The sequence below is a fragment of the Agelaius tricolor genome, unplaced genomic scaffold, assembly GCF_023055355.1.
Source record: "Agelaius tricolor isolate 1412-34295 unplaced genomic scaffold, bAgeTri1.0.p SCAF_24, whole genome shotgun sequence".
Lineage (NCBI taxonomy): Eukaryota > Metazoa > Chordata > Aves > Passeriformes > Icteridae > Agelaius > Agelaius tricolor.
In genome coordinates this window covers 12,762,788-13,014,255 of record NW_027269284.1, presented here as the reverse complement: position 1 = coordinate 13,014,255, position 251,468 = coordinate 12,762,788, and the positions used below count along the sequence as shown (strand labels likewise).

The 251,468-nt window shown below is 40.5% G+C and overlaps 6 protein-coding genes and 1 long non-coding RNA gene across 15 annotated transcripts; 3 read left to right on the top strand and 4 right to left on the bottom strand.

The window, feature by feature from the left end:
- Positions 1–15,898: 15,898 nt before the first annotated feature.
- On the top strand, positions 15,899–16,789 carry FGFBP1 (fibroblast growth factor binding protein 1). The gene has a single exon (XM_071447373.1). The coding sequence runs from the start codon at positions 16,073–16,075 to the stop codon at positions 16,787–16,789; it is 717 nt and encodes a 238-aa protein (XP_071303474.1). The 5' UTR covers positions 15,899–16,072.
- Positions 16,790–34,152: 17,363 nt separating this feature from the next.
- On the bottom strand, positions 34,153–58,616 carry LOC139599758 (ADP-ribosyl cyclase/cyclic ADP-ribose hydrolase 1-like). The gene is made up of 8 exons (XM_071447339.1): positions 57,864–58,616; positions 44,125–44,254; positions 43,394–43,529; positions 42,612–42,694; positions 40,860–40,936; positions 40,129–40,221; positions 37,903–37,989; positions 34,153–36,102 (listed from the first exon to the last, which is right to left on the bottom strand). The coding sequence occupies exons 1-8, from the start codon at positions 58,100–58,102 to the stop codon at positions 36,021–36,023; spliced, it is 927 nt and encodes a 308-aa protein (XP_071303440.1). The 5' UTR covers positions 58,103–58,616; the 3' UTR covers positions 34,153–36,020.
- A 13,242-nt stretch (positions 58,617–71,858) lies between these two features.
- Positions 71,859–90,201, bottom strand: BST1 (bone marrow stromal cell antigen 1). Its single transcript, XM_071447328.1, has 9 exons — positions 88,980–90,201; positions 85,112–85,241; positions 83,959–84,094; positions 83,397–83,479; positions 82,730–82,806; positions 80,336–80,428; positions 78,769–78,855; positions 78,233–78,292; positions 71,859–75,197 (listed from the first exon to the last, which is right to left on the bottom strand). Exons 1-9 carry the CDS (start codon positions 89,144–89,146, stop codon positions 75,083–75,085), a joined length of 948 nt encoding a protein of 315 aa, XP_071303429.1. The 5' UTR covers positions 89,147–90,201; the 3' UTR covers positions 71,859–75,082.
- Positions 90,202–93,476: 3,275 nt separating this feature from the next.
- FBXL5 (F-box and leucine rich repeat protein 5) lies at positions 93,477–127,667 on the top strand. 5 transcript variants are annotated; one of them, XM_071447312.1, is made up of 11 exons: positions 93,477–93,641; positions 105,142–105,357; positions 107,046–107,141; positions 107,933–108,116; positions 110,358–110,540; positions 112,922–113,047; positions 113,502–113,650; positions 113,842–113,924; positions 115,843–116,565; positions 119,317–119,465; positions 124,895–126,857. In XM_071447312.1, the coding sequence occupies exons 1-11, from the start codon at positions 93,504–93,506 to the stop codon at positions 124,936–124,938; spliced, it is 2,091 nt and encodes a 696-aa protein (XP_071303413.1). In that variant the 5' UTR covers positions 93,477–93,503; the 3' UTR covers positions 124,939–126,857. The 5 variants fall into 5 exon arrangements, with proteins under 5 accessions (XP_071303413.1, XP_071303412.1, XP_071303414.1 ...); XM_071447311.1 differs by lacking the exon at positions 124,895–126,857 and adding an exon at positions 122,062–122,358; XM_071447310.1 differs by lacking the exon at positions 124,895–126,857 and adding an exon at positions 127,029–127,667 and having other exon boundaries at positions 93,478–93,641.
- LOC139599745 (uncharacterized) lies at positions 95,071–99,949 on the top strand. The gene is made up of 2 exons (XR_011682296.1): positions 95,071–95,155; positions 99,524–99,949. It is a non-coding gene; the product is annotated as an uncharacterized lncRNA (long non-coding RNA).
- A 1,738-nt stretch (positions 127,668–129,405) lies between the features above and the next one.
- CC2D2A (coiled-coil and C2 domain containing 2A) lies at positions 129,406–181,679 on the bottom strand. 3 transcript variants are annotated; one of them, XM_071447306.1, is made up of 35 exons: positions 181,451–181,679; positions 176,003–176,091; positions 175,394–175,495; positions 173,510–173,611; positions 172,527–172,703; positions 172,200–172,350; positions 170,902–171,038; positions 169,522–169,653; positions 167,449–167,658; positions 165,283–165,386; positions 162,392–162,532; positions 161,811–161,967; positions 159,498–159,727; positions 158,380–158,557; positions 157,027–157,183; positions 155,779–155,926; positions 153,793–153,931; positions 152,776–152,979; positions 149,340–149,432; positions 147,472–147,563; positions 145,542–145,709; positions 144,020–144,125; positions 142,534–142,643; positions 142,318–142,414; positions 140,990–141,088; positions 138,251–138,427; positions 137,435–137,455; positions 136,185–136,388; positions 135,616–135,705; positions 134,716–134,829; positions 133,178–133,312; positions 132,568–132,690; positions 131,919–131,977; positions 131,283–131,460; positions 129,406–130,288 (listed from the first exon to the last, which is right to left on the bottom strand). In XM_071447306.1, exons 1-35 carry the CDS (start codon positions 181,497–181,499, stop codon positions 130,100–130,102), a joined length of 4,662 nt encoding a protein of 1,553 aa, XP_071303407.1. In that variant the 5' UTR covers positions 181,500–181,679; the 3' UTR covers positions 129,406–130,099. The 3 variants fall into 3 exon arrangements, with proteins under 3 accessions (XP_071303407.1, XP_071303408.1, XP_071303409.1); XM_071447307.1 differs by lacking the exon at positions 137,435–137,455 and having other exon boundaries at positions 181,451–181,678; XM_071447308.1 differs by lacking the exon at positions 181,451–181,679 and having other exon boundaries at positions 175,394–175,523.
- A 6,075-nt stretch (positions 181,680–187,754) lies between these two features.
- On the bottom strand, positions 187,755–241,300 carry C1QTNF7 (C1q and TNF related 7). Of its 3 annotated transcripts, none has more exons than XM_071447315.1 (4): positions 240,937–241,300; positions 193,697–193,896; positions 192,580–192,825; positions 187,755–191,854 (listed from the first exon to the last, which is right to left on the bottom strand). In XM_071447315.1, the coding sequence occupies exons 3-4, from the start codon at positions 192,815–192,817 to the stop codon at positions 191,223–191,225; spliced, it is 870 nt and encodes a 289-aa protein (XP_071303416.1). In that variant the 5' UTR covers positions 192,818–192,825; positions 193,697–193,896; positions 240,937–241,300; the 3' UTR covers positions 187,755–191,222. The 3 variants fall into 3 exon arrangements, with proteins under 3 accessions (XP_071303416.1, XP_071303418.1, XP_071303417.1); XM_071447317.1 differs by having other exon boundaries at positions 193,770–193,896; XM_071447316.1 differs by lacking the exon at positions 240,937–241,300 and adding an exon at positions 226,467–226,812.
- Positions 241,301–251,468: the final 10,168 nt, after the last annotated feature.

Sequence of the window (251,468 nt, the reverse complement as noted above, 5' to 3'; positions counted from 1 at the left end):
AAGTAATTGTCTGATTTGCAAACATGCACGGTGCATCAAAGTGATATTAGGGAACTGTTTGCAATGTTAAGGGGAGGTTGAGGGTTTTCTTGAGGTGTGCTTTTAAATATTTTTAAACTCCTGTTACATATGATGTAAAATCCACTCTGTAGAGTGAGTATTTTGCAGTAGTATCCGTAGCAATAATGACCTCATAAATGAGAGAGTGACTTGCATTGGGAGAAATCTGGGACAATTGGTCACCCATACTGTTAGTGGGAGAAAAGAAGAGGTTTCATCTGTTCACTAAAAGAACATTTTCCCCTTCATGCCATCTTCTCTTTGTGTACACAGGGAGCTCAGGAGGCTGCAGAGTTGTCTGTCACTTTGTAGAACTGTTGATATAATCTAAAACTTGTGGCCATTGCTAATTGTGCTCAGCAGAGGACAATGTCACACGCTGTTTCCCAGGGAGCTTGTGTCTCATTTCAGTACAGCAGGGCTCTGCTGCAAAGGGCTCCTGTACTGTGCTGCCTGGAATGACCACCTGAAATTTCACTGAAATTTCTGAAATTCACTGAAATCTTGAAAGCAGAAATTCAAGTCTTGCACCAAAGGCCCCCCTTTAACAAATGCTTTTTGTAACATACTCAGCACCGTGGTTAAGCACCACATTTTAGAAAGAGGTGAAGGTGATGCATGCCATGGGTTGCATTTCATTAGGCAACACTATGCAACCCTCAGCAAGTCATTTAAATATAATGATCTTGTTTCAAAATGTTTAAAAATTGGATGTTCACTGAAATACCTCACTTCAGTGTAACAGCACTGTGACTGTATTGTCTACATTACCATGTAATTGTGTTTAGCACCAGAAACGTACAGTCATGGTGTTTCAGTTTCCTTCTGAGTATGAAAGTTCTATTCATTAATGAAAGGATGAACTGAAAAGTGTTTGTGGTGAGTTTAGTGCAATCTTTGGGTACCTCATGAAAGAATGAAACTTCTATTTCATTCCTTTTAGGTGAGCTAGTTAGTCCTGTATATGTAAGTATCTCAGGAAATCCACCCAAGTGGAGGTGGAATTTGCCTTTATTTTCCTGACAGAAGAGCAGCAGGCAAAAAAGTTTGTCTGGATTCCTGCAGGTGGGGACACCATTGATACCCAGGCCTGCTATTTCTGCTGTTAATTCAGTGCAGTGTGAGGTATCCACCTGCCTCAGAATCCTCATGTTTAGGTTTCCAGGGAAGCATCCCATGTACTTCCTACTTTGATAATGGAAGCCTCCAAAAAAATAGCAAAATCAAGCATTTGGAGAACCTGTGTATGCAAGGGGATGTGTATTTGACACACTTAGTTAAGATCCAAAAAAGGCTGGAGTGAGTCTAATGGAGAACTGTCAAGATGGTCAGGACTGGAGCACCCTCCTGTGAGAAGAGGCCAAGGGAATGGGTTTTGTTCAGCCTGAAGACTTGGGGAGGATAGCCAACCCTCAATCCATATGAGAAAGCTCCAGAGAATACAGAGCCAGGCTCTTCGCTGATGTGTTTGATTAGGAGAAGAGATGGCAGTCAAAAATTCATAGAGGTGAGGTTCTGATTAAGTGAAAGGGACAACATAAGGAGGATAAATGCAGGAATGGATTCCTCAGAGCTGCTCTGGAATCTCCATCTGTGGAGCTTTTCAAGACCAACTGGTTGAAGTTTAAAGCAGCATACTCTGAGTTGATGACAGCTATGCAGTAGTGCACTCTGGTGTTTTGTGAGAGCATTGTTTAGGTGTGTTCTGTGGCCATTCTTGCATTGTATGCAGCATTACGTTTTGCGTTCTTGATTTTTCAGTAGATGTCATAGTAAATATAGCATGGATTTTAGGGACAAATACCTCTCACAAAAGGACAAAGGAAAAACTAAAATTTCCCCGAAGTTTCCCACTGCTGTTCCTACTTCTGTAGAAGCTTTGTGTTTGTCTCTTTTTTTCTGTTTCTCTTGCTGTTGCTTTTCCCAGTCTCTGCTTTCTTCTTGGAAGAGGAGTCAGTCACATCACAGGAGATTTTTTTGGAGTTCCCTGCTTTTCCTCTTACAAATAAGAATTGTTCTAATCAAACTTCACAGACCATTTTATAGTGACAGAAAGTATGTGGTGCATACATAGAAGTGGTATATACAAGAACAGGAGTAAGAACTCAGAGTGGAGGAGATGCAGTCAGTAAATGACAGGACATTGATGTTATCTCACAGACATGTTGTTTACTTTCCCATCTTGAATACAAATTAAACTGCTTGAATGACAGGCAGGAGGCCAGGTCTGGATTTCCAGAGCAGCTATGCTGCTGTATGTGCAGAGCAAGAATAAAATTAGGCAGATGTGTGATGTGGAGCAGAAGTTGGTGTTCCCCTCCCTGCCCTCCTCAGCAGGTTATGGAACTGTTTGTGTAACCCCTGCTCACCACAGGCCCCCTCCCAGGGTGGCTCCTGCTGCCCCAGGGCTCACAATGGCTGTAGTCAGCAAGGGAAACAGAGGTGTCCTTTTAGAGTCTGCTGGCTGCAGATGTAAAAACCCTGCATTGCTCTGTCACTGCTGCTGTGGCCTGTAAAAATTAATGTGCTGGTGCTGACATTGGTTACCCCTTTATTTGTCTTACTGGTGTAACATGAGGGCACTCCAACAAATGGGGCTGTAATGAAGAATGTGCCTAGGGACTAGGCTAGAAGCTCCACAATGAAGGAAATGGTGACCAAAATTCAAGCTCTGACCTCTCCATTTCCTCTGCCAAACAGCCCAGCAGGAGGGCAGGAGTGCTGCCCCCATCCTCCCCTCTCACTCCACTCCAACGTGGGTGCTCTCAGCAAGGTGCTGGGATGACTCCCTGTTTCTGATACTCCAGAGATTTACAATGGCTTTAATACAAATCTCCCATCTGAATGCAGCAGTGTTTCTCTGGTTTAGTTAAGCTTATACTTAATTAAAACCATTACTCTTCACTTCTTTCTCTTCATTACCTTGAATATAATGATTTGGAGAAGGAACAAAAAGCTGATAAGGAGAGGAACAAAAATAATATTTAAAATGTAGTGGTTTTATATTTTAAAAAAGCTTTGTACAAATGCTAAGCAGCTAGTCTGGAGTAGCTGGCTCAACAGAGAACACATTGATGGGTTAACAGGAAAGGGCCTTTGATGATGCCAAGATTTCACTGATTATTCTAAAACTAAAATTTACAAATGTCTATATGGCAAGAAGACAGCAATGAATAAAGTGGCTTTTGCCCTTTATGTAATGCTTAAATAAATTATGGTTTAAATTATTTTGTGAGATAATTTCATGAGTTTTGTTGACCTTCAAAAATGTCTTTTTGTCTTTTCAGAAGCTGTGCAAATGTTGCACTTTTTATTCTTGATCCTGTCTGGTGTACCCCATCTCACCACAGCAGTGGGTCAGCCATTGAGCCCTGTTCTGGTGTAGACCATAGCTATACAGAGCACTTCAGTCAGCAGCTTGTCCTAGTTTGGAGCAGTTTTAGACTTTTAGTGGTGCTGAAATGAGGCAGGTCTAAGTACTTTGCTGAGCTCAATTACTCTGCAAAATACCATTGTCAAAGGGAATTGGGTAGCTCCATTTATTTTCAGATCAGGGGTTAAATCCTGACCTAGCACCACTGTTCACCACTAAACCATATCCCCAAGTGCCACATCCACATGGCTTTTGAACACTTCCAGGGGTGGGGATTTCCCCACTTCCCTGGGCAGTCTGTACCTGTACAGTCTGTACCTGTACCTGACCAACCTTTCAGTGAAGAAATTTTTCCTAATATCCAATCTAAACCTCTGGCAGAACTTGTGGCTATGACCTCCTGTTCTGTCACTTGTTACCTGGAAGCAGAGGCCACCCTCACCTGGCTACCACCTCCTTTCAGGTAGTTCTAAAGAGTGATAAGGTCTCCCCTGAGCCTCCTTTTCCTCCAGACTAAACACTCCCACCTTCCCCAGCTGCTCCTCATGGAACGTCTGCTCCAGACCCTTCCCCAGCTCCACTGCTCATCCCTGGACAGGCTTCAGCACCTCAGTGCCTTCCTTGTAGTGAGGGGCCCAAGACTGAACGCAGGATTCGAGGTGTGGCCTCACCAGTGCCCAGCACAGGGGGACAATCCCTGCCTGGTCCTGTTGGCCAGACTGTTTCTGAAACAAACCAGGTGTCACTGGCCTTCTTGGCCACCTGGGCACAGCTGGCTCAGTGTGGCTGGTTCAGTCACTGTCACCAGCACCCCCAGATCCTTTTCCACCAGGCAGCTTTCCAGCCACTCTGCCCCAACCTGTAGCACTGCCTGGGGTTGTTGTGACCCAAGTGCAGGACCTGGCATTTGGCCTTGTTGAACCCCATAAAATTTGGCTCAGCCCCCTGATCCAGCCTGTCCAGATCCCTCTGCAGAACCTGAAGTCATTTGGGCTGTGTCATCAATAGCACACATATAATACTCACTATGGAGTAATTAAAGATTGTTTTAAACAGTCTAGGACTCAGGTTCTGAAGGCTGTGGATGGGCAAAGTGGGAAGTGGTTATGGGAAGGCTGCTCTTTAACAGATGCAGCTTTCAGCCCTGTTCCCAACCAGCAGGTTTGTTGACAAGGATTTAGATCCTCTTTACCCACATACAGGAGAAAAGTCCCTGAATTCCCTGATGGCATGAAGTAGGACATAGATGTGAGATTCCTCTACAGGCACAGAAGAACAAATAGAATTAAAAATGAGTAAAAGGATACTTGGTGCATTCATATGATATCAGAGGGGAAAGTGGTAATTTGAACTGGAATTGGAATTGTAATGCTGCACCTTCAGCAGTGATATTCTGATGCACTGCTTTTTACCCATTTTCAAAAAAGTTCTGGCTGAAAAGGACTGAATTATTCTAAAAAAAGTCCTAAATGTTTAGAATATTGCTAGCTCTCTGCAAAATCATTAAAAATGTATTAATACCTAATGTTTAGGATTATAATTTCTTCTTTGTTGATGGTCTCCACATGGAGGAGCTGCAGAGTTAGAAATGATCCAAGAAAAAACGCTTCAGAGACGTCATGTCTTCTCTAAGTTAACTGAGCAACCCCCAGATCTATCATAAATGTTGAGCTATGTGCATCCTTTCAGCTTTTGCTGACCATAACAAGTTGCACTAAAACTCAGAAAGATGGATTGGGAAACTTATTTACTTTTTTTCTTTGGCTTCTTTTCACTACATACCCGAACCTGCTGAGATCACTAAAATGAGAATGGCAAATAAGATTTTCCTATTTCCTTGTCCTTTCTTTGTGCTCTCAGAGGGTTGTGTCAGATGTGGAAGTGCAGAGAGCTGCCAGCCCACACAGCAGCTGTGAAATGCAGACTCTGTGGTCACTATTCTGCCTTGCTGAGCTTTCAGCAGGAGTTTTCAGAGCCCCTTCCAGATGTGAGCTCTGGAGCCTTACAGCCTATCCTGTGTTTCAAGGATAACCCAGGGATCATGGAGGATAAACTTTATGGCTAATCCTGCCAGTGGTCAGGTCACATTTTGGGGCTGACATGCCTTGTGGAGGCAGAGCTTGTGTTAGCCCAAGGCCACTTTTAGCTGAAATAGCTTCTTCAAAAGAAGAATAATCTAACTCAGTCAAAGAGTTGTCACAACTGTGACTGCACCTTCCTGTTGTCTTTGCTGGGATAATGTTGTTGTTTAGGAGCCAAGGCAGTGTCAATGCAGCTTGGACATCAGCAGTTTTAGTGACAGAAAAGCTCCAGGAGTGAACACTGTGTTGGTTCCTTTTCACCTGGAATCCACTGAAATAAAAATTCCTGTTATTTATTTGCAGGATTTATGTCTCTGTGATGGCAGACCCCAGGCATCAGTGAAGCCTCCTACAGCCACTCACTCTCTCTCTCCAGTGGGATAGAGGAGAGAACTGGGAGAGAAATAGAGAGGGAGGAATGTGGGTGGAGATAAATACATTATAATAAGTGAAGGGAAAAGGGGAGAAACAACAGCAAGTGAGGCAAAGACATTTTCTTTACGCCTCCCCCAAGCAGGCTGGTGCCCACTGGGTCTCCAAGCTGGGTTACTCTAGAAGGACAAGCCCCAGTTTTGCTGCTGTGGGCAGTGTCCTGCAGCATGGAATATCCCCGGGGTCAGCTCTCCTGGCCCTGCTCCTCCCCTGTCCCTGGCACACCCCCCGGCTGGAAGGGGGCACAGTGAGACACAGGGAAGGCCCTTGTGCTGCTCAGTGTCAGCTAAAACATGGGCATGTTGCTAGCACTGCTCTAGTCACAAATTGAATTACAGCACCATATGGGCTGCTAGAAAAAGCTACATCCATCCCAGCCAGACCCAGCACACTCTCCTACACCACAAAGTCCCTGGTTTTCCTTTCCTCTTTCCTGGTTTCCTTGTCCTGGAACAATTTCTTGGTTCCTGTTTCCATTTTCCCACTGTACTTAAAAAGTGTGTATGAATGTTCATTCCATAGCAAGTGCTAGAAACATCTTGCTGTGCTTGGAACCAATGCTAAAATGATAAAGCAGTGATGAACTCAAGAGATTTTATGCAGTATGGTTTCTTAGTCATGTGGAACCATCCATTCCTCTCTCTCCACACAGAATATGCAGCAGTCTTTTCAATGAATATACAAATAAAACCACTAATATTAATGACCATAACAGAAGGAAAGAAATTATTCAATGCATATATATTATGTTATGTTATATTGTGTTATGTTGTTATGTTATATTACATTATATTATATTAGGTTATATTATGTTATATTCTGTATATATGTGCACTATATATTTATTGGTACTGCTTAATTTATTTACAGACTTAAGCTTTATAGAAAGGGTCATGAGAGTAGATGAAGACCAGAGTTATCATTGATATAATTACCAGGCTTTTGAAAGTCCATGTATTCTGACCAGGACTGCATTAGAGAAACTAGAAAGGAAATCCAAGTGTCTTTGATTTCTGAAAGTAAAAGGTTCAGATCACATGTGGTTTAGAGATCAGACACAACCTCAGAAGAAGTTGTCAGCAGTAGGGAAGAATGTCTCTCTGTTTTACCACATCTTGGCCTGTACACATTCTGTCTTCAACTCCATTTACGTTGATCCTTGTGTCACTTTGCAACAACTTCACAGTGTGGAAGAATTTCACCACTGATCTAGTCAGTATTTGAAATGCTCCATACTTCCTTTGCTGATCTTGGTTCCCTTCACCGAGGCAGGATCAATTAGTATTCCTGCTGTGTCTACACAAAGTAATTCAGTACTGACCAGTGCATACATCAAAAAATCCTAAAACAAATACCTAAGTAATCTAAAAATCCCACTAAGAAAAATAGATCTTACCTTTATGAGAAGCTGGACTATAACTAGAAGTTCTATAACCAGAACTTTTCCCACTAAGAAAAATAGATCTTACCTTTATGAGAAGCTGAATCTCATTTTTTACCTTCATCCTCCTGAAGTAACTCTGCAAGTATTGCCTTAATGCAAAAATGTTTTTCTGCTTTTCAGCTGGAAGCATATGGATACCTTTCCACTGCAGTGCTTTGCAGAGAGCTCAGGCATTCATGACCACTGAAATAAAGCCTTGCAGCACCAGGCTCAGGGCTTATGGCAAGCAGGACAATCCCTTGTGTTCCACTGATACTGTCTGATGATTTCATGCAATGTGTCCATTTCTGCCTTCTCATGATTACATGACCGAGCGGACTAAAGTCAGTCAGTAATTTACAATGGCATCTTTTTGTCATTTTACTCACTTTATCTCTCTGTAAGAGACCCATCCTTTGTCTGATTGTATTTCTGAAGTTTTTCTGGTCAGACAGAGAGGCTCTTGCATTGCTCTAAGCTGTGGAACTCTTAGCAGACCAAGACAGCAGTCAGTCAATAGCTTTTTCCCTGACTGCCAAACCAACTCGAGCCTGTCCTGAATATCATGAATCTGTGCTATTGTATCTAGCAGCCAGCCTGCTCAAATAAATCCACAGGACTTTGAAATGACTGTTCCTGGAGTATCTTCAGCTCTGCTTAAGGTAGAGAAGTGATTAACTTGTATTAGAGGCAAAAGTAAATGAAAATATGCAAATTCAGGTTTTGAGGATAAGTTCTTCAGGATATTGGAAAGATCACTATGAAACACATTTCAGTCTAATAGCCCTTTATTTCATGTTTTTTTTATTCTGAGATTTTTTTTCGTTCTGTATAAAATGTATCCCCTGTATTCTGTGAAAGATAAATCCTGCAGAAGAAGAAGAAACAGCTGTGAGGTTTTTATCTATCAAATACCATCTCTTATTTGGTGATCCTGCAGCATTACCAGAAACAATCAAATTCTTAGGGTCTGCTTAGATTTGGATATATTTACCACCAACTCTTTTGTCTTGTATACCAACAATCATTCTTATCATGGCATCAGCATTTAAGGTCCTGTATAGAAGAGGATAATCATGTTTATTTAATGGCAAATATTTATACCTCTTTGAATTGTTTCAACATCAAGGCAAACTTTCTTTAAGGTCGGTCTGACATACTTCCACAATAAAATTAAGGGAGAGAAGACATCTCAAATTTCCCTTGTTTGAATTCAGAAGGCCTCCTGCTGCCAAGACAAAACCCTTTGTAAACTCCACTTAACATCAAAATTTTGGGTCTTCTGTTTAATATGCAAGGTTTTTCTCAGTATTTTCTCATTAAACAAGAGGAATTTCCTCACTATTTCAGGAACATTCCTAATGACCATGCTCCATCAAGGGTTGGATCTGCTTGAATTAGTCAAAACCAGTTGTGTTTTAGTGGAAACCCTGCTGTCCTTGCCCACAGAGACAGAGCAGTGCTCTGCAGCTCTGGGAGTGAGCTCTGCCTGCTCCAGCTGCCCATGGCAGAGAGCAGCTCAGTGACAGATCAGCCACTGCTGGCTGCCACACAGGAGCTGGGAGCCAGGAGGGCTCTGCTGGGCAGCACCTTGGTGGTAAATGAATGTCAGGACCTTTTCATCAGAATGCTGCCAGGATAATGCATCACGGAAATAGAGAAACACCACAAGTAAAAGCTACTGACTTCATAGATGAAGAAGGTAAACAGTAATACTAGACCTAAAAATGATGGAAAAAATTATTAAGCTGCTAGTTTCACATAGAGATAAACCACTATAGGAAGCAGCAGCTTTCACTCAATTGACTAATGTTTGAGGAATTTAGTTCTTAAATGTAAATGTGAACGTCTTCATGAACTGGAGTTTGCTATAAAATAACCTTACTATTTAATCTTGTAAATTGCTCTTTTTTAATTAGCTTAAAATGTAAAGCAGTCATTTGATTTCTGTTGTTCTTTGATTAACTTACAGTTAATACTTGTTTGAATTAACTAGTGTTTGTTTCTTTTTATTTGGGTTTCATGATTTTCATTTGGGTGCTGTTCTGCCAAATTCAATTGTCAGTTTTGGCCAGCTTGTGAAATAATCAGATAGTGTTAAAGTCTCAGTGAAGGGAGGCATTTCAATGATGCCTTTCTTCATATTTATTTAACTAATATGAATTTAATCCCAGGTCAGAAGTAACTGAAAATTGTTAATTGATGAGTTTGCTTCCACTTTCAAATAATTGTGCCTCCGTGTAGAATAATGAATTAGCAGAGTTCAGGGCACTGAAACCATCACTACATTTTAAATTAAACAGCCACTTCCATAGTAGGCTATGGAATAATTTTCTGAAGTGTTGGGCACAGGCAGGGAGATGCAGAAGAGCTGGTGAAGGTGTCACTGCCTGTGAGACAAGTATTTTATTGCTGTGTAAAAGAGCTGCAGCACTCAGGGCTGTTAGCTTACTGCCTTTTGTTAATCCTCAACTCACACAATCAAGCAGGAAATCGAGTTCCAGTTCCTTGCCTGAAGCTTGTTTACCCAGGGATGGGAATGCTGTGCCAGAGAACAGCCCACAGTCCCTGCAAAGGTGACTGCACTGGGAGGCAGAGCTGGGGCTGCCACTTCTGCTCATGAACACCCTTGGTCCTTCAGCAGGTGTTCCCAGAGAAATGATGGCACCTACAGCCTGGGCCTCCTGGTATTTGGTCAGTGAACAGCACCAGAACTGGCTGCTTGGTTTGAATTACAGCAAGAATTCCATGTTGGTGATGTGTGTGCCTATGCACCTCAAATTGCTTGAATGCTGCAGGACAGTACTGATGGACCTTAATATGAAATGTAAGAAGCTCTTCACATCACTGATGCTGGGTCTGTTTCAATTCACTCTGCCTGAGCATTTGCACAGAGAAAAACATCTTGTTGCCACACTTATGACTGACAAATGGCTGATATTCTATGGAACCTTATTTTTAGGTGGTCAAAGGAGTTCAATCTACCATTTACTATTCACAAATTAAATTAAAGTTTTACTGTTTGTATATAAAACTTAGTTTTTATTCTGTGAGGAAAAAGCTATGGATGGACAGGAGCCTCTTGATGTCACAGAGACAACACCACAAGAAACTGCAGTTTGCAAATAAGGCACTACTGCAACTAATAGTATAAAGGATAATAATTTCCTATATTAAAAAAATACATGTGAATAAGATTTAAGCAGCAATAAGAACTAACTGAGAAAATACTATGCTTCTTCCACACCAATGAATCATAGCTAGGAATAAGCATAAAACCTCTTCTTCTCTTTGATTAAACAGCAGAATTTAATTATTGATTTAATTGTAACAGTTCTGATGAAAAACTAAAGATGCTAATTACCTGTCTGAAGTTTGAGACAAAAGGCACAGGAGTATCTCTGGTCTGAGATTTTCCATACAGAATTTACATTGGGATTTGGGTATCTATGTTTGTAATTCTCAATGACTACATTTATTTGCTAGTGTTGCCAATTTTTTCCTATGCCTTTTTATTTTAATAACTAAACAGCTCTCCATAAGTTTTACCTTGCCAAATTAGCTGTTCAGGTTTGCCATTTGTTGCATAGATCAAATTGTGTTTTGATGAATTGTCTGCACTGTTTGTTCTGGGGCAAATCTGTGCATGCAGTTTACAGGAAGGCAGCATTTCAGCTCAGCAAAGTGCACAACTAAGGTGTATTTCAAAATGTGCATGACAGAAAGGAAAAAATGCTTTTTTGGAAATGATATTATAAATAGGTTTTTGCATCAACTTTTTTGTTGGCAATTAGGTACTAATTAAGCATCATACTTATTGATGCTTATTGAAATTGAGCTCATACTTTAATTTTCTGTACTTTCTTTTAAGATGAAAATTGAAGGAAGTGACTGTTCTGGTCACCTGATAGCACAGCTCCCAGAAGGATTTCTGAGGTACAGGATGAATATGTACTATATGCCCAGGTAGGCAGGAGACATCCACAAAACAGCAGTTCATATCTAATAATAACCAAACAAACCAAAAAGATATTCTGAGGGCATAGCAATGAAACTCCCTGATGTTCAGACCAACCTCCATAGGCTGAGGCTGGTTTTTATGCACCTAAATATGTAAATCTTGGTTTACTGAGATTTTGAAATCATCTAAGCAGGTCAGGCAAGAGCTCCAGCTGGCTCAAGACAGATTGTCCCAAAGATGACGGTGCCCATGCCAACAAACACCTGCCTGCAGAACTCTACAGAGGCCTCTGCACCCTACAGACAGGAAGAGCTGACATGTCCAGCTTGCCACAGCCTCGGGGAGGGAGAACCAAAGGAGCAGAAAGCAGATTTTCACTTTTGCAGCCTTTTCTCTGCCTGTCCTCCCCCATTTTTGTGAAGTTGGCTGATATGTCCTATTGACAATGGAGCAGCTGAACTAACACTGACATTGAAACTTATTTTGCTTGTCAAAGCCATAAAAACAGGGAATTTTGAAAGTGATAAATGGTGGAGTGCTTAAATATTTTCAATACCTTGTGGCTAGTTTCACCAATAAATGGCATTTTGTAAATGCCGACAAAAAAATTGTTGCAACAACATCCACAAGAAAATTTCCTTTCAGGTAAAGAATATCTGGCATCTCCTAGTGAACATCTCTGAGAAAGTGTGTGACAGAGCTGGAACAGGAACCCATGGCTCCCTCCTGTAAATCAGTGCTTGGTCACATTTCCCATGGTTCTTCAATACTTGTAACCTTCCTCTCTTACCTGTCTGGACACACAGTTCAGCTGCAGTAGGAGGGTGGTTTGGTGAGGTTTTTGGCTTTGGCAATTTGGTGAGGTTTTTAGCTTTGGCAGTTCCTTGCCAAAACAGCAACTTGCTCAAAGTTCTCATAGCTGAACCTATACCCTCATCTGTCAAAATATTTCAATTTATAGTATGTTTACCCAAGTAATCAGCCATGTTAAAACTGTACCTAAATTAGTACCAGAACAGGAGGTTAGCATGGCCCTTTGATTTTATGTTGTCCCCAGAGTAATTAGCCCTGATGAGAGGCTCATTAGCTACAGCACACAGCTACACTAATGCAGCTGCACAGCTTTGAGGACCCCACTAAACACTAAATGCTTCAGATGGTACTGTGACTACTATGTGGTATTAGTTTAGGGTTCCTGGGCATGACAATTCTGCCTTACTTGCCTCTTGCATTGTCCTACTTCTCTGATTCCATTCCACTACACATTATTATTTATTTTCTGATCCCTGAGTCATCCCTGCCCCTAATTCATCATCCCATGCCAGTTTAACTACAAATCTTTCACATTTAGTGGACTCTTGCAAGTAGTTTCATACATACTCATGCCAATCAAAAGTGCACAGGGCACATCTGATGGCTGAACTCAATCAAAAAGCAGACATATCTTGGGAGATAGTCCTTATATACAGATCAAACCCTTTGGATTTCAAGTAAATGCATCCCATTCTCTGCATTTTTGTCCTGCACAAGTTGCAGAATTGCACTTTTTCTTCCTAAGTTTTGTTTGTGATTGTTTTAAAAGAAAGCTAACAGTCTCCTCATTGCCAAACCAGTCTAGACAATGCCTTGCCCATAGGCAAGCCTTGCCTACAGGCTATGTCTAGCCTTGCTCTGTCCCTCCATATCATTCCCTTTACAGTGGATGGGAAAGAACCAAAGAGGAATACCTGTCTATATCTTACACCAGTTTCTGCTTTTCTCTCTTCTTGCATCCTTCTTTTATTCTGATGTTCCCCAAGCATGTACAACAAATGCCTCGCATTTCTTCAGTAAATCCACCTGAAGCAACGAAGCTACAAAGAGTGATGCCTATCCCAGCTCTGAATGTGTCTTTAGATTTATCTAATGCTTTTTCTTTCAATCTGGTGCCATAATGATGTAACCCACACCTTTACATACACAAAAGTTGGCAGGGAAGGGGGAACATAGATCATTGCAGTGCAGCTGAACCTTAGACCTCTCTGTCACTAATTCTGCAGGAGCTTGAATTTGTTTCTGAGTTTCATGCTTATGTGTAGGGGGATACAGTATGGGTATAAATGAAGGTGGTATAGAATGTAATCTTATCCCCTAAAGAGTTGCAGCTGCACCAATTACTAAAGATTAGGAGTAGAATGGATGATAACAGGCCACACCTGTAGCCAGTAAGAACAGTGGTATAAAAGAGTGGATTAGTGGGATCTGGAGTCAGATGGCTGCTGCGAGGACCTGGAGCAGTCAGTGCTTAGAGGAGCTGCCTGTGAGAAACATTGAGGAGGTATGAAACTCTGGTGATATGGAATCCTTGCACTATCATTATAATAGAACTCTTGATAAATAAGACAGCACTTAGGGACGCTGTCCTAAATGCAGTCATATAATCAGAGAAGCCTAGAATGGTTTGGACTGGAAGGGACCTTTAAATACCATCTAGCTCCAACCCCCTGCTATGGACAGGGAACCTTCCACTAGACCAGTTTGCTCAAAGCCCCATCCAGCCTGGCCTTGAACATTCCCAGGGATGGGAAGTCTACAACCTCTCAGGTTAACCTATACAGTGTCTTACCACCCTTATAAAAAACTTCCTTCCTCCTATTTCATCTAATCCTAATCTCTTTCAGTTTAAAGCCATCACCCCTTGTCCTATTATTACATGCTCTATGCAGAGTCCCCCTCTGGCTCTCTTGTAGAGCCCCTCTAGGCACTGAAGGGCTGCTGGAAAATCTCACTGGAGCCTTCTCTTCTCCAGGCTGACTCTCCTGCCTCAGCCTATACTCACAGGAGAGTGGCCCTCCTTTGGACTGGTATTCCTTGCTACTCAAATAGTTCCTTATTTTGGGTGTTTGAAGTTCTTCACTACCGTTTTTTGTGATACAGGGTAACAAAAAGTTCAAAAGGTAACTTTGAAATCCTTTGTGGAATTGTTTTCATTATCATTCTCAAATTCTGCTAAACACAATGATAGTGCAACATGTTGAGGGCATTGCAGGATGCGTCCCTCAATAGCTGGTAAAAGACATTTTAGAGAAGCTCATGATCTGATAAAGTTCTTATCATTGTTCAAGACAGGGAAGAACTTGGCTAAAGGAACACCCAAATTACGCAAGCTCACCTTGCTACCCCCATAGCCAGGCACTTTTTTTGTGCTGGGAATGGGAACTGGCACTTTTCCAGGAAGGTGTGTCAGAGGTAGGTGAACGGGCCCTGAAGTGTCCTATTGTGTTGTACCAATCTTTCTGGAGCCCCGAAGGCGTGTCCCTGCCTTTATAAACACCGCACTGCTCCTGCAGGAGCTCCGGCTCTTCTGGAGGAGGGAATTGCACCAGGAGCTGTGTCTGGGTGTCCCCAGCCCTCTGCCAGGTATGCCCTTCACTTATCTTCCTTTTGCACTGTCCCCCTTGCAGCAGAAGGTTACTGTGAAGTCCTTATCCATTTTAATGTTGCTGTTTGCTGTGCTTGCAACAGAACTGTGAATGCCACATGAGGTTTCCTAAAGAGGGGTTCAGGGAATGAAGATTTGTGCATAGTACAAGGCATGGAGCAAGTTTAGTAAGGACTAAGTACAGCCTGCTCATAGAAGCTGCTACCTGTGTATTCTACTTTCTAACTTCAATTACATGAATTTAGATTACTTAGATACTTAGGTTATTTAGATATTTGCAGATAACTGAATGTTGAAACAGATTCTTTTGTGCAGCCTGGCTGCACATTCATTTCTGCTTTCTAACACAAAAACTTGCCTACAGAGATAACTATGATGAAAACATCTAAAAAATACATTTAGGGTTTTAACCATCAAAATGCCAGGTTTAAACCCCTCTTTGATCCTGAAAGCAGCTTTATAAAGGCAAACACCTACAGAAATAAGCATGCTCTGTGCAGATGCAGGGATCACCCTGATAATAATTTGCTAACTAGCTGCATTTCAGAACTGAAGTTGCACATTTATCCCTGGAATTTAGTGGCTTTAAACACAGCCCAGTACACTGCAGGTTATCTTCAACATCAAAAAGGCAGTTCTGTTTACCTAGCAGTCAAGGTGGAAAAGAATGCATTCATAGTTTTTGCTGTCTGGAAAGACAACCATTACCAACAGAGACAACCTTTTTTTTTCAGAGCAAATTTGAAATACTGGCATAACCAGTGAATTACAAGGATTTTCAGGATGTCTATTAAATACTTTTCCTCAACTTGAACCAAACAGTTTCCTTTCTGTCTGGCATATTTTTGAACAATAGCCAGAGGTTGGAGTCAAAAATGCTTATGAGTCATTTTACAAAATGGGAGATTGTGGGAACAATTGCTTTATTGTTATAATTTAAGATCTCCATCTGAGATTGACAAATCCAAGGTCCAAATTTCTTCTCTGACTGCAGAAAAGATTTTAATTAAGGTAGCTCAGTCACTGGGCAGTAACGTGTCCTGGCAGTGATTCTTCTGTTCCTCATTGCATAGATAACAAAGTAACTGAAAGTTACTCCACAACCTCTTACAAGGGTAATGCATAATGGTATTTAGACCAGGAATTATTCACAGAAAGGACAGATCATTTTGCTGAGAACATCACTTTAGTAGGTACCAAAGTGCAGTACGATGCCATGTCTGAAAAACTTCAACTGTCAAATGTAACACAGCATTAAGTGAAAAGGTTTTTTTATTGTTTTGTTTCTTTTTGAAGGCAGATACCAAGCAGGACAGAGACCATGAGGATCAGAAGCTTTGGACTCCTTTGTGTGTTGATGCTGGTCTCCCAGATGCTCCTAGCCAACTGTGAGAGACAGAAGGAGAGAAAAAAGGGAAGACAAGGCATAGAACATGGTGGGAAAAAACAAAAGGAATTTAAACAAGGAAACGAAAAGGGGCAGAAGTCAAAAGGAGGAAAATCATCTCCTAAAGGCAAGTTTGAAACCAAGGAAAATGCTGAGTGCACCTGGGCAGTGATGGACTCAAATGCTGTTACTGTGCACGTGCAGTGCAAGCAGGGGGACAGTGAGTTCTGGTGTGAGTTCTCTGGAGACCCTTCCAGCTGTGCACAGTATGCAGCAAACCAGAAATCCTACTGGAAACAAGTCTCCAGATCTCTAAAGAAGCAGAAGCAGATTTGTCAAGACCCCAAAAGTATATTAAAATCTAAATTATGCAGGAGAGGCCCACAAAGTGCTCACCTCAGGTTGACTCACTCAAGCCTACTAACAGCAGAGGGTCCTGCCAAAGAGAACACAATGCATCACACAAAAGAAGTTGTTCAGACTCCAGCAGATGCCTCTGTGACTGAAAAAAGGCTAGAACAAAGTCCTCAAGACTGTGTGGAAGATGTAGATTACATTGACCAGAAAAAGGTGGCTGAGGAATACTGTCCAGAAGGTTTGCTTTCCTTCTGCAACTTTTTTATCACAATGGTTCAAGACAAACGATGCTGAGGAGGTGTTTCTAAAGCTCTGAATCATGAAAGCCTGGTCTCTTTTAAGTTACTGCAAACCATTCCAGATTTTATTCTCATGTTTTATAGTGTATATAAGCAAGAAGGAATATATTTTTCTGATTTTGTATATACACAACAGACTAACACATTTGAAGATGTTCTAGATGCTATGTGCCCACAGATTGCTTCCCAATGGATGTGTTACCAGTGGATGTTACATACTCTGTGCAGAAGTGTATCAGTCATCCCTTGGCCCTCTTTGAGCTGTGCTAGTCAAAGTGATGAATTCAGTGCCATGCACTTCTTGGTTATGTACCATGCTTTTGACCTAAAAATTATTAAGAAAAATAAATTTCAAAATACATTAAAAGTATTTCCTCTCTCTGTGTTTTACTAGGTTTCTCTATAAGTGAAATGTATCTTAGTCAAAGGAGAATCTTCCACAATATCTACGTGAAGTGTTGTTTATAAAGTAGTTTTAAAAATACTTCTGCAGCTTTGCAGACTTCAGCTTTTGATAGTGAGCTACATTATCATTAGATTTTCATCATTGTAGTAATGAAGGGCAACAAAATTTTCTGATTTGTCAATAAGTCTGCAAATCTGCAGTTTTTAATCCCACCAAAGGATGTCAAAACGCTTTGACAACACCAATTCCCTCTTTTTTCCTGCAGTCTGAAACACATTGTGCAAACTTTCTGGTAGGTAAACAGAGACACAGGGCTAGAATGAGTTATACAGGTTTGTACACAGGCCCAGGACTGGATCCCTTACTCAACAAATAAAGAGCTCATATTCAACACTGCCTGCAGGATTTTTTGAAATTCCACATTCTTTTATTTTTCTGTATGGAGGACACTAATATTCTTCTGTTCATTAAATTTCATCTGTGTTAAAAAAACACAAACAAAAACCCACAACATAAAAACCCCTCACAAAATTCCAAGAACAAAGATTTTAGAAAATGTAAAGCTAAATAATGACAACTGATCTTTGCTAATTTTTGAAAATTCAGCTGGAAGAACTGTAAAATACAACTTACACTTTTCTTAAATACAGCTTACACTTTTCTTGTGGATCTGAGCACAGATGTATGGTCTTCTGCTAGTGATCCACTTGAGGAAACTTGAAATTTAATGAAAAACAGTTTCCCTGATAATGTCTAGCAAATTAGACTAGTATTTCTGTCTCTTGAGAAAATATAGCCTGTTTCCTTCTGTTAATATGTCATTGCTAGAATATTTTTAAGATGGGTAGCTATGAGTTGAATGTGGGATGCTGCCATTAGTCAGACAAACTGTGTTTGAGAAGGATTCAGATGTATTTCACCAAGTAAAAATGGCAAAAAAAAAGAGATTCTTCTTACTAAAGTTGTAGTCTCTGCATGCACCTGTGGAAACACTGGCTGTTACCAGGCCATGCAGGATAAATTTGGTTGGACTGGTACCCACAGCAGAGCACAATTCCAGTAAAAAGGGGCATCAACACTAATACCTGTGAGGCTGGAAGACACATCCATTTCGGTGCCAAGTAGGGTGTGAAAACAGCTACCAGCTCTTTATGACTAAGGGAGATACATAAATGCTGAAAGGGCAAGCAAATTGCAGCTGCTAGACACTTTGTGCCTTCACATGAGGAGATGATTGAGATTAGAAAGTCAAAAATGCAGAGGAGGTATTAGAGCTTTATTTGGCCCAAGCAATCATACATACTACAGTAATTAATTATTAATGTCTACTCTGGTATACAGACACCTTTCTATTAGTTCCAGGTTATAGCCAGAGCACTGGGCAGGCCTGACTTAAGAGGCTTACTTGCTCCAGCTATTTTGGAAAACATCCAATCCTACCTCCCCTTAGCTTCTGTTACTCTGGGGAGCACTGAGGTGAGGACTTTGTTTTCTGAAGCAGATCACTCTGCTCTGGGTTGCTCTCCCTGTGGCTGCCAGCCAGCCAGGCACACTGGGCCACTGACATATCCCAGAGCAAATTCCAGCCAGGGATTCCAGAGCTGTGAGCTCCATCTCCGTGAGCAGGACTGTCAGCACCTGGAGCCACGTGCCGGAGTTGCACGTTCCTCCCCAGGGATGCTCTACATTTCTTCTGCCTCATCTTCTTGATTCCATTCAGGGCTAACTTTTATCTCCACGTGTGGCTCTTTGCAGGAGGAAAACATCATGCTCATTCTCAGCAGCTCATGGGTGCATTTCACCTTCAGTGAAACCTTCCAGCAGTTGTGCAAGGACAGTGTGGAGCACCAGCAGAAAAGGGAGATCTCTGTGCAGCCTTTTTCCTCAGAAGGTGGGCTATAGTGAGAGTGAACATCTCAACACTGTCTCAGTATGGAATTTTTTCCTCAATGAGAGTGTAGTTTTGAGTGTTTTTCAGAAGGGTGCATTTCAGAATAGCAGGGTCTGAGGCAAATATATCTGGAGTCCAACTTCATTACAGCCTGTTCTATAATTGTACTGATCCCAACTCTGTGGCTAAGAGGGTCTAAGGTCTCATTGCATCTACCAAGCCTTGTGTTTTTTCAGCCAACATCCACAAGGCAATCACTTGACAGCATATGAGTCTTTCTTTGGGGCATTTAGAGAGTCACTGAAATCAGTATGACTTTGCAGATTGTGGAGTCAAGCTAGTTAACATCATTAAAACATTTCCTGGTATTGTTCACCTTAGGACCTCTGCTCGTTATGAAAAAGTTCACAGCTGAGCTCAATTCTCTGACTCTTTGTCCCAGGTGCACCAGTTGTCCTCGTGTCAGAACTTCATGTTTGAAGGACTTGGTGGTAGTGACTTTTCCAACACCTTTTCTAGCAGGGCAGGCAGGACTGCAGGGAAGGAGAATAATGAATGGGTTTGAATTCTGAGTGCGTGGTCCAAGTCCTCACATTGAAAACCTACAGTCTCAGCCTTCTTATGGTAATGTGAGTTATGGAAAAATCATCCCTATTTCACACCTGGGGAAACGAAGTACAGGAAGGCTGGATGACCTTGACAATCATGGGAAGAATATCAGAGGCTGGATCAGCTGCCAGACAGAGGTCTGGAGTTCCTGTGGTTTCCTTCTCCCATGCCTCATGATTAGACCTTTCTGCAAAAGAACTGCATGGATTTGTTCTTGAAGATATCCAGCTAACTTCTAGGCATTTTAAAGTCATTAGGAGTATCTTGGTGAAAAATTAGATTACTTTCTCTGCAATATAGTTTGTTTTCCAGACAACCCTGGATGTTATAATTTGAATATTTACTTGGGAAGAAAGATAGAGCTTTTGAAGAGAGGAAACTCACTTTAACTTCAGAGATGGAGCTTCAGGGAATTTCCCTTCTACGTGATGCATGATCTTTTTAGATAGACCCATCCCCCACATACTCCTGCAAATTCTTAAACTCTCCTCAAACTTAGGAGAGTCAAAAGAACAATTTTATTTTAAAAAGAGAAGAGGCAAATTTGGAATTTTTCCAATAGTTATCTCCTAACATATGATGGTTTTATCTGGAAAAAGTTACATATTTCTTTGTATTCACTAGGAAATGGGAAGACATTGCTAATGCCAAGAAAATAGCTCTGGCATTACTTAAGAAATTGTAAAATTACAGCTCCTTCAAAGTTTTATTCATTACTATTTACTGCAGTGTATTTTATGCCCACTTTCACACACGATTTCATTTGAATGAGTTTCCGATCCTTTTGCAAGCTCCTTTATTCATTTACCACTTTGGCAACAGGACAGATTGTGTATCTGATCTCCAAAGCTGCTTGACTGCTTAAAGGAGAATGGAACTGAGTGACTCAGCCTTCCTGCTTCCAGGAGTTCCCCACCCTCCTCTTCCCCCAGGGGGCCAATGGGTATTTCCACCTGATCTCACCTCACCTGGACCTGGCCAACCCTAGTGGAGACTGTGCTCAGACAAGACACATTTCACACTGCCATGCTCCCTGTGCAGACAGAGCTGAACCTGGATAATAAATTCCCCTCCCTTTTCCACTTTTGCCTTGTTTTTTTATGATGCTGCCTTGAGCAAGGCAGCTCAACACTTGTTGGCTGCTGCTGCACCTCACTCGTGCCTTTGCTGGGTTTGCATTCCAGTTCAATATTTTATATAGGGTGTTCCTCCAGGCTATTCCAACAATGATACCATAACAGGAATTGATTAAAGGGAAAATCCAGCTTCAAGGATGGGAAATTCAGCAGGTTCCAGCCTGCAGGGGTTCCTTGCAGTCTTGTCACTTGGATGATGCTCCTGACAGGAGCATACATGTCCTCTGCCTGTTATCACCATAAATGCTGCAAATCCTAGGGCATTTCTATATTCTAACATCCTGGAACTGCTTTCTGCTCCCTCCTCGACCGAACAGGGGAACTCTGAACCCTGGCTGCAGTCACCACTTCTCTTCACAGAGCCAGAGAGGAGAAGGCAGAATGCAAGGCTCCTAGGAGGGTTAGGGTTATCAGACACTGGACACCTGGAGGGCTCAGACTGTACCTGTGTGTCTCTCCTGCTCCTTCCACTGCTGTTACTACAGAGAGACAATAGATGGTCACAGATAAAGAGAGGGGACTGGCCATGTCATACAGCTTTTACCTGTTTGCAGAGCTTTGTAGCAGGAAAGGATGCATTAGGGCCCAGTTTATCTCTTTAACAAGGATTTATACATAAGGGATTTCTTTGGAAACATACTTTTATCCATGTAAACTATGTGCTTTATTTAGCCACCAGAGTTTCTTCCAAACTTGCTCATCAACCCCCCTGGAAATACCTGGTTTTTAAAGTGATAGAGAGTAAGTGGAAGAACAGTGAAATGCTCCCATCAAGCCAAAGTTACCTGCCTGCCTTGGCCCCAGGTCATACCAGGCCCCACATGGAAATGATAAACTTAATTAAACCAAAGCTGCCAGTGGAATGTGTAAGTCTCACACTGATTTCCAGGCAACAAACAGACACATCAAAGGGACTTTGTTATATAATGGGAGCCTGTGACATGTTCAAACCATCCACCAGTGTGCACATACAAGTACTCTGTGGTGTTTTGTGTATGCCAAGGAAGAGAGTTGTTCCAGCCAGCCAGAGCCTTTGATGTTAAAATTAGTCTTAAAATGAAAGAATTACAATATTATCTATAACAGCAATGTGTTCTGTACATCCATAATATGTGCACTAATTATATGTAATAGGTGTGCTTAGATAATAGAATATTATTTAAATAATTTAAGTTACCTTTACATCTTTTGCCTGAAGGTGCTGTGGTCTCTAGAGTCACTCTAGAGGTGGTGTGGTTCCCTGAAAGGTCTTGCACTGCTTTTGGGCTATTCCACAGCAGCTGAATTCCTACAGATGTGCATGCCATGGCAGCTCTGTTCCCACTGCTTGCTCAAAGCCTGCAGTCCCCAGTGTCTGGCAAGGAGGACTCCAGGTAAGTGTTAACCTCAGAAATGCAGAATATTCCTCACTTACACGTGCAAATGGCACAGAAGAGAGCTAAGGAGTAAGCTCAGGGACAGACAGCAGTTGGAGCACTAGGGATGCTGGATATTGTGCAATTCCAGAGGAAATATTGTCTCCAAAGAAACAGTGACACTCGGGCTGCACATGCTGGTGCAGAAAGGGTGCTGGGGTGCACAGCCCCCAGTTGGGCTAGGGATCAGCTGCTGCTGCTTGTGCAGGGTCTCCAGAGCTGCCAGGCCACTCTCACTGCAAGAGAGGACTCTGGCTGATGATGGCCTGGCCAAGGTCCAGAGAGGAATTACACTGTGCTGCCCAAGCTCTTCTCAGAATTTCAGTCAGATGCAGCTTCCTTCACTGTCTGAAACTGCTTTGTGCTCTGACTGTCAGTGCTCTGGTGTGGCTGATCTCACATAGGCAGGGGACTGGGAGAATATTTAGAAGTCCTCCAGGTCTGAAGGAGGATCAGTAATTAAGGCAATTTTCAACAGTTATTTACAGAGAAGATATTAAAAAAAAATAAAAGTGATGGTTTAAAAACAAGAGCAGAAAAATTGTTGTTTTCAGAGAGGCAGATTAAATATTACCAATTAGAAACATAGTTTTCTTATCCAGTGATTTTATCTTGAACGTTCTTTCATATAAAAGTTTCATTTATACTACAATCCACAGAATCCTATGAAAATGTGAATATCTTTACCCTCACAGTGTCAGTAAGGCTTAAAAACATAAATTGAGTCTGCACTAGCAGTTCAAAAGCCAAGTTCCAAATACAAAGAGCCTCCTATTTATTATTACCTTAAAAATTGCTGTCTAACCTAATCTCATAAGGGTGATCCACCACTTCTGAGTGCTTTACACTGTGAGGAGAGAGATACCAGGCAATCAAATGTGAACAGTATTACTAGAAATTACAGAATTAGTAGACATTTGTAAAGTTGACTTTTTCAAAATAAAGGAGCAAAAATGTACCTGCAAAAGAAATGTTAAGAAATGATAACATGAGATTCTGTGGGGGTGATTCTTAGTAGAATAAAAGTGTAATTCACAGAAAGCAGAGATTGCCAATGTAGGAAATGTAGGAGTTTGTGATCCCACCTGCATGGCTCATCTGAATTTGCCCCATACTTGCTCCTGTAGGTCTGGCAAGAGTACAGCTGACATTTCCATTGTGTGTTGGCTTCACCCTCTGGAAGCACAGAAAGGTATCTGGAGATTAAAACTCTCTTACTTTCCTTATAGCACCAGTCTACATATCACCCTTCCTATCTCCTGAATGCTGAGTTTGATTTCTCTTTGCATTTGTATTCCTTGAGTGGCCTTGTGTTTTCCTGCTGAGCTCCACCCATTTACCAGAGCACTGTTTCCAAGGGCATTTGTCTGTTCAGTGCTGAGGAAGCTCCTCTGGACTTGCATAAGCACAGCACAGAAGTAACTTTGGCTATCATCAGAATTAATTTTATCTTTTGAAATAGTACTGTAATTTACTATGGATGAGTAAGTCAGAGGAGGCCAAATAATTAGGTGCTTGCAAATAGAATTAATTGAAAAATTAAAAATAGGATCAAAGGAGAAAATAGCAGAGGCACAATCAGTGTCTATCTCTCAACAGCTCTCTTTTCGCACTCTCCTGTGTCACGTATTTTAGGCCATGTCTTTTAGGCTTCTTCATGAATACAAGACACAGCTGCTGCAGGAGCTCAGCACACACTCCAGCCCATATGACCCCACTAGAGGTACTGTACCTGATGGACAGGGAACCATTGACTGCCTAAAAGGATCCAAAGTATTCATTCTGGCTGGTTTTGTGACTGGGACACCCAGCTATTGTGGAGTTATTCCCACTCTTAGGCTGGGGGCTCATGATGTTTCCTGACAATGGGACATTATTGATGCAGGGTGAACCCCAAATGGGGAATAAAGGGCTTTGACTCTATGATTTCAGAAGGCTGAACAAAAGTTTTATTAAGCTATACTGTATTATAATTCATACTATACTAAAGAAAAACCTGTGACCTTTTCAGACAGTCATGACACAGTTTTGACTTAATTGGTCAATCAATCTAAAATACCTATCACCAGTGCTTAATTAAGAAATTACCTTTTGGTAAACAATTATCTTAACACAATCCTCATGTGCCAAACAACAGATGAGAAGTGAAGACAAGAATAGTTTTTCTTCTTCTCTGAGCTTTCTCACTGCTTGTGAAGTTGTGCCTGCTGCTCTCTGTGAAGAGAGGTGCAGCCACAGGATGTTCTTAAGGGTGTAACTCTCTTGCAGCCCAAAGTTCTGCTGATCATTGGCAGTCAGCAGTAGTTTAATCCAGTGGCTGCTGTCACAGTATTCCTCCTAATTTAAATAGAGGAGGAAACAAATTTACTGTTTGCAGCAACACTTCAAATATTTGCTTTCTTTAGGCATGTTCTCACTAGTTTAAATGTTCTTGTTACTGCAACCAACTATGACAAGTTACTGCTCATCACAGTCACCTCAGATTTCATCCACCAATCGCACGTGTGCAAGAGACCACAACATGTCTGATGTTTGTAAGAAACATCTTTGAGACTAGCCCAGTTCATGGTCTATTTTCTCTCCTTTGTTTGGAGTGGTGGTGTTTCCAAATGCCTCTGGTTCTCAGAATTCTATCAACATGCCCTAAAACTTGACCTCTGAACTCCTAATGCCATAAGAAAAGATATTTTCATGAAATCTGGGGTTTGATCCATCAGATGATGAGTTGGAGGGAGCTGTATTATGCTTCAGAGCTCTGATGGAGGTTGTTTAGCTCTCTTTCTGTTTAGTCATATGGTACTAAATCACCAAACAGACATCCTGCTGGTGCACAGAAAACAACAAATAACAGGCACAATCTGGGCAGTGCATCACAGGGCAGACCACTCAGGAGCTTCAGGGGCTCCAGACTGGAGTTATAATGAAATCTCTTTTGAAAATCATTGTAGAAAAACAATTACCAATGCTCCTTTTGTGCCCAGTTGATTTATTGCACATTGGACATGCATCTGTCTGGCAACAAGAGCAATGCTTTCTTTGCTCTTTCCAGAATCCAGTTTGCTTTACTGAGATTTAAGGAGATGTCTCACTGTGAGGCTAATAGGAAGTGAAGTCTGTCTGATGGAGATACCATTACTGGTAGGTAAAGTTCAGTTTGGAAAAATTTCACTGGCAAATTCATGTGACTCTTTTGTGGTCAGCATCTCAAAATCCATGACCAATGGATGCAACAAATGAAATAAGCCAATGATTGCAGTCACCACTGTGTGCTGACTTTTAAAATGCTCGCGCAAAAACTACAATTTTCTGCACAATTTAAAAAGTTTCATATCTTCTACATCCACATTTAAATTACTGAAATCTGTATCTTGCAAGAAATAACGTTCTTGACCTCCCTGTTTCTTTGGATTTCTAGACTACACTGATAGCTCTGCAGTATTCATCCTGCCTTGGAGGCAAAACCCCACATTCCAAGGAAGGTCCAGAGACGTCAATCCCTTTCATACACCTCACAGCCGAACTTTACTTGTGCTTCACTGCACAGAAGATGAGAATTCCAGTTAAATGCTGTTGGAATACACCACAGTTATCACAAATTTGTACATATAAAATATTAGCCTTCACCCCAATTTTTGGAAAAATCAAAGAGCAGTAATAACATAACAACAGAATACCTGTTGTTATGTTATTACTAAACAGTAGTACCTGGTGCTAGACATTTTGTTAAATAGCCATTCATAGGAAGAAGTGAACCAAATATATAATGAAATATTCAGTCACACCTAAGTGTTCAGTTTAGTCAAAAGCCTACAGTTATTCACTGCTCTTTCATTCTCTATCATCTGTTAATGAAGAAAGTTCCTCAGGACATGAGGGACGTGTTTGACTGCGTGTAACCAATATTTGCTGTGCTTAGTTTCCAGCAGCAGTACAGAGTACCCTAACAGGGCAAAGTGTTGGTGCTCTGGATCAGCAGGAGCAAGACCTGGGAGAGGAATGAGATGGGAAATAATGAGCAGCAGCAGAGCAGCAGCAATGGTTATGCTGAGCAGTGCTGCAGAAGGCAATGGACAGGTTGCATGGGCTCAGCTCACCAGCAGCCCTGCTATTGGAATAGGATCCCAATATTGCCGGGTGGGACGTGCCTGGGCTCCTCTGACCCTTGCTGCTGGACCAAAGGCAGCAGCTGTGGTGGTTTCACCTCAGAGACACCTTTGGCTGGCTGGATGCTGCAGCTGGCACTTGGAACAGGCCCAGGCATGCAGGAATTCAGTTTTACCTCTGGTGGAAAGGCTTCAGGTGATGGTGAAGGGAAAAGGAGACGGATTCTGCCGGAGGGTTAATCCAGAGCTTTATTCCAGGGTCACAGGTCTCTGACTCTTGTAACAGCTCCAAGAGAATCCCTGACCACATGGTCACCGTGTCTTTTTAGCCCCGGGGAGAGGGGGAGGGAAGGCACAGGTGAGCCACCAACCAGGTAGGAGGGGGGAAGGCTCAGGGGACAAGTGACACCTGGATAGGCCAATGACCCCAGGGTTGAGAAGCATCTTCTGAACTTTTGCCAATCAGATGATGTCCATGCTGGAATGGTAAGATTGACAGACAGCACTTAGCAAGGGGGCAAGGGGGAGGGGGAAGGTATTGGCACACCTGGGAGGGACTGGGATGGCTGAAACAGGATATTGCATCACACCCTGCACAGGCGCTCTCATCCTATCTGAGGATGTTGAATACTTTATTTGCTAGTAACAGCAGAAACCTGTTACAATAAAAACCATAAAGATAGGGGGAAAGAGAAATGTGTTGCAGCATGATTTTCCTTTGGGGAAATAAGCCATAAGACCAATGTGCATGGCCTTGCCTGAACTTCACCTATTTTTCCATCAAGAAATGTACTCCTGGATTTCTCCAAGGGCTGCAGCATTCACCCAGGATTCTGGACACCTCATAGCTTAAACATAGCTGAGGGAAACTGCAGTTCAAAGTATATGAATGTATTTTGGACAGACTTGTGTCGCTTCACATGCTGCCTGCAACCTCAGTTGTTACTTTTCTTAGAGGAAACAGAGAGAGCAGAGACAAACTGCAGCGGCTCTAGGAGTGTGTGACACCAGTGCTAATCTTATCTGTGCTTCTTGCAGTTTAGACATGTGCCTTTGATGTGTGCCATTGTCCAAGGTCCTATAGGTCACAGATTGAGTTTCTGTTATTGCTGTGTTAATTCATTGAAAGACTTACCCTAAATAACCCTATGGCTTGCAAGCAGCATACTTTCCACAGAACCTGCTGATTGCAGAAAATTAAAAAAATTAAAACTGAAGCTGACATGTTAAAATCCAATGTTGATCAGCTTTTGCTTGCTTAATTCTATAGCAAGGAAAAGAGCCTTTACCTGAGGCTATCTTGTGTATTTTATAGGCAGGAACATCACATGAAACAATATTTCTACATAGAACAGTTTGTTCTGTTTCAGTAGGTAACAAAAGCTGTGGTTTTGTTGAGATCTGTATATATACATAATTATACAGAAATACATAATTCCAAAATTAAAAGTTCTTTATTATGCTAGTCCAAAATGAAAAGTTCTTTATTATGCTAGTCCATCATCATTATTAGTAATCTGTGTAAATTACCAATAAATACATATTATTTCATTCAAGCAATGATTTTTGATTTAAATTCCCTGCATTTTTTGAGCATCCCAAAACATGTGGGTGTTTGGAAGGCTTTGCTGGCTGCTAAGTGTGGAAGTGGTCAGAGAAGCTGGCTAATCTGCCTCTCCTCTGGCTGCACTTCCAGCTGCAGGGTGCATGGTGAAACCTCTCAGAGATTACAACATTTTTACCAAGTGCTGACTTTTCTGGGCAATCAAGAATCCTGGCAATCACACAGGGAATGAAAAATCACCGCTGCCAATGATGCATCATATTTCTTCCTTGTCCTACAGCTCTTTTTTCTGGGAAATGCTGGGTCTCCAGTGACAGGGTCTCCTATCCAGCCACTGGGGGGTTTCCCTGCAGTGGTTCTTGTTTCCTCTTCCCCAGGTCTGAGCTGCTCAAGCAGGCCCAGGGAATGGCTGATGTCCTCCTTCTCTGGGTGGTCTCCCACTGTCAGCACTGCCCAGTGCAGTGGTGTTCCTCAGGAATCCTGGCATGCCATGGATTGGGCTGCTGCAGGACAGTCAGGATGGTCAAGACTTTGCTCCATCCACATGCGTGGGGCTGGGCTCTTTCCTGGCTGGACTCAGAACTGGGGGCAAAGCAGCACCAAGGGCTGGGTTCTGGCTCAGTAATGATTAACTGGAATATCCCTGTCAGTGCTAAGCAGGGCTGTAACCGAATTCAGGTAACCACAACATTCTTATCTCTCGGTAGGGATGTTTTGCAACAGACTCTGCTGTGGTTCAATGACCTGCAGGTGCCTGTGAGCTCAGGGGACAGCCCAGGCTTTGATATTCAGTACAGCTCACCCTCTGCTGAAAATCACACAGGCAGTGATATATAAATAATTTCCTATTCATTTTTAATTTACTACATCAGGCTTTATCATGTCAAGTTGTGACCATAGTAGCCTTCCCTGAACTAATTGAAGATTATCAGGGAAAAGAGTGAAAGGCAATTTTAGAGAGGTACACTGGTATGTTTCTGCTGTGGGACTGTATAATTTTTGACATTGTAATTAAAAAGCAATTACTTTTAAACTGGCATGATTTGCCATGCTGCACATCCCGAGATCATCCTGATCATCTCCCAATAAATTATCTCTGCTTCTCTGAGACAGTATTGAGAGACTGGGAACACAAACAGTCCAAACCAAAAGGACATCAAATATTAAGTGATTTTGCTCCTCTTCTTTGAAACGTAGATCACCTCTTTTTGTCTTCAAAGTTCAATCCTATCCCACAGTCCATGTGCTGTGCCTTCCATTTAGCTTACTCATGGACATCTCTGTTTTACTGGAAAACTGAGTAAAAATGGCATAACCGGGAAAAATGTGTAGAGTTATGGCCAAAGGGAACACTTACAGACACAAGTGTGGCACTTGAGCAGGGTTGGGAAGTTAAATATGACTGTAGAGCATCATCAGGTCTACAGCTATGTTTCCATGCCTGTGCTTCACCTTAGTATTCAAACCAGGAAATAACTCAGACATTGGTAAAGAGGTCTTTAATTTCCCAGGATTACTGTTCTTCTCCTGGTAAACTGAGACAGAGAAATGTTGATGCTGGTGAAATCTTTTAGGCTCTAAGGAAAGCTAATGAGTAAAGCTTGATACATATAATTTGTACTTGAAGGTAGAATTCTTTTTCTCAAGAAAGATGGAGTGACAAAAGGTCTGGATTAGGAAAAAATATCAACTTGTTATAGATCTCTTAAACTAGAATGTTTGGGCTAATAATTAAAGAGAAAAGTTATTTTGTAATCAATTAACCATGGTCAAATGATAAGAGGGTACTCTGGTGTAAGTTTGAAAAAAGAAATCTTGGCTTCTACAATGTGTTAATTGATGCCATGATGTTACATTATGAACAATAATGTGTGAAATAGATAAAATGAAAGACACACTTGAAAGAGAGGTTCCCTGAAACATCCCTGCAGCCAAGTATTTTGACTTCAATGTCCACCCACTTCTGCTGGTTAGTGTAGCAGCTGGGTTGGTTTTACATGGCAAGGAACCATGTGAACTGGGTTGGTTTTACATGGCCTCTCAACTTTGTCCCAGCAAACTTGTGAATACTTTTGTAATCATTTTATTATAACTCATTACTGATAAACACAGTAAAAGTAGGGAGTGCATTTCAGTCTAGCTGTGTCAGCCAGCAGGCCACAGGAAATACAAGATAAATCTTTATACTAAAAGAATAATAAAGAATGGGAGAGGGTGAAGAAAAAAGACACAGATTCTAGCAAATGTATCATCCTGAAATGTTTACAAAGGTTGATCTCTCTAATTCACCAGGAAAAGACCAGGAGAAGTGCCTGGATTAAGAATTCCTGTCAGGAGGAAAAGCTGCCCTTCCCCACAGAAAAAAAAAAAAAATTATCTTTAACACGGGATACAAGAGGAAGTTGTTAACACCTGAGTATAATCCCAGAATGAATCATGGAATGGCCTGAACTGGAAGTGACCTCAATGATCATCTAATTCCAGCTGCATGCCAGGACAGGGACACCTTTCACCAGCCCAGAGCTCTGCCCAACCAGGCCAATACAGCAAAGTATAAATTAATTTCAGTCATGGTGGAACAGCCTGTGGTGAAAAGTGCTTCACTTCCTCGTGTTATCAGAGAGCATGAGAGCAGAGCTGCTCTGCACAAGCTGTGTTACCTAGGGCACAATTCGTGGATGAAATAGAGGCATGACACAGGAGGAAACTAAAATGCTGTAATATTCATAAGAACAGTTTAGACATTATGATAACCCTTAGGATCTTAAAATATTGCAAAATATCAGCTTATCATGCCACCCATTCAGGCAGGAAATGTAAAATTTGAAGATTAAATTGTTTGCCCAGTGTCCCATAAGTCCCTAGTAGCCATAGAAGTTAATCCCTGGCTGCACAGTACATTCAGTACAGCTACAGCTCAAACAAAAATGTAGTTGATTAATGAAAAAATATTTAAACATAACAGGACCTGCTTTAACTTCTCAAGACATGTATTATTATTTTACTTCCTCACATGAATCAGCCTCACATATCACAGTGTCTGATATTACTCAAGAAAATTTGGAACATAAAAAAATGTGGAGATTGTAACTGTCTTCCTGCTTCCTATTTTTAGTAGCATTTTAACACAGGGAATGAGTAATGTGAATTACAACTGTGTTTATTTCTATAATTTACCTCTGTCTAGACCACTTAGTCTATGTTCCCCTGCTGTAACCCAAGCACATAACCACAGACTGATGTTGTTGAAAGGCTGCTGTAGGGAAGAAAAGCTGGCTCCTGGTCACCTGGGGCTGGATGTAGCCTATTAGAGCACAAAGTTATGCCCTGTGTAGGGTGTCACCATCAGGAATTCCATCATCCATCCCAGTGTGGCTCCTGTTCAGTGAGTTACACACCCCTCTGTGCCTGACCCCCAGAGACCACAGCTTTGCTGATGCCTTCACACAAGAGGCCTCTTGTCCATTCCCTGAAGGTTCAGAGCTCAGCTGCAGAGGCCCCAGGTCTAATTGCAATGGAGAGCTATTGATTTGATTATTATTGCTAGAAAAGTAGGAATGGAAAAATGTTTTCCCTCAGAATTTCCCAGTCCCCTGCGAACCATTATTGTCACTCTCTTGTGTTGACTAATTTATAGATTCATCTAATAGATTTATAGATTCATCATTATAGATTCACTAATTCATAGAAACACTCCCTCACCCACCATTTTTAAGCTACCCTTTAAGATATTTATAGTATAAATATTAAGATATTTATAGTGTAAATATAATTTACACTTGTTGCATTTTTACTCCACTAGGCCATAGGAAAGAAATTGTAAGATTTTTTTCCATGGCAGTTCCATCAGGAAATTTTGGCTGTGCTCCTGTATACTAAAATGAGAAAAAAAAAAAAGGCCAAAAATCTAAGCAAGTATGGCATATGCAGCAAAAGAAAACCCTAAAGCAAGCAAAGATCTCAGTCTTGGAAATTCAGGCAGTCAATAGAAAACAAGATATGACCTAGAGTGAACAGATTAATAACAATTCATTTTTCTCTAGCAGAATGCAGATTTTCTAATTGACTGCATATGATATGCTCCAAAGATTTCATTATCACACAGTCAGTTCCTGAAATCATCAGCAAATTTTAGGACTGTAGCTTTAGATGCTCAGAAAATGGATTGTGAAATTCTAATTTTTAAATATTTTGCAAAAGCCTTTTATCTGCTGCATTTGAGAGGATCCTAAGATGTCCTTTCCTGCTTTATAATATTTCTCACAGGGAAATATATTTGAGGCTAATTTTACACAACTTTAACCACCCGGAAGCTAATTTTATGAATTTGAGCTGACAATCTGGGAAACTTTCACAGGCAGTGGAGAGAGATGAGGATCCTGTGCTGGAGTGCACATCATCCCTTCTGTGCTGCCCTCAGTGCTGCAGAGCAGGATGAGTGCTCCCTCGTTTGTCCCTTTGTTTATAGAGGAGCTCTGTGCAATCAGGTGACTGACCTCAAGTGATAAAAAGCCTATCTAAAATATTTAGCATGGATTTTAACCCTCTCTGCTCTGCTCTCCCTCTGTGCACACCCAAATCCCAGGAATTAAGTGCACTGGGGGTAGAGCAGCTGCATTGCTGTGGAATATGCTGCTGTGGAGCACATGCTGCTCCATGTTCTTCATTAATAAACATGCTCTTCAAACTAAACCACTTTTTCCCATTAGATATAAGATCTTTTTTTCTTTTCTAAGCAAGGAAAAATGTATTATCCCAGACTGTTTGCCTTTCTTGGTTCATCAGGAATTTAAGGAGATTCCTGCTGGCAAAGCAGAGGGATAACCACTCAGACATACTACTTGTTTTTAATCTTTTCACCAGCCTCCATATTTTACATGCAAAAATTTTCTTTGAATCTGCTGTTGCTCCTTTCAAGTTATTTAATAGGAAGGATCAGTTATTTAATAGGAAGGATCACTTAGTCCATTCAAGTGTAATTTTAAGCCTGTATATGACACTGCTGTTAAGAGAAAGTTTCTGAGATTCATCCTGTTCATCATGTTTCCTACCTGAACACTTGCTGGTCTCATTTTTCTCTTCTTTCTGCTGAGTTCTTTTATGCAAGACAATGGCTGAGGGTCACTGTTTTGAGTATCAGGGAGCCTTCCCAGGTACCTGCATGAAGGGTAGCCCAAAAAAAAACTAAGGAGAAATCTCAGCCTCATACTGATGGACACTGCAGTGCTGCCACTACATCAGGTTCCATCCAAAACCACTCCCCTGCTGCCAGAGCCCAGGGGGACCCAGACCCACTGCACAATATGCTGCCAATACAAGATAAACAAATCAAAACCCCTCTCAAAGATTTTTCCTCATCTTACAGGGCTGAATGGGGCTTTGAGCAAGCTGGTCTGGTGGAAGGTGTTCCTGCCCATGGCAGGGGGGTGGAACTATGTGAAATTTAGGGCCCCTCCCAAACAAAACAATTCTTTAATACATGAAATCAAACATGAGGCCAAGTGCTGGTTGCAAAGGAGAACAGATATTTCTGTATTTCATTTGTTTCCTCATAAGTTTATTGATTACTCTGGTCAGGTGAAGTACACCAAAGACTAGGGGAGCAGCAATGCTGTTGTGCCAGGGTCAGAGAAGTGGCTTTTGCAGCTCTGTGTGGTTCTGGGAGTGATAACATTGGCATCACCCTGTCACACAGTAACTCAGACTCCTCTTGTGTTCCTGGGCAGCACTCTAGCAGTGTTTGATGTGGGCCTGAGGCACAAGCCAGCCTATTTACCTTGAGCAAATTATGAGTTAGCTTTTTCAGACTAAAAACATATTTTCAAAACCCAACCTTTTCCAAACCATATCAAGAAACATTTATTCCAAAGAGTGGGGAAAATGCAAGGTTATTTTTCTTTTTATTTGTTTTCTGTGGATTTGGAGCACTTTGTATTGGTTTGGAAGAGTTTTTTGCCTGATAAGTCTCTAGCAAAGCAATAGGATTTGCAAGTACACATTTCTGGTAGGGCATGTCTGCACAGCATTTCAGATGTGTGATCATGCATAATAAAAATGTTGGTTGGAAATGAGCTGGCTCATGTTCTGCCATGTATGTGATCCAGGCAGCCCAGGCTTGCCAGCCACCTGCATTTCAAAGCTATCACTTACTCCAGCACAGCTGCCCATATTAATTGTGCACCTCAGCTTCCAAAAGCACAGCTGGCTTCTTAGCATCTTACTACATAACCACTAACAAGAACAATCATCTTTATTCACTGTTATGGCCAAGAACAATCTATGCTCAAGATAAGGACTCAGGATGCTTCACTTCCAGCCACCTACAAAGACAATGACTTCTCTGTATCAGATGGAGAACATGGGCTGGGGAGGATGTGCTCTGTTTCTCTGCTCTTCTGGGTGGTTGCATATAGTGTTTCATACATTGAACAGATTTCTGAGTTGTTTTTAGGAAGTGGCCTCTTTTGGTCTTCTGAGAATCTTTCTGAGGTTCTGTACAATGTGAAACTGAATTAAGAACATTTCTCATCAGCAATTTTATTATAGATCTTGATTTTACAGTCAATATTTTGTATTGCAACAGAAGAGGTACAAAAGTGAGCATGAAGACAAACTTGTAACTGATAGTCAGACATAACCCATTTGAAAGTATTGGTTTGTGTCTATGTTGGTTCATCTAAATAGTTACATAATATCTTGCAAATAAAAATACATTTCACTTAATGTAAACATAATGGGTGAGGTCTTGGGTTGGTCCAGCCAGCTCAGTGCAGGCTTCTATTGCTATTGAAGAGATGAGGCTTATCTAGAGATGCTCAGAATTACACCAGCTTGTGCAGTTCCATAATGATGCTTTGCACTCTGGGCACTCACTAAAACTCGTGGCAGTACAACCTTGTCCCTGTGGGACCATGGAAACCCCAGTGTGCCTGAAGGTTTGGCAGCTGCTGCTCCCACCCCAGCACCTGGGAACGTGTCTGCAGCAAAGCCTGCTCTGCTCTCTGGGTGTCAATGGCACTGACAGAGGCACTGCAGCCGTGGCCACAGGCTGGCCTCAGACACTTGCTGTGCTGTAAACACTGCACTTGAGACTGGGAAAATAGAAATCAAAGGAAACCAGTGAAAGCTGCTCTTTCAGTGCACCACAGCACATCAGTGCTTGTGAATTCTACAACCCAAGGCATCACCTTTCACTGCAGAAACTGAGGTCAAGAGAGACTCCTTATTGTGGCAACCATTTGATGTTTGTTTCTATTCCAGTGCATGGCCAAGTTGTGGCCTGAGGGACCTTTTATGAAAGTTGGAAGGCTGCTGTTTACTGCTATATTAAGAACAAAATGTAATCTGACCAGCAATGGTGTATCCAGTGGGATTTTAATGGAGCTATCTGAGTCAGCCTCACTGTTTTCTCTCCCAGCTGCATACTAAGCAGTTTTTACAGGTGCAGGCAGCCCTCTGAGCAGGTTCTGGTTTTTTCTTAGCTCAGCTCAGCTCAGCTGTCTTCCCACCAGCTGCTTACTGTGATACCCATTAAAAGGCAAGAACTCCTCTGCCTATTCCATTGCTTGCTTTACCTGGTCAGAAGTGTCACAGTACCTGGGAAAGCCATGATTTACACCATGTGCCAATGCGCAACATTCCCCTCTGGAGAAATTTGCACTGGGATGCAGGGACAATGTAGCATGCCCTGGTCATTTCCTGCTTAACCTTTCAGCAGGAAGGAAGATGAGCACTGATCTAGGCAAGTTCTGCCTATCCTGGAAAGTCTCTTTCTTCTCTGTGCATGCCCCAGGGAATCCCTGCTCTGTGCCAGTGGCAAGCTGTATAGGAGGGAGCAAACCAGGGCAAAGCATCTGCCTTCAATTGCTGACCACAGCCCCAGTCCATCTGAAACAGTGTTTGTGTGTGTGTGTGTGTGCACAGCATCCCAGCTCAGGTACCATCTCCTGCTATTTGGCTGTTAGTATCACAGCAAGGATTTCTGGTTATGGACTCAGCACACACCATGCTACTGTTATCACTCTCAGCTATGCAGCCACATCTATCTTCTCCAGCTTTGCACACAACTCAGGGAATTCTTCAGTAGCACAGAGAGCTCTGTTTCAGGGAATTGCTGAGCTGTTGGTGCAAAGCCTGCAGTCTGTGTGGTCTGGGTTATGCACACACTGAAGGAGCTGAACGGGCCTGAAATAAGACACAAAACAAAGAAATATTTAATAATCAATTTGCAAGTAGAACAGAATTACTTCACAGTTACTGGATGCAATGTGAAAATCAAAGTGCATGTGACATCCATGCTTATTAGGCAGATGGATTTTCTTAGGGGATTGTTTTTTTGATCTTGCTGCAGAAAGGTAACTTTGGTGTTTTTAGGGACAAGGGCAAATCAGTACAAACCAAAGTAGGATCTGACCTCACAGCATGTCAGCTATGCTGAAATATAAAAAATAATTAAGAAAAAGAAGAAAGATCTCTTGCACAGACTGTGGAATTCCTGCCATGCTGGAAGTTCACCATCTGTCTTACTGGCAAACCCCACTGCTACAACAGAAAGCTGTTGCTGTGAATGTCAGATATGATGGGATTTTTTTCCTAATGCATCCACTGAATCCAGTTTTAAACTAACTTCTGGAAGATACTGTTGAGATGGACAAAAGCAAGAGACCATGACCAGCAGCAGTTGCCACATGGCATGCAAAGGCAGATGCTCAGCTGATACAGACCCACACAGCTCTGTTTGCCATAGACTTACACAGTCTATCCTGAACTATGGCTTTACCTGTACATCTCTTATTTTATTATTATTCTGCATATAAAATAGCAAAATTAATTGTCTGTGTTGCTCAACCCAGTTGTGTACATAGGTGTTAGTTGAACTTTGACAAAAAGCCCTACTTGTCACTTTACCTTCAGCCCTGAGTTGTGAGACACAGCAATGAGAGTCAGGTTCCTCCCTGTGCTGGGCCACAAGGGCTCTAAGCTGTGATATATTTCCCCTCCCCATCCTAGGCTGAAATAATCTGTACCTACTTGCAGGTCCTGGGAGTATTGGTTAAAGGTTCCATTTACCCAAAGAGAAAGTAAGCACACACTTTGGCAGATTTATGCTCCACACCAGAGCTAATTTTTTCACAAAGTGCAGAGCACCCATTAATCAGGTTCAGCAATACCCAGACAGGAATATATTGCTCTGCCTTCAGACTTAAAGACCTATCATTTGTCTCCTTTGCAGACCAGTTTTTCCTTACTTAAACTATTGTCACAAACCCAGAAGTTCATAGAAATCTTTGTTTACTTTGGAAATGTTCTTATCCAAGTATGAGTCCTTGACACTGAAAAGCTCTTCCTGACAGATAAGATATGAGCAATATTGAATATTTGCCACTTTTCTAATGTCTCTAAAGAAAAAATTTGCTCAGTGTGAAGGTCTCTGAACCCACACATAGGGATAAAGGGTCTCTGGTTTTTGTATTTCCTCATCAGGAAGTTGGAGATTTCAGGCAAGTCAGGACTTTGGCTGCTGTTTCACAGACTTCTCTTTTTTGCTCCTGACAATGGTAAATTACAATAATTAGTAATGCTTATCATGTCTCATGCCTCAGTCTCTGACAAAGCAGCAGGACAGAAAGCATGCTCAAACCATGGTGAAGGAAGTGAGGACCACCCTTGGCACCCTGTGCTATCTGTATGCAGCAGGGAGGAAAGCTGCCTGTTTGGCTCAGAGTATTTTAGGTAAAAGCCCAGTCAGAAGAAAATCTGGTGGCTGGATTGCTGGATTGGTCCCTTCCTGAAAACAACTGAACCTGCTCAATGGGAGGAGAGCAAGCCCCAGCCCCAGCCAGCCTGGCTGGAGCCCCTGAGAAGGACCCAGCCCCACTGGAGGGATGTCATGGCAGTAAGGAGGAAGTCTGCTCTAGCTGGATGTAAACCTGCAGTATTAGCTTTATGTTAGCAAAGTCATCACCAATAAGAGAGGATAATTACCTGTAATTGTCTTCACAGATGATCTTAAAGTTTCGTTCTTCTAAAATGCTTATTAACTTCTGAATGGACTGACCTGAGCAGGATTCACTGTGGAGAGAAGACTTCAGTTACTTGGTGCTCCTTGTGTGTACAAAATGCTCACCTGAATTCCACACTATGGCACTGCTTTATTATAGGGAAGATGCTTTAGAAGCTTGGTTGCTAATGTGCTGGGAAGCCCCTTGGGGTTGTGGAGCTTTGGCCTTGCTGGCAGAAGCTCTGTGATGTCCATGTGATGTCCAGCTGTGCATCTTGCAGGAGAGCTTTGTGCAGCAGGACATCTGTGGGACATCACTCAGTCCCATTCCCAGTTCAGGCTGCTCCAGAACTGCTCCATTGCTGCTGGTGGCTTACTGAAATCTGTCCAAGGGAAGAAGGGTCAAGTCCTCTGTGTGATGAGAAAAGGCCAACCATGAAAGCCAGCAGTGAAGTCCCAGGTAGGAAGTGAGATAGGAGGAAACTGATAAGAAAGCAGGGGGTGAAGCAGGCTATGAGCACCTCCTGTATGTTTGACTCAGTTTACAGCTGCTGCTGCTGCTCTGTTTTGGAAAGTGGATCTTTCAACCATTTTTACATAACTTGTGTATTTCTTTCCCATCCAGATAAAGGTTTCAAGAAGCATGTAGCACTCATGATTTTAACATCTTTCTGTTTAATTTAATTAAATAGCCCAAGGGCCCCAAAGCTGTAGTGAGAGGTTTGACAAATGTCATAGGCACAGACAGAGACCCAGCAAAAGCCTTGTTACCTCAAGGTAAAAATCATCTCCTCATCCAGAGTATAGGACTCACTTCTACTCCTGGGGACAAGTCCAGTTCCTAACATATGACATTAGCAGAGAGCACTGCCAGCTCTTTTTTGTTCACTAGACTTGACAAGTTATCAGTGATTCAACATGGAATAGAAATCAGAAGACACAAGGAATGCACACTACTGGGGCTACCCCCCACTCTCTCCTTAGAAGCAAGTAGAAAATAAAAAGGAAATTGCTCTGAACTTGTCACAGGAGGAGGATGTGCCCAGCAAGAGGGCTGGCAGGGCACTGCCTTGTTGGAGCTGTTGATGGGGAGCACAGCAAAAATGTCTGATCTGGGAAATCATGGGACAAAGGATCCAGTGCCATGTGAGGGGAAACTGATGTAAAGATTACTCAGTGTCCTTTTCTCCAGCAAACCTTTATGCAAAGGACCACAAGACCAAGGCTGGTGTGCTGACCCCAGGACAGATGCACACCATGAACCATGGCAGGGGTGTCAGCTCATGTGGAAAGGGAACACTTCTGGGTGTCTGGGCTGAGGGAGGGCTGCAACACGAGCTGGAGCTGTGTCAGAGAGTGAGGCAGGCTGAGCAAGGTCCACACTCCTTCCTGAGCTGCTCTGCACCATCACAGCCTCCTGATCCATGGCACCAAAGCTGCTGTTTCTGTCCTGGACATCATTAAGAATGGGAAAAACTGTGGCAGGGCATTATGGCCACAGAACTGGCTCTGAAAGGAGGGGTCAAAGGCACAGAGCCTCATGTTTAGTGTTTCAAATGTGGCAGATCTGAAAATGAATCTGAACTGGATGAAAAACATCACTCAGAAAAGCTCAGATGTGCTTTGAGGCTGCTGTTCTGGTATCAGTAATTCCATGGTAAGCATTTAAACTACAGATTTGTTATTAAAAATCACAGAATTATTTAAGTTAGAGGAGACTGCTTGAGATCAAACCAATATGAGCTGGAAAAGGTTTCTCAGGTCCCAGTTAGGTTTTGAGTATGTTTCCATAGATGGAGACTCCACAACCTGATCTGTCATTCAAAAATGGCTCAGCACAATTATACTACTCCTGTGGACAAACAAATCCATGTCTGGATGGATACCTGGACATGTTTATCCTTGCAGACATAGCCTGGTCTCTGACTGCAGTGCTGCACCCATAGCAAAGGTCTGTGGACCTCAGTGGAGCTGAAAGGAACTTAAAGGTCATGAAAGCAAGGAAAATGTCATTGTGTTTTACCTGTAACTGTTCAGCAGTACCTACGAAAAATACTAGGAGGAACAACAGTAAAAATGTTATTTTTTCCCTGCAAAGTAAGCACCTAGAAGGTGAGTGTAAGGGAGATTTCATGAGTTTAAGGCAGTGTTGTTGCCAGACCCGAGCTGTGCCCTGTGCCTTCCCCACACTGCTCGTCACTGTGACTTACCTTTGAGGTCCACCAATGTTTTGCATGAGCCAAATGTGCACTTCAGTGACTTTATCTGGATCCAGGTTAAAGATCTCAATACTTCCAAAGATGCTAAAAATGAGAATGGAACATAAAACAGCAAAGCTCTCTTAGTTATCTCAGAAAGGTGTAGAGAGTATGCTCCCTAAATACCAGTGCTTATTAGTGCTGCTGTTACAGTCTGTGACAGAGAGAACATTCTCTTGCCAATGGATTGTCACAGACTATTTAATTGCCTTATGGTCAAATGTTGTCTCCCCATTCTTATTTCACTTTCAGGAGAACTTTTGAAACTGCCTGCAGACAGAAACAAGCTGAAGTTTTGGCATCTTTAGTGCCTCTTCTCCTGTTCAGTTTCCTGGCTGTTGGTGTGGTTTGGTGCCAGGAAAATAACCATGCTGTCCCCCCAGAAAGAATATTCTTCATATTTTGATATTATTCATGACTGCACTTCCAGCCAGGTAGCCAAGCCTAGTGAAGTAAAATCAAAGAAACTGCAATAATCAATTGAGCAGTAAGAGCACCCTGCATATCCCCCCCACACCCTCTGAAGGATTTCAGGTACAGTCTCTGAACAGGAGGAGTGAAAAGAATCAGCTTTACAACATCCAGGGGTGTGTTCACCAAAATCCCTTCTGCTCTGGGACTCCCAGGCAGACAGGCACATGCAGCCCCCCAGGAACATGAATGGTTTTGTGTTGAGTGAGTACCTGCTGCTCCTGAAAGCTCCAGCTTCTACTGATCCATTGAGCATCACTTGAACCACACCACATGCTGCTTCTGCAAACTGAACCACACCAAGGGACATTAGCCTCTGACACTACAGGCAGTGCCATGGCAGAACTGGGGCTGATAGAATTCACTGATGTCCTCAGAACTGTCTAACACAAGCAGAGGATCTGGGCAATATTTTTGCAGAATATTTCGGTGCAAAAAAAAAAAAGTCTCTGAAGGCAATGGCAAAACTGTGTAAATCCTCATTAGTCAGCTATGAACTGGCAGTCTAAGGCTGCATGGGACTGGTACAGCAGCTTGTCTGGTTTCAGTTTTATGGGGCTTTCCAGAGCCCCTACAGCTGCAGCTGTCTGTAGGAGCTCACAGTAATCCTCAGAGTGCTTTAGCTCAGGAAGTAAGGACAAGCCAGAGCAGAGGTGTCCCTAGTTTAAGGACACACAGACCACCACATACTTGTTTCCTTGTGACTCATGCTCTGTGTTCTTTTGTGGCTTGGGATTTTTCTCTCTTGATATTTTAGTAAAATTATCACCGAGGTTTTTTTTTTAAATTTGATTCTTAATATACTGTATCATGTAATCACTGGTTTTTTATTCTTTAAAACCCATGTCCAAATATTTAAAGACTACTGAGGTCTATAAAAATATCTATGCTAGATTTATAAGCCATTGTTAAGGCAAAGAGTTTTTAAGAAGCTTAATGCAGGTGACTGTGCTTATCAAATCTTTCATGTCCTCATAAACAATGCCTCAAATACAAATCTTGAGAGCTGCAAAGTTTCAGGAAGTTTCATTTTGTGTAACTTTCAAATGTATTAAGCATGAGTTTTAGCAGATCTTGAATTCACATGGCAAGGAAGCCTGCAGCTGAGCAAACCTGGGTCTGCATGTGGTTCTATCTCTCACAGACACTGGAACTCAATCATTTTCACTCCTAGTTTGCTCACAAAACATCTTTTTTTTAATATGATGAGTAGACTTTTTCTTATATACAAGAGAACTGGAGCATACAGGAATGCTTGTTTTCCACCTGGGTAGTCATCTGCTAATAATCATACCAAGGGTGAAATCTTGAGAGACAGGTGAAATCAAAGTAATACAGGACATCAGGTTTTTCTCTGGCAGTTTGTTCCTGTAAAGTGCTGATTCAACAAAGGCAGGCCAATTGCTTAACTGGGGCTAGCAGGATCTCATTCCTGGGATGGGAGTTGAATGTGTCTGTGGGTGGGGACACCACAGGAACCTTGCCAGGCACTGATGTGGGAGGATGTGCTCTCCAGGCTTATGCTGGGAAGTGCAAGGGGATTCTCAGCCTCTTGGAAAATGTCTGTGCCAATCTGGGTGCTGTTTTCCACACTGGCATGCTAAAATAGATTTTACTGTAGCAATTAATGTTCTGTGATTTAATTAAGGTGATTGCTATAATTGTATTACTTGCAGAGCTCCAGGTCTCTGCTAAGGGCTGTTCTAGACACTGACACTCAGCCTCTGTCCACAAAAAGAATGCCTGAACTACAAGGGCATCAAATGTTGTAACAACATTTATAATAATAAAATATGGGACCTTGGATTCCAACACCATGATTTTTAACACCTGGAGCTAAAGCTTTTGTCAACTTCTACTATTCCATCTTTTAAGTCAATCTGCAAAATCATATTTTTTGGAATGTCACGAACTTAGTGCCTTTCCTCACTTTTGGATTCAGGGAGATTGAGTCCAGATCTTACCATCTTGGATGCCATTTTCCAGAACACAGAGCCAGGGTTGCTCTCACATTCATTTCGTTTTGGACAAGATTCATAGTTGATTCCTGAGAAAAAATACGTTTACAGAATAGCTAAGGTTAGAGTAAATATATTTGCAAGGCTTATGTGGCTTTGTGGGCAAAAAGATTTGCCCTGTACCAAAACAAGAAGGCAAAATGGGGAGAGGGCTCTGAAAGGAAAAGGAATTTGCATCTGCTCAAAGGTCTTCCTGTTCGCTCACAGTATTTTCAGGGAGGCAGTTGCAGATCCCGTATCACAAAGAATTCTCAGAAAACAGAGAAGGGAAAACACACAATCCCCAATGTGAGAAACAGGCTGGCTCTTGACAAGTACTGTCTGATTGCATTGAAAAATTAAACTTTGCCCAACATTTTCAGTAATTCCAGCCCAGTTTAAAGGTTCCTAGCCTTAAGCACCAACCCAGGAGCCAGGAGGGCAGTGGTGCCCCCAAGGCACCTGCAGACTGCCCCAGCACTTTGATGTGTCCAGGTCCTTCTTGAATGACATTCCTGCAGTTTGTCCCAGAGGAACCACAGGGTAGAAGCAAGCAAACAAAGCACAGGGCAAAGGGGGATTGTGACCATTAGGTCAAGCAACAACTTGGTGTTAAAATAACGTCCAAAGTTGTGGGTTTTAATTTAACCTGAGAAATAGGTGCTATTTTCAGAATTCCAAAATATTGGACAGTTAAAGTAAATCACTAGAAAATGATGTGAAAATGATTGTGTTTAGGTGTAGATTACCTGGGGCAGAGGGGTCTCCACACCATGAAACTCTATCAGCCATATAACCCAGCAAGGTGTCCTCCAAGGTAAGGAAATTTTGATTGGATTTTGTATAACGATGAACGAGGTCACCTGTCTTGCTCCAAAACAGTGACTGTGAAATAAGGTACAATGTCTGGTGAGTGATAGCTATACTACAGCTGGTTAGAAAATTTTTCTGGAGAAACCCAGAAAGTTAATGATAATGAAGGAGTTTTATTGAAATGCAGCAAGTTCACCTTAGTGGGTCAGTTCTTATTTGAACACTGTCGTTTGCAGAATATTTTGGGTGGGTTTTGTTTTTTTGGTGGCACGGGACATGGTCAGCTTTTAAGGGATTTTGAAATAAAGGTTTGGCTAGTTTTCATAGGATATTTCCCAAATTTGTTGTTTGCTTTTGAGCTGCACATGTAAGAACAGCTTTCTGGAAGCAGTGTCCCTCCAACAGCACGGTGGAATGCTCCTCACAGAGACCCACGTGCTCAGGGAATGGGGACACCCCTGCCACTTCCCTGGATGACCCTGGCTTGAGGCAAGCCTTACCCAGGGATGGGTTACTGGGGCCCAAAGGTGCAGCTGCAGGACTGCTGCAATAAGTGCAAAAGTAAAATGCCATCCTCCTCAACCTCCAGACCCTCCCAGCTGTTATGGGTGAGATCCCCCTGCCCAGACCTGGCTTCCCACCACAGCCCACCCTGCACTGGTGTTACCTTGTTGCAGGGTATGGGGTGACTTGCCAGCTCCATCAAAGGCTGGTAATCTTCTGGTGTGATGTTGCAGGGGTTCTTGTAAATGAAGGCATCTTTTAAGGATTCCCATATTTTTAGGCAATCCTTATCTCTGCCAAAAGATTAAAACATTGTTAAGAAATATTTATGAGTATTTGTACCTCTCTCTCTGTTGTGGTCAAACACTCTGGATCAGATGCTAGAAGAATTCCAGCTATGCTCAGGCACCATGATCCATTACCAAAGCAGAGTAACTTCAGCAGATTAAGTATATACTGAGGAAAGAACAGTTCAAAATCACCTCTCTTCCTGCATTTCAAATTAGTTCACTGCAATATCTTAAAAAAATCTTTACCCCTTAAAATGATCAGTGCTGATTTTATGTAACCAAAAGATCAAATGTCTTCATTATTCACATATTCTTGATTATTCAGGAGAAGTAAATAGCTTCTCAGACTATAGGTTGTACATTTTAAAAGTATGGTCAAAGGATACTGTCCCCTCAGCTACAGCAAGCCAAAAAGATGGCTTGTCCCTGCGGAGAGTTTGATCCTAGAGAAAAAAAAAAATCTGTAATTTTATCTAAAACAAAAGGGGAGATTTAGCATTTTGGGACCTGAGATTATTTCTATTTATGCACTAATCTCCAGCTGTTGACTTGGGTGTATTAAATTTTCTCCTGGAGGACATTTCTCTGTCTGCAAAGCATAAATAGCCCAGAGACCATACTCCAAACTTTGGTATTTTATTTAGAGGTTAGGCAGTTGTAAATACCTCTTGCTGCCACTAAGGATTACAACATGGACACACTGAATCATCCAAAAGAGAGGGCTCCTGCAGATGGAGGGGTGACATTAGAGAATAGGCAGCTGTCCCCTTTGCTCTGCACAGTCAATGGTATCATAAAGAAAATTTGTACAGCTTGGCTGTAAGCACAGACACATCTCATAAACATTTATATGGCTCACACTTTCTAATTTGTCAAATGACTCCAGGCAGACCTTTTTCTTTTTTTTTTTTTTTTTTTAAGCTACTCCTGAAATCTGCTTTATGTAAGAGCATTAACAGCCCCAGGTGACAGCTGGGTACTGCAGGGGGATACAGTATGGGTATAAATGAAGGTGGTACAGAATGTAACCTTATCCCCTAAAGAGTTGCAGCTGCACCAATTACTAAAGATTAGGAGCAGGCCTGATCTTAACAGGCCACACCTGTAGCCAATGAGAACAGTGGTATAAAAGAGTGGATTAGTGGGATCTGGAGTCAGATGGCTGCTGCAAGGACCAGGAACAGTCAGTGCTTAGAGGAGCTGCCTGTGAGAAACACTGAGGCGGTATGAAACTCTGGTGATATGGAATCCTTGCACTATCATTGTAATAGAACTCTTGATAAATAAGACAACAGGGTACCTGGTGATCTATCCTTTCATATGGTAAAGTTTTTATGCTTGGTCTCAGAGGACAAAATATTTTTCAAGAAACTATAAAAAAACTATTTTTTTTTTAGTTTCTAAAGCACAGAGCTGGGAGACAGACACAATATAAAGCATTTCTGCTGCTAGACTTAAGCTATGGCCATGAGAGGCACAGAGAAGCCACCCAGGTGGTTTGTGATTATGCCAAGAGAGATTGCTGAGTCAGTAACCCAAAGAATCAGTGTTCCATCCTTTCAAGGCACCAAACTTAGCAGTGCATGATGTGTGTTAACACTTCCAGTACATGAGAGAAGAGTCTTTATGTACAGTCCTGGGAGAACTGAGCAAAATTGCCTCTTTAATGTCACAAAAGCTGGTAGGTGTTAGCCTGCAAGTGGGGGAGGCTCTTCCACAGCTGCTGATCACTGTGGAGCTGCCAGGTGTATCACAGGGAGGAATGTAAGTCATGAAGATGGGCTTTTATGGAAACTAGGCAATTTCAAGCATTGATTAAGAAATAAAAATATAGATCATCAATGTAAAAAAATACATAAAAAGCTAAACAACCTTTTCTTTTTGCTGTCCTCACTTATAACATTTTTTTTAATGAATGAATAATAAATCATTGGTTTGCCGCTGGAAAGCTATTTCTTGGATATGAAGCACAAATTTTGTCTCACACCCTAAAGAGATTACCAGACACATAGAACTGTAGTTTTGGTTTACATATGATGAGCAGTGGGAAGGCTTAAGGACCTGTAAGTCCCAGCTCCAGGAAGATGTGCTGTTCTTTCCAGTCTCACTGTTGAGGTAGATTCTGTTAATAAATTTTCAACTGACCTTTTTCCAGCACAGAAAGAAAATACTTGTCTGGTGTGCAGCATTTAACTCACACTGAGCAGAGGAGAGGGCAGAGACTTTCTGTAGCTCTGGGCCTTCTGAAACAATATGAGAATTTGCTGGCATGTGGCAGGCTGAAAATTCCAGCAAGAACAGCTTCAGGTTGAAACAAGAACATGTGCCTTGCCTAAAGAACCCAAAAAACAATTGCCTGAGAAACAAACAAAGCCATAGAATGTGTTGATTTAGTGTTCCTTCTGGATTTACAGAAGAAAGAAAGGCCACAAAAGAGATCCTCACTCTACCAGTTAATTTCATTTACCTAATTCAGATAATTCTGGAGTCCATGGGGAATATACTCTTATGTCCCACACTACTGTGGGCCTTGGCCTCTCTCTTTCTCTGGCATTTGTTTGTGTATTTTGAGTTGCATACAAACTAATTCTACATCCTATCTGCAAACACCATATTATCTCTTCAGGCATAATGGACTTCTTCCTTTGAGGCTAGCTTTGTTTATGCTGAAATAGCTAAAGCATTTTATTTTACTATAGACTCTGAAATATTGAATCCAAATTCAGTGATATGTAACATAAATATACTCTAAATTTGTGTTTAATTTTTTTGAGTTTTATTTTTATGAATAGAGTTTGGGCAATACTGGTAAACAGGAAATAATAGCTAACAGAAAGAACACAGGAAATCTTCTGTGAACTTGAAAACTGCAACGTTTCTCTGGAAAACAAGGACTGAAGAACTTGTCTTAAGATCTTTTTGAGCCAGAGATTCTACCCTGAACTCATTATAGGATACAATAGGGGTTGGGATACAAATAAACTTTTCCTTATTAAATTCAGATGTTATACACACTGCAAAGCATATCCTCCATTTGTCCTTACATTGGGGTAGAAGTTGTGTTTTCCAATAAATTGGAGCATTTCTATCCATTTGCCTTGTATATGAATATCACATTAATCTATCAAGTGAAAGCTGGGGCCAAGAATATTTCCATTAGTATCTATCCCAGCAGCCAAATTTTAATGTGCATATTAGAAAAATGGACAGCTTCTGCATCATTATTTCTTGCATATCCACACACTGGTCTGGCTAACCTTGAAAGAATATCCTTACACTGAAAGGAATGGGATAGCACTGAATTATCTGGTAAATAACTGTTGCTATAGATTTTTTTTTTTTGCTTTACAATTTTTTTTTCTTTAACTGGACATGACAGAGCAAATTCATCCCCAGTTGAAACTGATTTAATTGGTATAATATCAAGGATAGGTTTCATCCCCTCTGATTTCAGTTACACCATGAACAAAGTCTTGCTTTCAGTTCAGCACTGGACTGACACTGAATGCTGAAAACATCTGAAGAAGGGCAGTGTTCCCTTGGGCTCTGCTGTCTCGTTTTCTACTCAAGAATTTGAGAGTGATGCTTAAAGTATGGGACCCATTTCAGATTTAAAAACAAATAATTACTTCCAGGTTTTGTTCTGGAGAACTCAATCCACTTGATTGTCCACGTTTTTAAATCACCCTGCCAGGTAGAGACTTTTCTGGTGACACCTGTTCTCCCCTGCAATCAATATCAGATTTTCCAAGGTCCAGAATTTTATTTCTAAAACATTGCAATGTCTTCAGGCCACCCTGAGTTTTTAATTGAGGCCCTGTGGTGAAGCTCTGAAGTTACAGCTGGGAACAGTCCCCTGAGCCCATGAACCCAACCATGGAGTGATCAAATCTCTGCAATTGGTGTAATTCTCATTTGCTACCATCACCAGCCAAAGCTGTGATGAACCTGAGCACTCAGAAATCTGACTCTTTAAAGAGTCAGCAAGATATTTGTGGTTGTAACATAGCTCCTTAAAGACATAAAGCCAGTTTTCACTCTTCTGAGGATCTAAGGCATGGTTTTAATCTGTCAAAACACAGATATCTCAGAAGGAAAATGTGTATCAAATGAGCTAAATGGTGTAGCAACATTTCTGCATCTACCAGACCCATCTTTGCCTGTGTCAATTTATCTGCTGGAATTTGATAAAATGTGATGGCTGTAGACAGCAGTAAAATTTATACATCTCTAGTCAATCTCTTTTTTCGTGTGAGCTTATGTGTAGCTATGCCTTTATGTCAGAAATTATACAAGGACCAATTATACAATTGGTATACAATTATATGGTTATGCCTGTGTTGAGAGGAAGCCCTCTGTAACTCAGAATCCTTTTGCTACCTTTTCTGCCCTAAATATTTCTGGGGTTTTATTTCTTCAGCTTTCCCCTCCCTAATTCCAGCCTTGCCGTGTCTCCCTGCTGCTTTGGAGCAGTTTTTTTTTGGAGCTGCTGCCAAGCACAGCCCAGGCAGCTGTGGTTCCCTGGAGTGAAGCTGGGCTGGGAGCTAAAAGCAAGGAGAGCAGTGCCATCAGGTGGGAGAAGGAGCTCCTCCTCCATCAGGTGGGAGCAGCAAGCCCAAAGATGTGGGGCTCTTCCAGCACGACCCATCTGCAGGGCACGGAGCTGGAAATGGGGATGAGCACGCAATGGATTGGCTCCCTTCTTGTTATTGCAGCACCCCAACCTCCCATCAGGTATCTTTATCCTAAAAGTGAGACAGATACGAATTAAGAGAGGTCAGCCACTGTTGTTGCTGAGGATTTGAGGACACTAATTAATGCCTGCTGGTTTCAGCGTTAGGATAATGGAAAGGGAGAAAATTAGCAAGGAAAAAGATGAAAGAAGAAAATAAGATCTGCCAAGCTCAGTGTCTTTGATAAGCACGAGCCTCTCATTTTCCATTTAGTTTAATTATTGCAAAGTGTCTGCCACCATAACACTCATGGTAACAGATTTTTTTGTCAACATGAAAATGACATGTTTGATTTTTTTGGCAGCCTGATTTGGTAAGTTTTGCTTTCTGCTAATTACGTAGTTCAAAAGTCAGTACACAAAGCATTGGAGGAAGTGACTGGGCATAGAGTGGGAGATCCAGAGCCTGCCTCACAGGAGGATCACTTCTGGAAAGGCTGCTTGTAGGCAGAGCCATTAAATTCAGCACAGCAAAGATGGGGAGCCTGGAGGTCTGGGAAAAGGAGTCCTAAATGAGATTGCTGCTGAGTGCAGCCCACGGCTTTGTGTGTTCCTGGACAGTGAATGACCTGGAGCAAGTGACAGCTCCTCAGCACACCAGTCCTTCACCTCTGGCAGCAATAACAAGGTTTTAAGGGCAGGAGTATTTGTGGCTTTGGTTTATGGCTCCTGGAGTATTTTATGTGAGTGGGAAGTTGCTGCTGCAGGACAACACTGAGCCTCGTCACCCTTCTGGGAAGGGCTGAGCCAAGAGGTGACAGCTGTAACAAGTGAAGGGCTCATCCACACAGGCAGATTGTTTTGCTGCCTGGATTTCAGCCTCCCTGGGTGAAAAATAAGCTGCTAGAGCAGGTGATGTTTGAAGGGATGCTCTGTAAGTGGAACAGAGCCCCCAGGAGGGCAGAAGTCTCACCTGGACTACATTTTGACAGAAGGTCATAGTAGCTCTATAGTTTAAGCTTCCAAGTGAGGGCCATGTCATCAACAGACACAGAGGGAATAAATTTTAGCTGACAGCTTACCCCTTGATCAGAAAGGGTATTGGCAGGAGAGTTTCAATGTTAATATTAGACTTCTAAGAACACTTCTGTAACAGTGACCTAAATTAAGGTATGTACAGGGAAATACTCAATGGTTTAATGCACCTTCACTTTTTCCCACCCACAACATGAACCTGCACTACATTGTTGTGTTTTGTTTTGCTTGTTTATTTGTTTTTAAGAGAACTAAAGCTGCTGGAATGTGGCATAAATGCAATAATTTGGGAGAAGTTCCTGCTTCAAGGGTGGGCTCTATCAGCAGGACACAGACAAGGGAACAGCTTTAGTACATCTGTGAGTGAGTTTCTTCACAATTCCTTATTTTGTGGTCATCCCTGGGAAGACAGAATACATCTTTAGCATGATTTTTCCCTTGGACACTTGAGACAGACTTTCATTTGACCCTAGAGGGAAAAAGGATCTATTCCTTCTATCCCTATGGATAAGCAGAGATCATTTCTTCATGGTACCCTGAGGTGTTAAACTGCTCTTGAGTTTTAACCATACCTTAGCAATGACAGCTGAATTATATCACCTCTGAGTGTGGGGTTTTTCTCACTGACATCTCCACAGATGTTATAGAGGACCAGAAGCAGGGAATAGTGGGATGGAACAGTATTCCCCTTTACAGCAATCAGCTCATAAAAACATTTAATAATTTCAATCCGAGGGCAGTGCTATAACTTAGGCAGCCACCAGACATTGCCCTGTAGAGTCAGCTCTATAAAATCAATAAACAAGAGAAAATGTAAAGAGCAGGCAGCTGACTGTGCATGACTAAATAGCTGCAAAGAGTTACAGTGGAAAACGAAGTTGAAAAGTTTTTCATCAGCAAATACTTCTGATTAACATGTAGAAGATCACCACAGACAGAATAATATTCTCTCTAGTATCTGGAATTAAAACCAAAGGACATTTTGACAGCAAGGATATTTTAATATAGTGATTCAATATGTGTAAACTAACCTAAATATGAAAAATTATTTGGAATCCTATGGAATCTTGCAGCAAGAACCATTAAATATCTATACACTGTCAAATTATGTAAAAAAGTTTGTGTAGATGAGAAATATAAAGTCATTTCATAACAATTTTATATGATAAAAACTCAGTATAGAAAACTGATAGGTGAGTTGACATTTGGCTGTCAAGTGAGAGATAAATTCAGATCTCAGATTTCTGTACCTTAGCAGTACACTGATGTTGGCCATGGACAAAAGACAAAGTATCTTTTGACATCTCCCTGTTACCCTTGCTGGATGCTCGGACCTTGGGTTGTCTGTGGAGTTACAGCCTGGGAGGGAAGATTTTCAGCACAGAACTGAGCCTGAGCTTTGCACAGAACTGGATGGCTTTTCACAGCCCAGCAGTGGCATTTATACTCCAGAAGAACAGAAATAAATATGCTGGTGATTAATGATCTCAAGAACAAATAAATGAGAGCATCCCACTGCCCTATGAACTTGTCTCTTGCTAAAAGGAAGTTAATTCTTTCTAATGAGCTTCCTTTAGAAAGAGATGACAACAAAACCCAGAGTCCTACCTTACAGCCCATAGTAGGGAACTAGCTTTAAACAGCAGGAGGACTCTTTAGAGGGACAAACTCCAGAGCCAGTAGCCCCATCTCTATATCCTCAGGTACTAATCACTGTCCATTTGTGCCCACTAAACATTTCATTCCAGTTCCCCATTGAAGCTCAGTACAACATATTTTAATAGATGTGTACTTTGAAGTAGGACTCAAACAGTTGTTAATATTTATAATGAAATCTTTGCTCCCAAGAAAGTACAAGAACAGTCAAAGCCACTTGTATACAACTTAGGGAAAAATAGTTGTAAAAGAAAATATTGTTATAAACATTGAAGGATAGAATAAATAAAAAGCAGAGCAATGCAGGTTTCATATAATAAAGAGAATAATAAAAACACAGAGAAGGTATTAAAATCAGTACACAAGCATATGAAATAGGGAGGGGAACTTTAACAGCATACACAAATGTTAGGACTTGGGTATTTTAATAAGCAGTGTGCTATTATGATGATACAGTGCCCATCTTAATGCTGAGAGACAAACCAGATGTAGGAACAAAATATCAAAACAATTTTCATTAGAGATGAGCCAAAACATTTCTTCATTGCTGTTTGTCCCAGTTTCCCAGTGGAGTTCTTACAAGTCTAACAGCAATTCCTAAGAAATGAAGCAGCATGAGAAAGGAAGGTACTTTTGGTGATCATCTAGCCCAACCTCTGTCTCAGAGACGGTTTCTCAGGACCAGGATCTGTCTTGTTTTGAATGTTTCCAAGGATGAAGCCTCCACAAAGTCTCCAGTCAAGTTCCACTCTTTGATCACCCTCATAGTAAAAAACCCTGTTTTTTCCCCTATGTTTAAATAGAATTTTCTGTACTTTAATGCCTCTTTAATGCCCGTTGCCTCTTGTCCTGCAACTGAATACTACTGAGAAAAGCTTGACTCTCTCTTCTTTCCTCCCCTCAGCTGGTATTTACCACCTTGAACCTTCCCTTCTCCAGGCTGGGCAGTCTCAGGCTCTGAACCCCTCTCTGTATCTCAGACACTTCCATCACCTTCATGGCCCCTCACTAGATGTGCTCCAGGTGTGTCCCTGACTCCCTTGCACTGACAAGGCCAGAACTGGCCCCAGCACTGCAGCCACACCTCCCCAGGGCTGAGCAGAGGGAAAGGTCCCCTCTGTCCCCCTCTGCCAATGCTCCTTCTCATGCACCCAGGCACTGCTGGCCCTGGGCACCAGGGCACAATGAGGGGTCACATCAGCTTGTCACCAGGCCCTGGGTCCTGTTCCACAGGCAGTGCAGACAAAGCCTTTTGTTTGCTCTGGGACCAAAAAAGATGGCACAGCAATGACAACAGATTTTTTTAGGAAGTGTATTCTTACAAACAAAGAAACACTGAGCCCTTTGCAGTTTGATGGATATCAAACTAGGGAGCTCTAGAAATCTGCTGAGCACTCTAAGAGGGTCTAATGCATTACAACTGGGTAGTAATTTGTACTTTTCTGAAGACTGGTTCAGTAATGGTTTCTCTCATGCAAGGCACATTTTCTCAATGAGAAAACAAACCTTAGTTAAGTTTCAGTATAATATCATGGCTATAAAAATAAACCTAGGATTTTTGTGACACTGAATCAAATCATGGTTATTTAGTACCATGCTTGATGTGAAAGCATTAACAATCAGTGAACAAACACAAAGAAATTAGGTTAAAAATGCCTAGTAAAGCATGAAGGCAAAATGCAAAAGTAAGCATACAACAAACCCCAGATTTCTTTCAGGAGGGAATTATGCTGTGAATGCAATAGTATCTCACATAAAATCATGGTCCATATATGTTCTTTCTCACAAAATATATCTCCATCTCCACAGGCTGCAAAGGAATGGGAAGGCAAAATGCATTCATGATTGTGCAGTCAGGAGACAGAGCTCTCCTGGACATGCACCAACTCTTACTAAATTTAATGGAATTACAGACTGTTAAAATTTGTTACAACAGAACTTGCCACTAACAATAAAAACAATATTGGTTGATCTAATTATATCTAAGGAGGAAATATATTCTGTGTCCATACAAGATTGCATGAAAACTGTACTGAAGTTTTACACTTTCAGCTTCATCATCAGGTTTTTGTATTGCTTAGTCAGGCACAGTGGCATTGTTTGGCCTGGCAGTTACATGTGTTATTGAAACTGCTCTCTGTCTGTGTCCTTGGTGCCCTCTTCCTGTCAGAAGTTAGACAAAAAATAAGCTGGTTTGACTTCAAACAATTTTTACATTTTTAAATAGTAGCTCCTTGCCAGCTTCTCTGGACACAGCCCTGGGTAATGTGCTCTAGGATGTTCCAGCTTGGGCATGGAGGCTGGAGCAGCTCACCCTCTGTATTCCCTTCCAACCTGACCCATTCTGTGGTTCTGTGAATTAAAGACCAAGAAGTGACTGCAGCTGTCAGGGGGGAGCAGTCATTAGCTGAGAATGAAAATTCTCTTGAGCTGCCAATGTAAAATCAGATATTTCTAGATCCAAAAAAAGCATATTTTATGCTTTGGGCATTAGTGACTATGACCTTTTAGATAACATGGCTTCTCCACTCCTTCCCCAGGTCACAAAGTGCTGCTGGTTCCTGCCCTCAGCCTGCCAATGCAAATGTGCTGAAGAGGAAACCTAAGCCAGTTAATTAACTCAGGCTACAGCTGCTGCCCCTTTCTCTGCCCCAACAAGTCCAGAGGTGCCAAACAAACCATGAGAAGCAGCACCTTCGAGTGCTGGGTGAGTTATGGTGCCAGCACGAGTGGTCCCAGCAGGGATCTGCTGAACTCCCTGAGCTGTGCGGGTGAGCCTGCAGCGCTGAGCCCCTGCCTGTGCCAGGGATAAACTCTGGGAACCTGGCGGGGGTGGCACTGGAGGCGACTTGCGAGCGGTGTGACAGCCACAAGAGGGAGTCCCTGGTACTGCGAAGGAGAGGAGGAGTCATTGGAGGTCAAATTGTTTCTTCAGACCAAGATGCTTTTGGCTTTATTCAGCCCAAACTACCATACAGGCTGATGGCCACAGGGGATTTTTACAAGGCTAGTGAAATCAGAACTTCTAGCTTCTGTTAATGTAGAAAAAAAAGGTAAGACTACCAAGCTGTGACAAATTATTGCTTTGGAGCCAGTGTTTTCCAGGGAAGTGAAAAGAGAAATATGATTCTTTACTGTCAGTGTGTAGCTGTGTAACTCTGTGTGCAGGGAACAAACCCCCTAAAGCCTGCTGCTATACCATCCACATTTCTTCCTAAAAAATAGGAATAATACTGAAAGTGCTTTATTGAAATGTTTGGTATTCTCTTCCTCTTCCTCATGAACTTTGTCATGACAAAGTTTATGCAGGAAGACTGAGGAAATTGCATGTGTACAAATATTGAGAGTCAGCCAGCAGCAGAAATAAATCTGAGGATTGTATGGCATGCAAGCAGTTGAACACAATTATTTCCAGCAGATGCTGTAACACAGCACCAGAGAAATGTCCTTTTGTGAGCAAGTTCAATGCAGAGTTTTGATGAATTTGAAGAATAAACAAATCAACAGGATAAAATCTGATTGCATGAGGTGTTCACAAAGCTCAGCTGCAGACAGCAAGAGCCTTCCAGTGGCCTCTGTGGGCTTGGGTTCAGCCCAAAGATTGTCTTGGAAAGGAGAAGAGCATGACCAGAGTGAGCTGGCTGGGCATGGCGAAAGGGCTCCAGGTAAGATGAGGGAGAATGCAAAGAGGCATCCTCTAGAATTAGAGTTGTGATAGTGGAGGTGCACACTAGCATGTCAGAGGCCTTCTGAAATGATTTACAGCACACAGATGCAAAAGCAGAGCTAAATGGAGGCTGTAGAACTCTGTTAAAGCCATCGGTGATAGCCAGAAACAGTAAAATATCCATTGGCATGTCAACCACCCCCCTTTTCTTCAAAACCTGCCACCTATTCCAAATTGAAATATGGCACTCCAAAATGTAGTAAATGTCACTAACTACCACAGGGAATAGATTTTATGTTCAGAAAATATCATCAATGGTGGAACTTAGTGACTCTGATATTAAAAAAAGGTAAAAATACATGGAAGTGTCCACGAGTTTACTAAAGGCAGATCTTTAAAAAAAATATATAAATCAGTGTAAGATTAAAAGGGAAAGAACAAAATATGGACAAATTTATGAGAAAATGAAAAGATTTCCTACCAAGATAAAGTTCTCATGGTGGGAAGCAATGGCAGCAAGTTCTGGCAGAGTACAGGGCACAGCTTGCCCAGCTCACAAGACTGCCCATGTTTCTGCAGTTCCCTGTTCCTACTCTTCTCTTTGATTAAGTGCACCACAGATCCCATACAACAGAGGATCCAAGGCCTACATTAATAATGAAAGAGAGAGGGATGATGATGAAAGATCCCACTCTCTGATGTGTCTAAAGGCACCCAGGTCATTATCAGAAAGTGCCAATGACAGAAGGGGTTGATTACACAAGCTGCACAGAGCTAAGCACAATCAGAAATGAGCAATCTTGGCTTTGATTTCCAGAAAAGCATCTGCATTTAATTCTTCATTCAGGAAACCTCTGAACATTTCAGATGTACATAAACAAGCATGTTTTTCCTTCTTCTGTGATATATGCTTCAGAAAAATCTGTCACTTAAATAAAATTTAAAAAAAAGGGTCCTACTATACAGAAGTAATTTAATCTGAAAGAAAGTGAGCTCACAGCTCACTTAATGCACAAAGTGTTAAGCACTGTTGGATTATGAATAGGCCAAAATATTGTGCTTTGTACTAACAAACGTTTAAGAAACTTGTGATCATGGATTTGTGATTTTTAAAAACTGTCCTTAAATTAATTGCCTAAACAAATCATTCCTAGAGATATTTGTGGCCCAGATTCAGACTGTGTTATCAGTGAAAACACACGTGGCCGTCGCTGAAAGCACATTCACACAAAAGTGGTTTTCACATCTTCAACACCCCAATTTCAATGAAACAAGCCCATGTCACAAAGGCTGTTAGGCCTGAAAACAGATTTCAGATTTAAATATTGAGTGTATAATTCTTTAATAAATTAATTTATGCTTTTAGAAACATCTATATGATTTTGCAAGTTTCGGGAGCTTTTTAATTTTATTTACAAAAGAATCCTCCTTGTTCTCACTAAAGCCACTGAAATATTTAACTAAAGAGTGAAAAAGTCTCTGTGTACTCAGGCCATGGATTTTCACATGACCCTTCAAATACTGCAGATCAGTGTTTTCATACAGTGCAGGATATCCAAAGCCAAAAGAAACCCAAATGCAAGCAAACTGTACACAGCTTTGTTCTCATCAGCTCAATGTCATGAAAACAACAGGTTGCCTTTTTTAGGACAAAGACCAGGATGGTTCTGTCACCTGGCCAAGGTGTGGGGCAGTCCCATAGCACTCAGCCCAGGGTGATGGAAAATTCTGCCAGAGGCTCCCTGCAGAGACAAAGCAGGACAGCTGCTGCCACAGAAGGGATGGATGGGTCCCTGCTGAGAGACCCTGGCTGCTCTGGAGCCCATCCTGGGTGTCCCCAGTACCTGCTGGGGGGCCCGGGGCACTCCTTATTTCATACTTTGCCTTTCTCTGCAGCCAAGGGGATCAGCAAATCAGTTCTCAGCTCTAACACACTGGTGCAGACCTGGGCCCATGGAATTTCTTCTGCAGGAGAGGAGGGATGGGATGCCAGGGGTGTTGCGCTACCTGCTGTGATGAGCTGAGCAAGGCCACCTCTGGGGGAAGGTGTTTCCAGGGGCTGATGAGCTGGTATTGTGATCCACCTCTATTTCTCCATGCAAGGTCTCTGAGCTCTTCAAGAAGTGATATCCACATGCTAAAAACAGTTTTGGATAACCCCAAGGTACTTCTGCATGTTTTTCTAACATCTTTGTCTGCTTTATAAGTCTGTGTTGAACCTTGTCCTTTCCCTCCCTCCTGTGTAGTCTCGGTTACAGGACTGCAGTGTCACATTACAGACTTTGGCAGATCAGCTTTAAAGCAAAGTGCTTCACCTCCGTGTACTCAAACCTGCTAGAATTCAGCTTTTATTTCAGCTGGCACTAGGGAAGTTGTAAAATCCATTTCTAATTACGTTTTGATTAGTGTTACTTTTATTGCCCCCGCAGGTAGTTTCCTTAAAAAGCCAACACTGGGGCACTGAGTTTGTTGTACATTTTTCTACAAAAGAGAGTTCTGATTTCTCCCTGCCTCTGCAAACCCAGCCAGGTGGAGCTGGCACAGTTCTGCTCACCTGACACCTGACCCAGACCTCTACTCACCCCAGCTCTGGGTGCTGCGCCGTGATGTAGTTGTAGCATCTTCCCAGAATAACTTCTTGCAAGTTCTTCGTGGTCCCCCTGTCCTTCCACTTCAGCATTTTGGGGCTGACCTCGTGCCTTCCGTGGGTCAGCAGAGAGGCCAGCACGACGGCGAGGACCAGGGCGGCCAGCAGCACGGCGATGCCCACCAGGAGCACGGTGCGCTGCCGGGCCCGGGCAGAGCCCTGCGGCAGCGGCATCGCGCTGAGCGGCGGCGGCAGCTGCGGGACAGAGGGACAGCGGGACAGAGGGACAGCAGGGACAGGGGGAACGGCGGGGACAGAGGGACAGCAGGGAGAGGGGGAACAGCGGGGACGGCGGGGACAGCGGGGACAGCAGGGACAGGGGGAACAGCGGGGACGGCGGGGACAGCAGGGACAGCAGGGACAGGGGGAACGGCGCGGACAGCGGGACAGCGGCTCCTGCGGCCAAGCCGCGCCGCCCCCGCCCCGGCGGATGCCCGGGAGGCCGGGCTGACCCCCGCCCGCCCCGTGTCAGCGGCCGCCGGCAGAGCGCGGGGCTGAACGGGCAGCGCTGCGCCCTCCGGGGATCCCCGGGCAGTGCCGGGACCCCCGGGCAGTGCCGAGACCCCCGGGCTGTGCCGGGACCCCCGGGATGTGCCGGGACCCCCGGGCTGTCCCTGGACCCCCGGGCTGTCCCTGGAGCCCCGGGCTGACCGAGGGGCCAGCGGCTCCCGCGGCCTCCGGGGCTCCGGAGGGGCAGGTCCGGTCCGCGGGGCCGCTGCCCCCGCCCCGCCGGTCCCGTCCGCTCCGCAGGTTCTGAGCCCAGCGAGGGCTTTTCGGGGCTGGGGCGGGAAGGCGAGAGCCTGGGTGCTGTCTGTGCTCTGTGCCGCACTTTGCCGTGACCTCCCCGAGTCAAACTTCGGGAAGTTATCGGCGGTAATGCACTCAAGTGAACCCCAGGAAATAACTTGTAAAGTTCTTGGGGTCCTCGTTCAAATAATTGCAGTGACATGCTCCATCTAATGTGCGAGTAAAAGATGAATTCAAACCACCACATGTCTGTTTGCTCGAAATTAATTGTTTTGGGCGGGACAGGTGTTGAATCTGACTTTACCTAAGTCAACTTTGCAGAATAGACTTTGCAGTGGTCATACAAACATAGTTTATCAGCACACAATAGGTTATTTTATTTCTCTCCCTTGCCCATAGGCTTGGATTAGTTGTCACATGGATTTCTAAGACAAGTGTGTAAATTATGGATGTTTGAGGCTGTGTGAAATCATCTAAGGAAGTATTAAGTGTTCTCTGCCAGAGGGTTAGTTCTTTACTGTAATCTCCAAAGAGGGGAATTCTATTTCCTTAGTCAAAAAATCAAAACTGAATAAGACTCAAATTTCTAAATCTTAACAAAAGAAGTGATGCAATTCAGAATGTTAACTATAAATTGTTCATAGATTTTTAATAATTGCTTACCAAGCATCTGTCTTTAACAGAGTGAATTTGAAAAAGGGAATTTGTGACAAATCTCAGCCAGCCCTAAGCAGTTCTGAAAGAACCCTAGAAATGCCATGTTCTGACCAAGGCCTGCACTGGCAAATGGTATTGCTAAACATATTCTTCTGATTATATTTTCCCAGAAATCATGGGAACTGTGCAGAAGTGAAACCTCAGTTTTAAAGTGACATATCAAGCCTCCAGACCCGAAGTGGTCAGGCAGTTATAACAGTATCATCTCCTCATAAGAGAAACAATGGTGCTCTCTCTATTAAACTGCTTGTGGTCCCTGTGGTCCCCACTGCTGAGAGTGCACAAAGTGCAGGAAGGTCTGGAGGAGACAGTTCAGTAAGAATTAACTCACTAAGTTCTTCCCCATATTCCTTTCAATAAGCATGTGGGTTTTCCTTAACAGGCTCCATTCATTCCTCTTTATTTTCACCATCCTGTAAATGTGAATGCTAAGTATTCACAGCTGAACTGTGAACTATTTTATTATATACAAATACAATGAAAGTTCTTGAATTTAATATTTTTGCTGTGTTTTCCTGTGTTTTCTACTTGTGATTTTAGTTTCATTAACTAAGAAAATATGTGGGGAAAACCAGCTAGCTATCTTAAGCAGTTTATGCAGTAACATTGCAATATCTGCTTCCTCTGGGAATTGAAAATTCATAGCTTCAGTAAGTGTAAGAGTCACTTTAAGAGTGGAACGATGGAATAATTAATTCAAAGGCCTAAAACTTTAAAAAATGCTATTTTTCAGTAGCCTGATTTGTGTAAACTTTTCTTCTTTTCAGATATGACAACGATTCACCAAGAATGAATAAGTAAATAAGGTGAGTGCAGACTCAGAGGCTCTGGAAGGTGTCCTTGCTGCTGATTTTGTAACACCCCAAACTACATAAGGACTGTCAAAGACAAGTAAATGTCAAGCCTCCTTTCATCAAGCCTTGGCAGCCTAATCAGGGTGAATAAATAGGACAAGCAGAGTTGAGCAGGCAGCACTAAAAACCAGTACAAGCTCATAGTCCCAGTGTTTCAGAAGGTGGCAGATTCTTTCCCAGCATGAATGCAAGCATGAAATCACTCCTTGCAAACTTTCTGGCCCTTGAGTATTTCCATGAGAGATGTGATTAAGATAATAAAAGTGCCTCAGCAAAGAAGAGATGAAACAGTGTCCCCTGAGTGGGATGGGAAGGAAGAACAGAAGATAAAGTGAAATGAGGAGGGATGAAGGGGGGTGAAAAGCAGTGCAAGGGCCTGGCACTCCCTTAGCTCTGTGGAGTGAGCTGGATTTCACTTCTTCCCTGAGAAGTTTTCCCAGTGCCAATGACCTCAAGCTGAATGACTTTATTCCACTGGAATTCAGTTCTCTAAACAGGACCCTACTGAAATCCAAACTCAGGATTTCCCCCATGATTACAGTTAAGGGCTCATGGATCTCTATTTCTCTTGAACTGTTTTCCTAGTGCTTATGTTTCCATTCTAAAAGGAAAATGACAGTTTTTGAAAGCACTGTATCTCATTAACTGATAGCCAGCTTCTGGAGTCCACTGAGCTGTGTGAATTTCCAAGATATCAAATCTCAACAAATCTTTTCAAGGTGTATGCACTTTTTTGAAAGCCTTTACAATAAATCTTCAGGCAGGATGATTAGGAAGTGTTTGTAAAAGATCAGAATACAGAAATACTTCAGGAACCTAATTGCCAGCCTATGCCTTGACACCATGCATTGCAGCAGGGAACATGATAAAGATGATTCTGTATTAAGTCCAATTTATCCAACAGCATAGGAGCATTGTAAGACAAAAGCAGCAGGTTCCCACTGCTACCTGAGAGTTAGGTGGGTGATATTTTTGAGGCAACTAGGGATAAAAGACTATCCTCCAGCTATTCCTAAGGCCTGATCAATCAAGCTTTTGATTGTCCTTTTCTTTTTTTGGATATCAATGTCAAATGTTGATAGTTCAGGCACCTCAGGTATGGCTGAGGAGAGAAAGAATCCTTCATGGTGGAAATTGCTGATAAAAGGTGGTGTGCAGCAGGTGTGACTGAATCTTTCCAAAACAACCACAATACCCACAGTGCCACTAAACACTCCCAGTACTGTGGGCATCTGTAATTTCTGGATGTCACTTCTCAGCAGAACTTACAAATGAGAGAACTTGTTCTGAAAAGAGCAGAACCTGTTATAATAATTAACGAAATTATATCTTTCCTGGATTTTGTTGGAATAGCAGTAACTGTAATCTCAGTGTTTCCCAATTTCACAGTGCTGTCATAACATTTAGAGAATATTTGAGAGGAACACTGGAAATTAAGTGATAACAGGGCTGGGACAAGAAAACCAGCTAGCAGAAAGAGACAGCTGTGAAGAAACATGTGCCATCTAATCACACACATCTCCTGCAAAAAAAGCCTTTGTAACTCAGTGTCTGGGCATCCAGTTTACTCTTCTTTCTTTCACCTCCTCTGCAGATGCTGCTAAAATGTAAATTTTCTTGGTGGGCTGTGCTGTGGGCCCAGTGCATGACCTGCAGCATATAGGAATTATTTTACCTGTAAGCTGCTCTCTATTTTCCTGGTGGCAGCCCCCACTGGCAGAGAGACAATGGTGCCTTCTCTCTGTACCTGTGCTGGTGGCCATCCAAAGCACATGAAAAACACTGCATTTGTGTCCTCTGCAAAGCCACATCTGCTGCTGGGAACACAGGACATGTTATACTCCTGTTCATCAGATGAGCTGCCTGGAGCTGGTCTGAGCATCAGCATTCCCTTCCCAACCCCAAATCCTTTTTGTTCACCTGGTTGATGTTACACAGCTTTCTTCTTCAGTATTGTCATATTGATCACTTTATGTTACTCCACACAGATTTCAACTTTATTTACACTTGCTTCTCCTGTAAATTCTTTAAGATTACTTCTAATGACAAAATGCTTCATTATATGTTCAACCCTAAGTATCAGATATCAGGGGGGGGTTACTCTCATCAGAACAGGATACTGTGGCTTCCATTCACAGAAATAACAAAAAGAAGGCTTCTGCAGCCCATTACATAAGATTCTGGTTGAAATTGGTTAATTAGTGCACAAGAACTTGGGAGGAAAAAGGCTGACAGAGAGAGGAACAGAGAAGCAAACCAAGTGATTGTGTAGGACTCCTTTCTTTTGTAAACCAGGCTCAAGGGAAATTCTCTTCCCACTTGCAAGGCTGTAAACAGCAGTGACACAAAGTTCTGTGCTGTGCTAAATAAGTGACACCACCTGCTGCAGGTGCAATATAAAATCTGCCTGATGGATGAGGTAACTGGCTGTCAGACCTTTGCCAGCTAATATAACACTACAGTGTTCTATAGTACATTGAAAAGTTTTTTAACCTCTTCAGCATTTTCTCAGTTCTATGAAAGGATATTCCTCCTTTTATCTCAGTGCCTGCTGCATAAAGAACGTGCTTGAAAGTTCACAAGTCTTTCTGTGTTTCCTGTGTGGTTTGTAAACAAAGTGCAGGGCTCTGCTAGCACACACGTGCCCTGCATCAAATTCTGTAGCAAGTGTAGAGATAGACACAGCTTTCTCCAAGCAATTAAAGCTGAGGGCTTGCTGCATTTACCTTATATCTTTGGACTAATACATTGAATCCCTGTTTCCTTCAGATGGAGATTTAATTTGTACCTGACCTGTGTCTAAGTAGCTCACTGGAGCAATCAGTAATGTAGATGTAAAATTGACCATTGAGTTTAAAGACACATAACTGTATTTTCAGTGGGTTTTTTAGACACTTTTGGAAAGGCAGCTTTTCAAATCTCTAAGATTTCAGTCCTGAACTCTTCTTCTAAGTATCCCGAAAAATTGTAAAGAAATTAGTGGTGCACCAGTCCTCAAAACTAGAAATGCTTTCTGTGTTTGTGAGGGCATTGTCTCACTGCTACTGAATTTTTGTGAGGAGTTCTGACAGTGTTCACAGGGGTCTCAGGCTGAGGGAAGAGACGAGGATCTGACTCCATGTTTCAGAAGGCTTGATTTATTATTATATATATTACATTAAAACTATACTAAAAGAATAGAAGAAAGGATTTCCTCAGAAGGCTAGCTAAGAATAGAATAAGAAGGAATGGTAACAAAAGCTTCTGCCAGCTGACTGTGATTGACCATTAATTAAAAACAACCAAGATGGGCCAATCACAGATCCACCTGTTGCATTCCACAGTAGCAGATAACCATTATTTACATTTTGTTTCTGAGGCTCTCAGCTTCTCAGGAGGAAAAATCCTAAGGAAAGGATTTTTCATAAAAGATGTCTGCGACAATCAGGAGTTACTCCTGAACTAATTTGTTGGGAAAATTAATAATTTCTTAATTGCTATCTGCCTCTGAGTGAACACTTGTGGAGTTGCTCAGGACTTTTCAGTGCAAACAGAAACACTATTAGATCTTAGGCATCCTTGTATTTAAGAATTGCTGGATAGAAAATTGTATGAAACTACTTTCCCAAGTCCTCATACCTACAGTAGTCACAAATGTGACCATGCACTCTCTGACTGTTCTCAATATGGCCACTTTATTCTTGTTTTTGCTGCAAGTAAGGCCGTCATGATGAGTATTGCCCTTCCTTAGGAAGAAGGAGAGGTATGGGGCAGATCATTGCCATTACCTGCAGCTGTACACCACCACTTGGGCAGGAGAACACCAGCTCTCATCTCTGTTATTGCTGCATCTGCTTGTGGGTGCACACACACATTGCTCTGTGCTGAGGGTACGTTTTGGGGCTGGGACTGAGGGTTTGAACTGGGAATTCACCCAGGCTGCTTCATGCACAAGGTTTCCAAGGAATGCTGCAGGCAAGAGCAGACCCATCTGACCTGTTGGGTTAATGGTTGGACCCAATGATCTTAGAAGCCTTTCCAAGCTCAGTGACTCTGTGATTCTATGACCACAGAGCAACAGGCTCAAGCTGCTGGACCCAGAGCACAGAAATTCATCCTGGAAACTGGTCAGTCATTATTTGTAGTTTGCCCACTACAGGCTGCTGGGGCTTTCCATGTCTTTCACCTGTATCTCTTGTTAGCAGCCTGCTTTCCATGTGGAATCAAAGAATCACAGAATTTCTAGGTTGGAAGAGAACTTTAAGATCATCGAGTCCAACCCATGTTCTGACACCTCAACTAGATCATGGCACCAAGTGCCACATCCAGTCTTTTTTTAAACACATAGAGGGATGGTGACTCCACCACCTCCCTGGGTAGATGATATTGTTTGAAGTTGATTTGTTTCATTTTGTGTGTTGCAGAGGGGTCTGGGTGGGGAAATGAGAGTGCTGGATCAGCCCGTGCTGATGAGCACAATGCCTGTGTCCTCTCAATAATGCACGCTGCTGTCCTCTCAATAATGCACTCTGCTGTCTCAACTGGAAGCAGTTGGTTCCAGGACAGTGTGGGAGGACCAAATGTCACCACTGTGCCTCACAGCTTTTGTTGGTGACCTTTTTGCTGTCCCACATGCAAGCCTGGCTAAACAGGATGTTGTTGCTTATTGAAACTTGGGCAGGAAGTTGAGGGTATAAGGAAAGAAAGAAGTAGCAATCTAACTAATCAAATCTAACAAATATGATAGTGCTTCTGCTTTCTGTTTTACTAATGTGGAGAAGTACATGCACAAAGAGCTTAATACTGCACTGCACCCCAAGGCTGATGCACCAGATTTGAATTGGAGAACCAGAAAGAGCCAGCACAAGAGCATGTAACAAAGCAACATCTAAAATGAGAACTCTTGATTCAAGACAAAACCAAACCCTCCTGTATTTGCACAGGCTCACATCAGTCTCCTTCCCCCATCCCTTTTCCCTCCCCTTTCTCAAATACAATGTGCACTGCTGAGGGGCATGGTGGGGGGTGACACAGGGCCACCAGCACAAACGTGTTTTGTTCTGGTGTCAGTCACTGGATGAGCTGGTCCATCTGTCAATCACCTGTCAGATCTGCAAATGAGAAGAAGCTTGCATGGGCCCAGTGGACCTGCTTGGGCTGCTCATGAAGGTCCTCCCTCAATGCTTGCAGCTTCTTTTGCCATCTTCTGCAGCCCTCTGCCTCAGCCCCACTTCTGCAGTTTGTGCAAAACCAGCCTCTCAGGGCAGATCAGTGTTCTGGTGCTGGGCACCAGCTGAGACTGGGTTGTCTTTCAGTGACCTGGTACAGTAGAGAAGTTGTGCTCCCCTGTCTTGTATGGGAGATGAAATGATCTAGTAGTAGTTCTCTCAAAACTGATGGAGTCAGTGACCTATTTCAAGATGTCAATCAGCAGGATGGGAAATTTTGTGATCAGAACAGACTATCAGTCAAAAATTACTGCTTAGGGAATGTTGAAAAGTGGCTTTATGAAGGAGAAGAGAACTTTAAATGGACTGTTTGGTGTGATAGCAATATTTGTGACTGAATGACTGCAGTTTCTCCAGAGACCTGGGGGGTGTGACCCAGGATGTGGTGTTCAGGAGCCACTGAACATCAAAGGAGGCCAAGAGAACAAGTTGATTCAAGGACAGTCTCAAAGCATGAGAGTAGCCTATTCCAAAGGGCAGGAAGTCAAAGCTGTGGCAGGAGTCCAGCTTCGCCAAAGCAGGAATTCCTGACCAAGCTCAAATGTTGGAAAAAAGAATAAGGGGAGAGCAGAAGCAGGGATGGACTATCTGGGAGGAATGTAGAACCATTTCCCAGACTATTAAATTATGTAGCAAAGCTTATCTGCACACCCACAAGGGACCTTGGAGAAACAATGGCAGAGTGGGGAAACCAAGTAATATTCTTCCTGGGATATATTGTAGGATGCAGGAGAAAAGCAGTTCATGATCACAGAAGACTTATACTAAGATGTTTAGGAGGGGAAGCAAAGGTGACACAAGAGGGATTTGGGTAGATTGTGGGGAAGCAAAGGTGAGACAAGAGGGATTTGGTAAAATAGACAGGTAAGGGACTTAAAAGGGCAACTGCATATGAATAGTTGGCTGGTCAGTTTGCTTGGCTGTGCTCTGTGGCTGACTGGGCCAGTCTGCCCTGGCTTCTCCAGCTCCTTCCCAGCTCTTTCCTGGGTGATGGTTTTCCAGTGTGTGTGCCCAGGTGTGTGCTGGGTGTGAGTGCAGCAGGGGTTCTGTGTCCCTGGTGCCTGCAGTGAATGTGGGTGTGGGAGTGATGGTGTGAGCTGGTGAGCAGCTGACATGACTTGGGAGAAGGGGGTGAATGTGTCTCTAAGGGTCCATTCTGGATGAAGCAACACCTGGATGTCTCTCAAGTCAGGAGCTATGGGACATGGGGAGTCCTAGCTGGTCCTGTGTGTGTGACAGACAAGCAGGGAAGAAATTAAGAAAGCCAAACCTAAAACAAAGCTAAAATTGGTGAGGGGTAGAAGGGTACCAGGAATGGCTCCACAGACAAAGCTGAACAAACACCAAGGAAAAGATGGAGCCACAGCTGAACAGGGTAGGTGACCCAATATCAAAGAACACTGATAAAGCAGAGGTGACTCAGAAACTTCACATTCTCTTCACTGGCAAGGTCTGTTCTCATGTCTCATGGGCTCTTTGTGCCTACAACACTCACACAGGAGTTTGGGGCAGAAAATGACCCCCCATAGCAAAGACTGATTTAAGCACATGTGTTGAATCCAAGTCCCAGAGGAGACACATCTAAGGGTCATAAGGATAAGCTTATGTCACTGCAAAGCTGCTCTTGTCCTTGAGAGTGCCTCAAGCTGTGGGTCTCTGAAATTATCATTTCCTGATAATGATTTGCCAAATGTTTTCTAATGACTAACTAGTGGAACTGAAGAACTTTATCAGACAGGTCCCCAAAGATACTGGGATTGAGGCAATTGAAGACAGATGGAAAACTAGCTAATGTTTCCTTGAAGAAAATAGCTGAAGGCAATTACATATAAGAGAAACCTCCAGGTAGCTTAAGATTGACTGTGAATGCAACATGCTGTGGAATATTATTTGTGCTGCCTAAATTAGAATTTTAAGTGTTCTTGAGAAAACATGTTAGGCATCAGGTTTTAAAATAAATAAAAATAGCAGTCATCCATTATGACTGCTAAAATGGCTAAGGATGCTATAAAAATAAAGCTGTCTTTCCAGTTAGGCAGTAGTGTGACAAAATAGAAAAGAGGACAATACTATGTGTGACAAGCCCTTCCAGAAAGAAGACATTTAATCATTGCCATTCTTAGAAAACGTAAAATATCACTGAATGATGTAGGGATGTCTGCAGATTATCTGGCCCCAGCAATTGCTCAAATCATGGCTAACTATAGGGTCAAATTTGGTTTTTCAGGGTGTTCTTCAGTTTTTTCCTTCCACATCTGGGGATGAAGAGTCAAGAATCTCTTTGGGAAGCCACTCTCATGGTGATTTTTTAAAAATGTTTAATGGTCAAACTGTTCCTTGATGCACAGTTTGACCATTATCCTTTGTCTTTTCACTGTGTACCCCTGAAAAAGAGTATAGCTTCATCTTCTTGACAGTGCTCTCTAGATACTAGAAGAAATTATCCTTTGTGGAGAACTTTCTGATATTCTTATATTTTAAGATTTGTTGCTATAGCTTACAGAAGTGTCTCATGGAGAGCTGTGGTGTTCAGACTTTCACAAGGTTCTGACTCCCATCCACATGATTTTGTAAAGATTTTAAAGAAATGCTTCCTCTTAGATCAGTATCTTTGGAAGAAATTGATGAGATTAAGGGAAGCTGGGGTTAAGAGTTTCAGCATGGCTGTGTCAGGAGCAATGAGGGTTTTTTTTTCCCCCAAAAAATTATTTCCATTAGGTATTTGGTAATGCAGAAGTTGTGGACTCGGAGTCCTTGAGTCCTAAAATACAATCTCCATCTCACCTAATTTGTGTCCTTCTAAATGTGTTTACTTTCACATGGGAGATCACAACTAAAAGAAGATAGGAAGAAAACTATCTCTTCCCCTCCTCAAACACCATGTTAAAACATTGAGGAGAAATCTTTTATCAGTAAGTGCTCACTTTTCCTGTGATCAGTAAATTAACCTACAAAATCTTTCTGATTGCCTGGTAAGGTATGTTTATCTTCACATAGATGGTCACTCCTGTTTGCCCGTTTTCCTGTGAAGATCTTCTTCAATTAATGGTTCAAGGATGTTTTGAAAAGCTTTTTAAATTTTGTGTTTATATATTAATTTCTCTAAAAATTTTCCCAATCAGGAAAGTGCTACCAGACATACCATAGAAAACTGCCTCAATTTTTTTATATGACATTGTTTCACACCAGGCTATGGAGACAGCATAAGAAATAAGAGCTTTTCAAGGCCAGTAACAGAGCTTAAGATTCCTGAATTTATTTCCTGCTTTTTCCATTGGTGTTGTGCTCTGCTGAAATGGCACTGGAATTACACATTTTAAATAGTTTCTTTCTAGGATGTGATGTATGAACAGTCATATAATTTCAGCAGAATCAAGCAACTGGTGAGATGCACTGACATGAACAGAGACATACCCTGAGCAGTCTCAGAAGTGGTGACATCTGTCCTTCAGCTCTGGTGTTTCAAATTGCACTGCAGCTTTGAGTGCCCTACAAACTCACACAGTATGAGTGGATGTGCATTCAAAGCTCATGCCAGGGCAGGGCTGTTTGTTAACAGCTAGTCCTTGATCATTCTCCACACAGACATGCAGAGCCTGGTTCCTGCCCCTGTCTGTCTGAGCAGCCCTGCCTCTCTGTGTGCTGGCTCTGGGAGCTCTCTGCCTTCCAGCTGGAGCCTGCCAGCACTGACGGTGCTGCTCTCTGTCAGACAGGGTAACAGACACCAAGTACTGATTGTTTTCTTTGTTCGTTGTAAACAAAGATCCCAAAGGGTCCAAAAAATTCTTCCTCTTTGGATCAAGTGTCTTCCTCCCATTTCTGTGCTTGTTTCCCCTGCTGGCTCTCTTCAGTGTCATCCCATCTGCTCCTTCCTTTTCTCTTGGAGAGCCTGGCAATTCTACAGGTGTATCCTGAGCTTTGCTGTTCCTGAAGAATTTCCTGCTGCCACCAGTGCTGCTTCTTGTATTTTGCAATTCCCAATTCCTTTTTTCTTTAGCCAAAGTGCTGGGTTTATAACAAAACAAAGTCATAGCTGGGGTTTGCACATTGATTTTGTCAAGGAACAAGGCAACATGCCAAGAGATCTCCTACACACCAACACACTGCTCCAGTGGGGAGGGATGTGGAGTTGCTCCAGAACAGTTTGGGGAAACAGGTTGCTTCATTCTTTTGTACATCTTCACCACTTTTTGTTATGCCTTTCTATTAATAATGTCAGAAAACGATGGCAAACTAGAAAAACCCATTCCAAAGTATATTGTTTAAAGCCCAGCTCTGAAGAGTGGGAGGGCCATGTTTAATGACTCATTAATTCTACTTGAATCAGGATATGAAGAAAGTATTTTTTACTCAAGACATATTTAATTTATAAAAAAATTTAAAGATCTGCGATGGTTGAGTTTGCAAGTAAGTGAGAGCTGTACCAAAGCTGCATCTTATCAGGGAGGGATCTCTGATGATTCTGGTGAGGTTGCTGTACTTTTCTTGGGCAAAGCAGCTTTCAAGATTTAATTTAGTGCAGGGGAAAAGCACATGCAGTAATCCGACCAACTTTCATGAAACTGAGTGCTTGTTTTCTAGCCAGGACTACTTGTTATGCTGCTCACACATTCTGAAAAGAAATACCCATAAGGCTCCCATCTCACTGAGGCAGCCAAGGAAACAAAGTTGATACAGAATTAGGCTCTTCAACTCCAGGAGGGTGTAAATAGCACAATTACTCCTAAAAGAACTACAGAGGGTAGGTAGGCCACTTGTAAAGGCTTTGTGTGATGGCTCAAAGGTCAAAACCCAAAAAACTTGACAAAGATCTTGTCTAGTTGACAGCTATGTAAAATATGCATTTGTACACATGTGTAGAAATATTTGTCTGGGATTTGATGCTGCATTTTACAAGACTATTGATTATGCTTACTGTCCTTAACTGTTTTTGAAGTGATATATGTCAAGTGATATATGTCATACAACCCCCTGCTAATGTGCAGTGGTGACAGAAAGTTCTGGGTGAAAGCCCAGAGCATACATTCTGAGTTGTGGAAATACCAGCTCTGGATCTTCTGGTACCTTTCATCAAAGCAAAGAGATAAGTAAAAATGAACTCAGGCCAGCATTTCCTACAGTTGGAACTTGGTATCAGAAGATTAAAATTTCCATGGGATGCTTATTTCTATTCATTTTCTTATTTGCTTGCTGCTCTTCAGAATGGCATAAAGTGACCTAGGATCTTTTCCACATCTGTACCTTGACACAATGTAGCACATAGAACACCTGTCATTTCTTCAGCACTCTTTACTTTACCAGCTGCAAGTAGGGAAAAAATAAAAAATCTTCCTGCAGTTTGGTAACTCAGAATTCACCACAGTCTTGACTTATAATTCTTGTTTCTGCCTGTGGTACTTATATTCTTTGTTAATTATTTATTAAGTATTGTAACTAAGGGCATAAGATACTCCAGGCATACCGGAGGAATTCTGGAGGATCATCTCTGTCTGCACTTATGGAATTTACCACTTTTACTGCCTCCACAGCTCACAGGTATTCCTTGTCAAATGGCCACAAGTGAGAGACCACTTACATCACTTCCACAGCCCTGCCTGCTGCTGGGAGGAAATGTACACTGCAATTTCTGCTTTTGCTTTCCTCTTACAGAATTTCCAACAGCATCACTTTCTGCTCACATATTCTGCTAAAAATACAAAGTAACTCATCTGAATGGAGATCAGGTTCACCTTAGCTGCAGAGACAGGGAGAAGGTAGGAGGAGGGGGCTGCCAGCAGCACAGGGTGAGGGTACATTCGTGCCACCCTCCCAGGCTCCAGTTTCCTGCACCAGCCTCCCTGCCAGCCTGCACTGGGACTGTGCTGCTGCTGTCAGGGACTGAGGATCTCTGAGCTTGCCTTCACAATCCTCAGGAAGCCAGGAAATCACATGCCTGCAGATTATAAACAAAATCTGACAGATTATATCTTTGCCTCTTACATAAAATTGCATGCAAATTTAGACTGGGCAGAAGCTGGAATTAGGAAAAACCTGAAAATCAAAAAGAACTTGTGAAGTGTTTGAGCCACCCTGACATTTGGCTAAATTAAGATACTGTGCCTCCCCATACTGAGCTATTTTAAACCAAACTTCTTGGCTCTGCTAAAAGCACTCTTCTTCCACTTCACACTATTGTTGAAGCAAAATGCATCAGAATTATTTCTAGGTAAATCAGTTGAGAAGAATGCTATAAAAAGAGTTAGCTTTCATGGAACAAAAAGTATTCTTCAAATTCTTGAGGTTTCAGGTCACATTTCACTACACTTAAGATTGTTGATTGAAAACATAGTCATGTCAGCTGAATAGCACATCGAGACCAATATGACAAAAATAAACACGGGCAGTATAAAAAGGGCAGAGAGGTGATCAAGTTGTCCTCGCTTTATTCTCATAACTTTTTACTCCAGAGCACTCAGGACTTTGCATTTAAAAATAGGCAGAGCAGGTGTGAGCAGATGTATATGTGTGCATGCATATACATGGTGGAAAAAAACCTACTCTGAATTAGAGCTCAGCTTCTGCCAGATACAATGACTGAAATGCATGTAGCAAAAAGAAAAAGTGGGTTAGTAGGAGGGGAGATTATATTAACTTCTATACAGGAATGAAGAATGTGAGATAACTGAGTTCCTACATGGTCCACAAAATGGGCACAGCAGGAAACACTGCCTTAGTCTCAGTAACTTCCACAGGTCTGTCTGCAGAAATACATGCAGAAATGCAGAAAACCTTGTAATGCTCCTGTACCTGATGTTTTCATTTGCCACAAGTAGTTGGATATGAATAGATTTACACAGGATTTTGGCATCCAACAGGACTCAAAATTAAGTGATATACATATTGTTTTCATCTGAAACATTTTCTCCCTCAAATTCACATCTGGAGACAGCTGTTTTTGTAGTACTGCTAGTACAAATATGAATGGTTGAAACATTTTGAATTTATATTTGTGAACTTCCCCAGGCTTGAATGAGTTTAAGGAAAAGGGCAGATGCCTTTTGGGCAGATTGGCACAGCTCTTACCTTAGACATTGCTAATCAGAGCATTTTCTGAGTGTTAAGACAGCACAGGCTCACCTGGCTGACAGTCACCACTTCAGTGCAATGTATATCTGTAAATAGTGCTAATCACACCCTTATAGATGTAGAAATAAAAAAAAAAGTCATGTTCATGTCTCTCCCTCCCTCTGGGAGTAACAAATGGCCTTATTGTTTCTTGCTTTGCTGACACTTCTACCCCTCAGCTTCTGAGACACCAGTCACACTGCTCTTTGCAGAGATTGAAACAATTATGTTAAACTCAGAACAAATGATTCACACTCAGCTTGAAATTTGCTGCCTCTAAAAGTCCCAGGAAACCTATGCATCTAGAACTTCTCCTTGTTGCCTTTTTTTTTACTAGCTATATTAGATGGTTAGCTGAAAATCCTTACAGACATTCCCAAGTTTTTTAAGCAAGTTTGAGACACTTTATTGAACAGGTATTAGAAAAGAAATTGCTGTCGTTGCTACTGAGTTGAAGTAATGGGAAACGAGGAAAGAACATTAGAAATAAGAAAACACTGCAAGAGGTTCTGAGTGTGTTGTTTTTGACATAAGGCTATGCATTAAATAATCTCAGTTGTTTAAACTTAAGTGATCCTACTTAATATTTTAATTTTTTTTTTTCCAAAACAGAATTATCTAGCACTTTCTACAGAATGCTTGGTACCATGTGTAACTGCCAGCACTGACTGTGCTGCTGGAGTCAATTACATGCAGAGGCTGGAAAGCTTTCATAAGCTGGGAAGCAAAAGTTGGCCAGCTGGGATGCTTGGCTTGTGGCTGGAAGTTGCCTAAGAGGCACATGGCTGGTTAATGGGATAAGGAGTTCTCTGGATCTCACACACAGGTCAGTAGGTGGCACACACCAGCCCTGATGATGGCTGGGACACCTGGGAGCCTCACACACATAATCTCTGCAGCCTGTGGCCCAATATGTGTCTGATCTGATCTGCTGTGGGCAAACAGAAGATTGATCACAATTGCTTGGCTTTAGCTATCTGAGGTGTGACTCAGGCACCTTTAGCTATATGAGGTGTTACAGATACCTTTCTTACTACTCTGGTGGCTGCTGTAAACAATAAAACATGAAACAAATCAATAAAAAATGAACAGGATGTTCAAGGAACTAATTAAAGAACTGAAGTTACAGCACAGATAGGGAACAATTCTGAGGCATAATACAGCCCAGATTTTTAAAAGTCTGTAACTTCTGATTTCAGTACTTCTGTACTTTCAGTACTTTTTTGTGTCTGAAACAGATACAAAAATCCTTCAGGCTGGAGCCTAAACCCACTTGTGATGTAGGCAAACCCAAATATGTGTGCAATGTAAAGAGATTTGCATTTAAACCAAATTAAAGATTATTACAGGCAGGGAAGCAAGACAAATAAGCAACTACAACATATTTTAAATACTTTATCTTTCAAACATACAGCATGATACAGTTGCATCAGGGATTGAAAGGATGTAAATCTACTATGGACCTTTAAATCAGATTCACTGAGATAACAGGAACATCCTCTCCAAGTTTCCTGGCAACCAGTCAATACAAACACAAATAAATAATACAGAAGCTAACACAAAATGTGCAAAAAATAGCTACATACAATTATTCTCTGTAGAATGACTATTTTTTTCTGAAGATGTATGGGTCATCTTGATAGCTGGATATCCTGGTAGTTTAGAGGGGCCTCTAGCTGAAGCACTGGAATTCACACAAGTAACCCAAGAAACCTCCAGGATGGCATCTGCTCTCTCCTCAGTGTGTTCTGAACCCTGTATCCAAGCTCACTGCAAGCAGGCCAATGTCTGACTTGGCAGGTTCTTATCTGAATTTGATCTACCATAAATCACATTGTGCTGGAAAAACTGTGGAACTTTCTAGACCTGGTATTTCTGACTATTTGCTATCCAGTGATCAGGAAACAGCCAGCTGAGGAACAGCTGTGCAGATGATGAAGCAATTGATATTATGTAGTAAATTACTGCATGCAAGTATGCACCCAGAACCTTGCTGTACCCCAGTTTTTAAGTTTGGCCCAAGTACTGGACCACTTATGAAAATGAGTTTACTTTTCCACTGTCTTACCTATTGCATCTTGTATCAAGTGAGCAATTTAAGATCTCTCCTACTTAAATTTGTTTCACCTTCCCAAAACATGATAATCAGTCACTTAGTTTCCAAGGTCAGATGCTAGGATGGTTTTACAAACAAGTAATCTCTGTGGGTGATGTATGCATAGTATAATTTTTCTTTCTGAAATATGTGAACAGGAAGTATTAGTCTTGTTTAATTCTGGAGAATGAAGATAAGAGGAAATAGCAATGAATTTTTCTAGAAAAAGAAAATGAAGGGTGAGGCTTTCTAGCAGCAGTGGGATAATTTTTGATACGGAAACAAGCCAGGATCTAGCATGCAAGGTTTTAATATGCAGGTTTTGTAGTCCCAAAAGTAGGATGAAACTGCAGTTAGAAATCAGCTGAAGCAAAATTTATAGGCAAGGCAAAGCTAAGGCAAACAGAGGATATGGATTCAGTTGATTAACTCAGTACACTAAAGCAAATCTGAACAAAAAGCCTGCAAAAGAAACAAACATGAGCTTGTTCCAGCTGCCTCCTCTGTCTGAAGATATAGGTCCTCTTTGTGCTGCTGGTGCAGATCTGAAGAAGAAAAAACAAACAGGATGTTCACAGCACAGAGCTGAGTTAGGATTCTTTTAAATATCAGGGGTTTGTTGCCAAGGGTGAAGTTTGTGGCCCAAGTGCTAAGCTAGAAGTTTCTTTATATGAGCCTGCCAACAGATTCCCTTGGCTGTCATGATTCTGTAAACAGAATATCTTTGCAAAACCCTGGGAACTCTTCTTTCTACCTTCACACAAGTGCCTTCTTGTCTCTCCACATCCATTTGCTGTCTCTTGCCTTATGCTTGTGATTTTATAGTGCTCTTCTAGCCAGCAGTGGTCCTGGAGGACTGTATTTTCAGAGCACTGGATGCAATAGTACCCAGATCCACTGCTATGTCTCCCTGACATTGCAGTCATGCAAGTAATCCATGCCACCACTATCAGCTGGCATCTGGCTTCCCTCCTGCTTGCATTTGTAAGCCATCTCTGCCATCTAGTGGGTGTCTTTTTACTCACAAGTTTTTTTCTAACGTCAGGGTGTCACCTTAAGAAGCCCAAGTCCAAATGTGACTCAGCAGGAACATCGTTCAAGTCTGGAGAGGGGTTAAGGGGCAGCACCACCATGCTAGAAGCCCCAGGTCCATTACAGCACCTTCTGGGCCATCCCTCTGCTACCCTGGCCCAGCTCTCTCCTTTGCTATGCCCATGTAACAGGAGTTTTGGTGACATAAAAAGTCACTTGTCCAACTCTGATGTTTTTGGGCTCAGGCCATTACTCTCTGGAGGCTGAGAGGGCGGCTATCAGCCTTGTTAGAGCAACCAGCCCTGGTGAGAGGGGATGCATGAACCCCTGCATGCCTGTCCCACTGTTTACTATGGAAACAGATACCTCTGCAATTAGTGATACCCCCACTGACCAGCCCCAGCCAGTTAATGGACCATCACAGAACACAGAAAACGTGCCTGAGAAGGTAATCAATCATCAAATCATTTATATGCATCTGCTTAAGGCTCTTTCTGAAAAGGCAGCTAGTTTCTGTGGAGGTGGTGTTATTTACTGCAGAGAATTGAGTGATTCTGGGAAGAATGTAAGTATTCATTGGCTTGTAGTATTTAAATTACTTAAATTTTCAGGGAGAGGAAATGATAGTTTTGCATTCAGATTGGGAAGCTCTGTTGTGATTTGGAATAGATAAGAAATTAATCAAATTTATTACAGTGCCATGCATAGAGGATGGAATACAGTGCTCATGAAGGAAACAAGCAAGGGAACTTTTCCTAAGGAGGATGAGAACAGGTGAGTGGCTCTGGAGTTACCCCAGGAGAGGGCGAGGCTGGTGTTTCAAGTTCAACAGGGATTATGTTACTGTGAGTAGCGACAAGGATGGGAGGGAAGGGGCGGCCGCTCCCCTGCTTGCCCACTGCAAACGCCATGTGGCAATACTGCAGAACTGCATGCTCACCCTTAGCTGAAAGGAAAAACACATTAATGGTTTCCAAAAACCTTCTCATCCAGGCTTCCTCAGCACACACATCAGAAAACTTTGAGGAAAATTATTTAAAACCTGGGAGAGAAGAGAAATCTTCTGTCAAGAGCTCAATAAAATACTGTATTTTTCAAAGTCCTGTGCTCTTTCTTCCAGTTTGCTAATATTGTCACTGTGTTCACAGCTATTATTTTGAAGGGGATAGCTGTATTTTCATTTGACACGTTGTCCTGGGGTGACCATTCAGTTGCAGAACAAGGAAATCCTATTTAATCCACAGTGCAAGTGGCATTTTGTGAGCAAAGCCCTAACAGGAAGTCTGTTCTATGATCTACTGACTAGAGGTCTGGAGCTATCAGTGGAATTTATAACCCCACCATTTTCATAACATTTACATGCTGGTGCTAGGATATAATTTGCATGCAGAAATATGTGTTGGATTGCAAGGTGAGTAAAAGTTTTCAGTGACCAGCAAGAACAGGGAATACTCACTTTCTCTGTGTGTACCAAGAACTGGGCATATGTTACAGAGGGTGCTGTCCACCTCCCTTTCTGTACTGCATGAAGCACTCCATGAATGCATGAAGCACTGCAGCCCCTCCCAGAGGCAGGCAAGCTGAGGTTGCACCTCTGCTGCCATAACCAGGGGCAGCAAATCAGGACTTTCACAGCAGAAGCTGTCGTTGCAATATCACACAGGTATTAACAAACAAAAATTTGCATGAGCTTGAATAGGGAAGAAAGGACAGTAAGAAATAAAGCATGGATTATCCATAAGAAGAATATAACCACAAATCAGTGTTTATGTATTGATATATTCTACAACATTCCAAACAGTGAGGAAGTTCTCATTCAGATGTTCAAGTCTCTCATGTGTACCTATATATGCAACAGCATATAGATTATGAAACATAGTCAGAATTGAAAACAGTAATCTTTACTGTAAATTCACTGAAATACATAATAAATTAATTTAATGCTCCTCATATAATATAGATAAATATGGATAAGTAGGGAGTTTGGGAGCAGTGCTTGCTAATTACGAAGTTATGTCTTGGATGTAATCTGCATTCTTTGTAGATAACTCACTGGCCCAAGGTAAATACATCAAAATATAGAGATTAAGTCTCACACAAAATGGAAGATTAAAAGAAAACTTCCTCAAAATTTAGAACTGAAAATTCCAGTAGTTGGAGAAATGTCCTTTAGATATGTTGCCATTTGATCTATGCTTTGATTATTCAAGAAATTATATTAATGAAAGCAACTTCAAATTTGTAATAGATTTTATATCAGAACAGCGATATGTACAAACTTCACATCATCAGTAATATACAAGGTTACTGTGTGATCAATGAGAACCCATTAACACCTAATTTTGAGAAGCAGGTGCTCACAGACAGCTGTGCACAATTTGTGAATAGAAACTGTTAATTCAATCCACAGTAACTAACTAACAAATTCAAGACCAGTGTGTATTGCATATGGAGAATATACAGCAGGTGGTAGAGGTGGGATCTGTTGACTTCTGCCTATTTATTCAGTTGTAACAACACTGGGATGGGTTGAACTTCTTTTACTTACGATGCAAAGGCACACTTAGAATGATCAGGATTATCCAGGCAGAGTAAGAACATTACAGACCTGTGAAAATACCATTTTATTTAGCACCTTTCAGGCAGGCAACTGAGAAAAAAAAAAACCATGAAAAAATGAAACAAATTCACAGTACTATCATGTTTGAATCTTCATTAGATTTATCTTAAAATCTATGGGAATGACTAGCGCTGTGAAACCTATTGTGAATAACTGGTAATTCTGCAGACATTCAATAGTGTTTTTAACTATTGTTTAGATTTTAAATCCAAGTACATGAGGCCATCTTCTGTGTCTGGCATTGAGTAAGAACAATGTTCCACTCAATCATACAAGAAGATGTAGTGTTTTACTCAATAAACAGCCAAAAAATGCCAAATCTGAAAAATGTGACATCATCCCTCCAACATATCTGTCCCTCCTGAAGACATGACATGAATGGCACTTCAGTATTGCACAGTAAGAATCAAAATAGGTAAGGTGCTTCTGCAAATGCAGCATAATAATAAAAGGTTTTCACTTACTTGTAATTGTCAGTGCAAGTGACATCAAATCCAAGAGTTTTCAGCCTGGTTTCCAGTGTCTTTACACTATTAGTTCCACAGGAATCTCTGTGAGGAAGGATTTCAATATTATTGCAAATCTTTTGTTATATAATTTTTTTTTTACTGAACTTGATGGAATTAGTAAAGTAAATCCCCACTACTTTGCCTCTTCTGTATTCCATAACACCACTAGAAAAATGGTGTACATTGCTCTTTATGCTTCATTTGCTTACATTACTGTTGTTTCACAATTTATCCTTTTCACAGTTTACAGAGTCTGGAAGATTAGCTTCAGCCAGTGTAGTATTTTCAGATTCTATTCACTAATAATCCCATGTTTAATATTTGATTAGACAGAAAAAGACCTAAATAACTTTGCAAAATATGTTATGTTTGTAATATTCTTTGGCAACTATTTAGGTAGTGATAATGTCAATGCTGTCTTTACAGAATAAGTTTGTTATAATAAATGAGAATTATACTTGTTGTTTGAAGCTTGTTCTCTCTCTTGAATATTGAATAATAGAAAAATACAGAGAGAAAAAACTCAGAAACGTTCCTAGACACCGCTCCTGTTTCTAGCACTGATTTTTTAATATGTAGTCCAATTAGTATAAGAAAGTTTACAGAACCTACTGAGACCTCTAAACCTGCACCAACATAAAATATTAAGGCCAGTGCTACTTATTTGCTGGTCAGTAAATACCCATGACTAAAGAAAGCATATGGAGACTAACAAAGTGATTGTAGAAAACAATTAATAAAAATATACAATTACTCCCATGCATCCATTTACTGAAACATAAACTAAGATTCAGTTCTTGTCTTAGCTTTTCTTTGTAAAAAGGGCAATTTTTGCAAGGATTAGCTGTATGTTTTTTCACTCCCAGAGGGTGTGATTCTTTGATTTAGAGAGACAGGCTGAAAAATGCTAATCTGAACTATGCTACGTAGACTCCACAGCACTGTGGTAAAATACACAACAGACAGCCCAAACTGTTTGGACTGATCAGTTTTGTTATATTTGTTTATTATTTGTTTGCTTTATTTAAATTACCAAAATTAGCAAAATTAGGCCCTTTTAAAGCCTACATTTTATTACTAGATTAATTATTGAGAGAAAAAGAGCCACCAGTTGGTATTTGCCTGCTTCTACAAATTTTCAAACAGTTAAGATAGGTGAAAATGAAAAGAATGCATATGGCAAGGTGAAAGAAGTATCACTCATCAGCACTTAATCTGACATTCAGATTGACTCTTAGTAAAACTGTTCATGCTCTATCTTCATTCAGGGTCTGAGATCCACACACACATCTAACCAAGAGTTGGCTCCAGATCTAATATTAGAACTTATTTATATTTTCTCTAATTCTGGTATTTCTCTACTCTCTGAGAATGGCAGGTTGTGTCTCCTGTGTTCATGAAAGCATCTAAAATACTTTGTCTTAAGTAGTATGCAAATACAATCAAACAGAAAGATAAGGTGAAATTTTAAAGACAGGTCCAAAAGGAAGAAACTAATTTTTATTTTGAAGACATAACTTACCTATCTGGTCCTTCAATATCATCCACAACCCAAATGACAACCTGTGAGATTTTGTCTTTCTGGAAATTAGGTATTTCATAATCTGCAAAAAAACTGATTCAAGAAAAAAAAATTTGAACTATAAAGAGCATGAAAATTAAGTAGTCCTTTTAGCAAGATTTAGTGTAATGATGTGCAAGGCGTAGTGTAATATTTTAGGGTTTTTTTCACTCAGAAGGATTTCAAGGGCTGAATGCCTGGTCTAAGTCTGGGCCTAGGTCTCTCTAATTTGCTATCATGTGTCTTCTTAAATGTCTATACCAGCACTACAGTGTCTCTGAGCCCATTTAAATGTCCTGAGATCTCCACAGGGAAGAAGGGACCATCAGCTGCCACTTCCTGGCTGGGACCAGCAGTGACAATGTGGGTCTGTCCTCCCAGGCCTTCGGGCTCTGCCATGCAAGCACAGGACATGTGCTGCTTGCCCGTGGCTGGTAGTTCATGAAGTCAGCAAATGATTTCAAATTCCTGGAGAAGTGAAACAGGAGGAGAGGTAGCAAGAGTTGCTTTCTCTGGTCCAGTCTGGTATGGTGGTAGCTGACCAGAGACCAGCAGCAGCAACAGCATGTTTGCCTTTCTGTCCAAGGTGTCCAAGCCTGTCCAACACATAGTGAAAATATAACAAAAAAATAAAGATTCCAATTCATTTACTCAGTCATGCATGGGCTATTATCAGAAAAAAAGAAGCTTGCTCCCAAATTTGGAGAAATCTTTAACTAGAGGTGTCAGAAACCGTGGAGGAACAATGTACAACTGACTTCAGTAAAACCAATTTTGGAACTGGCTTCTATTATTAAAGAAATCTGCCAACTAAATTCATACTGTGTGAATGAGAAAAGTTATTTTTCCATGGAATGAGAAATAAATCTTAACTGAAATGATATCAGGTGACTTAACGGTGATTTAAGTGTACAAACTTTAAAACTGAATAAAAGGGGCTTTGAAATACTTGAAAACAGACCAGAGAGATGGTTAGGAAGACAGGTAGATCTTTCAGATTACTTTCTGCCATTAATATTTCACTGCCAGCTTTTTTCAAACATGATCTCTTAAACAAATTCAGTCATAAATGGACCAGAAGATACAGAGCAAAGAAAACATATGGAGTAACTGGCTTTGTTTTCTCCTTGGCAGGCTGAGTTCCAGGGGTGATTTCACTGGTTAAAATATCACCAGACTGGCAACCCAGGGAGTTGGTGGAATTAATGTGTGTGTGAGATGTTTTTTGAAATAAAGAATCTGTAAATTAACAGAAATAAGGAATCCATTTCTAAAATATTCAATCTATAAGAGATTCTGGGTATTGGCCTGCTGCCAGGTATTACCATCTGCAGAAGATTTGTTCCCAGCTGACCATCTGACCAACCCAAGAAGTCTGTTTAAGTCTTTGTGACCAGCTGAAAGCTGTGTACAGAAATGGACATTTTGGGGGACAGAGGTAAGTAGTTAGGAGGTGTTTTGGAAAAGATGGTTCTTCTTTCTCTCCTATCCAGAGATAAAATTGTCTTTTCAATGGTTACCTTTAGTCCTCATGAATACACAGGAGGAGACTTTCTCCTATGGGTTTTTAAAAGATGTAATTTTTTGATCTGCCTTGGACAGGACAGTTGCTGAGGTAATGAAGGATGCATTTCTTACCACAGGTAAGCAGTCACTACAGACACATAGTAAAAGTTCTAAAGGGTGTACTTTTACATAAAATTCTGAATGTAAGCTTAGATGAGCTTCTGCATGGTGGTAACAGCTCTGAATAAGGAAAAATCCACCTGTCCTTAATATAAAAGGAACTAAGAAGAAGAAGAAGCTCATCTTTGCTATTATCCTCCTCAACAAACAATTTTTTTGCTTTCTGAAACAATAATAGACTTCAAACTACATCCACTCTAGGTCATGGAGAAATAAATACTTTCCCTTTAGAACTTACCAAGTTTGCTGGTAGGCCTGACAAAAACTACACTCCTTGTAACAATATTCTCTATTTGGACATGTCCCTGAAGAGAAATTTCATTAACACTCATCTTTTTGAAGACATACACATTTTGCCACAGTACATTGGCTGATTCTAGGGCAGCCTTCAGAGCATTCACCATGCTTGCCACAGCAGTTTGTAAAATGCAGGAGTTGAAAGGATTGTTCCCATCCACTATGTATTAATCCTTCAGCCAGGGACAATTAACAGTTGTTCCCACAACTCAGCAGACTTTGATGCAACAGGTCCTTTCAGCTACACTTCTCATGCTTTGTGCAGCAGAAGACCCAAATAATTGGTTGACTTTTCTTTTTTGTAGTCATCCAGACTCTACACAGAAAATTACACTACAGAGACTCCAGACAGAAATCAGTCAGTTCTCTTACCCTGGCTGTGGATAAGCTCCTCCCTCTGCAGAACCATTCAGCAAGACCTGTATCACCCCAGAGCTGTGCTTTGCATACTGCAATAGATAACAATGCTTTTCAGATCTCACAGATTTGTCACATAACTTGGTATTTTATTGCAAACAACAGTAACCAAGGAAAGAATTTTACCACCAAGACTATCAGAACTGCAAAAATAATACTAGACTAGCACCCTAGCAGGTCACTGAAGTAAAAAGAACAGGAACCAAACAGGCCATGGTTTAATTCAATGATTCTTCTCAAGCTATTTTCTCACATTTATAAGTACTCTTCAGCACAAAAAGAAAGCACTTTGGCATTCTCTGTTGAGTTTGATATGTAAGTAAAGGGTTTTCAGCAAGGCTGTCAAATTAGGACCTGTAATCAGTAGACAGTCAGTGTGCTTACTGTGCTTAGTATATTGTCTTTATTAACAAAGCTAACAGAATTTTAACACATTATCTAGCTAAGGTGAATGTTAAGTTCTCCTTGCTAAAACACTTGCAGTCTAAACCAGTGTATTTCTATCAGGGGAAATAATCCAGTAAAGGTAGAGGTTGAAATCTGTCGTGAACTAGCAATGTTTTCCTGAACCACCCTGGACACACTCACAGATGTATGAAATCAGAACTAATAAAATATTTACAGTGGCTGAGGCAATCCTCCAGAAAGAATCCACCGCATTGTTTTCACATTCTGCCATGGTAGGGCAGGATTCATAGTCCAGGCCTGTAGGAAGACGTGATTTGGGCTATTAGAGAGATGATAATGACTATAAAATTGACTTTAGCAAGCAACCAAATATATTTGTGCATTACTCACTGAACCCATGACCTATGTTTGGCATAGCACTGAAAGCTGTTGTATTTTTTTCAATTTTCCATTCTTTGTAGTTTACACAAACAGTGACATTCCCAGGATTCAGTAATTTGGCTGAAATGGTTCTAACTCTGTTCCTGGGATGTAGGGAGCTCCAGGTTCAGAAGACTGAATAAGAGGTTTATGGCCACTGCAGGACCATTTAGATTTCACTGTGTGCTCCCCTGACTGCTGTGTTAAGGATGCACATGATACAAGAGAGAACAAGACAGTGAAGCTATCCCTGATTTTTCATGGGGCAAGAGCAAATTTAGTTTCTCCAGGACTCAGCAGTTGGTCTCCATTATGGTTTTACAGACAAATGTTTAAGATAGCCCTCATTGTCTTACCAGGGCTGTCTGCCTGCCCACACCAGCTCAGAAAATCTCCAAGGAAGCCAAAGAGAGTATCAGACACAGACATGTAGCGACGTCCTCTGGCAGCTAAGCTGTTGACTAGTAGCTGATTATTTTCCCAGAAAAGAGACTAGAAAAAAAAACATAGAGAAGAAATGTACCAACACTTGGGTGCAGACGCAGTGAGATTATGGAGTATTGAAAACAGTTGAAAACATGTTTTGGTATTTCTTTCAAAATCAAGCTAATAACCAGAAATGTTAGCTATCTCTTTAAAGGAACAAAGTTTTTTCATTTTCCAGAGGTGTAAATTCTGATCCCAAGTGACTTGAGGAACAGTAGTAGTTTGATGAGAAGGGATATAGTCCTATTTTAAATATAGTTAGGCCTAGCTTTGCCTGCTTCAGCAGACAGATTTAGGGGAAGAAGAAAAAAGGAAGATATTTATAAACCAGATATATGTCACCAGAAATCTCTCAACGTTGCTATGTTGGCTTATGGTATGAAAAAAACCCCATATGTCTAGATGTTATTTCTGTGTTTGCAGAACTCCTCATGAATTAAGCCATGTTGACAGTAGTATTTGTTGGTTTAGCTTGTAGCATTTAGAAATGAGGAATAATTGTGTTAGAGGCACAACACATCTTTTGCACCTCCACGGTTCTTTGCAATTACTGGCACATCAAACCCTGGCACAGAACAATGCCCTCTCTCATTTCTGCTTTTGCTTGTTCAGTGTGTCAATGTTTAACACGGCACTGTCATGAGACAGCTGTGAGGAGTAAAAGCAAAAGGTGATAGCAGGCACAGCATTTGCAGCCAGAGCACCTAGCTTAAGGAAAAGCAGAGGTGGAAGTTCAGGGACTATGGCAGAGCTCCCAGCACAACAGGAAAAAGGGGGCATCTCTGTAGTATGAAAAGAGAGACATTGCTGAGAAGTTACTGCATAAAAGAAATGGAGCCAAACACATTGAAGCATGCTATCAAGTCTGAGTCTAGTTTATAAACTACAGAGTCTAGTTTATAAACTACAGACTGGTCAAAAAGAGTGACTCACAAATCAGTTACAGAATGACTTGTCAATCTTGAACTGTGTCACGTAAAATATGTTGTATGTCACAGGGCAATTAACATAAAAAATTATTACCTTGTTAGGTGGAATTGTGTGAAATGTGAGGTTGATAAATAATTCATAATCCTTAGGATGAATGCTGCAAGGATCCTTGTTGATAAATGCATTTTTAAATGCTTCCCATATCTGTGAACAATTCTTCTCACTGTAATCATTAAAAAAAAAACAAATAGCAAAATTGTTTTTTCGAAGCTGAGCAAGAAAGATACATGTTCTCAACTCCTTCAAATACCCCAATTAAGGCAGAAAACTGAACTCAGGGTGGTAAAAAACTTGTAGCTCAGGAAGAGCATAGAGATCTTGTCATCTGAGTCATAACTGCAGCAGATAAGGAAGAAGTAGCAAGGAAAATATTAGCATTTACAGTGTGGAATTAGAAACACATTATGTATGATTCAACAAAAACCTTAGTAGGTACAGTATACACAGTGAGTTTGCTATCCAATACTGTAGAAATACTGAAGAAATAGCTTTCTTTGAAATTTTCCAGATTCAAAAAGCCATTTCAAATAAACCATAGCTAAATATACAATGCTGCTGGAATGCAATACTACTCTTAAAATGTCAGATTCAAATGGAGGACAAGTTGCTAAAAAGCTTTGATAGTAGAGTAATGATGGTGACAGATGCCTTCAGCTTCTAGGTCCTGGGACTGTGCAGTTTTCTCTTGCTGGAATGAGTACAGTGACCAGGGACTGTGTGACAGGGACACACACTGTCACTATGCAGTAGCTACAAGAAGTACTAGTATGTTGTTAGCATTCAACACTTCAAGTGCTGAAATAAGATGCTAGGCTGTGCACTCCAACATTTCCCTTCTGCCAGCTCTGTCTTGGGGACAAAAACCTCCATGGAGGGACAAGACAGGCTGTCTACAGATGGAAGTGTCCTATCTCTTTGGACTTTCAGGATCTCACCTGTCACAGCTCTGAGCCTGCCTGGAGTAATTAAGAAGGGAATTTCTGTTTTCACCACTTTTCCACAGTACCTTCCCCACATAATGCTGTGACAATGTCTATGCCAGGAACACTCTGCACAACAGAATATTTACATTATGTGCATTCAGCCTTCCTAACATGAATAGCTGTCATTGCAAAGCCCTAGCTTCAACAACAGTAGTCCTGAGAAGTAAACCAAACTTTGCCACTACAGTGTTTTTGCTCATTTAGTATCATCCATAGACAGCAAGGTTTCTGCTGGTACAGGTTCTTTAGGGAGCTGCTTTGTGACACTGAATGTCACAGACACTTTAATGGAGACTTTGTGATGAGCTATGCAGGAAACAGATCACAGATTTTCTTACAGAAATCTCTTGTCATGCTTCCAACAACTATATAAAAATTCCCTATATCTTGTAAGCAGATATGGATCTTGACCTGAACCTTTTCAGTGATGCAATATGACCCTTGATCACTAGTTTCAAGGTTTAAACAGATTTACTTGATAAAAGAATTTGCGCCCTATTTCTGATTTCAAGCTGTTATACTTTGGCTTCTGACAGTTGTATACTCTTAGGTCTCATTTTGTTAAAGAGCTTTCTACTCAAAGCACTTACGTTAGTCCTTGTGGGTTGCAATCAACTGATCTTTTAAGATCTTTCTTGACAGGTGCATCCATCAGTAATTTTCTGGTTAACTCACATATTGCTTTTTTTTTTTTTTTTCATGACTTCTCACGCAGTTTTGAACAGCTTGTAAATCAAAAGGATTATTCTGCTCTGATACTCAAAACTTCTTAGCTGTCAAAAACACTTTTTGAAACTACAGGGTGGGGAAGGACTGCAGTTCAGGAAAATGCCTTCTAATCTTAGTAGACACTAATAAGCCAGATTAATTTCACACTATTTAGTTAAAAAAATTGTTTTCAAAGCTTTCATGATATACTCAAAGTAAACAAATATGGACAAAAAGCATTATAGGAACATTTGTGTTATTTAGTGTACTTCTGTTAGGAAATGTCAAATATGATCTTAATTCAAATTCAAAATCTCACTTCTGCATGGCCACAGCATTTTGTAAAATGCCTCTTTTGATTGCCATTTTGCACATTGTGTTTTAACATCTGGGGAAGTTTTTTTTATGTTCCTATAACCATCTTTATGTTTTAACTATCTTGCAGTGCAAAGACATGTTTTGCTAGCTTCCTTTCAGTTAGCAAAGTATTTTTAGAAAATTTGTGCATAAATTCAGAAGCAAAACCTGTTCAGGTGGTCACATCTGTAAAAGCTAGCTGGGGGCAACTAAGAAACAGACAATGAACAGAAAGGGCTATTAATAATTAGATTTTGCACCTGTGCAATATGAAATTTCCATTTTGTTTGAATTACATTATTTGCTTGTAGACCTAAGGGAAATCAAAAAATCCCCACATGGTAAGAAATTAGTTGCATAAATCTTCTTTTAATAATGCCATTTTTGGTCTAAATTCAGGAAAGTAGTCCTAATATCCTGCCTGGCTTCATGCTATCCTGAGCAAGAATACTTTGATGAACATATTCAAACTTCTCAATTTTAAAATCATGTTGTGAAAATGTAACCAGAATTCAGTAAATCACAAAACTATCATAAACATGAGACGTATAGAAATGTTTCCCAGAATACTGCATTTACATCTCTAAAAGTCCAAATCAGTTAACAATATGGTTCCAATTTCTGCAGTAACTATCCTTTATGTTGCTCATTTTAGCATATTCTGTATTTTTTATTCATGTCCTGCTTCAGATATAAATGAAGTGGCATCTGTTAAGTCCTGCAGAAGCTCTACCTATCTAGAGCCTACTGCATGACCAGATTACCTACACAACTGTAAACTAAGTTCACATATTTTACATTATGTAATATATTGTAGGAATGTAGAAATCTACACTTAAAGCTTACTTCCACTTTCCATTGTGACATGTTTATAAATTTGGCAAGCTTGAACTGTTCCACTGAAATTCATGCACTGTGTTATTTGCATTAGGATGATCTTTTTTCCTTCATAAGACTTGAAAGAAGATACTTCTAATAGGTTAAGAGTATTATTGTGCAGAAGTATATTGTTTTACCTTTGTTAAAAGCGAAAAATTTGTTTTAAGTCCTTTATCTTCCTCTTTTGCAACAGGAACTGAAAATGGGAGGTTAGGGACTGGAGGTGATATTTGCAATATCATCTAACCCTGTTTAAAGAAAGCAATTCAATGCCACTGCAATCCAGATAGGGCCCCTCTGCAAATACCTCTTCACACTTTTAGGACAACTTTTTAGTGGCAGAATAAAGGGCTGAACTCCAAGAGATTGTCCTTCTTATTTTCTTCCTCTTTACAATGCAAGGAAGACAGAAAAGTGCTCTTTTTAGCAAAGTGTGTGATTTACCTCCAGTTCTGTATAATTAGCACAACCAATAGAAGCTCCCACTGATAATCACAACCAATAGATAATCCCACTGGAGCATGATTAGTACTTGATTTTTCAGGTGGATGGGCTAAACAGGTTCCTTCAGTACCACAAGAAAGCTGTAAAGTGAAGTGTTCCCCTTTGTACATGACTGGACACACAGACATGCAAGGCAAAGCTGGTCTTCCCAAGACTGCTGTCAGATTTGGTCCTTCCAAAACACCATCCCTGTCATTTCTGTGTGTTGTTCTCCTTACAGAAAGAAAGGTGGGGTGCAATGGGAAAAAAAAGTGAAATAAAGAATTGAAGGATTAAAAATCTTGCCTCAATTACAGTACTTTAGTTAAAATATGACATCAATCAAAGTCATTTTGTTGTTTCCAGACAGCTACAAGCATGTTGGCTTCAAAAGGATCACTAGCATGGCTAGAAGCATAACATCAAGCTTCTGATTAACAACCATTTTGTACAGAATATAAAAAACTAATCCAGAAACAAGCAAAACTTACCCAACAGCAGGGTTCACAAGTGTAATATACTCATAGCATCTTCCAATGACAATACTTTCCAGGTTTTGAGTAGTACCTTCACCTTTCCATTTCTTTCCCTGCGCTCCTGAGAAGCTGTTCATACACAGAACAGAGACAAATAAAAGAGGGAAAAAGAGGTTCATCATAATGAATCCTTGACAATCCGAATTCTTGACAATCCAATACTTAACAGAAAAAAAAAAAAAGTAGAGTTCAATGATACAATTTAAATGGAAACCTGCAGTCTGAACATTTAATATTTTCAGTACTAGCTACAGCTCAGTACAGAAGACAAAGGCGGGAAAAAAAACCTTGCTGGAAACTATAACCTAACTATTTCCTGGAACGATTGCAGCATAGGGATACATCACTTCCTCGTGTCTAAACTATTCCCCGCTTCAGAAAAACGAGAAACTTTGAAGGCCACCTGGTGATAACTGAAGAGAATTGCAGTATTTCTCCATAAAGGGAGGAAAAAACCCTTACCGCTTGAATACTTAAGATGCCTTTGGTTCGCTGAATACTCGTTGCTGTGCTCCACTTTCCTAAACCACTAAAGCAAAAAAACCAAAAAACCAAAAAAATCTAAAATATGCAGTTACAGCAACGACGGTGTAAATATCCAAGTCCTCGAGTTATCTTGTATCACACACAGGGGTAGCATTAGTCAGCTCTTTTTCCCATCTCCTCTGGGCAGTGACAGTGGCTTTTTGGTGTGATATGTGCATCATGTGTTCGTGAAGAAACCCTGCCTTGCAGTCAGGAATCAATCCTGACGAGAAACATAAGGGTTACAACGTGTATCCTGTGCACTGAACAAATGTCTTCAACTTCTGCTGTCATTCTCCTCCAGGTTCTTTCCATAAGTACTATGTTAGAACATCAAAAGGCATCAATCAATCTAATCTTCAGAATATTCTCTGGTACACACTGCTGCAAATACAACCACATTCGTTTTTTCCTTAAAAAAAAAAAAAAAATCAACCTCCAAGTATTTTGTATTCAACTTCCAAGTATTTTTGCACTCATATTTCTGAGGACCATGCTGGTTCTTCTCTTTCTTTTCTCTCTTTCTTCTCTTTCTTCTCCTTCTCTTCTCTTCTCTTCTCTTCTCTTCTCTTCTCTTCTCTTCTCTTCTCTTCTCTTCTCTTCTCTTCTCTTCTCTTCTCTTCTCTTCCTCTTCTCTCATCTTCTCTTCTCTTTCTCTTTCCCTCAGTGACTATATGACTTTATTTTTTGTGTACTTATTTATGTAGTGTCATACTTCTGTTGATGCACTGGTACTCGGCCGGTGGATTTTGCTGAGGGAAAAATCTTGCTAATCATTGAGTAAATTTCTGATGATGGATTTCTGCTATAAATATGATAAAATATAGCCAATTGGTTGCCACCTGCAGCAAAGTCTTCAGGAAAGCCAAATTTACTCAGAAATGGATGTGCAATGTTGTGCTTGATATGGTGGAGACACAGGAAATTATGTACTTTACTCCTGTTGCTTCTCTAATGCTTTGTCTTCCTATTTCTTTTCCTAACCTCTCTATGTCCATGCTGACAGGGCACCAGAACAATAATGAAATGGTTTCAAGCCAATACTTTAAATTCAGGATTAGAGAGTGCAATAGTCATGGAAGTCACTGAACATTTTCTTTTTTATTGACTTTGCTGCAACCAAATTTTGCTCAGTAATTTCAGAATCTAACAGAAACCAGAATGTGATGTGATCTTCTATACAGAAATGTGCAGAAATTGTCACTGATTTTTGCATCAAGGCTAGAACTTTTGCTTAAAATATGCAGTATAAATTAAGAAGTCATACAGACAGATACTGAATGTTTCTCCATGTGCACACTGGGTTAGGACACAGCACCTTGGGCAAGAAGATGTGGGTTCCTTAACAAATAGACAACCTGTCCAAACATCCCAGAGAAACTGGATCCAAGAGTTGTTGGGATCTCCATTTCAACTCCTGTCAAGCTTCCTTTCCTCGCTGCCAACCTCTAGAAATACAACATCAGGCCAGAAGGGCCTTTGATCTGACTCAGCACAGCCATTTTAAATTTGTGTTCCTAGTTTTGTTCCAAATATTTCACGTGAGGGCTAAATTAACAACCTCCAGGGTTCCAGTGGTTTGATAGCCTTCAGAGTAAAACCTTAGCTCTGGCTTGAACTTGTCTACTTCTAGCTTCCAGTCACTGAATCTCATGATATCTTTTTCTATTACATTAATGGAGAATCCCTCCTCAGAATCATCTCTCCATGTAAATTCTTGCAAAAAATTACAAAGTGTACTCTTAAACTAGTCCATGAAAATTCAGTATTTTAATCACTTTATCAGGTAATTTTTCTTGTAGTATTGTAATTCACTGCCACAAACTGGCTGCCCTTCTGGCCTCCTGAGGTCTGGCAATTCATGGTGGATGCAGATCACTGTTCCTCCCTCTCTCTCCCTTCTCTCCTAGATGATCTTCTTGCTCGTGAAGAAAAGTCAGAAAATTGGCAGCATATCTGCTCTGGAGATACTGTGGTTCACAAACTGAATATTAACCCAAACAACCATGAAATTCAGCATATGTTTACATTCTGAACCCCAGAAGATGAGGAACCAACATGTTCTCTCCTGTTATTTCTATCAGGTGGGAGTGGTAAGTTCCAGCAGTAGGAAGGTGCAACAGATGGTAACGTTAATCCTCTGCTACTACTCAAGCATGAATTTCTGAATAACCTCAATTCTGTATGACCACATGCTCTAGGCCTGGAAATAGGACCTCATATTCACAAGCTCCTCTGTAAGCAATGAACTTCAAACATTGTTTCTTAAGGGTTTGTGTCTTCAGTGCCTAGGTCTACCTACAGCAGTACCACAAGGTCTCACCTGCTCCCTTGTGTGCCAGGGCACACTCTCTGAGAAAGAAATGCTCAAGCTCAAACCCAGAGCTCTGCTCACTTGCCAAACAGTAAGCACAGCTGTGTGATGGCTAGCCAGCTGTGGAACACCTGTGCTTCGCCTTCCTTTCTTCCCTCCTGTGTAACTGCTTTTTTTCCCCACCCCAAAGTTGAAAGAATTTAACCTCCTGAGGTTTGTACATATTTGCAAACATGGCTAAGTAGGTCAGTGTGTTCAAAAGTCCTTCCAAAGGAGGAAAGAATTCATGGAAAAGGAAACACCTAGTACTACAGGTGCTTAAGACTAATTTCCTTAGATAAAGAGATAAAAAGATTATTGTGCACAGTGTCAGCTAAGTAACGCTCATGAGCTCTTCTGCTTAGTTCACTATTTACTGCTTGTACCAGCATTTTATTCCCAACATACTAATGTTGAGAAATACCAGACTAAAAACTCACGTGACTTTGCTGAAAATATTTCAACATATTTACAATGAATTGCTTACACCTATGACCTCTCTAGCTCTAATACATTTAATATCTGCAACATAGACCTTGCACAGTTTTCAGTCAGAAGGTCCTGCTGCATCTCTTGTGTGTTTGACGAAGTATTTTGGTGACATTTACTGAACATTGCAATGCTGGTCAACAGTTTTACAACACTACATGTTGGTTGACAGTTACAGCTTTTGTCAAACTGATGTGCAATCTCAGCTCGGCCCAGTGTTCCTGTTTACTTTGAAATGTTGCACAAGCAGATCAGTATGACAGGCAGGTGTTTCTGGTCCATTCGCCTCGGATGTTAAACAAACACACTTAACTGTACTCGTTTGGTACAAATGCTGCAAAGGGTTGGGTGCAGATTCCGTGCTGCAGCATATACAAATAGCTTTCCTAGGACCTTTCTTGGTGAGGTCACACTGCAAATCCTGTGTCCAGTTCTGTGCCCCTCAGTTCAGGAAGGACACTGAGGTGCTGAGCAGGGCAACAGAGCACAAGTGTTGTGGGGAGCAGCTGGGGGTGTTTAGCCTGGAGGAGACCAAGGTGGAGCTCACTGCTCTCTAAAACACTTGGGAGGAGCTGTAGCAGGTGGGGGACGGTCGTTTCTCCCAGGCAAATAGCAATAGGACAGGACAGTCTTAAACTGCTTGCTCCAGGGAAGGCTCTAGGTTGGACATTAGGAAGAATTTCCTCAGAGGAAGGGTGGTTAGACATGGGAATGGGCTGCCCAGGGATGTGACTGAGTCATCGTCCCCGGAGGTTTTTAAGGGAAGACGACGTGGCGTTCAGTGCCATGGTCTAGCAGACGAGGTGCTGGGTCACGGGCTGGAGTCCTTGACCTCAGAGCTCTTTTCCAACCTAACTGATTCCGTACGTGTTTTTTACATCCGCAAGCTGCTACCTTGGCCTTGCCAAGGCACGGGATCTCCAGTCGTGCAGTACTGCAGCTCACTAGGATGAACCCAGGGCTGCGCTGCCGAGCAGTGCGCATCCCACACCGAGACCCGCCGGGCCGAGGCAGGCCCGGCTCTGCCGCTCCCGGCGGGAAGGGGCGGGGCCAGCCGCGCACGCGCGGGGCGGCAGGCGCGGTCACGCGGGGCGGGCGCACGCGCGGTGCGGATGCTCGCGCCGCCGTTCGCGCCGCCGTTCGCGGCGCGGCTCCATGGGGAGAACATGGCTCCCTTCCCCGAGGAGGTGGACGTGTTCTCCGCCCCGCACTGGCGCATGAAGCAGCTCGTGGGGCTCTACTGCGACAAGGTAGCGGACCGGGGCGGTCCCCGCGCCGCTGCCCCGGGGCGGGAGGGAGGGTTTGGGGAGTGCGCAGCTGTCGGCGCCCCGGCCCCGCCGGTAACTTCTGCCCTGCGCTGCCGCGGGGCTCCTGAGCCCCTCACGGGCGGCCGGTGCCGCTCTCCGGCCGCGCACGGCTGGGGCTGCCCTCGCTGCCCTGCCGGGAGCTGTGTCCCGCTCGGCCCGGCGCGGAGGGGCGGCGGTGCCGCGCAGGGAGCGCCCCCCGCCCGGGCAGCCCGGCGGAGCCGCCGCGGGCCTGGCGCTCCCTGCGCGGGCAGCGCGGCCCGGCCGTGCTTGCCGTGCTTGCACTCCGGCAGCGCACGGGACCGTGCTTGCGGGTCTGTGCACAGTGTTCTGCTGGTGAGTGGCGTAAAGGTACCCTAGGTATGTGCTTTTATTTTAAATAGAAGTAATTTTGCTCGTGAACAAAGGTAATTTTTATTCTTGCATCAGGGTGGTTAAGTAATCAAGGCTGGTGTGTCACCTGAAAGGCAAACTTCCCTGCAGCAGCTTTGAGTGTTGTGGGAGGGTTTTGGGCCAATACTTCACAGCCAGCACTCCTACTGCAAGAAGTTTTGCCTCCCATCTCCGGGCATAAATGGCTGTTTGGGAGAACCAGATTGGCTAGAGAGATTTAAAAGAACGGTGAAGTTACATGAGAGGCAGTTACAATAGCTTACTGCTGCCAGCAGCATGGGGGAGTTCATGCTTCCCGATTTCCTCATGGCACCTTGCACTGCTCTGGGATTCACCACATCCTTTCGTGTGCCTCTTCCATTTGCTACCAGGTTAAAGAAAACCTACAGCTGTTTTTGCAGGATTTGCCAATTGGACAGGCTGACCACAGGGTCTGGGGGGGAGGAGAAGGGGAGATCTTGTGTAGTTTTTTTCACTTTGCCTTCTATTTGAGAGTACATTTGCAATTAACTTAATCTGTGGCGGCAGAAAAATTTGTGCTATTGTAACAGAGTGGATTTTATTGGAATGGAAACAAACACCTCCACTGACTCCTGGTAGCTGTTTCAGTGTGTTTTTGACAGCAGCTGAACAGGTTTTATTTAAACATCCAGATTTTGTAGTCGTTTGGGTTTTGTTCCTAGAGAGGCATTTTTGTCACTTTTATTGAGCCTCCCACAAAGTTTGGACCAAATTTGCCATGCCTGATAAAGCTTCCTGGGGAGCAATTACTGGTTTTCCTGAGTATTGAAAAATTTTATTAAAACTATCCAGTTTGTATTTTTCATAATCTTTTATTTTCTAAGAGTTTTTATACAGGAATTTTCTTGCTCCCCTGTTCTTTTGAGTAAGGGCAAGCATAAAGGAATGGCACTTTTTAAAAAAAGTGTTCAATTTTATGTCCTTAAACCCTGTTGCAGAACTTGGGGCGTGTGCCTTGCCTGTGACTTCTTATAATGTCAGCTTTGCACCAGAAAAGCTCCCACTATTTGAATTTCTTTCTTGTGTGATTGAGATGCTGCAATTAGGTAAGTCTGTAGTTCTGCTTACATGGCAAGTGTAACCTCCAAAGCCATGCTCATGATAAGTTTAGTTTGACCTTGAGGGTTCTTTAATTTTGTGAATTATGTGTTACCTGTGTTCATTGGATTCCCTGTACACTGTAATATAGTGCTGCTAGTGTCTGAATTTAGTAAATTCCACTGGATGTTAGTGAGGGTGAAATGTGCTTATCCATCTTTGCTTCTCAGGAGAACAATTACATTGTTTCTGATGGATGAAGTACATAGGCACTTAAATGATCCTTTAGGACAGAGATACACAGTTTATTTTGTTCTCCCAGGACTTCATGTGAGACAGAACAGTAAACTGGACATTTAAGCTGTTTAGTGGTTTAGGAAAGTTATTCTACTTTTTTAGCTGTTGCTAGCGAAGATCTCCCTGTACCTTTGCTGCATTCCTAAATGACATTTTTACCTGTGTTGTATACACTGCCCTGGACTTGGATAATATGAGTAATTAGAATTATGTTTAATAAGGAGATCCACACTGTTGCCAAATCTATCTCCTACTCTGATGATGAGAAGATTCGTTAAGTGCTCTGAGGATGTCCCCCCTGTAGGCAGTGGAGTGCTACAGCAGACAGTCTTTATAACTGAAATGCTTGTCCTGATGCCTGACGTCATCTTTGCTACAAATAGAGCAGATTCTGTTTTCCCATCTCTAGTGAACCGTTCTCCGTTTTCAAAAAGATCTTGTGTTGATTTGCAGTTGTAGCCCTGTCCTCCATCTTAGCTATGTGTTCTCTGGCTTAAGCAAACGGATTCATTCTCCTCCATCACGTGGGTCACGCTTGCTGTACCTCAGTGTACTTGTTGCTTTTGTCAGAACTAAGCTGCCATTCTCTAACAGTTTAAGCTGACTGCTGCTGTTATGATTGCCTGCCTCTCTGGCTCCCATCAGTGCTTGAGGTGACTCAGGCTCCAGACTGACAGAAAACATTTTTTTTTTTGAAGCAGGGTGGGTTTTCTGTTGATGTAGTGCTGCCAGCAAGCCCTGGTCAGATCGGTACTGAAGCCAGTGGGAGGCAGAGAGTGGGACTGTGACAGCCAGCAGCTAGATTGACTGAAGCTACTGTGAAACCTCAGCCTAATTATGTCTGTGTTTTCCTGAAATCTTGTGCAGAACAGGACAGCGCTGGTGTCGAGTAGAGCAGATTTGTTGTTCTGCAGTTCTTTTTTTAACAGCAGCGTACTTGCTTTGTGCTTCTCTAATCCCATGCTTCTCTGAGGACTGATGCTCAAATTCCCTCTCATTTTTGTCATTAGGCTCCTGTCCTGTATGGAGCACTATGCACTGGTCCGAGTCAGTGTGCTCATGTCCAGTGAGGCAGTCTCTGTTGTCGCATTATGGTCTTGTGTTTTCTGCACTTGAGAATGTGCCACTTGTGTAATACCAGCTTTCCTAGCTGTGTCTGAAAGTATTGTATCTGTCACAAATGAAACAACACAGATTTCAGCTGATAATGAAAATCCCATTTTGGTCTGGCTGGAGACTGGTAGCGTGGGCTTGAGAGCACTGTTTGCAAGTGTTTGAGCTACCCAGTGATTTCCTGCAGGCTCAGTTACTTTGCTCTAAGGTAAAACAATACCAAAAACCTTAGAGAGATCATGATCTGTAACATGTATCATTTCTGTTGTAAGTGGTTTGGTTATCTTATCAAAAGGAAGTCAGATTCTTTTTTCTAAACAAATCTGCCAATTGTTAATTCTTATAGCTTCAAGATTGGGACTACTAAAGTAGCAGACTCTGGTCTACATACAGCCTGCAATTAAATTTTGGCTAGGCCTTGCTCAGAAGCAAGACACTATGTCTTCCAGTATGGCATTTCAAACATCCTGCTCGCTTGTGGAGTTACTGCAGCCAAAGCATATTTTCACATCTTTGTGATGCAGAATTGCCCAGCAAGTTTAGGGTGCTTTAGGAGTAGGAAAAATGGTTGCACTCTTAAGTGCTGTAATGAAGATAGCGGTGATTGCTTGTTCTCACGTCCTTGTGTCTGCCTCTCAAAACTGGTGTGGGACTTCATACTGTGACTGAGTGGCTGTGATAACTGGCTGCTGCTGGAAGGGTTAATTGCTGATGATATCCTTTATGCTTGTCTGGCTGCGTGATGAGCAGCTAGTTCATCTGGGGAACTGAAGCGAAAGGTGATTCAGTAAAACTGGCTCAGTAAGAGGTCAAACAAGCTCCAGAACCAGGTTGTCAGTATGGGAGGGAACAGGGTGAACCATGGCAGGAGGGAACAGCTGCTTTAATAGCTCAGCTTTATTGTGAAACCTTTGGGTGTTTGAGCAAAAGCATCTAAGGTCCTTCTTTTGTTTGCTTCACTTCAGTCTCTTGTGATCTCATCTTTCTACAAAAGACCTCTGCAGTTATTTCTCATGGTTCAGTAATTGCTTTGGCTAGTTCTTCCTGGAAATTTAGATCAATTTTGTCATATTCTGGTGACTTGAATGCATTGAACTTGCATAAATATTTAACTAGTGTTTTTCTTTTCTAGTCTACACTTCTGACTCTTAGCTAAAAATTATTAGCCATAAATATTTTTTCTGGTTAATTTTTTCATGCAGATTTGAGCAAAGAAGACATTAATTTTTTCTGTTGTCATCTGTCTTTCCTGTTAAATAGTCGACTTAAAGTATTGCTTTTCTTCTCTTATAATCTCTGTTCTCTGTCCTCTTAATTTGAAGTCTAAATGCTGTTCTGTTCAAGTTGCCTGCACTTACCTTTGGCTTCTGCTGAAGAGAATGAAATGGTTTCATATGTTAAATTTGTGATTTTCTTGTGTCATCTGTAGTATGATGAACCATTTAGAAGTGAAAAATCCTCTGAATTGAGTGGATTTGGCATTGTAAAGCATTGGACAGGGCATTTTATGACCACATCAAGATCATACTTTTTCTGGCAGCCAGGGGGACTGAAATCTGAAAAATTGGACCAATTAACTTAGGACTTACTGTTTCAAAGTGAAATGTTTTTCCCTTGATGGCCTTGAGAGCAGCAAATGCATGTTCCAAGAAGAAAAGTGTATCTGTGTTTCTAATAAAAAAAAAGCTGGTAAAGCTTTTTTTCTCCTTTTGAAATCCCTTTTCAATATTTCAGTACACTGCCATTAATTTTCCACTGTTGCTTCAAGTAACTATGTGTTGGTTTAGAAATTCATAGTTTTTGGTTATTCCCAGTTAATGTGCTGTAGCATTGAGCATTTGCCTTCACCTTTGCTTGGGATGAAAGAGCTGCTTGAGATGTTTAGCTGTAGTAAGTCTGCAAACTTAGGCAGGCTTTCACTGCAGGCAAAAGATGGAAGGAAATTAAATCTCCTCATTAGCATCCAGGGATAGAGGGGCAGTTTGTTGTCTATGTCTGTTTCATCAGGAGCTATACCAGTTATCTTTTTTGAGGTTTTTCAGAGCTGTATAGCAATTTCACTTTTTTCAGGACACTTCCAGCACTTGTTGCTACCTTCTCATACTTTCTTGAATTTTGTCTATCAAAACACCTATTTTTTCTTACTTACCAGATGCTTTTATTTCTTTTTTTTTGCCTGCCAGACATGATAGCAGTTTTTTCTCCCAAGTAATTGCTTATTAACTATTTTTGCCCCAGCATTAAATGAGAAAAGTTTTCTGTTCACCTTTCACACACTGCTCTGATTTTTCATCCTCTGTCCCAGTCTGTTCTGGAGAGCAGTAACAACCCACCTTTGTCCTTTTTGGAACAATTTATTCTCTCATGTTCTGTGTTACAAAAAAAAAAAAAAAGAAACTGGTGCCTTTTAGGAATCCAGGAACTGTAATTAGTGTGTATCAGTGTTAGTACAGGTTTTGTGCAGTTATCCTAGAATATGCTCTAGCTGATTAAATACTGCAAGTTGTAATTCTTGACTTTTTTTCTTACTTGGCTTTTTGCTTTTACAATTAGTGCCCAAGATGGATTAAGCTGGAGTGGAGAACTTTTCCAGTGTCCACCTTTGTGTTAGGAACTTACAGTCAGGCTGATGCAGAGGTGCAAAGACATTTTTGCTCTGATTCTGTGAGTTACTGCAGTGGGAGATTTCACTCCTGGGGCTTCAGGTATGACCTTACAGAGGGCCAGAAGACCAGGTCTTAGTAGAACCTGTATCCTTGAGGGTATAAACCAGGAAAGAAGTCTTCCATGGCATTTAGAATAGTGTGACACAGGTAGATAAATAACAGCATGGTTGCAAGTGTTCATCATGTTTTCATTCAAGGTCCTCATAGCTCATATATTTAGTAGCTTTTAAATTGGTTTTAAATTTTTTTATTCTTTTTGGTTCTTCTCTACAGACCTGGTGATATCTTTTTTTCTTTCAGCCTTGGTAAGCTTCTGCCTGTGGAAATCACATGGTGAAGGAGGCTTAGCTGATCTTATCAGTGCATCTTGAGCTGTGCTTTCTACTGTGAACCCCAAGAGGATCTGACATTTGTAGCAATTGCATCACTGAAAATCTTGGTTGAGTTAGTCCCATGTTGTTATTCATATCTCATTGTGAAATGCTCTCCATGGTTCAAAACCTGATCTATAGGTGTTCATTAGAGAAAATTGACTGTGGATATAGTACAAGACTGATATGGAAGACACCAATGAAAATGGAAATACAGGAGGTTTTTTCACTGTTCTCTTATGTTTGGCATTTATCAGCTTGATCTTAGCCTTTGAAAATAGAATATGAGGTTTCACCTTCCCTGTTGCCAGTGTTCTTTGAAAACAAAATAATTCTGAAATTTTGTGTGCCTGAATCTTCTGTGCTGTTTGTTGGTTGGTTTTGGTTTGTGGGGCTTTTTGTCTGTTTTGCTTGGTTTGGTTTTTTTTTTTTTGAGTAGTTGGGTTTTTTAAAAAGCAGTTTCAAGACTTTAGTGATGCTGCAAAACAACTAGGAGATTATACAGAGGATGGGGTTGCATTGAGAAGACAACATGGGAAAAAAGGGCATTTGAAAGCTTTGGATTTCTTGTTGGGTTCTGCCACATTCTGTCCTTCCTGCTTAAATAATTGCTATTATTTGGGTTGACCCATTGCCAAGAAAAGTGCCCAGGGTGGAAAACTGATTTCTCCCCTGATTTAAGGCTTCATGCACATAAACAGGTGGGAGTGTGAAGCAGTTTAGCTAATTCTCTTACTGTTCACCTCCTATATTTTACATAAAGAGCAAGCCAAGGAGAGGTAACACTGAGGACAGTCATTCTCTTGGCTTGGCTACCTCAGCACCTGAGTTCTTCCTTGGGGACAGTATCAGCTGAACTTCTTGGGGATTCCTAAGTAGGACATGGCTTGTAACTGGGTGTTACTGGTGCTCCAGCCAGGTGAAAAATGAACCCAGTAAAAGGCAGAGCTCCTTCCTGGATTAGTACACCAGAGGGATTCATCTTGCAGCTGCATGATTGCCAGCACATCTTGCAGGGAAGCAGCAGGAATGTGCAGTTAGAGGCAGGGCTGCTCCCTCGGTGTGTTTCCTCCTCCATGCCCACGCCCTCATTTCCAGCAGATTAAGTATAACATGAAACCACATGCTCTTGCTGTTGACACAGGCACACCTTGTTATGGATTTTGTTCCTCCGTTTTCTTGTGCCTGAAATTGAGATAAATGCCTTTGCAGAGTCCAGGTTTGTCCTTTGAATTTTAGTGCTACTGCAAATGCTGAGTGCTAATACCTAAGAATGTAACAGTGAAAAGATACAGCTGACTAGTAATGCCTGCTCCTTTTTTCTTCTGGTACTATTCTATTATAAAAATCAGTTGGTTTTTTTTCATAGAATTGTAGAATAGGATAATAGAGTATTCTGGGTTGGAAGGGACCCATCAGAATCATTGAGTCCAATTCCTGGCCTTGTGCAAGAATCCCAACCCCAAGAGTCACACCATGTGCCTGATAATGTTGTCCAAAACGTTCTTGAATTCTGTCAGGTTTGGTGTTGTGACCGCTTCCTTGTGGAGCCTGTTCCAGTTCCCAGCCACCTTGTGGGTGAAAAACTTCCCTGATATTTATCCTGATATCTTTTTTCTTTTAATCAGAATGGTCTACCAGCTCCATAATGAAAAATATTTTACTATTTCTTAAATTAGTTTTAAATCTAATAAGTTAACTAGTGGTAGGAGTCTAGTCTGCATTGATTATCAGGAATATTACATCTTTTATTTCATATCCTATGGCTATCAGCTGATTGTCTTGATGTGGTTATACATAGAATATAGAGGAATGACCACTCAAAAATTTAACTTGGGATGACACATGAGAAAGAACAACAATTGATCAAGAAGACCAGGAAGAAAAAAATGTCTTCAATTTTTTTAGATTCCAGACTGAATTTTTAAGGTTAGTGCTTGTTCAGAATTCACATGCTTATAGGGAAAACCTCCATTTGAAATAAAGCGGCTTGTGAGTTTGTACCCATATGAAACTTCTTAACCTTGAGAAATTATTCCATTTTAAATTTGTGAAATCTATAGGGAGAGTGAAAAAATAGTTTTTTCTGCTCCTATTCTCCTTCCTCAATTTTTTGTTGTTTTCCAGCTTGTAGTTGGGAATAGAGATAGTTGTAACTGGGAATGTTAGCATGCAGCATAGACTTTGCTTATGGCTGTGCTAGTCTGATAAGAGCAGTGTGCTTTTTCTTTATTCCTCTTTGCTGCTTTCTCCTTGTTGGTTCATAGTATGGTTGGGAGGAAGAAGCAAACATTTTTCACTTCTTAAATGTATTTTTGGCATAGTTAGTAGGAAAAAACTGTTTCAGTTTACTCACTGTAAACTAACATTGCTGGAAAATTAATTTCCTTCTTCTGAGAAGACATTTTTCCATGTATAAAACACTTCCAGAAATCAAGTTAAATACTGTGTTTTGTTTGGTTATTTAATTAGCAGTTTTGAGCTTCCTTATTTATTCACAACATTTTGGATAGAAATGTCTATGTCTTCATCAGATAGAAAGTTTAATTTTTTTTTTTATGAAAGCACTAAAGCCATGAGGGAGCTGCAAGAGTTGAGGGTAGAGTTATTTCAGTTGAGTGTTGTGAACATGAAGCACTGTCTAAAGAGCAATTGCTGTTAATATTGCCAGGATTGGTATTTTGTTCTTTAAGCACAAAAATTAACCAGTGTGTTTTAGTAAGGAAAGATGTATGTTTGCTACAAGTCTGTACATTCATCTTGACTGTGTTAATTGCTCTGTTATAGTCCAATAAGGTGAACACTCACCTAAAGCTGGCATATACTTGTCTGAGCTACAAAGATTTTTCAAGTATGGCTATGCTTTAATTGCATAATTTTTTTTCTTTTAATAAAAGTTTAAAGTTTAATAATAAAGTTTAACAGTTGCATAATTTTTTTTCTTTTAATAAAAGTTTAAATAAAGTGAATTTAAAAGCTCCTGGCTACTTCCAGATGATGGCTGCATCCGCCATAAGTCTCCGACGTGTTTCAAACAGACATTACAATACAAAGGACTGACTGTTGTTTGGGCAGTTGCTCAGGCTGTTTGGGTTATGAATAATTCTTAATTTCAGGAGCCACTGAAACTGTTGCTCTTGTGGTACTGCTCCTCAATTAGAGTTTGCATTCCAAACACAAAACCAGTTGTGCTGTAATGTACAGCTGTTTAAATGTAATGTCTTCAGAAGCCCAGGAAGCTCCCAAGTTTCTTGAACACTGGTGGCTGTGGTTTAGTGCTGTGGATTTTAAGCCTGTTCAGGGTTCTCTCAGGCTTTATATTTTTGATGAGTCAAAAAAAATCCATTATCCAGTCCATTTCTTCTTCCTTGCCATTCTCTCTTTGAATCTGGGGGTGTGGGATTTTTCTTCTGGCCCTACTAATCTCCTGCACTCGTTTTCCTTGTTAGAGCTGGTGAAAAGTGGACCTTGGAATGGAGTAGCTGCTGTCTGTTAATAGTCTTGGTCCCCTATCATGAGACTTCATCAATCCTGGTAATGAAATTACAGGTCTGACTGAGTGACTTTGTTGCTAGGCTATCTGTCCTCTGAAAAGCCAGTTGTTCTCAGCTTTGGCTGACCTTTTTAATACAGTGATTTCTGATTCAAGTATAGTTACTGAACTTCAATATCTTCTCCATAGATCCTAATCTGCTGGATATCTCTGCTGGAAGCCTCAGTAGCAGAGGTGAATACACAAGTGCTTCATGTTACAGTGGCTTCTATAACAATCCATTTCTAATGGATGTTCTTGCATGCACATTGATTATTTATTTATTCTAGATTTGTGGATGACAATAGGTAGATTCAACAGAACATTTTGAGTCTTGAAAAGGCTTTGAGTCAAGATGATGAGCAGATGCCAGTTTTTTATCAGAACCATTTTCATTATTTGTTTTTAAAGCCAACAGCAGAATACAGTAGATTTGTGGAACCTTCCTGTTACCCACTTCAACAGTCTTGTTTATATTTTTTAAGTCAATCAAAATGCTAAGCATTTGGGAGCATGTGGGATTCTTGGAGGGAAAAGGGTCTTTGGAGACTGCCTTCAGTCACTTTGTGGATCCTTATGGGTAGAATGAACTGTATCAACACTGTCCTTGATCACAGGAAATGCCACCTGAGAAACCCCAGTTAGTTATTGAGACGTTACGCACAGGTTCTGGGAGGCGAGGAGGCTGTCCTGAGGAGTTGCTTCTGTGCCCTTGGCCTGTGCTGGCTCAGGCTTCTTCTTTTCAGTGTGGAAAGTCAAGCCCTCAGTTTCATGTAGTGCCACTGCTTCTAATGCTGTATTCTCTCGGTGTAGTGGGAGATTGAAATGGCCTTTGAAGCCAAGATCTTTCCCCATTAGGAATACAGAACAACATATGCTTCAAATCCTAACAGTGTGTTACAGGCATAAATTTTTTCTGATTTGATGTCAGTAGTTGGTCTAAAGTGTATTGGAAAAAAAAGAGAAAAACCAAAAACCCCTCTTAAGCCTCACTGTATTTTCTCTCACTTCTGGGGCTAAGTAACTTTGTCTTTCCATAGTGAGAGTCATTTTGCTCATATGTAGCATGTAATGTACAGTATGCACAGCTGACTTGGAGTTGCATAAGGATTTGGCAGGTGTCCAGCATGTTTCAGTTGCATTTTGCTGGTGCCTGCCAGGAAGTGGCAATGCAATGTCACAATGAGTAAGTACATTTGGGGGTTTTTAATGAAAAAAAAAATTTGCATATCTCAATTTGTAGTTGATTTTGATGTAAGTAATATGTATGTCTCAGATTCCCATTTCTTGTAAAACTCATAGATTCCAGAGTCTTTATAGGTAAGCCACTTTGGAATATTATGGTAGCTTGTTTTCTGAATTGGAGTCTACTTTTAGTGCTTGGTCTTGTAGCCTGCTACTGCTGTAGGCTATGATTCTTGAAGCTGTGCTTGGAATAAAGCATAAGAATGGAATAATCTCTGGTTTTCTATGTTCACTGAAGGAAAATGCAGTTTTTAAATGTATTGTTGCTGATGGTGACTGTACACATGTAAAAATGGCGCTACTGTATTACCTAGAATTTTGATCTGTCTTGATTTGTTGGGTTTTGCTCCATTGGAAACCTTCTCCAACAGCTAATGTAGTTTGTATTCACTGGTAGGACTCAATATTCCTTATGGGTAATACATCCCTAAGGAGGGGCTCAGGGGCCTATGTTAATGGCTTTTTTGTAGGATCAAAAATGTGGATTGGGAAAGGTCCTGTCAGTAATCTGCTGGGCTGGGGAGATTGCATTGACTTCCGCCAGGAAATCTTTCTACGTTTGTTTGCCTCAGTATTTCACAAGATTTAGTTTATGTTGCTTAAATACAACTTTGATTTCAATGGCTTCGTTTTGTGTTTAAAACTGATGGTGTTTACCTTTTATAAGTAAGGGAAGTGATGAATTCCTTGGAGCTGATGCCTATTCTAAGGATTTAACTTGAGTTTGACATGATTTTCATTGTTTTTTCATGAACTTTTTTTTTTTCTAGCTTTCCAAGACCAACTTCTCCAACAACAATGATTTTCGGGCTCTGCTGCAATCCCTTTATGCTACATTCAAGGAATTTAAGATGCACGAGCAGATTGAAAATGAGTGTATCATTGGTTTGCTTCAGCAGCGCAGCCGGACTGTGTACAACGTGCACTCAGACAACAAACTCTCAGAGATGCTTAGCCTGTTTGAGAAAGGGCTAAAGAATGTCAAGGTAAGTAGGCTATGACAGATTAGTGACCTGAGGAAAACATTCTGTGATTACATATTAGTTTGCCTTGGCTCTTCATATTCTTTATGAATGAAACTAATGAGAAAGAAGAAACTTTTATTTCTAGTCCAAAACACAAATTCTTTTGCCATTACCACAATTACTGAGTTTCTAGTAAAAAAAATTTCAGAGATATGTTTTGTGACAGACAGTCTTCACAGTATAATTTGAGGTGTTTTGGAGAGATAGCAGGAAGTTTCAAATATAAAGACTGTTCGGCTAACTGCTCAGAAGTTCCTGGCTATAGAAATAATGGGGTTTTATTAATTAGTTAGGAAACCTTGAGGATCTTTTTTTTGGTGATTGTTGTCACAAATGGAGATGATTCCCAGACTTACAAAAAAAGCAGCATTGTTTTATTCTGTGGCTCATGTACTCCTTCCATTAATCTGTGGCTCAGCAGTCCTGTTAGTAGTCCAGTCATCAAAGAACTCTGTTATTTCTGCCTCTGGCTTTTTTGATAGCGACTTAACTCGAAGCTCTTCTCCAGTAGAATTCTTCTTGAATTCTTCCATGTCTTTCTCTAAGGATACCCAACTCAACTCCTCCTTCCTTCCTTCCTATATAAGAACTATAGTGTCCAGTTTGACATCCCACATTACATTTCTAGTATGTGTGGTACAGATTTTCAGTAAGAAAAATACTAAATATGCCATTGATTGACTCTCTTTTACCATCTGAGCCTCATTTTGACTTGGGAACCCTACAATGATTTTTTTCCCTATGCATAATAAACCTTAAATTTTGCTTTGTGTCCATGAACAAATCAGGAAATGGAGGAAAGAAGGAAATTTAATACTTGGCTATGTGTTAGACCTTCTCTGATAGGATGCTGGTGTTATTCTGTTACTTGATTTCTTAAGTGTGCAAAACCAGATTTCTTTAGTGGTTAGTTTAATTTAAACTGATGGCCTGATCTTGTCTCTGTAATAGTCAGGGTTTCTTGATGTTGTAGAAGCTTAAAAAGAAAAACAGCATTCACAATAAGAGTTAGGAGGAACTTCAGTATGTTGCAATTACTGGGCAGATTTCAGAACCGGCTTCTTACCAGTGACTCAGAGAGTAGTCTTAACAAATTTATACATGAGGTTGGATGAACTTGAATGTTTACAAGTCATTTCCATCTTTATTTAAGAGTTCTTTCAATTTCCAAAGTAAAAATCTGGACAGGAAGCCTGACCGTAAATTTCGATTATAATTTGGAAGTTAGAATTTTAGAATAACTAAGGTAAAATGTATTCAGTTAAAAGATCAAGTAGAGCTGTTTTATCATAGAACACTTTATATACAAACCATGCAAATACTTAAATTAGTCTGCTACTACTTTGAACTTTGTGTGAGATTGCATATTGGCAGATTTCAGTCTTTGCTCCTAAGTAAAAATGGGATTAGAGAAATGAATTCATATATGCTAAGACAATAAATGGGACCTTTGCTCTGCCTGTTAAAGGCCAGTACTCAGTGTCAGCGTCATTAAGTAAACACATTCTCACCATGAAGTAGGGCAAACCTGCTGCATGCATGGGAAGGGCATAATGGGCTTTCCTTTGAACCACTGCTTTATTGGACAGTTCAATCCTTGGATGACTGGATGAGATTGGGTAACCATTAAGTCTTTGCTTTCTTCTCAGAATGAATATGAACAGCTAAACTATGCGAAACAGCTGAAGGAGAGATTGGAGGCCTTTACCAGGGATTTCCTTCCTCATATGAAAGAGGAAGAGGAGGTAGGTAAAGATTTTCTTCAAATGTGATGAAGACCTTCCTTGGGGTTTGGAATAACTGAATAGGGACAAATGGCTCAGAAGTTCGTTGTTTCTTCAGTTCTCTGTTTTTATTGCTATGCTAATTTACATTCAAGACTATGGTGTCATTGTTCAGTACTCTGACTGAAAAGTGACATGTTCTGAAACTGAGAATATAGGAAGTTAATGCTGAAATTCTAATTCTTAAAAAAATTGATAACAGAAGTCCATTGGGCTAGGATTGTTTGCAGCAAGTAGTTTAAATGGATATGTAGCAAAACTTAAATGAGAAAAGAGATGTCCTGTAAACCAGTGCTTCATGACTCAAACTGACACTCCCAAACAGCTTCTGACCTATATTTGAAACACAGACTAGTACTGCCAGTCTGATGATTTATGGGTATCCAAAAACTGGGAAGCATCTTCTCAAGCCTGTCCATGGGAAGTCTTTTCTCATGTTTTTCTTCCTTTTTACTTTGCCTTCCATGTGAGTACCTTGATAAGTTATATAGGTTAAGCAACTTTAATCCCTTCCTTATTCTGGTGGGGAAAACAATTAAAACAGCTTGCCTGATACTGTGCTATGTTCTGTCAGAAGGTAGGGAGTTAGAATTTAAAACTTCCATGGTCCTGTCCTTAGGTTCACTTAATGAATAACATGTTTTACTTTGAGAGAATTTGAAACAGGAAATTCTGTGTAGGTAGATCTGTGTAGCGTTACTGATTAGTTCTGTCAGCACCAGATTTTTTTTTCCCTTTTTCCTTTGTGTTAGGTTTTTCAGCCAATGTTGATGGAATACTTCACTTATGAAGAGCTGAAAGATATTAAGAAGAAAGTAATTGCACAGCACTGCTCACAGAAAGAGGCTGCAGAATTCAGAGGTCTCAGTAAGTGGAATCAAGCAGAAGAACTTCAGAAGGTCTTTAAGTATTCTGTGGATGAGAAGGCAGATCAAGGTGAAGTATCTAATTAAAGTAACTTTTAAACTGCAGTTTTTATCTAAACAACACACCTAGTGATGTACCTAGTTACATATGGGCAGAAAGAGTAGTTCTTATAAAATGGGCATATCTGCAAACCAGTTTTGAAACTTCAGAAACTTAATTGTTTGATATGGGCATCTTGGCAAGTTGTAAGGGAGATAGTACTTCACTATTTACCTGTTCTCAACAGTCTTCTTCTCTCTTCCCTCCCATGTTAATATTTGATACAATAAACAGATAGAAAATGTAATTAACTTTTAATTTCATGCTTCTATTGAAATTATATTTTCTATTTCCAGAGTCTGCATTTCATTCTTGGTTTGTAAGCTTTGTAAGCTTTTTCTGTTGATGTTTTAATAACACAGAATAGTTATCCAAGTGACAATATTTCAGATTAAAAGCATTCACCTTCCCAGCTCCTCTACCTAACTTTCCTGGGCCTCTCAGGAATGAGAAAGGATCTGTGAGTAATGCAAGTGAATGAATCTGTGCAGCATGTGAATAAGTCAGAGGAAATGTGTGTTCTGAAAGTGGGTACTTACTTTGCATTTATCTCCAATTACCTTTTATGGTGAAACTTAGAATAAATAACTACTAAAGTAGACTTCAGGCTCATTTTATGACTCCTGAATCAGCCTAAGTTGTCAGTATTTAGAGTTTTCTCTCTTAACAAAAAAGAATTGATGCTGCAAGGAAGGGGAGTTAATGTACCAAAAGTGTAAGGCTGGTGTGAGTCTGATATACGGAGTGAGCTCTCAAGACTGAGTTTGTGATGTTGATAAAATGTGCTGCTCTCATTAGAGAAACTTGACTAATTACTCTGTATCAGATTTTCTTGATAAAACTTGACTTCTCTGAACTACTCAACTGGTCGTTTTCTGCCCTCCAGGTGAAGCCTTCAGAAAAGATCATGGTCCATTCTGTGAAATACTATTGAGTCTTAACAGATGAATGTGACAGACGTAGCTTTGTGGCATTACTTGCTGTTAAATCTAGCTGGAATAGCCGTTTTTGGGACAATAGTAATTCTGCAATCATTGTGTTTCAGGCTTTGGGAGAGGAGAATATGTATTTTTTGTTATTTTTTAAGAAAGGGAAGAAAGTAAAATAGCTTGCAGTCCTGTGCAAGCTTAACTGCATTTTCCTGCAAAATTCTCTGTAATTCATGCAGCAACATGCTAGTTGTACAAATAAATACATTGATTCATAACTGAAACTGTATTTAATTATATTTTTTGAAGTAGCAATAGCTTATGATGTGATAAAGTTTACATTATGCTCACTTTTGAAGCTTCTTTGCAAAACAAAAATCTAATGCTTCTTTTTCTGTAAAAGTTCTAGGCACTTTAGAAGTAAAACCCCACTATAAGTAAAGCCTGCTGTTTCGAAGGACTCCTAAAAACTCCTTTAGGAGTTTTTCAAGCAAATTTTTCTGAAAAAAAGCCATTAAAAATCTCTTAAAACAGCCAAAGGCCTCACTAACCAAAGCTCTGAATTTGTTATTTTATATAGTGTGCAGCTCTCTTTGCAGTATGGTGATCAGGGAGAGCTGTTGGAAATAGTTCCTACTGCTGTCCATTGAAGTATTAATTACAGTGGTCAAATTTTCGTCTCTCACCTAGTACTTAGCATTATCTCATCTTAGTACTTAGTATTTATTATTTTACAGCCTGAATGGCTCATCATCATTCAGAAGTTAAAATTGTCAATGCTAGCTGCTAAAGCTAGAAATAAAGTTCAAGACAGGTGCCAAGAGTTGAGCATGAACTTTTCTGTGTCCCAGTCAAGAGGCTGAGTGCTTCCAGCGAGAGTGGTCCCAGCTGGTAGGTTCTGCGTGCTAGTACTGTTTCCTGGGAATGTGGCAGACCAGGTACAGATACCACCTGCAACAGAAGGCATTTTTCTTAAAGCATTTCATTTATAGCAGGTATGGCTTTCATCTTTCTGTGGTTGAGTAGCATTAATTTACTTTTTTTTTTTGAATGAGTGAGCCAGATGAGAAAGTGGCAAACAAAAAACTGAGCTGGTTTGTTGTTGTTCAAGGTGTTTCATTACAGTGAAAGCTTTTTAAAGCCAAACCAATACCTATCTTTAACAGTTGTTAAAAATTTTTCAGACATATTTTTTGATTTTTCAAGTCAAAATGTGAGTTGCACTGGTGTTATTAAAGCTGTGAGGCCGTGCTTCAGTTAACACATGCTTTCTGTATTTCAGAAACCGAAGTAACAGGGCACACCACAAATATTACTAATCTCCCTCCTGAAGTAATGGTGACCATTTTCAGTTACCTTAACCCCCAAGAGTTATGTCAGTGTAGTCAAGTAAGCACTGAATGGTCACAGTTGGCTAAAACTGGATCTCTGTGGAAACATCTTTACCCTGTTCGCTGGGCCAGAGGTAAGTTCCATTTAACTCCTTTGAAAGCACATCCATTATCAGAATTTTTGGGCCTGTAAAAAAGAGCATTTCAGTACAGGCTGACAGCTGAGCATGTGAGGTGGTTCTTTCTGACAAGGATAGTGTCCTGAAACTTGATTGAATGTTAAAAATCCCCAAAACATACATCAGTCTTGTAGAATTAAGAAACTAGATGTTGTCTTGGTTGAAACTCCTGAGCACATTTTGTATCCAGCTTACCTAGTTTTATTGAGGTAAAATCCCCCTTTTTTGCTTGTATGAGTGCTAATAATATGTTCACTAATACAACATCTGAATTATTAAATAATCAAAGGAGTTTTGAATTATAAATGCTGCTGTTACACTTATATCAGTAAAATTATTTTCTTAGGTTACTAGGTAGAAATGAAATGCATAACTGCTGAAAGGAAGTTCAAAATAAGTGGAGTTCTAATGTTTCCTCGCAATTTAGTTAAGCTTCAAAGAAAACTGAATGAATGTTTAATTTTAGTATTGATTCTTTAGGTGTATTACTTCAGTAATTTCTACTGCAGTAAGTGTTTTTTTAAAAATTTTTCCCTCAAACTCTTCTGTTAATTAGAATTTACTATTGAGAAGTGTGACCTTTGCAAAAGTACCTGTTCAAATAGACAAAATACTCTGTATTCCAGTGAGGCCAGTTACAAGTCATCAGAATGTATTTGTAGCCTTATGTCCATATTTATGTGAGTATTAAAGAATCACTGGAGTATGGAACTGCAGGCTTCACAGTGCTGTCACGTCAGTGTAGTTCAGTAAAACGAGAAAGTCTATGCTGCTTAATAAGTCTTTTGTATGCCTTTGAGATTTTAAGAGAAAAAGTTGTGTTTATATAACTTAGCTTTAGAGATACATAAAAAGTAAATTCTTTATGGCCTCTAAAATTTGTACAAGGCAGAGAGGAATTAAATAACTTCTTGGTCTGAATTTTTCTTTCTTTTTTTTTTGGGGGGGGGGTGGTAAATCTTCCTGAAAGCAATAGTTTGTTTCATGAGCTTCCAAAGACTGAGTAGAGAGGCTCCAAAATTCAAATTCTTAAGTTTGCTTTTGCAGCATAGTTGTCTTGACAATTCAGTGCTGCACACACACACACCAAAAAATAGATAATAGGCAATTGGTAAAGTGAGTGCTTCTAAACCTGGCTTGGTGCAACAGGAAGCTGCTCTCATGATGTACTGTTTGTACTACTACAGTTGTTTGTACACAAGTGCTCTAACTGGGTGGAAGCTTCTCAGATGGGATTTACTGCCACAGGGAGGGGAAAAGAATTGTATTTTTATGTAGGCTTAGTCAAATTTTTTACTTTTTTTCCCCTCCTAGTACACAGAAGGCCTCTGAGGCTTCTTATGCAATATGAAGATGGTGGATTAAAGATGATGAGAAATGTTACCAAAACTTCATGGTTGACAGTCAATTAGGATTTCATTGTCATTGTGTTATTCATAGAAGAAACCTTGTTCTTTTAGCTATGACTCAACAGGAGTTGCTCTTGCTTTAGGAAGAGTAGGGTTCCCCCCTGTGAGACAGTTCAATAAGGTGGTTTGTTTTTCAGTATGTGTACATTGAGGGAGGCAGCCGAGCTGCTTATCCTGAGCCCAGCGCTGCCATATATCCAAACTTGAAGTAAATTAATGCCTGTGCAGTAACCTCAAGAGGGAAGGGGTGCTCCACCAGCTAAAACAGCAGAGCTGTTGCTGATCTTCATGTTCATCCAGATGTTCTAAAAATGTTTGTGTATTGATTTGAGTCATATGGATGTTACAAATATTCTGTAGCTGTTTTAAGTAGGATACTTTCGGAATTTGTTTTTTTGTGATCTTGGAGTTCTCACGTGCGGGGACTAAAACCAGGCTGGTTAACTGTATATTTGTGATATTCCAGAGGAAAAGAGAGATCTCTTCAACCCAGTGTTAAACTAAAAGCTGATGAATAATTTATATACCAGAAGGAACTTGAGCACCTACACAGTCCAAATATTACATGATTGTTTCTGTTATTTTTGTGATCATATTTGTCCCTACTAAGCAAGTGAGGATAGCAGGCGTGTGTGTCTCAGGCAGAATAAGCTGTGAGTTCTGGGATGGTACTGAAACTGTTCTAAGAATCTTTTGAAGATTGAACTGTTGAATCTTTTGAAGAATCTTTTGAAGCCTTAGGATAAAGATCAAACAAAGAATTATTTTAAGGTTTAGTCCAGTCTTAGTTGAGATGAATTCGAAATTCATTTATGTCTCTTAAATCAGGTCACAGTATACTGAAAAGCTTTCAGTGCCGATTTATGCTGCAGTGAGAAATTTTTATTAACTTTTTTTTCCTTCTTTTTGGGGGGTGGTGGTGAGTAGGTGATTGGTACAGTGGTCCTGCAGCAGATACTGAGACTGAACCTGATGAGGAATGGGTGAAAAACAGAAAAGATGAAAGTCGTGCTTTCCAGGAATGGGATGAAGATGCTGACATAGATGAATCTGGTAGGTAAAATTGATTTTGGTGAAGATGACATAGCTGTAAGAAACAAGCTGAGTGGAAAAAAAGGGAGATGGAGGTTGGTAGGAGAGAAGCAGGCATCTGATTTTAATGACTGGAATTAATTTGTCTAGGAAAGAACAAACATGAGAGGAGGTAGAAGAGTTATGGGGATGTGTCTGAAGGTACAGGCTAGACTTCATCTCTTCAGAAAATTTGAATGAATCATCTTGCATCCTGATGCACTCTAGGCTTGATTTAAAATTTGTCCTAAGCTGTTAAATTACAGCTATAGATAAATCTATCTATCTAGATAGATGAAATGCCCTGTGAGATAGTATTTTGATATCTAAAGCAAGTTGTTGGAAACAGCTGCCCTGAGCAGTACATAACCTGTAGTAAATATTTCTCCAAGTCCTTTAATGATTTTAATTCTTTCTCTCTGGGTTTATTTTGCAGAAGAAGCAGCTGAAGATTCACTTGCCATTAATATAGCACAAATGGAAAAACGTTTACTTCATGGCCTAATTCATCATGTCCTCCCGCTTGTAGGCTCCTCAGTGAAGACACTGGTACTGGCCTACAGTTCTGCAGTGTCCAGCAAAATGGTGTGTGATTTGAAACTTTAAATTGTGCAACAATAATAATTGTGGCTATGCAGTCTTTAATTAATAACTGACGTGCTTGGGGAGTGTAAGTGGGTTGCAGTCCAAAACAATGCTGATTTGTAAGCTGTCTCCAGACACTGTGTGCAGCCTTAGTGGCTTGTATCTTTACTGATTATTTTCCTTTCTTTCAGGTTAGACAGATCTTGGAGCTTTGCCCCAACTTGGAATATTTGGATCTCACTCAAACCGATATTTCTGACTCTGTATTCGAAAGGTTAGATAATTGTTGTTTCCTTTTAAAAAAACTTATAATCCAGGTTTTAATGTGGGGCAGAAACATTCAAGCATTTCTTAGTCCATTGCCAAGAATGAAAGAAATAAAGAGAAATCAAAGTAGTAACTCCCATGTGACTTGTGACTAAGAACTAAAACAGGGTAACAAATCACTAAAATACCAAGTAAAACATGTAACTTTGTAGTGGCCATTTAAAATTCTGTCTTCACTACTGGATGCTTTTTACCTATCAGTGTGTACCTAGCCATAATAATAGTTGTGGTTTTGCTCTAGTATTTAGAACTTGTCCATAGATTTTTATGGAGTTGCTCAGTTAAGGAAGTTCTCTTGGCCTGCTACAGCTGCTAGGGTGTGGAATACTGCTATTTCAGACACTCCAATCAAATGATAGGCAAAGCTCTAAGGCTTAGGTGTATTGTCTGTGAATTCCTGAGTGTTACTGAGGTTTGCAGAAATGTCATTGTCAGTGGGATGGTGTATGGATGCAGAACCTCCACCAGTGGTCTTACTGTGGTATTGACACTTATCAGGCATTTGTGTTCTGCATTTACATCATGTAATGCTCTCAGGTTGTGTGAACAGTCCACACAAAATCTTACCAGCATGGGAACAACACCCTGCAGCTTGTATAAGAAGTTTTATTTGAAATAAAACCTTCATAGAATTTTCAGGGCTCATTTCCTGCCCTTGGTCACAACCACCCCAGGCAGTGCTACAGGCTGGAGCAGAGTGGCTGGAAAGCAGCCTGGTAGGAAAGGACTTGGGGTGCTGTTTGACTTCAGGGCTCAGAAGTCAATATTTAGTGAAATTTACCTTATTTGTCACTCATCATATATCTGTATTTACAACACTCCAGTTTGTAACTCAGAAAATGAGTTTGGCTTGCTCTAAATATAAATAATCACTTACAGAAATAAATTTAGAGTAAAATCAGATAAATTAAATTATTTATATAAATTAAAATTGAATATAAATTTACCTATACTTAAATGTATACTTATATATACTTAAAGAAGTAAATGATAGTAACATTAACTATGGATAGGTAAAGGTCATTTAAATCACTTACATACTTTTATAGCTAATAATGTAAAATATTACTGTAGATAAAATTTCTATTCCACTTGAAAAAGGTAAGACTAAGGGAGTAAGCTTTTGTTAAAATGAAAAAGTCTGATTTTTAATTAATGATGGAATAATTAGAAGCACAGGTTCAGTTTCAGGAATCCATCTAGTATTCCTAGGAGAAATGGGAAAGGGCAGGAGGACGTATGATCTGAGCACACTGGCATTTCAGCCAAGCTTGAGAAACTCAAAATTCTAGAAATTACAACTGTTACAATACTTCAAACTGAGTATGGAATCTCAGATGTATTTTTGGGGGGTGAAATTTTGGGGATGAAATTTGCTAGCTCAGTATTTTCAGCCTTTTGAGAAGTAACTTTGATATTTAGTAACTCAGATGTGTCTTGGTAGCTTCTGGTGAGTATAATGCCCTTGTTTTTCGAAATTGTTATTGTGTGTATTTGGTGCTTGCAGTCTGATCTATTATTCAAACATTCATTCAGTATATAGCAACTTTGGTCTTCTTTAAAGTCTCAGTACATGGAGAAATATAAGTTGTTACTGATTCATGAATGATTTCATGTTTCTCTAGACATAATTTTTCTAGGCATATACAGAGCACTTGGAGTATCAAATCTAATCTGTCTGGGGTAGCTTCTTTGTCTATTATGATGTGAATATATATATATATAATCTGAATTAATAGAAGTACTTTACTTGTGAAGTGTTTTTTCATACTTTTAGCCTTAACAGCTATTTCTGAGCAAAACTTCAAAAAACTCAACCACCACCACTCAACCAAATCACTTCTTTTTTTCCCCCTCGATTTCAGTTGGTCTTCAGTTGGGTATTGTCAAAATCTACGCCACCTTGATCTGTCTGGATGTGAAAAAATTACAGATGTGGCTGTAGAGAGGATTTCCAGAGCACTGGGTATCATATCAACTCATCATACCAGAGGTATTCTGAAAAGCTGCAGGAGCAGGAACGCTAAGACTTTGTGGAAAAACAGAGAGATTACTTTGCAGTCCAACCAGAAGTATAATGGTTTGCATGAAATCAGCAATGAAAATCTCATTCAGGGAGGAAATGGTGAGCAGCACTGGACTAAACCTGACAGCTCAGAAAACTTCAGTTCTGCTTATGTGTGGATGCTAGATGCAGATGATTTAGCTGACATTGAAGATGCTGCAGAGTGGAGACACAGGAATGTTGAAGGATTTTGTCTTATGGAACCAACATCCCATATTAATTGTTCTGCATTGTGCTACAATAGAGACATTTATGGGTTAAGGACTAGAGGGTGGCAGCAGCACTGTGCTTCTACTGACTTGATTTACTGCGGTCACTCGTTTTGTTGTGCTGGGACAGCACTAAGAACTATTCGAGCACTTCCAGAGTCCTCTGCACTGTGTAGAAAACCAGTAAGGACTAAGCAGTCAGAGAAAAAAGACTCTGCATACTCTGGGAGTGAAAAAACAGAGGAAGAGACTGCACGAGTTCTTCAGTTTCTCAGTCTGTCAGGCTGTTACCAGATAACAGACCGTGCTCTCAGGTGAGGAGATGTTGTCAAACTATTTTGCTGCAGGATATTTTTTCTGATTTTATTTGTTGGGCTATTCTGGGATGAATCTGTGTCATTTCAGTAGAAACATTTTTATTGAAGAAACTGGTAAGTTTTAAGTGGTCTTTCCCTCTTAAATAGTTACAGTACTGGACTTGAAAACTTTTTCCAGCTTTTCTTTTGGAGATAACAGTAAAATCTTTTATATCTGTCTTCTGAAGTCAAGTATTTTTGTGAATTTGTTGTTCTAGACAGTATTAATGCTTTTAGATTTGTTAGTTGCTTTATTGTTTAGAAATTGTGTTGATTCACTAATTTTTTCATTATGCCTGCAGTATGCTTGAAATTCTGTAAAACTGGAGGAGGATGTCGTTTAACCTGTCTGGATAACAATATAGTTTAGGGACAGACTGAATCAATGGGCTGAGGCCAGTTGTTTGTTCAATGAGATGAAGTACCAGGTCCTGCCCTTGGTCACAGCCACCCTAGGCAGTGCTACAGGCTGGAGCAGAGTGGCTGGAAAGCAGCCTGGTAGGAAAGGAGCTGGGATGCTGTTTGACAGTGAGTGAACACCAGTTAGCTGTGCCCAGGTGGCACCTGGCCTGTATCAGCAATAGTGTGCCCAGGACCAGGGCAGTGACTCTTTGTTCTTGGCGCTGGAGAGGCCACACCTCAGATGCTGTGCTCACTTTTGGGCCCCTCACTGCAAGGAAGGCATTGAGGGGCTGGACTATACCCAGAGAAGGGCAGTGGAGCTGGGGAAGGGTCTGGAACATAGGTCTGCTAAGGAGTGGCTGGGGGGGCTCAGCCTGGAGGAAAGGAGGCTCAGGGGTGATCTTCCTGTTCTTCACAACCACCCGAAAGGAGGCTGTAGCCAGGTGGGGTCTCTTCACTCAAGTAGCAAGAGAAAATGGCCTCAAGTTGCACCAGGGGATGTTTAGATTGGCCATTAGGAAAAAATTCTTCACTGAAAGGGTTTTCAAGCATTGGAAGAGGCTGCCACGGGAAGTGGCGTACCTGGAGGTATTCAAAGGCTGTGACACTTGGTGCTGTTAGTGGTGGATTTGGCAGTGCTGGGTTAACAGTTGGATGTGATTATCCCAAGAGTCTATTCCAACCCAAATGATTCTATGATAATTCTGTATGTGCAGAACAACATGTTCAATACAGCCTCATATAACAGTTAAAGTAGGAGAAAAAATGTTTGACTTGAACAGGGAGATGGCTTCATGAGTTACAGAATTTTCTGTTTGCTATTACCACTGATACTTTGTATTGTCAGGAAAATGTAGTTACTGCTTTGTAGTGAAAATGGGATGAGGCTGGGATACTTGCAGCCTCCTGCTCAGGTGTGCTGCAGCACTTAGGGCTAATTAAAGCTTCTTGGAGTGGGAAGAATTCATGTATTTCTGTGCTGTTTGCTCTAGTAAACTGAGGAGTAGTGTGAGGTGCTGCTGGCATCAATTTGTCTCTCCTGAGATTTTGTCCCCATTTGATGTTCACAAGTACAGCTATTCAAATGTCTCCTGTGATTCTTCTGACACTCACTCAGCAGTTACCCTTCCTCAGGGTATGCTTCAGATATCTGGGCTTTGTGTTGGAGCTTGTTTCTCTTCAAGTGTTGCAGTGGACTTGTCCTGACAAATTTTGTTAGGTGCTGATTAGGTTGTGCTGTGTGTATTTTACAGGTTACTGGTCTGGTTTTTCATGACTCAGTAGTGTGGGAGCAAAGGGAGATTTGGTCACTGAGTCACAGCAAGGGTTTAATTGCATTGCTGGTTTCCCATTGGTGCTTTTTGGGTAAAAGTATTTAGGAGCAAAGAGTGTGTTGCAACAAGTGCTTCTTGTAGTCACAAGAGTACTTGGGGTTCCTGGGGGAAGAGAGTGAAACCCCCTATACAAACACATGCCAGTCCATTTACTTCATGTAGGTTGTTACCTGATAGCTGCTTTTGTGGCTTGCAGTTCTACTTCTCCCTGCTGACAGGAGAAGCTTGTACAGCAATGCTCTGAAGGCATCTTCAGTTTTAAATCCTGGCTTGAATCTGCAGTTTGGTGATTCAAGCCTGGTGGTTTTTTTTCCAGGTGAGTGAGCTTGTTTCTGCTTGAGCTTGGGCTGTCTGCTCTGTGGGCTCGCAGAGGGCAGGTTCACATGGAGTGATTGCTCAGGTGTGGTACATCTATGTGCCTGTTGAATCAGCAGTCAAATTCTCTTGCACTCAGAGAAAGCTAGAGAATTACATTTGAACAATAAGATGGATGGTATGTTGGCAGAGAGAGGCTCTGCTGTCAGTCTTAGGAAAACACAAATTGGGATTCCAAAATAAGTTTAACAAAAAAGAGGGTCAAACTTTGGGAAGCATAATGCACCAAACTTGGGAGTGTCATGTTTTAGTGTGAGATGAGGAGTATACATCACCTTGGAAGAGCTGACAAAATAATTGGTATTTTGAAGAAGAATGGCTTTGTAGTTCTTTGAAATAGTTGGTCATGTCTGGTGTCATCCATAAAAAAAGTGGTTTCCCACTAAAGTCTTGCTTCTGTAGAAATCTGCTCAGGTCTGTTGTGTGGCTCAGGGGTGATCCCCCTTTAAAAGAGAGTACAGAAGTGCCAGGTTGGAAGCTCAGTGGTTCCTTAGGGGTGTGTCTGTTGCAGGAGGTGCAGCAGCTCTGTGATGGTGCAATGGGGCCTTGTCAGTGCTTGCGGTGCGGGCTCCTAACGCTCTCTTGTGTGTGCCCGCAGGGCGCTGACTCTGGGAGGAGGACTGCCGCATCTGGAGCACCTGAACCTCTCGGGCTGTCTCACTGTAACGGGGGCAGGCCTGCAGGAGCTGGTTTCTGCATGCCCCTCTCTGAAAGATGAACACTTTTACTACTGTGACAACATTAACGGTAATGTCTTTCTAGGAAGATGTGATGCTTTTCTGGGGAGTGATGCTTGGTGTAGGGACTTTTAAAAAGAAAAAGAACCACCAAAACTCATCTGTTTTTAATGTCTGTGTAGCTCTGGGTTTTACAGATTAATTACAAAATTATGACTGTTAAATCAGTTTTGTCTTTTTGTTTGTTTGTTTGGTTTTTTTTTTGGTAACACTAGTACAGTTCTGTATTACATAGGAAAGCATTTTTAGTGCCTGTATCTCTTAACTTACTTTCTACCTCTATTAGTCATGCTAAACTAAGTCTCTTTATAGCTGCTATTACACACTTGCCCTGTCCATATTTCCACTGTAAACCATGCAATTGTATGTTTTCTGTATGGTCATAACCTCAGACAGAAGCTTCATTAGGTTGGTACCAAAGCAGAGATTTTTAGGAAACCAATGATGTGTGTTTTGCCATGCAAACCTCCCCTATTGCACTAGTTTTGGTATAGAATATTGTTGATTCTACCATCACATGTCCTTATGGAAAAGGTAATTCAGTTTTTTTCTCTGGTTTTGCTTGAGTCAGTAACTTAGGGATGGATCTAAACTGGAGAAGGATCTGTACAAATGCATAAAGTCTGTTCATGGTGCAAGTCTTTTCAGTGTTTACCACACTGGAATTCAGTCTATTAAGTCCAGTAAGCATTCCTAGCATTAGAGGTGGGAGCCATGGTGTGACTGGTATTCCATGTGTGAATTTAAAACAGGTAAGTGCAACAGAAAGCAAGGGAAAAAGATGATAACCAGGTTCAAAGGCCTGTACATCTAATTGTGTGTAAACCAAAATTGTATTACCTGGTAGTTCATGGTGTCCAGCTCAATAATTTGCATCTGGATTGAGATGCAGTCCCAGCCTGGATATCAGATGTCAGAACTTTGGTATTGCAAGTAAATCTGTACTGATATTTAGGTATTCAATCCATTGAAATCAATACAAGATGATGCACTTGAATTGGATTGTAATATTAGAAGTGAAAGTATTAAACTTACCTTGTTTCCATAATTTTTGCCCATTATGCACTTTTTCGACACTGCTTTTTTTTTTTTTTTGAGACACTTGCTTTTTGTTACTTCCTTGCATTCTGTCTAGACTACAGCATTTAAAAATCTATTTTCTGTTGTCTTTCATTTCCACCTGAAAATTTCAAGGTTCTTTTTGTAAAAATCCTTCACTGACTCTCTTTCTGCATTATGTTGAGTTTAAAGATGTCTTCAAAGACCAGTTAGAATCCTGTTCCTTTTACATCTGATTGCTTGCTACTTTTCCTCTCTTTATACTTCTGTCTGTAAGACCAGACATAATTTGTCCTCAGAAATTTGTGGTTTTCATCTTGTCCCTATAAAATACACCATAACATCTTTGTATTAGTTTACAATGCCCAAATCTGTGTGTGAGTCCACCACTTTAAAGCTTGGCTGTTTCATAGTATCCTCAAGAAATTATTTAAATTTTAAACACTATTTTTGGATCATTCTGTAAAGTTGTTGGATCCTCTTCCTGTTTATTTCCTTCTTTTTATTGCCTGCTAGAATCTGTGAGCCTATATAAACTCTGCTTAGTTCTCTGAAGCATCATTGCATGCCTCTGGGTCAGCAGTTATTCCTGTAGAGAGGAGTGCACAGGACAGTGAGGCTGTGAGGGTCTGACTTCTTACATCTGAGATGACATTATTTCTCAACAGAAGTTTATGGCTTTATGGAAAGTAGCCTTTATAAATGAATTCCCTGCAGTTTTGTCTGGGTTTTGTTCCTTGCATTTTCAATCAAACTTCATTGTGGTAGGGCTGTTCAGTGTGAAACTGATGGGTTATTCCATTCCGTGGGCAGCAGGATTCCTACTGCAGCTGTTTCTGTATCATTTGGCATTTCTAAAGTAACTAGGGAAAGCAGTAGCTGTTGCATTTAAATCAATCCATACCTGAAGCTGTTCATCTGCACATTTACAGACTGTATTACTAACTGCTGCACAAAGTTTACTGATCTGTAAGCATGTTCAGAATAATTTCATAATTTTCTTTGCCCACCAGCTTTTCAGCAATTGTTTTTGGGGAGGGAGTTGTACTCTGGGCTCAGAGATTGGAAAACCTGTTGGAAATAAAAATGGAGCCAACAGCATGGAATTTAGCCATCTATGAATAATAAAGATACAACTTTGTCATCTGCTGATGAATAAGGGCTTTACTTTTACCCAGCTTATATTCAGATTTTTTTTTTCCTATCAACACTAAGCTTAATGGGACCCCTTAGACACAACCCAGCTTCATTGGAATGTCTTTGTGGAGGGCTTGTTTGGTAGGCACAGTGGTTGCAATTTTTGTATTTTCAGCAGGTGCTGTTCTATCTTTTTAGTAGAGCAAGACTAGAAAAGTAGAGCAGCTATGGTGAAGTAGTTGGGTTTAAGTCTGACTGCTGTTACACACCAGTAACATGGTACAGTTTTTATGACTAGAAACCATGAATTTGCATATACTTCCAGATCTACCTTGTGTTTGTTTACTGTTAGCTTCACTTCAGTTTTTGGTTTGCATACTAATGTTTAGGATCTCTTATGTTTTTCACAGTGCTGGAACCCTCAGCTGCAGCTGAAAACAAATCTGTCAATGTACATCCCTTCTAATGGCTGATTTCATTTGTCTAAAACAAATTTGGTTGTGAATCACACTGAACTCAGCAAGAAGAGTTTAATGTTTGAGTTACATCTTGCCACTAAGTTCTTATTGTCCTAAGGCTGTTTTGTCCATCTGTGTCCATTCTTCTGACTCGTTTCTCCATTTCAACGCCTGGAGTCCTGGAGTGCTTTCAGCTTTGGCATTAGAAAAATGGGGCTCCCTAATTTCTGCAGCAGTAGCTCTTTGCAGCATTTAAGTATGATTCAGTTTCTAGAGTTTTTTTTTTAATTATGTAGTCCTCAGGTTCTGTAATTAAAGAAATAGGGCATTAATGAAATAAAGTTTGATTCTAATTAGTCACTCTTCCAGCATTTAAAAGTCACTGGTCATAGTTGTTCTGTCTTTCAGCAGTCAAGCCAAGACTTTGCAAGTTCTTTTAAGGTTCATGGACCACTGTGTGCAGACTTCTGTGAGAACACAGTGTTCCAAGTGTAGGTCTCAGTCTAAATTCTACAGATTACCAGTGTACTCACAAATCTCTGGAAGGCTATTATATGTTGGTGGCAGCCAGTTGCCCTGGCAGGAGAAGTTCTTTTACTATGGTCGTGGTCTACGCTGTCATGTGTTCTTGGTGGAATGCTAAACTTCATTCTAGGGAATTCTGACTAATTTTTGTTCTGCTAGTACATGTAACAAAATGGAGTAATCAAATAGCTCTGCTCATCTCCTACATTACCAAACCTCTTTATATGTTTATATGTTCACCACAAGTAAGCAGCCCTCACCTCTATTCTGAGTCCCCTAAGCATCTGAGTAATCAGATGTGCTTGTAAAGAGCATTACAGTAATCCAGTTTAGAAGTAGCTAAACCAGTAACGTAGACTGTGGCAGGTTAGATGAGAATCTGATTAACTTTGCTTTCCCAGGTGAACCCAAAACACATTTAATTTAGCACTTCTCTGCTAGCACTTGCTAAGCTTTCACAGAGGGACCCTTTACAGAGGGAAATACCCTTCTCCTTATGATCCACTGCATTACTGTTCCTTCTCCACACTTACATCACATGTTGTTTTATAAGACTACATTTTGGGCTCCTTGTTAAGTCCAGCAGTGATGGTATCTGCCTCATCCCTGTCAAGATGTTTTATTACATGAGCCAGAACCTGACACTGCAAACACCCAGTGGTTGCTTGCTATACCTGGCCATCAAAACTGTCAAAGTTCATTCAGATCATATGGAGCAGTGTCCTCCTAGATACCCAGTGCATTGCTAACTGGGCTGTGCTGAAAGCAATAATGGGCAAATGAAGATGGGAGATAGTGGAACAGGTTGCCCAGAAAGGTGGTGCAAGACTCATCCCTGGACACATTTGGGGTGAGGCTGAAAGGGGTTTCTGAGCAACCTTATCTAGTTGAAGATGTGCCTGATTATTGCAAGGTGGTTGGAACTAGATGACTTTTAAAGGTCCCTTCCAACCCAAACTATCCTGTGATTCTGTGGAAGTGATTCATCTCCACTGTTAGGTTGAAATGACCATCACGCTGGGCAATATGAAAGGAATATATGCAGTTACCATATTGCCTAACCTAATGCATCAGTGAGGTGAGAGGAGTTGGAGACCTCATATACAGAGTCCAGAGGAAACAGAAGAGACAGTGTTATTATGGCAAGATTAAAGAGACCATTTGAATTTAAACAGAGAGAATGCTGAAACAAAGTCTAGTCCAAATGAGGTCAGTTGCAAAGACTGGGGAAGTCAGAGGTTACAAAGCCAAAGAGATGTAGCCAAAGGTCAATGGTAGTAAATAAAGCCAGGGAAACAAACCCAGTGTCTGTGGCTATCAAAAGTAAAGGCATTTGAATTTTGCTGTCTGTACCAAATGTAAAAAAGAGCAAACTAAGCACTAGGGATTTTATAGAGGAGGTAAATGACTTATGATGGAGGAGATCAATTGACATGTCAAACCATAAATAACTCAAACCCAGATTGCCTTGCTGTTAAAACAACCATTAATGATACTTACTACCTTGTTATAACAAGAACATAGAATACCCTCCAAGTGATGGGAATTGCCCATGTATGATAAGAAAGAGTACAGGGAGGGCAGATTCCAGAAGATGTGGTTGGACCCTACGTGTTTCATTTTACCTGAATTTTTTATTACTATAAAAAGGCTATAAAGGAAAGTTAGGGGTGGTATGAGGATTAGACATGGGGCAAGAAATGTAGTGTGAGGAGAAGGGTGAAATTTCACTGTGATATGCCTAATGTAATTTGTAAGTCATTGCCTAATAAATTGGGAAATGAACATAAAAGCATTTCAGATGATCCAATGTACTTAGAAGTATCCAGGTTTTTCAGATCTTAAGTTGCTGCTAGAGTGGCTTAAATTTAAAAACTGAAAGCTAACTAAAGGATAGGAAGAAAGGGCTTGATGGTCACTGTTCAGGAGAGGAACCTGGGAGGTGACAACTTCCTCCCTGTTCCCCTCCCAAGAGTTCTGTGCTGAGATCAGTCTTACTCAGCATTTCCCTTGTGTTGTGGTGTAAGAAATGCACACAGTAATTTCCATGTTCTTGAGTGGTGCTCTGTGGTCTTCAAGTAATGATACTGATGACTTCTGGAAGCTTCACTGTAGCTGTATGTGTGGTTGAAGGTCTGGGTGGCTGGGAATAATCAAACTGTGATTGCATGAAACAGAATTCAGAGCTGGCAGGTGCAGTGTGGAGATAATGATTTCAGAGAGCTGTTGGTGCTAATTCTGAGATCTTTCCTATTTGCAGCAGCAGCCAAAAAGCCACCAATGTTACCATCGTCAGGGTGGTGAGAACAAGATAGAGGGTGCTGTGCATGGTCCTGGAAGCCTTGGGGCACTCACATGTGGAGCACTGCATGATGGGCTTGGTCTCCCCATCCTGAGGAGAGAGAGTATACACTGGAGTTACAGAAGATACAGAAGAGGCCTTCTAAAAAGTTAGGGAACTGAACACCCAAAAAGCTGAATGTTTCAATCTGGGAATGAGGTGGCTGAAAAGGGAGCATGACTGTTACAGAACTGGGAAAGCAGTAGATGAGGTGAATGTGCAGTGGTAGTTCTCCAAATTTTGCAGTGTTAGAGCTCAGGGGCACTGGGTGAATTTTACACAGATACACAGTGTAGTGAACTTTGGAACTTGGTCCTATGGAGAATTGTGGAAGGAGGTTTAAAAAGAGGTTAAAAACCTGCATGCACAACTGAGCCATAAACAAGTACTGAAAGAAATGGACTTCAGTGTCCCTGATGCAACAGTTAGGGTTGCTGGAAAAGCACAAAAGGTGTGCATGACAGGCTTATATCATGTCCCTAGACACCATTTGCTTTTGCCAGTGGTGGAGGTAGTGTTAGATGGAGCATGTTTCAGTTAGGACCATGAGGAATAACAAAACGAGCAGAAAAGGATGGAAAACAATATTAAATTATACTAAGAATTCCCTTCCTTGGGATGTTGTGGGTCTGTATGTTTTATCAACAAGCATTTTGCTAGAAATGTGACAGTTGCTTCAGAATCCCTGCTGTGCTGTGCAGCTGTGGCAGTGCTGGGGAAGGTCAGCCATGGCTTGGAAAATGCTGCTGCACAGAACATGCTCTGCCAAAGCGGCTGCTCAGGAGCACCGAGTCTTCTTTCTAAAGGACTTAAGAAGAAGCTTTCAAACTCTAGCTCGTAAGTGACATGGAGGATCAAAATTTAGTTCAGGTGAATAAAAAGATTTGAAAAGGAAAATGAGTTTATTGACCAGTGAAAAGTTCACTATACTGTAACTGTAGTCTTTCATTACAGTTTCAGGTTTTATTCAGTCCCATGTATCTTAACTTATTTACAGTATAGAGTATTGCTTATTGGTCTGTGGCATTAAGTAGGAAGATGGTTTCAAGATCCCAGATTCTTGGAAATTAATTGAATTATGGCTTTGCTGTTGAAGGAGGTAAAAAAAGCGCCAGATATGGCATAGTGCCCTAGTTCATTAAAATATTTTATTAGAATTTCTAAATGCATTTAAAACACCTGAAATATTTGTTGATTTGTTTCTCATACAAATGGGGAAAATTTGTGTTGTCCTGGTTAGGTCTTCACCAGCTTGTTTGAGTTGGCTCAGCAACCCACTTCCAGTGTTTGTTGGTTGCCAGAGTTCAGGCAGCCTGAGTGTAAATGGGTCTCAAAGCAGGCATATGGCTGCAGGAAATAAAACCCTGTTTGAATAAATAGAGTAATTTCTTATCTCATGGTCACTTTAACATTTTACATGAAAGGAGAAAGTGAAGGTAAGTGGAGGTGGGTAGAGTTACAGTGTTGGTTTGTGCTTTCTGTGCTTGCAACTCATTCTTTTTTCTGAATGGGTCATTTTTAGCCTTATGGCTTCTGATGACTGCAGCAATGCTAAGGTGATTCTCTTTATAGTTTTTGAATTTCCAGTCAAGAGTATGTGAGAGTCTGGCCAACCATGAAGTGTTCATGGAGAAAAAAAAATACTTCCAGGCTAAAAACCTGTTTCCATTACCACAGACATAATTTTGGAGGTTATGGTTTCTTTGGTAATGATCATCTGAATTCGAAAAATGGGAATTAGAAATACGTTGTCAAAACCACTCAGTTCTGAAGCTGTGGCAGCGTGCGTGAAGTTGCTCATTGAGTGTTGCTAATTTGGGATGTGTTATCTTCATGGGACTAAGCTATGTAGCAAAAATGTCTTGAAAAATACCTGTTCCAGGTGAGGTTTTTACACTGTGATTGTACCAGCAGCGTTCCAGACTTCACAGTACTGACTAAAGTGTAGTGCATTGTAAAAAATGAGATGTTTTCTGAATCACCAGTTCATGAGAGTTATGAATCTAAATGAGTGGCCTTTCCTTCTTTTCACGTTTCTGTTGTTTTTGTGCAGGTCCTCATGCTGAAACCGCCAGTGGATGCCAGAATTTGCAGTGTGGTTTTCGGGCCTGCTGCCGCTCTGGCGAGTGAGCGCTGACGTCTGATCCTCTACTCCATTTAGCTGAGCAGGCTTCCTCTCATGCACTTTACTTACAGCTCGCATCTTGTGTTAACAATCCTTGGAGTGAGACTTGTTCTACTAGCCTGACCCTGCCCACAACTTCAGAACCTTAATTATGAGTGTACTGTACAGTGTTGTAACAATCTCACAACTTCATTTGGCTTGAAGGGTGTTGGGTTTTATTTTACATAATTTGGGGAAGATGGGAAAATCTTCAGGTTTTTTTTTAATGCCACTTTATTCCAATTCTGGCACTTAACTGTACTTTACTGAATTATTTTGTGTTAGGTGACTTTCTTTTTTAATTTTGGATCCGTAAGTACAATATAAACCTCCGCAGAGAATTTGAATTTTACTGTTTGCATTTGGGTAACAATTATACATCTTTAGGAGCCTGGTTTCTTCCCCTTTCCTCTCATCCTGAAGTTGTTCTTTTTATTGCAAAATTAGGGAAATTGCCACCTTCCTTTTGCATTTGGTTTTGTATTTGGGCTTGAAAGACATAAATAAAACATTCCCACCAATAAAAAAGTGTGTGCCATGGTTGAATGTCTGTGCTTTTAGAGTGCCATGCCAGAAGGCTGCAGAGGTTGGGCAGGTGAGTGGATGTTGTCATGGCTGTCAACCGTACAGTATGTATGGGGGTTTTTGGTTTGGTTTTATGGTTCCCATGACTCTGCTAAGTTGCATTTTTGAAACAGCTTCCAAGGAAGTAAATTTTCATTAATCTGAACTCTGTGAAAGACAGCAATGCATTTTCCCCCTTGCTTCAACAGTTAAAAAGATTCCTCTCTGGACAGTAGAGACTGTCAGGGAGCAGAAATTCTGCTGTGATTAGTGAAATGTGTGCTGGGAAGAGATGAGTAATAGATGAGTGTGTCCTGTGCTGGTGTGAGGGATGAGTACTGTAGCCCATGGCAAGTTGTAAACTTCAATGGTCACCTGCTCATAGTTGACACAGTTGCAGACTGTTTTTTTTTCTACAGCAGAGGAGGGGCAGGTGTCTGCTTTTGTAGAAGGCAAACAGGTTGTTTTCTTTCTCCTATCCTGCCTAATTTTTAGGACTGAAAATACAAGCTAGTAATTTTTACCTGTTTTCCTAATTGGATAAATTCTTTTGAGTAGTATTTATTTAGAACACCAGTCATGGTGACATAGAAGCTTTCAAGATTCCAGGGAAAAGTGTCTGGGAAGTCGGTGTGCAGGCAGAACTGGAGGTTACTGGAGGAAACTGCAAGTTTCCATCTTGGTCACACTAAACTGAAGAGTAAGGTAAGAAAAACACTAGTGAGTGTAAGCACAGCTGTGGACAGAATGAGCTGCAGATACACTGTGGAATAAAGCTGGGAGATGCCATCAGTGTTCAGCACAGCATCTTGTGATGACAGTGTACTTTCTAGAGGGGCCTGCAGAAGGGTGCCAGCAGACTCTGAGCTGGTCCATGACTGCTGAGAGAGCTGGCAGACACTGAAGTGACACCACTCATGATCATCTTTGAAAGGTCATGGAGATCAGGAGAGGTGGCTGAGGACTGCAAGAAAGCAAATGTCACCCTGGTCTTCAAAAAGGACAAGAAGGAGGACCCAAGGAACTACTGTCCAGGAAAGATAATGGAGTGTCTCATTCTGAGGGCCATCTCTTCTCATGGATGACTGGAAGGTGATCAGCAATAGTCAGCATGGATTCACTGTTTCACCAACCCACTTTCTCTCTATGATGAAACAACTCCCTGGCTGGCTGAAGGGAGAGCAGTGGACTGTGAACTCTGACTTCAGCAAGACTTTCAATGCTGTCTCCCACAGCCTCCTCATAGGGTCAGGAACTGGACTGGAGGAGTGGACACTGAGCTGAATTGGGACCTGGCTGAACAGCAGATCCCAGAGGTTTGTAATCAGTGGTACAGGATCTAGTTGGAGGCCTGTCACTGGTGGTGTCCCCCAAGGTTCAATACTGGGCTAACTTACTCATCAGTGACTAGAATGAAGGTCTAGATGCCTCCTCGGCAGGTTCACTGACAACACAAAGCTGGGAGGAGCTTTGGGCTGGTTCCCCTGAGTGCTCCACAGCCCTTCAGAAGGCCCTGGGCAGGTTGGAGAGATGGGCAGAAAGGAACCATCTGGAATTCAACAAAGGCAAGTTCAGGGTCCTGCTGAACTCTCTTCCTAAGCTTAGCCCACTGTCATTTTTACTTGAAGAGTCTGATTAGCAAGACAACAGCAGGAAAAGGATATGTATATCAGTATTAACAGCACAACTACTTACAAACTAGTAAGAGAATTTGGTTTTTATTAACTAACCTTTTGATAATCTTCTACTTGCAAGTTTGCTAACTTGCAGACAAGGATTTCATACTCCTAAGTAATTTAATCAAATTCTTATATAAAAGGAATGAGCTTCTGCTTAAGGTTTAGTAAAAATATTTATTAATCCTTCAGCTTTAACTTCTTAAGAAAATGCCTTCTACCTTTAAATGGTGCTGGCATTATACAGATAAAAAATACAGAGCAGGATATGAAGCAGCCTCTCAAAAATTGAAGTATGGTCTCTTCACTAATGGCTCTTAGGTATATGAAATTTATTCATAGCTAAAAATTCAGGAACTGAGATACAGGAAATTTTTTACTTACAAGTGTCTTTTGAAGAGGAACATCATCTGACTAGCTACAGGGATACCAAGGAAACATTTTACTCTGCACTCTCACTTATGTGGAGATGTGTAATGCTTAAAGAGTGTGAGGTTCCACAGGGAGCTATAAAAGACTATATAAAAATCACCTATTAGTACTGGAAATTTATGCTGTCAGTCTCTTCCTTAGCAGTAATTAGTGGTTTTAGGTCAAATAAAGCTACTAAAAATCATGTTGTCATTTGATTTTTAAAATACTTGGAATAGTTCAGCAGTGAGAGAAATCATATTTACACCTTTATAAGCAAATTTCTTGCAGTATTCAGACTGGTCTATACTACCTATTTCGCACAAGTGAAGCAACATAAATCCATATAGAGAGAACATGTTGGGGATAAGCATGAATATACACAGCCAGAGCAAATTCAACATTGGCAACATCAATGGTGTGAACTCTTGTGCTGTGTACAGCTTCTATTAGAGGTCTCACTTCAGAATATGGCATATGAATAGGAAAGCCAGATACCTGGAAAAAGAAAGAAAAGAAAACATGTAAGAAGAAAAGAACAAAGGCATCTGAATAAATTCATAGCTAAAAAATTTACATGCTGAATAAATCAAATTCTCTTGTCTATTGCCAGTCTGAGGGGATGCATAGAAGAATCTATGTTTGTAATTTGGTAACACCTCCCTTTTTCACATACTCCAGGCAAGCTTCTGCCATTTTTCCTCTCTAATTTGGTTTAACTTCAAAGTGAAGTTCTTTAGAATCCACTAGAATGAAGTTATATTAATGAACATGTATAGTAGAGCTTCATTGCTTTTTAGCCTTGTGGCTGGCTTTAAATCACTCTGTTCTCCTGGCTTGGGATTTGAGTGCAAATGTCTCCTGCTCAACAGGAACTGAAGCCTCAACTCATTTTGAAGCTGGCCAGAGCTGCCAACTGTCACGGGTGTTCCATGTGGAAAGCAGAAGGCCCTTCCAACAGCCTGGAGGAATAATGCACAGGCACACCTGTGGCTGCAGTGAACACATCAATTTTCTTCTGTCTTTAGAGAGTGAAGCAAAGACTAGAAAACTGCAGAAAAGCATGTTGTGTGGGCTCCTGCACCTGAAAATACACTGTGTATAGCACTACTCAGCAGCAGCAGCAGCAGGTTCCTTCTGACCCTGCGAGCAGCTGCACCAATCAGCCCCAGAGCAGCTGGTGCTGGAAGGCTGCACTGGTGTTGATGTACTGGCTGTAGTTGCTGTTGTGCAGCAACACATGTTTCTGCTGAACATAAGAATATAAAGTTAATTGGGTGCATTGTTGTTTTATCTTCAACATTACAAATGAAATAAACCAGATCATCACTCCTTCCCTCTATGAAATGATGATCTCTTTGGAATAAAATCTCATTTTGTGAATTTTGGCAGTAGAAGAAATAACGAGCCTAGGACACTCTTCTATACCACAGAGTGGCAATACTAGGGATTTCTTGCTTCTATGCACAAGGCATTTATGTTCACAGTGTACCCTGTAATCTCCCAGCTGTTTCTGCAGCTCTGCCTGGTGGTCATCTTCTACATCTTTGCCTTGATTTTGTTCCAGCAGCGGCAAAAAGTTGCGCAGGGTGGAGGTGCAGTATCTGTTCCAACGTGTTGGGCGTGTTGGTCTCCATTCCATAATCTTATCCTTTAATATTTTTTCAATCCTGCAGTAAGACAGACTGATTATTACAGTTCTAGTATTGGACATTTGAACTGATCTCCCTTGGCAGACAGTACAGATTCTGAGAACCACACATGACCTCAGTTAAACTTACTGCTCACTACAAGTGCAGAAAAGCCAACCCAGCTGTGTAGTAATGACTGCACTGTCAGTGTCTGCATGGTAAGCCATGGAATTACAACCCCTTTTAGTTTACACCTTCTCCTCTCATCCCCCCACAGCATTTTGTTCTTTGTGAAATGGTAGAGCAATGACTGATCAGTTCTTTCTACCTGGCAATCTCTATTGAAGAAGAGAATTTTAAAAAGCCCTGAAACAATAGCTTCTGATTTTTTAGGCAATTCTCCTGGCACTGAAAGCAGATTTTTAGGAGCTAGGCATGAATACCTAGGAATGTTCTGGTATTAGCACTGATGGCACTTGGTCTGGAGGTAGCATTACCTGCTCTGCAGTTCCAGTGCAGCAGCCTTATCTGAATGCTCATAAGTTAGTTCTTCAGGCTAGTGATAAAAAAAATAAATATTAAAACGTGCAATCTCTTCTAAAACATCTAACAGTCCAGGAGTTTCTGCCTTGATAACGCTCAGAGAAATTTACAATTATGCAAAAAGAAACTATTCTTTAACAGAGACATGATAAAAATTTAACTAGAGATTTGTGTGTAATTCTGGGGTTTTTTTTCCCCAGTAAATTTCAACTGCTTACACCTTTCATAACTATACAGAAATTTCTCGCTTTTTACTAGTGATGTTCATACAGCTTGAAAAAATGCCTTAGCCATGAGACAAAAGTTGACTTTATAATACTGAACTACTACTTTAGATATATTTAAGATTTATTCCATTTACTTCACTGTTGCCCTGAGATCTTAGATAGAGGGCAAAAACATTAAATCTGTACAAAGTCAACTTTTTTCAGTATTCCTGCTTTCATTTTTTTAAGGAGTAACTAGGAAATCTTTTTAAAAACCAGTGCTATTACACAGATGTACTTAACCAAAGAAGTCCAAAGAACTTAATATGTGCTTCTTTATACCAAGTCTGTGATGTCTCAGTCCCTCTTTTGGAGCTGGCAACAGATCCATCAATACCTGAATGCTGCGGAGACCAGGGAATGGCAAACTTCTTGAAAAAAAAGGTTTCCAAAGTTTTGGTTTGCTGATATCAAAATACATCCTTCCTGGGGAATCATATTCTTGCATATTAAACCAAATCTGCAAGAAAGCAAATTTGGTTTAGCTTTTAGCATATAATCAACACCTGTGGAACACATTCCACTTACATAGCAGTAAAATACTATATAATGTTGACCTCCTGTAGCAATTTTTTCTGCTGTTCTGAGCTGCATTTCCACCCCTCTGGACTGCTGCACAATTCTTTCTGAATTCTGATTAAATTCCTCCAAGAGCCCACCTCAGTGCTGCTGTGGCTGTGATGCCTGGTAGCTGCTGCACCCAACAGTACTGCTTTTTTAAGTGTACCTTGCAGAGTACAAGCAGAGACTGCAGACACACAAGTCACAGCTTCTGTGCACATTTTGTCAGCAAGTGGAACCCTTGTCTTGCACTCCCTTTCTTTACAGACATTAATATTGGCCTCTGTGCCTGGTCTGGAGCATGCAGGCACTGTAGGATTCTTGTTCTAACAACCTTTAAATAATTCTTTCATATATAGAAATGTGACAAGACTGGGCACACTTACATTATCACAGCTGATCAGACAGTACACATTTTGTAAGGGGCAGAAAGTATCATACTGCCCATAAAAACATCCAGTACTGGGGTTCCAAATTACATACTGACTTTGTTCCAAAGTTAATACATATGCAGTTGGTCCCTAGGAAGAAGAAAACAAAGTATGAGAAAGATGTTTGAAAACTGGCTACAAGTAGGCTTTGTATTCCTAGTAATGCTGATTTTTTACTATTGAGGTTGATAATGCTCTTTAGGGCAAACTGCTTGGAAGAATTGACAGGTTCATTACAGTTCAACACTTATATAATAATGTGGGAGAGAAATGTCAGACATGCAGAGCTCCAAGCCACTTTTTACATATAGAATCTGAAAGCTCTTGTCTCAGGAACAAACAGATGTGAAATTCCACATACAGGAATGTTTACCAGATGCCACTTCAGTATCAACACATCCTGCTTGGCTACTGCCCCAGCCCTCATCCATGGGCAACCTCTGAGCTGAAGGACTCCCATCCAGGCAGCACACTCTGTGTCAGCCATCAGCCTCCCTCTCAGGCATGTAAGGAATTTCCCAGCTCTCTTTATATCCTCTATCAGGAATCCCTAAGCTGCTCTTCTATGTTCTTGTCATCCATTATATTTCCCAGGTATCTTGAAATACATGGAATAAATTCCCTCCTTACAAAATGTTTTATTATTGACTAGCATTTCCATCAGATTTTGAGGGGAAGGAATGTATCTGAGTACCTATTCCTGTCACTGCAGTATCTCAGAATGTGCTTAAGAAACCAGCTTAGACAGAAATTTTTACCAAACCTTTCATATGTATGTAGAAATTTGCAATATAAACAGTTACCACCTTTTTGGAAAGAGCAGTATTGGTTAGTTGGAAATCTGAGTGCTTCTCTGAGAACAAAGGCATCTCCCAAGCAGCAAAACAAGCTCAGTGTTTCAGTTCTGCTGCCACAGTGGCCCCCGGCAGCCCAAGGCAGAGCAGACACCTCACCTGTCTGCATTACAGTGGGCAGAGGGACAGGTCTTTGTCCAGCCTGAGCCAATCATCTTTGCTATTGCTGCAGCTCTGCCATCAGCCTGAGAGAGAATCAGCAGATGTGTGTGACCACTAAGAATCCCTGGCATGCCCCTAGCCCTCACCTATCACCTCTGAACTGTACCAAATCCCACACAAACTCAGACTCTGTGTATCCATGACTGAGATGCTGTCAAGGGACTGTCTCCATCAGATGCACCATTTATACAAGCTAAAGACAAATCAAGGGTTACAGATGCTTGGTACTGTATTGTGATGACAACTACTACCAGTTTAAGCATGGAAACTGAGGTCAAGGAAAAAAACTCCAGATATATACTAAGATGTACTTTCAATTTTTTTATTTACTTCTCTGAAAAGAATCGGTGCCCAGCACCAATCTTTAGATAATATCCTGGAAAAACATCCCATCAAGAAAAAATTATCCATTGTTGGGGGCCAAAGACTTCACAAAATAGAAGTTAATACTTAGGCCAAATGAAAGAATCCTCTTACCTCAGGAATGGCATTTCCAATGATGAGCCAGGCTTTTTTCCCCATTCCAAGAAAATAATTACACAAGAGCACGGCGTGTTCTTCCTCATCTCCCGCCAGAAGATAAAGAAATTGCTAATTGAGATATTAAAAAAAAAAAGAAAGAAGGTTTTTCTAGGCAGTTATCAACTTAGAATATTTGATAATGTTTCTTAACACATCTGAAGCAAGGAGTCCTCTCAGATCTTTGCAACTGATCTTTACTGTTTACTGGTCACTGCTTCAACACACAGGATGAAGAGTGAATGGTGTGAGAATACATGAGGTCTGAGATCCTATCACAACAACCAGGGTGTTTGTCTTTTTTAGAAAGACCCTTTTTCAGAAAAGTTCTGAGATGATAAAAACTTCATCTATGATAAACAATGTCTGCTGTTATTCTCTAAATTACAGGATTTGTGTGATAGAATACTAAATATCTCATTATTGCTTACACTACATGCAATGTCTTTCCTGTAGTTCCTTGGAATGACAATGATCCATTTTAAGTCTAGTTGCAATGTCTCCATTAGTAAGCATCCTTTCACTTGTGCATGTGTGTGACATTATGGACTGGTTTATAACTGAGAAAAAAAAGAGATGCTTTGAAGCCCAAATATATTCTTAGCTTACTGCAACCTATTAAAGATAAAACTTTTGGCTCAGATCAGAATAAGCAACTTCTTTCAAGCTTTGGTCCTTATCCTTTAAAATAAATGGCTTAAATAAAATTATTCCTCACAATAACAGAATCACAGAATAATTTAGGTTTGAAGGGACCTCAAGAGCTAATCTAGTACAACCTCCCTCCAAAACCACATCCACTAGGATGTTCTTTCACATTCAAGAGGATGAAGAACTTCTTTTTAATGCATTGCTTACATCTGATGTACTCCATAAATCACAAATTCCAGCAAATGACACACTATCTGGCAAAAAAGGAATCAAAGCAACATATCGAGCCACCAGTTCCTGCAAGAAAACAAAGCAGAGCAGGTCACCCCTTTAATTCAAAATGCTCTAATGTTATCATACCAGATGTGAAGAATATTGCTGCTTCCACTCAATGACAAAACACTGAGTAACCTCAGCACAGTAGCAGCTAGCTCATCTTAGAATTTGTATCAAAGACTGATATGATTTACTGCCATTGAGGTTTGACATAATTCTTTGTCTTTTAAAGGACAATACTCATTAATACACTTTTTTTTTTCCCCAGAAAAAACAAACATTATTTTACAGTATCATTATAGTTGGACTTACTGTGTATTACACATAGTCATTACTACTTGTATTTTGTATCTGTAGTTTTTCCTCTGCAAAAGGTGCAGCTGTACAGCAGAGACACAAAAGCTTATGTGCATCTGCATGTGCACATGCATCCTGACATCTGTATCAAACATCTTGTAATCTGTATCCCAGAGACTTCACCATCTTTTCTAAGTACTTACTGCTGCTGTTTGAGATCTATTTGGGACAGCATCAAGAAGCTCCTGTGGTGGATTCAGAGGTTTGATGTATCTGGTAATAAAAACTGTTTTTCCATCAAGGTCAATTACAGTTGTTAGGCACTGGCGGCTTGGAAACTTTGAAGTACATTCAGCTTCATATTTTTCTGCTGCCTGGAGCAGTTTCTCATCTTCTTGGGTATCAAACTTCAAAAGACAGTAGAATTTATACTAAATCAGTTTTATTTACAGTTTGGACTTAAGTCTTTACTATATTTGGCCATATTCACCATTTGGAGGACAATTAAAAGATTGTTAAATTCTTTTCTAATAGCACTTTGAACTTGCTTTGTAGTACAAAGTTTTGCTTACAGACATAAAAGGAAGGTCAAGGCAATGGAAAATCAGGTAATTTGCACTTACTTATGAATGCCCATAATGATCTATACATATAAGCTGGCTTTATTGAAGCACTGAAGAATGTAGTGAAAGTTATGGCCAAGTAACACTGGGAGCATGAGGATGTAACACCACATATTAAGTAAAAAATAAAATTATAGTTAGGTACTAATCCTATGAGCTATTCCCACAGCACTCCATTAAAACCACAATTGACATTAAGCATAAAATCTCAGGGATTTTTATATAAAGAATACTGCAACGACACTGCTCAATGCCAAAATATTTGCAGAGAAAGTTCAAGTGATTTTTAGATGAATCCTTAGAATTCAGAAGTGTTTAAAATTTCCACATTTTAAATGTGATTTTTCAGAAGAAAATGTAGGACTCAAAAGCACATATCAATTATATAACAATGACAATTATTTCATGATGCTACCAAAGATGTCATCTTTTAAAGGTATTAAGATTGGTCAAAATTATCTATTTAGAATTCCTTATATACTTCTAGTGGTGGTGAGAATTAAAGTTCATCCTTCATAGTATTTTTGTTTAAAATGAGCCACTTTTGTCATTTGTTAATCTTCTTAAACTAATCTGAGCTGGAACAGCTTGGGCTAGAAGAGAAGGCACACAGTGGTGATTCTTCTCAACCATAATTAAGAGCAGAAAAGTAGAGCCTCTGGCATGTTGTAAATGTAGCAATTTACTGCAAATATTACTGGCAAATAAACAATTACTATGTCACAATCAAGTAACACAAACTGCAAAGAGGTTGCTGAATGGCACAAACCCGAGCTAAGTCTTAAACTGGGAACAACAGGACTATCTCAACTGATTTATTAATGTTGTACCTTCTTAAGCATTTCATTCATCTAATAGAGGTTCAGGAAGGACAGCAGGAAAAAGAGGAAAAATAAGTAAAGAAACAAAAAAGGTATCATAAAATTAAACTAAAATTATGCTTAGCATCCTAAAGCACTACACAAGCATTTCAAATTAAGTGCAGGTTAGGAAGAGGAAGAAAGTATGACAAATTATTTTGGTTTTTTTTCCCCATAATATGCCAAACTCTTTCTATAATAGGTGTATGTGTTGCAGCTGGAGAGTTGCAGCAAAGAATTGTAATGACTATTGTTGTTAGTCTAAGGCACTTCTGGTTTACTAATGAAACTGAAAAAAACAGCAGCTGCTGCTTAGGAATTATTATCTTCAAAAGCTCGAGGCATGCATGAAGCCATAAATAATAAATGCTCATTTGAACAGTATAAACACAGAAGCAAGAAAATACTCTTTGCACCTGCCACCACCTTTTTGTCCACTAAATCCTTTTGTCCACAAATACTCACACAACGCTTTATTGTTTACACAAGTACATGGAAAGACTACATGCTCACAGATAGGAATGCCAATTTACTTTCCCTGAGGACTAAAATTAGATACCTGGGCAAAGTTATTTCTCATGTATTAAATGCACACCTCACTTAATGGTGCATCTAATTAAACTGAACAGATAAAAAATTTGAAATAAAACACTCCAAATTTGTATGAATGTCCTTCTGTACTTGTTCATGTCCTTTGGTACACTAAGGAGAGCTATTAATATGCATCTCAAGAACTGCACCACTGGAAACAAAGAGCAAGAGAATGATGAATTAGTGATTAGTTACCTTCTCTCTGACAGACTCTCCAGGGATGAGCTGTGGTTCAATGGTAATGAACAGAGTTATATATGAGCCCTCACTCAGATTTCTCACAGAATCAAAACCTCTCTCCATGCCCACGCTCTTTTCTTTGCTGTAGCCAAGGAGGACTGGAGGAATATTGACCTTAAATGTACCATCAATCTACAACAGATACAGAGAAATACTTCTCATTAAAAGCAAAAAAAGCAAAAGTTCCCTCTCACATAAATTTTCTACTTGAGTCTGCATATTTTCTTCTTTTGGTTATTAAAGTTACAAAACAACAAAATGAGAGAATATGACATTTATATTGATTAACTGTGGTATTGAAAACATGAGGTATCTCATTGTTAAATATATTAATCACAACTCGATTTCAACCTCTCTTGCATATTATGAATGCTAACATTTAATGAAATGGAAATCATATACACTAGTTCACAGAGAAAGAAAGAGTGCTGGCCTTTCAGTACTTTTCCTTCAAACACCAAACTCTACATGGCTCTGCTTATCTGGAAAAAATAAAAAATGGCAAAATGCAGGTTGCATGACTATGCTTCTCAAGGCAGCAGCAGACCAACAGGCCTTTGCCTATGAGTGCTGTGGGAAGGATGGTCAGCATTCAGATGGACCCTCTTGCATGCACAACCTACTGATGCTTCTTGGGTGGAACTGGAATTGGGCCCTTTTATCCAGCTTCTCTATGGAAGTGCTCTGCCAGACCCACCAGCCCTGGCAGCTCCCCCTGCTAGCACAAACAGAGAATAAGGTCTTTCTGAAGGGCTGGCTGAGACAAGAGATGGCAGGCTCACTTGCTTGGGCAGGTTTCAATAGTGGAAGTAGCCAGCTTTAAAAGAAAAGCAAAAGCAGTAAACTCCTGATCTGGAGACAATTGAGGTGACTGCCACCAGAAAGGGTACCTTCAGTGGATGAGGGAAATGAACAGATGACTCACTGGCATGGCTCATCAAACATTTAAGAACAAAATTAAGTTTTGATGAGGAGAAAACTAAAGATATCACTCAAAATTTCTGCTCCAGTGTATTAGAACAGGATGATGAAATGCTTCATTTGCTAGTGAAATTTAGTTGCTAGATGCACCTTGATATAACCACTGTGCTGATCAGGCTTTTTCAAATTCCACACGAAATCCTACTCAAATGCAAAGAATATCTACTGCTGGGAAGATCTATACAAGCACTCACACTCTGCTTAGGCAATCACAAACTCCAACACCTCCTCAAAGACACTCAGCAGTGTATCTGACAGGAATTCTGGAGCTACTCTGGTTCTACAGCAGAAAGACCAAGAAGCTGAGGAACAGAGGTTCACAGTATGGGAAATCCCTAAAGATGGATTATGCATGGTGGCTGCACTGGTAAGCAGTCTGTTAAAATGTCAAGTCTGCCCATTACGTCTCTCTGTGAGCAGACACACTTCTCAGGTGGATTTCATTCATTCAACATAGAACAATTCCCTAAAAATGAGCACTGAGTCATGTTGTTTCCTGTTTGCTGACCTACAGCAATGGTGATCACATTATGTGACATTTTCTGCACAGGATGGCCAAAGACTCATGAAAAGAAGGTCACATCTTCTTACTACTTACATCTTCTTTAAAATCAGTGAAAGCTTCATGGTACAGGGCACCACAGCTCTCAAAGAGAAAAATTAACTGATTAACCTCCCAAGTTTAAGAGCACATATTATTAATGATCTAGCAGAAACAAGTGGACTAAGCCTGGTTAGACATATGCTGTCCAAGATTTCTCAGCAATGAAAAGTGCTTTCATGCTTTCCTGAATCCCATGACAATCACATTCTGTTATGCTTTGCAGACAGCCCAGGAAAACAACTTTGATCATCAAGCACTGCACTCAAATCTAATGAGACTCCTACAGACTTTCCCTCCACCTAAAGGATCTGGGAGGCTCAGAGTATGCCTTGAAGTCCTTAAGGTTCTGAAAAATGCCCCATAGGGCCAGAGAATAGCAAATGAATGTGTCATTAGGAATGCAACTGATTTCTCAGTTTCTTACTTCATGAAGATTCTGACTTTTGTGATCAGATAACTTGATCTACACCAAAAAGCAACTGCCATGCAGAAGAAGTCCTACAGCTGTGTTACAATATAATAGGACTATCAATGGAAAGAAGCAGTTTCCTTAAACTTAGTCCAGGATGAGTAGCTGGACAAAAAAAATATTTCCTCTGAAGAAGAGCATATTTTACTATTACTCCCATGACTAACTGTGGCTATTTCTTGAAGAAAGCTTCTCTTGAAAAGTTCTAGAAATGGAAGAAAGAAGGGATTAGGAGAGGCAAAGATCAAAATCTTGTGATTCATGGAAAGTGTGAAAAAAAAGTTCAAATTTCCTCTCGTATCTGGGTGATTCTATTCCTAGTTCATCTATCCAGGCTGTGCAACACCACAGCCCTCAAAAGCCACTGAGAAAATCACCTAAAAAAATCTGTGCTTTTAATGTTGCTACTGAAGGCTGCATTGTCACTATTGAGAATATTTTATCTCTTCTCCCTTCAAAACCTTGAACTTACTGGGAAATACCAAATCTGTCAAAAAAATCCCAGTGGTTTCAAAGACATCTTCAAACAATTCCATAAAAATAAACTAACAATTACAAAGAATATAATTAAATCTGACATTCCATTTCCAGCCCTTTTCCATTCTCAGTTCTGTATTTTACTGCAAATAAAATCACTCACCCTTGCTTGAAAATATATGGTAGTAAATGGAATCTTAACACATCCCAGCCAGTGTCTCTCAATACGAGTGTGGATTCCACTTCCTCTCTCATGATCATCCTATTAAAAAGTTGCCCAACACAACACTTTGTAAGACAGCTTCATTTCCTTTAATTCAATCAACAACTGAATCAAGGCATTAATAAAAAATTCTGTATGAATTTTCTGTAAGTATCAGCTCCATTACTTGTGCAGCAGTAATTATTCTGCACAACTTTCAAGCACACCAGATGCTGAAAACATAGAAGAACATTGCAGTCCATGATACAGTGTGCTTGCACTTTGGGGTTTAAGTCCTGTATAACCTGTAATGGAGAACTTAAAGCTTTGACAAGGAGTCCACAACACTCTTCTCAGTAATGAAAGCAAATGAAAGCTCTGGTTTGAAAAGCTTTTTGAAGTTAAAATTATAGGAAAATTTAAGTAAACCCTGTGAAATGGAAAAACTGTTTTCATGTGCACTGCCTATCAGATTTCCAAATTTTTCATGATCAGCCTAGAATTATTTTTAAAAAAACCTCTGCCATGACATCCAAGTTTCAAGTGTGTAGCTTTCTTCCTTCTGCTTCATCAAGTATCATTTCAGTTTTGAGGACAGAATTCTGTTCCCAGTGAAGTGTGTGCATTATTTATTTCTGGGCTATGTTTTCAAGAATGTTGAGTGCTGCTATTTTTGTGTCTGCTGAATTGACTAGGAAAGCTTTCACTGGATTCAACAGGGGAAGGACTTATGCCAACACTGAGAGCTTACAAAAATTTCTTGTTACTAGTACTTGCAATTCTTGTCTCATTCAAAAAAATTAATGCAAACAACCAGTAGATGGTTTGGGCTTTTTTTTATTATTTCACCAAAGAGCTTGTAAAACAAGACGAGACAAAGCATAACAAGATAGTTAGCAAAAAATACAAGAACTGGGATCACTCATCTGGAATGAAGTAAAAAGCTTTGATTAAGGTTAAGAACAGAAGTCAGATTCTGTTGTTGATGCCTCTCAATTTTAGGATCTTCAACTTCATTAAGTATCAGCAAAACATTACACACATGTGATGTGTTCAACTCTAGCAGCATTTTGTGTGGCACAAGCTGAATCTGTACAAATGTAAACTGTAAAGATTGCTCCCTCTGATAACCTTGCAGTATTGACTAGATAAAATCATAAGGAATGACAAAATAGAGAAAAGAGAGGCACAGGATGGGGGAAATTATTACATGGAAAAGTCTTGTTCTGACAACTTCAAAAAGCTCACTATGTTCTCTAGTGTACAATGTCCTTCAATTTTGAACTCACCTCTACAGCATCATGAAGTACTTCATCAAAAACATTAATGAAGACTTCATCTTTTACTGACTGCAAACTGTGGGTGCTGTAGTCACCATTAGGAGCTCTGAAGAGGTTAAATAAATCAAAAAAGTGATTTGAACAATACAGGAAAATGAGGATAAATTTGCATGCTCAAATTAAACTATTATTGTGCAGAAATAATTTGGTTTCATTTTGCCATACCTAAATGGAAGCTCAAGTTCCTCATTCCAGCAGGGGCTTGGGCCTTCTGCTGTTGTTGTCCTGCAGACTGTTCGCTGAAAAGAAACTTCTACAAAAGGACGGACCAAAACCTATAAATAGATATCAAAACAAAAGAAACAGACCTCTGTGGAAATTCACCAGAGCACATTAAATTACACATTTCAAGCATTAAGAAAAACATATGTTGTGGCAAGCAGGCTGGTTCTGCCCAGATATAACTTTAATACACCATAAATATTGCACTTCATGGCTTTCTAAGCATTTATGAAGAATTCATAAATTCAAGAATTCATATTCTTTTAAGAATATTTTATACACTAGCATTTCCAAAAATGTATGTGTATTCAAAATACTTGATGTATTTATATACACTGGAAAAACCACATTTTCTCCTGAGAGTGGAAAAGGTACACGCTATCTAATCAAGGAAAGTAACTGAAACAGAACATGTGATCCACACACCAGGGGAAAGAAGTGCACTTGTATCCTCTTATCTGTAATCCAAGAAGCCTACAGCTACAATCCCAGTTGTCCCTGAAACTGGGTCCTATGACAGATAAGCAACTTCATCTAGACAAAACAACCCCCTAAATGTGATTAAAAATGCCTTATTTAACATTCAAATGCATATGGCAGATGCTTTTCTACATTTCAAAAAGCTGTAATTTTGTAAGAAAATCACAAGAAAACCAGTAAAAACCCTGAAGGTCTTTCATCTTCATTCAGAAGGATGCTGAATTTAGTTTTAAATAGCAAGAAATTGAAATTTCAGTGTCAGCCATAAGAATGGCTGTGCTGGTTTAGACTAGGAGTGTACTGGACCCAAAGTGCAGCCTGTGAAAACAGCCAGCAGCCAACACACACAAAAAAGTAAGAACTGAGCAGGCATAGATGGTATTTTCTCCTATTACTCTTCCAGACTTCAAACATTTTCAGATGAAAGACTTTCCTAAGTCTGTAATGATTTTTCTATTAAGTAACTCCCAATGGATCACTCTTCACATACTTGTCCAATACCCACTTCAGCACAAACCAACCTCTTTCATCCACAATACATGCAAGCAACTTCTCTGGCCACTGGCCAACTGCTGAATGCAAAATCACAACTTTCTTTTGAACCTAACTCCTACCAGCTTCATTTGCCCATCACTCACATTTGTACTTCCAGTGCAGGAAACAGTCAATCCTTATCCAGTGTCTATGATTCATGATTTTGTGCCTTTCTACCATATTCCTCCTCCTCAGCTTGCAGTTATGGGTGCTCTGGCTCAAAGTCCCACCATTTTTCACTGGGCAGGAGCCATTCTGTATATTCTTCTCTGAACCTTCTGCAGCTTTACTCTCCTTTTGGAGATCAAGGAGTGGGCAAGGAAACCTTGCCAATAAAGTATCTTTCTGAGGGTGAATGCTACTGTCTGTGCAAAATGCTCACAGCTTCCCAGAAGATGTCACTTTTGTACCATACCTGGTTGAATACCCAGTCTGGGCTGTTGGGTGGGCTCTGAGCTGATGGAGAGGCTGCAAACATCTCGTTGAAGGACCTTGAAGATTTCGATGGCTGCTGAAGTTTGCTACAAGAGAAAACAGACAACAACCACCAGGGAAGACAGAGAATTTATTACAAAATGTGAATCCCTCACATTGTCTATTAGCCATACAGAATTCTGGAAATACTGATGGTTTTGTTACAATTTTCACCTTGGGAAGATATTTATTAGATCAAATAACACAAATAAAATGCCAGAAAGGGGTATTGAGTGTATACTTCCTACAAGCCTCACTGCAAGAGTACTTTGTGCCTGGAGGCTCTCTTTTCTGAAGGGTTTATTAACTGCAGACTTTTTTGTTGCCTACCCCACACAATCTCTTTGAGCTACAAGCTTTTAAGTTCAAGTACTTGAATTCCTGCAGAATTCATGAGCAGTGTAGATCTCATGGCATTCAGGCAAGGCAAAAAATAATTCATATGAATATTACAGATTTGTCAACCCATGAGTGAAGTAAAAGACAATATATGTTAAACATTTATTTTTACAGCACTTCCACATAATTTTTTTTGTGGTAAGACCACATTAAAGACCATAAAGGAGTAACTATTCACATATAAACAGCTCAAAATAAGATATCATATAATGCAAAAAGACTGGATGGGGTTTTAATTATTTCTGTAATTCTGGTAATGAATTTTCCATCTTCTTTTTCCTGTCAATGAATTGCTTTTCTCTGTATCTATTTACAGATTGCAGCAGAACCTCTAATACAGCAAGAGAAAGAACAGCTGACAATGTTGAATTCTGTAACTGGCCAGCTTGGAAATACCTCTGGGTTAAATGCAAGGTGTATTAATTTTGTGTGGGGGAGAGAGAGAGAGTGAACACTACATTAATACATTGCTTCTGGAGCTGAAGCAGACTGTTCAGTGTCTCTACATGACACACCACCATGCAGTGCAGGCATTGTGTTAATGTGCCTGAGTGTAAAGGTCACCTTTAGAATTAGAGCCACATTAGGCTCAGTCTATTAACTTAAATGGTTCATCAAGGAGCAGATCAACATGCTGCACTCAGGAGACAAATAGTATCCCACAGTGAAGAACTGGGTTTTTAATATTTGGTTTTGGTATTTAATTAAGATATTATGAATTAAAATTTCCCTGAGAATTATCAAGAGGCTTCCTTAAGGGATAATTCATCTGGCATTACCAGAGTTATAATGCTGTCAAAGCTGTAACTGATCTTTCTGACAGTTTCTGGTAAAACGTGTCTTGAATTTCACAGCTACTAAAAATTATTTTATTAATCTACAAACTTACAAAATATCAGTCCTTTATCATCATTTGTAAAAAGAGAAATGTATATATTTGTGTTTTTATCATGAGAATCAAAACAACACACATGGCTGAATTGTAACATCTGTTGCTTCATCTGTCCTCAAAACAGAAGAAGCCAGAAAATGAATCTGTACTGGAAACAAGCTTTTAGACATACCTCATCACTGGTTTTCTCACTGGAATATCATAGGCTCTGATGATGTTCACTAACAGTTTTATGTCTCCATCTGATAAATTCTGTGCTGTGACCTTCTTCCTTTCTTTTCTTCTGGGCCTTAATGGTCGTTTTGGCTCTGCCAGTTTAAAGAGGCCAAGTCCCAAAATGCTAATAATCATAAACCAGGTATTTAGTCAGCTTTGCATAGAATCCAACATTCCAGTGTTACCATGACACACATGAAAATTATGCACTAACACAAAAAGGAAATATTTGCTCCTGCTAGTGCCAAACAAAACTCTCTGAATTGTCAAAATGTTGCAATTGTTAGTGCTGCACTAATCCGGTTCTGTCTTATATTTCAGGAATTACAACTTTAATGTGCAAAAAAGTTTCATTGTTTGGGGTTTCATCCCAAAACTATGCTAGGTGCAAAAAAGACAATTACACAACTTCAAGACAGATCTAAACTACAGTGCTATAAACAAGGGATCTAGCAGATGATGATAAGCACTGTACAGAAGAGACAAAGCATCTGTCTACACAGCTATGTACACTGAATAACAGGCTACAGGGAGGAAGCAGAATCAATACACCACAACATACCCTGGACCCTCAGAACTTATAACCCAAGGCAAAGCAGAAGCAAAGGAAAAAAAAAACAGGAAAACAATAAATTGAAAATGTGTGTTTCATTTATGCAGATGTATGTAATGTTTACATCATTGCTATCTACTGCAGACATTCAAAAACACATTTAAAAACTGATGGCTAATGGCATTTCTTCCTTAAATATATCCCCCACAGTAATTACTGCTAAAATAACACAAAATCACAAGATACTGAAATATCTCACTAAGTGAATATTAAACAAGCCACGGTGTATTTTAAATTCAGTAACCATAAATCTTTGCAAATAGAATACAATATGAATAGGATGCATGATGGGAAAACATAAACGAAGCATTTGATTCTCAACAAAAACCTAATTGTAGTCTTGTTCAGATGTTTCTCTACTGTGATGTGAAAGCATCACCTAATACCATACTTGAAGTCTTTTGTAAGAGAGCAAGTCTCTGTGTCTCCAGCAGATGGGACTGTTTAGATTTATACAGCTGGTTGAAAAACACTTAGACTGTATAAGGGTGCTGTGTTTAGAGTGAACAGAAGCAACTTCTACATGAAAGAAAAAGTAAGTTTTGCAACTTGTTTACTTACACAGATTTTAAGTGAACAACACTAAGAGCCATCTATGCTGGGATGGCTGATATATGTTAAAATTGATAGGTATGTGATTTGAAACAAAAATCTAAAGAAAGTGCTCAAGTAATAAAAGAAACAATTATCTTAGAAGAGAAAAGCAGTAATTTCCAAACTCAGTATATTTTTTGAACATAAACAGCATATGACAACATTCAGCATTAGAAATGTATGTGAAGTAAAACAAAGAAAACTACAGTTAAAAATCTACTGCACATTATTTACAGGGCATAGGCACTGACTCTAAGGAAGTATCACCTACAGAACCAGTCAGTAATAGAGTTACTAACTCTGATACTTGCCTGAAAATTGGAAATATTCAATCTGGCACCAGCTGGACTATGCTCAGCTCATCAGAAATGCATCATATCCTGTTATATCTTATTTACACGCTGTCACTTTATTTCTGTCAAAACCAAACTTTTTCTTAAAAAAGTTTTTACTACACTTTGTTTAACAATACACTGTACTGGCAGAGGTGTACACAGAGCTGTTTATCAATTAACTGTACTGGCAGAGGTATACACAGTGATTGCAAGTTAATCTATTATACTAAACACAAAGTCACATCAGTTAGCCACATCAACAGACTTTGTAAAATAAAAATAAAAAGAGCAGGTGGTTTTACCTTAATTTTTTTATTTGGAACAAATAAAGATAGCTCTCTTACCCCAGGCCTGGAATCTCCTCTTCATTGACAAGGTCAGAGAGAATGAAATGGTGCTTTGCTATGAGGAATCGCTTGATTACTGATTCTCGAACCTGTGAACAGGGAGGGAGAAGGGACAGAAGTGCATTTCTAATCCAAACCCACTGCCAATATTTGCATTCTAATTGTTAACATCCATAATTAAAACATCCACATACATATTCTTCATTTTTTCCAAATTTTATGAGGGTCAGAGTTGAAAGAAAAATTTCTTTCCTCCAGCTATTTCTTTAGAACGTAGGAGCAGCTCATTTTACCAATAAAATGCTTCTCTAGAAACAGACTGGCTAGATTGATAGAAGAATACATGAAAACATACAATCAAAAATAATGTCTTTATCTGCTTACAGCTCACCATCAGAAACAATTACAAAAACAAATGACACCAACAGACATCTATTTTCCACATCTAAATGAAGTTGCAAAAAAGGCTGTAGAGAAATCTTTATGGCACCACTTATGTGGATCAAAAGAAATACTTTGGGCTATAGAACTGGTGAAGCCTGTATTAAAATCCTGTGATTTCAAATAAATGTTTAAATTTCTTAGTTCCTTACGTATCTTTGCTGAGGTCATAGAGTGAAGCACAGAGATAAAAGTCTTCCCTCATCTCCTAACAACTATGTGGAAGCAGTCTGAAAGGATATTGCCTTTGTCCTTTTTTCTTAGCACTAATGCTAGTCGTGGCTTTATACTCTGTGCTAGTACAACATCAGAAGTGATACACATATAAAGATCACATTTCAGAGTGAACTGAATTTCAGTTCTGATACAAGAAATCAATTTTTCTAGCCCATCTGACAATTTACAGAAGTGTAAAGTATCCAAGTACTGTTTTAAAAAAGGCTACTTGTATTTAATCTGAGACAAACAAAGGTACAATAATGAATGCTGTTCTGTACTACTCCATTACTATTCAGTGTGCTGCAAAACCCATATGTTCAATGCCATGCAAAACATATGGGGCTGACACAGACATGACAGCTTTGTCAAAAATAATTTTTATACTCACATTGAATCTGGACTTTGGCACTTGCCTGGAAGATTCAAACACTTTTTTCTCTATGCTTCTTTCATGAAGCATTCTTCCTAACCAATAATTTATTTTGTCCTACTTTCATTCAACCTTATCATCATATTTCATGTTTTGCTGGCAGGCTAGGATTTGATGCACTTTTTGATATTTACACAACTGGTAAGAAACTGGTAGCCATGTTTCACACTTGCTTTTTTGCCAGTCTAAAATTGTAAACTTTTCTTGTGTTTACCTTCTTTTTCCCTAAGGATTAAAGAAAATGTCATCTTAATATAATGAAAACTAGAAAAATTAATTAAATCAATATAAGGGGAATATGTTACTGTAATACCACAATGAAGGTAAATGTGACAGAAGATACGCCCTCTGCCTTAGGCTGCAGAACAAGACACTGTGGATTACATTAAATGATTATTAGAAGTGATTAGGGCCACTTTCATGGAGCTAATTAAGTTCTTAGCATCACAGCCTACAACAAGGAAAACAGGAAGGAGGAAATCACTGAGTTCCTGTGACTCAACAGTACAAAACTCTGGGGAACTAGAGCAAAGAAGAATTTACAGAACTGACAGAAATATCCAGAATGGCCTGCCATTTTGTAAATTGCATCATTCTCAATAGCATTAAATAACACAGACCTCCATTGGTTCAATTACACCAGTTTCAGGCCTAACGTGGAATTTTAAAGATGTCTGTAGGTCACATTTAGAGATGAACCAGGTTTTAGTATCCAAGGAAATAAAGCAACATACAGCCTACAGGAATATGGTGAAGCACATATTTAGCATCTTACCTTCTGCAGATAGTTGGCAACAACTGCTCTGTGTGCATCTAGGTAGTTTTTGCTGTCAATCACATCCCTCTCTTGCACTCTCTTCTCATAGTCCTAAAGATATTTATTACAGTTTGTGCTTCAATATATATTCAGTACTCTATCACATATAAGAAAAAATGCTAAGTATTTCATTAATAATAATGTACAGACCACAGTAAACTCCAGCAGATGTGAGAAGTTTGTAAAGTTATTTTTAATGCTAGTGTAGACAATATATGCTAAACATTCATGAATAGAGACAAGACTACCATTCAGTTACAAGATTCATGTGGTTTAAATTACAATGAATAACTTGACAATTTCCCCTCTTCTTTGAAAGCTGAACTTTGACCTGCTGTTATAGACTGAAATTCCATTTGAACTGGAAGTGGCTTCACTTATTGCAGCTTTAACAGGAAGAGTCCTTCACAAGCAGAAATGATGCAGTCTTCTTGGAAAATGGTCAAAAATCTGAACTGTGTTTTAATACTAGTAAATACCTTTCCAAATAATTAGTAATTACTTTTCAGAGGGTGTAAAACTCACTTGGTGAGTAAAACTGCACTTGGTTCTTAGGGAGAAGTATGTTGATGGGATATCTCTCAGGGCTGTGAGAGATAGATGGACTACAGTGAAAGCTCTACTGAGAGATGCAACTTCTATTCACAAGTTTAGGAAAGTGTCTCATAAATTAAGAAAAGGCTAGAGCTAACACTCAGCCTTCAAGCAAAAGCCAGAGCTTACAAGTCAAGAGGCTCTGCCAGGATCTGAGAATCACACTGGCTTCAGAACCACAGCTAAAAGTACTCAGTAAAATTAAGCTTCAGGTCTGAGCTCTAACAGGAAGGACAAACAGCTCAACATCTGATTAGTGTCCTCTAAAAAGCAAAGGGAAGGGCCCCTGGGATTGATTATATTCAGTTTCTTCACAAGTGACCTGGATGAGGAAACTCAATGCACTGATAGCAATTTAGCTAAGGATACTTGATTATAGGAAGAGTGGGTAATATGAGTGACTGAACCATAGTTCAGAGGGCTCTTCATGACTTAAAACTTTGACAACTGAAGCCTCAATTATAAAAAGGGAAAATTCTGTATTGAGGGTCAAGAAATTTCATGCACTGGCACAGACTGGAAATCAACCAGAAGAATAACAGCCATATTGAAATAAATGTGGGTTTAATGCCAACCAGTGACATGTTCTTTTGGCAAAAGGCAAACCACAGGATAGATAAGGACAAAGAGAAACTGCCACCCTCTCCAGCCTGACACTGCAGGGGGCATGCCTGAAATACTGCAGCCAGTTTGCAGCTGCCAATTCAAGAGGCATGTGGAGACAATGGATGGGATCCACTGAAGGGCTACTAACACAGCAAGAGGCCCACAGGACATGACCTACAAGAAGAGGTCAGAATCTTAGAAAAATGTAGATTTGAAGAGACTTCTGGTGGCCATTCTGATCCAAACTCTCAGAATCAGAACAACTCCAATCAGAATGCTCAGGGCCTTGGAAAGTTGAATTTTCAGTATCTCCAGAGATGGCAGTTTTACAAATTTGATGGACAATGTGTTCAAGAACTTGAACATGTTCTTTGTGAAAAATGTTTTCATTATGATTAACTGCAATGTCTCTAGGAGTAACTTGTGTCTATCATCATCTCACCTCCAGGATGAGTCTCTCTCTGTTTTCTCTGCACCACTGGGTACCTGAAGGATGCAGTAAGAAACCCTCTCAAGCCTTGCCTGCTTAGGAAAAAACAACCTCAGTCCTTTCTGCCTCTCCTTGGAGGTCATGGCTTCAGCACTGCACATACTCTGGTAGCTCTCTACTGGACTTACTCCAGTATTTCAGAGTCTTTCTTGCACTGGGCAAGGTGTTCAAATTCATCAGCCTGGTGAGGAAGAGATTAATGAGCAATGCAGTATCTGCTCACAACTCTTTGAGGGGCAAAAGGACAGGGTGCCAAAATCATCTCTCTAGCTCCAGACAGTACAACAAGGGAAAGCAGCCATTAAACACAACCTGGAAGGCTCAGGTTGGACGTGACTTTTTTCTTTCTTTGTTTTTGAACAATCTCTGGAAGGACAGTGAAGCACTGGAACAGGTTATCCAAAAAGGCAGTGGAGTCTCCCATTTAGAGGTTTTCAAGACTTGGCTAGACAAATAAACAGCTGACCTCATCTAGTGCTGGCAACAGTACCACCACTTCAGTGGAAAGCAGGACCAGATGATCTCCAGAGAATATTTTACAAATAGTATTTCCATGATTCTACGAACTTCCAGACCTTTTTGCCAAACAGCTAGTAAATCAACTGGGAACAAATCACTTGAAACTTAGTTTTGAAGTTCACAGCATATAAAATAAACTTGGAATGGGCAATCATGGGTTTATCCAATTTATCTTAATGGAAAAAACCAACAACACTCAATCAAAATAATTCTTAAACTATGGTTTTCAAATTTTGAATGATTACATAAAATGAATGAAAATAGCCCATAAAATGAACTGGACCAAAAAGGTGCAGCAAACATGTGGTACATCTTTAAATAAAAATATAGAACTAGTCTAAACTTACAAAAAACAGTAATATTTATTGCAAAGAGATATGTCTGAATTAATAAATATCTTTTAAAAATATTATCATCCAATAGAAAGGAAAAAAAGAATTTTTCAAGTAAATCTATGTTAGAAGTAGGGATAAAACAGCATTTGCCAGAATCTGAGATGACTCTGACCCTCCTAAGCCAATGAACATACTAAAATGTTCCTTAGCTACATGAATTGCTAAGAACAAAAAAAAAAAATGCATGACTTGACACTAATAACAGAGTTGAGATAAAAATAATTGAAGTATAACCCAAATAAAAAAAATTGCACACATTGCATTTCAATAAGGTAATTAACAGACAGGCAAGGGCAAGGTAAGCTAATTGGAGCAATGTACTAAAACAGAAATATCTGTAACACAGGTTCTAATAAAACAAAAAAAGGTTTTAATTCTTGTCATTCTTAGAGTCATTGCTTCTAACAGTCCCGTCCCCCCCCCCAAAAAAGGGCTCAAAAGCTAATAGGCCTAAACCTGAATTATCTCTGAATTACCTTTTTATATCTAAAATCACTTTTAAAAAAAGTATCTCAACTTTAACAAAAACTAATAACTTATAACATTTTTGCTTACAGCAGTTTTTCTATTTTATTTAACTCTGAACAAAGTATGGCTGTGGAAATATTGCCTTGGAAGGAAGCTAGTTTAATTAGATGAAAATACCACTAGAAAAGACTGAAGGAATAAAATTCTTTTTTTTTTCATGCCAGCATAGCTTTACATTCTTTAAAGAACCACTTGACTTAACTGCAAGTCAGACATTATAAGCATTTAAACTAGAAAAGAAGTATTTCAGAAAACATTCTACCTGGAAGATTTTCTCACTGATTTCTCGTTCATGTAAAGGGACCTGCTTGTAGTTTCTGAACTCTGCCACCTCCTCATTTCTGAGCTGCAACAGTCGGAATCTCTTTGATCTATTAAACTCCTCATCAGAAACAAAATTAAATTCTTGCTGCAACTGTTCCAATCTGAAGAAATCAGGAACGTGTGCCTCTCCGCTTGTAGTAGTCTAAATTAGTAACAAAAATATGAACTTTTTCATACAAAGTGACAAAAATCTATAAAATAGCTTTTATAAGTTTTACATGCATATTGCAAAGATGTTCATTTTAAGCAAAAGCAATAAAGATGGATCACACAGACCAAACACCAAGTATTTTATAGCAGTGTTTTGCTGAGCAAAGCATATGAGATTATAAGTAACAGAATATAATAAAATTCTATTTCCTTGTATCATAAACAAAAGATCAGAGAGTATGAAAACTACAACATGTCAGAGTAACCTAGGAAACTACAGTAAAGGAGATCCATTTACAGAACTTCAGCTTTGTAAACAGCTATGTAAATAAACAGCCATGTAAATTAAACAGCTATGTAAACAGCTCCTCAATTTGTTGTTTAGAAAAGCTGAAGCCTCTACAACACCCGAGATCCCTGTGCAATCCTCATTAATGAGCAGCTTCTTATCTAGTACCAGACAAGTACATTGGAAATTCCCTTGTACTTTAAGGAAACAACAAACTCAAAAGCCATATTTTGTATTTGATTTATTAACTGATCTGTATGCACATTCCCTTCCACCGTTTTTTGCCACTACTGAATGGATTAATAAATCATATTCATTAATATGTAAACAAGCCACTACTAAATGCATTAATCATATTTTTAGTAGATATTTTCTTCTTAACATTCACACAAGTATGTCCATCACAAATTCAAATGCTGCTACCTCCCTGGCAAGCATGAAGATTGCCTGGGGAGGTTCTGGTGACCAGGAGTCCCACAACTCCAGCAGCCCTTCAGCTCTGAAAATACCACTTACCATGATCAGCTGCATCAGAGCTGCATTGTTTGGGTCATTTGGATCAAGTTTTGCTTCAGCTGCCCACTTAGCTAGTTTCTTCATATCAGTTAGGCCTGATGTCCCAATGGATGCAATAGCATCAATAGTTTTTAAAGCACTAAAAAGACAGAATTGACACAACTTACACCTAAAGCATATTTGATTTAGCAATATTAAAAAAGCATTTAAAACAATCTTAGAAAAACCCAAAAAGCTCTCCACAACCAGAATAGTGAATTCCAGTTCACAGTTCATAGTTGTAACTATGGAACTGAGGGAATGATCAATCACAAAGCAAAGTAAATGGGAAATATGAAGGAGAAGATGGAAGACAACTTTTATACAGCTAATAAGGTGCTTTTTGATATATTCCTGATATACCTATGCTACTCCATGTTGCTACAAGTAAGAAGATAAATTGCTTCTCACTGTGAAAGGTAACATGGAAGTTTTGACAACTTCTCAGACATAGAGTCCTTGCTTGTGTTGTATCTTAGCTCCTGTCTCTGACCTCTCCTCCTGGATGGTGCTTTCAGCCCTGCATTGTAGCCCTCATCTCTGCCCCCTCCTTGCTGTTTCTGCATAGACCCTGGGGCCTGAATCATCCCCAAGTCTTTATCCTTTGGGTGCTCCTGCTCACGTTCTTGTATTCAAGGAAGGATGGTGGGTGGTCTGGAGGCCCTTTGTACACTGCCCTGCCTGCCATCTGCATCTTCTCACAGGAGCCACCTCTGAAGGCCCACTGCTACTCAAACCTTGACACATAAGGCCAATACACCAGGACATGTGTGTTATTTATTAGCCAAATACCACTGGAGTGGATGCTGCCCCTTCTCATATTAGGGGTGCTAGTTTCAGTTTTTGATCTCTACTTAGTTGAGTATTTTCAAGAAAACTTTAAAACTTACAGGTCTGTCTTGTGCTTGGTTAGAATCAGCCAAATATCCAGCAATTACTGGAGCAGCAGATAAAGCAGGAACATCAAGTTTATCTTTAGGCATCAGTCTTGAACAAATGCCAACTGAATCACAATTGTGCTAAAAGGCTCATGGGCAGCAAAAGCTAACATTAGTCATGAAAATCCTGTCACTGACCTTCCCAACAGACAATGGAAAGTCCCAGAGAGCTGTTCATTTCCACAAGGTGTTTCAAAGAAGAGTGTTTCACAGAAAACTTCCTTCTGAAATTCTTCAGTTTTCCATTTATTACAGTGATTAGTCTCCTGAGTTAAATTTAGCTGTTGGGAATCCATCTGTACATTTTAACCTCATCTATTCTGCCTTCACTGAAGGCAGCAGAGTACTGATATGTTGATCAGCAAGGTACTTGAATGGCTGCAGCTTGCTTAACAATAGTTACAGAATGATTACAGAAGCCAATGTCTAGCCTCTAATTAAATAAAAACCTGACAAATGAATCAGCTGGAAAAAGTATTCATACTTGCTCAGTATTAACAACTATGGGAAAACTTTTTAAGGGTTTATAGTGAAGGTGCCTAAGGAGGTTACAAAAGCAGCCTTTATGTATCATCTCTTCGACTTCATGGAATTAAATAAAAGCAACAGAATGGACAAATAATCTACAATAACCAACTTGCAGCCTGAGGGCAAATTAGACATAGCCTGTCCAAATGCACTTCAGACAAGAAAGAACTGGAGTTTCTGCTCTTAGCAAAATAATTACAGGAAGATTCCTTGACAATATATTCACTCTCTATTAGAAAATGATAAAATTGAATTAATTAGCTTGAATTTTCTAGAAATAATATGCTAAAAAGTATAATTTCTAAGTGAAATACATTTACCAAATACATGTACCCTAAGATATCTGCAGAGGGTCACAGCACAAAGTAAAATATCTAAATATGAGGAAAAATATTATGAGAAGTCTTGATTATGAAATATTTTTTTTTAAATACTAGTACAATCAGTTTCCCATGATTCACTGAAAATTTTGCCTTATTACCTTGGAATGCCTGTGTTTTGCTGAGATACTGGAGGAATTAAGGGGATTCCTTTTTCTCCAACTGCCCAAGAGACACTACTGGATACTTTCCCAGAGGTCATGAAAGTCATTTTGTTGCTACCATCAGCTTCAAATGAAAAGGACACACCTATCAAAGGGGAAAAATCCAAAGTAGTGTATTTATGCATTTAAACACAATATCTTAACATTTTTAAAAAGACTTCCAGAAAATGAGTAGTCAAATAACCTGTGCCTTTATCTAAAAAGGTTAATGTGAAACCATGAATCTGCTGTGTGCTGTGGGGAAGAACTCTGTTCTACAATAATGAGTGAAAGATTCCATTACAGCCACAGAAAAGGCCTTTCATTTGAGCTGGAAGGAAAGGCTATGCCAAAGGCTCATTTTTTTCCTCCACAGATGCACACCTTTTAATATTTCTGGTGCTTTTCAGATTCAGCATACTGATATTAACAAAACAGAAATTCAGAGTCAAAAGAATTATGTATGACTGAAAAGTTAGTCCTAAAGCTTTTGACATACAATTGTACATATGGTCATCACAGTCAGTGACATCTACTGTAATGATTTTTTTACCCTATTTTTTTCCTCCTCATTTTTTAATCTATTCTGCTCCAGCTTTATCTGTATTTATATATGGCAAATTTATGCAAGTCAGTCATGTCACAATGCTGTTCAAATTCATTATACACACTTGCAAGTTCCATATGCTGCTATGTATTCTTTGTTTCCCCTTTTCCTATCTCTCCTTTGTTTTATCTTCAGCCTAAAGCCCCAGGGAAAAGGTGTGTGCAGGTTGCCAACAAAGTAAATAGGGGGACAAAAAATTACTCTGCATATACACTTCTACAGACAGTTTTTCAGTGGTTTAAAACATAAAAATCACTGGAGGTATAATGATTAGTATCTGCTTGCTCTGCAGTGTCAGAGGCCTGATTACTCAAATGCTCAAAAAAACCCAAACATCTTCTATAGCTTGTAAAGCTCCACTAATACAATACAAAAAATAATAAACACACATTTTTATTATGCATAGCTTAAAATTAATAAGAGATAAAAATTCCACAGCAAACTTCAGTAATAAGAATCATGACAATTATGGAAGACTCAGTTACAGAAGCTGTGAAGGCTGTTAGCAGGGATTATTCTGAAACCCACTCCAGCCTCTTACTGCTACATGGTTCCAGCAAAAAAAGAAACACTGAGCTAAGGAAAACAAGAGTCCTCACCACTCCCAACTCCTTCATGATCCAGCATCACACGCTGATCGCTGCTGAACTCTATTTCCTCCAGAGGAGCACTGCCTGTCAGAACTGCAGTCTCAGGAACAGGTAAGAACACTTCAGCTAACAAGGTGGTACTGCTGATACCTGTAGTTTCATAAATCTAGGAAAAATATATGATAGGGGACAGAAGAAAAAATTTACATGTGCATTCTTGAGAAGCTGAAAACATATCTCAACTTAGAGAAAAGGTTTCACCTTAGAGAAAAGGTTTTACTATGGCTTAAGCATGAAATAAATAATTTAAGGCAACTGTATTAATTCACTTTCTAAAATATCCAATTAGCAGACATTTCAGCAGCTATCAGCAGCTTAACTTGATGTGAATTCTTCCTACAAGCCCATCTTCTTCACTTTTCTAATGCACCTGAGACAAGTGTGACAAATCCAGACTTTTAAGAGCATCACTGTACAATAGGCAAGTGCTTGTGACATTCCCTTGGATCAGCTGAAGATTCTGGAGGGATTCTGCCTAATTCTCCCTTGACCTGAAAGGCAGGGTGTGGCACACAGTTCCCATTCTGGCAGCACTGCAGGTGGCTCCTCTCTTTCCCAGCCAGCTGCAGGCTCAGAGTGATGTCAGTGCTTTCTCCATTCAATTGTTTTGAATCCAGGAAAATGGTCTTCCTTCTCCTTTTCAATTTATGCATTAAATAAATAAGCAGACAAGGGGTTTTTACATCTTTCCCTGAACTACCTGTTTTACCTAACCAGAGGAGTCTTCTAAAGGGAGAAGTAGGATCCTGATCCTGTTTCATATTAACTCTGAAAAGTACTCATGTGAAACATTTCTTAATTCATACTTGGAATTGGGGGTGGTAGTACTTTGATTTAACTGCACCACTGATCAAGTCAAGTGCAATTATAGACATTACTAAAAATTATTTTTTTTCTTATTCCCCTGCAGTAAACATTATGAGGGTTTTACTATGTGGAAAATAACATTTTAAGATGACCATGTTAGCAATTTGATCTGCAACACAAATAAGTTTTTCCAAAATCAAGAGGCCAATCCACTAACATATTTAATCACAAGTCCCAATTATTTAATTTCTCCCATCCAAACTATAGCTTTTTTCTATATATTTCTAGAAAGCATAAGCATCAAAAACATAGCAGTAAAGTTAAAAGGTAAAGACTGGAGAAGCAAGGAAGGAGGGTAAGATTGATGATTTACAAAAGGTCTTTCATAGGTTTTTCAGTCTTTATGACACTACCACAGAGCAAAACACAAGCACTGCAGGACTAATTACATTTTATATCATCCTTTAAAAGTTAGTGCAATAAATCAACATCTACCTGTAGTTTCAAACTCTCTGGCCAATTGATTATTTGTAAATTGAAAATCTGTCCAAAGTGAACTCTAAAATCGGAACTTATTGGTCGGGTAACAGTCCTTGACACTTCCTTGGAGTTGAAAAGGACTTTAATAAATGCTGAGCGTTTCTTCACATCCTCTCGTCGCAAAACTTCTGCTCTGTAAATATGTCAAACAAGCTATCATATCATTTTTAATAACATTTTATTATTCATTTTTAATGAAAATCTGCTTTCTCATGGGGGGACAGAACCCACCTAAAAATAGGTGTTATTCCTCCAAAAATGTCACTATAGAGGGATGACTTTAGAATTCTTCCTTAACAGGTGTTTTATCTTCTTGTGAATATAAAATGATTTTAAAATGATTAAGTCAAATTTTGTATCCACAAAAGCTAACTCAATATAAAAGAAGTTATCTAGGAAAAAAAATTCTCTTCCACCCTCTTCCTCCAAAGCACAAAAATGATATTGAGTTAAAATTTTGAAGTTTTCAGTCATTGGGAGTACAACAGCCAAGCAGCATTCCCTGATGAGGCTATTTGTGAACCAAGTACAAAACAAAGCAGTGTTTAAATTACTGAAATATAGCAGATGTATGTTAAATTGTGTGTGAAAATATGGAAAGTAATAGAAAACAAGCGCATTTATTTCTTTTATCCACAGTGCAATCTCTGGTTTAGTACACAATTTCTTTCTTTTTGCTTTGTTGAGTACAGCACAGACCCTGTGCAAAGGACTAGCTAGTGAGAGTGGTACTGCCAGCAGTGAGACCAGCTTCTTTGTATCTGCACTCTCAGATGCTCAAGGAATAGCAGAGGGTTCAAAGGGATTCTGCAGACATGCATTTTTTAAGTGCACTATGTACAAGGTTATATGTGACTTGAAAATGAATTAAGTTATATCACCTTTAAAAGCAGAGGTTTCATCACTAGGCTAAACAGAATGGTGAGTTCATGCATATGAAGTTGTATAAACAAGCAATTAATAAATTATAGAAATTAACAAATAAGGTAATTTGCTGGCCCACATTTATCTTACCGTTAATAAATTACAGAAATTCACAAATAAGGTAATTTGCTGGCCCACATTCATCTTACCGAGGACACTGCTCAGTTGGAGTTATGCTTCCTGAGAGGGTCAGCTCAGGAACTAGAATAGGCTCTCCAGGTTTCCTTCTGCAGCTGTCAGCTTTTTCTCTAACCTGCTGCTCTATTTCCAGGCTATTGGCCATTTTAGGTGGGATGGGTTTTATACGTTCCTCACCAAAGTCATGATCTTCTGATTCTTCATCTACAAGAGTATCTTTTTTCTTTTTCTTCTTGGACTTCTGCATATAAAAACAATAACATTCTTTCTGAATGTGTTTCAATCTCTGCAATTTTTTCTCTTGTTCTCTTGATTCACATGTGCTAAACACAGATGGTGTATGTACAGTAAAATGACAGTATAATTTTAGCATTACACACAAACACATAAAAGATTTCTCTCATTGTAAAGGACTGCATCAGTTTCAGAATTCAGCAATACATTCCATTCATATGCTTCAAAATAATAATGTGCTCCAAGCAAAACATTTACTTAATCTTCTCTACCAACTTTCAAAATCAGCATGTTGCTTGAACATTCTGGCTAGATGCTGTTTTCTCATTTGCCTGAGCTACCACATACATTCTGTTAGGATTGAAGGGAGCTTACTCAGCCAGTAGACACAGTTGTTTGAGATACACTGACTGCACATACACTGACAAAACAAATGCACATGTGCCACAAACTCTGGAGTACAAGTGGTTTTGGCTTAGCATAGTATCTTTAGCATGAGCAGAATGATCCTTTCCCTTCCTTGTGCCAAACAAGAATAAACAAACAGCACAGGCCTTTCAGCATCTCCTGAACTACAAAACTCCAGTGTTTACATGCATGTCCAGCTTTAAACAGCTGCAAAACAATTCCTCCTTCCACAGACTTCTGGATTACTTGGAAGTACAGCTTGCTTGGAAGCACTGCTTCACAACTTAACACATCATAAGCAAAAGAAGAGGAAGGAGAGCAAACAGATTCTGCTCAGTAACTAAAATAGTAAGCCAAACAACTTGTTCACATATTGTTCTTAAAAAATATTCTTTCTTTGCAGAATTTTGTGTTATCCTTCTTGCTCCTGTATTTGCTTTTACATTTATTTAGTCCCACCTAGCTCTAGTGTTTGATTCATGTGTCTTTAGTTTGATTCATCTGATCTGTACTAGTAAGAAACCAAAAGGAGTGATTAATTTAAAAAGTACTTTGAGTAAAATAAAATATAGCACCTCTGGGTAAGAAAGAAAGGTAATTTCATTCTAAAAGGAAAGAACCACAATTCTCTCAGTCTCAAGCTAGTTTGTGACTAGCAGAATAAAAAGATGCCACAATGGTATTTGTGAAGGCATGGATGAACAGTTTGCATTAGGATCAATGTTCATGATGACCTGCCTTCACTTCAAGGTTTACACTTATCCATTTTATCCCACAAGTGAACCTTCATGATGCTAATGAGTCATGTGCCCACTTGTGTTCTGATAACAGAAATTTCCAATTCCTGCATATTGGCTTCCTCTTAAATATTTTAAATGCCTTCCAGAGGCTGCATGTACATGAAAAGACTCTCCATAAAAGTATCAGCAGACACACTAGATTCTTGAAAACAGTATTTGAAGCATTGTCTTAAGCTTTATTTTTCTTTGGTATTCAAAAACCCAGGGTGTTCAAGCTGGGCAATAATCATATTAAAGTACAATCACCATCACCCCAAGGAATCCAGTATACTGCCACCTAACTGTGAAAGCAAACCTGATTTTGCCACAGCTGATTTCAAAGATCATCTTGTTGCAGGGTGTTGCTGCAGCACCTGTACCTCTCAATATCCCTTTGAAGCACAACTGAGACCTTACCTACAGCACAGACTGTTAGCAATAAAGCTTTGCAGAGGTGAAAGGCTAGAATATTAATTAAATCTTTCAGTCAGACATTCCTAAACATAGTGAGACATTCCCAAATATATATTTACATGAGATGATATCAACTGCTAGCTCATTAGAAATGCCCTTAATTATTCTGCTTCATCACTCATAGGCACAAAGTTCATCCATGTTTTTTCTTTGCAAGAAAGAAATTAATTTAACAGGAATGCTGCAAAATTACCAAACTGAAAGAAAGAATTGAAGTGCTGAAAATCAGTACCAGAAAAACAATGCCTCACAAAAACCTAATACATTCTAATTTTTTAATTAACAACTACCTAACAAATTCTAAGTAGACAGAATGTATCTGAACATAAAACATATACATAACTCTTAAATTTTTTTCTGTATTAGGAGAAATTTTTGACACATTTACTAGTAATTTTTTTTCTGTGAAATTGAATGATTTAAACAAACCTGTGTCTTCTTCCAGGATTTCCAGTCATGTAGCTCAGTTTTATACTCCTCCATTTTCTTTTCATATTCTTCCATACATTCTTCTAGCAATTCCTTTATCTCAGCCTGAATTTCTGCTTCATATGCTTTTTCATCTGATTTCTGATCAACCTCTTCCCTTCAAAACAATTTTATGTAACAGCATGTTACATAAAATTACATAAGCATTACAATTAAGTCTGTAACATATAACAGAAATCTACTTCTCCATGAATTAACTTCATTATATCAAAAGTATGCTTTATTCAAAAAGACTAGCACAGATACTCTTTAAGTGTTGATAGCAGATAATTACATTAATTCCAGATAGTAACTTTCATTACTCATTAGTCTGTGGACATTCCTTTCTGCTACAGTTACTACAGCTCTTATTTAAACCTTCCCTCTTCCCCAAACTCAAAAGGAATAGTGGCAGGCTCAAAGTGCCAGCACTGCTCAAAGTCTTACTTCTGCATACTAAAATTCTAAGTTTCTAAATTAACTAATCTTATTACAACTCCACTGCTAGCAAATCAAGTACAAAAAGTGTTATGAAGACATACTTCCTCAAATAAAGTTTCATGGGTGTGTTAGTAAACTTCTGAAAGTCCCGGAGGGATTTAATTTGTTTCCAAACTTTGATAATGGTCTTAAGCAACGTTCTGTCTTTTTCTTGTTCAGCATCACGAAGTCTTCTGGTTTGTCTAGAAATACACATACACAGCACAAGATCAATCAGAATTGTCTCACTCAGTGGAACAGATGGAAAACTTGGGATACCAAAAGCCAAGTGACAGGGGTTTCAGGCTGATTGATGGCTGCAGTGCTTTAAATCCAAAGAACATAAAACCCCAACTTGAAGATTGCAGGATTTGATTTCCTCCTATATTCCAGTCTCTTTCATTTGGAACAATCTGACTTCAATTAAGTCCGCTCTTTAGAGATCTCACAGTTTTCGGAAATGCTTATTACAGCTGTACATAATTTAAAATATTTTAAAGTAAATTCATGTAAACAACAGCCCAGAAAACCTACACTGCTGCTATGAAGTAATGCTCATTACACGTGTACATTACAAAAGATGTTTTAACTTTCATATGCCTCTAGCTCCAGTAAGAAGGACCTGAAGAGATGAAGTAATGTAGTAAGTCCTTTGACAGACATACAGGATTCTTAATACAAACAAAATTAACAGTCTTTTTTGTGTCTCAGAATTGATATTTCACATTTCAACCTTCTAATTTGTTTGTAAAAGAGCTATTCATTAGCACTTTTAATGACCATCACACACTTCCAATGTAAATGTCCATACAGCACAAGCACAGGCTGTTTCACTATTATCCTGGTACAAAACCAAGTCTGTGATTAAAAAAACCCAATGTAAACTAACACATTGCTACTTGTAATATTCAGAGAATGTGGAAAACAGAGACAGAGTTAGAGCTGAGAGAAGAAAGACATCATACATCATTTACCAGCATAAGCCAATTTAGGGAAAACAATGAACAAAGAAGAAATGCAGACTTCAGAAAGCAGTATTAATAACTTGTCCACTTCATTAGCTAGCAGTTTGCATATCACTTAACCATGTAGCAACCTTTTCTTTTTTGTCTACCAGATGACACCAGAAGATGAAACATGAGGAACACAGAGATCAGTAACCACACTTATCTAATGTATGGGATTTGGAAGCAGAACCTTTCAGCAGAGAATCATCTCTACTAAAATATATTACCCACAAGAACCTGAATCATAATATCCACAGCATATGTTGGCTTCCTACTTCAGGAAGTGAAGATGAATTTCCTAACTGCAAAAGTTTTCTGTATTCAGATGACGTTTCTTCCTCAAGCCAATGGAAAATTATAGCTTTGATCTTCAGAAAGCAAAGGGTATATATCTGTTCTGTATTGCAGGGTGGAGGAAACAATTAGATTATTTTCCATGCTATATGTCTGTAACTTCTCACGAGTGTTCTACATTGACCATCAGGGAAATGCAATATTAAAAGAGAGACAAGGCAGGTCAGATGATTTTACCAACATAAGTGGTCCAAGTTAGTACTGAATACCATGACAGCAAAAATTCCTGAGCCCATCTGAGCTTCATATGTGTAACAACTTCCAATAACAGAGCTGTAGCCAGAATGAATTACAGATATGAAAAGCTCTAGAATAATCCCAGCCAAACTCATCTCATGTTACTTGAGCAACACTGATCTCACTGATTTCAGCTGAGTTTCTCCAGATTCATAATAGCATGAAACTAAACTAAAGCACTTAAGATACAGAAAAACACATCAGATACACAGAAGATGTATTCTTTCTTACTGGAGTTCACCATCAAGCAAGCCTCAAGTGTCAAAACCCAAGAATCTAATTCCCACAGTGACTCTTCCCATCTCCATTCTCATGCTTTCCCTAGGGAGAGCTCCTGTCTCCAAGGTACAGTATGGTAACTGCACACCTCCTGCTCCTTGTCCTCTAGAAGATATGTTAATAAGATACTGATAAAAGCTATTCCATTTTCAATTGAAGGAATTATTTTTCCTTCAGTATAAAATAATAAATTATAGACTGGTTTATGTTCTGTCTAAGAGGAGTGTGTGGATGCATAAGTTTAGCAGATGTAAATTTCAAGGCTGAAAGTAGAATTGTTATTAAAAACATTTTTCCTCTTCATATTGTGTGTGTATAATGTGACCCATTACATCACTTTATAGTTCTGTTTCTTTAACTGAATACATTACTGCCTACTCTTAGATTGTGAAAAACTTTCAGACTTTTGTTATCTGCTAGTTAAAAGGCTGTTCAGCATGGATATCCAAAATAACTTCTTTTTTATCATACTGCTAACACTTACAGTTCATCACTGTCCATCTGCCAAAAATAATACAAACTGTCACTACCAAGCCAAAAACTGTAGCACATTTTTATAACTCAGTTTTTCTCCAAGAACAATAACTGTGATCTTGTAAAATAAAATTCTACCACTTTATTTGTATTAACCCATGGCAAAAACATGGCCAAAATACCTTAGAATGGGAAGGAAATCAAGAACATTTGTGTAATGAGGAAGAGAATGGAAAAAACTAGGAGTTTTGTCTGTTAAACAAATTACGTTATTGCATTGCAAAAGCTTTGTGCATCCAGCTGAAGTCTACTGAAACTGTAATTAAAGTTAATTATACAAAACATACCAGTAAATAGCTACTAAGAAATTAATAAACATAATCAAATTAGACCACTTTTGAATGAAAATTTCAGCCTAAACTGTATTTTCTTCATAATGTTTTATGCAACTTATCAGTGAGAACTCTTAAATCCTCAAAATTCTTCTAGAGCTATTTAGAGTAGAATATAAAAGTCTGATATGAATAATATTCTGTACCAACTTGAAAAGGAAAAAAGGACTACAATTTTAAAAGCCAACAATGCAATGAATTCATACCCACCTGATCTCCATTTTGTATTCAGGTATGCTTTGTTGAGCCACAGGAACACCATCACCACCAGCACCTTCCATACTGTACTGCACAGCACTCCTCAGAGCATGCAGCTTGAACAAACAAAAAAGGCAATTAACAGATGGCTTAACAAGGTATGCAGTGTGCTGCACTTTGAAAGGAAAGAGCTAATTACTAATGACACAAAACCCTGAACTATGCTGATTCTGCATTTACAGGGTTTTGCCATGTCTGTGAGGTGATTCCTCAGCATGACATTTTCATTAGGATCCCTGGATAAAGGAGGAAGATTTACTAACTTTTATCACTGCAGCAGATCTAATCAAGGGGAAGACTGATCTAGGGAGCATCTGAAAGCTCAGGAATCAAAGGTGTAAGTGAAAAAAGACCTCAAGTCAGCAAAAATCCCCCCAAGTTTCACAAAAGCCTTTCTTGGGACTAGGAAGGGCTACTAAAGGTAACCCTTAGTGGATTAGAAAATCCCAGAATCACAGAATAGAATCACAGAATCATTAAGGTTGAAAAAGACCTCCCAGATATAAACAAACCACAGCACTAAGTGCCACATCCAGTCATTTCTTGAACATTTCCAGGGATAGTGACTCCACTTCTTCCCTGGCCAGTGAGTTCCAATATCTAATCACCATTTTAATGAAGGAACTCTTCCAAATGTACAACTTAATCTTCCCTGGCCCAGCTTCTGGGCAGTCAATCCTCCTGACTTGTCTCTGGTTGTCTGGGGTAAGAGACTGACCCCCCCACCTGGCTACAGCCTCCTTTCAGGCACTTGTAGAGAACAATAAGGGTCCCCCATGAGCATCTGCAGGTTAAACCATCCCTGAAAGGAGGCTGTAGACAGATGTTGGTCCCTCCTGCCAAGAAACAAGTGACAGTACAAGAGGAAAAATATTGGGAAAAATATTTCTTCACTGAAAACTTTGCCAAGCACTGGAACAGGCTGTGCAGGGACAGTCACCATCCCTGGAGGTATTTAAAAGATGTGCAGACTGGCACTTGGGGGTTAGTGATGGATTTGGATTTGGTGGAAGTGCTGGGCTGAACTTGATTAGAGGTCTTTTCCAACCTTAATGATTCTATGGCTTTATAGGTTCCTGTAATGAAGACATGGATAACCCAAATGTTCTGTTTCAGACAGCACTAAGGCAAATCCTTTGCAAGTACTAACAGAACAAAGTATAACAAGGAATTATTTTGAGATACTGTATGAAATGTCTGTCCATCATTAGAACTATAACCAAATGCTTTATCTAAAAATTCCGAAATATCTGTACACCACCTACTGACCCTCATTACACTAATATAAAAATGAGCTTGTATACAATGACTATTCTTCCCTTATAATAGTTCTTTATTGTAGAAAATCACGGCCTTTAGTTCATGGAAATCTGAATGTATATGTACTTAATAATCCAGCTAATTTTTGACAGACAAGTGTTCTTGTGAGCCCTGATGACATCAGAATTGTGTTGACAATGCCTAATGTTCATGTACACACTTAGACCAGAGAAGACCACTGCCATTACTTCCAATGTACAGAGAGAGGAAGAGTGGTGGTACACAGGGGATGAGCAGCCCTGTCAAGCTCACCCAGCAAGGCAGCAACAGAGCCAGAAACAGAGGAGTTTACATCCAGCCTTGGGTTCTGCCATGTCACAAGAGTCCCACAGTAAATGTGGCAGCAGTGTGCATTTAAAACACAGCATCTGTCACAGACAAATACCTGGAAATGGGTTCCACTTTTGTACAATCTGGTGAAATTAAACTGCTTCCTTTTACTTTGATTTGATAACTGAAACTAAACTTCACTAACTTCCCTCCATCATTGAATAATGTCTTTTGCTGTCTCCCTGTCAGAGCTGCTGTACACAATCCTGTAATGTCTAATCTGTCACTCACTGGGAAACATTTTGGGTGCTCTAAGGAATACTATGCAAATTTTATTGTATTCCTTTTACTTCAGAGTTAATTCAAATTCAAAGATCACAGAAATTCTTAATCTTAAAAATGCAATTCTGCACTGAACACACAGCAACTCAGTCAAATATTTAGGGTTTTAACTTCTGACAAGTTTGGCTTTTACCTTAAACTGTCATGTCATTGTCTCAACAAAGTATGGAGACAGAGCAGAAATACCTTGTCTGTGAGAAGTTTGGTAAGATTCTTCTGTTTTCTTGCTAAATACTGATCATATAACTGAGCCAGTTTAGCTGCCAACACATGCTCACGGCTAAAACAGGGATGATGGGTGAATATCAGCCCAGAAATATCAATATCCAATTGAAACATTCCCTGAAAATCTCCAGGTCCAACAAAATACTGATTGGTAGATGTCATTTTTATTGCCTGAAAGAAAAAAAAGAATAAATTGGATTTACAGATTCTTACAACAGTATCTTTCAAGGATTTTCTTTGTCAGAAAATGACCCATTTAACATTACCTACATTTAAATGCTGCGTCCTAAACTGTGTTAACCTCTTGCTTTATTGACAAGTGAGTGGTACAAAACCACCATGGATATTCTACACAACAGAATTTTTATAGCCCACATGAGGCTGACATAAGAAGTCATCTTCCTCTACTGAAGGTTTTGCTGAGCAATGAAGAAAATGACACTGGATTAGAAAAAGCAGAGCCTGCTAGTTCTCTTTTGACACATTTGTTTAGTATTGTTTTGTTTCCTCTTGGAACTGAGCTCTAGGATAGAGCCCAGCTCTCAGAATAGCTCTCCTTGTAGATCAGGAAGACAAGGAGCTCTCCTTGTAAATTGTAAGATTAGGAAATATAATATATTTCCTAATATTTTATATATTGCTTCCCAATTCAAACACCAGGGAAATTCAGACCAACAAAGGCAAATGAAAGTTTTCAGCAACAAAGCTTAAAAAAACTACTTCAATCCACTGGACAGAAAGACATCCATGCCTTACATCCTCAAGTTAACAAAATCAGAAGAGAATTAACACTGCTTCCAGCCTGACTAGTCCTGCTCCCTCATTAGGATCCTCCAGAAGACATGCACCAGAGGTATTAAGGTGCTGTAAAAGATTGTTAGTTATGTGGTGTTTGTTGTAGTCCCTTCCTGAGAACAGGAAAAGAAGGATTTGGAGGGAAAGTTAGCTGTTGCATAGGACTTATTTAGCTCTTTTATAGGACTGATATAAATGGCCATGAAACACCCTGGAGTCCACCTGACCCTTCCACATTCAGTTTCTCATCAAAAGATACCATGTGTCATAAAAATTACAACTTTGAATTCTTTATGCTTTAACTATTTTTCTGCCCATAAAGGACCCTTAAGCTCAGTGTCTTACCACTGTGACTTAGATATTTCTATGTCACTGTTCATGTCAACATGGTGTTCCTGAAACATGAGCTCCTTTGGCCTATCTTTACATGATCTAAACAGGAAATTTTTCCTGCCTGCAGAAGCACCCTGCACAGATCAGTGCTACTGGATGCAGCCTGTGGGTTGCATATTTATCACCAGCATCAACTGAAGGGCCACATTTAAATCTCTATCAACAACAACAGTCAGAATCACTTATGTGTCCCAAATGAGCACTCTATTTTATTAAAAGTCAGCTTTCCAAAGGGTAATAGAGTTCTAGCAAGCAGAAGAAGTAAAGCTTCCTTCAAGATTGCTGAATGGTTTTAATTGCAACTTATTTTGATTTGTACTGATTGCACATTGAGACTGCTGTTTGCCAGGGCAGGAATGCTGTGACTGGAAAAAAACAACCACAAAACCCCCTGCAAACAAAACAAAACAAACATGAAAAACAACAAAGAAAAAACTCCACAACCTCCCCAAAATATCTGAATTGATGCTACATAACTCAAAATTAGTCACTGTCTACATGAGCAAACTCTATATATACACTAATATAGGAACTACTCTACTTTGGCATGAGAATATCCAAGGGAGCCTCCCAATGATTTCACTGGCTCTCATATTTTAAGGTGTTTGTCATGAGCTGACACTTTACTACTTCAACCAGCACTCCTAAACTCTTGATCCTTTTGTAGCATTTTTAAAGGAAAAAACAGATATATACTTAATAAAGTAGAACTGACTTAAAGAACAGATATGAAATCACAAAAACTTATCAACAGTCATGGTTCTTAGCACAAAACCCTTCAGGATTTCTGGTGCAGAAGAACTGGGACACTGAGTCTCAGCAATCTCATATATGAAATATGCTTACCTTTCTATACACTGTTTCAAGTTCTGGTGCAATGCCTTCTTCCAGTGAGGATACTGGAGGCCTAGTACAAGACTGTTTAATTGGATTAGGCAATGCTAAGATTTTGCCATCATCACCAAACCATTCTTTCCCCTACAAAGGAAAACAAAATGATATATTGTTTCTTACTTTGTAAAGGAATTACTTGCAAAATCATAATTCTTGTAAAAAATACAGAATAAAAGGTAACTCTGGATTGTTTGTGACTGAAATAACCAAAAGCTTCCTAATACACCAAAATGAAATCTTCAAATATACCAGAGGTAAGTTTTGAAATTAAAAGACCAAGATGTTGCTCAAACTTTGATTATACTGATTTATTTTTCCATCAACATTCAGTGTGATAGATTTGAAAGAAAAAAAATCAACATGTCACTTATTTAAATGTTATTTTCTTAAATCACTAAAATGGAAAGAATTCTAAATCTTGTTTTACACAAGAGCTAAATAGCAGCTCAGATGATTTATCAAAGCACCTCTCAAATCTTCTAGTCCAAAACCTGAACTACTTAAACAGCATCTATGAAAGCAGACCAGGTAAGTATTTTACACAGAAATTGCTATCCATGTTTTCACAAGGATAATTCATCCTTCTGTTCTCATTACCTGGATTCAAATACAGCTTAAACCAGTGCAGCTGTCCAAGGATGCTGTCCTACCCTGTTAGTTCCATTCCCATTCTATACACCTTCTATTTATATTTATTATTATTTTCAATACCTGACAATTGAGCCAAATGCTGATGTGGTAACACCATGAAGTCAAGCAGAAAATCAACTGCCCATTCAAAAATTTTAGATCTAAATGTTCCCAATCTGATTAGCAAAAGCACAAGAAGAACACACAGAATCACAAAAAAATATAAAGGGCAGCTACTGCTCAGGAGTTTAAGTCTATACTGAATACACACCTCACCATGTATAGGATGATAATATAGGAGGACAAAATATATCCAAGCTACTTTCCCAAGTCTTTCCCAAGTCTTCAAGACATACTTGAAAATCTGAAAGGATTCTAAAACCTCTCTGATAATCCATACCAATATTTAATTTGCCTTACAGTCTGATCAGTGGTCTGTTCCCCAGCAGGCTACAAACAGAGCCAAGAAAAGACATCAGTTTTGTAAGACCCAGTCTGATGTTCTGACAGTGGGGTTACACTAAAAACAGGCTCCTACAAAAATATCTATTTCCCAATATCTGATGCTGCTAAACATTTTGAAGATGAAAGCCCTATATTGGCAAGACCATCCACTTACTTAACTATAACAAAAATAAGGCACTTATAAAGATAAATAAAATGCTGATAAAAGTTACAACTAAAAAGGTAGCAGTGACTTACTTGGTCCTGTCTGAGTATTCTGTTTTCTAAAATATTTTGATTAGACTGTGTTACAAAGGGCCTTTCTCCAGTGTAAAGACCTTCATCCTCAAGGTACCTGGGCTGCATATTTCTAGGCATCTTCTCAGAAGCAGGCACTAATGAGACATTAAGAAGAAAATCATGTAAAATATCTTGTAACTGTAGTTTTAGTTTGTTAATTCTTAAAATAACTGGCATTGTATATTAAGTATGCTGTCAGAAGTATTTTACTACAAAGGTAAAAAAGAAATATAGAATTAAAACAGGTCCTTATCTTAATCAAGACGGATATCTCATAGTAGTACCACAAAGCATCACAATTCTAATAAACCAATAACTAAAAATTTCCTTACCAAAAATTACTTCCAAGTTACTTAGTGGCAATAAGTGTTAATGGCTGCTTGCAGAACAGTGTAAAAAACCTGGAGCAGCAACTGACTAGGGAAGCATTTCTAAGTCTTTCCAATGGAAAATGAAACATTCAGACTAATCAGACCTTCAGTTAATAAATAGATTGCTTAAGTTAGTCTCATACAAAATACAAAACATGCATAAAAGAAATATGTTAGCCAAATAACAACAGGTGGAATTTGAAGACCTGCCTGCAAAGCTGTTTCACTGTGTGTATGGATTCAGTATTTTTCAAGAAGCAATCTCAAAACAGGGAAGGATTGTACTGAGGGTTACAACAAAAGTTCTCCCCTAAATCAGAACACAGTGGATCACACAAGAAGTAGTCAGAACTAATTTACAAGACACGAAAAAACAGAGGCACACAATGTCAAACATTATGACATTGCACTGCAAGCTGCACTGGTACCATTCCAGTACATACTGGGAGACTTGCTTCTATTTCTTCCAGTTCAAATATCAAATAGCAAGTGATACTATAAAGCCATTTTTTAGGACTTTGAAGCTCTGTGGGAATAAAGCAAAAAAGTCAGAGATGTGATCAACACTGCATACATTAAATAGCAGCAGAAGAGGGGCTAGCACCTTGCATTTCCTACAGACAGCAGTGAGGAAATTACCCCCAAGCAACTGAGGTGTGCTGAGTACACCTGCCAGTGCAGCAGGTGATGGCCTGCTGAGGTGTGCATGCTCCCAGCTGATCCATCTGCCAGACATTTCACACTGGATGAGCAGTGTCAGAGAGCTGCAATCAAACATCTCTCTCTGCTCCCAGAGATGGTCAGTACAAGATTTATTCAGCAGATCAGAGGGTGCCATGCTATGCAAAAATCCAGGACCTAAATGGATAACCACTATCTTCATACCTGCTAACATGCTGGGAATGAAGAGAAATTCTTTTTCCCTTTTCAGTTGCTCAGTGTAGCTTTCACAATCAACAGGTTTCACTACTACAAGGTCTTCATCTGTCTGCCCTATGAATAAATCATCATCTTTCACCAGACGTACTTCTTCATCCTATTGGTTAAGTGCAAACATCTCTGTCAGTTTGTCTGCTTCTTAAGAAAGTTTCTTGAGAAAGTACACTTCGAGAATTTTTAAGGAAACCAAAGATGTTGTTTTATATAGATTAATAATATTAACAGAACTAGTTTCTGAATAAAAAATATTAACATTTATCCTATAGTTCTCACCATTTCGTCCTCCTCTTGTTCATCTTCATGAGTTTCAACATAATCCTCTTCCACCTCTTCCTCTTCACTTAATCCATTCTTTTTCCTGGCTCCAGCTTTCGTTTTCTCTTCTACAGCATCAAAATTGAAGGTAAAGAAATTATATGCTTCTTCCTCAGAAGGAAAATCATTCTGGAACTAGAAAAAGAAGACAAACATATTTTATTATGGTATTCTTAAGAAAATAAGGGCAAGTGAATAAATTGAATAAATCTTCCCATTAATAATATGAAACAGTACCAAGATAATTATTATTTTATCTCAAACAGAACTCACTCAAATGCTGAAGCTATCTGAAATTGTAAATGATTCATGAAACTTTCTCTATTTCTATATATTCATTCAATATTTCTTGCAAAGTTTTGTTTAAAAAGTTACCTGGTCTAATTGTAATACTCTTATTGTTTTAAATATAAATCATTTGTGAATCAGAACACCGAAGTTTAAGTTCTGGCCATACTGCAGATACCCAGGTGAATTATATGAAGAAAAATTTCTAATGACCTTTTGCCTTTGAAGGATGCAGGACCCTTTAGATTTAGGATCACTTCTCTAAGAAAAGAATTAACATTAGTACTTTGTGGCTAATAAATACCAATATACTAGTCTGTAAAATGCTTTAACTGCCAACTGCTGGCATTCAATAAAAAGGATTTAAAGAGAAGACACATTTTTCCTGCAAACTTTAGTAGTGTCCAGATGGATTTACTAGAGCTTTTTGGGTTTTTTAATCAAATGACGCAAAGCCATTCTTTTATTTGATGAAGGTTCCTTTTATATACTTCAATTGTTGGCATATACTGCTTATGAATTTTTAAATTAAATAAAATCTTTGCCACTGCTTAAGACTGAATTCTGTCTCCTTCTTCAAACAGAATCATGAAGCCATATAAAGGTTAAATTAAATTAATATTCATTATTGAAATGGAGGAATCGGTACTTACTGTTGACTTTTGCTTAAGCTTTTTTACAGAATCACGAAACTTTACTTTTGATGGTAAGTGTGAGTCACCCTCTGGCATCTCCCTGAATTTATCATTGCCAGACTGCATAAAAACATATATGCAAGTTTTAGCATACATTTACTGAACCATAAAAAAATACAAACAACTGATTACTGTTATTAGATATTGCATTTTTACAAAAATAACAGCAAAAGAGAAACATCACCACTGTGGTAACAAAGGGATTGCATATCTATTTTACAAGGGTACATCAAACTGTTAGTTAAAGAAATAGTCTGTAGAGCCTGAAGAAATGGTTCATTGCCTACATGACAGTAGCTTTCTTCCCTGCTGATGGGATCATTGTTCCTGCACTCCTGAACACAAGCAATCACAGGCTGCTGTCCAAAGGGAGAGCAGGGAGGCAGCAATGGCTGCCCCGGGGCAGACAGCCCCAGCAGGGCAGCAGGGCCAGGGCTGCTGCTGGCAGGGGCTGCAGCCCAGGGAAGGGATCAGGGCTCCTCTCAGACAACCCCTGCTGCAATCAGGAAAACCCTCTTTGGTGTTGTTTAAAAAAGGTGGTGTTCATGGCTTGGTTGCTGAAATACACACTTGATTATTTATTTTATTCTCTCAAACATTATTGCTAGGATAGTCTCTAACTCCATTGGTGACACACCCCTGCCTTTTCTTGAAAAGAGGTATCATGTTTATCCACCTGCAATCAAGACCACTGTAAAGGTCACTGGTTCTGAGGTTGCTTCAGCAACTTCATTTAACTGCTTCAAAGTGATTTTCATCAGGCTTAACCAACAAAAACATATCTACCATTCTATCTGTTCTTCCATTTTATCTGTTCTTCTTTGTGGCATAATTGTTAGATTAAAGGAAGACAATTCTTAAGTTTACCTCTATTACACCTATACTTCAAAATAGTATCAAAAAGAAAATCTCAGTCTCTGTCAATCTGATGGCCACTTGTTTAGCAACAAAACAATACCTTGTGCATAAATAAGTACAAGAAAGAAAACCAACATGTAGAAGGCTTCACATATAGTTGATATAAAAGTAATAAACAACTCTAATAAGGATATCACTTCTGCATTTTCCTAATACAAATATATTAAAACAGTACTACTTAACTGAAAGCTGCAATAATTACTTATTATAAGATAACATTGCCAAGAATCTTCCCAAAACATACATGAAATGGCAATTCTCCCCTAGCCAAGTGATTTAGCCAGGCTAAGTCATATTGTTTGGAATTCCATATAAAGGTATTACTGCTATATGCTGCTATTTCCTGGGCATAACACATTCTTTGGAGCACGTTTTCTACAGGCAATTCTTTCTGTGAATTCTGAAGAATATGAGTGCCAGTTCTGCACAGGCAAAGCCTTTGTTGTTTTTTTTAATAAAAAATTCATTTTCTAACAAAGAACATGCTTATACAAAGAAACCTCAATATAAAATGGTAACAAGGAAATACAATAAAATACAATGACAAAGTTAATATCCAGCATTTAGTAATTGCACTGTTCAAATTTATATAAAGATCTATTAGAGTGGAAGCTTTATTTATATAAAGCTCCTGTTATAGTAAATTTTCAATACTTCAAGGCATCTTAAGCAACAGAAGTCAAGAACCTCTAAATGACACAAGTTTCACATGATGTCCATACTACAATGTAAGCAATTTATTACTGTTAAATATATACAATAAAAACAATAACCAGAATGGTTCCTTTCTGGTTACTAATTCAAACAGCAGCATAATTCTGTTAAACGAAATTGATCTTCAAGAGTGTGCAGACTTTGATTTTCTTCATGTTTCACACTCACTTTCTTATGATAAGAACAGCAAGACAGAATGCAGATTTTTACCCTTTTATCCAGTCCAACTCCTGATTTTCTTTCTCTGATGCCTTTCAAGTGCCTTGGTTGTGGACTGGGGTCTTCTTGTGATAAAGTAATTTCAGCTTTTGTCTAAGCAAACAAATGAAAAAATGTTTAGCTGTAATAGAAACAGAAACAGATCAAAGCTACAATGATTCCCAGGAACTCAGCACTTACTTATATTTGTGTTATGGACAGAATCTATAATTATAAAATCAGCTTAAGTGGTTTTCCAGATCCATATATTAATGGACCTTATTAAATTGTACAGCAAACATACAAAGAAATCCATTGCTTTCAAAATAGTGTAAGAAATTTTTTTGGCAAAGAACACAGAATGATTGTAATGATTGTACCATCTGAATTACAAAACAATGACACCTTTTATGTTACTATCAACAAATTAAATTTTAATTGTAGAAAAGAAAATAGCAGTACAGAATGTAACTGTACTGATGAACTGAGTACTCTTTCAGCTTCAGAAATAAAAAAGCAGATATCCCAACTCAAATCCACATAGCACAAAGCCAGCAAAATGAACTGGGTGTTCCTTATGGGACTGAGGTCAATCAAACAGGACTTCTGAAGGATTCTTACCCGTGCTGCTTTTAGTTTCTCTCTCATTCGCTGCCTAACAGAAAGCTCTGCAGAGCTTGTCCTTGATGCAGAAGGAACAGGTGGCAACTCTGAAACAGAGAAAATGGAAATGTGTTTAAATTAAGTATTTTCTGAAAGAAATGTATGGAAAATAAAACCATTTATACCAGAGTCCCACGTTCCAACAGAAAGAACTTGCATGAGAAAATATAAATGAATGAAACATTGTTTGCAATACATTCCTTGCAAAGTATAATTTAAATGCCTTTAAACTACAACAGATCTACCTTTCATTATATACTATGAACCACTGTAAGAAATGCTGAAGCACACTTTTAGTCCACCAACATTTAGAAAAGAAAAATATTTAAAGATAAACCTTAATACTACTATCACTACTACTCAGAATCATCAGGAGATTTGGGAGAATTCCAATATTTCCAAATTACACAATTTACTGCAAAAGAAACATTCATTGCATTTGGAAACTTTCAAAAGAATGAACAAGGTGCAAAGTGCTAACCCCCTATTTTGCAGGAATTTACAGCATCTGCCCTTCCTCAATCTAACACCTTTAAAAGATTTATTAATTATTTGAATGCTGCAATAGTGTTTATCTGTGTACAGAAAACACAAGTAAGAATTCACAGGAAATCCCATTTTCTCACACATGGCCTTTGAAAAGCTTTTGGAATTAAAAAAAAACTTCAGCAATTTTTAAAACTTCAGGCTTATGAAAGATTGCAGCACACAGAAAAAATGCTCTGTCTGCTGGAGATGGAAATGATGAACTTTAATTGCAGTTTGAAAGGTGGATACACACTGGAAAAAAATATAACTTTTTATTCTAGCACTGGAACTGAGTCCCTTAAACAGTTATAGAACCTTCACTAGTGCAAGCTTTTAAGTTAAAAAACAAAACCAAATCAACAGATAAACCCCAACCCTCAAAGAAACTCTGTCAACCAAAAAACCCCACCAAACCCAGGTACCAAGACTTAGAAAAAAATATTTCAAGGAAGAAGCTGGTCTAGAATTACCTTTAGATTTTCCTCTTGTGAATTTTTCCTACTATTTTATTCTCTTCAGTTAGCATGCAAAAACATATTCTATTTCATTGCAGCAAATGTGTCATTCAATTCCATTCTGATAAATGCAAACTAGAAAGCAACAGATTAGATGATCTGAAACCCTTTACAATTGTCTGTAAACATTTCCAGACAAGCTAGATGAACAGTATAAACATGCAAAATTAGGGCAGAAAAAAATCTGCTGCTACTTTAAGCACTCATAAAGTGTCAGAACTTACACTCTGTATGCAGAATTCTTTATTAATTCATCTTTTCCTTGAGACAACAGGGTCATTATCTTTTCTATATCTAATGAAAACCATTTTAAGGCTTTGATAGTTGCATGAAATACTGTGAGATACTGTAGCTTTTTGAAGAAATGGCCACATTAAAAAATGGTTTTGTTACTTTATTTCTCTGGACATACACTTTTGCTCTGCTTATGTGAATGGGCTCTACAGCCAACTAACTTGTGCTCAACTTCAAAATATATCTTTGAAGTGAAGAAAGTAAAACTGATATCCATGAACACATTACTTTGCAGGATCACCATTAGAAGGCTTAAAAATATCCCCACCATGTTTTACACTGGAAATGTAATTATCCTACAGTGGCTCTGTATTTTATGTCAGGCAGATCTAACAAGTTTGCTGGATAGTCAAACTGAAATTACACCTGAGAACCTGAAAATGTCATGTAGTGTTGTCCTTTGATTTCATCTGCACTCAGAGGGGGCCAAAGCCATTGGGTCTCAGTGTGGCTTCAAAGCTCTCTGCACTGACACTGATTCAGAACTTCTGCAAGTATCTCAGGGGATGCAGAAACCAGGCACAAGACAGATGCTAATGCTGTGACCAAGCATCAGTTACCTGAATGAAAACAGGGAATGGTAACTTCCAGCACAGATCCTAGAAAAACTGCTGTATTTTTCATGGATACAACAACTGCTTAAATGCATAGTAAGACACAAACTCAACAATGAAGAAAAATTTACAGCAACACTGCAGTTGTGCTGGCTTCACAAGGCAGTAACTACCAGACACAGACTTTTTATTTAAAGCAATTCTTCTTTTGAAACTCTTATTTACTAGTCTGACTAGTGGACTGACATATAACCATGTCGTTCTATTTAAGGAAGATATAAAGGCATTAAGTGCACATATAATTGGATTAGAGTAAATACTGAATTTCTGCAAACAGATTGCATTAAAAAACAGTAGAGACTGACTGAATATTTGAAAGACTAGTACAGAGATTATGCTGAATATTAAGTGAAGAAATAGCTGATGGACATGTTTCAAGAAAAGCTTGCCACAGTGGGCCAAGAATGATAATCATTCCATGCTAGAAGAAAATAAACCACCTATTTGAGGGATGTGACAAATTGATGATTCCAGAAAAATTATCTACTTCCCACTTGTTTTAAAATATAGTTCCCTTTTCCTGAAAAAAGCAGTGTGGAGGTGTATATATTTTTAACACTACAGATTTAACATAATATGATGACAACTATGACAAACTAAAAAGGCCTCAGAACAGAGGTGATGTATTATCACATGCATTAAAATAAAAGCAAAACCAGATAGTGGAGCAAACAGACAATGTAGAACTTTTCAATGGCACCTGGAAAACTGCAGGGGGAAATTATTATTATTTTTTAAATAGTTACCTATCACATGGCAAGAAAACGATAATCAGAAATTCATACACAGATCATCCCTCTAACAAAGGAGTGAGAAACTCAAATCTACTCCTCCTTGATAACTAGGCAACACAATAGCTAACAGCAGCTGTCAGCATATTCAAAACCATAACATATAGAACATGGAAATTTAAATTATTTATAAATCTGTGAAACTGAATCCTGGAGAGGTGAGGGGAACTGAATTAAGTTTTGAATAGATACATGAAGGCTTCAGCTCAAGATGTAGTCTTTCTCAAAATGTGAGATGCAACTTCAAAAAACCCAATCAAATAGATGGATAAATTATACTACAGTTAAGTAAACCAATGCTATGATGTATCCAGAATACCACATCCTGTACTTTTCACTTAATCATACAAAGTTTGTAAAATTACAGGTATTTTGGAAGCAGAAGTAACAGAGCAAAATACTTAGGAAAAGAAAATTTATCACATATGGAAACTAGTGACTAGTTTTCTTCTAAAGAGTACTGCTGAGCTATTCTGTTCACTCTTGGAAAATAAGCTTCTGTAAAAGAAAATAACCATCACTAGAGGGTGCCTCAATTTCTCATGCAATCAACTCTGAAAATTGTTTGGACTCTATCTGTCAACAGCACAGCACTTCCTAGTGCAAGCTGGTACAGTGAGACTCAAAAAACTTACAGAAGAAATGCATTCAGACACTGAAGAGCTGGAAACATGCCTAAATTGTAAATTAGGTAAATTAAATTGTAAGTTGTCTTAAAAAATTTGTCTGTACCATATTTTGTTAAAATGTGCTTAAGGACAGGACATACATTTTATTTTGGTAAAACTTGAGCTGATGAAAAACCAAGTATGTTTATACTTCACTAGATTTTCATTCTACTGAATTTTTAATATTCTGCTCTTAATTAGATCTTTTATGCATCCTATTTAGGTAAACCATAAATCCATGGTTTACCAGAAGGATTAGACATCTAGTTCTAGCAGTTTCCCACCACATCACCCTCTTACACTCTCCTATGTTGTAGGAGTATTTAATGTGTGACATTAAAATAGCATGCCAATAAATCTATACATCTTCATACCCATGAGAAACACTTCAAGCACAAATTATGAGGTTTACAGTACCATTAGGGCTGGGAGGCACCTCTGGAGAGCATCCATCCAACCCCTATGGCAAGGCAGTCACCTAGAGCAGCTTACACAGGCATGTGTCCTGCTGGGTTTTGAATACCTCCAGATTGGGAAACTTCATGACCTCCCTAGGCAGCATTTTCCAGTGTTCTGCCACCCTCTATGTAAAAAAATTCCTTCTCATGTTGAAGTGAAACTTTTAAGTTTATGACTGTGGCTCTGTGTCCTGTTGCTAGGCACCACTGAAAAGCCTGGCACCCTTCTCTTGGCCCCTGCATTAATGAGATCCCCTCTCAGTCCTGTCCAGACTAAACAGGCACAGCTCCCACACTCTCTTTTCATAAGAGAAAGAGGCCAGACCTCTCAGCATCTTCATGGCCCTCCACAGGACCCTCTTCAGTAGCTCATGTCCTTCTTAGTCCTGAGGAGCCCACTGGAGAGGACTGGAGCCCAGCTGGACACAGCTCTCCAGCAGAGGCCTCACTAGGGCTGTGTAGAGGGAGATCACCCCCTGGGCCTGCTGCCCACACTACCCTGATGGGCCCCAGGGTACCATTGGCCCTCCTGGCACAAGGATGGTTTGTCATCCACCAAGACTCCCAGGCCCTTTTCAGCAGAGCTGCTCTTTAGTAGGTCAGTCCCCAGCCTGTGCTGGTACTTGGGCCATTCCTCCCCACACTTGCCCTTGTTGAACCTCACTAAGTTTCCCTCTGCCCAGCTCCAGCCCATCAAGGTCCCACTGCATGGCAGCACAGCCCTCAGGTGTAGCAGCTACTCCCCAGGAAACTTGCTGAGGGCACATTCTATCCCATTGTCCAGGTTGTTGATAAACAAATTGATAAGACTGGACTCACTATTGATTCCCAGGGAATGCCACAGACCAGAGGCCTCCTACTCTGCTGACCACAACCCTCTGAGCTCTGCCATTCAGCCAGCTCCTGATCCACCTCACTGCCCATTCACCTAAACCACATTTCCTGAGCCTACCTGCAAGGATATAATGGGAGACAGTGCAAAAACCTTTATGAAGTCAAGACAGACAACACCCATAGCTGTCCCCTCATTGATCCATCCTGCCATGCCATGACAGGCAGCTATCAGACTGATTTCCCCATGGCAGAGCCAGGCTGACTACTCCAGGTGACTTTATTCTACACGCTTGGTGATGACCTCTGGAATGATCTGCTCCATCGCCTTCCCAGGGATGAAGACAAGGCTGACTGGCCAGTTCAGGTCCAATTACATAAATGCCGCACATCTACACAAATATATCTGAAAAACGAAGGGCTTTTCATAATCTAACCCTATTTAAACGCCATAGGAGCCCGTCGTTCGAGTGCGGCGCTGCCTGTCTGCTCGAAGCCGGAGCTGACCCGGGGGTGACAAGCACAGACCTCGGATGCCAGCAGGGAGCCCTGCGAGGAGCAGCCCGGGAGCGCCCCACGCTCCTCCCGCAGCAGCGCTGCCGTCTGTGCCCGCGGGGAACCCCGGAGCGGGGCCGGGTCCCGAGGAACAGCGCCGGGACTGACACCAGAGCCCGCCGGAGCCGCGCCCGCCGCTGGGAGTCACTCACCGCGCACTGCCCCTGCCTCGGCGGCGTCGCTGGGCCGTGCTGCCAACATGGTGCCGCTGCGCTCCGCCCGCGGCCCGGCGGGACCCACAGCCCCCGGCGGCGGCAGCGGGGAGGGAAAGGCGATGGCGGCAGCGGCGGCGCGGCACGGCCCGGGAGCGGGGCCCGGAGCGGGGCCCGGAGCGGGACCCGACCCGGCCCGGGGCAGAGCGAGCGCGCCTGCGCGGGGCTGCGCCTGCGCGGGGCCGGGAGCGCGCGGCAGGGAGCCGGCCGGGACAGACGGACAGGGGGGCAGACGGACACCCCTCCGCACTGACTTCGCACCAATATATTTTATATATACAGTTATAGACATCTGCCTTATCTTTACAGTTAATCTCCTCATACCATAGGGGTTTGGGCATTCCTTTCCCCTCCTGACATTTTACCGTTTAAACATAATCACCTCAAAAACTGCTCTGAAGTGAGAAAACGGAATAACTTGGTTTTGTGACCTACGCAAGGCTAAATATATTCAACAATAATTTGAACATAATTTAATCCGCACTTTTCACAGAGTGTGGATCAATACGAAATAGAATTTTAAAAAAGCCACAAATCCAAAACACATCAAGGGTGCCTACTTCCAGCAGTGATACTTAGAGTTGCAGTGTATTTGCACAGAAATTGTTATGAGATCTGAAAGAACTAGAATGGTACTGACAGATGAGAAGAACTTAAAAGAGAGTCTTGGCTTGCTTATTTTGCTTTTCACATCTATATATATAAAATATTCCTATTATTCTCAGTGAAAAATGATCATAAAACATATTTGTCTCTATGATCTGGACACTAACCTCCATGATTACCATGGGGATTCTTCACTGCGGTTCACCTGGGCAATCACAAACAACACAGGAATTACTCATGACAGATATGCTTCAATGTGTGCATAATGATCATTAGAGACATTCCACCTGACGTTTTTCCCCCAAACACTTAAATTACACTATTTAACATACAGGCTTAGTATGTTAAAAAACCTTTATTTTTTTCATAAAGGAATGACTAAAAATATATGTATCCATTTCCATGTAATAGTGAATTCCATATAATAGTGAATAATGTGAGCCAGTACCTGCTATATGAACACTTTAGGGTTTTTTTGTTTTGTTTTGTTTTTTTGGTTTTGTTTTGTTTTTGTTTGTTCTTTTTTTACATAACCCATCTTTGATCCATAAAGCCCACTGCAATATTCAGATCACAGGGATGTGTTCAATCTCCTTTCTCCCTGCTTTCAGTCTTGGGCTAAAATCACTTTCCCCCCCCAGATTACTTTGGTTTTGTCTGCACTAGAAAGTGGCTGTATTTGGTTACAAGCATTGGGGAAACTTTTACATTTATATCTACACAACTCAATTTGTTGCTACTCTTCATGCAGGCTCCTGTCCTACTTTGCCTTTCCCAGCTGGAAAAGCAGCCATGGCTGTAACTTGTTCCTGGCACAAAGCTTGTGCCAGCCTGGCTGCAGCTGTGCTAAACCCAAGGGCTGATGTGCTGTGCTCACAGATGTGGTAAATCACAAGAGCATTGTTTATTCTGGATTTTAAAATCCCCATAAAACAACTTGTGGGAGTGAAATGTGGGGTGTTTTTGCATACCTGGCTAAATCTTCTTTGGCAAGAGGGGTAACTGAGGCTGACACAGGTCACCTGTGGTTTCCTTGTCACTTCTTTGTACTGAGTGTGTACAGGCTCATGCATACTTGCTTCAGAAAGCACTTCCAGCCCAGCCTAGAAGGTGCAGAGTGATCTTCATATCCCTCCTTATCTCTTGGGAGGTACCAAATGAAAAAGGAGAAGTTATCTCCTGCCTGAGGCTTAGCTTTAGCAACTACTGGCCTCAAGTATGATCAGATTTCTTGATATGTCTCAACTAGCACAGGGAGCTGAACTCACCCTAAGCAAGTGGCTTTCCTAGACAAATGTAACTCTCTCCCAAAGCACCTGTGCATTTGCCTCAGCACCACTTCCCTCAGTATCTCTCACCAGGCTAAGGGCTATGTACCTAAAAATGGCCACATTTCCTTGCTGCTGGCAAGGCTCATTAAATCCCCTCTTCACAGCACAAAAAGTACAGCACTGCAAGGAGCACAAGCCTCTTTATCACTTGGCACATAAATCTCTTTTTCATATCAAGCTTTATGTATCAATTTTGAACAGTCTTTCCTAAAGGCACATGTAAATGTAGAACACTGACAACATTGAAGAAGTGCTTTATGGCAGCTTTCTTTAACAATTTGGTAGCATTTCTTGAAGTTAAGTACTATAACAGACACTTTAAAATGTAATAAACAACTGGATGCAAGAACTATAAAGCTCTCCACTAGCTCAGAGGTGGTTTCCAAGCACTGAAAACTAACAACAGAAACACAGAGAAGTTTCTTACACTGCTCTTTAAAAAAATTATTGCATCAAAAGTACCTAGAAAATGATTTTGAGGATTTTGTGTTACTTAAACCTGTCTCACTCCTGAAAGTGCACTAAATGCAGTGACACTGAAACAGAGCTTAAGGAGAATGTTTGCTTCCTACCTGGGTTTTCTTGTACAGCAGCTCTTGGATCACACACAAGAGCCAAACACCACACTGCCCCTAAAAGCAGCACCCCAGCTGTGCTTTTAAAGAGAAAGAGTCAGATTTCCTGCTTAAACCACTAAAACACTTTGGCAAACTTCTTTTTGTGAACAATTTCATCTAAGGTAAAAGGGAAATCATGAATAAAATATGGAGAGGATGCAGCTCCAGCAGAGCTTTTCAGTTACTGCAGTGATTTTAAAAAGCAAATATCCACAGTATATTTTTACAGGGTTTACCATCAAGGATGGTTATTTCAGGCTGAAATACAATAAAATAGTCACTCATCCTAACTTTGAGTATCTAACTGTTAAATTATCTGACTCAATTTCTGTGGACTGCTTCTAAAGTAAGTGCAAGAAGTAAGGGCACAGACCTTCTTGGGATTTGTATGAACCAGAGCAGTGATTCCTAAATACCAAACATTTATGGAAGAGACTGGTTCACTCTGTTGACTAAAGAGAGGTGTTAAACCTCTAATTCAGACTATATGACAACATTCCAGCAAGTAAATATTTTTTTAGGTTCATTTAGAAACCTTTAATTTCACTCTGAAAAAAAATCCCTGGAAACTTCATGTAAGGATAAATCCTTGAAGTGATGATTAGTAGCCACTTGTTTTCCTGGTGCTCACTGTGTTCCAATGCATTGAAGTACTTGGAGTAACTACTGGAGATGCATCAAGGGAACAAGGCTGCATTATTCTTTACAGGGGACCTTTACAAATCAGCATCAGCCTCAGCAAACTTCTTAGCTTGTCATTTGGGGAAAAATTCCAGGAAACATAGCAGAGTTCAAAAAGATATCATCTCTCAGAAGCTGTTATTGGCTAACAGGCTTTTTGCCACCCCAGGATTAAAACAATTATTAGTAAATGCTCAGAGTAAGAAGACAAATCATAAATTCCTAGACTTATCAATATACTTTAATATTTCTGTAGCAGAAAAAAAAAGGATATGAAGTCTGTGATAGTTGTTTTAGAGCCTGCTTAGAGGGAATCACACTCATGAAACCCTTGTTGGAGAAACAGAGGACAGATAATTTATCTGCTTCTTAAATGCTCACAACCAGCTTATGTTAATACTAGGAATGGCAGAAATGTCAGCACTGTGAGATGGTTTGTAGAAATGTGGACTGTCTTATATACCATCCCTAATTTTTGTAGGTACAAAGGGATTTACAACTTTCCTGTCAATTCTGGAGGGGAGTATTTTCTGCTGCACTGAATTATTAACAAAATAATTTCTTATGTTGACATGTGTATTAATATCTCTAGTATGATCAGAGTAAACAAGACTGAGAATACTAAATGGAGTTACTAGACCTATTTATAATTGTCTGTGTATAAACAGTCCCTATAACATCTGAAGGTCTATTACTGCAAAGTTTTAGTAGTTGGAATCACATGAAAAGAGATGGATAAATTGCTTCTCCTTTCTGAGTACTATACTAAGAAGGAAATCATGGGAAGAAGTAAACATAGTAGTTAAAAGAGATTAGGAGTATACATTTTTACTTGTGGAAAGAGGAACTGTCATAGCTAGAAACATCTGATATGACAAAAGCTTTCAGGAAAGGGAAAGATATGTAATAAGGGGACAGGTCTCTTAGGGGAACATGCATAGCACACATCTCTTTTATCTGCTAAGAATCACTGCATGTGGGACTGTGGAAATGATTCAGTGGGTGAAACTTCATACAAAATTTTGGCAAAAACTCAGGTTCAAGATCTTGTTTTGCTAATAAGTCTGTGTCCCAACAATATACTCCAGTATCAGAAATAGTTGTACAAACAGTTTAAATTATGGACAAATATGAAGAGCATTTATGTAAGGAACATTACTATGAGACCCTAAAGGAGTAGTCAGTCCTTTGCTTAACAGGATGGAAAGCTGCTTAAAAACACATTACAATGTCAGCACAATGACTCTGCTCACAGGAGACATCCACAATCTGAACCACAGGTGTTTCCTGGGATGGAGAACAAGTCATTTATCTTGGTCAGCTTTATGAAAAATGGCCAGCCCAATGCCATTGATCCCACTGGGCAGCAGAATGAGTGCTGCACATGAGGTGGTGGTGTGAGCTGTTAGGTGTGACCCTGGCACACTTGGCCATTTATTGCTCTTTTGTCAATGATGGTTAAGGCTGGCTTTTAGAACAGGCAGAGTACATTTGCAGCTTGGAGTGCCCATGGTGCCCAGAGTAGGCAGTGGCATCATATAGGCCCCCAGTTCAGAGTTAAAACATTTTAAAACTCAGCAGGGACAGTGAGCAATGGAGTTATTTCTCTGGCTTTGAGGACAATGTAAGGTTTGTTTTGCCATATACACCTCTTATTGCCTGCCTAGAATCAAAGTCAAAATTTGTAAAATCAACAGAAGGGAAACAGCAAATGTTACCAGCCACACAGAGCATTTACAGAATAAGAGTACATGTTGCTGTGTTCTTAGAGTAGGAATTTAGGTATTGTGTGCAACCCTACAGTGATCCCAGTTTCAGGGAGGTTACAAACAAGAAAGAACAAACTCTGATCATCTTAATTATTTTTAAACTGATCACACCTTACTCCAACACAACAGAAATCTCAAAAACCATTTTTTGTAATTTGTCACATGCAGTTTAGAAGTCTGTGTTCACACATATTTTCCCTTAGGTAGCAACTTTCATGAATTGATCTGATGTATACAACTAGGACAAAACCAGGTATCAGTAACCAAGGATTTTGTGACAGTATTTTGAAATTTCTTCCTGTGGATGTGAGGAAGAATTATGCCTCTGAAATTCAGAAATGCTGATATAATCTCAGTTGGAAGTGTTGACCTAAGGAGTTACAGAAAAATGTATATGACCTCTAAATGCTCCCTGAGCTGAAGTCTAGATAGTTTATGCTGAAAGGACTAATTTGCTTTTTGAAAACATTACTCATTGGTAAAGACAGTGGTGTATTGCTTTTTCAAATCTATTTTTTCCTCTTTACTTTCATGTTTTATTTTTTGGGTGGGGCTCATCAGCTTCTGAATGACATATCCAAAGCAAGCTCCATTTCCACATACAACTGAAGTTCCTGCTGACCAAACTGCTTAGTGCAGCATTAGTATAATTATTCTGAATATGAATTACCTGCCAATGGGTAAATAAATCAATAAATAAACCAATCAGTGAACACTAATTTGTTCAGTAAATATCTTGGTGTATGAACAGAACCTAGTGGGTGAGCTGTGGAAGGTAAATAGAGTACTAAATGAAGTGTAACAATTAATGTAACATACTTGGTAGGAAATGAAATAAATTGCTTTCAGTTTTGTATATTTTTGCATATCCTAATAGTACTTAAATGGTGTTAGGTAGATTTAAAAAGATTTGAAGAATGTAGATAATGTTCTCAGCACAGATGTCCATTAGTAATTATTTCCTCTATATTGTCTCAGCATTGTAAAACATTGAGAACCTATTGCTCCTGAAGAATTTGTATAAAAGCCTAACCATATGAACAGGAATACCAGTAGTCAAAAAAGTGAAAGTATTTATTCTATGTGACATACTCATGAAAATTTGAAAATGTAGATAAATGTTTAAATAATTATCTAGGCTAAAAATATTCAGCAGTGGAACATGTGACTAACTTCTTCCTTAATGTCACTCCACCAAGTATAAGGAAAGTCTAAAAGAGTAGAAGACTGTGGAGAGCTGTTTTGTTTCAAATAACTTTATTTTTCGTTATTTATCTTTACATACATGTATCCCAAGTAAATATATATATATATATACACTTTTACCTAAGAATCTCGGGAATACTGATGTTCTTAATATTGTTTGATGGTTTCCTGGTGGTTTGAGGCTTGTACAAGTTCTTGCAGCCATGATCAGGAAGCCCAAGAGTTGGTACTGCAGTAAAGGCATGCTTCCTCCTGGCAGTTCCTCCTGGTGACACTTATTTCTCTCTGTGGACTGTAGGCAGAGACTGGATGATAATTTGGTCTGGATGCCTAATTTTATATGTCATTATGGCATGTGTAGAATGACCAATATATTGTGTAGAAATCATTGAATAATTTCAAATTTGATAATCAAGAAATTTTTCTGTTTTGCTCCTACAATGTTTTGAAACCAACCAGACCTCCCCATGTATTGGTGTGAATTGTGAGAAAACATCAGCCCAAGATCTTTTCCATATAAATTCAAATTTAGACAGATAAATACCCCAAATGCAATATCATGTCATCAAAATTGATATATTTTCAAAAAATATACTAGCAATAGCAATGATTTGCTTCAGGATAATGTCTTGAGACCCTTAATGAGGGCAGGAACACATGGTACTTGTATACATATGTCATCCATATGTGTAGTAGAAGTATTCTTCCTGCCAAAACCTATAGAAATAATCCAACAGAATGACTTATTTTTAACTCTTCATGCCAAAATATTAAACTGTTCAAAAAAGTGTAGAATCCAAATGGGAAAACTTTGGGAAATTAATGTTGCTTTTCTATAATTGTACAAACATAAATCTAAAATTGCTAAAAAGAGGAAAGCAGTAACTCTTGGTTTACTTATTCCCATGGTGTCATTTTCAGCATGGGTGGGGTTGAAATACCTCTTTTATATTGGATTCATTTTTACAGATTTTTACATGGGAGCACTTTGCTTATAGTTAGGATTGCAACCAACAATATTTCACTATAAAGCTGTATGTTTTCTCTGTTTAATTGAGAAAAATTAGTTTTGTCTGAAAATTTCCAGATGTATTATAACTACCATACATTCCTGTGGAGTCTGGAGGAAATCAGTCATACTCTTTCCTTAAGGCTAGGCTTATCAGATTTTCTAATTCTAGTAAAACTAATTTGTTACTCCTAACATAAACCTTTATACTGATTCAAATGTCATAAACCTATTTCTGTATTTTATAAGATAATAATCTAATTAAAAATTTATTTTAGTTGCTTTTGCTGCATGGTATATATTTTGGGTCCAGTCCTGCATCTGTTGAATTATGCTTCTGGAAGTCATGGGCTGGATATGATCCTTATTTTGTCCTTTGGAATTCAGTGCAGGCAGCACTGGGCAATGCTGATGGTCTTTGTGCCTCAGATAGGCACTGATGGCTGTGAGGCATCACCATCAATCATAATTGTAAATTATGATTGCACTGCATTTTGCACTCTTATTGTCCTTAATTTGCAGATGTATAAATGATTGTACAGCAGGGTGATAAACTGAATCTCCAAGTGTTCTTTTCCATATTTTTCACAGAAAGCAGCCCTTGTGTGACACTAATAAATTAGGTGTCTAGTTAGAAAAATAATCTACTATTGTCTTCTATCAGACATCTCTCACTGTCAAATAAAATAATGGTTGTACAAGCATTGCCAGTTTGATTTGTGGTCAGGCTTTGCACCTGTTCACTGCATAAAGCAGCAGTGCTGCACTCACAGCCATGAATGCTGATGTGGGAGAAGTGAGGGCAAGGGTACTGAGTGCACAGGCTGATGTTCCATACAAAACCTTCCGGCTGGTCCTGCAACCTCAGCAGCATCTTTGTGTCATTTTGTCTGCTTGTAACTTTCTTAATCTGTTGTACCTTTCTTAATCCATCAAATACACAGAAAAAACCTAGAAACGTCTGTCTGCCTTGGTCATAAAACGGGTTCAAGAGTTGTGCAACACAGATCACTAACATTTAACATGATCTGAATAACTGTTAGAAATAGGTGGTCTCTGTAAATCTGGGATGAATAAAAGATTGTAAATTGTGGAAAGTAAAAGGACCCAATGAAAGATTGCCAGTCTTGACTGGTGTTGAGTGCTGGAGAACTCGTGATGTTCCTAGGTATTTTTACAATGATTGTTGCTGCCACTGGTAAAACAGATTCCTCATTTCCTGTGTGGATTGGTACAGTTTCTCACCAATGGACCTTGCTGTGCTACTGTCTGATAGAGGGAAGTGCCAGGTACTACCAGATATTTTATCTCCAGATGGGTGCAGGTGGTGACTAAATCACCTCTTAACCTCATTGACAAGAAAAGTAAAATGACTTTGTTACACGTCTTGTGTAAGCACCATGAATAGAAGTATAAACATTTTTTTTTCAACTTTCAAGTTTTTGAAACATTTTCAGAAGTAATTGCTTCCTATGTAACCACTATTCATCTCTACTTTTAATTCCATTTATCATACATCCAAAGGGTGGTAGCAACAGCCTACTTTTATTACTTCTATTTAGCTGATAATCCATGAGGTCCCATGTACCTTTTCCAAGTTCATTGATTTGCTGAATGCAGATTTTCATCCTGTGTGTGACCTACATTTATTTCATTGCATTTGGCCATGTTGTAACATAACTTCTGCTTTAATGGTGTTACTCGCTTAATTTCATATCAGTTACTCTGATTAGTGATTACTGACCTGTCATTTTTGGGTATCCACAATTATCTTCAGCAAAAAGTCCAAAGTTTTTTTCCACACTTCTCATAAAGATGATAGCATTTAAAGAATAGCAAAGACACTTAGAATTACACTGAAAATACCCACTGAATATCCGAGTTTCCAGATCTTCCAGCTTTTAATTTCTTTATATGTTTGATAGCTAGTACAAATCTTCCTGTACTTACTGTGAGGTTGGTTAGTTATGAATGCTGTTTGTTGGTGTAAATATCAGATGGGACTCTTCTTAAGACCTGTGAAGTGGCATTCTGAAACAGTCATTCCTATTTTATTCCTCTCCCATCTGTTTTTAATGTATTGCCTGTCTTAAAATGACCAAAGATGATAATGCAGGGAATTTTCAATTTTACTTTAATGTAATATACAAAATAGCCATTCTAAATTGCAAATTAATACATTTTATATAAAGTCCAATGTACAGGATCTTAAAATTGTTTAAATAGTATTATAAATGTAATTTTAGAGAAAAGTCAGTCCTGGAGTGATGCAGTCTTATGTTAATTACAGTTCATTTTGATATCCCTGCTGTTCATTAAAAAAAAAAATCCATCCTAGATTCTAGAAACATCCTTATGAGTTCAGATTTGGTTCCAATCAAAACAAGAATGAACTCCCAGATTTTTTTTTTTCATTTCAACTTTGTTTTCCCCACACAGATGAATAAAATCCTTTGCTGGGGCCTCGAGTTTGAATGTCATTTGCCATCTGCTTCAGAGCACATCTTCATCTGATAAAGCATCAAGGTAATCTGTATCAACATATAAGAGAAATCCAGAAAACAAACTGTCTGCCCACGTTGGATCAGAAAAGAGACCATTTTGGTCAGTGTAGAAGATTTCAAGCCAAACTTCATCCTCTGGCTGCAGGTAGATCACCGTGGATCCAGAAGCGACGTCGTGGTTGCCGGTGTTGGCGTCGAAAGTCTTGATCCGGTACTTGCCATTGTGAACCAGCCCAATGGCAAGGTGCTTGTTTGCTAAGGTGATATCATAAGAAAAATAATAAATCCCTGGGATGGCACAAATGAACTTCCCTGTGGATGGGTTGTAATGCTCCCCCTCGTTGAAGAGGACTTTATTGAAGACAATTGGTAGTCTTTCCTCTGGGTAGCTCGTGGTGATGCCAACAGAAAAGGCAGATTTCAGCACTATCTTTCCACACTTGCAGACCCCTGGTGCTCCTGGCTCTCCTCGGTCTCCTTTATCTCCCTTAGGTCCAGGTGGTCCAGCTGGACCTACGTCACCTTTGGCACCAGTCAATCCTCCAGGTCCTTTCTTACCAGACTCACCTTGGTCTCCTTTCTCTCCAGCTGGTCCTAATGGCCCAGTCTTTCCTCTTAAACCTTCAAAAACATTTTAAGTTAGTTAATCATTGCACATATCACCTCAGTAAATGATTGTGTGGGCTACTGTGTGTGCCTGAACAAACAAGAAAAACATGGTCAGAATTTCAAAATGCTCTACAAATACTTTCAAAGTTTTCTAGTAAGTTTGCAAAAGGAATGCCACTAATTCCTACTTATCCTCATGTGTCTTGATTACACATTAAAGAATGTTATATGTAATCAATCTATTGCTGCCTGAACTACCAGGCACTACTGATGGCAGGGACAGCAGCATGACCACCTATGTAGTGATACTTGTGCACTAAATATTTCCTAAAAATAGAGCATTTTTAGTGCATACCTAAGCACCTGCTAATCTTTTAGGCCTGGCTAATGGCACAGGTGGGACTATTTATTTGAGACCACGCACACTTCATTTTTTCCAATCTTTTTCTTAGCATCTTTGTGAAGAAAGGTTGTGTATTTACATTTCTTTACACTGATAAATGTGCATATTCTCACTATATTTATATATGCATCACACTTAAACCCACACAGGCACATACACACACTTATCATATATAAATAAATAAATATATGAATATATTATATATATATATACACACACATATAGATACATATATATAGAGATAGAGATAGAGATAGAGATATATGTATGACAGTGATGATGACAGGTCTTGCTTTCTTGTACTACTGTGTTAGTTTACACAAATATTCAATACCTGCACTCCCTTTTTCACCTTTTTCTCCCTTCCTGCCATCTCTACCATCTCTTCCTGGAAGACCAATGCGTCCATGTGGCCCTGGGGATCCGCTGGCTCCAGGGGGGCCAGCAGGGCCTGGCAGACCTGGGATGCTGCAGATATATCTGGTGTAGTAGTTTTCTCCTTTGGTCTGGCTTTGAAGAGGTTGTTCACTTGTGTAGATGGCAAAACTTGTAATGTACAGCAGCACAAACATCCTCAGATCTGGAGAAAAAAATTAGTCAGACACTCTACTCACATGAAAATGGCTCTGAATATGCAAATAAGTGTGACACTGTGATGCATTATACACAAGTAGAGGTGCAAACCTCAACCTGGAATTTATGCATTACCAAGATCCATGTAGGAAGCAAGGAGGAAAATCTGTCAGGTTGGAGCTTTTTCTGGGCACTGTACAAGTTGCTGTGTGACTTTCAAATAAGTAGCTGTAGACTGACATAGTGTAACTGGTGAATATCAGCTTTTTGGGGCCAAATGTTGACACGTGGAAAAATAATCTGGATTTTATCAATGCAAAGACCTTTGCATAGATTATTTTGCCTTTGGTCCCTATATAAGCTTCACAGATAAAAGCCCTCTTGCTGAAGGAGTTAGTCTGTGCTAGAGGCATGTGCCTGTAGTGAGGATAAAGGTTACACCTTCATTTCATTTTGAAATTTGCCCTTATGGTGGCAAATGAATCTCCAGCTTAAACAACTGCAGCAGAAACTTGCTGAAGCTGCAGAAAGGATGGTAGGCAGTTAGAGAGCTCCAGCTTTAGTGCCCCTTGGAAACAGCACAAATAAACACTTCACCCTAATCCTCAGGTGGGACTAGGCAGCTGCCCTGCCCTGCAGGGGATGGTGGGTGTGAATGGGCTGCTAACGTGTTGACTTTTTTAAGCCTGGCTTGGGCTGTCATATACAATGAACTGTGTCACAGTATCTTGCAAGAAAATTGGTTCAATCTTTATATATGGTATTTGGGTGTTTTCATAAACGATTGGGTGGAAATTGGATTTCTCTGTCCCACTGTATACTGGGATACTAAAGAAAAGTAACTGTAGAAACAGTGACATGATGAGTAATTGCAATACCTGATATACAAATGTGTCTTAAATTTAGTGTTGCATTAGTAGAGAGTCAATCATGGGTCAGGTGAGAACCTACAAGTCAAGCTGTTTTTTCTAGTTCCTTTGCTGTCTTCTCAGAAAATTTGTGTGGGTTTTTTTGTTGGAGCTGTCCATTCTGTCAGAGCTAATTTACAGCATTCGAGGAAATCAGAATCCACAGGTTTCTGTGGGGAGAAAAAGAAAAAATGGAATGGGTGATTGAGAAAAATATCTGTGAAATGCAGTCTATCTTTTTTTTACAGTGAATCATAGATTCATAGAACCATTAAGGTTGGAAAAGATCTTTATGATAAGATTATCAAGTCCAGCCATCCACCTAACATCATCACCATGTTCATCACTAAACAATGTAAAATCCACACATTCCTTGAACACTTCCAGAGATGGTGACTCCACTGCTTTCCTGGGCAGCCTGTTCCAATGCTACTCAACCCTTTCTGTGAAGACAGATTTCCTGCTACCCAGTCTAACCCTCCAGTGCCACAGTTTGACATTATTTCCTTTCACCCTGTCACTTGTTCCCTGGCAGAAGAGACTGACTCCCACCTGGCTTCAGGGAGTTGTAGAACATGATGAGGTCTCCCCCAGATCTCCAGGCTAAACACTCCCAGCTCCCTCAGCTGCTCCTCACAGCACCTGTGCTCCAGGCCCTTCATCAGCCCTGCTGCCCTTCCCTGGACAGGCTCCAGCACCTCAGTGTCTTTCTTGAAGAGGGATTCCAAGGCTGAACACAGGCTTCAAGGTGTGTCCTCACCAGTGCTCAGTACAGGGGGGGACAATCACTGTCCTGGTCCCACTGGCCACATTCTGATACTGCTGGTACAGGCCAGGTGCCATTGGCCTCCTTGGCCACCTGGGCACACACTGGCTCGTGTTCAGTCACTGTCACCAGCACCCCCAGGTCCTTTTCCACTGGGCAACTTTCCAGACACTGTGCCCCAGTCTGTGGCACTGCCTGGGGTTGCAGGACCTGGCACTTGACCTTGTAGAACCTCACACAACCATCCTCAGCCCACTGATCCAGCCTGTCCAGATCCCTCTGCAGAACCTTTTAAGCTAGAAATTGTTGTTCTCCCCTCTGTGATACTGGTTGGCATTAACTGATTTAAAACCACAAGCCATTACATTTTCTTGCAGTTCATGATATTTCAACTGGTATATGGGTGGCATGGTCAGATCTATTCAGCAAAGAAAAGATCAGCATATATGTATATACATGCACGTACACATACGCAGTCTTTATGAAGAATCTTTTATTTTACAGAGTGGAAAATTAGAAAATGTTATGGTTATCAGTGATAATGCAGAAAAAATATGAAAATATTATATTTGGAGAGAAACAAACAATGCTCCAAAATTCTCTTTAGTGATATGCATTTTGCTTTTTATTTTAGACATCTTGCATCAAATTGGCAGAAACTAAACTAATAATTTCGCTGTTATTTTATAAAGCCTTACCATACAGTCAGGCATAGCAGGCTGCACAAATGGATTAGCATATGAATGCTGAACATTACAGCAGAGCAGTGAATGATAACTCCAAGGCAGTTGTTAGCTACAAGACAAACTTCACAGTGACGTTTGCTCTGATGTACTACTGAGCAAGCTCAAATAAACCTCATGGATTTTCATGGGACTTAAATCAGGGACAAAAAAGCTCTGTGCAGAGAAAAAAACTTTAAACACTTAGCCAGGAGGGAACAGCTTGGAGGGACTTCATGCTTAAAGCTGCATATGCATTTTACACAAAGCTGATGGATAAGAAGCAGACATGACCTAAGGATCAAGGACTGGAAAAAAAATCCTGCCCTTTGCCAGATGAAAGTCTGAATCAGTAGGCTGGATATTCCCACACTGTGCTGCCTGTAAGCCAGGCAAAAACTATCTCAACGATTTCTAGTTTTGCCTGTGTTAAGGATATCTTACAAATCAGAGTAAAAACCTTCACACAGCTGCTCCTGTCACTGGCTGGCCAGTACCTTATTGATGTGTGAAGCTCTCTCCAGCTCCCAGACCTCCCCTGCTGTTCTTCTCATGTGCTGCAGGAAATTAATTGGTCTGGGACATGTATTTCTGAATAGACCATGGGAAAAATGTCATTTGGGGAAGGTGAGGGAAATGGGGTTGTTGAGATAGGGATGTGCCTTAGATGGCTGGGGCATTGTGTTTGGAGAACCAGTTTGGGATGGAGAAGGCATAGAGAACAATATACAGAGATTTCATCTACGTGTTGGGGGTCTTAAGGAGTGACAGAGCTGTGTGGATGAATGGTGGGAATGCAGTTAGGCAAACAGAGCTGGGCTTGGGAGAAAATTATGATAATGGTTCAGGTGATGATGTTAACAGACCTGAATTTATTCTTGGGGGGAACACAGAAAGCTGCTTCCAACAGTGGTAGCCAAAAAATGACATTTGGGAAACCATGTATTAAGCCAGAGAATCAGGAATTCTCTTGCCCTTTGAATTCAGACTCTTGGATTTCTTTGTACATAACAGTAATCATTTTATAAGGAGGGGGGATGCCTGTCTGTTATTGCAGTCTCTTGGAAAGAGACTCAAAGGGAATCTCCTCAGACCAAGGAAAGAAGGACAGTGTTGAACCCATGCCCCCTGTTTCCCAGTGAGTGCCCTTAAAAGCATCACTGAAAAGTTAAAGGTGAAAAAGAACATATGAGCATGGCTTTTGAAATTTCAGGTTGACTTAGGAGGCCAAAATCAGAGATTTCAGTTCACAGGGTTTTAAGAAGTTAGAGGGTATAATAGACTTCCCAGATCACTTTCTCAGGAGTCACCTATTGTTGTAGTTTTATTGTTGTAGTTAAATATTTGTTCACAGAGAGTTAACTGGGAGGCAGAACATGAATCATAAATAACACATTGTTCTTGGCTTCTGGTTATCCTTTTCAAAGATAAAAAACTTTTGTCCATAAACTGGGGTAGGAAACAAAGTCCTTTATATATGCCAAGTGATTTGTCTCCAGAGAAAAACAACATTTGAGGAGTTCAATGTATTTTTCCGAAAACTGAAAGCCAGAATAAGCACATGGTATTCTTCAGAACAATAACAGACATCTTCATCATAGCCACCACCAAAAATAATAATGAAAATGATATAATCTCAGAGTTAGAATAATGTTATTCCGCATTTAGGAAATGGCATTTCAGTAAGTTTCAAATCCTCTAGGTAGAGGAAGAATGCACGTCAAGGCATTCACTGGAAGATGATGGACGTGCTGATCAGTTCTAGTCATAGAATCATAGGATGGTCTGTGTTGGAAGGGACCTTTAAGATCATCTAGTTCCAGCCTCCCTGCTGTGGGCAGGGACACTTTTCACTAGACAAGTTTTCTCAGAATGGTTTCTGAAACAGATTTTCCAAGTGAGTTCTTAAAGTTATCTCATTCATTTAATACTGGAAAAACATGCAAAAAACTTTTCTGGACCTTGTTGCAGTCTGTTAAGGTGGCAGATCCAAAGAATCAAAAGCAGGTGGCCAGCAGGTCGAGGGAGGTGCTTATGCCTCTCTCCTCCACTCTTGTGAGATCCCATCTGGAATGCTTGTGCCCAAATCTGGGGTCTTCAGCGAGGAAGGACATGGACATGATGGAGCAGGTTCAGAGGAGATCACAAAGACAATCAAAGGTCTGGAGCACCTCTCCTCTGAAACCCACTGAGAGAGTCAGTACTTAAAGGTGGTACTTGTGAGAAAGATGGAGACAGACTGTTTAGTAGGGCCTGTTGCAATAGGACAAGGGGATATGGCATTAAACTAAAATAGGGTAGATTTAAAATAGACAGAAGTTAAAAATTTTTTATCCTGACGATGGCAAAACACTGGAACAGGTTGTCCAGAGAGGTGGTCAATGCCCCATCCCTGAAAACACTCAAGGCCAGGTTGAACAGGGCTCTAAGCAAAGAGATCTAGTTGAAGATGTGCCTGATGATTGCAGGGGGGTTGGACTAAATGGCTTTTAAAGGTCTCTTCCAACACAAACTGTTCTATAATTCTATGATCTCCCTTGAGAATATACTCTGTAAGTTAGATCCCCACTGAAGCCATGGCTCAGCAGAGGCTTTTCATCAAGACATTAGGAAATCTCATTTCATTACTGGTATACTCAGAGTATGTCACTAACATTTTTTTAAACTTAGAAATTCAGGGATTGTAAGAAATTCCCAGTTTTGAGACTTTCTGGTATATGATCTAATCTCACTTGTTCAACTATGTAGGGCTAATTCTAAAATTTATTAATTGGCATTGTTTTGAAACAAGCCTAGAAGATTTCCCATGAATCTGTTGTAAATAAAAACTGGGTCAAGTGCCAGTAGCCATTATTCACAAGCTACCCTGGCTATGTTCTTACTTTTGTCTTGCCTTGCTAGCTTTGAATTCACTTCCAATATGTACACACAGCTGTTTAGGCAGCAGAAGATGTGTTTTAACTTCCTTGTGCACAAAGACATAGATGAGAAATTGTGATACTTGTGGGCCCTTTCTGTCTGCAGCCCTGGCAATGGATTAGTGGTAAAGAGCAAGATGCTCTATATGTCCTTCAGCTTTCCAAATGCAAAGGCCCCAGATACCCCACATAGCTACCAGGAATCCTCACTGTGAGATGCACAGACCTTCCCCAACTCTCCCATCCAGGAGCTGTAGGGTAGGAGAAACAAAGTGAATAAGGAGGTAATAGGTCAGGATGAGAAGCAGAGAGACATCTTCAGCAATTCATTTGAAATCTCACTGGCTGTGCCAGTCTTTTCCCTCTCAAAACATGATCCACAAAAGTCAGCTGTGTCTCCATGCCTGAAGGGTTCAAACCTGCCATTCAATCTGCCAGCACCACTTACCTTTCTATAAGGCCTTAGAAACAGGTGCTTATGGTTTGGCATGCCACACTCAGCAGTTTCTTTGCTCTGTATGATTTTTATGCCATCAAAATGCGAGTCTTAATGATGGAATTTTTTTCCCATGGATTTTACAATGATCATCCTTCAGTTGGCCACAGCTTTATACACCTCCCAGCTTGTTTTGTGTTATGGGGGCTATGCTGAACTTCCAGAGCTTCACCTGTAACACCACACCTTACTCTAATGAATCAAGACCACAGCTGGCCATTACCACACTGCTTGGGTTACCTACACAGTCCAGCAATCTTCACAGGGCTTTGCACTGTTTTGTTTCCTTTGTGTAAGAAGGGGAAAGTGACCCGACAGTTTTTGAGCAGTTTGAACTTCTGACTCCCAGTACCAGAGCAGCTGATGGTGCCCAAAGGAATCAATCAGCCAGTGGGAAGGACCATTAGCTAAATATTTCTGAGAAAAAAATCCTTAAAGGCCTCATTAGCAGTGCTGACATGTAACAGTCTCACTCAAGTTTGCAGTCAGTCATGTTTGAACAATCTTCTTCATAACTATGTTGAATGTAGTCAGATTCTTCAACCATGTCTCAAGCCTTAAAAATCAAGTGCTTATAATCAAGGCCAGAAGTTTAGGATGCTTGATTTTCAAAGTATGAGAAGAGTGGGAGCAATTTTATTTCTCAGTGTCTGTCTTTAGACATAGTCTCTCCAGGTATTCCCCTTATTTGGAAGGTTGTTTTTCTGAAAAATGCCAGAGAGCTTGGTCAAGGTGTGTATTGGTGAGCTAGCTTGACTCAGCTGGTGGGAATTTTAACAAGAATGCTGGCAGGCAAAGCAGTTTCACTGCTAGCTGTACCAGAACACACAAATAAATACAACCTGACAGAATTTGTTTTGACAGAAAGCCAAGAAGTGAGGCCAGTTGCTTACAGCTGGCAAGTGACATGGAGACAATAGCATGTTTTCTTGCAGTGTAGAGAAAAATGGCCAGGATTTAACACTGGGAGACTCAGAATACGAGTGTACCTACACCTCAGGTACAGGATTATTTGACATGTATTCTCTATTTCCTTAAAATAAAATAGGAAAAAGAGACAGGAGCCATAATTTAGAAGCTGTATTCAGGGATGACCTAGAATTTGAAGGGTTGGTTATGAATCTGGACTGGAATACAGAATATGGAAGCATGTAGGCATCTAAAGATGTGGATAGATGCCAAGAGCAGTGTGCCCATCTCCTGTGAAAAGTCTTTCAATTCAAGCAGACTTCCTCCTCTTGGCTCCTCTCCAGCCCTTACCAGGAAAATTCCCATCTCCTGTCTTAGATCATTCTGCCTTGCCAACCTTGTGATGATAGAAGAGAAATAAAAAACAGGCTGGGTAAACCATGTTGGATGGTCTAGAAAGAGGAAAAACAGGGCACAAAAATAAAATGTCAAACTGCAAGGCCCATGGGGACAAATAAGAAGAAAAGTCACAGATTCTTGCCACAAGTCATGGGGACAGAGTTCCCCTGCCTCATACCTTGTGCTTGCTTGTGTTCCCACCTGGGCTTTGTGAATATATAGCTGAATATGCTGTAGTCCCTGGGCATGGCTTAATTCTCATGGCCTCAAGGTAAATGTTATTTATTAGATCATGGGCACCTCTGGAGATGGATTCTCCTTCACCCACTTGCTCCCTTGGTATAGCACATGGCACCAAAGAGCAGTGTTCACCATTTGAGAAGAAAAATGTGAAGAGAAGAAAGCTTCCAGACCCTCAAAAGGACACTCCTCCCCCAGCACATTGTTTCCTTCTGGAAGTTCATCAAATGATATCACCCTGGCACTGTGCCTTTCTGGGAACTGTGTGGAAAAGTAGGCATCCAGCCAGGGACTGCATTCTACACTGAACTAGGCAGAGACCAAAGGAGCAGTTTAAAGGCTTAGACTGCACTAAGCTGGTTGATTTTTCTGAAGCAAGTTGGGGAAGGTGCCCATAAACTTCTCTGTCAGGGGAGCTGTGCCCTGGGGCAGGGAGCAGCCCTGTTCAGCTGAGTGCCAGTCTCTTGTCCCTGTTCTGCTGTAAATGGAAGAGGATATCTGTCCATGGCTTGACATGTGTAATTTTTTTCAAAAACCGTCATAGTTAAGTTTTTAGGTGTACACCTGCAACAAACCAAGCTGATCGCTTTTCCATGAGGAAAACTGGAAATTTTTCCTACCTGGGCTGCACAGATGCTCAGGACAGCAGTGTGAGACCCAGGCTGTGCACACCTCACAGTGCTCAATGTGTTAGCAACCTGAGGACACATCAATGCTGGCAGCTTTCTTGCAGGACTACATCCACAGGGCACTGCAGTGCTCCCTGCAAGGTCTCCATCTTCTGACCCTTGGTGTAATGTTGGCTTGGTCAAGAGCAGCAACAACAGAGCTTCAAGAGACTGAAGTCAAACATGAGAGAGGTGATGGTGAATCTGAATCTCACAGAGGTGTGAGTGGCTGTGTCTCAGCACAAATGATAAATGTGTTTAAAGGTTAGGTTTTACTGTAGATTAGTGGTGCTTGAACTTCTGAAAGCCTGAGGCATTTTGAAATGGCATGAGAGCTTTGAAGCCTCCTGTGCTTTCAGAATGCCACCAACACTGGCTTGTGTCCCCAGCCTCTGGGACTGACAGGCTCTCGTGTCAACCCTGGTGGTCTCCATTTTGCTGCTCTGACTTGTCAGTAAAAACCTGGCTTGAAAATCAGCATACTTTCCTGACTCTGGCTGTTCTGAGAAAAGTCCTGTTCTCGTGGAGAGAGCCTACCTCAAAGCTATTACTTCAACAGTATTACTTCCATATTTATATTGGAACAGAAAAAGGAGAATTTGGCCTGGTTTAGTCACATGTGCAATTGTTATGGTTAGTGTCAGATTCAGGAGATTGGAGCCAGGAAGATATAAAAATAGAATAAAATTTATGTAATGTCTGCTTTTGGGTAATAACAGGTTTTTAAAGAATGCTTCTTCCTGATTAAATCAAACCTTTTATTTTCAGAGGGGTTGACCTTGTTGTGAGACAGAAGGGCATGCACATTAGAAAGACAGCTCTAAACAGTTTGGAGCTGTGAAATAAAATTCCATTTCAATTCAGTATGGTTTGATATTTTCTCACTGAAACAAAGGTTTCTGTTTCCATAGCAAAGCAGAAGGGACAATGCATCCTTGCTCCCAGCTGACCTGCCAGGGGTGCTGTCTGTACCCAAGCCTACCCTTGGTATCTCCAGCACCCAGCTGTACCCAGCACACTCAGGACCTGCACTTCTGCTTCCTGAGGCTGATGTTCTACAGCTCCATATCTTGTGCAGGTTATTGTGCTGGGCAAGGGCTGGCTGTTCCCTGGGGCTGGCAGAGGTGGAACTCACAGGGAACAGGGTGGCAAGGCAGGATCTCACCAGGCAGAGCCCATCCCCAGCAGGAACAGGGCACCCAAGGCCAGACCAGAAAATCAGCTTGTGGATGGGGGTCAGCTGGGCTGAAATGGGGTCCTGGACCATGGGCTGGGTAATGGGACACCCCAGGAGAGGCTGGCAGGGATTTCAGGGATGTCAGTCCCCACAGGGCTCTGGGAGGCTGCAGGTTCTACTTACTCAAAGAGGAAGAAAGCATTGTGTTCAGTCTACACATATGGAATTAACAGTTTTCAGAACAAGGCTTTCAAAGGTTGTTTAATTCCATATATGGATCTTTATGCCTCTCCCCACTGAGGCATTCACTGAGCCACGTAGACAACCTGTGTCCTTCAGAATTTTGTCTTGCTTTCATCTGTCTCCTAATGAGAACCATTTCAATGTTGGACTGTTTGGATTTGTAGAGTCTCAGTCCAGCTTGTTTAGAGTTTGTTTAGTACATGAATTGCCATGTACTGAGAAGTGACAAGCTTGCTTATTTGAAAAATTTTTTGGAATGTTCTTATAACACATTGTAAAAATCTAAAATCTGTTTTAAGAGCTCTTTCATGTTGAAATAACACTGACAATTTTTTTTTCTCTGTGTTTCTGATTTGGACTATTCAGGCAGGAAGTTTTAAATTTTCAAGTAAAAAGTTTATGAAGAAAATGGAAGTATTATGTCATTTATTTGTTTTCTAATTTGTACAAACTTTGAAAGTGAAACACTTGTGCTGTTCTATAGAACTCTGGAGGGTCTATCCACCTGTTTGGTAACTATTGTAGATTACTATATATCCTAGTCACAGTCTGTCCTGACAGTTCTTTTTGTAGAAAGAGTTTAATGAGGAGAGGAGAGGAGAGGAGAGGAGAGGAGAGGAGAGGAGAGGAGAGGAGAGGAGAGGAGAGGAGAGGAGAGGAGAGGAGAGGAGAGGAGAGGAGAGGAGAGGAGAGGAGAGGAGAGGAGAGGAGAGGAGAGGAGAGGGGTTTGTCTCTATTGTTTGACAGAAATTTGTCTGACACACATTCTCTTAGAAGAATGACAGTTTTTCTTGTGATATAATAACTTCAGTTTGATACACATAATTATTTGTCAGCCTGCTTCTGTATGTACTGAAATCAAATGCAAATCTCTCTTTTATTAATGGCATTTGATTAAATTCACAGAGAGGAAGAAAGAAAACAAAGCACAGAGTTTTCTTTCAGGAGATCTAATTTCTGTTCCTCGATCAGAAATGTCTATTCCATGGCAATTATTTAATCTTACATGATTCTATTTCTTCACCAGTAAAACAACAATATCAAAAACATCAGGGGTAATATTGCTCTGTTAATGTAAAAGCAGGTAATTCCAAAAGCACTTTGCAGATTTTGCTTTTCTTAAGTAATTGTGAAGTGCCATTTTGTATTTCAAATCAATTCTCTCATGGGAGATTAAAATGGATGAAGTCAGCATAATTCTTTCAGTTTTTTTCATTACAGTGCAGATGAGGTCTAGCATCTGATAACCAGTCATTTCTGACAGAAGGGGTTTTCTCACTTAAGTTCTTGCAACAACAATTGGTCTGGTTTCTTTTGAAATCCATCCTGTCTGGGAAGTGTTTGTTTCCTTGGGTTCCTCCAGGGAATAGCACAAAAATCTGCAGCTGTCAGTCAACATGCCACTCTTCAGTAGGAAAGTCTGGCCTTTGTCTGGTAAGGAGCAGGCTTTACTTTGCATGTGGTGGGATGTGATTTCAGCACAGTCTCCATGGGCCATAAGTGGGCATCCCCAGATGGTCTGAAGGTCACAGAGTGTTTAGCAACCAGTTAAATCTCATTTTCACTTTAATTTCCCCTGATCTCAGTCTGTCAACAAGTTCCACCTAACCTTGAATCGCAGAATGTTGGAGTCACCTTCGGCTGTCCCCAGCCCCGCTGCTCTGCCCCTCACTGATTGAGCTGCCAGTAGCAATAGCCCAGCTGGGGCCATCTGACCCCCCAGCAGCCCTGGTGTGCACAGCCAGGAGGGCTCCAGGGGGGCTGAGGGATGCCCTGTGCCTGGGGTACAGCTGGCACATCCTGCCACAGCCTCCCAGAGCTTCCCTTGGGCAAGGAGCAGACAGGACACATCCACAGCCTTGGGATGCAGCTGCAGTGCAAATACAACCCCAGGCACTGCTCTGTGCTGGGCTATGCCAAAATACATGTATTTGTTACAAAGAGAAGTGATTGTAGAGAATCCTCTTCACAATTCCATAATCAGTGAATAAAATTCTCTGTTATTGTCGTGTCCGGAGTTGTGCTCGAGTTTCTCTCAAGTGTCTCCAGATATAGTTTACAATGATGACAATAAATTCAGTGTTGTTTTGCAGTTGCAATCCCATGGCAGCAGATTGCCATGAGCCTTTTTCCATTTCAAACAGTGACCTTGATTTAAATTTATTTCTTAAGAAATTCTGGCAGGTTTGAGACAAACAGTATGCCAGAATCACTTCTAATGATCTGTCCCCCAGAAATGTCCTTACATAATTGTTAATACAAATAAAATATATATTAAAAAGAGGAGTCATGTAGGGCTTAGAGCATATCAGCTTCAAATTTCCATCAGGGTAAAGGGTTTTGCAATTTCCACTTTAATGGAAACCTACAGAGATTCAGAACATATTGACTTGCAAATAAAGTTGAAATACATAAAACATGGAGAAGCTTTCTCTTGCCTTGGTTAAAATGACCTTTCTTTCTTTCTATTTAAGTTTTATGGCATGGAATCAAGATGTAAAACTGAAAAAAATATTACAATTTAAAATCTTTCAGATCAGTTCAGGCAGTCACTTTTCCCTCAGCTGGGGCATATTTTCATCACAGCAAAACAAGTGTTTGTGGACATGTGTGTATGAGCACACATATCCTTACATTTACCAGCCAAAGCAGTCCTATTTTCACTTAGCTTTTCTTCAATACCCTGGAGCATGGTGGATACATTTAATGTAAAATATGTTATTAAAGATTTTTTTCTATTTGACTTTGACTGATAGAATTAATTTTCTTTAATTCAGATCTATTCTCTGGTGGCCTAAATTACAATGCACTTAGATTTGTTTCTAGCTGATAAACTGTAACCTGACATGCAATAAATATTTTGTTGGTTTTATCTTTGTTTTAGTTATCTTCAATGGGCTCTGCAAAAAGTTCTAGTTTGATATTTTTGATTTTCTTTATTGCTTAAATTACCCTGTCTTGGACAGGTATTTGCAGTTGAAAACTCTCTTATGCTCAAAAGTCATGTCTTTCCTGCTTAGAATTCTCCTTTTCTACCTGTGAGGTGCTGTGATTTCTTATGAGTCTTCTATTTTTCCTCTGTCTTTGGAAAAGTTTGGAGGTATGTCTGTTCAAATATCTGCATATTTGTACAGACACTGTAAAGTTAAAAAATATAGGTCTCATAAATTTATCAGCTCATGGGAAAGAATATCAAAACACTTCATTTGGAGACAATTTTCTTGCCATGGCTGCTCTTTTATAGTTTTTTATCCATTCTGCTTATTTTGTTAATGCAGGAAACTGGGTCTCTGCAGAAGTTCATAAGCCACTGCTGTTCCTTCTCAATAAAATTAATTGGTGTCCCAACTTTTTCTCTTGGGGCAATTAAGAAATCATCTGTAACAGTAATTTCATTCTGTCTCTGGTTTGGGATGCATGTCACCTCTGAAGGACTCTGGTAAATATGATCAGGAGCCCTTCTGGCCCTGCACCCTGGCTGGGGCAGTGTCCTGCTGCAGGCTCTTGCACCACTCCCAGGGATGTGGGCAGCACAGAGATGCTTGCACGAGGTTATCTGCCTGTTCCCCTCCAGCTGAGGCCTTCCAAACTGAGATGCTGCTGAGTCCTTGCTTTCTTGTCAGCCTTGCTGGACTCTTCATCCATAAACTTGGAAGGAGCTTAAACTTTGGCTTTTCTCATAACTGGTAAATTTGTAAAATTAATTATTCACAGAATGCATTTGTTTCCCTTAAACCTTTTTGTACCCATTAAATTGTTTTAACTAATAATTTCATTCAGTTCCTTCTATTTCTTGCTTTAAGAGACAGTGATTAATCTGCTCATTAGTATGTTCTCTTTCTCAGAACAGTACAAGATCATGACAGCCACAGCTTTTTCTTTGTTTTGTATTATAAATTTACAATTTAAAATTCTAGTCATTATATGGTCCACCAAATTGTAAGAGCTGTTTTCCTGTGGTGTATTAACATTAGTAAGCAAGATTGTGAATGACACACAAGAGCAGTTTTCATGTTATGTCCTTAGGTCAGCATAAACCCATCATCTCTAACAAAAAGGCTGCAAAAAATGCAGCTGCCTGAATTGTGTCATCTGGCCTCTGCCCACTGTAGCAATTGTCATTCTGCTAGACTTAAAAGCCAAGGAAAGTCGTATATATAATGTTTTTCTAGGTGAAATCTGTGGCTCTTATAGGAAGAAAAAAACCCCCTTTGAGTTCATCAAAGCTGCATAAACTGTGTGCTAGCTACAAACAGCTCAAAGGACAGCCTTTCAAATACTCTACAAAACACTGCTTTCATTGGCACACTTTTAACAAAACAATCATGATTTCTTAATACAGATGTGTCTCATTATTATTCAAAACCTGGTTTGTTTATTTATCTGTTTTAACCTCAGACTGTCAGATTGTCCAGGCCCTGGTTTTGCTCCTCAGGAGTAGCCAGCTGTTCACAGTGTGTGACTGGTGGCTGCATGTCACAGCCACAGGGCTGGCTGGTTCCAGGGTGGTGACACTGCCATTGCCTCTCAGGGTGGCTTTCCCTCTCCTCCTCCTCCTTCTCCTGCTGTGCTGCCAGCACTGAGCTCCCCTCTCTGTGCTGAGCCCCTGGCACTGCTGAGCTCTCCTAGCAGGGGCCCAAAAGTCAAAATCTGTCCTGCTCCCAACAGGCATGTGGGGAAAAGACCCTTTCCCCCTTTGTTCCCTGTCTATTGGGATGTGGATTCCCCTGTGTTTTTTGCTTTAATTGCTAGACATGAGGCTGAAGGTGAGGGGAAAGGACAGACAGCAGCATGGGAAGGAAGCCCAGGAGCAGCCAGGGCCACCTTGGTGCGCTTCTGTTCCTCCAGAACTTTTGTTCTTCCATGCCCATATGGGACAGAAAAAGGCACCTGTCCAAAAAGTTGGAATGTTAGCAGGAAGGTGGCAATGAGAAGGCTCCTTTCCTCTGTGGGATGCTATAGCTGGCTGAGTTAAAAGATGGTTGGGGAAAGTCCTTAAATGGAAATCTCAGACATGGAACTTGCTTTTCCTGCCAGAAATCTGGCAGAAGTAGAGTGTTTGTTGTGGAGAATGTTGAAGTTGTGGTGAGCCCAGATGTCACAGTCACTTCTCCCTGTTTGGAGCCTGTCTTCAGCCCTTGGCAGGGCTGCAGTAGGCCAGCAGTTACAGAGGAAGAACCTGATGGAAGGCCACAGGATGTAGGGCATAGCCCCAAGCCTCATGCACTGTCGCTGCCTCCCCTTCAGCTGTGGCTCCTGAAGATGAGTCCTCTCTTCTAAGCCCTGGAAACTGAGCTGCTGTGCAAATGGTACCACTTGTACAGAAGAAAGCACAGCCAAAACAGCCTCCTCTCCAGAGACCCTTGGCTGTGGAGGGGCAGCAATGACTCACCCTTGGCTATTAGCAAATACGGTGGGTTTGGCAAAAAAAGGGATCCCATTACCCAAAGGAGTTGTTCTGCTTTGGAGTTTGATCTTGAAGCTGTAAGATCTCTTTTTTCTACAATTTTTTAGACCTTCCATGTTTCTGCCTTGTTGCTGTGTGCTGCAGGCCCAGAAGCACCAAGAGCTGGGAGCTGCTGGGGCAGCCAAGATCTGTGTGCAGTGGGTGGCACAGACACAACACTGGGGCTGCTCTCCCCTGAGTGCACATGGGCAGCAGCTCAGCTTGCCTTTGGAATCTGAGAGGGAAAAGTCAACGTAGCAAGAGGTTGTGCAAGTGTCCCTGGGGTGAACAAACAGGGGGTTTGTGCTCTAGCCTGGAGGAGTGTCTGTGTTCCAAGGGTGAGCAGCAGACAGGCTCACCCAGGAGCAGCAGGACATGGCTGAGGCTCCTCAGCCTCCTCACCTGCAAGGGCAGCTGAAATCACAGGGGCCAGATGGAGGCTTTGTGCTGCATCCCTCTTGCCCAGGAACTTGCACCATGTCCCAGACACAGCAGACAGCCCAGGAATGCTGGGGTCTCTGTCTGACTGTGTGCATGCCTGATTACCATCCTGGTCTAGTCAGAATAGCAGGACAAGGCCAAGGGCACATGAAGTCTGATAAGACCATTTGAAGAGTTACCAATGCTATTCTCTCCATGAAAACAACAGACATTTTTTGAAGGGCATCTGTTCCCTTCATTGCTTGCCTCTTGCTATGGCCTGTCTGGTCTTTATCCTGCTGGATAACACAGCTCCAGTATAACAGGGGATTTCATTGCTCATGGTCTTCCCTCATTCTGATTTACTTTTATCACAGGCTAAACTTGTAAACCTTTGACTCCTGTTTACAAATAGACAGACTGGATAATATTAGCAAATATAAACAGTCCTCTCCATGAAAATCCTATTTTAAACACAGATTTTGTAAAGACCAATTTTATCTCTACCATCTGTAGCTAGTTAAAATTCCAATTATTTTTTCTTAAAAAGGATTTGGATAGTAAGCATGAGATACATTAAAACTAACATAAACTGTAGCTTTTTATTAGGAGTTTAGAAAAGAATCTAACCAAGACCTGGGTTATCTGCAACCTTGAAATAGTGCTGAAAAAGCAATGGTGCTTTCAGTTCTCATAGGTGATATTTTTCCTCTTCTTTTAAACTCCATGATATATTTTTCTAATGTTTATCCTCAAACTTGCATTTGTTTATCTTCAGATAATTTATTAGATGAATGCCAGATCCTTGGTTGACATTTTAATTAATCTAGAATCAGTCAGTTTATTTTTATTTGGCCCTGGAAGCTGGAATAAGGAGTTAAATAAACTAAGGATACAGTCAGTCTGTCAGTGCAAAAACCTGTGTACCAATTTAAAATGTAACTATCCCTCTTCAGTTTGTTGCTGCCATTCTGTCTGTCTGCTGGGGCTCCCTTAGTTTGTAGATCTGCCACTTCCATGAGCTGTTTAACCCATCTGGCACTGCATTAAATCACCAGGATTCTTTGCTGTGAAGGGGAAAATGGGAGCCAGAAGGGTAAGGGAAGGCTTCCCAGTGGTAGATGACTGACCAAGGCACAGTGCCATGTAACCCTGTAACTCCTGAGCTCCTTGGCCCCAGCAGGATCAGTGTTGGAGCTCTGGGCTTTGCCCTGCTGCAGGCTCACATTCCCCACTGTCCCTCTGCAGGTGTGGCCACCTTGAGCAGGAGATCTCAGGTGGCACCTTCACATGCACCTCATCAGGATTCACCTGATGTATTTGTCAAAGAAAGGTCTAGGATTCTGGCATGGCTGAGGCATCATCCTTTCCTTTTGACCACTTTGCAACTGGGGCAGGTGAAAACGATTTTTATCCATTGCCTTTGTCTGCTGGGTGAATGGGAGCCAAAGAGCTAAAAGCATCCAGATGGGTGCTTGTGCTGGTCTAATTAAATCAGTTTTGAAACATCTCTTTAGGCTGTGGACAGATGTTCTGTTTGTAGAGAGCTATGCCAGATGAAGATTACAAGCCACACTGCTGGAGGTTGTTGCCCTCACAGCTCTGCTGGCACAGCCATCCCAGATCCTCCTCAGCTTCCACAGGGTGCAGACATGCACTCGGGGCTGGGGACAGGAGAGGTCACTACCTGCCTGCCCACGCTGGCCTCCTGGGCACAGTCAGCTCTGCTGGGCGCTCCAAATGCATCTCTGGCCTCTTTCAGTCAAAATTAGTGCAGTGGGAACCACAGAGCTCTGGTTCATTGTGTCTGTCAGGGAGTGGGGAGCCTGACTAGCCAGGGGACAGTGTGGGAACACAGGGGACAGGCTGGGGTTGGCACAGCTGGATCTGGAGAATGGATTTGCAGCTTTCCTGTGCTGGGATGGGAGCAGGAACCTGTCCCACTGCTGGTGATGGTGCGTGGTCTCTGGGTGGGGAGCTCTGGAGAATGGCAGGGACTCAAAGTCTTTGGACTGCTCATTTACCAAGGTGCTGGCATTGGCTTGAGCTAGAGCTGTGGGGATGCTGAAGGATTGTCAAGGGCAGTCCAATCCAAACACGGAAGCTTTTCTCATCAAGCTGTTTTATTTTTACCAAATGTGTTAATGTGTGTCCAGACAAAGCATGAAACAATGTTGACCAAGTCTGGTGAGCTGCTTAGCTTCATTGGGCCAAAACTATCTCAGCAGATAGTACTGGACTTTCTGTGTAACACAAAGGTCAACTGTGAAAAATAAACACATTTTGTTTATTGCTTTTTGTATCTTAAACTCTATCTGCATTAAGAACTATCATATTTCTTCTCATGACTACTCTCAGTTAGAATGTGTTAGGTTGAAAGCAACTTAAATCCCTTACAAAAGGCGTCTTCCGCTAAAATGTAGGAAAAATGTCACTATTGCTTATGGTGCTGTCTGGCTTTCCTTAACTCTGAGAGGCACTTTTTAATTCAGTATATATGGTGCAGTCCTTCCTCACTGCCCTTGCTAGAGAATTATTTCTTTTGATTGTGCTTTTAAAGATCATGGCTATATGCAGAAATCAGTCCCTATCTGTGTTTTTTCAGAAGTTAATCAAAAAGATGGCTGAAAACAACCCTAGATCTAAGTCCCATGCCTGAGGTCCTCTCTGAGAGTTGCTTGTCCTCCCTGAAGGTGTCCAGCCCAGTGGAGCAGCCAGCTCCCTTCTCCAAGGCACCTTGGTTGTGTCCTTCTCCTCAGGAAACAAATTAGTAATATTCTGTGTATACTGGTTGCTTCCTCAGTCCCCACAGTTTCCTTCCCACTCTCCAAGCAGTGAAGATTTGCCACTTCCATGAGCTGTTTAAGCCATCTGTTCCCTATTCAGTGTTCCCTATTCCATAGAAACACAGCATATAGGTAAGTTGAGAGCAGTCCTGAGAATATCCATTTACTTATCTCTTTTTTCAGACCACTTCTTACTGCAGCTTTCCAGAGTTTTAGCAGCTCCCAGCCATCCAAGTGAAACAGCAGCAACAGGAGCAGCAAAAGGAAAAGAGGCAAAAGCAGCCCTGACAGGGGCAGGGGCTGTCAGAGCAGGAGAAGGAGCTGTGGCACTGGTGCTGGGTGGCACAGTGGGGCAGAGCCTGGCATTTGATTTTCTGCAACCACTAGATGGCACAAAAAATGCTGCTGTAGCATCAGCTTGTTCCTGGAAAATTACTTAAGTGTCAGGCTCATGCTGTGGTTAAAGGGGATTCTTATGTCCCTTTAATTCAGAGGCACATTTTAATGTTTCTCTTAGATGCCAGAATGTATTGGTTGGAGTCATCCTGTTGAGTGGAAATTAATCTTAACAGCAAAATCCAGCTTCAAATATCAAGCACTGCTGGAGTCAGTGCCATTCACAGGTGGAGAGTAGCACAGCAGAAGATGAGGGGAAGGGAGGTTGCTCTGCTAATTGCATTACAGAGCCAGGCACGAAGAAAAATCATCAGTTCTTGTCCTAGGGCTGATAACAATTCTCCTTTTAGCTTTGGGCAAATCACATAATCCTCTTCATTTCTCTATTTCCATATGGAGGGCAATGATTTCCTGCCCTGCAGTGATACCAGAGGAGTTAATTAATACTCATAAAGCACAAACAGAGAGAAGAAAAGCACTTACAACTATTGTAAGCTACTTGCAAGGGAGAGATGTCCTGGTCTGTCCATCCTGCACCGTCCTGCCATTGCTGAGACACTGTGATGGTTATAATATGATGATAGAGTATGGAAAAATATGAAACATAATGAAAGAAATACTTGTGTTTGCAGTGTAATTCATGATGGAAATTTCACATTGAGTGAAAACAGCCTTGCTGCTGCTCTCCAAAGCCCTCTGAGACAAAGAAAGAGCCTGATGCTGAGGGATGGTGACTTGCATGACCTGGCCCCCACCCACAGTCCAGCTTGTCTCCAGCTGAGGGGAAGAATCTGTGGTTCAGTTGTTAATTGGTAATTAAAGCTCCCAGGTACTCAAAGAGCTTTGCAGCCACTGTGAAGGCGACCAGCTCTGTGACAGGAGCTGGTGCTACACTTCTCACTACAAGAGACACATGCAGCTCCTGAAGCAGGTCCAGAGGAAGGAAACAAAGATGATGAAGGGATTGGAGCATCTCTCTTCTGAAGAAAGGCTGAGGGAGCTGGGCCTGTTCAGCCTTGAGAAGACACAACTGGGAGGGGAGCTCACCCATGTCTGTCAGTGTGTGAAGGGAGGGTGGCAGGAGGATGGAGCCAGGCTCTGCCAGTGCTGCCAAGCAACAGGACAAGATGCAATGAGCAGAAATTGATGCCCAGGAAGTTCCATCTGAATATGAGGAAGAATTTCTGTACTGTGACAGTGACCAAGTGCCAGAACAGATTGCCCAGAGAGGTTGTGGAATCTCCTTCTCAAAGTAGTCTGGACACAATCCTGAATAATGTGCTCTAGGGAATCCTGATTAAGCAGGGGGATTGGACTGGGGGACCTCCCATCCAGCCTTGCTCATTCTGTGATTCTGTAACATCTCTTGTACATCCTCAGGATCAAGACCTTTGGTGATTTTACCACTGAAATATGCAATCCATGCATAATGCATATGCATAATGACTTCTGATAGCCCAGACCATAAACTAAGACATTTCTGAACACTATTAGGAGCTAAGTGAAAAGCATAAGGATTCCATTGTAAATCATCAGCAACTGGGAAAATCTCACCACAGCAGTTGATATGACTGTTGTGCTCATGAGGTAACATATTTCCTTTTCTCTTTATTGAGTGTAGTGGATATGGATCTAGGAGAGACAAAGGATTTTACAGGGTATACAGGGAACTACTTTTCATGATTTACAAAGAAAGGGTTTAAAGGTTCAGATAAGGACAGTACTGAAAAAAGGGAATTTGGCATGATGTCCCTGCGAAAACAAAGAACAATTATATGCAAGCATACTTCATGCACTGATTTCACTGCCAATGAAAAGAGACTGACCGTGTCTTCCCATAATCACAGAGGGTATTTATGGCATAAATGTAATTTTTGGTTTATCTGAAACTGAGTTTTATCAGCTGTCCTTTAGCAAACTGAGAAATCAGGCTGTGAATGAGAGAGACATGAAAACTGTCAGACCAATAAAAACCCAACAAAACAAATGATTACTGATTGGGCTTGAAGAAAGCTGAGAAAAACTATTTTTATATAAAAAAAGAAGACACTGAAGGGCTGTAACTGCAGTGCTAAACTGATTTCTAATCACCCACAAGAGTATTGTCTTTGTTTTTCCAGTGATAAATTTAGTTTTTCCGCTTGTCTCAACTGCACATTTTAGTGATGGTCTTGGAGATTTTTCAGTTTCCATTAATGATTTTAAACAGTAAATAAAATGATCTTGGCAACCTGTGGGAGAGCTGATGCAGCAGATAGAAGATGTTTTAGATAGAAGGGGTTTATCTGTGTTCTCTCTGAAGCCATGCTGTGCCCAGGTGATGCAAGCACCTCACAGCCTCAGGAGTATCCAGGAGTTCTTCACACGGAGCAGCAGATCCAGAGGTGTTTCCTTAGCTTGTTTCATGGCTGTGCTCCTGCTGTGGTGCCCCTGTGCCTGGGTGTCCCTGGCTGAGGTTCATTACCCTTTGTGAAGCAGGGCTTGTAGGGCAGCCCCTGTCCCCTGTAGTGACGAGCCCGTTGTGTTTGTGTGGGCTCAGCAGACCCAGCACGTGCTGTGCACCCTTGCTGCCAGCCCAAGGCAGGACAGATCTGCAGTGTTCATGCACCAGGTGAGGGCTGAGAAGGCCCTTGGGTCTCCTGTAGGAGCCTGCTGTGGTAGGGGAGGTGTGGCAGGAGGGAGACAAGGAGCAAGGGCAGGCTGGTGCTGCCTCGAGGGCTATTGCATGGTCCCTTTGGGAGTGGACTGAGTCAGGCTGATGCAGGCATTTAATTATGCTGCCACTAAATTATCCCCAGAGCTGAATACCCTGCTGTGGAAAAAGTATCTTGAGTTCCAGCTTTGAATGTTAGCATTATAATCATAATCCTTTGGGACCCATGGCTTGCCCTCCCTCATAGCCAGGTGTTGCTCCCACTCACCAAGTGAGTGCAGTGCTCTCCTTCTGGCCAGAGACTGCTTGAGGCAGTTAGCCATCATGGAAACCTGCAGAAAGTGTTTTATTGTCCTAAATAACCCCCTTTTATATAGGAAATATACAGTAACAAACACAGCAACAGTACTGACTTCTAGCTCTTAGCACCATTTTCTTCCAAATAACCAGCCTTCAGAAACTGGGAGTTTTTTATACACTGAAATCTTAGTATGTTGCTACTCCTCTAAATGGATCAAGATGTATCTCAAACAATAATAAAGCAATAGTAAATTATAGATCATTTTAGTTTAAAAAAATTATCAAGATGGGATTGAAAGTTAGAGAAATTAAATGAAAGGGAAGAAAGACACCATAAAGAAGCACAAGCACTTGACAAACAGCTATTAGACTTGAGAGATGCCCTTATTCTTGCTGCTCAGGGAATGGACTTATTTTTCCCACGAAGAACATTCACAATACCTTATTTAGTAATATTTCAAGAAGCTTTTTTAGCATCTGGCATTGAGTGCAGTTGTTGCAATGCTCTGGCAGCTTGCTACACTGTAAAGCTAACGCATTAGCATATTACAGAGATGAAAATAAATTGGAGAAGACTCATGAAATCTTCAGTGCAAGGTGCAGCTCCTGTTACATCCAGCTCCATGGAGGATTCATGCTGTAATGCTTTTCTTCTGCTTTCTACTCCTGTGAGAGCACAGGCAGTTTTTCAATTTTTTTTCTTTTAAGGTGAAAGGGTCATCAACTTCAAGTACATTGGACATTTTACAATGCGTCACTAAGTGGGGGTAGTGATGGGAATCAAGTGATACATGGGCACTGGTATGGTTTATAGGCTTATGCAAGCTATAAGGACAGAATCTGGCTTGGATCAGATGTGCAGTATTTTATGAATCATCTTTAATGGCATGAGTAGAATTGGATAGAGCCTAATAATAGACCTAGAACATTTTTCTATTTGAGTTTGCTACAAAAATTGCTATGCAGCTGATCTTTAAGTGAAACAGTTTTCCTTAACAGTTTTTAAATACCATCCTGGATGGTGTTAACAAGGTCAATGCTGAGATTCAATAATTACTATCAACATTTCTTATAACAGGCTAAAATATCTTTTTCACGAAGGAGATGGATAAAATGAATTTGGTTCATGGCATAATTTTTGGATGTTATAAATTCTTTTTCCTTCAAAACTCTACATGAAATGAGAACTCTACATGTTTTCAAATACAATAATGCATTCTGGAGTTAAAAAGACAAGACTCAGAAAGTCTAAGCTGACAGCAAAATACTATGACCAATAAAATGAGAAGTGTGGAATACTTCACAAAGTTCACTACAGACTTTGGAATTGCTTCCCATTCTTATGGCCAAGGTATACAATGAATACAGCAATAATCACAGAAGACCAAAAGAGAGTGCATGGAAGTAGTGAAGCAAGAAAATGCATTTTTAAATAGTCCTCATTGTTATTGAACACTTAATCAGCATTCAGATAGGTTTTAACACACTGCATATATTGTCCATGTCCATTGGGATGTGATTTAAAATCAGTGGACTCAGCTATGTTCTCATTAGCACTGGTGTAAATCCAGAGAAAATCATCAGACTGTATCATGGTCATTTCCAGTTTTTCAGGCAGTAACCAAATAGAAATTGGTCCATGTTCCTTGATTCTCTTGTATACTCTTTTGTTTAAGAATTACTCATAAGTAAATCAACAAAAATATCATGCCCACTGCATCTTCTCCACTTTTTAATAGGACAAAAAACCAACACCACAATGTTTTTCCCTTATGTACGTTCTTAGTAGACCACCTGTCAGTGTGAAAATTACTGAGTACTACCAGCCTCAAGGATCCTAGGAAAAAATAAGCTGGTGGGTCTGGGGAGCAGAGGAAGAGTAACTGAAATCTGAAGATATCTGCAACCCAAAGGAATGCCTTGTGGTGTGGGAAGTGACACAAAAGTGTTTGATCATGGTCAGCTTGAAAGTAAGGAGTGTGAAAGATGTAAAATGAGAAGCAACTCTCATTGGAGGTCTCCAAGGGCCAGAAACTGGGGTAAATGAAGTGGCAGAAGCAGGAAATATTGTTCATAATTACAAAAACCAAATCCTATCCTGGCCAAGCCCCATTTGTCTGCCTCCAAGTTCTGCTGTCCAACTTGCACATTGCTGCATTTTAGTGTGACAATGCATGCAAAGAGACCAGGCTGGGGATAGCTAAACTCTCCTTCTCCCTACCAGTGAAACACTCAGGAATCTGATGTACAAGTAGTTAATTTATCCTGTTTCACAGAAAACACTCAGCCTTCATTGGGCACCTGTGGAGCAGCCTCACCATTGCCCTGCTGTGTGAGTGGCCATGCAGTGGTGCCCAGGAGTGTGGTGGGTGAGACACACAGGAGGGAAAGCACAGTCCAGATGTGAATCAGACCCTACAGGAACAGCCTGGCTGAGCAGCTGCAGGCAGTCATGGACCTTTTTACCATGGATTTCATTTCTGTGGATCTGCTCCACTGTCAGCAACTGGTAATGGCAAAGCAAAGATGCTGTTAAAGCCCAGACCGGGTAGAAGAGCTTTGCATTCCTAAATGATTGGATCAAAAAGTAGAGCATAAGCCCTATAGGCAACAAGCCTGGCCCAAGGTTTATTTTTACTGTGTGAATTAAAGCCCTGGAATGTCCTGAATTAATTCCAGAAGAGTTAACACTCTCACACCTCTCAGCCTGGCCAGGCACCCAGTGCCGTGGGTACAGGCTGTATCCTCATTTTCCTTATATTTCAGTTACCAAAACAGCCATATATTTCTAGTCTTTTTTTAGCTCAGCATTCCTTTGGAGCCTTCTTCAATTATTGTTCCCATACCTTTTACTTCTCCTTCCCCTTCCTTGTTTATTCCTGTTCCTAGGAACTTTCCCTTCTCCTCTGCCACCCAGCTCGTGGCGCTGACTGGCCCCCAGCCTGCTGCAAGTGGGTCCATGTCAGCCCAGATGGACAATTTCTCTTTCCAGTCTTCATCTTTTGGTTGTTCACTTGGGGCAGCATTGCCTTGCACTACCTCCAGAGTCAGACACGCTGTTTTTGCTGCCCAGAGCAGAGCTAAGCAGCTGACAGACATGAGAGAAGACATTGTACTGACAAAAGGCAGCACTGCTGGCAGCTTCCTGCTTATAAACTCCCTGGAAGAGTTCAGAGAAAATGGGAAATGCTTGTAGAAACAAAACTTATTTACTATAATCTGCTTTTAGCTTATCTTCTAAAAATGTGCTCTTTTACCGAGGCTCACTTTAACCAAGATCCCACTGCTGAGCAACCACAGTCACCTCTTCTCATGCAGCTTTTGAAACTTTTGCAAGATGGTAGGACAGACCATGTTGCATTTTATACTGGGTTTTCTTATGCTCCTTTCTGATGAAAAAACTAAGAAGCCACTACTGGAAAACTCCTTAAGTTTTATGACTTTTCCAAGACCTGCTGTCACAGCATTCATTTTTTTTTCCAGTCAACACCACTTTGGCAAGAGAACAGATTAAGACAAATCCTGCTGCCCTGTAGACATCCACATTTCTTCTTTATCCCATATGTTCTCTCCAAAATGTTCCAGTTCTTTTTCTAAAATTGATTTTGTATCTCCAGCCTAGTCAGGGACTTTTAACAACTTCTATTTGATGAGACAAGATGGTTGAAGAAGGAAAGAAGTATTTGTTCAGGAACCAAGACAAAAACTGAAACAGCTGACTCAAGGGCACAGAGGAGCTTTCTGACAATCAAAAGCTTGAAAATGGGTACTCACTCTGTAACTATACCATAAAATATTTCCTTTGTTCAGAGAAGCAATAAAGCATCACAACCATGAACTCATCATAACCTCAGTTTAAATTTTAAATGTATGTATTTTAAAGGAAAAAAACCACCACACAAGCATCTTCTTTAACCCCTCCCTAACCATGGGGACAGTTTGCCTCTCATAAGTAAGAAGGAATTGACATTTCTGTAGTTTTTCTGAGCACCCATTACTCAGCTGCATAAACCCATCTTTGCCACCACCACAGATCTGCAGCAAGCAGGCAAATTTATTCATTAGATTTATCCTATGTTTATTAACAGCCCAGCTCAGAAAAAGAGTCAGTGACAAAAACCATCTGGAATAAACATAATGGAAAACAAACAATGTAATATATTCCGTCACTCCAGCCTAATTGCACTGTTTGGTGCAAATGCAAGTGACAATTTACAAGCCAAACTCTTATTAAAGGGAAAAATGAGCTGTGCAGGGAAGCACAAATCAAAGTAACTAATCAACACAGGCAACACATTCAGGGATTTAAGAGCCAAGGTACGGCAGTCTTTTATTCCTCTTTGTTTTCAATTTGGGAAACCTGCTGTGATGTTGCAGTACATTATACATTATATATCTACTTATGCAACACTGGGGAGAAGCTTGCCTCTGACTGTTGTCAGAGGCACCAGCTACATGCTGTCATTTTTCACCAGCTACAGCCTGTGACTTTTGTCTTTAAACCGTTCTTTTTCTATCACTTAAGTTGGGAGCAAGCACACTGTCCAAGGCAGCAGTTTTCTTTTAACATATTTTAGCATATAATAAAAAATTGGAATTAAAGATAAGGTTAGAAAAGGTTGGAGTTAGCTAAAAGCAATACCAGTTCGATCTAAAACAAGTTCTTATTGAGTGAATTGGTCCAGCAAGAGAAAAAGGAAATTCCCTTCCATGCAAGAATCTGAACAACATATGGCTGCTGTCCATGACCCGTTTCAGCTCCGAAGCTGGAACTGACTCATTAGATGCATCTGGTGTCCCCAGGGAAGCAAGAGAAAACCCTGGCAGCAATAAAGAAAAGATGGTAAAAGCCATCTGAGGCAGAAATCAGCCAAACATCCTGTCTGCACTGGAGCATCATCTTCAAGAATGGCTTAAGGCACCTGCATGAAAACTGAGCCCTCAAAGACATAACAGTGCTACAATATGTGACACACTTGGGGAAAGTACTCCCATGACCTGGAAAATACCAGCTCAGAGCAGCAGGGAAAATGTTTGAGACCTCATTACAACAAGGGGCAACCATCTAGCATCACAGTGAAATTAGTATGAGTAAATATGCCTACAGCCCTGACTGCAGAAGTGTGGGTCATAACTTCCATAAATGTAGCAAGATATGATTTATAAAATCCTGCATGGAACAATTCTCTCAGTGATTAGATGCTGAAGAAGTTTCTTTTCAGTCTTTATGTGAGGAAAAAAAGTGAGGAAGGGCTTCACTGAAGGCAAAGGATGTCAAAAGACCCATATGCTGCTTTATCTGCCACAAGGAGGAAGAATACCCTCATCACCACCCCGTGCACAGAGGCGCCTCTCTGGACTTTCACATCCTTCCCTTGTCTGCAAGGAGCCAGGATCCTTTCACATTTTGGAAATGCCCTGTACCTCAAAGAGAGATTGTCTTGGAAACAACACTTGTCAATGAGAGGGCATTTCATATTTCTCCCTGAACTGATATTTTTCTGGAAGAGGGTCTAGAGCTCTGTTTCAGGGTCCAGTAGGCCCTGAAACACAGCTTGTTCTCAACCATAATGTAGCCTTGTTCTGAATAAGAAGGCTGATAATGTGCAAAGTTCTGTCATAGCTCATGTCTATGTAAAAATGTCCATATATTAGTTTCTGCACATGCTGTTTTCAGAAAGAAATGTGTGACATTTGCAGAGGTGGTATCTTAGATCTGTCCACAGTGGGGTGTTTCTTTATTTAAGTGCAAAGTCAGAGAAATACACCCCTGAGAATTCTAAAATTTCAGTACTTCAGAAAAGTAAAAAATTTCATTGCCAGCTAGCAGTACATCCATCTCTCCAGAGCATCATTTCATCATCTTATTAGCATGCAAATCAAGATGACATAGCTGTTGCTGACTAATTTCAAATATGATATTTACAGCATAAATGCACTGTTGGGATCATCTTTGGCAACACTTTCCAGGCATCTCGGCATGCTGTTGACCTGAAACTGTAATTTTTTTCAACCAGGAAGATAATCATCAGGATGACTTTTCTCCTCATGCACTGAGTTTATGTCTGTTCTTAAAAAAGATTGTATTTGACCTGTCAAACCCCACAGGTATTGTGTTCATTTATGTGTCTCATCTTCTAACTTCTATCATTTAAGCAGAAATCCCCAAAAGTTGTAGTTGTTTTTTCTCTCATTTCCACTTAAGTGACAGGAATTTAACTAATGTTCAAAAGTGGGTATAAATAAAAGAAGGATGACTCCACATATGTAGATTAAAAAATTCGAGGTGTATGTGGTGTCTGGCAATAATTATAATGATAAAATATTTTAATTATCAGATAATACGAATTCTTACTCTCTTGTTCTATGACCACTGGTGGCCAATCTGACCAGAGAACTCTTCCTGAACATTTTCCCTCCTGAACAAGAAATGGCCATGGATACAGAGCATTTTCTCTAAGGAGAAGAGCACAGCAGCCACAGTATGGTCAACACAATAGTCATATGAGTTTCCAAATCTTCAGCTTTGTAAGAGGGGATTATTCTGCCCACCTGAGATGTTCAGACATTCATTTTGTTGCTCTCTTGTACCCTGAAGGGGTAATCCTCCAGTGTCACATTCACATTTTCTGAAAGATCCCTTCGCCCAGGATTTTTCTCTTGGGAAGCTGAGAAGCTTCTGAGAAAAAGGGAAACAATAATTATCTCATTTGCTTCTCTTCTGTTTTGCTCATGGGGAATGTGTTTGGAGATTATTTATCCACAGGTGATTGTTCCATTGGTTTCTGGTGAGTTGTTTTCACTCATTGGTGAATCAGTTCCAAGCTGTGTCGAGACTCTGGAGACAGTCACAAGTTTTCATTATTATCTTTTTAGCATTCTGTAAGTATCCTTTCTGTATTCTTTAGTTAGTACAGTTTATTATAGCATTCTTTAATATAAAATAGTATGACAAAATAATAAATTAGCCTTCTGAGAACATGGAGTCAGATTCATCATTCCTTCCTGCCATGGGGCACCCCACAAATACAATCCTCCAGGATTCCCTTTTTCCTCTGAGGGAGGCGATTCAGAGGCCATGCTGATGGCTGTGCACGAAGGTGGGAGGTGTTCATGCACTGAGGCAGTGATCTGGGCATGCTGGCAGTGCCTTGTTGCTGATCATGTGAAACTGAATCTGGTCCTGATTGTCACCAAAAAACCCCCAAACAGACCCAATGCTTTCTTTTGACTCCCTGCAGTGTCACCTTTGCCCACATGTTCCACCGCATGCCTTCGGTGCTGTCAAGGATCTGAACTACCAATAAGTTCCAAAATCAATTTGTGGTGATTATTGAAATTTTTCTCAGTGTTTCAAAAGGACTTCACAGGGACAAGGTAGCTGAGATACTGAGTTATCTCAAGGAAATATCTATCAACAGCCCCTCAAGGCAGAAACTACTTGCTAGAGCATCAGCTGATAAACAAAAAACAGAGATGACATTCAAAGAAAAAATTGGTTTACTTATCACTTGTTCTGCTTCAGCATTGTTTTAGAAAAAGCTGGATGCAGATCTTGCATGAATGTAATTGCAGATTTCAGGAAATAACTTGAAAGCCACAGAGGAAACCTTACAAATAAAACAGAATTAATTCTCTCTGGAATATGAATGCTAGCAGATTTCCCTCCCCTTCCCCCTTTCTCCTTCATTCTTTTCCCTAGCTATATTTAAGATATCAAGTTTATAAGTTACTTCACTGAAGTTCAGAAATGGGCAGTCACTGAAAAAAAAGTTGCATGAGCAAACATCAGTTGACACCAAAGGATGATGGTATTTGTTCCTGAGGATCCACAGCAAAAAGTCCATGTTCCCATTGCAACCCTCCCTTGCAGCAGCTCCTCAGAACAGCTTCCAGCCCTGCTTTCCATCTGCACACTGGAATGTCACTGCACTGCTTCCTGCCCTTCCAAAGCTTTTCCACTACAGGCACCACAGCACTGCTAACTGCTCTCAGCTCTCCACTGCTCATCTGGGGATATTTTACTACTTATGGTACTTATTTTACTTTGTGGTCAGTTTTGCTGATTGTCTGGTGCAACACCTAGATTTAGAGCTTTCTAGCGGGTTTGGAGGTTTTATTTTTTTTTTACCTCTGAACCTATGGCAAAGCTTCAGGTACACAGCACCATGGAAAGGATTAAAAGCTGTTTTCTCTCATTCTTTACAAAGAACCTGTTTATCTATGGGTGGCCATGGATGGACACATATTTCCAGAATTCAGGAAAACTACCTTCAGTTTACTGCATCTTCGCAGACTTTCAGTAAGATCTCAGTTCTACAGTCATTCAGTCATGCCCCAGGTCTGTAAGCCTGAGAGGTGGTTGGCAAGATAAATGTATATGTGCTGAAGTGTTGTACCATAGCAGTAAGGGATAGAAGGGCATCACAGAGGGAAAAAAGGCTTGAGATAGGCACCAGAGAAGTCTAAGTCCATCACACATCAGGTTGTAACCTCTTTATATTGCAAGGATTTATTTGGGAGAGCCAGTCTCTGAGTTATTCTGCTGTCAAGTAGCAAAATACTGCCTCTGGTTTTTGAAGTATTTGAACATTTCCAATCCTTAAATAATTAGGATTGTCAGAAAGAAAGACAGTCCATCAATCAGAAGCTTTCACAACTCCTTCTCATTTGTATGTAGATTCCTAAACCTGGAAACCTGATATCGTCAAATAATATACTAAAATAGAACACCTCAATAATTTTCTTTTTTCTCCTTTTTTTTTAAAACTCTACAGTATTGGATAGAAAAGAGATCTTAAAACTTTCAAAATGGAACTGAAGGAAATGTTCTCTTTTGTCAAGCTACTGGGTTTGTCAGTCTTCTGTTGTTTTGGGTAATGACCTGTCCCAGAAGATGTCTGGCTCTGGAAACCACCAGGAAATGCATAATATTAGGCAGTAATGAAGTGCAAGGCAGTAATTAAAACATCCCTTAGCCTTGGACATCAGATTTCAAGAGTCAAAAGCCTTCCTGCTTTGCTCACATGTGGGTGACTTCACTTGTACCTGCAGAGATGGGGATTAGCCCCTGAAATCCAGACACGAGGACAGCTGGGCTCAGCAGCTGGGCTCAGCTGGGGCATTCTGCCCCCATCAGGCCCCCTCTCCATCCCAAACCTTCTCTACTCCACAGAGCCTGAGCAGCAGCCATGGTGCTGTGGAGTAAGGAGACACTGATTTGAGGAAAACCTGTATTCTGGAATAGCCTGGCATTAGGACATTCTGCGTCCTGAAAAAGGGAGAGAGGAAAAGGTTTCAAGAAGAACTGGAGAAAAAGGGAAAAAAGAGAGGAAAAGAATATGTCCTGCATCACCACTGGGACCTTCTAGCACCCCCTCACACTAGGAACCCTTCAGCAGTCCCATTCCTTCTCAGAGAGGGAGGCAAAAGCTCCAGAGCTTGGTTGAAATGAGGCATTTCTCTTTTTCCAAGTGAGGCTGGTGCACTAGGTATAAGCACTGATAACATCTCTTATGTCATTACAACTAATAAAGCCTTTGACAATATGTGCAATAATCCATTCTTAAGATCAGCTAAGTAAAGTTTAAACAGTTTGCATGTCCCAGGTTGTGTCAGGTGATTTCTTTAAAAAACAAACTCTTCAGGACTGAAAATCAGGCAGGGAGAGAGAAAAGAACTTTTTAGAACAGTGAATTGAGATCCAATAGCAAACCATTTGGATGAAATCTGTTTGTGTAATTTCTTTTCTTTGAAAGAAAATGTGTTATTTTCTTATTTCAAATCTCTTCTTTCTATTTGCATTCCCAAATTTATTCCTGATTTAAGATCTTATGTTCTTAGATTCTTATGTTCTTAGACTCATCAAATTTCATAGCTGTACTGCCTGAAAATGAAAGTTTAGAGTAAGAAAGATCAAAAGATTTTGTTCAGTTGTTTCCATAGGCACTGCATTATTTCTTCTGGGAAACTGTGCAAGAGGAAGCTTTCAGCCTGCTCACAGGATACAGCAGAGTGAAAATGCAATTCACAACCAGGGCAGCTCCTTTGGCTCTTTTTGTTGCTTGTTCTCTTTGAGCTCACATCAGATTAGAGCATTTCACAGTTTGTTTCAAGCTTGAGAACACAAGCTGAATAATTAGATAAAAATATCTCATAAGAAATAATCCTGAAAAATATGTGGTTTATTATTTATTGGTTTGTGAGCTAGGAAGTGACATCAAGCACCCAGACATGGATACTTTTCATTTAGTGCATCAGTTCTGCATAATAAGCTGGAGTGCATTCCTCACCATAAAATATACACAAAGTATTTTAAGATGTTCAAATTCAAAGCTAGAACCACCTGCTTCTCACTGACATCTGTTGCTTCAAAGCAAAGGACTTTATGAAAGGTTTAGAAAGATTTAGAACTCAAAAGATGCATTTGCTAAGAGAACACATGAATATACATAAATTCAAAAACTATAATATAAACTGCTGTTTTCTCCCTGGAGTGTGGTTGCACCAGCTAGGAATAACTGAGTTTTGTATTGCAAAGAACACAGCTCCTACCCATCTCTGTGCTGAAAACTAAACTGTTTCTCATTCTCCAAACACTCTTGAAAAGCAACATCTTCTTCTTCCATCATCAGAGAAGCTTGACTCACACCAGCCCCATTCACCTCTGGCTTGCTCCTGCCAGTGCAGCTTCAAGATGTGATCCTCATTACCCTGAAAACTTCTTTCTGCAGAGGTGACTCCCCAGTGTTCCTGGAAGCAGCAAACTGCATCTCCCAGCCCAGCAGGGCTGTTCATTCCCTTGCTGCTTTGGCAGCCAGGTCTGCCTGCCTGGCTGACAGCAGGGAGGGGCTTCCCACGGCCCCCAAGGACTCGTGGGCATCTCCCTGAAGGGCCATTACCTCTCTCCCTGAGCAGATCCTGCACTGCCATGGAAATGAAGGGCAAGAGGAGGGCTGGGAGATGTGGCAGAGGTTTTATTTAGGGCAGCATCCGTGTTCCTCTGAGCACCTGATGCAAGAGGTGATTGCAGTGGCGTATCTGCAATAAATCCAGTTGGGCTGGGTACCTGTGGGTGTGTGACAGGGTTGAAGGGCTGGAGGGAAGGGTTTGCACTGGGAAGGTTGCAGGGTTTGCACCTTTCAGGCATGTGGGCCTGGAGGAAAGGGCCTATTAAAAGTTATTGGGAACTGGGAAAATGTGTGAGCAAAATAGAATGTGCAAAGTCATAGGGATCAGATGCTTTCTGGATAAGGAATAAGAAGGAACTAGAGACTCTCTGAACAGGAAGACACTGAGGATTCTGAGTGCATAAAATTTCTGTCTCAGGGTACTACCACCTGTACCTAGTCAGTGAATGTAATATAGCTTCCATTTATTTATCTATCCATTTATCTATCATTATGTCTACATTTTGGCAGCAATCAAAATGGCAGGGAGGACTTCACAGAGAAGAGAAATTTGGCATTTCAACCTATGCCAGGCCTATTGATGCCAAAAAGTATAGGAACTACATAGAAGACAAGGAAATATTTCATGACTTTAGGTTACATTGTGAAGCTCAGAGAAAAGTGATCCATTCCCTGCCATAAGCTCCAGATAGCCACAGAGAAAGTGACAAATTTAAATATGAGCATGAACATAAAGTATCATTTTATAAAACAATCAAAATATTTTTTCTGTTATTTAATGTTCCTCTTAGTCACATAATCTGTGACTCCTTGAACCTCACTATAAAGCACATAAAATTTCACAAGACCACAAGTTCAACATGAGGGTTACACACCACTTTTGGGTTCACTGACAACACTTTATAAACTACTTTTATGCTCTTTGTTTTCACAGCCTTTTCATTTCCCTGTCAGCTTCTCATTGTCCTTGAAACAAAAGAAATCAGAGAAATCAGAAAGGTCTCTGTGCTGATCACAAACAGAGAACAGCAATGATTCAGGAACAGAATGAAAAAGCGATCAGAAAAGCAAACAGAGCCTGCCTGAGGTGCTACAGATTCTGCTCCTTACAAGCAAAACAAGGTAAGATATTTAATTATTGTGCTGACATGCATGCATTATTCAAAGACACAGCAGGATAGCAACATTACTAGTATTAGGAAATTCATCTAAAATTTATATTATCTCAGTGTTTTTATGAGGCAAGAGAATATGCAAAGTTTGTTTCAGCAAAATAAAGCCCTTTACTTACATGGTTGCAAAAGTTTGCAGCAGCTGGAGCCTCTGGCTTGCACTTTGTGCAATATTGTCCCTTGTTGAAAGCCTCCTAACTCTGACACTGGAGACAGCATAAAGCTCACCAGTGCTTTGGATGGATAAATCCTTTAAAAACGCTCTCAGATGTTTCTTTATCTGCGGCGCGCACGGACAGTAGACTGCAAAAGCAGAAAGCCTGACTGGTGCTACGAGGAAAGAGTTCCCTCTCTGCTGAATCCAAAGCAGAGGAGTCCTTGACCTCAACAAGTAGAATAAATCTCCTCTATCTGCTGGCTCTGTGCTGGGTGCATACTTGAGCAGTAACATAAGAGCAGGAGCTGTGGCATGTGCACTCTGCGCCGGGGCACGGGAGCAGGGCTGCTGGCACAGCCACAGCAGGACCAAACCCAGGGCTGCTTCTGGCTTTTCATTTGTTTACAGATATTAAAAATAAAGCAAAGACGACAGGCTTCTCTATTTCAGCTCGTGGGTCCCAAGTGGCAGCTCTGTCCCCTCTGCTGAGGTCCCTTGTGCCCCAGATGAGGCTGCTGCTGGCTTTCTGTTTCAAACCCTGATTTTCTGAGAATCTCTCTGCATCCCACCCAGGAAATGTAACCCATACTGAAGTTTAGCATTTTGGGAATCATAAATTCAATTAATTACCTGAAAGCAAAATGAGTGGTTTCCAGTTTTTTTTTTTTTTTTCTCCTTCAAAAGAAAGATATGTTTACTACTTTTTTTCCCTCTATTTCTTCCCTTTTCTCTACTTAAACTCACTAAATTTCATAAAAACAAGCACAGCTTTTGCAACAAGTCCTCAGTAGAGCAACTAGTGAGACAAAGAAGAAAAGTAAAAAGATATTGTAACAGAAAGTAGGTAAATTTAAGGTTTCAGGAAAAAAAAATCCCTGTTCCATTTTAAAATTACGTTTTCAAGACTAAAGACAATAGTTTAAACATAGTCATGTAATTCTCAGGCACTAAGGACAGGGGTTTTATTGAGAAGATGAAAAAAAGCCATATTAAGAGCAGCAAAGATAAGAAAGGAAATCAAAGTCCTCATTCATTCCATTGTATTGAGTTTCAAAAGAGGAAAAAAAAGAGAAATAAGCTTACAGAATCAAACTTTAAAATATTGTAAATTCAATTTTCATGGCTTTATGAAATGTAAAGATAAAAGAAACAAACAAAAAAGCCCTCAAAACTTTTAACAAGCATTTCTAGCTTTAGGAAGTAATAGTTTTTAATGAAGAATGATCAAATGATCTCTTTTTTTATTCTCTTGTGTGAACAATGGACTTGAAAAAATTCCCTACACATTTTGTATGTGTGTTATCAATGTTTTTCTTGAACCTGAAGACTTGAGTTCAGCTTTTATTGTTTTGGGTTTTTTTCAGCTTTATTACGACACTAAAACACAAGTATAACTTCAAAGTTGTTTATAAGTAATTAAATTGTCTTTCTGCATTGTAGCTGACTAGTAGCAGTGATATATTTTGTTGAATGAGAGAGACCTCAGTTTCAATTTAGTTTCTATTTATATCCATTTCCTTTGTTGAAAACTGAAACAATAAGTTCACAGTAAATTAATTTGGCTCCTTTCAGCTCTTCCTGTTGTTTTCACTTTTCCTTTCTCTACTAACAGTTTCAAAATACAAAGCATTATCAAACCATAGATCTGGAATTTCAAAATATTTGCTGTTTTGGTGGTTTTTTTTGTTTTTGTTTTTTTTTTTAAATTTAAATACATGTTTGAAATCTATTGCTGTACTGCTCAGCCATGCTGGGGTGAGCTGTTGTCAGCTGCCACACTGGCCCTCTTCCCCCACTGCTAAACCATCAGCAAGGACGCGCCTTCTCCCTCTGTCCCATCTCATCTTCTCTATTTTTAGAAAATAGCTGGCATTTTTGGCTTTCAGTCCTGTTTTATGATGTTGGAGGCCCTGTGACCTGTTGTGTAGGAGCAAGGCTTGGCACAGAGCCTGCTCACACACGCCCAGGCTGCAGGCAGCAGTCCCACGAGTGGGGCGTATCGGGATCCTCTCCAGCTTTCTGTCCATAATACAAGAGGCTAAACTTCAAAAACTGCCTGGGACCTGTGACCTGCTGCTCTCTGAAGTGTTTTGAGACAAGCAGAATACATACCTAACTTCTGAGGGCTGAACTGAGTTGAATTCAGCAGGGACATCTAAACCACAGTACTAATTTGAGCGCCATTTAATTACTCCCAGGCATGACTTGGTTTCTGCCCCAGGGACTTGGCTTTTGACTAAGGAAGCAACAAGCCATTGGGCAGTGCACTTGCAGCCCCCAGGAATGGATGATGTCATTTATCCCCAGCCCAATTCAGCCACACCATAACTGTGTAAGCACTGCAAGCCTCTGGGTGCTTTGTTCTACTGTGGCCCTGTGCAGTGTTGCCTCACAACTGCAGGCAGCTGGTCACTGTAAATGTCATTTGCCTTACTGGATATTATTGTATGTGCATTCACAGATGTTCATGCAGAGTTAAGAAAACAGTTCCCAACATAAGAGTCACAGTTACAACTGCAACTGTGAATATGACTGTGGAAGCCTGGCCAGGGCCCCAGGAGCTGTAACACAGATAGAAAAGTACAAGACTTGTAGGGTGAAGTCTGTGTCATGGTCAACCACATCAAAAACATGAGAATATTTTTTCTTTCTTTTTTTCCCCCCCAAGGAAGTGTAGATCCTGATATATAAATAAGTGTCCTATGTTTCTCATTTATCTTTCCACCCAAGAGATGGGTTGATGGGTTGGGCTGTGCTGCCTGGAGCCTGGGAGTGCTGATCAGAGACTTTGAAAATCGTCTCATTTTACTCACTGCTTTAAAAACCCCCCAAATATATATATATATATATATATATATATATATATATATATCCCAGTAGGTGTTATTTCCAATGTCAGTGTACAGGGCTTTTAGAAAGTCCACACTTTATTACTTCATGAGAGATGCCACATAGAGAGTCCATAGTAGACAGTCCATAGGAACCACAAGGCTTAATTTTGCTATTTCATGTAAAGGCTGAGCAAGAAGGACTGAAGCACTGATGCAGTGGTGATGTAAGATGAAATGGCAGGTCAATGTGAACTAGAGCATATTCCCCAATGTGGTAAACCTTCATTACCTTTAGGTAGCTAATCTGGAGATGAACCTACCATTGCTTGGCTCCCTGGAGGCCCAGTTCTACCTAAGGCCACCTATACTCATTCTAGGATGAGCCTGGGGCCACAAGAAAAAAAGTGCTTTTGGTGGAGGCATCAATCTGCCCAGAATTGGTTCAGTCCACAGCTTGATCAGTGCCTGATGGAGGCAGGCTGTGTCCTGCAGCACTGCTTTGTCCATGTACATTCCAATGGTCCAAGGGGATGCATTTGCAGAGGTGCAGCATTAGAACAGAGTCACAGGGGTAATTTGGGATGGAAGGGATGTTTTGAGTTCATCTCATCCAACAGCTGCTAAAAGCAGGTCCAATCAGCTGGCAGCTATCTCTTCAGTGATCACTCAATTATGCAGAGGTTTCCATTCCATACTGCACACCTGACCCCCATTACCTCCAAGAGCAAGATGTGATTATGATCCAGAGGGATTTTGCATCTTTTATCCCAGGTAATTACAAACTTGTGGTTATTGCCATAGCTGATAACCCAGTTATTTGATTCTACTTATTTGTCATGGAAGCCAAAACCTTGTACCTCATTTTACAGATGTGGACCTAGGGCACAAGGATGGTATTTGCCAGAGATTACAATCTGTGCAGAGTAAGAAGCTGACTGGTCATCTCTCAGGGCTGCCATCCTATTTGCTGTCAGCTCTCTGTGCATTCCTGCTATTAGTTAGTAATAGCCACCTTGCTATTACAGATCATTTTTTGAAGCAAGGGTCAAAGTAACACGGCCCTTCTGAGATGCCAGCTGTGTAATGGGTTCCAGTACTGAGGCTGAAAGGGGGGAAAATGAAAAATGCTTACACTGCTGCTGTACATGTGGTAGGCAGCTGTACTAGGGATCATCAAATGAAAGATTCTCCTCAGAAATCAGCCCTTCTGACAGTCTAAAATAGGATCCAAATTAAAAAAATCTGGTTCTTTAAATGAGGAAAGGTCCCCATGGTCTTTATTGCTGTCAGTGAGAATTCATATCATAATGATCAAAAACTGTATGAAGGTGAGTATTGCTGTAACTTGTTTAAATTGAAGGCCTAGAAAAATATACTTAAGACACCTGCAATCAATTTCAATTTTGAAATTCAGTTTGTACATAAGGAGGGCTTGGGAAGAATTGAAAGGCAAGGTAGTATTTTCTTGAAAGACAAGAATGTTTATATTTAAATGAGTGGCTCATAAGCATGGCCCTCACATTTTGATCTCACATCTAGATTTTGGTGTGTAATGCTATTTTATACTTGGTGCCACTATGGCTATATATATATATATCTGGCATGTAGCTGGGAAATGGCTCTTCTGTGAAAAAAAAAATATAGTATGGGCCACAGATGTATGCTAGACTAGTTCTGCTTCCTGGAGGGAGCCAGTTAAGCTCCTTTGCAACCCTTATGTGGATGTTCCATATTGCCAGCCCCCATTCTAGACACTGCTGCATTCCTGCTCAGGCCTGCCAGGCCAGCCAAATTAGCATTGGGATTGTAGCAATTCCTTACTTGAGGCAAGATGCTATAATGTGGTCTCAGCCAGTGTGGGGACCAGGGAAAAATGGGCAAGGCCTCAAGATCTGCAAATTCCTGTTGATGCTTCAAACTTCACATTAAAAAAGGGAAGAATTCTGACTTTTTAGTTTGTAATTTTATTTAATATGTCATTAAAATGTAAAAGGCGAATCTCCTGTGTGTAATACCTTGCCCATATAAGTTCTGTATTGAAATCTGAACAGCCAGTCCTTGAGGTGACATGCACCCATACTGCTGCACTGATTGCAAAGGCAGCATGTTCAGTTTGCAGCAGCAGAAGTTGAAGTTCTGACTCAAAACTGTGTGAAAACAAATGTATTCCCTTTCTGGTCACATTGGTGCCACTGGAAAATGACTGAGGAGCTGACAGCCATCATGGCTTTGTATCCACATCAAAGCTTATCCTTAGGCCTTGAACATACCCCAGGGGGGCTGAACATTTGTTTTTGAATGCTTCACTGAGCTGTATAATTCAAGAACATCAACAACATATAACTTTAAAACCCATCAAAAGAAACTCTCACGCTCAGATATAAATGTCCTGAGCCTGCATTCATGTGATCTTCCATCTGAGGGTCAGAAAGGACTTCTTATTAAATTTCCTTTCCTCTCAGAGGTCAGAAAACATGGATGAATCCTGGAGATGTTTTAAGTCAAGGACATTCTTCCATTGTGGAATGTATCTTCAGCCAAAAGCAAAACCTATTTCAAGTACTGCTACTTCATCAGAGGTAGGAAAGCAAAATAAACTCCCCAGGAATTAGAGAGCAGGCTTTCTATCAGTAGCTTGTGTCACTTTCCCATCAAAAATCTGCTGCTCATGTACCTTGAACATGATTGCAAAACATTATGTTTGATCTTCTGACAGTTTAAGAAAATGGTCCTTTATGCACACATCAAGTCTCCCATAAGTTAAATCTATATCCCTTTCTTCTCTATAACCTTGGAAAAAAACAAGCAGAAATAAAAATTAGGGCCCCAGAATATCATGTACAAGATATATCTGGAAATTTGAAACAACTTTGCTCATTCAAATTCATCACTTTTCATCAGGTCTGGAGTGAGGCTGAGGCTATTTCAGACCAAGCTATCGAAAACATCAAAGTAAAATGTTCTTTTCTTGCAATGAGCTGCAATTAATTTCCTTCCTGCAAGCACAAAGCTTTCAGACATGAGGATATCTCTGACCATCCCTTATGTGTACAGAATGAGGGAAGGGAGAGGAGAAGCCACTTACAGTGTATATCACCATTTGAAGCACAGCCCAGCTCTCAAGTAAAGAGCTGGTAAAAGTGAATTGAATGCCATCTCTTCATTTGGGAAAAGGCTTCATGAGTGAAAAGCAGACTGCACCATTGCAGAATAAATTGTTTATGGTGCTCCCATTGCATGTAGCTTAAAACTCCTAAAGTGCTAAAGGCTTGTCTGGATTGAATTACAAAAAAGATTGATTTCTTTTTTTAGACAAAAACTAGAATTGCTTCAGCTCTTCTCAAGATCACTGTTGTTCCAGGTGTCTTCAGTTTTCTTCTCAAAGCCATTATTTTCCAGCTTGCTTTACACATTTTGTGTATAGGAGGGATGGGAATGCAGGAGCTGTAGCAGAGCACTAAGGGCTCTGACTCCTGCTCCCACTGCTGCTGCTGCTGCTTTCCTCCTGCTTTTCTATTCTCCTTTTCACTCTCCCCTTTAGCCTACCTGATATTTGCACTTGAAGAGAAGTTCAGTGACATCCTGGTATGTTGTCTAATGCTGCCACTTAATAGAAATAATGGAGGAGAAGGATTTCCTGACTGCTCCAACCCCAGGAGATCCTGCTTACAGAAGAGACTGCTGAGGAGGGGGGCACTGGTCATTGCAACAGCATCCCACAGCCTTATCACCATTGCAGTGACCCCACGTGAGGCTATTTTGTACTTCCTTACAACCCACTCAGCTCCTGCAATCCAGCCTGAAAGTCCAAATGTCCAAAAGCAGTGTGCTCTGCCATGGCTGCACTACAGGTGCCCACACCCCTGGGTTGAAGGGACTCATTCTTGTGGGACACCCAGGGGTCAGCCTGTGCCACTGGCTCCCTCTCTGCAGCAGGGGCACTGGCTTGTGAGGAGTGAGGAGCACTGCAGTGTCTACCAGGCAAGGACACCTAATGAAATACTTATTTTTAGAGGTGTAGCTGAACAAATCAGTGCAGCTGTTCCTTTCCCATGCAACCAATTTGTGCTCCTGGTGTTCCCAGCCTGGCCACCACAGGGTGGGGGTCTGTGGGCTGCCAAGGCCCTCCACAAGGACCCTCTCTCATTCCTGCACCAGGTATTTTCTGGTTTGTGGATGCCCAGCTGCTTTGACAATCCTGCTGCTGGCTGGGGCTGCCTTTCCCCCTCACCTTTCACAGGCACACAAGGCTGATGCTGTTAAGGGCTTTTTAAGGCTGTTGCATTGCTCTAACTTCAGTGCTGCTGTGCATGGCAGCTGAGTGCCAGCTGCTTGGAGAAGAGCCCTTTTCCATGAACAGCAGCACAAGCTATGAGCAGTAGGAACTGGTGGTCTGGAATGGGTGTCAGCAGAAGCAGGACATGTGCATTGCTTGTAGGAGCAGGGTGTGTGTCTTGTTTGTAGCTGGATGGATCAATAGCTGTGCATGTGCTGAAACACAGATGATCTGAGGCTGGCCATAACCTCCAGGATCAATAAATGTAGGGAAACCCAATCATTATCTCAGCCTAATCCAAAATGGGTTTGGACTAAGGAGCCTTCCCATCAGGGCCCTCAGCCATGTTGTGAAGATGCAGTTTTTGTCAAGCCCTGAGCACAGTCCCCACTGCCAGGGGCTCTCAGCACAGGATCTCTGGTGCCAGGCTGCCTTCCAGCCATCACTGCCAGGCAGCCAAGGGGAAGTAACTCCCCAAAACCAAGAAGGTGTATGCCAGAGCTGCTGCTGAGGCCTGTCTCTGGCACCCATACCACAGAGGGCTGCAGCATCTGTTACACCCAAATAATGTTCTGAAGGGCTAAATAGATAAATATTGGAGTTGTTGATGAAAGGAAAGAGTGCCAGATGCTTTTGGCCAGCAGAACAGCAATGTGTCCCATTGCCTCAGGTTGAAAAGGCTTTGGATGTTTAGGACTTGCAAAAATTAGAGGGAGGAAGCATTAGTAACAATATCTGACACAGATTTGCCTCATTCATAGACAAATTAACCTTAATCATCCAATTTATAAATCAGCTTTAAGTGAAAGGCCCCCCCTCACCCCCCACTGCTGCATATTTGGTGGATTAAGTTGTTTGGTTTCAGTGATAAATTAGAAACAGCTGCTTCAGCTGACAGCCTGGAATGGAGGCGTGCACAGAACATGGCTGGGCTGCTCTCTCTGGTGGGGGATTCTGTGCCAGGCCATGTCCTGCCCACCTCTGGCCATGGGGCTGAAAGGATCAGAGTGTCCCCTCTGCCCTGGGGCTCACAGCCTGACCCCTGGGCTGGCTCAGGATGGTCCTGGGGAGGTGGGAGCAGTGCTGAGCACCTCCAGCAGTGTGATCTTGGCAGAGCCTTCCTTTTAAGGGTGTCTTGGCCGTTCTTCCATGCAAACAAAATTGTTTCTGCTATGGGATCTCTCTTGTCCTAATGACAAGGAATCCAAAGCTCATGCCAGAGTCAATGCAGAGGCTGCTCAAGCATTAGCACTGATGGCACTGAGTGTCCCAGCCATCCCTTCTGATGAAGAAAATGGACCTAACTAAGGGAACAGAGAGGTTTTACAACCCTGGCCTATCCTTGCAGAGGTGATACAACTTCCTGATTGCTGAGTCAGGTTGGCCATGGCCAAGAGACACATCTCATCAAAGTACTTCACATGGGTGTTTGGGAGGTATGAAAACAATCCTCCTGGCTACAAGTCCTTATCTGCAGGAGGGGAAATCTAGGGCTAAATCCTGCCAGATACAGCAATCCAAATATGCCCTGGAGCTTCATCCCTGGAGCTGCACCCACAGTAGACCCAGTCTGTGCATGTCCTTATGTAACACACACGAAAGGAGCTTTGAGGACTGATTTGACCTCAATTGTGACCTGACTCTCACTACAGGGATTTAATACATGCCCTGTTGGGCTGCAGAAACAGATGTTTTACACACACCATTCAGACTTTTTTTCCCAGACATTGGCAATCAAAAGTCTCAGACAGAAGCCCTGACTCTCAAGGACAGAGCACGTCTGCAGAAAGGGAGAATACAAGATAAGCAGTAGGTTCTAACAGCTCCTGTTCCCAAGGTGCCCTTTCATTTTTTCCTGGATATTTTCTCCTGGTGAGTTTAAGGATTATCTACATTTGATAACAAATTGTGCATATCTGTCAGAGGCAGGCACTCCAGGCAGGTTCAGAGCAGACTCTCACTGTACAGAACAGGTCCTGCAATTTCAGCACCTCCTGGTAGTGCAGGAGGCACTGTTCAGGTGTGACACAGTGCAAAGGGATGTGTTTCTGTCTGGGAAATTCCATGAACAGGAATTTTGAATCAGGACTGAGGTGTGTAGCCTGTCAGCATGGAGACAGCCATCCTAGGCAGTTCTGCAGAGGAAATTCTCAATTCTCCTTAAAAAGCTGAAGGCAGTCTCCAATGCAGCCTCCAAAACCCTGGAAATACAGAGAAATACAGCCCCTTCTCTAGAGAATCAAATCATATTCACTGCACAGCCATGGAGGTCCATGGGGGCTATGCAGCACAGCCGACCACTCTGAGAGCCCAGGGGCCAAGCCAGGACAGTGAGTACCCACTCCCTGTGGGGGGTGCAGGAAGGAGGGGAGAGGGGATAACCTGGTTCACAGTTAGCCAGGACTACTGGTCCTGCTCATCCTGCCTAAACTGTTCCCAGCTGTCTGACTATTGATGTTACTTGATCTTTGCATTCCCATTTTGGACTTTCGGACACATGGAGAAGTTAATAAAGTTGAGTCAGTAAGGGGAACATTTTTTCTTTATTTTCCTCTCCCTTTATCCAAGATAGGGAAAGAAATGAAAATTCCCTTCTTCAAGGAGAGGAGCAGGAGCTGTGATCCAGACACCAGGACACACAGCATTATGCAAGCTGTTTTGCTGGAGTGCAGGCCATCCTATTCCCACTCCAAAAATTGCTGCCTCTCCCTGGAATAGTTTCTTGCTGCCCTACATCAAAGCTGGTGCTCAGAGTTCATCTGCAGACATCTATCACCACTTTCTAGCAGGAATATGAATGGCACAAACAATAACTCAGGAAAGGACAAAGCAGCCTTGGTCTTTCCACTGAGAAATCAGCTGTCCAGAAGCTGGAGAGTGCCTGCCCTGGTCATTTGAGCAGGCTACAGGATGGCCCATCATCCACTGTAGTTTTGGGAGGAAGGGCTGCCCCCCTCAGGAACCTCCTGTGAGGAAGCAGTAAAGTGGTTTACCCTGGGGAAACACACAGACAGGAAAATGGAAGGTCTGTGAAAAGGAGGATGCCAGGTTGGTTGTTCACAGGAGAAGACAAGCAAAGATGTGTGGGACTGTGTGGGTTGCTAATGCAGGGCTATGATCTCAGGTTTAGGGGTCAAAACAGGACAGTCTCTGGGAGGTAACTTTCAGAGCACGTCTGTGGAGAGCTGGAAATTACAGAGACTCAAAGGAGCCAATTGCTCTGCAAAACAAAGACCAGCAAGGTGTCTAGAATGGGGAATGGATGCAAAGAGTAATCTACATGCTTCTCTGCATTTCCACTACTGCTGAGTGATAGTGATTAAGGGTTGGAGTAGCAGACTGGGGTGTGCTGGGGAAGGAGGTTGAATCCCCAGGTGCATTGAGAGGCAGCAGACTGGCGCTGTGCAGGAACATCAGTGCAGGCCTAGCAAGGCTGGCATAACATCAAGTTTTTATAGACTCCTGAAAAGGAAAAGGACTTTTGGTCTTGAGTAGTTACTGCTAGTGAGAATAGCAGATGTATGTTCCAGCACCAAGAGAGTCCCCCTCCAAGAAAAGGGAGAGTTTTCCTGGACAAATCCAGAAGAAAACCAAGTTTCTCTGTTTTTTTCCAAGGGGTAAAAAACCCAGGGGAGGTCTGTCTCTCAGCAGCTCACAAATCACTTTTCCCTGTGCTGCAGTGATGGGGCTCCTACGCTGGCCTGGATCCAGTCACGAGGCCATCACAGCAATGGGAAGAGGTGGGGTGAGCAGGCTGGACACTCATCTCTTCAGCTCTGCCTGTCCAGCTCTCCTTGGGTTTATAGCAAGACACTCCCTGTTTTTATTGCACATTTTTTAAACTACATTTCAGGTCCCACCTCAGCTATTAATGCTCTCCCCACTCTCATTTTTTCCTGAAAGAAAAATATCTTTATTGAAGAATGTAGGGAAAAAAAAAAAATAAGAGAGAGAGAAATAAAACAAAGTGCATGAATTACAATGCATCCAAACCCCCCATTCCCTAAACCAAACAGTTCCTTTCCCTAAACCTTCCTTATCCCTTCCCTTAACTTCAACCTTGGACTCCTGGCAAGGAGATGTTCCTGTTTCTTGCAGGATGTCTGATTTTGGGTTTGGGGTCTCTCCAAAAGAGAAGGGGAGAATGTGAGTTGAAAATAGGATGGGTGGCCTGATGGTGTCCAAACATAATCAACTATCTCCATTAAATTTTTGAGATCTGGCCCCATTTGGGTCTGAGAGACGTGATACTCACATGGATGAGGAAGACAAATACAGTGGATAGACTGAAGATGAGCCAATGCATTTAAGCCAGCACAACATATGGACTATCACATCTCTCAGCCTAGGAATGATTGCTCCCCACAGATTTCTACTAAGTTTGCCCAGAGTAAGTGAAACATCCCAGCCAGTGAGACTTTTCCCTTTTTTCCCTCTGGATTATTTTATAACTGTATATCTCTCACTGCCAGGATGTGTTTTCCCATTATTCATACCCTATTCTTCCCCTTTAAAGGAGGTTGCCATTATCCTTTGTGATAAGAATTAATTTTATACTAAACAGTTCTGTTCTTCCCAACACCTAAACCTCACAGAAATGTGTAAACTCCTTGGTCATGTGGCCCTATCCCAGCTTGAAGGAGTAATGAAACTGTAAAGTATCTTTAAAGGCTTGAATCAGGTGCTTTGCTGTTCTGCTTTCATCACTTTGGGCTTTCCCATCTGCATGCAACATCAGGTGAGTCTCAGACAACCAAGACAGTTTCACACTGCTTTTCAAAAAATGAAAGCTGAATCCTAATTTATGAAGAACACAAACTGTTTATTTCAGCTTTGGGAAATCAGAGTAATCTAGATTCCTTCTTCAGCCCAACAGAGAAATGCAGAGAGGTGATTTGCACCTTTTACTTTAGAGAGACTGGGAGCAGAAATAAATACCCTTTGCTGACAGTTGCAGCCTGATATCTGTAACTAAAATACAAATCTGCCCAGTGGTTATTTCATTTGCAGCCTTTGTTTTCCAGGTAGCACCATGAAGATGAGCCTGAAAAGACTCTAGAATTCTCTGCCAAGGCAATCACATAATCACTTTGCTGTCCTTTTTGCTAACAGAGAATCCACTTCAGCAGTGAAAATGGAGTTTAACTGTCTTGTATATGTGACAAGCAAGGTCTCTGAATCAGAAACACTTTTTAAATGACCATTACTTGTGTAAAAGGTTGAAACCTTAGGATTTTTGCTTCCCTGTGAGGTTACATTTTTCTGGTAAATCTAAATTTTAATTTCATCATTTCAAGGTGATCCTTTGGTAACAGAGATGTTATTTGATCATGCAATGACAGTATATATAATGTTCATACAGCATCTGTTTAAGGACTCTGAAATCAGGCTTACCAGTGCATGGGATGGACCTGTGAATGGGCATGTCACAGAGAATTAAGGATATAAGTTTGCTATGTGAATGGGACAGAACTTCTCCTGCAGGCACTCAAACCTAGCCCTCAGAAATGTGGATTTCCATCTACCTCCTCACCTTGCCACTGTGACTGAACCATGGATAAGTGCAACAGTGGAGATGATGAAGGGGATGAAATAACAAAATATTGCCTTCTTTGTTTGCATCCTTCCCTGCCACTGCTGCTGAGCCAGAAGCAGTCCCTTTGGCTGAGATATTCAGCTTCAGAAACTCTCCTGTCTCCAGTATCAATAAGCAACACAGAGCAGTTTTTACCACCTTTACTCCCACCTACTCATCAGATTGGTGGGGTATGGTGGAGGAAAGACAAGGAATAGGCAAGCACTGAGAGAGTCAATGCACTTCCCAATCCCTACACTGTGTAGTTCTCTCCCAGGAGACACCTGATGGAGGTGTTCCTAGCTCCACCCTTCCAGAGTTCAGCAAAGATGGAAGCCCCAAGAATGGGCTTCCCATTTGGCACAAACTTAACACAGTGGCTCCAAAGTCAACAGGCTTTTAGCATTTCTTCCATGACAGTGGGCAGGCATATCAGCTCCTTCACTTCCAGTTTTGATTTTCTGCACTCTTCTCCCTGCCCTCCCTGCTCTGTGTTTCTCTGCTCTTAAATACAGTGTGATCCATGGGAACACAGCATTAGGGGCATTGACAGCCCTCCATTCTCACCAGGGTAAATCTGCTCCAGAAGCACAGCTTAAGTTGTCCCAAGTCAAGGCAAAACAGGGGACAGGCAGTACAGGAAGGCATTTTCTGCTTCTTAAACACAGCATGCTATAGAACACAACAGTTGTGTGGTTTCTGAGGCAGGTTCCTGTTATTAAATTTCCATAGCTTGTACAGCTCCAAGGGCTGTGGGTAATGCTGTGCTCACACCCATATTTTCCTAAAACTTCAGCCTGAAAAGCTTCATCATTTCCTTGCAAATGAGTGGGATGGAGGAATTAGCCCCCACTGTGACTATCAGGTTTTGGGCAGCAGGCAATGTTTGCCTCAGCCTTGCCTGGCTAATGGTAACCAGAGACCCAGCAGAAAAAAGGGAGCTTGAAACTGCTAATCCACTTATACTCTCACCTACCCAGCCCAAGGTTGTGATTAATCACTTACACTCAGCATTTCATCTGTATTTAACAGCACACAGTCTCTCACCAGCCTACTCTTAGGCACAAAGCACACTGCTGGTAGCAGGGGAAACACAAAAAGTAAAATGATCTGGAAAAAAACTCAACCAAGAAGAAGAAACACAGCAGCAAAATAACAAATGGATATATTTTCAAGAGTTTAATAAGGTAAATGCAGGAGCTTAACTTTGCAATAGTGCAAGTCTGAAGCAAAACTGTTTATTTGGTATTTATAGATATTTTTTTTTTGCAAAATGAGTTTCTATGAAACCATAGCAACTGCAGTTAAAGTGAAGATTTGGAATGATGATGGAATCATTCATGAGCAAAAAACCCCAAATAATCTCTGGTCTGGGTTGGTGGAATGTAAGATTAACGCTAGATAGAGAGGAATAATTTAAAAATGTTTTAGGTAATTTAATCGCCCTAAACCCTGTGAAAGGTAGACATTTTAAACAATTTTTTTGTCAGAATATTACATCTTTGATTTTTTAAACAATCTGTCTGCTAACTTTCTGATATGCAATAAATGTCCAAGTTTATTACTCATCTCTTACAAGAGAAGATACATAAGCAGATTTCACCGAGACACCACAACAGTCTATTTCTAACAGAATTAATGTACCTCAGAAAAAATATGCATTTTTCTGAAAGATCTTTCTATTGCATTCCTTTCTCCAAATGCATTTCAGAGAAGTCAGTTCAGGAAAGTAGAATCAGTTACAACTTACCTTCACAGTTGAGTAGATGACATCTGATTTTTCAGGGAAAGCAACGTACTCTGTTTGGGTAGTGTAAGAGTTGTAGATTCAAGCCAGCAGGTAATTTTTGGTGATTCAAAATCCTTGAAAAGAAATTTAAATGCTGGGATGACAAAAAAAGGTACTTTGTGAAAACCTGTCTGAGGCTTGATGCTCTTACAGAGTTTTCTAACTGTCTGTCTCAGCTGAACAAGCTCCTGCTCCTTTCCTTGGCCACCTGCCAACTTTTCTAATTTAAAGCAACTGTGAGCTTGCTGTAAAACTCTTGCTGGAAGGAGCTTGTTTTATACTGTGGAGCAAGGAGCAAGCCTGTGCTCCAGACTGATGTGGTGTGACAGAGCCCTAACAGGACTGGGGGCACAGCCTCCCTGAGGTAATGTTATATCATCTTTGGACAGCATCACAGGCTAAGCTGTCTCCTTCTTGGTAAAAGCACAGGAAAGAGGAAAAAACCAAGCTGCTTTTGGCATATAGTCCCCTCAGCATGGGATTTGGGAGGAGCAGCATCTGCTTCAAAATGCAGGAAGTGACGGCCTCAAATGCATGAAGTGCTCAGAGCTCCCAAAGGAACCTGGTCCTCACAGTGCCCACAAGTCACCAGTCCTTGGTTTTGAGGTTTTGGGCAGAGGTCCAGGGGCTTCCTCCAGGGCTTTCTCTACAGTGCAATGTAGGGTGCCCCCAGCACAGGGTGGCTGGGACACCAAGCTGAGGGTCATGGCCAAGCAAAATAACAAATGTCTTGATTTTGAAGAGCTTCAAACTTAGTGCTTTGGAAACTTTCAAAATACACTCCTGGAAATGATCCTTCCTTCTGAGACAGTGTCAATAACAGAGGCAGACACTTAAATAATAGAGACTTGAAAGATAGAGGCATGGTTTTCAAAGGCATCCACTGACTGGGCATGGCTCTGTCCTGCTTTGCTCAAATTAAGACAGTGAAGCATGTAAAGTGCTGTTCATAGAAGAGAGTTGCCTATGCTCATTTTGACTTTCCTTCTCTTTGCAAGGAATTTATTTCAACCAGTTATGGTTGACACACATGGTGTGCATTTATGAACTTAGGGAAAGGTCCCCTTTTGCAAATGTGACTTTTCTCTGCAGAGAAGCTAAAAGCAAGCAAACTAATAAACAAATGATAAAATATTGCGATTTGGAGAATTTCAGACTGAGTTTCTCCCTGGGTACCATGACAAACACTTGTTTAAGCAATGAGGGTCCTGAAAAGCCCACTTTAGGCTGTGCTCCAAATCTTCCAGCACCTTTGGAAACGCATCCCACTGACCTGCTGATGCTGAGGTGGTCTGAGGCTGATGTGGTTGTTAGTAAGTGCTTCAGTTTTGTAAGCCATATTTTCTTGTGAAACTAATGAACGTGAAGATGGAAACATTAGACTGAAATTTTCAAAGGTGTTTTATGCCCCTAAAAAGAGGAAATGAATCTTCTGTGAAAAATCAAGTCAACATTGGAATGCCACATGTGACATAGCTAAGAAAGATCTTGTTTGTTTGAATGTTCTAATTTCCATGGCACTGAAATATTAAGTATTTTATATTTTGAATAGGCAATTTAAAAAATAGTCCTGTGCATTCAAAAATGTAGATAAAATACTACCCAGTTTTGGGATAAAGGGTTTAAGGAAAACCAAACAAATTTTTTCCTTTCTTCTAATGGATTTTCATTCAAGTGCTAGATGGTAATAACCAGGATATAGAAAACTCTGTTACATAATGATATGGTGCTGTGAAAACTTCAATATATGATTTTACAAGTCTCAATATCTCCCCACAGTATTTCTATCAGATTATTTTTATTTTGCTTTATGGGTCTGCTGGTGAACTTAGTTACCAGTGAGCAATAGTGAAAATAGAAATAACATCCTATCATGTCACTTCAATATTCCTGGTTTGTATCTTAATTTTCACTTAGTGATCCTGCATTAAGCATGTCTTTTTAGGTACTGGCACCTCTGGAAACTTGGCCCTGCATCCTTGTGGGAATCAAACATAAGTTTTAAAGATTACCTGAAGTTTTAAAGATTACCCAAAGATTATTGTCCTCATTCCCTCAGTTGATCTCTTTCTGATTCTGTTGAGGGAAGCATGAGATGGTGCTTCCTCTTCCTGATGAGTCTTTCTGGGGAAGCAAGGGATGTTGCCCATCAGATTGGAAAAAAACAAAAACCATGTTTTCTAATGGTCTGTGGAGAATTCTGGTGGGAATTATGAACTTAGGCTTTGCCACTGATTCATACCTAGATCTGGCCTGGGAATCTTCCTCAATGCCACTTCTTTACTTGCCTCATATGAATGTGACTAAGGCTAAGTAGCAATTGGTGAAGTAGTACATAAGATTATTCACACTAATTTTATAGCAGCAATAATTAGAATCAAATATTTATTTTAATATGGTAACATTTTATCCCCAATAAGTCTACCTGAATAGTTTTCTGTGGTGCACAATGCCAAGTTAAAGAACCAGCTGGAAGTTCCACTCTTAGGTTACATCTTCCCTCTTAAGGGGGAAGATGCAGTTAAAGCTTTGTCAGAGGGAGAGGGACATGAGCTCCAACAAAGAAAAAGTCTGAAAAGGGAGAAGTTAAATCCATTTCATTTGCTTACCAGACTTTCCAGACCAGAGGAAGGAGGCAAGGGTAAGAATGAAGGAGAAATTGCAAAGACCTCTGCAGGCCCTGGAGGATTAAATGTTCAACAGAAAACACAAGTTCAATTTTTTTTGGAAGAAAGATTTTATTTTTATAGGGTTGTTCACTGGTGGTTGTGATAGGCTCATTTTTAATCCCTCTAAAGTTACAATTCTCGGCAACTATTTCACATTTTAGCACTTCTCCAGATCAGTGATTTTCTGGCTTTTGGCTTTGTTTAGACACAGCTGAGGATTGAGCTTCCTGCTGCAGCAGCTGAACCAGGAAGGTAACTTGGCATTCATGTCCTCACAGGTACAATGGAACAGCCAACAAAGGGGTTAGGAAAAAAGAAATCAGTCATCTTGGGGAAATTTCAATGGGAAAGCAAATGCCCCTTGGTTCACCTGTGGGTGCAAGTCTTCATATGGTCCTGTGTGTGTGGACACTTGTTGCATAACAGATTGTTGCATCTTGAAGACAAAACACATGAATGTTTATAAGAGTTGCATGAGATTACATGTGCTCTAAGGAATAGAGTTGTTACACCCTTGACAAATTGTGGTCCTTAATCCTCTCATGTGGCAAGCAGCTGATAATTTTTCCTGGTTACATCTTTAAGTCCCTTCTCTGAACAAAATGTTTTAAGATGCAGCAGGCTTTAATAAATATAAAGGATGTTTCCAACACAAGTATCTGAACCAACAATCAAACAAAATCCTTCATCTGTGAACCCCTAAGAAGTTGTTTTGTTGGCAGGAAGGAATTATGATGTTGTGGCATTAAAAAGAGAAGTATCCTTTGATGCTAGGATTTGGGATTTTCCTGTGCTATGGCTGAATGCATTCACATCCATTTAGTGCTCAGGTCAGCTGCCAAGATGTGGGTGTAAGGGCTCAGGATTCATCTTGCCCAGTGCTGAGACAGTGGGCAGGCATAAATGGCACAGTGCACTCCAGGAGGTCACAGAGCTGCTAAAACCCAGAAGCCTAATTGTCCCCCCATACAGAAGATGGGCTTCATCCAGGTAAACAAAAACATGTCATTGTCCAGTGGCCCCAAATGAGAAGAATTGGTTGTTACATAGAAATAAGATGTCAAAGAACATGGAAGTTTTTGTTTAGTTTGATGGGTGAGCATTGGGGGATTTTTCATTGTTGTTTCTTTCAATTTGGTTTGAGTTTCCTGGCCCTCACAGCTCCATGGAAGAGGAAGGGATGGGAGCACTGCTTTTAAGGGGTTCTCCTTTTGTGATGAGTCCTGGCACATTTTAAAGGGTGCTGCTTTTGAATTGATGAGAAGCTCAGTATGATCTGGCAATGTGCCTTTGCAGCCCAGAAATCAGCATGCCCAGCAGGTCAAGGGAGCTGATTCTGACCCTCTCTCTCTGCTCTCGTGGAACCCCACCTGGGACTCTGCATCCACCTCCAGGGCCCACAACATACAAAGGAGATGGACCTGCTGGAGTGAGTCCAGAGGAGGCTACAAAGCTGATCAGAGGGATGGAGCACCTCTGCTATGAAGGCAGGCTGAGAGAGCTGAGGTTGTTCAGCCTGTAGAAGAGTCCAGGGAAACCATATAGCACCTTCCAGTACCTAAAGAGGCCTACAAGAGAGCTGGGGAGGGACTTTCTACAAGAAATATCATGATAAGACAAGAGAGAATGGCTTTAAACTGACAGAGAGGAGGTTTAGATATGATATTAAGGAGAAATCCTTTACTGGAAGGGTGTTGAGGCACTGGCACAGTTCTCCAAGAGAAACTGTGGATGCCCCATCCCTGGAGGAGTTCAAAACCAGCTGGATGTGGTCTGAGCAATCCTGTCCAGTGGATGGCATCCCTGCCCATGGCAGGGAATTTGAATTAGTTGACCTTTAAAGTCCCTTACAAGCCAGACCATTCTATGATTTCCAGTTGGTGCATCCATCTGGAGATCCAGTGAATGGTTGAAGGATGGGGACAGATCCATGGGAACAGCTCATGTCCAGATGGCTGCAGGTGCTGGGGCTGTGTACCTCAGGGAGGCAGCTAGGTACTAATGGGTTAACTACACATGCATTTTTTACCTCTGTGAGATGCAAAGTGCAATTCCAACAGGGCCTGTAATTTTTCAAAACAGAATAATTTATTCTAAGACTAAATTTGCTAGAAAACACAGTCCAAATCTCATTTACCCAGTGAGATTGCCTACCTAAAGATACCTCTGTTCTGCACCTCCATTCAATCATTAGTCACCAACGTAAAGCTAGCATGCTGGGTTTAAATCTTATCTGCTTGGAACAGCTTGGAACAACTCTGGTAGACTTACTGTTTTGAAATCAAATGTTGTTTGTGGCAAGCAGTACAGCACATTAAATTTCTCACCCTCCAGTGAGTCAGATCACCCCAGTGTTAGGGCTTGGAGTCTTAATAGAGCAGAGCATTACAGCTCCATTTCCTCCACTACACATTTGCAATTAAAATTGTAGTTGGAGTTTCACTTGACATACCTACACCTCCACATGATGAGGGTTTTTCCACCCCACCTCCCCTCCCTTGTGCCTTCAACCACACTTTTCCAGCAGGAGTCTTAAACACCAGAGCCCAGACTTGCAAAGGTGTTTCGACACCTCAGTCCATCACTGAAAGCCAGTGACATTTAAAAGGCTCCTGAAATGAGTGGGGGCTACTGTAAGCTGACAATATCTGCAAAAAGCAATGCTTTGTATAGAACTTCTAATTAATTTTCTGTTCATTAGTCTGTTTTCCCAAAGCAGAGAGAGTGGCTTTTGTATCAAATGCAGATCCAAGTATTTCTTCTCCCAAAGCTGGGCATCTGTTTTTCTCAGAAAGTGCCAGGGTAATATCACTGGGCACAGGTTCCTCCTGAAAGTTACAAGGTCTATCTCCACATTACTTGAGTGGGACATGGGCTGAGGTGAAGCTCCTTCACAAGGTTAGAGATGTTTCATTAAATACCCAGGCTTTTATTTCTCCTGAATCCCAACAAACTGTTCATGATGAAAATAGAAATAAAATACACATCTGTCACTCATGTCCCTTTCAGAGCAGTATTATTGTCTTTATCTCATATGTGATTGTACAGATGTACCCTCCAGAGCCGCAGCTTCCTCTGCACGAGGTCTCCACTTATCACTCTATTTTGGTACATAAAGTGGGAATAAGCTGCCAGTTTATCTTCTGCTCATGTTAGCTAGATGGAATGAAAACATGCTTGGTATTCAATATAGTGAAGCAGTAATGGCTCATATTTATTTCTCTCCTGCCAAGTGCAGTAGAGCAGCAGCTAAAGATAAGCCTGAAAGTAACAGAAACCCATTAAAAATTAGTGCACACACACTGATTTAGGAGGATTTGGCAACCAAATACTTCCTCAGATCATTCTGACCAGTTTTCCTTTCCCAGGGGCACTGGGTTTGTCCAGGTGAGAAGGCAGGTTCTGCTGGCCCGGGGTTGCCAGCAGCCAGGCACCTCTGCCATAATGGGGGTTCTCATCTGTGCTCTGCTGGCACCAGTGGAGTTCCCACAGCCCTGCTGAACCCCCAGCACTACCCAACAAGACATTAAATCTTGGGCTTCAATTCAGTTATTGCAATGTAGAGCTGTTGGCATTGGAGACCACAAAGAGAGCCCATGGCAGCCCTCCTGTGCTCCTTTCACTCAGCTGTGTCCATTGCCCAGGAGCTAAGGACACACAGAGGTCGTGTTTCTAAAAGCCTCCCATTTGAAACCCTTACAAAGAAGGAAGCTGTAACCATACACAAAAAAGTTAGCAACAACTCTCTGCTTGCACACATCAGTCTTAATTTACTTTAAATGTTGACACAAATCTATTCATCATTGCAAATGCAAATACTTAGTTTTGTTCTCTTCTATTTCAACAAGATAGATCAGGAAAGGAGTTTTATCCTGTTTTGTACTCCACAGTGCTATGCATAGTGGTCATAAAGAAAACATTACTGCCTTGAACTACTTCTAGTTTCCTTATTTTGTTTGTTCTAAGAGAAACTTATCTGACTCATTATGCTTGGTCTATCTGGAAGCAGTCCACAGTGTGCTTGCTGAGTGCTTTGACCTTTTCATATTCTGGAGTTGATTGGTTTGGCCATCCATCTTCTTCACTTGTTGAAACCCTCACTTAGCAAAGAAAGGCCAACAGCCAAGTCTGTATGAAAAATGTGGTGCAAAAGGAATCAATTAAGAACAGGACATATTTCATTGTATTTCCCATAGATATTGATGATTATGTGAGATTTGAAAAGTTGGCTGAGGTGCCCAGGCTTCACAATTGCTGACAAATTATGAAGATATTACAATACTTTGATAAATCTTTTTGGGGAAAATAATAATCTCATGTGATCCCATCACCCCTGTACAAAGCAGTTAATATTCCTGTTTTGCACAATGATCTAACTTCTACTGTTGGTCTCTACACTTTTAAACTATCTTGCCAATTCCTCTAATTTAACATGGCTAAAACCAAACTCCATATTTTCTTTGTCTCTAACCTATCATTTTTACCCCTCTAACCCATTATTTTTTCACAAGGAACATGAATAGGGGAAAAAAGGTAGAGATAAACTGTTGTCATTATAGTGCAAGGGTTCCATATCGCTAGAGTTTCATACCTCCTTGATGTTTCTTGCAGGCAGCTCATCTAAGCACTAACTCTTCCTTCTCACAGCAGCCAGCTGATTCCAGGTCTCCTAAACCAACCAACCCACCCTTTTATAACACTCTTCTTATTGGCTACAGCTGCAGCCTGTTGAAGTCAGGCCTGCTCCTAATCCTTAATAATTGGCTCAGCTGCAATTCTTTAGGGGGTAAGATTATATTCTATAACACCTTCATTTATCCATACTGTATCCCCCTACAATAAACAAGCTGATACAGAGTTAGGAATTTAATCACAGCTGTCAGGCAAGGTTCTCCAGAGTATGCCCACTCTGTTGTGCCATGTACCTGTTCAGATCTCCCACATTTTCGACTCCAAACTCCTCAACAAATGCAGGGGTCGGTGCTATGTTTATTTTGACGCTAACATTGCTAGTGCTAGGAATGGGTACCAAAGCACATGTTGGAATGAAGATATGCCTTTTCCAAACAAGGACACTGAACACAGGGCTAAAGAGAAAATAAAGCTTCCATTCGCTCAGTGATCCTTGGATCCACAGCTTCTCCACTGCACTGGGTAGAGAATGTCCTTTGAGCATAGCTTGATGGTCAGGCACCCTCCTGAGCAGTAAGAGGTGTAGACTTGAACTCTCTCATGCTCACCTGCATATAAAACTCCCCTGGACAAATGCTATTTAAAAAAAGAACTAACTCCATGGATGTGAAGGGATGCATCTATTCTACTAACATTTTACAAGGAGAGAATCCTTCAAAAGTAAAGGAAGTGCAAAGAACACCAACCTCTCAAAAATGGTGTTTATGAAAGGCCAAACTCTATTGGCCTCAAGCATATGTGCAAGAACTCACTGCAAAAGCAATTCAAACAACAAAAAAGTGAATTTTTAAGTGTACATGCAAAACAATTTATACCGAAATGTTGGCAGACCTGTCCAGACAGAAATGCAGCATTTAGATGAGTCTCAGCACAATTACCCAGTCTCAAAACTCATGATTAAATTCTAACTCTTAGTCACTACAAAAAAAATTGGATAAGAAAAGGGTGCATACCTCCAAGAAGGACAGGAATTGTACTGAATTAATGAACTGTGTAACCAGAAAGACAAAAGCATTAAAAAATTGCACATTTACTTTATCTGTTGAGAGTGGTTTGTATGAATGGCAAAACTGAAAAAATCTCCTCCTTGAAGAGGGACAGCTTTTCTACATAATTCAGAAAATGTCCTGCCTTCCAACCCCTCCAATGTGTCCCTGGATCCATGAGTCTCCCTGGCAGAAAGGGAGCTGCCAAGTGCAGCTCAGGGCTCATGCCATGAGACAGACTTTAGAACTATCTTCAGAACCCAGCAAATATCAGCCTTGCACACGAGGCACCATATGGCTCTCCCTGACTGCACATACAGCTGGCTTGGGTTTGAAGAAAGCATTATCTGACACCCTCCTGCAAATGATTCAAGGGTTACTCCAGGATAAAATGGCAATTGCTCAAGAAAACCGAGCACTACATATGGATGTGCATGTATATTCATTTCTGCTGTTCCTCCTCTGGCTGCCTGATAGACGATCCTCCTGGCTGCTAAACTGCTATCAGAGGGTGGCATTTCTTTTTTTAAATGCTCTTTAATTTAATGGAAAGAGGGTTCTTTTAATTTTTAATTGACACCTTCCTCCAAAGCTTAGACAAAACTAATGCAGGAAGGTTGAGGGTTCATTAATTACAGATGGCCCCATTGTACAGAATGGCCTCATTGTACAGCAGTGGAGAAGGATGCAGACTGTGCTACCAGCAGATACTTAACTAAAAAATCATTTATGTTTAGCCTCTTTGGAAAGTCTGGAGAGATCCATGCCATTAAACTTCTGTTCATAAAACTTTATTGTCTGCAGATACCTTTCCAAGTGAGTAGACTGCTGGCTCTCTGCATTTCCTGACTTATACAAGTTCTCTGACACTAATGGTAACAAAATATAGCCAGTAACTTTCTGTAATGAAACTTCTGATTCAGAACAAACAAATCACTGCTGTCACAATTAGCTTGACTACTTAAAGCTGTTGAGGTAGCATAGCAGCAGTGACCAGAATGAGCAATTTATCTTAAAAAGCTGGAACATTTATTTTTGGTTAGCAGAAAAATCTGCCTATCATGCATTCAGAGATGTACCAGAAAGACCAGAAGTCTAAGTTAGCAGCTTCAACAGGCACAGCTGAAGGGTTTAATGCCTATCTTGAATCCTCAGGGTGTTCTGCCATGGTGGAGATTTGCTGCTACCTCTGTGCAACTGAGTGTTGTTACTAACAGGAGATTGGGGATCAGCTCATGGTGGGCCATGCACTTATGGTTTCAAACACACAGGCATTGGGGAACCAGCTATCACTGGGTACAATCCAAAAGACAGACTGACCTTATCTGGCAGATCCCTGCTGCCAAGAACAGGGTGTCTGCCCCTCAGCACCCTGTCCTGCTCAGCTGTGTGCTCCTGCTGCTGGTCTCCCACTTGCTGGACACCTCGCTGGTGGAGCCCATTAACCTGGGACTCCCAGCACGAAGTTAGATCTTTCACCTGCCTAATTAACAAGCTGAAAGAGTCACTGGAGGGCTCAAGAGTGCATCAGAGGTGGTGAATGGGCTGTGACAGAGCAGGGATGGAGTGATGGAGTGACTCCCTGCAGCAGGATGCTGTAGGGATGTGCCCACCCATATCAGGCAGCAGGTTAGACTTGAGTGGCTGAATATGTTGCCATGCCCTGGCATCATCACCCTCCTCTCTGCAGGCTGCCTAGCCCAGAGCAAATGATAGTGGCCTGTCTATGCTGGGTTGTACAAGATACTGCAGTTCATGTTTCAGTCCAGTTCAGGTCCAGTTTCAGGAATGTGGTTGGAGGCAGTGATACTGCAACCACTTGCTGAGACAGGGAGAGCACAAACTTCCCTGAGTAATGTGGGTTGATTTAGGTTTGGAGGATATATTTCATTGAAGTAAAGAAACAGAGACTAGAATCTACCAGGCTCCATTCTAGGTTTTTATTGGAGTGCCTCAAGCAGAAGATACATCAATCTTACAGCCACCTCCCATGGTTCTGTGGCTCAGCATCCCTCTCTGTGGGAGAGATGGAGGCTGCCCAGCCTGGCTGGTGGAGCACTGAACTGGGAGAAAAGTCTTGGAAACTCTGCTCCTTCCTACCCCACTGCTCTCACAGCAAAGCTTGGTGCTTGGGTAAAGCAAAGCA

Coding starts and splice junctions, on each gene's coding strand:
- FGFBP1 (XM_071447373.1), top strand. CDS start 16,073: ATGAGGATCAGAAGCTTTGGACTCCTTTGTGTGTTGATGCTGGTCTCC.
- LOC139599758 (XM_071447339.1), bottom strand. CDS start 58,102: ATGCCGCTGCCGCAGGGCTCTGCCCGGGCCCGGCAGCGCACCGTGCTC. Junction 42,695..43,393: donor TGGAGACCCCTCTGCCCCAG/GTAATCTACACC, acceptor ATTTTTTCTCAG/GAATCAACTATGAATCTTGT. Junction 36,103..37,902: donor ATCTGTGAAGACAATTACAG/GTAATTATCCTC, acceptor GTCTTATTTCAG/GCCCGTTCAGCTCCTTCAGT.
- BST1 (XM_071447328.1), bottom strand. CDS start 89,146: ATGATGAACCTCTTTTTCCCTCTTTTATTTGTCTCTGTTCTGTGTATG. Junction 85,242..88,979: donor CTTGTGAACCCTGCTGTTGG/GTAAGTTTTGCT, acceptor TAATGATTACAG/TGAGAAGAATTGTTCACAGA. Junction 84,095..85,111: donor ACACAATTCCACCTAACAAG/GTAATAATTTTT, acceptor TTTTTTTTCTAG/TCTCTTTTCTGGGAAAATAA.
- FBXL5 (XM_071447310.1), top strand. CDS start 93,504: ATGCTCGCGCCGCCGTTCGCGCCGCCGTTCGCGGCGCGGCTCCATGGG. Junction 108,117..110,357: donor GGATGAGAAGGCAGATCAAG/GTGAAGTATCTA, acceptor TCTGTATTTCAG/AAACCGAAGTAACAGGGCAC. Junction 110,541..112,921: donor CCCTGTTCGCTGGGCCAGAG/GTAAGTTCCATT, acceptor GGTGGTGAGTAG/GTGATTGGTACAGTGGTCCT.
- CC2D2A (XM_071447306.1), bottom strand. CDS start 181,499: ATGTTGGCAGCACGGCCCAGCGACGCCGCCGAGGCAGGGGCAGTGCGC. Junction 161,968..162,391: donor ATGAAACTTTATTTGAGGAA/GTATGTCTTCAT, acceptor ATTGTTTTGAAG/GGAAGAGGTTGATCAGAAAT. Junction 133,313..134,715: donor TTGGAAATGCCATTCCTGAG/GTAAGAGGATTC, acceptor TCTTCTTCCTAG/GGACCAACTGCATATGTATT.
- C1QTNF7 (XM_071447315.1), bottom strand. CDS start 192,817: ATGTTTGTGCTGCTGTACATTACAAGTTTTGCCATCTACACAAGTGAA. Junction 191,855..192,579: donor AGGTGAAAAAGGGAGTGCAG/GTATTGAATATT, acceptor ATGTTTTTGAAG/GTTTAAGAGGAAAGACTGGG.